Consider the following 288,358-nt stretch of genomic DNA (forward strand, 5'->3'; position numbering starts at 1 on the left):
TGTATCCCTGCTCTGCAGCCAGTGTTGTTAACATCTTTCTCAGTCTGAAGAACAAACAAAACGGAGAAACATCGCTGGGATGCAACAGCTGGCCAGAAAAACGTCCTTAGCCATGGAGTGTGTGTACACAGAACTGCCAAGATAAGCAGATAAATGCTTGAAATATGAATAATTTGATCATAATCTTCTGGTTGGAACATAACAAAACTGGTGTTTAAACGTCACAGTTTAACCTCAAGTACATAAAACCCCACATACGACCGAAGGAGCTGTTTGATTGTTTATTCAGTGTTAAAAAGTTGAATTAATAAATGACTTCATGCCTTTTTCTTATCTAAAGGGAGCCTTTCACCTGCTCGAACATGTTCTGGTTATCTGTGCTCTACATAAACACGTCAGCAGCTACTCTTCTAAACATAAACCTCCCAGGCAGATAAACAAGTTTGATTACCACTGCTGTCGTTGATAATAAATTATCTTTAATGGTTTTAAACAAATGAATATCTTTGTTTTAATGCGCTCATAAAAAGCAGAATCCATTCTTTATTCATTAATTCACTGGTGACAGACTGTTGATGGCAGGCGACAGTGCAGCAGGTTGGTGGGAGATGTGACCATGTGAGGTTATTTAACCGTCTTTGCCCTGTTTAGACTGAGCTGCTGAGTGTGTGTTTTGGGAGAATGTAAATGGGTGATAAATCTTTGGAGTTCTGGGTTGACAACAGCCCACCATTTCCCCCCCTCCTGCCTCCCCGCAAACACAGCAAATCTCTCCCTCCTTCTTTGACAGGCCTCACATGAAAACTTGTCACTAATATGAGTCTGGATTGCGTATGATATGAAGTACATAAAAAAAAAGGAGGGGGGGGGGGGGGTCTGTATGTGTGGCTGCAGGGGGGAGGGGTGGGAGATGGGTGATGGAGGTAAGACATCTTTCATTCTGCATCATGTCAGCCTGAGGAGATGTAGAGTATTAGAGGGTTGAGCCTCATGTCACGGCCCTGTTAACAGCTTCAATGGCCTCCGTTATGTCTGGCTGCAACTGGAAACCGCCCTCAGCCATGGAGCCATATGGAAAGTATACCAGCACAGCCAGAAGAAAACTCAACATTTTGATGCTGAAACCTGCCGTCAGGGCAGGAAAACCACCTGCTGATCTGAGGCTTATATTTAGATCCGTCCTTTATATTTACTTATCCTGCCGCTAATGAGTCAGAGCAGGAAATGAGGTGCCATGACGACCAAAGTCAAGGATTTCTCTATTAGCTTAGTCATTTATCTCCATCAGAAACGGGCTTGCTGTGTGCATGTGTGCTACATGCTTCCATATTAACCCAAATGACAAGCACGCGGAAGCAAATGCGTTGTTCAGTCGTAGGGAATGAATTCTTGTGCTGCTGTTATGGAGCGACTGCTTGAACAAACCGTTTGTGTTAAGTTTATTAAATCAAGGTCTTAAAAAGAAAAATTCTGGTAAAAGAAAAGGTCTAAAACTTGGATAAAACCTTCTGCTGCGATGTTCAGGTCGGGTGGGGGGGGGGGGCGTGTCCCAAACAGGTTGTTGATTGGAGGGGGAGGAGCCAAGACAGGTTGCTACTTTTAAATCTTGCTAGCTCCCAAAAATGACCTAAACCAGCTTTAAGACAATTACTACTTTTTATCTTCTTTTATATATCCTTTATATATTTTAACAGCGTAAGTACGGCACTTTTTTTTCTTGTAATTGTTACAATGACAGTAAAGATATTTACATTTTCATGTTGCCAGGATACTTTAAGCCGTGTGTGTGTGATGAAGTCGTCTGTGAATATATGTTAATGTAGATTGTTTTAACTAGACATGCGGCTCTGCTTTGTGTCCACGGTTTGGAGTTTTCTCCTCCACAGTAGCGACGCTGGTTAACTTGGCTTGTTCCATCGTGCTGGTTGCCACTACACACACAGGCTGCTTGGTGCCTGATAGTTTCAGAGAAGCATCTGTTTCTATACATTTTGCCTTAAACATGACAAACACGACCATGACGTGCAACAAATCCCCCACATGGAAGAGGTTTTTGTGACTATAGAGCATACTGAAACAGAAAAAGTTCATTTCATTCTAAGGAACCACACGAGGGAAAAATCTTTCACCAGTGACGTGTCCTCCATGTGTCTGTCCTCTGTGCTCCACGCTGATGATGTTACATGGCGACGCAGCGATGTGATGCCTGAAGCTGCGTGTGGTATTGACCGAAGCAGACCGTTGGACAGGATGTTCCTGAGCATCCCGGTGCTCTGGGCAGCTCTCGTTCTGCGCCTCTCGGCCTGTTTGTTTTTCCGGCTGAGAGCTGCCATTTGCTGCTCCCACCGCTCCGACCCCTCCCTGCCCCGGTCATCACTCTGCTTCAGCAAAAATGTAAACACAAAGAAATCTTTACCCCTCTTGTATAAGTTTGTTCATGCACAAACAAATGTACACGTTGGGGTGGATAATAAATGAGCTGCACCTGCGTTTAAATAACTGTTTCTCTGGTTATCGTGCTTTTCGCCCCTTGGCTTCACACTAACAGGCCCACCTAATGTCTTTACTGCAGCTTCACACCCTGCCGCCTCCTTACCAAGAAATGTTTGTACCTTCATGCGAAACATGGCCAAGCTCCCTCCCAAACACAGTAGTTGCAGGCCTGCAGGCATGGCAGACCCAAACAGTTTACACACCGGAAGCGCAACATGTTTAACCGCGCGCATAGCACCTGTCCTGTCTGCTAAACACTTTCTAACCCATTTGCAGGGGATTGTAAACATTTGCAGGGCTGTGTTTGCCTATTACGTATTAGAACGGCTTCTCCCTACATTAACCGAAGCATCTGACCTGTGCTGAGGTGGTGCTGCAGGGAGGGAAACACACAGAAACACCTGACCTTTTACAGCTTTACTCCCTGCATTCATGGCGGTTTGTGAGGAACGAAGGGTTGATTTATTTCTGTGAACATCTTCATAACCGAGCGTCAGTTTGATTAGTGGTGAAGGAGGAGATGTTACATAATTATGCTGCAACTTTAAAAACACTTTCACCTGCTGTTTTAAAGGTCAAAATTAGCTTTGGAGGTAAAATCCTGAAGTATTCTTAAAAATAAAAACTGCTTTAACTACTACAAATGATCTCACCGGTGATAAAAACCTGCTTTAAAGTCGCAGTTTGCAACTGAATCAAAGGTCAAAGAAAAAATAAATTAATATTTATTAAAAACCGTGTTTTTATTGGTATCTAAGCACGTTGCTAAAATATCTATTGTGTTTTTATTCTCTTCCAATGAACTAATTATATCTGCTTGCTGTAGATCCACATGCATGACAGCTGCCATATCTGCACTAACATTTTTCTACGGAGTCTCTGAATGGACAAAAAGCTCAGAATCCTCTGCGTTTTAAAACTGTAGCTTTGTTTGACAGGTTGCACTCATCCCACTACAGACACACTATAGTAAAGCACTGAAAGACCCTCTATTGACAACTAATCCAGTATCCATCTTGCATCCTACCTGCACTGTGGGATTGATGGATTGATAATCTGGAGTTGATGCTTCCATATCAACCAGTAAAAATATCAGACACAATACTACACTATGACACAAAGCATGATATTATTTCACTTCTGAGAGTTTTAGGCAAAAGAAGTGGACGCAAAGCCCGGCAACGGTGTACTCCTTCTGTGTCACATGACTGCAGTTGGGACCGAAGATCCAGTGGTGACGGGGGAGGAGCCGACGGCAGCGTCCACTTTTCATTAAGAGGAGTAAATGATACATTCTTTCAAAAGTCTGCAGAAGTTTCCAGTACTACAGGAAATAATTACTAATCTGCTGCTCATCTTTTTTTTTTTTTTTTTTTTTTTTTTTTTAAATAAAGTTACTAGATCTGAAATCTCATTAAACATCACACCAAAGCTGCTGAGTTAGCAACACGGTTAGCCAAGCTGTGATGTGTGAATCAGTGCAATCGGTAAAACCCCGCATTGACAAAGGTCCTGCATAGTTTGGAATGCAAACTGAGATTAAATGCGTAAATTTTTAAAACTAAATTATTTTCTCTCATAAATTCAGTTAATTAAGTCCCACCCCTAAAATGTATATTATTTATTATTTACACACATGCACAGAGGCAAATAAGTCTTTTAACACCCTGTGATTTTGCAAGTTTTCCCACTCAGAAATAATGAAGGGGTCGGAAATTTTCATCTGCATGCCTGCTGTAAGAAACATGATATAAAAAAATAAAATCTGGAAATCACATTGTATGATTTTTTAAAAATAATTTATCTGTATGTTACCACCGCAAATAAGTATTTCAACTCCAGTGAAAAACAATGGTAATATTTGGTACAGAAGCCCTTGTTTGCAATTATAGAAGTGAAACGTTTTTTGTACTTTTTACCAGGTTTGCAGACAATGTGGGAGGGATTTTGGCCCATTCCTCTGAACCTTAACCTACCACAATCACAAATAAATAAATTGAGAAATGATGGAGGGGGTCTGTGAACTCTGACCTGCTCGTAGCTAAAAAATATCCTTACTAACATGGAGATAACAGGAGATAACAGGAGCTAACCAGCTAACGGAGGGAGGCGGGCTAAAGCTAAATCACGCTGTTAACCGGCTAAAAACTGCCGTTGTCTGACATTCTGCCTTCTTGCAGCACGATATTCGATATCTGTCAATCAAAAGGGCACGCCCTAATTACACAAAATTTCAAGATGAAATTACTTTTAAGCAGCAAAAAATCACTCTGACCACAGTTGTCATAAACCTGACCTGTCAAACCTAAAATGTTTTTTTCACCAGGCTGTAAACATGTTTATTTCATAACATGGGAGTCTATGGGGATTTGCTCTGTTTTGGAGCCCCTAGTGGATGAAGGGGGAACTGCAGTTTTTGTGACTTCCGCATACTTTTCACCGGTTGCTGTTCGATCTGAACACTCATTATTCTTGTCTTGGTTACAGTGTTTGGTTTTGGGTTTTTCCTATTTAACCTATTTTATAGGTTCTTTCCTCTTAGAAATAGTTTCCTGTTCATTAGTTCACCTAGTTTCAGGAAGCTCCATCATTCCACCTGTGTCTTGTTAGTGTTCTCTGTTTTTATACTTTGTTGATTTTATTTGTTCCTAACTCGATCCCTCATGTTGGATTCTGTCATGTTCTGTTTCCTGAGTTTGCATTGAACATTTGTTCCTGCACCTTTCCGCCTCTTGTACCTGGGTTTTGGTCCTCATCACTGCCACACGTGACAGCTCTGGTTTATATACTAACTAGAAAGCATGTGCTGCTACACAATGACACTGCCTGTTCCCATGCCGACAAATGGAACTTGAGATCTAGTTGTGAGGAGTGATTGTTCCAGATAAAAGAATCGATCTTTTGGAAAGTTTAAAACACGTTACCACAGTTAGATCAGAGAGCCATCCATCCATTCTTCCTAATCGCTTAGCCCAATTCAGAGTCAAGGGGAAGTGGGAGTCTTTTCCAGCAAATATTGGACAAGAGGCAGGGTACACCCTGGACAGGTTGCCACATGTTCTCACATTCACTCCATGGGACAATTTAGAGTAACCAACTACCCAAACATGTATGTCTTTGGACAGCAGGAGACAGCTGGAGTACCTGGAGAGGATCCACGCATACTTACACAGAGAACATGCAAACTCCACTCAGAAAGACCATCGTTTGACCCTGGAACCAGTGACCTTCTTGCTGTGAGGCTACAGTCCTACCATATAGTGGCCCTGTAGTGGACACCTATTTACAAGCTTTTTTCTTGCATATTCATGAATGAGGATGGTATTTATGTAAAAAAAACCACTTCAGTTGATGTTAGTGAGTCATCCAAAACGTTTCCACTCACTGGAGAATTAATAAATATGATATAACCGAATGCAATGTAATTACGCAACTTTGCCATTGCAATAAATTTGGAAAAAAAATGATACAGCAATATCTTAAAGAACATTTACATAATATAATTATGATGATATATTATTCTGTAACTCTTTTGTAGAGCACATTAACATAAATCATACAAAATTCTAAATATCACTACTTAACAAAAAAAAGTATCATTGCATATTTGTAGAGGTAAAATACTGTATTTTAAAAATGTTGCATTGTTTTTTTTTGTTTTTTTTTTTATTATTCATGCATTAAATTGTTAATGAACTTTAAGTTTATGTATTTACTTTTCAGGGTTATTTTAAGTGTCCATCCAATGAGGCTTGAAGTTCATAAAAGTGTCTCCGTGGCACTTTGAATTTAGCAAATGTGGATTTGATTTTGAACTTGCTGTGTTTGTTTTTTGTCATTTCTGTGCAATAAAACTATTAATCAATTGATCAATTTATAAATCTACATATAAGTATCAGCCATGTTTTTGTCTCATATTTGCATGACAAACTGACAGCAAGTCATTAAGGGAGTACCACCACTTATTTTGTTCCACTTAAAGAACGGCCTGTTCCTAGTTACTCCCTCCGTGTATTTATACCCATGGGATTATGTTCTCAGTTGCTGGTTTATTGTGCTTTTGTTGGCTTCATGTGTTTGCTTTTGAGTTTGTTAAACATTAAATACATCTTCATTCTCCATTCCTGCCTCCCGTCATGCATTTGGGTCCACACCACCACCTCATTGTGACAATTAGAAAGGGAAATTATGGAGAAGGGCTTCAAAAAGAGCTAATCCTCCACAGCGAAGGGAAAACCATGAAACAACACTACATGGCTACCTGGCAGCTGAACTCTGAGCTACTCCTCTACCATCTCCACCTCTTCTCCCAGTATGTAGACAGTGTTGTTTTTACTCTTGTTCCTAGTCAACAATCCCCTCTTTAGTTTTGTTGGTATTCCAGATGAGGTGATTTTTTTCCACACCAGTTCACAAAACTGACTGGCCAGTTCTCACAGCTTCTTGTCCATCTGTGTTGCTCTCCACAACGGCAGAATCATCAGAGTATTTCTGTAGAAGACAGGACTCAGTTGTGCAATTTTTTGAATGATGGTTGGATGGTGGAATGGTACAGAAAGCAGATGACAAGTCCGTAAATAAAAGTTTGCAATGTTTCGAGGTGGAGCGGTGTCTCCTGTTTCTATAAGCGAACTGCATGGAGGTCTAGAAGGTCGTTCACCTGGTTTAGATTTAAAAGATCAGCTTCAACCAGCTTCTCAAAGGACTTCATCACCAGAGAGGTTGGGACCACTGGTCTGAGGTCAGCTGTTTAACAGACCTATGGGAAAAATGGCAAACTTCTTCCACAGCTTGGAGACTCACATCTGCTTCATGACGAGCTGAATATCTGAAGAAACATGTAGTCGAGCAGCTCTGCAGTTTTTTCCTGTGATGCCATGTGGTCCAGGACTTTCATTCACCTGAAACAACACCGTGTGTCTCCAGGTTCAACTGGACTCTATCAAATTTTAAATAAAAACCCACTTGAGGCTTCAGCGAGTTCTTTATCTGTGTTGTTATCTTTCAGCTGTTGGTTTATCACCAGTTTGGTCATAACTGTCATTTTATTCATACCATCCCATAAGATCTTTGCTGCTGGTTTTTTTTCCCTGCAGCTTATCTTTATATCTGAGTTTAACCTCCCTAATTTCTGCTCCGGCGTCTCCGCATGCTTCTCGTGTCTGTTTCATCTCTTACGTTTCGCTGTCTCTGGCCTTTCTGGCTGGGTTTTGGTTGCGTTTGCATAATGCCAGCGTCCTCACCACCGGAGGTAACATGAGGTCTCTGCAACCCACCAAAGTTGCTCAGGAGGTGCAGCTGATCCAGGGTGTTGGTTCTGGGAATGTTTTCACATTACGGAGGCGACACCAGGTGACAGGTCAGTATACCATGAGGTGTGGTGGGACTAGTAGGATGACAGCACCCCAGCAGGAATGCTATCTGCTCCTTTCTGAGAGGGCAGAAAGAGCACTGCCAGAGTTTTACTAAATGACTTAAAGCAAACCATTACGGTGTGTTCAGACCAAACGGGTTTTGAGCTTCAAGTTTCCATGTAAAGTCTATGTGTAGGTGCGGCAAGGCGGCGTCAAGCTTCCTCGCATCGCATTTTGAACATTGGCATTCCGCGCGGAACGCGTCGAAATTTAATACGTTTTTTTAAGCTCAAAAAGCCAGAGACAGGCAAAGCTGAACTTTTACCACTTGACGCGGGGCGTCAACCAATCAGAGCGATCAGCTCACAGCTCCTGGAGGATTCCTGTGGTGAACCCAGACACGGGGCTGAGATGCCATTACTCCGTGCAATATTTAGGATAACCATTCCTTGCTAAAAAGCTGAATGTTACTGATTTGGCAACGTAGCAGGATACGTTGCCAAATCCCCCAAACACCCCCCCAAAAACAAAGTTTTACTTTGTTTTTGGGGGGGGTGTTCATTAACAGTGACTATCACTGCCCTACGACAACGTTCTCTAGCTTTATTTATTAAATATAACCATGTCATCTCTCTACTGAATCCCACATCATTCAAACTGACTGGAAGGAAAGCTCCACCTTTCCCTCCTCTCTTCGCCGCCGCGTTTGCCACTCGCTCCAGACAAGCGGCAGGAGCGGCAGGAGCCTTGGGAGCATTTTGGGCGTCGGACACAAAAGTGGCAGTTTAGTGACCAGCGCCAACGTGAAAAACACTCAAAACGCGTTTGGTCTGAACACACCTTTAATGTGGATGTTTCGGCTCAAACTGCCAGAATCAGACTCCATGAGGATGGCATGAAGGAGTCACGTCCACTAGAGGAGCCTGAGCTCACAGCTCTACATTGTGCAGCCACATTGGCTGGTTCATATAATGAGAACACCATGATTGGCATATTGGCTTTCGGCTCCCTGCGCTCTTTGTATTTATAGCAGGTTCACATTAAACATGTGCCAGAGGGGAGAGAGTCTGGAGATGCCGTGGACAAAGTTCTGCTGCCTTAAATCCTCCAGCATGACTGGTTTGGCAGTGGGTCAGCAATGGTCTGAGGGGGCATATCCTCGGATGGTTGTACAGATCTCCATGAGCTAGCCAGAGGTACCCTGACTGCGTTAAGGTAACAGGATGAGATCCCCAGACTCACTGTCAGACTCTATGCTGCTACAAAGGGACCTGTGTACCTTCTGGTGCAGGAGAATGCTCAACATCATGTGGTTGGAGTGTGTCAATAGTTCCTGGATGACAAAGGCATTGATAATCTGGAACAGCCTGTCTTTTCACAAGACCTGAATCCAATCCAGCTTCTCCTGGACATCTTTTCCCAGCCCGACCATCCATGAATTTTCTTTAGGAACTTCCACAGAAGTTGGGTCCACTTATTTTTTTAGTATCATTCTGAATCCAGACCCAAAGGTAATGATACCGATTTCCATTGATCGTTCTTGTATTTTGTTCTCAACACATTGAAATAAAGATTCTCACCTGGAATATTTCATACATGAAGATCTAAGATGTGTTGTGTAAGAATTTCCTTTAAGTTTTGAGCAGTGTAGCATTATCATGTTGTGCTGGAGAGGGTTAAACTGAGTTCTTTATTAAGACAAACTGACACAGCGTCAGTACAGAGAGCTCTGAGCTCTTCCAGGATGTGTTCAGTATTTATAGGCACAATCCACCTTGTGTGACTGCAGTCTATTCGCTCCATAAACGATAGCCACGGAGCAGATGTTTCAGTCTGGGTGTAGGCAGGCATGTTATGTTAGATATGTTCTGTGTTGTCTGTCTCTTAAGCAAGCACCATGTGTACTATTTGTAAGCATTTTATGTGATTCTTAATAAGTACAAAAGAAGAAACATATGGTGAGACTATTTTCCTTTACAATGTTTCAACACAACAATGCAGAAGCAACTTTTACAAACGACTGTCAGACATGTCATCATCATAAAGGTTGAATCGTCGTCCTTATTGTCAGGCCTGTTGTAACACGGTAACTACACCCTATGGTCTTCGATAAAGTGTGAACCTGGTAGAAGTGTGTGTGTTTTCAAGTGTGTAGGTTACAGGTATGTAAAAACAGGAAAACTGAGACAGAAATGAATGGTATAACCATCAGGTTATACCATCAACTTGCGATATTTTGCTGATGAAAATTATAGTTAAACTACAACAAATGGTGCAGATTAGAAAGAAGCAGAGGTGCCAAAGAACGCTTATAAAGCAAACTCTCATTGCAGCGCCGGAGTTTGGCGCTAAACTGAACCCTAAACTGAGGCACGAAGCGGGACGTTTGACGCTACTGCCTGCTGTCCCACCGTGACTCCAGGACAAGCAGATGCACATCGTCCGGTGGCATCATGGATGGAAAATACATGTACAAAGTAGTAAAACTGTAATTATTTCTTTTTGAGAAGTTTTTACAAAAGAAAATTAAAAGATGTAAGATTTTCTTTTATAATCACTAGCTTTAATTTAATATTTTATCTCTGTATAATTTTAGGCTAGAAGACGACTCCTGTACACCAGACTGAACCCCAACGTTCCGGTTCTTCTGGTTTAGTTGGATCCTGACCGAGACCTAAAACCAGACTTCCATTTGACAAAAGATTTAATGAATTACTTGATGAGAGTTTTGAAATGAGATCAAGATCACGGCTGGGGCCATCCACAGGTGATATTGATCTTTGTTGGCATGGCATCTCAGACAGAGTTGCAGCCAGAGGGTTCTCTGTCAACAATCTGCCAAATTGTGCACAGAATTACAAAGTTATAAAGGAAAAAACACACAAAATCATCTGTTATCCAAAGCAGGGGAGCTGGGGGTGTTGAGATTGTGTTCATGCTACTTATGTTTTGTTTTTCAGTTCAGAGCTCCAACTGGCAAAGGAAGAGCACTGATTGGAGATTGTGCTTACCTGGGGTTAATGGGGGACGCCGCTCACCTGCGACTTGTCAGCTCAGCTTACATAAGAGCCAGGCTGCATTCAGTTGCTGCCAGATCGTTGAGTTTCTCCCAAGAAAAGGATTCACGGCCCAGTCAGTTTAGACTATCCAAGATTGGACTCATAATAAAGCTGTTTTTGCTCTTTTTCCCTCAACCTGTTGTCAACTCAGTTCCTGGATCCAGCCTTCTACCTGCTAAACCTTAACAGGAGGATGTACTGGGATTTGGACGTCTAGCACGACTCAAAGCCTTTGTCAGAGGCATAGGTGCAGTGAATGGCTGTCTTACTCTAATTAAAACCCTTACATCACAGCAGAGGATTATTTTTCCTTTCAGCAGTTTTATTCTATTCACATGAAAGCCATCTGTGACTCGTTGCTCATTTCTGAACATTTTCACAGGTTTTCCTGGCTCTGTTCATGACACCCGTGTTCTTAAAGACTCCTGGCTTTATCGGGCCGAGTGATGGTGCGTATCCCTGCATTCAGGCATCCAAAGCCATCATCACCCATTACAAACAGCCGCTTCAGGGCCGGGTAGAAGAAAGATTTAACAAATGACGTGCACGTCCATCAGCTTGATGGCTCACAACCCTGTTTGAGGCAATGCAGGTCAAGGTTGCATTGAACTCCAGTGGTAACTGCCTGTGCTTTCTTCCAAAGTATCTTCCTGACCTCAGTGATGTCTTTGGACCAGAAGATGTGGCCGATCAGTCCCCACCGACCGCTTCCTCCAGGACACGCTGGACTGGAAGCAGGTGGCAACATGCTAAGAGAAGGACTTCCGCACGCTTACTTCACAAGCACGCCTGTTTGGACATGCTTACACTTAGTTTTTAGTTTTGAAATATTGTCCTGGTGAAATGTTGATTATTTAAATTGTTTACAGTTAAATTCTGATCAACAATGCAGAGGATTATGCAGCTTGACAATCTGACCACGTTCAAGAAGAGAAAGCTTCTTAGCTTTAGCCATCAGGAAGGCGTGACCGTGTGAAAGCCCGACAGAAAATTAGAATTTTGAGCAGATTTTGGCTTTTATAGCCTGTGGTCTTAAACTTTTGATCAGCTGATAAACAGCCTATTTCCATTTAATTGTTTTTGATAACTTACTATTTCAAAGTGTTTTTGTCACACTCCCCCTTCTTGCTTTTGCATATTGTAGCTTTACTTAAAACCCCATTGAGATCCAAATGTGCAAAAGGTCAATTCTATCAATTTTTGAACTGATCTTAAGATTTTGATCAGGACTGTATGTAGATAGATCAAAATTAGCATTAACCCCACCCCCCCGCTAATCTTTGAGGACCCAAGTTGCTTCTTTTGCTTGTTTTAATCAAGCTTTTTTTTTGTTTTTTTCTTACAAGATCTGGCAACACGGCTGACTTCCCACCTGCAGTCCGAGCAGGAGGTGATTGCCTGTGCTCCATGACCAGACTGAAACACACAAAGTTACTACTTTCTGGTCTCGTCCTGGTTCACCAGGAGATACTAACGTCTACTAATGAAGAGTGTAAACATTAAAAAGATAGAAGTTCTGTAACATGTTGTTGACTTCTATTTAAAAACCAAACCACACTTAATAAAAAATTTAAAAACATTTTCATGCTCTAAGCATATTTCGGGTGTCAATCTTGTCTCTACCACGACCTTCCTCACCGCGGCATCGTCTGTTATAATTATATTACCAGTTTGATTATGCTGATTATGTGATGATGTCATATGACAACTTGTAGAGACTTTTAGGACAACCAATATTTTATACTGATGACTTGGCAACATTGGGAAGAAAGAACGCCAGTTGCCTTTGCTGCATGTTGAACACATTGTAGGTTTGTCAAGTGGATTCAGAGACGATTTCCACACTGTTTGGTGCACCATCATGCTGATGAACCAGCACGCCAAAGTCCACAGTGTTATTGTTGAAGAAGCCAGAACCCAAAACTCAGTCAACAAAGGAGGTTAAACAGATTTATTGAAATAGAGATGGTGTTGAAGGTGGTCTTGCTAAGTCTGAGTGTCAGGAGGTCTGGAACACAAAAGATGAGCCAAAAACCAGGAGTGAGATGATACTGGAGAGACCAAAAGAATAAATGTTTACCAGGAGTCTAGGTTTGGTCCTACAGAGCAGGAAAAATAATTTCCACAGTCCAGAATAACAAGGTCTAAAAACAGTTCAGGGTCCGCACCAAAAAACACGAGAGTTGAAGAAATCCAAGGAACATGCAGGAGGCAGGGTCAGGACCAGGCAAGGTTCAGCAACAAGGCGGTCAATTCATACCAACAAGGATGCAGCAAAGCCAGTGGTCGGGGACAGGCAGGGTCAAGACCAGGTTTTCAGAGTCAGGTACATGAGCAACGCTTGAAGGCTGTGGAAAAGACAGATGATCTCACGCTGAGCAGATCCAGGGCAAGTGTCTAAATAGAGAGCAGCACAGGTGGGGATAATCTGCAGTCAGGCAGGGGGGTGCAGCTCGCTCAGGCCAGAGCAGAAACCATGACACTTAATAAACTGAGACACAGCTTTTCTGCTTAGCTTGCTCTGTAAGCAAGTTAATTAACCATAAGCTGTCTGCTTAGCTAGCTGTGTTAATATGTCCTAAACAGGGCTAGCTACTCACAGAGCTAGCAATGAATGAATGAATGTTTAATTTTGTGTCTGGCTGTCCAACACAGCCCATCCTTTATGGGGTCATTCAGACACATTTGAAAATCGCTGCACCATCTTGAAGACCATCCTAATCAGGGATTTTTTCATTAGTCTCTTTAAGTTTATTACATGATTATTAAATGTTATTTAATTATTGTTTCATTTGACAGCCTAACTTTAATATCATTTAATGAATATCAGGGTTTGTTTTCAACAATAAGGCTTTGATAAAAGTTTTTTTTTAAAAATAAAATTGAAAATGTTTTTAAACTATGAAAACGGTTATATTTAACCTTAAATGTTTTTTCCATCTCGGCCCAGTTTAAATCCGTCTCAGCAGCAGCCTGAGGCCACCAGTCTACCTTTAAACTGCTTTACTGCCATTTAAACCTTTGCAAATGACAATAAAACACTGTAATTGATGTATTTTCCCTCTGCTCTGAGCCTCGTCTTCGCTGTCTGGTATTCAGACTCACAGACAGACGTATGGCCCCGCGCCGTGGTATACTGTAACGCTTACAGAGCTGGGAGAAATTCAATTTCACCGTCGTCTCGTTTCAGCCACAGATAATGGAACAGTGAGGTCCTGAAACAATCATATATATTTTTCTGCAGAGGATTCTGTCACATCCGCATCACGAGGCCATTTCAAAGGTTTATTATCATGAACTAAAAACACAATTACTGTTCCACATGATGCATCTTTCAGGTTTAATTCCTTTTCTCCAGGCCAGATAAGCGTGTTTCATCAGCACACATTCCTTTTGCACTCTGCTTTTGTCTTCGGGTGATCTTGCTTTTTACTTTTTCACTTTTTACTAGCAGTCGAGAGGATTTATGGATTTTTAAAGAAAAATTCATAAAGTCACATTATTATGCATTTAACCATATATATATATATATATATATATATATATATATATATATATATATATATATATATATATATATATATATATATATAATACTTCTTTAAATGACTAATGTTTTGAAGCAGTGTTGATCTTACACTGAATTAAAGTGCTACATCTGTAGAGTCCTGTATCACTGAGAAAGTTAAAGATCAGTTGGCAGAAACAGAGGAATTTGTATCAGTTTGCTTTTCTGATATTACTTATTCATCTTTAATCAATTTATTCCACTTAGTTTCACAACACAGTCACAAATGATGGCATGTCTGCTGTAATGAGGTCTTAGAAGTGTTCTGATACCACAGATACTGGTGGCGTAGTGGTTAGCACAGCAGGTAGGTGCTAGTTTGAACCTCGTCCGAGGAGAGGAGAGGGGGTCTAAACGGTGGGCTTTCTGTGTGGAGTTTGCATGTTCTCCTGCATGTATGTGTGGGTTCTCTCTGGCTTCTTCCCATCCAAAGACATGCACGTTCGGTTGATGATCACTAAATTCTCCCTGGGAATAAACGGTTGTTTGTCTCTGTGTTGGTCCTGCGATGGACTGTCCAGACTGTCTCTCACCTGATGATGACTGGGACAGGCTCCAGCTTCCTGCCCTTCCAGGTGTAATATATGTGTGTACACAATGCATGCGCTACACGGTGGTGCAGTGGTTAGCACTGTGGCCTCACAGCAAGAAGGTTGCTGGTTCAATCCTTGGTTTGGACAGTGGCCTTTCTGTGTGGAGTTTGCATGCTCTCCTCATGTATGCATGGGTTCTCTCCAGCTTCCTCCCACTGTCCAAAGACATGCATGGTAGGTTAAAAGGGTACTCTAAATTGGCCCTTGGGGTGAGCATGAGTGGTTGTTTGTCTCTGTGTGGCCCTGTGATGGGCTGTCTAGGGTGTACCTCACCTTTTGCCCAAAGCCAGTTGGGATAGGCTCCAGCTCCCCGCGACCCTGAATTTGATTAAACGGTTAGGAAAATGAATGAATGAATGAACATAATGCATGTCGATGTTCACTGTTTTCATGCTGAAGTGCTGTGTGTGTATTGCAACCACGAATGTATCAACGGCACCTGATTAATAGACGGACTTATGAGAAAAAGATTCTGGAGACAGCAGTGAGCCTAGATATCTGAAATCTGGACCTCCAGGAAGACAGTCCTCTCCCCTCAGAACCAGGAGCATCACAAACTACCTCCCAAAGCCGGGAGTGTCCTGCTTAGAGTCCTACAAACCAGCTGAACACTTGTGGGACCAGCTTGGTCATGCTGTGTGTGTCAGACACGACCAGACTGACTCCTGATTGGTTGAGGAATGGATGCCAATCTGCAGACAAATGAAAACATAAATATTAAATAATTATAAAAACCAAGCTGCGATGGACTGGCGAGCTGTCCCGGGTGTACCCTGCCTTTCGCCCAAAGACTGCTGGGATAGGCTCCAGCTTCCCAGCGACCCTTTATCGGATTAAGCGGTTAGGAAAATGAATGAATGAATAAAAACCAAAGTAATAAAGTCTGAATTTACCAAACACTCACCTACTGCTTTATCAGGTCCATCTTTTAGATCGCAGGTTGGGTCCATTTTCCCTTCAGAACTTCAGTATTGTTGGTGTCATAGATTCAACAAGGTGTCAGCAACATTCCTCAGGCATTCGTTCATTGATTCGTTCATTTTTTAAACCACTCAGTCCATTTTAGGGTCACAGCTGGAGTCTCCCCCAGCAGTCATTAGACTGGACCCCGGACAGGTCGCCTGTCCATTCCTCAGAGACTTCCTCCGTATGGACATCAAGCATCTCAGTTGCTGCAGGTTCTCTGGTTTCACCACGTCTACATGTCATTATTCACTGAATCGCTGCCACATGATTGGCTAATAACTTGCCTGGTAAGCGCTGTTACACGCAGTATCACTGAGATAAGAAACACAATAAGACGTTTTGCTGGCTGGACCAAAGCCGACAGAAACCGTCCTACATGCTGTTTGTTTAGCGCATCTTACAGATGATGATGCTGTCAGTCAGGAAGCTACTGGACCAAACAGACATGCTTTGATTGAGCCAAAACAAGAAATCAAATCAATTTTATAGAAAACAAATAATGAGTTCTGTTCCTTGGTGATTATATTCTGATATGTTATAAATATGTGTAAGAGTACGCAGTGGGACATGTTTGATCCAGACATGGAGGCTTGTGTCGGCACTTCTGGCTCGCTGCTTCCCATTTTCCTCCCTGTGTTTGGCTTCACTGGTGTTGGTTTACATTTAGATCCCCATTAATGTCAGAGCTGCAGGGTGATACCCAGTTACTGAGCGATACAGCCAAACAGAGGGATGGGACTGAGGCTTACAGGTGATGTTTACTGGTGTGTGAATGTATGTACTATGACTCTAATGGGTCGGGTTCATTTCCCTCTGCATGATCAGCTTCCCTGGACAACAGTTAGTCCAGCTAGACGACTCCCACCAGGCCTTGTCTTGATTGGTTAAGGATAACGGGGTGGGACAGACAATCTGTCCATGAGGATCTCAAGCCCTCTCAGTCGGTAGGGAATACAGACAGATCCACTTCCTTCACAGCCTGGGACGTCTTCATGGATAAACACGGACTTCTTTAGCTGTGAAAATCATCCCAGTCTGCCGCTGACGGACCATCAGGCGGCTTTAGGTGCTTGAAGATTGCTTGGATAAAGAAGATTTTGAGGAATAAAGAAGAAAAGTTGTGAAGTGGCTTTGAAAAGCATCAAACGTCCTCCAGTCGTCCCAGAAATTTCCTCAGAGTTAACAGAGAAGGTCAGACTGAGAGACTGAGCTACACCTGACCTCCTTCTGATGGGTGCCAGGAGGGAGCAAAGTGGGGATGAGTGAAAGGCTGCGGGAGTCAGAGGAAAAGGTGTGAAGAGTCCAGAAAGAGGTCAGAAATCAGCTGTTGTCAATGTGAACGCAGCACCATGCCAACCCTGCTGCCAAAGTGGCATGACAGCATCACACTCCTGCTCATCTTCAACATCTTCTCCCAGCAGGTAGCTCCAAAGCTCATCCTCAAGGGTATTTCATGCATAATGTGTCTGATCTAAACTTAGTTTAAGACTCTAAGGACATGTTTTTATTCAGAACTAAATAACACAGAATACAGCATGTATATCATATATTAGTATTGTTTTATTGATTTGTAATTGGTTGCATCAAGATGCATTTTTAAACCTTGGAAATACTTAAGTTAGATGTATATTTTTATTTTTTGTCCTATTTAGTTTAGTAAACTAAATAAATAATGTTTTGACAGAAATTAAAAAGAACTAAATCAAAAGAAATGAATTAGAATTTCAAATAAATATTTAAATAGATTTTCCAACTATTAATGAATTCAAATTGCCTTCAAGTAAACAAATAAATATCAATTTGTAAAAAAGAAAAAAGTTACATCTATCTGATCATAGATAAATATAAAACAAAAAATGAATTAAAATATCTTATATTAATAATGTCCTTTTCCTTTTGGCATGAATATTCTGCTTTTTATGTTCATTTTATTAGATCCAGTTTGTGCTGATAAGAGGAAACTGCAGATTTATTCCAGTTTATTTCTCTGGGAATGTGCTTCTGGACTGCAAGCATTATCTCACTGAATATAAATGTTGTAAATCAACTCAGATTTTTTAGAACATCTGGCAGGATGAGCCACCAAGTAGAAAATACAGACCCTGCAAAGTTCACTAGCTGATCACACATGAGGGATTTGGCTGATCATCAGCTTTTATATCGATCCAAAGGGAGTTTATGTTCATATCATGTATATGTGTCATACTGGCATGAGTGCAGCTTGCATGAGCAGATAAACTGTCTGGATTAGTTGCAGATTGCATTTAGGTAAAAAGTTTCCTGCTGCAGCAGAAGATGCATTGATTATATGCTGCCCCCAAGTGGTGGAATATCGACACTGCAGCATCAAATGTCCACTACAGCAAGGGTCCTCAATCCTAGTCCTCGAGGACCGGTGTCCTGCAGATTTTCCAAGTGTCCCACCTGTAACACACCTGATTCAAATCAATGTGTATTTAGCAGACATGTGCGGCGCTTGTCTGAGTCTGAGTCAGGTGTGTTTCAGCAAGGACACTTGGAAAACCTGCAGGACTCCGGTCCTCGAGGACCAGGATTGGGGATTCCTGCACTACAGGCTGCATGAACTCACCAGTCGCTTCATCAGCTTCATCTGTTCAATTACTTGTTAATGCACATATCTAATCAGCCAATCAAATGGCAGCAACGCAACACATTGAGTTATATTATGGTGAAGATGATGTCAAGTTGAAACTGAGCATCAGAATGAGATTTACTTTTTACACATTGAGGCCTCTTCAGGGTTTTCAGAGAAGGTCTGAAGAAGAGAAAACATCCAGCGAGCAGCAGTTGTCTGGACCAGAAAGTCTGGTTGATGTCAGAGGTCAGAGGAGGATGGTCAGACTGGTTGGAGATGATGGAAAGACAATAGGAAGTAAACACTGGTTCCAGCCAAGATATGCAGAACATCATCTCTGAACACACAACAATACACCCCCTCAGTGTGGGCCAGGTCCCATTGGTAAATATCGTTGTTACGACCTTTAGTCTGCCGGCCTGCAGGGTCTTTGTGCAAACAGAGACTTCTCAGCCCATGGATTGTTGGCTGCCATCCCTCAGCTCCACCTCTATCGTGGCATAGGATTGGTGGGTGTCTTCTCAGTCTCTTCCTCTATTGGACACCCCTAAGGACACCTGCCTACTTAAGGCTCACCATCGCCTTCATTTCGGGCAGCTGTGTAGTGTGACTCGGTTTGCCACTTTATGTTTGGCGTCAGCTGCTGTAGCGTTACAGGAAAGGTCGGCCTTTGGCTTCTTTTTGGTTCTCTGCCTTTGCTTGGATTTTGGTCTGAGCTTTTCGTTGGTCTTTTAGGGTTTTGTTGTTAGATTTTACACTTGTCAGATGTTTTAAGTTGTCCCTTTTTTGTTTCTTTTATTTGAATCACTTTGTGAATAAAATTCCATTTTTATCTTGTACTTCGTTGCCATCTTCATTTTGTTTTGCCACCCTCTGTTTTTTTCCCTGGACACTTTGGGGGTCATAACAATCATAAAGTCATTTGTTAGTGGACAGAGGAGGCTGAGGAGGTGATGCTTTACTTGCTGCTGTAATAGGGGAAAAGATTCCATGAACAAGGCCAGAAAGGGCTGGTGGTCTAAAAGTCAAGCTGCCTGCTTTTACGACCCAAAGCTGTTCTTATGAGTCTCTGTCACGACTCAGCCTGCAACATCCAACATTGTCCTGGAAACTGTACACGTTACATTTTCAGCCCAACGTCAGAACCTCACCGGAGGTGCTAAAACTGTATCGTCCAGGAAGATCCAGATGGAAACACCTACAAACCAGGAGGAGTGCTGGTGGAAAAGGTCCCTTAATCCCAGTATGACATGGTTTAACCAGCACAGCCTACCTGAGTCCTGCTGCTGACCATGTCCATCCCTTTCTGAGCACAGTGGAGCATCTTCTGATGGAAACTTCCAGCAGGATGATGCACCATGTCACAAAGCTCACATCATCTCCAGCTGCTTTCTTCATCATGATGATGAGTTCACTGTCCACCAACGGCCTCCACAGTCACCAGATCTCAGTCCAGCAGAGCAGCTTTGGGATGTGGTGGAACGGGAGATTCTCATCATGATGTGCAGCAACTGTGTGATGCTTCATGTCAGCATGGAGGAAACCTCTGAGGAACGTTTCCAACATGTTGTTGGATCTCTGACACCAAGAATGAAGGTGGCTTTGCAGGAAAAAAAAGGTCCAACCCGGTGTAGTGGGGTGGATAAAGAGGCTGAGGAGTGTTTACTGTTCATGACTCAAAGCACCATAAACATCTGACAGCTTCTCTCATAAACATGCTCTTTTATCAAATCACTGTTACATTTATAACATTTACGTTTGAGAAAGGATGTAACTGGAGTTGCTCATAGCAACGAAGCCCAGATCCCTGCAGGACTGTTGTGACGATGCTGAAATGAGTTTATTTACTTTGGCTGCATCGTGTCAAGCTGTTTAACGTCAAAGTAACGGAAATATTCTCACATGAAATCTAAATGCTGATGAGTCACATTATAACTTTCAGATTGCTAACGTTAGTCGCTGCTACCATGGAGACATACAGGCATTTAGCCTGGAAGGTTAAAGGTTTCCTCTTGCTTCTCTCTGAAGGCAACTGGCTCGCTGCTGGAAAGTCTCATTTCCAAACGGACTGAGTACTGGGAGAACTGCAACAAAACCCTGAAAACCGCTGGCTTTCCGAAACATGGTGAGCTTCTGTCTGGACGATAAATAGCTTCATTTCTAAGTCCAGCATCCAAAGCTAAGATGAACATCTTTCATTGCAGGAAACTTCTGTAAAGGATCATTTGACATGTTTGTTTGCTGGCCTCATTCACCTCCTGGGAACGTGTCCGTCCCCTGTCCTTCTTTCCTACCGTGGATCAGTGAAGGTAACCTGCTTTATCACTTCCAACACTGATGTGATGTCCAATATGATGAAATAAATGGGATATTCATTCATTTGGTTCAGATCAGGGTGTTAGCAGGGTTGTCATCTAACCAATCAGAGAGCTGTTTACATTGGAGGAGGTTTAACTGTCTGATGCATGAATTATTAAAAAAACAATGCCACATTTCTTTTATATGCAATATTTTACTTCTACAGACATGTACAAACACACTTTTCTTTGTCTTTAACATTGACTTTTTATTTAGTTTATTTATTTGATCTATTTTATAAAATTATTTATCAAATAATATTTATCAAATAATATTAATAATAATAAATAATAAACAATATTCTCTAAAAATAGATTTTTTTGTCCTGTTTATGACTGAGGTAGTCATAAACAGGACATATGGTCATAAGTTAGTAATTACATGTACATGTATACATGAAAGTGTATACTTTATTTGTTTATTCTTCAGTGAGCGGCAGTGTGACTCTCCTAATGTCCACTGAAGGGCACAATTGGAAAAATACCATCATCACTTCTGGATATACTGGAAAACAGCCTTTAACCAGGCGTCCACCATAGTGGACACGATGTATCAAAGGGTTAACTTGGTTTTTGTGGCTCCAAAGTGTCACGTAGAAGCTGAAAGGAGTTTGTGCTCACAGATTGGCGAGCCATGCAGGAAATGCCATTTGTAAAAACGCTGTGAAAAGAACAGTGAAATTATTTTTAAAGTATAAGAAACAAAATTTCCTTTCTAACCAAGTTTAGGAAATGTTTTGTTAATTTCTTTTTTTGGAAATAACTTAAATCTTTTTATAATTCATCATATTTAACAATAAATTAACATTTCAATTTGCAAATCCTTTTTAATATTTCAGTTTAACATGTGCTTTTACAAAACACATATTTATGTATGAGTTAACGGTAGATGTTGAAAGGATATTTAGTGATCTATACTTATATATGACTATTTCTTACTTCTCGTGAAAACGCTGTGTTGCGTTGTCCCGGCTGGTCCTCCAGAATCTTGGCACAACGACAGCATTTCTCCTATTTGTGGATTATTGTTAGAATAACGTTTTGTTTCTGAATTTATTATATCTACGTACAACGCCAACCGCAGTCTGTCTGCATTACATTTCAGTCAGGATTTTCATGTTTGTACTAAACCAGAGATAATTACTATAGTTGGACTGAGAATTCAGTTCAACTATAGTAAATAATGGCTGAGAATTCAACCATTATCTATTGTTTTCATTGGATCCCCATTCGCTGCAGCTAAACTGTGGCTATTCTCTCTGTGGTGGGTCCAGCACATAACATGTAGAACATTTACAATCACACTCTCTGGGCTTGGCATCTCTGGATCTGTCCTCTCCTGGTTCTCGTCCTACCTCCCAGGAAAATCATTCAGGGTATCCTGGCGAGGAGAAGTGTCCAGCTCACATGAGTTGAAAACAGGGGTGCCTCAAGGGTCGGTGCTCAGCCCTCTTCTCTTCTCACCATACACCTCCTCACTTGGTGCAGTCATAAACTCTCACGGCTTCTCCTATCACTGTTACGCTGATGACACTCAGCTTTTCCTCTCCTTTCCTCCGGATGACACAACCGTCTCAATGAGAATATCAGCCTGCCTTGCTGATATCTCGGCATGGATGAAGCCTCGCCACCTTCAGCTCAATCTGTCCAAGACAGAGCTCATCATTTGCCCAGCCAATCCCTCCTTACATCTGCAATTAAGTGTGAAGCTTGACTCACACTTAATTGCATGAACAGTTGACCTTTAAGGTCCATGTTGCCTCGGTTGCCCGTACCTGTCAATATGCTCTCTACAACATCAAGAGAATCAGACCGTACCTGACAGAACATACGACTCAGCTTCTGGTTCAGGCTCTGGTCATCTCACGCATTGATTACTGCAATTCCCTTCTGGCAGGTCTGCCTGCACACTCTGTTAAACCTCTGCAGATGATCCAGAATGCCGCAGCGCGTCTGGTTTTCAACCAACCCAAACGAACTCATGTCACTCCGCTGCTAATCACTCTTCACTGGCTTCCGGTTGCAGCACGCATCAAATTTAAAGCTTTGCTTCTGGCTTACAAAACAATAACTCAAACGGCTCCCATCTACCTTCATTCCCTAATCCAGACCTACACTCCCTCTCGACAGCTACGTTCCACCAGTGAAAGACGCCCCGTGTTACCACCACAACGTGGGACTAAATCACTAGCCAGACTCTTTTCCTCTGTTGTGCTATGATGGTGGAATGATCTCCCAAACTCTGTCCGCTCTGCAGAGTCCCTGTCTGCTTTAAGAGCAAGCTGAAGACTCAGCTCTTCAAGGAGCACTTCAACACTTAGTATAGCTACATTTAGTGGAAAGTTGGAGAACTTAGCCCAGTTCTTTGCAACAAACTTTATGGTATTAATTCTTTGTATTGTAACATAGGTGATATTATATGGTGGGAAGGGAGTAAACAAGAAAAAAAAAAGCCTGTAGCACTTTATGCAAGGACCTGCGTCCAACTGGACAGAAAATAAAAGTAAAAACAAAATAAAATATATCCTGTTGCATACTCAACTGTAAACTGTAAATAACATCAGTAAATTCATTACATAGTTATAACTCTAGCCAATGACCCCCTTTACTGAAATATTTATAGAATATATATAATTAGGCTACAATATATATTAAAGTACAATGCTGTATTAAAATGGAATAGAAACACTCACACTTTTTTGTGGCTTCCATTGAAAATATACCTGCTGTGAACTGACATGTTAGCATTGTGTTGTTTTCCTGTTTTTACATATAAGCAATTCAATCCCATACTTTTAGCTTTTACATCTTAAGAACCTCCAGTTGACAAGAATTTGTGCCAAAATGGTTGCTATGGAGACCTCTCTTAACTGTCTCGACCAAAACATCCGTTTCGTTAGATTTGTTCTTCGTCAAAGTTCACATATTATTCTAAGACTTAAAGCTAAAGCTTCATCACATAACATCTTGAAAGTGCTTATTCTGTTTGTTTATTGTTTAAACAAACAAAATATTTATACCACTAGCTGCGTTTCCATTACCCCGAGCATTGCGCTGAAGCTTAAATATTGGCAACCACAATAGTGGTAACTGAAATATCTGTTCCGAAACGCAAAATGTTTTGTATCTCCGTCTTCCTCAAGGTACAGTCTCACTTTTATGGGAATAATGACTTTATGCACTAAGCACCATTCAATGGAAACACTTGTTATGTACCTTGTAAACTTTTTGGAAATATTGCTTTCATTTTACCAGAAACTAAAGGAAACACAGCTACATTTAGTCATATTTACACATCTTAATAAATATGTTCCCTTTAATGTGACTCGAAAAGTGCTCAAATAGATCTTTTAGCTTCAGAGTTACTCGTTTAATAAGTAAAAAGCTCTTTATTTGAGGCTGTAAAAGCAGCTGTCAGAAAACTCATCCATATTTCAGAAACAGAACAAAAGGTGTGGAAAATAGCCGTTTCCCTTAGTTGTGATGTGCACTGAAATCCATGAAAAAGGAATAAACCAGTCGTTCAATCAGCTTCTGTTCTGAACTGCCGTGCTGGAGGAAGCTGTTTCCATCAGCGTGTCTTTCACCTACCTGCAGATGACACCAGGATGGTGCATCGCCAGTGCTTGGAGAACGGCAACTGGCGGCAGCTGGACAACTCCTCCGAGCCCTGGCGGGATAACTCTGAGTGTGTGAAGGACGATTACTTCAAAGACAAGGTGAGGAGGCCTGCCAGCTTCTGGCCTAGAAGCATAACTGAGTTTGTTTAGAACCAGCTGAGGACGGCTGATGTGTTTCCAGGAGGATGAAATGCTTCGTCAGACGGCGCTGAGGCTCATCTCCGTCATCGGTTACTCCCTGTCCCTGTTCTCCCTCACCCTGGCCACGCTCCTCATGGGCATGCTGAGGTCAGTTCGCCGCAGGAATACATCAGTCTAACACCAGCTTATTGGCCTTAGTTATCCAGTTATTAGTCCAGTTCTGGAGAACTAACTTTCTGTCATTTTTATATACATTTTTTCTCCAACACACCTGAATGAAAACGTTGAATTCCTTCATGTGCATGAGGGATAACGAGCAGAGGTGTGGAATCATGGTGCTATAAAGTAGAAGTCCTGTCCAGCAGCTGCTCCAACCATCACTAAACCAGCTGAATGTGACTCAGCTCCGCTGCAGGTAGACGAGCCTGTTGGTGAAAACTCCTGTTCTACATACACAGCTAGATCCAGAAACATGGCAGGTCTTCTCCTTCTACTTTATACACCCCGAGACATTCGTCTGATTCAGGTGTGTTGGGAGAAGAGATGCGTATAAAGCTGCAGGATGGTAGATCTCTAGGACCAGACTTGAGTCCTCAGACCTGCTTCAGACGCTGCTGTACAAAATCATTTCTTTATATTTAGCTTCTTTAATCTTTTAAAGCGGTCTTAAGTTTCTCAGACTGAAACTCTGAAGGTATTTCAGTGTTTGCTTTTTTACACCGGTTGCTTTTTCATCCATGTTCGGTGCAGACCTGCGACTCATTAAAGCAGGATGAAGGCGTGATGTTGATGCTACAGAAAGTCAAAAGCACCTCTAAGCTGTTACCAGGATGCTCCAAAGATGCAGGATTTGTTCCCTTTATTTCTTTTGTACGGAAGAGTATTAGGGCCACTGAATGAAAAAAAAAAATTAATTCTGTGAAAAAAGTCAGAAAACGGACAGAATTCTGACTTTAATCTCACAATATTAACTACAAGTTAAGACTACAAGTTTAACGCCTGGGTTTTCAGTAGCTGTGTTCCCATTTCATTCTTTCGCAAAATGAAAGCAACATTTGTCAGTTTTGACAAAAAACAATTGGGATTTGCAGGTGTTTCTGTTGAGCTGTGTATTGTGTGTAAGGCTCAGTTCAGAATTGTAAGAGTTGCTTCTTACGCAAGGTGCTTGGCTTCTCAGAATTCTGAGATTAAAGTCAGAATTCACAGAATTATTATTTATTTTATTCAGTGGCCCCAATACTCTTCCGTACTTTTGCATCTAAAATAAGGCTGTATAAAAACTGTTTAGTTCTGACTGTGGGAACAGAAAGTAGACCTGACCCCGATGACCTGACGGGTCTGATTGGTTCATAACAAACCAGAAGGTCCTGAATGGATTTTGGTTCTGAACCATTTAATAAACCAACAGCAGAAGTCAGTGTCTGACAGGCTGGAAGCCCAAGGTAAGATCTGAGGACATGATCCACTTTCTTGGTCTCGGTGAAAACTGAAGCAGAAAGAAGACAGAGAAGAAGAAGCTGCATGCACAGGTGATTAATTATGCAAATTAGGTGATGATGTCAATAATCGACCTCTGCCAACTTTCAGAACGGCCAATAGCTGCTTTCTTTACTGAGGAGTTGGCAGTTAGAGCTGACTCGTTCATGAACAAAGCATCACTAAAAACAACAGGCAGAGGCTTCTTCAGGTGTAGTGCTATACAGTCACAGCATATCATTCCTGCCAGCAGACGTCACCTTCAGGGACCAGACTTTGAGACGTTGGCTGGACGACGACAGAAAACCGTTCACAGCAGAAGAACAGGATCTAAAACAGGAACAAGTCCAGTAAAGACCTGAACCAGGATCTGAGAGATTCATCTGGACCTTCAGCTGATCCATAGACGGTTAGCCTAGTCAAGAAATGGTCTCCATGGAAACGTGGCTGTGAAGAAGTTAGACAGGGAACAGGGAGAAAAGGCTGAAGGATGTCACATGACACAAGAACTGGACTAAAGATCAGTGGAAATTGGTCTGATGGAGGATGGATCCTCCCCAGAACCCGGACTTCAGCATTACCGAAGCCGAGTTGCATCATCTGGACAGAGAACAGAACAAAATGCAGAAACATCCAAACAGGAAAAGTTTCAACTGGACAACAGTTCCTGTAGAGGACTTAAAATATATGTAAACTATTTGTTACTCCCTCGAAGTTTAATCAAGCTCGAAATCGTTCTTGGATTTTCACAGACATTTATTGATGGACAGTGTCTTCAACTTGACTTGGAAGATCCTTAATTGTCCCAAATATGTCGTCAGAACTAAGAAAAGAAATACCAAACTCAAATTAACTTAAAGCAAAACAGAGGAGTTACATAAATAAAATAGGAATTCAAGAGAAATAGCAAAAGGTAAACTTTTCAGAAATACATCAAATTAAAAGCTTAATTGGCATTACAGCTACATGAAATTTACATAATAAACCAATTAACAAAAAAAACAACAACAACAACAACAAAAAAACAAGTAAAAATTGTACCTCATTGGCCGCATCAACTCCAAGGGGATAAAAATATCCACGACTTCCTACAAGAACCAAGAACTTATCTCCATTCTCCTGGCACATACATGCAACCTGTCTCTTGCAGACACCGCGTGCACAGCGCCTCGTGTGGCTCCCAGAGTGCATCAATCAACTACATCCCCCGAGCAACAATGTGGACCAGCAAAACAAAATGCCCCCCCCCTTTCTTCCATACACCTCCATCCAAAAAACATGTTTTACATGAACTTACTGAATGAAAAAATAATAAATAAAAATTAGCATTTTATGAACTACTACTTGGATATGAATATATATCGAATGTGAAAATTTATGACAGGTGCTTCTGACAGCAGCTACACTATTGTCATGTTCATGTTTACACGTTTCCAGTAAAGCTACATAATGTTTATTTTCCTTTAACATAAAAAGAAAGAAGGTTTCTCTCCAGACTTACCGTTTTATAAATCAGACAAGTGCAGCTCCTTCAGGATCCTGATCCCCCAACAAAACCATTCTATACCCTCCTGTCGATATGACCAGTTCTCACTAATCAGATTATAAACCATCTCCATTTTTCATTGCTTCCTACATGCATCGCTGTAATGCTTTTAAAGCTGCTCCGGACGCACAGATCAATGTCTTCCTCCCGTATCTGCTTTCCAGGAAGCTCCACTGCACCAGAAACTACATCCACATGAATCTGTTTGTGTCGTTCATCCTGAGAGCCGTGGCCGTCATTTCCAAAGAAATCATTCTGCACGTCATGTACTCCAACCTTCCCACCGACGACCCGGGATGGAACTCCTACTCCAGCTCTGCGGTACGCTCGCTCGTTACCATGGCAATGGCTTTGGCCACTGCATGCATCCATCTGAAACCTTATTCGTCAACAGATAGCTCTGATGTGCAAGTTCTCCAAAGTGTGCATGGAGTATTTTGTGGCCTGCAACTACTTCTGGCTGTTGGTGGAGGCCATTTTCCTTCACACGCTGCTCTTCACCGCCGTGCTGACCAAGAGGTGCCTGCTAAAAAAGTACTTGCTACTGGGATGGGGTAAGTCCGGGATGAACAGGACCACGTGGAGGTTTGGGCTGATGCGTGTGTAAATATTTTAGCTGATTTAAATGTATATTTAAGAATGAACATCATGAACCTTGTTGCTTCTTTTCAGGGACTCCTGTCTTGTTTGTGACACCTTGGACTGTGGTCAAGATCCTGTATGAAAACACCGGGTGAGTGTGTTGGAGAAAATATTGAACATTAATTAATTCTATTAAATATTTGAGGACGTAAACCTGCCGAAGCCATCTAGACTGTTCTTATTATTATTACTTATTATTATATTTGTGTCATTGTCCCAAGGAAGAAAACTTATTTTGCTTCCTATCTTAGCATGAACTTTAAAGTTAAACATGTGTTCATTAATCTGTATGATGAAATCACTCTTCTGAAGCCTTATTGGCCAATCAGAATGATTAAACAAATATATTACAACAATCAAACCAATTTTCAAGTCAAGGCCACTTAAATCTCCTTTCTTCCTCATCCCGATGCTCAGTTTGAACTTCAGCAAGTCGTCTTCACCATGTCTACATGGCTACGTGTTGAGTTGCTGATTAGATATTTGTGTTAGCAAGCAGTTGATCAGGTGGACCTAGAGAAGTGTTTGGTATTTTCTCTCTCCAAATGTGATACATCAGACTTTACAGGGTTAAAGATAACACTGATGTGTTAAACCCGTCTTGCAGTTTAGGTTCCAGATTAAATGTAACTATTTATAAAGCTCTTTTCATACAAAAAGTAAGATAAAGTGCTGTACATTAAAACATACCACAGCTAATGACTCTAAGATAATTACCTCTCCCACATCCACTCATATAAACATGCACACAACATGCATTCACACAACCAACACGTCCACAGTCAATGTTCCGATGACAGGTAAAGCACCAGGGGACATGTGTCCAGGGTAGACACGAAAAAGTTTGAGAATTTTTCTCTTCCCATCAGTTAAAAGCAGGTTTGGTGACGCTAACGTCCGTTTTCAGGGCGATAGTACATCTCGTCACGAAGCAAGTTATTCACACTTTTCAGAAAAGACATATGAACTCCATGACATGGTCAGAAAAGTTTGAGTAAAAGTTTTTGAGTAAAAATTTTATTAGAAAATATCAGGGGCTTCATTCTACAAAGCTGTCAGCTGCTTAATAATAAAAGTGGAACCCAACTGATGAGGAATGTTATGTTTTATTATTTTATGTTTGTTATGGTGCCAATTATGTATGTATGTTTGAACTGTCAATTATATATACATATGCTGTATGTTGAAGCTCTGCGGTCTGTAATTTATACACACACACACACACACACACATACACACATATATATATATATATATATATATATATATATATATATATATATATATATATATATATATATATAATATATTTCCATTGTTTGCTTAACTTGTAGTGTTTTTTCCTCTTTAGATGCTGGTCAATTGCCAACAAATGGTTCTGGTGGATAATAAAGGGCCCGATTACTTTATCAGTGCTGGTAAGAGAAGTTCCTCTGACATACATCTAGCATCAAATCAAGTTTGTTCCAGATGCATCATGTTGTTTTGTGGTTGAACACAAGGAGAATATTTCATACTGGGTTTGGTGGTTCCAGCCTTATGCAGGCATGTGATGATGTGGTGAAGCTGCTGCAGTCACAAGTATTCCTGATAAAAGTCAATTTAACACTGATGAAGGCATTTTTGGATGCATTTAGAAAATGAGTGAGCTTAACTGAAATGTACCCTGGTTGTGTGTTGCAGGTTATTTTCTTCATATTCATTAAAATCCTGATGCTGCTGCTGTCCAAGTTGAAAGCAGACCAGGTGAAATTTACTGACTACAGATACAGGTAATCCTGCAAACAGGAGAAAACATGTCAGAGACTGACTTCATTTACAAAGTTCTGTCTTCTCAGTCGTAAGGTTACATGTTCTTTAGTCATGACGAAAAAATAAAATAAAATAAAAGGCTGAGGATTTTCCTGAAATAATGAGATCATGAGGAATTGATCAGTTTTTCTGTATTTCCTAAATGTTCAATATTTTCCAAATTAAAACAGTTTTTCCTGTCCAGGACCTCCCAGAGATTCAAGCCGACATGCGTTGGTGTCATTTTGATGACTCTAGCCTTTTCAACTCAAGACTTTTTACATTTTTAAATACTTTGAGGGCCTGGACTTGGATTTTTTTGCCGATTGTTTTGGATTTAAATCCTCCTCTCCTAGCTTGAAGTAGCTTTTATTGGAAAAAATATTTATTTGCCGTTTTTCCTCATAAATTAGTTCTAGTTTTATTTCAGTGTTTTTATTTTATTAGCTTGGCTGACTTTGTTTTATTATTTCATCATTGATTTGTTTGGCCTATTTTAATTTTTGTATTTTTGTTATTAACTTATTTAATTTTTTCTTTTCTGTTCTTTTATTATCTTATTTTTAGCTCATCTTGTATTGACTTCTTTCTTTTTTCTATTTTTCCTATTTTATGCTAAGATCCTTTTTCTTTAACTTTCAGTCTCTTAGTTTCACTGATACAGTAGGTGAGGTTTATGTCAGTCCTTTCACAAAACATATGTGACAATTGGTTTTTGGTCTAGAGGACATTATAGCTATGGATGGCAGTGGTTTTTACTTTTTTTTTTTTTATTTAAGCAGCTGTTGAATTTTTATCTATTTTTCATCTATTTTTATCTATGAAAATTCTCTTGAAGTTTTATTGCCTGCTTGATAATGAAATACTTCAAAGTTTTGTGACAATCTCCTTGCCATGTTCTTACCTTCAGGAGGTAAACAGCATGATAAGCTAAATTTCTCAAATTTAGTGCACCTCAAGAAAAATGTTTATTTAAAAAAAATGAATGTCCTGACAGAATATTACTAGGTTATTTTAGCGTTAACTCTTTGGACACTTCTGTTAATCCATAAAAATATTTTGTTCTTCTGTTGTAAAATTCCTGTTTTGTTCACTAAATGATGCCACACTAATAGTTTTTAGTGGCACAGTAACATTTATTATTCATATTTCTGGAGCCATCATTGCACTGCAGCATGGCTGAAAATCCAATTACACAACTTTTTTTTCATCCTTTCCGTGCAGCACGCCATCATTGCATAGCAACAAGTCACACGCTAACAACTGGACATCAACACACTGGCTGTTTCCAAAAACACCACTTATTCATCAAAAAATCCAGAGAGGACTTTATTAAAGGAAGAGAGAGAAAGAAAGAGAAAAAGTGACAGAGTTACCGCAGGGATCCACTGAACGCAGAAGCACTGTGGAGGCGCTGCAGAGCGGCGATGCCGGGCTTTCAGCCTGGCACCGTGTTTGACCTGCAGAGTTTATTACACTCCTTTAAAGTAAAAAATAAGCCAGCAAATAAAAGCGCAGGTACAGTTTGACCACGTCTCACGTGCTGCTCTTTATTTCTTATGGATGTGTGGTGTCAAAACAAAAGGTTACAAAACGGCGCAGCTTTCCTCTTCTAAGATAAATGTGCGTTTTCCACGGTGTCATTTATTAGTTTAAACCATCTTGCACCTCGCTTGGTGCCAGTGCCACCAATCATGAAGAAATGTTGATGTTTCAGAGTAAAATGCATCCAAAGTGTACATGTAGTCTTTAACTGGCAAAATCCACCACTTTGGTTTTCATCAGCTGATTTCCTGCCTGAACGATCCACTCTGCTCTAGATTGGTGAGGTTCCAAAGTGGCAAAAATAGAACTGAAGAGTACTTTAGGGAAGCGGAAAGCGGTGGCGCAGATACACCCCACAGTGCACCAGTAAAACCAGTCATCTTTACTAGTGTTGCCACAATCAGCTGACAAGGCACGGCGCTTCCGTGTTCAGTGGATCCCAGGGGTAAGAGTCAACACCAGACTGACTTTTACTGACTAGAGAGATCTCAGAGAAGAGACAGGATGAAGATAATGCTGTATTATCCGTCATTAGTTTTTTGTTTTTAAAAAAATGTCCTTTAAATTCAGTATTTCTTTTTCGATATATGTGAACTGGCATCTTAATGTATGGAAATAGAGCAGAAATGTTAGGGTTTTTTATGTTTTATCATATATTTATTTAATCATTTCAAGAGATAACGTACCCCTCATCAGTTCTGACTGTTACCGTCATCGTGTTAGAGACGTCCATGCAGTCAGTTTTAAATCTTTTCTTCTTTACACGTCTATAGTTCTTACATCTTTTCCTGGCAAGTTATTGGACGTCACAACAGTATGATATTTACGTCATCTTTAATGTTTTATTTGTTCCCGTCAGCTTAGCCAGAGCAACACTGGTGCTGATTCCCCTGCTGGGAATACACGAAGTGATCTTCACGGTGCTGATAGATGAATGTGTGGATGGCAGCGGCCGCTATGCTCGGAACTTTGTCAATCTCACCCTTAGTTCATTCCAGGTAACATAAAACATATTAACTACATGTCTGGTAACAGTTTGTTTTAAAATTACCTCAATGTTCTTAAATTGGCTCTTTTAATTTTCAGGGTTTCTTGGTTGCTGTGCTGTACTGTTTCGCTAACGGAGAGGTACGTCTCTCCCCCACTTTCTTGTCATATACAGTAAATAAAGGGGCCAAATTTAAGATTGTATTTTGTTTTAGTTGCTTTTATCAATGAAAAGCAACTAAAACAGTTTTTTCTGCCCATTCATTGTGTAAAATTGGCAAAAATGCCAGAGCTAACAGATTTAGCTAATGTTAGCAAAGTCAGAAAGATCGTAGCATATATTTTACGTAATTCATCGGATGAATCATACAATAAAACATTAACTTCCCAAAGAAAGTTTATCTACTTAAATCAATTTGCCCTTGTAGCATTTATTTTCAGGGCATTGTTGAACTGTCCACAAATTTGAATGGATTTCCTTGTTTTAGTTTTATAAGCATCTTGAGTTACTTACCAAATTTTGAAAAACTTGTTTTAGATTAATTATACACTTCACATAATGATAGGAAGCTGTTATTATTTTAATAAAATGAACAATAACTACAATAATCAGCATATTAGTCAACTGGAATTTGAGTTTATGTTGAACATCTCTCTAATTATTATTTTAAAAGCTGAACCAAATACACCAAAATGATGGCAGTATTGAAGTTCTATTGATTACATTATATTTAGCTTGTGATTATTTTATATTATCACAATTTTTATAACAATTACTATTTCTTTAATCACCTCTAGAGACAATTTAGTAAAACAAAACATTAATGTCATATCTACAATTTATGCTATATAAAAGAGCTGTGGTTTGGTCAATTTTTTATTCAATTTTTTTATCTGCACACATCTTCTGAAGTATGACAGCAGTTTTTACTGTCACACAGTTTTTGTTTAAAGTCACTCCATACTCATCACTGCAAATACGTCCTGGTAAACATTTTTATGGACTTTGTTTTGAAGGTTAATATCACAGCGGTGATGTGGGAACAGTTTGGTTTTAAAGGTCCCATATTGCACATTTTTTCAACAATTTCATATCAGTGTCCGAGGTCCAGCAACTCTCTTTCCAAACTTTATTAACCCAAATTCAGCCTTGGTTCTTAATATCAACAATTCCAAAATTGTTTGTGGAGAGTCTACTGAAAACAGGCTGTTTGTGTCTGAACCTTTAAATGTTAATGAGCAGTGCCTGTCCATACTCACACCATGCACTTCTCGGGGCAGTGGAAATATCCACTACTGAAAGGAGTGGTTATTTCCCTTGATGAGGTCAGAAAGGGAAACATCTGAGAGCCACTGGTTTTAGCACATGTTCACTAAAAAGTGGAAAGCTAGTGAGAGAGGTGACAGAATTTTGTCATTTTCAGCTGTCATACACTAGACTGGGGGTGTCCAAAGTCGGCCCTCAAGGGCCACTGTCCTGCAGGTTTTCAATTAATTCCTGCTCCAACACACCTGGCTTCCATTAAACGGATCCAACAGCCAATGAAGTTCTGCACAATGACTGATTAGTTTGAGCCAGATGTGTTGGAACAGAGATACATGGGGGATTGTGTGGTGGACAGACAGACAGACATTGTCCATAATGCCCTGCATTTTCTGCCCCATCAGAGTTGTAATACGGTCCAGCTCCGTACTTATATGACTGTTAGAAAACCTTTACAAACTGAGTTTTGCTAAATTTGGGAACTTTAAGCCAAATTTACTTGGATTCGACCATTTAAAAAATCGTCTTTGCAACTATTGTCTCACCCAACTTGTCAAACTTGTAATAAATCCAAATCTGCTCTCATTAAAGCTTTTGAACAATTTACTAAATAAAAGGTGCAGTATCTAATGGCCAACTTTCACTGTATAACTGTTTAATGCTTTATATATCCCAAGAAATGCAGCCGTTGGACATAACTAACAAAATAGCGAATCTAGAAACGTTGCAGATGGTTAATAAGCTGCATGAATTTCCACGAAAAACAAACAACTTGTACAACAGAAATATGTAAATTAAAAAGTTGCTAAAAGGTCAAGTGAAAATGTTTTGGTGTATTACTCGTACATGAAATGGTAAAATTGGGAAATCTTTGTTCTTTTAGGTTCAAGCTGAACTGAAAAAGCGCTGGCAGCTTTTCTTGTTCACCAATCACTTCAAGGTCAGATCCTGTTTTCATGGAGCACCCCTGAAGCACGTGTGGAAATGCACTCGAGGGAAGCACCGTCAGTGCTCCCGTCGGTGCAACTCCTACGATGAGGGCGGTGCTTCGACAGCTCATCCTCGCCTGCTTCAGGTAGCCGTACATGGAGGAGGAGCGCTTGGAATCGGAGAAATTAAAGGTCAGAGGCTGAAGGGATATGATGCTCCAGGCCTGGACTTCCTCACCAGGAAAAGTCTCTCCAGCAGCGATGGTGAGATGACGCTTGGGGAGACCATGGAGGAGATTCTGGAGGAGAGCCAGTTCTGATCTCAGATTTTTCTAAATGAGTGTTTGATTTCAGTGCACTCTGCTAATTTCAGGGCCGAAAGGAAGACCATTCTGAGATACTTCTAATGCCAGATTACCAGCTTGGTAAACTGGACCAATGCTCCATGGCTCAGAGCACTAATGTGTACATGAGGTGGACAGTGTTAAAAATGAGGTTCCTCTGGTTTGTCTTAATGCTTCAAATGTGAATAGCAAGAATCCACCAGAGTATAAACTCAGTTAAAGCCAGGCAGAGTCTATAACCACTGTTAATCACTGCCTCTTCTGCAGTTGCCATGGTTATTACCTGCACATGTAGAACTGCCTCCTCTGCAGGAGTTTAGACCCAAAGCACAGCAGAGAGGGACGGGGAGGGATCTCAAAGGTTACTCTGTTTTTACAATCTGCACATTTGCTATACATATCTATTGTTTATTTTATTCCAAAAACTGTTCACAAATATTCAAACTATCTGACCAACAGGAAACTTTGTTGATGGTCTCAGCATGAATTTCATCCTGTGAAACCTGATGAAAGAAGGCATGCCTGAGTTATGCTGGCATGTTGCCTCCAGAAGGGCTAGCATTGCATCCTTATCGTCTCAATGTGGTTGTAGTCCAGCACTGGTTGGACTATTCTCAGTTGCTTATTTATCACTTAAGATAAGATGCATAAGAGCAGCTCATTGCGACCGGCCGACATGATTAAATGATGAAAAATGACTGAGACAGTACATGACTGACTACCGGTCAGTAACTTATCTCCAAAACTTATTGGAAATTCTTTTAACTGTTTCTATTTAAAACGGATCTAAAAATTTACTTTGAGAGATAAATTAGGCTGAATTTTAAATTTTCATGCTGACAGAGCCTCTGTTCATTTCAGGAGTATTTCAGTCCATTTTTGGAGCACTTGTGGATGTGTAACCAAATCCAACAAAAGGAGCATTACAAATGGAAATGGTGGGGGTAATGTTGCACAACTCACAAGGAATAAAGAAGTAATGTATTTGGCTCCACATGCATGGATGGATGGATGGATGGATGGATAATATGATGATCTCATCCACCATAATATGGAACTCGGATATAAACTCTGAACTCTGCACTGCCTGTAGTGGATGTACAACCAAACAACCATGTCAGTGCGAAGCAGGCATGGGAATATGTGGGCAGTGATGCATATTTATCTAGATATAAATATGCAGATTTTACTTCTACCAGAAAGTAAATTGAGCAAATTCCTAGACGTACAGAAACATCACATTAGCACAGCTGCTAGCAAGTTCATTCATTCATTCATTTTCTGAACCGCTTAATCCAATTCAGGGTCGCAGGGAAGCTGGAGCCTATCCCAGCTGGCTTTGGGCGACAGGCAGGGTACACCCTGGACAGCTCGCCAGTCCATCGCAGGGCGCTGCTAGCAAGTTGATCCTGATAAATATACAGCTATCAAAGAAATGGTACTCCAACTTCAATGCTCCTGTAATTCTGCTTAAAATGGATCATCAGGAGGTGATATCTGCAGTCCTCTATCTCCACCCCCAAGATATCAAAAAGCTCCAATTCAAGCAAACAAAACTCATATTAAGAACAGGGCTCATTGAAAAGGTGCAAAAACTGGCTAAAACTCCTGAGTGCCCTGCATTGTGTGCTGATGTTTCGCAGGGGCGCCATGAGGATCTTGCATATTCTTCTTTCTGCAAAGGCAAATTTCATTTGGCTTTTTATTTCAATATGTGAATGTTTTCTGCAAGAAGCCTGCTTATTTCCCTAGCTAATGGAGATGAATTAGTGCATGAGAATAGCACAACCTGCACTTGAACATGTTTTATTGTGCTCTTGAGAATTGCCACAAATGTAAAGCCATAAGTCGAGTGAGTAAATCTACTGTGACATGTGGGCTAATGTCTAAAATACTTATGTTATAGTGCATCATGAAACACCTGTGACTTCCATTCTCAGGACTACACGAGTCATGTCTGAGACTGGCATTGTTTGCAGAATTACTTGGGAATGTAAATCCATTTAAAGAGAATTTAACATTTTGTACAGTATATTTTACAAATTGGTGTACATATTGAGAGAATAAACAAATGTTCCTTGTGAATTACCAATAAAACCACAACACATAACTTTGTAACCTCCAGATCTGAAGAGTGAAGCCAATCCAGAAATCACTTGAACTTTATTTCTTTTAACAAGCCTCCTTGGTGCCCACTCTGTGGTGGGTAAAGCTTTGGGGCACATCTGTATCCACATTGCCATTGTGTGCTTGATGAGTGTCCTTAAATTCTTTTTTTTAGATGTAAGGCTTTTGACATGTGGAAGTTTAGAAATATATCAATAACGGCTTTTTATAGTCCATGACAAGAAACATAAATTACATGAAATGATGTTAGGTTATTTTTCTTCCATAATCCTCTATGATCTGATAAACTAATAATGTCAGACACCAAAATGTGCCATAGCCAAGTTGGTAAAAAATTTTTTAAAAAAAGTACAAAACAGAAGGTTCAACATAGAAACTTAAATTTAAAAAGTTATTGCACTTTCCAGGTCACATAGATGATGTATACCTAACTCTGCATTTCAAATATAGTATGCCGATATTTAACATAACATGTAATAAGTCACACATGATCAGATTGTAGAAATACTACATTTCCAAGGCTCTGGACAATGGTTACATTATACAATATACAAAACTGTCACAAATATGATACTGCACAGCTAATACATGTTTCAAATGTTTTTATGGTGGTAGGAGGGGTGGGAGAGAACTACGGCCTGGCCAAAAACAAAGTCGTTACCAAACAAATGTTTCACACAAATATCTTGTTTGACCGCCTTTAGCTTTGATTTTCACCAGGATCGTGTATGGGTGTTGGGAGAGTCCAGCGACAGCACAAAGACTGTAAAATTGATGTTTCCTGTTCCTTGAATCACTCTTTCACAATCTGACTTCCATAGATCGATGTTTGTCATCATGGAATATGGACCCAAGATGGAATAACCTGCTTATTCAGTATATTCTGGTATCAGCTGACCTCAATCTTTGGATACAATGTTGCTGAACATAGACCTGAACCTAGACCTGATCTTAGATCTGACCAACTGCACACACCCCAGATCATAGACTACCACCACAGGCTTCTACAGTAGGCACCAAGCATGATGTCTGCATCACTTCATCTGCATCTCTTCTGATTCCCCTTCACTCTGGAACAGGATCAGTCTGGACTCATCAGACCACATGACCTTCTTCCAATGGTCCCAAGTCCAATCATCTTATGATGACTGCAAAGCCATTCGGTCCCTTAAGTTTCTTCACATATTTCATGATGAAATCTTCTTACTTTCACAATTATAGTCCTGAGTTCTACTGCTGTTTTTCTTCCATTTGTTTCATAAACCATTTAGGTGATGACGATCATTTAGGATCACATTTCTTCCTGGAAGATGATGGTTCCCCATCATCATTCCAGTTTTTAATGAAACATCTGACAGTTTTTAACCTAGTTTTAGTAGTTTCTGCATCTCCTTAAACGTTTTGTCTGTTTGATGTTAATGATTTGATCCCTCTTTGTTTAAGAAAGGAGAAGCTGTGCATTGCATCAGTTGGGGTTAAATAGCTTGTTGCAGCTGAAACATCATCATCCATTTGCTTAGTTCAATCCAGGCAGCGACTTTCTTTTGGCCGCAACAAAAGAATCTCATTAGAGTCCAATCTGACCCGTACTCTCCAACAGTATTTTACTTTTCAACTTTGTTATGAGACACATTTTAGTTGAGGATTAGTACTTTAAATAAAAAAGATATATGGGTAAGATACACACAATGGCATGGTTATGTGAGACTGGGAATGGGTAAAGGGGCTGTTTTTTAAAGGTAATAAATATTTCAGTAAGTGATAATTGTTGTGTAATTAGTGAATTACAGTGAACTGTAAAGAGCTAAATGCATTTATGTTTTTCTTTTGTATTTTAACTCACAGGTGAAGTTCTTACTATTTCAGGCCAGTGACACGCATCCAAATGACACATCATCTGGATTAAAATGTCAAATAAATACAATGTATTTGTTGTCTGAATGTGAATAATACTGAATGTAAAGAACCTATTTGCAGCAGGTTTAATGGGCTTTTCTTATTTTCTATTCCTGTGAAGCTTGTGATGCATTAAACGCACTGTTGTACATACAGAAAACTATCCAGTGTTTATACATGTAGATGTGCAACCATGTATATGCACAAATAAAACAAGTTAGATTGTCATGAAAATGTGTTTTTCATTCTCACCTGAATGCAGCAAAGTTTTTCACATGTACTCAGCTGTGGAAGCCTGGTTCTGATGCCATCTGGGAAATTATTATTAATATTTAGAGCATGAATAAAACAGTTACAGAAGTGCTAAATGTCCACAAAGAGACCTCAAACAACTTTTTCATGTCAACCAGTGGACTTGAATGACTGTGGTGGAAAATGTAAATCATGTTACAATATCATAAAAGAGAAAACAACGGGCTCATCAGAGTGGTTCCCTTAAAACTGCATTTTGTACCATATAAAAACCTCTGGAGCCTGGATTCTACCTGAGTATCTGCCATGTATTCCCTTTTATATAACATTATAGATGCCCACCAACTCTTTGGAATTCAGGTCATAATATTTCAGCATTTAATGTATTTTTTTCCATTTCTCTTTCAGATTATTCTCAAACACTCCAACAGGATCCAAATAAGACAAACACATTGTGTTTTTCTGCTGTACACAGTGGCAGTAATGCAGACAGCAGGGTTAAACTGTCCACACAAATAAACTTCAATAGATATTTTCTAAAAAAGAAGAAAAAGTGACTTATTAGCTCAGATACAGACGATCAACATCGTTTGTATTTCATTTATTTAGTACCAAGATGCAGAGATGAAAAGACTGATTATAACTTCAAAAGAACGTCTACTGGTGACTCTCACATGACAACCAGAAGGCTTCAAAACCTGACATGTGAACTTTAAGTGTGAACGAACCATGAAAACCAGTGATTCATGCGTCATGACCCATGCAGCATGCTTCAAGTCAGAGTTGGCTTGAGAAATAACCTTCTGTAGGCAGCTCAGTTCAGATGAAGAGCTTTAGAAACTTACTTCATAAGTTCTGAGAGGGAATTTGGTGCTTTTAACTTCACAACATCCATCTGCATCTTAAAATACTGGAACCACCTCATTTCTGTGGAAAAGCCGGAATATCTGCAGTCATTTAACGTCTAAATACAGAATATAAGGAAAATTAGCCTCATCAGACCCGTTGCTTCTAATCTTCAGTCCACTTCTTGTATCATGTGAAATACATCGCTCTTTTCTCCGTTTCCCTTCCTTCGAGGGAGCGTAGGAAACGTTTTCCAGGAGCATTTTTTTAACTATATTGCTTAAAATCTGCTTCACATCCCAACTGCAGCTAATTATTTAAATGCTCTAAAAGACGTTGTCACCTGTGGAACAGACAGGACTGAAAAAACACCATCCAATCGTTTTAACCAACCAGTTCTAAACCATTGGATATGTCTATCAAACTGCCATTTGTCCCCCCTCCCAATCAGAAACTGGGAGCCCTTGTAAAGGCAACGCAGCGAGAGTCAGAGGTTGGCTAACTACATTAAATACAGGATAAACTTAAACGTAAGGGACATTAAGGCAGAAAAAGAGCTTAAAACTTTAGCAAAGGTTAGCGAACTGATGCTGCTCAGCGCTGGTGAACCTTCAAGAAGAAAACCTGCGTGTTTCTGTGCTTTGGAGGCGTGGCTTTGGGGAAGTGTGAAGTCTGGAGTCTGGACTTTTGAATCTTGTATTTTCCAGGATCTCCTACGCTGCCTTTCAACAAGGCGTCTTGACAGCCACGTTTCTATGGAGACCGTTCCTGATTAGGTTTCAGCCAACAGTCTTTGGATCAACTAAGGGTTCAGATGCGTTTCTCAGGTCCTGGTTCAGGTGTTTGCTGGATTTGTTCTTGTCTATGAGATCCCTTTAAGATCCTGCTCCTATAGACGTTTTCTTTAGGTCTGATTCTTCTTTGTTTGACTTCCACTTGTTCAAAATCTCTTTTCAAACCTTAAAGCTGGGGTAGGTAATGTTGGGGAGCTAGCATGATGTGAAAGTGGCGCCCTGTCTTGGCTCCTCCCCCTCTGGTTTTGCTCCTTGCGTGATCCAAGGCTCTTTTTTTTCCCCCTCCGCCAAGGATGTTGTGTTTTTCCGGCGTTTATCTGTTTGTGTTCAAGATAACTCAACGAGTTATGAACAGATTTTTATTCAAATTTTCAGGAGTTGTTGGAAATGTGAAAAGGAATAATTGTTTTAATTTTGGTGGTGATTCACCGTTTGGATCCAGGAATATTTTAAATGCCGTGGCGGATGTTTGTGCTCTCCAAGTGCTTTTCTAGTTCGCAGCTTTTTCCACCAACGAATTTCTCTTTCTCGGCTGTTTAGCGGGAGGAGGCAAATAAACCAATCCGGTTCGGGGAAATCCTTCCTGCATTTTCTCAACCGTGAAGAAGTTTACGAAATATAAGAAATGAACAACTTCAATTCGACCCGAACGTTTTGATTGGTTACAGATTTACAGTAAAATGAGTGGTCTAACTATAGTTTATATTGTTCATTTTTACAAATGTATAGACTACTATCAGGACAAGGAACCACTTCACCCAGAGTAAAAAAATGTATCTGAGGAACATTATCTACCCCAGCTTTAAAAGTAAAAAAAAAGAAACATTGTCTGCAGCTGATCGTCTTCACTAAATGTATTACGTCACATTAAAGTTTTAACATGTTAGGTTTTTGACTGCTGCAGATGTTTCCTTGATGTTTTACAGGGTTGAAGTTGAACATGATGAACCAGGATCGGTTTGTCTGAGCTCTAACATGAGCTCATGTAAACATGCAGATTAGGTGCAGAGTGTCCCATCACGGCTCTTCTTCGACGAGGTTGTGGAAGTTTGTCGAGTGGCCTGAGCATGATGGAAGAGCCTGCATCATGCTGAGTGTTTATGTACAATTTAATCCATTTACATGAATGTATCTATCATGATGTCACTGTTTACGTTTTTTGCTTAACATCTTAGCTGGATTATTATTTTTTTCAATAGTAGAGGAAAATACAGCTGTATACTCACAGTTCGCTGTAATGTTAAATTAAATCATGAAATGAAATCACGATTATGGATGCTGCATAAGGACCGAGTGTCTTTTTTATGTAAATAATCCCTTATTAATACAGTAACAGGGAGTACAAAGAATAGGTTGTCCATACAAAACCACATAGCGTGGAATGCTTGTTAGTGCACAATTTCCCAGTACTGATGGACATGGTAGACCTACTCTAACATCTAAGAAACTTTCGGTCTACTAAGATGTTTCAAACCCCTCTAGCGACTCTATTCTTCTGTAAAGACAAAACTACCAACACGAAATCTAGCCAAGGTTTTTGGTGGTATGAAAGACTTGTACTTTTTCAGACATCAACAAAGCAGAATTTATAATATAAATGTATTTTTTTTATTTGATTTAGTAGTCCACTAAAATCCAATAAAATTCAGGTAAACATTTTAAAGCTAAATATTTTATACACACACACACACACACACATTATATATATATATATAACATGTGTGTGTGTGTGTGTGTGTGTGGTCTTTACGCAGTTTTTTCTACTTTTCTTAATTTTCTTAAAAAGTTATTTCACAGATATAATAGCATAATTTTTTTCATGTTTTTGCACTTTAGTTTCCAAATGTCGCTTCTTTCATCTGATTTTCTCCAGTTTGAGTTAAATTATGAGAAAAACCAGCAAGACAAACACTGAAGGACTTCATCAGCGGATTCATTTTTACCAACTTTTATTTCACCCTTGAAGCTTTTGCTGCGCGTGCGGGACATGTGACCTGCTTTGACGCCCTGATTCCAGCCAATCACAAGCCGCGTGATTCACTGGAGGCGGGGCTTCGGTGGCAGCCTGATGCTTTTAATTCGTGTCTTTTTTCCATCAGCAGTTTATTTCTCATCCCTTATCGCTGTGTTTCTTTCTGACAATGGCCGGATCTTCTGGGAGTAACACCGCAGCGGAGCGCGTGGGATACATCACGCGAGTCCAGAGCTTCAGCGCGTGTCACCGACTCCACAGGTACCGGACCTCCTGGTGCTGTTCGGACCCGGTTCAGACCCGGTTGTAGTTTATGACGCTGCAAGCCGAGCAGCTGCGGTGGATAAATGAAACAACATGTTTGCAGTCGTTAAATCCCGAAATGTGGTCGGTTTTTACGTTGAAGCTCGCGCTGCTCTGATGCTGCAGTGATGAACCGCGAACAGGAAACGCGCCGTAAACAACAACAATAAGAACAACAAACAGCCACGAAACGGGGTGCAAAACGTTGCGTGTGTTCCTGTTTTACACCCGCAACACATACACAAACTAAAAGCAGTCACTTCGGCTCATTTTGGTAAGAATTTTCCTTTTTCCTGAAGTTTATGTCCGCCGTGAACGAATGGTGCGTTCACTTGCGCTCGGAATAATCATAGAAAAAAAGTATTTCCACTTAAATAGACAGAAATTAAACAAATAAAACATAATAATGCTATCTCCAGTATAATTCAGTTTTTTGTTTAATTTCTTACCAAGTTGGATACTTTCTACTTTAATTTAACTGCATGCAGTCTGCAAATATGGGTTGTTTATCATTTCACTATTTATAATTTCATTCAAATTATGCAACCACAACTTATTACTTAAATTTTGGTATGTTTAGTTTTATTTGTGGAAGTGGACAGCTAAACTGTTGTCATCATGTACTAGTGCTGAAAGTTGTGTGTGAGATGTACCTGAAGGCAACATCTGTCAATAAAGCCATGGCTCCATTTTTTTCTTTGTTTGCTTTGTAAAGTCAGACGTAAAGGACAAAGTGCATGAACCAGGCTTCAGTGACAGCTGCTTGTTTTGTTTCAGCATCCACCTGAGTGATGAGGAGAACCAGAAGGTTTACGGGAAATGCAACAATCCCAACGGTCACGGACACAACTACACAGGTTTGTTCTGCTGCTGCAGCATCGCTGTAAAACTGTAGCTGCCGTTTCTCATCCAGTCTCTTCTCATTTCCCTCCACAGTGGAGGTGACTGTACGAGGGAAGGTGAGTATCAGTCGGGTATTTGGATGAAACGTTCAAGTCCTCCTTATTTATCAGGAAAATGCTAGTACCAGATGACCTGACCTGCATCAGGAGGACTTTAACCCACAACTTCTGTATGTACATTTGCAGATTGATGGTGTAACTGGGATGGTTATGAACCTGACAGACCTAAAGAAATGTATTGAGGTAAGAATCTTAAACTTGCTGATGTTTTATAAATCAGAGGAGAAATGCAGGGCGGAGTGTTTGCATACATTGTTTAATGAAATCAAGTGGAAAAAAAACCATCTCCATTAAACGCAGCAGTGAGTTTCCTTCTGTAATGCAGGAAGAAAACCTCTCGAAATCGAAGCTAACACGGAGGCTTGGTGCAGCTGACAGTTTCATGCAGGAATCCTCCATCCTGGTCCTCCAGAGCCGGAGTCCTGCAGGTTTTCCAAGTGTCCCTGCTGCAACACACTTGGTTCAAATCAGTGTGTATTCAGCAAGTGTATTCGCTTTTATCCAAAGCGACTTACAGTTGTGTTCATATGTATTCATCCCCTTTCATTAAAGAAAAGGCTGAACTTACAACAATCACTCAAATAACTGGAGACTTAAAAAAGGAACAAGAACTAAAAATGAGCAAAAATATAATTTAGTAATATAAGACTGTTTTTCATTTAATTGAGTTGAAGAAAGAAAAAGAAAAACAAAAAAACCAAACTGGTCCTGGACAAATTAGAGACTTTTCTGTTGAACAGTGGGACAAAATACCTGTCAACAGGTGCAGAAGTCTGACTGAGAGGAACAGAAAACACCTGACTGGAGCGGAAACATTAAAGGAGTTTTCAACTAAATATTAGTTTATGAGTGATGTAATATGTAATAAATTATCTTATTTGTTAGCTTTTTAAAAAAAAAAAAAAAAAAATTTCTATTGAACCAGAATTAGAAAATAACGATTTTCATAAAATTTTTATTTATTATTACTTTAGTCAATTTCAGCTTATTTTACAGGCAGCTGTTTTTTTTCCTTCTTTAATGAATAAATATGAGCACATCTGTACATATGAGTGAGAACAACACAAGCATGAAATAAAAAACTCGAGCACATCGTAGGAAGGTGTTGGTGGACTGTCCAGTTGGACGCATGTCCTTCCATGAAGTGCTGCAGGCTTCATGTTACAGTAAAATTTAATCCTTTGTTTTATATTATAAAAAAAAGGAAAAAGCCTCAGATTACGCCAGGAACAAAACCAGAGGGGGAGGAGCCAAGACAAGGTGCCTCTTTCCCATCATGCTCGCTGTCCAACATTACCCAGCGCAGCTTTAAAATGGATCCAGTATTCTCTGGTTTTTACTAACTGGTTCTGCCTCCTACAGGAAGTTATCATGATTCCTCTGGACCATAAAAACCTGGATAAGGACGTCCCGTACTTCTCCACTGTCGTCAGGTATGAAGCGTTCCAGACTGACTTTGTTCCAACGGTGCTGGTCCTCAACCAGCTTTTTCTTCTCGCTTTCAGTACGACAGAAAATGTGGCGGTTTACATTTGGGACAACATGGCGAAGATCCTTCCCGCCAACCTGCTCTACGAGATCAGGATTCACGAGACGGATAAAAACATTGTTGTCTATCGAGGGGAGTAAAGGACCAGGAGATGAATGTTTGTTTGCTTTAGTTGCTCCAAAAGTGCCGTTAATCGTTGTTTATGTAGCTTCAGGTGATCCCAGACAGATTCAACACGTAAACTCTCACCTCTCACTTCCACCGAACGCGTCGCGGCTTCATGCTGATGGTAGCAGCTCCGGTCAGTCAGAGCAGCTCCACCAGCTGCGTCTCTGAACCACGTAGGTCCAGATCGGAGCGGATCGATGAGGCGGGAAGTCAGTCGATGAAAAGCAAAGTGGATCTGGTTTTTTCACAAGTAAAAGACGGCTTGTCCAGACTTTAGGTCACATTTTACTCTGAAACATCAACATTTCCTCATTACGGCATCAAACCATCAGGTTAGAGAGGGTCTCCCTTCATACTGACACCGTGGACAGCGAGACGTTTGTCGAGGAGGTGGAAAGCTGCACCGCTACGACACACATCACTACTGTAGAGACATAAAGAACACGCGCAGGAGACCGGGTCGGACCGGACCAATACCTGCTGGTTCATGTTTCTTTTAAAAGCCCAAAAGTCACCAACTTTCACACGCCGACGCAATCTTCATGCTGTTCAGTGTACTGAGAATCCAACTACGACAGGCGTTCCGCTACGAAAACATTCCTGCTGTCTGCCAGCTGAGCTGCTCCACAACACTTCCTCTGCGCTCCACGTTCAGTGGAACTCTGTCATTCATACATTCCAAGGTTTATATCACATATCCATGTTTATGTTGAACATTTTATTTGATCTGAAGTTTTGTGCAGTTTAAACGAAGCAGGACGTCTCACTGCTGTTTGACGCTTTCACGGAGGTAAGAGACTTATTTACCAAAGTTGTTGGATACTAAAAAGTTCTTTTACTTGTTATTAATTTCAGAATAAATATTTTAAAATGAGTACTATTTAATAAACCTGAGAAATTCCCCTAAAAATGAAAAATAAGAGGCGGTTCTGAGTGGCGTCGGCCCAGTTCGCATCAGCAGCAAGTCGTCGCTGAGGAGTGTTTTATGTTAAACCTGTCAGAAATGAGTGTGTGGACACCTAGTTTCCTGGGTCTGAACCACAGAAATGCTGATTTTTCCATCTATATGTCTGTTTTATGTTAAACGTGTGCTGCAGTGCAAACAAATAAAACTGGATTTAAAACTTCACTGAATGATTTATTCATTCTGTCTTTAGACGTCTGTTTACACACCTTCCCACCAGGTTGGCTTTGATTCTTCGTCCTGCTCTTCGCTGATCTGTTGAATGTAGAAAACTAAACGTCTACATTTGAACTGTTTCCTATTTTTCCAGCTCCGTCCCAGTTTACATACGTAGGGGAGCTTTACTGGGCCCAGTTCTAGTAACGAGCTGCTCCTGGTGGAGACGAACCTTTTCTGTTTCACCACACCCCATTCCTCCTCCGCAGCAGTTTAAAACACTACTGAAAACACCTTTTTTTTCTTTTTGGCCTTTAGTTATAGTTAGACAAAGTTGTCTTTTTCTTTTTAAACTCTTTTACTTTCTTATTTTTTTTCATTTAATTATTTGACGATTTCCTCTCATCTCTTCTCAGTTATATTGCCGGATGTTTTACTGGTCACGCTGCGCAGCATTTGGCTTGTAATATGCTTTAGAAGTTAATTTGACTCACGGTTTTATCAGCTGTTGATAAGTGGTGACTAACACTGAGAGATCAGAGATCACGAGTGTCCAGCTCGGCCTTCCTGCCCTTTTATTTTCAGGAATTCCTCTGGATTAGATGGAAAACATGCCAATCCCCTTCAGTCTTTTGGGGATCATTAGGCCTCATTCACCAACATCTTCTAAGGAATTTTCTTTATTCCTACAGTCTCTGGAAAACTAAACTGTTCACACCTTTGCTCAGACTGATGAAGACTGGTCTTTACTGGTGGCATCTGTGTTGGTATTCTGACTTTTCCCACTTTGCAAACAAGAACACGCTTAACTTGGATATGATGCCATTCCCAGATCCGACCTCCAAGTCAAAGCAAACGCGTCATAAGTTCATAAAACAAAACGGGAAGTATGTTTAGTTTATACTGCTGCAACAAAGAAATAAGTATAAATGTTTTATTTTGAAGAATTTTTCACATTATTTCTGCTTTTTTTATTTCAGTAACCTTTCTGCCTGTCTCTGCTTGTAATCAAATATTTAGTGATTTTTTTTTTCCTAAACACAGTAAAATTTGTGAGAATAATTTAATTCACATTAACCTTCACCTTTAATCACCTCATGCAAATAAAATCTAATCATTAATTAAACCTGAGTCCCTGATTGATTTTAACCACTAGAGGGCGACATGTCACTTCGGAGAGTAACGAGGGTTCAGCTGCAGGATTTATACAATCTGCAAGGAAATTATGGACAATGGAGCTGAGTTTTCATGCTAGGCAGAGTTAGTTATGTCAGACAGTTTGGCCCTTGTGAAAAAAACACTGTTTAATCTAATTTTCTTCCTTTCACTCTACAACACGTTTCCCAGCTGTTTCTACACATAAATCCCATCATGGGGAAACAGGTAGTGTGATATATGAAGTCGGTTTTGTCTGCTACAGAATGTAAAGCTGCTGTATCTCCACCGCGGCAGCAGGCAGGTAGTCTGTCTTCCTGACAAAGCAGACATATTTCATCTGATTCACAAGGTGCAACTGTGAAATGATGCAACTGTGCTGCCGTCTCTATGGGGTTTGGAAAATGGACGTATTTCTGCTCTAGACACTGTCATTGTTCCGTTTGCAGCCTGTAAGATTTTGAACTCTGATCAGTTTCTTTTTTCCAGATTTGACTGTTTTTCTATCAGATTTCCCAATTTTCACAATTCTTTCTATTCCACATTTCACTGCACCAGCGAGCAGAATGGTCAGACTGGTTGGAGATGATAGAAAGACAACAGGAAGTCAAGTAAGCACTGGTTCTAACCAAGATCTGCAGAACTAAATCTCAGTTTTAACAGTGAGGATCACTGCTCTAAATCTTGCAGGATAGTAGTTCTGAGGACTGGACTCAGGATCCTCTCAAGTAAAGAGGAATAAACACAGGTTCCAACCAAGATATGCAGAACATCATCTCTGAACACGTCCAGCCTGGAAGCAGATGGTCTCCAGCAGCAGAAGACCACAGCGGGTTCCCTCCTGTCAGTAAGAACAGGAAACTGAGGCTACAATTCACACAGACTCACCAGAACTGGACAATAGAAGATGGAGAAACGTTGCTGGTCTGATGAGTCTCCAGTTCAGCTCCACATTCACATGGTAGGATCAGAATCTGCTGGAAACATCATGACAACATGGATCCATCCTGCCGTCAGGATCAAGGCTTCAGGCTGCTGCTGGTGTGATGGTGGGGGGAGGTTTTCTTGTCCCACTTTGGTCCCCTTAGTACCAGCATGACATGGTTTAACCAGCACAGCCTACCTGAGTCCTGCTGCTGACCATGTCCATCCCTTTCTGAGCACAGTGGAGCATCTTCTGATGGAAACTTCCAGCAGGATGATGCACCATGTCACAAAGCTCACATCATCTCCAGCTGCTTTCTTCATCATGATGATGAGTTCACTGTCCTCCAACGGCCTCCGCAGTCACCAGATCTCAGTCCAACAGAGCAGCTTTATTTGTATAGCGCCACTTCACAACAATGTCGTCTCAGGGCACTTCACAGACACATCATTTCAAGCCAGTTTATTAATAGCCGAGCTAATAGAAACCAACTTATTGTATCAAATCATGACTTCGATCCAATCCCCCATCCTGAGCTGCACAAGGCGACAGTGGGAAGGAAAAAACTTCCTTTTAACAGGAAGAAACCCTCCAGCAGAACCCGGCTCAGGGAGGGCAGCCATCTGCCTCGACTGGTTGGGGTGGAGACGACAGGAAAGACAGATCAACATGTTAAGCAGCTTTTATTCAGGAAGACCTGCGGAAAAAGGAGAAATATGTTAGAGATGGCATTACTGTCATGTATTTAAACATTAGGGAAAAGGAGCCATGTACTTCTCAGTGCATCCGGTAATGTCCCCATTGCTACATGAGTAATGGTTGGCTAGACTACCCATAACTATAAGAGCAAAGAGCAGAACCTGGACAGTTGGGTCTCGTACATGCAGACTCCAACTCAGGAGATGCTCATATCCTAACTATAAGAATCATGAAAAAGGAAGGTTTTCAGCTTGATCTTAAAGGTGTGGAGGGAGTCTACCTCCAGAACCCACGGTGGGAGCTGGTTCCATAAGAGAGGAGCCTGATAGCTAAAGGAAAATCCTCCCATAGTTCTCTTTGAGACTCTAGGAACCACCAGTAAACCTGCAGTCTGAGAGCAAAGTGCTCTATTTGGAATATATGGAACTATAAGATCTCTTATGTACAATGGAGCTTGGTCATGGAGAGCTTTATATGTGATGATGTGGTGGAACGGGAGATTTTCATCATGATGTGCAGCAACTGTGTGATGCTTCATGTCAACATGTTGTTAAATCTCTGACACCAAGATAAAGACAGTTTTATAGGAATGGTCTAACAAGGAGGATAAAGTGGACAATGACTGTATATCTTCAGACCAAACTGAAAGTCTTGAGACAAATGTTGTCTCACAAATAGGAGTATAAATAAATGTTTGTCTCTTAGCTGATTAAGACAAGTCCCAGGATTCTTCTTTCTTTTGCTCCAAGGCAAAAATTTACTCTTGAAAGTCCACAGTTTTACCATAAATCTACATTTATGTATCAATAATCAATAATAACATGTTTATAATGCTCTAAACCCACATCCCAACCCTGTCAGTGACGTTGACTACGTCTTAGATTTGTCTGCAGGCGTCTCTGACTCTGATGCTGTGAAAATTTCCTACTGTTATTCATCCATCCTTCTTTTATTCTGCCTTTCTTTCTCCTCTCTGACTGGATTCCACCAGATGCAGCTGTTTCGTATTCTGGAGAAGACGTTTCGTTCCCTCTTTAATTCAGATTTACGTCTCTCTGGAGCGTTTCAGAAGCAGCCTGTCGGTAGGAGCTGCTTTCAGTCAGATAAAATCATGTAAATCAGTGAGATTTTATAACTTGCTTCCACACCATCATCTCTTAAATCTCCAGCAGTTCATCCTCTTGCATCATCCTCTTCTCTTTGTACAGCTAAATTATAAGAGGTCAGTTTCTGTGTGTCAGCAGCTGATCGTCTCATTATGCGTGGTTGAGATCTTCTCCCCGGTTGACTTCTGGCCTGATGACTCCTGTTTTATCAGTGTAGTGAAATAATTAATGATTACAACATGTTGTATAGCAAAACTATCTGGATGTTTTACTCCTGTGTCGCAGTCTGCTTTGCAGCTCCATCAACAAAAGACCAGGGCGCTCATTTATCACCCCTACACAGAAATGACTATCAAATTCCATCTGACAAATAAATTTAAAATATTCTTTACCCATTGGGCCCCTTTAAAACACTGCATTCTTTGTTTTTGGGTACCAAAATGCTACCCCACATAAAAGTGTCATAAAAATGTCAAATCACATTTTTTTCCCACATTTTTAACTTCAGATCTTCTCAAACACTTCGGACCTAAGCATATATGTAGTTTATTTTCACCGAAATTGCATATATTTGGGTATTTTTGCCTTTTATGTTATAAGAAAACCTTGATTTTTCTTCAATGGGAAAACCAAAAAAATGTGTTTTTTCCAAAAATAAGGTGCAAACTGGAATATTTGACAAGAGGTTGTTACAGCCTTGACTTGGCTGTCAGTTGGCTGTTGGGAAAACAAATAACACGAATAGACATGAGGCTGCTTCATGGTACAAAAATGACTAACAAGCTTATTTACCATCTTGACACTGACCATCAGTACATTCCACAGAGTTACAGCAAGCTTTTATGCCCTTCTGCTGCCAATGATTTGAGAGAGCAGCTCTTTGACGTGGGGCTACAATACCAAAACCACAAAAATGAACCCATGTCGATTACTACAAAACCCACAAAGCATAAATATTTACATATACATCTATACATGTCTATACATAATTCAATAACTATCTTTGCGTTATACTTTGTGTAAAATTTAAATTGATCTTTGTTTCTTCCCCTCTCCTTGTTCACAAGGTCTGCTCCACCAGCCCTGAAGCAGGTAATTTAGTTCCCGCTTTAGTTCCCGTGCCCTGCCAAGCAGACATGAGGTACACATTCCCATTAGCTGTTAAACTTTTAAATGTACGCATTTGAAACTTGAACACAGTCAAATGTTTCAAAAAGTTTTAAATCTACAAATACTAATTAAAATTCTCTTCATGGGGGAAGGATGTCCAATATTCAACGTTGAACATTTCAAAAACCAATCAATTAGTGTGCTTACTTCTTGCCATCATTTACTTAACATCTGTATCAATTATTAAGCAGTGATTGGTGATGGAACCACACATCTCCATCACATAGGTCAATAATCAGTAAGAAACTTGGAGGCTGAGCCATTTTTACTTTTGGAGATATGAGTATTTGTCACCTCCGCCAAAGAGGTTATGTTTTCCCCGGTGTTTGTCTGTTTGTGTTCAAGATAACTTAAAAAAGTTATGGATGGATTTTTATTAAATTTTCAGGAGTTGTTGGAAATGTGAAAAGGAAGAACTGATTTAATTTTGGTGGTGATCCAGAAAACCGTTTGGATCTAGAAACTTTTTAAAGGCCTTGGTGGAGGTTTGCGCTCTCTGAGTGCTTTTCTAGTTGAAAATATAGATATTCTTTGCGTTCGAGTATCAAAACGGTACCCCACATAAAAGTGTCATAAAAATCACAAACCTAATTTTTTTTTTTTATACTATTTATATTTTTTAAAAATATAAATATTTTTAGACCTCTCCAGTAACTGCAGACCTGGGCATATGCGTAGTTTTATGTATTATATTTTCAGAATTGTTATGTTTGAATGTCTATTTGTCATTTAAAAAAAAAAAAGATTTTTTTCCAATTATAAAACCATAAAATATGATTTTTTACAAAAACATAATGCAAACTGGAATATTTGATATGAGGTTATTACAGCCTTGTATATCTATCTTCTATCTCCAGCCTATCTATAACTGATGAGAACATTCATTTTTGGGCATTATTAATCTTGAAGATAAGAGAATATCTTGAAAACAGCTGACCTTTCAGGTCAGGTACCAAAACAGTATAAAAAGTGCTTTTAAAAATGTCAAATGTATTTTTTTTTTACACATCTGATCTGTTCAACAACTTTGGACCAGATCACGAGTAGTTTATTGCATTTATGTTTTTTAAAATGTACTTATATGACTTTTTTTTCCACGTCCTTTATGCGATGAGAACTCCAGTTGAACTTTCAATCAAAACACAATAAATATACAAGAAGTCTACAACGTCACATTTTCATTTGTAACACAAGTTGCAAATCATCTTTTTTTTTTTTTTGTCTTGTCCAGCATTTAAGCAAGCAGACTGATGTTCCGGATGCTGTGTTCTGCTGAGCAAATTTATTTTGCCAAGGGGAACTTTTATAGATGTAATGATCCCCTTGTATTTCTTGATTCTTATTTTATTTTTCTATTTGCTTTGGATAATAGTTAACTATTATTAACTATTATTACTAACTAACTATTAAATAGTTAATAGTTAGTTACAGAGTTTATGCTGCATGGACCTGACCGGAAAGGACAGGAAAGGGGCAGAAAGAGAACAGAAAAGAGAACATAAAAAACAAAAAGAGATCAATGCATACACGTATATGCACATACATACCCACCTACATATATATGTATATACACTCGCACATACAGTATATACATACATACATATATATATAGATAGATATACATACATACATACATATATATATACACACAAACATACATACATATACATACATATACACATACATATCCATGCACATACATACAGACATATACATACATACATATGTACACACACATACCCACCCACACACATAAATATATACACCCACACAAGCCAACTCTAGATTCATGGTCCCTGTGGAGAACAAAACCATTGACAATCATGAGGACCAGAAACTAGCAAGTTAAATAAAAAAGACAGAAAGAGAGGTACCTGCTGTAAACTTGCTGGACGACTCAGTGACTGTGACACATGCAGAACATTTAGAGTGGAACGTGTTCAGAGAAGAGTGATCATGCCAATGTGACCCCGCCCGCCTACAGCTAGAGGAAGGCCAGGAGAACCCAGAGACCCGGGTAACCGACAGTCCCCTCCAGGCACAGACCCCAACCACCCCACTCCGGAGCCAGCTATGTATCCGCCCAGGAAGTGGCGAAGGAGGTCCCCAATCAGAGTCCCCCGCAGTCAGGGGGAACAGGCCCCAGCAGGCCCAGGCCGGCAAGGGCCGATCCCACCGGGCACCGGCCACCCAGGGCAGACAGAGCGCAGGCCCCAGGGCCCCAAGAGCCCGAGAGCAGCCCCCCGCCCCCGCAGGCAGAGGGTACAGCCCACACCGACGGAGGACCAGGATCCCCAGACCGCCACCTAGCGGCAGCCAGGTCGCACCCCAGTGCGCCAGCTGCGCTCCCCGGGTACAGGACACCACCCCCCCACCACCAAACCACACACACATAAACATGCATACCCTCCCTCCCCCAACACGCACTCCCCTCTCAGCCCCCATCCACACACCCCTCCGCAATCCACACACATCTCCCATCACACACACAACCCCACCCCACCTCTACTCACTCACCCATACCAAGTCACACAAACCCCAACCGACCCCGCCCCCACACACGCTCACACCCCGCCACCCCATCCCTCTACTTCTACCCGACCACACATGCCCCACCAAACACCCCTCCACCACCCACAGCCCCCCCACAGACACCCTCACTCCTCCAACACAGGCACACCCCATTACATACAACCCACCCACCAACATACCCCTCCACACACACACACACACATATCTACTCATCCGCACACATCCCTATCCCCTCACCCCCCTACCCACCTATATCCCCAACCCTAATCCCCCCCCAGCCACCGCATCATCCATCTGTAACCCCATACACCCACTCCCACACATCCTCACCTCACCCCTCCATCATGTCCCATGTGAGATACCTCAGAGGGGGCAGAGGACAGGATGGCCCCGATCAGGGCCCCCATAATTACCGCCCACCACTCCCAGCGTCCCCCCCACCACTCCACAGATGCAGCTGACCCAGCACCCCCCCAGGGCCGGCGACAACCCTCCTACAGCCAGGCCAGCACAGACTTAGGTCTAATGGATGGCACTCTTCCCCCACCCGTACCCCCCCCCCCAGTAAAGCCCCGAGAATAGGGGCATGAGAGGACCCTATCGCCCCTGCCTCCCCCCCGCTTATGACTGATTGTGAAGTATGTATTAGTTGCAATTAAAATTGAGGGAAGTGCCCACCATACACCGCACGCCCTTCCCCCTAATCATGTGAGTTGTCAGTGTTTTGGTGTTTGGTGTCTAAGTGTAATTAAAACTGGGAGGTGAGCCGAGGCTGGGTGCAGCGATCAAGACCACCTTGATGGCCTTTCTCACCACCCAGCGCCACGTGCACACCTCCCAATACCCTGCCTGTGTGTGATGGGGAGCAGGGAGGAAGAGGGGTCGAGGGATTTAAGTCTGGAGGAGAGTGAGCTTTCCTCCAGAAGGTGAGCCGCCCGCGGCACTGGGCATGCCCCCTACTCCCAGGGCCCCCCAAGGACCAGGACAAGCCAGGGACAGCCATCCCCGTAACCAGAGCCTTCGGCGAATCTAACCAGAGAGTCATCACCGACCCAAGAGGGGACCAACTCACCACACGCAGAAGGGGGGCATGAGGACAAAGAAGAGGAGGGGCGGCAGAAGGGGAATCCCAGACCGATTGTCCACCGCCCCCTCACTCACAGAGGACACCCCCACCTGGGGACATGAAGTCCCCCCTTGTCCACACATCGGCACTTTCACACACATCCGCCACTGTCTCAGCACACACACCTACACCCACACACACACTTCCCGACACATACAGGTCCACCCAGCCACACATTCAGCCCACCCTCAAAACCATCCTCCTGACCCCCACGTCACATCCAAATCTCCCCCACCCCCATCCATCACATCTACACTTATCCACCAACCCACCACACACATGCACCACCCACTCCCCCATCGCGCCCCCCCCCCCCCCCCCCACACACACACGCATTCATGCTTCGCCACGGCACTACCCCCCCCCCCTCACACACACACACACACCCGTATACATGCACTACCGCCACTCCCCACATACACGCATCATCACACTTCCCTACCCACACACATCCACACACCTATGTACCGCCACCAGTCCTCAACACACACCCCTCCACACACACACATCCCATCCACACTATCAAACACCCCCCACTCCCCAAGTCCCAGGGTTGCAACCAGGCACCAGAGCATGTACCTGCCCGCCGCCGCAGCGGCAGGTCCAGGTCAGCCCAGCCCCCCCCCCCCCCCCCCCGGCACAAGCCGACCCCCCACCCCCAAGAGACAAGGGACAACCCCGGGCACCGGAGCCCGGGACCCCACCCAGCCCACCCCACGGCGGCACAGGCGCCTGTTATGGAGTCAAGCCCGCCAACCCATCACCCGCCAGCGACCTCGCCCCGCCGCCGCGTGGCAACTCCAGCCGCCGTCCCATCCAGGTCCACCGTAGGGCTAGAAACCTAGCAACCCCAGCAGTGGAGCAGTCAAATCACCCCCCCAGGAGCCCACCACAGACCCACAGCCTCCAGAGACCCCCAACCGGCCACCAACCCCGAGCGCATTAAGGTCACATTCTTCCCCCATACTAAGTGATGGAGCTGATCACAGGGGACCAGAGGGAATGAAGTTCAGCTGACTGATCCCTTGAGGAGGCAGACATCATCTCGATACTGATGTGATCTAATAAGAGATTTCTGAACTGCTGGATACACAGACTTTGTTTGCTTTTCCAGTTTAGAAGGATAGTTTTCTTTGCGATACATAAACTGGTGAGGATTAAGTTTGCAGAATTAAATTCTATGTTAATTTCACCAAAGTAACCCAGTAGGCCCAGTTTGGGGTTTGTAGGGATGTTACATTTGAAGCAATTTGACAGATCTTTACATACCTGAAACCAGAATTCCTGGACAGGTGGGCAAGACCACAAAGCATGGTAGTAGCTGTCAGTCGTGTTGCCAGTGCAGTGTGGACAGATGTTTGATTGTGACAGACCCATCCTGAACATCCTGTGTCCTGTATAATGAGTTCTATGCAGAATTTTAAATTGTATTAGTTGCATGTTTGAATTCTTAGTCATTGTAAATGTATTTGAACAGATTTGTGACCATTCATTTTGGTCAAAGTTACTGGATAAGTCTGCTTCCCATTTAGAAGTTGGGAGACATATGGAATCGTCTAGCTTTGATAGTAATCTATATATTTTGGATAACAGTTTCGGGGCATTGAGATTTAAGAATTCTGCAGCCCTGATAGGTAGCTGCAAGTTTAATTGATCAGGGGTGTATTTCTTACCTATAATAGATTTAAGTTGGTGGTATTCTAAGAATTTTGTGCTGCTGATTTCATATCGTGAAGTAATTATATCAAAAGGGAGAAAGTTCCCGTTTTCTATTAAATGTTCTAACTGTTTTATTCCTTTATTCTTCCACTGAGGGAAGTTTATCATTTTCCGGTTTTGCTGGATGTCGGGATTGTTCCAAATAGGTGTAAGTTTGCATGGAATAAGCAAGGACTTGGTTAGTTTAAGAAATTCCCACCAGGCCATTAGTGAGGAGCTGATATTAATGCTTTTAAAGCATTTTTGGCGTTTGACAGCTGTGCTGATAAATGGCAGGTCTGAAATTGCCATATCCTCACACATAGCTTCTTCTATATTAAGCCATGGTTCATCTAGATAGCTAGGTTTAAGCCATTTAGAGATGTATTGTAGTCTGTTGCTTATAAAGTAATTTTGGAAATTAGGCAAGTCTAAGCCACTGCTATCTTTAGTCTTCTGGAGTGTTTTTAGACTAATCCGTGGTGGTTTGTCTTTCCAGAGAAATCTAGTAACATTAGAGTCCAGCGATTTAAACCAGGTGGAGGGAGGTTTAATGGGGATCATTGAAAACAGATAATTGATTTTAGGTAGAATCATCATTTTTATAGTTGCAACTCTTCCCATTAGTGATATGGGTAAAGATTTCCACCGTGTGAGATCGTCCTCAACTGTTTTTAGTAGAGGGACATAATTTAGCTTTGTAAGGTCTGACAGTCTGGGTGAGATGTTTATTCCCAAGTATTTAATATTTCCTGATTGTAAAGCAGTGTCAGGAGTATTATGGAAGGAACAGTTGATGGGTAGAACGGTGGTTTTAGACCAATTAATGGAATATTCAGAAATTGATGAGAATTTATTGATGAGTGTGATTGTCTGACAGATGGATGATTGTGAAGTTTTAAGGAAAAGTAATACATCATCAGCATAAAGACTGGTCTTATGCTCCATATTTCTACAGTTAATGCCTTTAATGTCTTTGTTTTGTCTAATGCTAGTTGCTAAGGGTTCAATAAAGATTGCAAAAAGTGAGGGGGAGAGTAGACAGCCTTGTCTGGTACCTCTCTGCAAACTGAAGCTGTGAGAAGTTTGATCATTTGTCCTGACGCATGCATTTGGATTGCTATACAGTATCTTTATCCAGTCGATAAACGATGAGCCAAACCCGAATTTTCTTAATGTTGCAAATAAGAATTTCCAGTTCACCCTGTCAAATGCTTTTTCAGCATCTAGAGAGATTATTGTAGTTTCCAGGTTATGTATGGTGGCATAATCAATTAGATTTATTAGTCTGCGCGTATTAGTGGTGGAATGTCGTCCCTTGATAAATCCTGTTTGATCAGGATGTATGATAAGTGGGGTTATTTTTTCTAGTCTTGTAGCAAGCACTTTACTGATTATTTTAAGATCTGCGTTCATTAGTGATATTGGACGATAACTAGATGGCAGTTTGGGGTCTTTTCCTGGTTTTAATATTACTGTAATACTAGCCAAATTCATGTTTTGAGATATTTGGCCTTTTTCCTTAATTTCTGAAGCCATTTTATAAAAAGTGGGTGCTAGTATAGACCAAAATTCTTTATAATATTCAACTGGAAAACCGTCTGGTCCTGGAGCTTTATTGCTGGGCATGTGTTTTAAAGCTTCATGTAAAAAAACAAAAAACAAAAACAATAATAAAACAATAAGTAAAAAAAGACAGGCTTCCATTAAAACGTTATGTAAATTGGGGGTTTAATCCGTTATTTTGAAGTTAAAGGTGTGGATTTATGAGGTACTTTTGAGAAAAAAAAATTAGCACATCAAGGTAAAAGTATAGTATGCCTAAAATGTGGTCATAATGGGAGTCAGTGGGATCACATCAGTACCGGGGTGGCAAATGTTTGTATTGTGCAAATCTCCCTTTCTATACATCTTTTGAAAAAAAAAAAAAAAATCTTTGAATTATCAACATTCATTCATTCATTCATTTTCCTAATTGCTTAGTTCAATGAAGGGTCGCGGGGAAGCTGGAGCCTATCCCAGCCGTCTTTTGTGCGAAAGTACACTCTGGACAGCTCGCCAGTCCATCGCAGGGCCAGAATTGTAAACATAATAATATAGAAAACATCCTTTCCGAGTTCAATAAAATTAGCATTAAATTGAATGAGATATTTAACTGAATAGTATCAAAGAGCCTCTTGTGTTAATTTGAGGCTGACTACCTTCCAACTGGTGAAATACATGGCACCAGTTAGCCTAGCTTTAAGCTAACTATATTCATATAGTTTATATTTTTATATATTTAAATATATGATTGTATGTATGATTGTTTGAAATTAGTGGTTTATTTGTTTTGTTGTTTTTTTCATTAGTTCTGTCTTTGTTTTGTATTTTAGAGGGATTTTGCCGTCATTTTTAAACTAGCTAAGCTTAAAATTGTGCTATCTGGTCCTACGAAGTAATACCAGTTAGCCAAGCTTTAAGCTAACTGATGCTATGCATTTTACACGTGTGTGTGTGTGTGGTACACAACAAATTCTGTTAAATCTTTTCAACCCTGTTCTTTAACCTCTGTTTCTGTTTGCTTAGCAGGTTTTCATGCAGTTATTTTAATGCCTCTGAATTTACAATACAGAATGAAGGAAATGTCACTGGTTGCTCATACAAGGTTTACAACAAGGAGCCCCTTGTTTGTGTTACAAGAGTTGTAATCTTTATGTCAAGATTCAGCTGCCAGCCCAGACCTTTAATTAATCAAATTCCATAAACATGTGTCATGCACAGACAGACGACCTGCCATGAACAAGCCGGTGCAAGACAGAAAATGCTCAAGCGTCACCTCCAAACTGTGATATCGGAAAATCTCCTTTCTCTCCAGCACCGATGAGCTGATCCACGATCTGAGCAAGTCAGCCAACAGATAATGTTATAAAAGCAGTGGGTTGATATGCAACAAATCAAACTATAATTGCACTGTGACAACAAAAAGCATATGAATGACTACTATTAACAGACAAAAGTCAGTTTTTATGTTGCTGCATCATCGAAAAGTATTTTTCACGAGGCTTTATGATCCTAAATTAGGTTTTATGACAACGGGAGTCAGAACTGTATTTAGCCTACAGAACGACCTATGTTTTAAATAAATCCCTGCTATTTATGCAAATGTAACCACAGATATAACTGTACTCACTGAATGTTAAATATTTAGTATTTTTGGCTCATATTCAGTTTTTTTCTTTTTTTTTGTTTGTGGCTCATGAGTTTATGTGAAATGGCTACTTTGACTTCTCATCTCTAAAAGTGTGCAGTTACTAAGTTTCCATGACTTTTTTTTCCAAAACACAGAATTGTTATTAACATAACAACAAGCCATGTCCCAGTTTGACCTGCATTTTCCACGTCTGTAACATTCATTTCACCACAAAAGGGATGGTGAAAGGTGCTAATCCAGACCTTCGTGCAAGAGATTACATGAAACAAAAAGGTACACTTTTTACCTACATTTTACTACCAGTTCCCTTTTCCATGCTTCCTGCTGTACTGTCACCCACCAATACTTTTAAATGGTTTTGAGTCAAAATATTAGAAACTTCAATTTCTTAGTTTAAAAAACTTCAGCGCTTACATTTTTTCTTTGTATTTCACAATTTCCAGATAAAATGATTACAGCAGTGTCACATGAACAATCAGCAAAACGGAGAAAAAACTTAGAGATGAATCGGATTTTACTGCATTCTGGACATTTTAACAAAAACTTTTGCTTTTTCTCTTAAATATGGTGTTTCAGCAATTTGTACAACAGCATGAAATTCATCCATTGATCAGTTATTGATCCAGAAAAGCGTAATATGTTAATATCTTTCTAACTTTACTAAAGTAACTGAAGCTACGATGCAGCTGACTGAGGTGTAGGAAGGAGTCGGATGGTCGCGACCACCAGCCTATGTTGTTTTTGGGCCCTTGCATGGGAACACTGTTCTTGAGGATTAAAAACCTGTGATATTTTCTGAGGGTTGAGAAGCTCTGTAATCGTGGCTGAGCAGACCGATTTGGCGAATATTACACAGCTTCAGAGCTTGGAAAAGTGTATTTTTCCACAAAACAACACAAAAACTTAATGTACAAAATCCTTAGAAAATGTTCTGAAACTATACATTTTAGTCATACCCTACTGTCTAATCTAAGGGTTAAAGTGACGGCTGTAGAGTGAATCACAGCTGTAAAACTATAAGTCATAAAATGGAAAAATAAAGAGGAAAAGTTCAAAGGCACTTCTCCATCATTGCTGTATTTTCATTTGATCTCACTAATTTCAGCCTAAACCCCAAATGAAGCTTGAGTTATAGCCTACAGTGCACTGTATGTTCAGGTGAGGCATAAATTCACTTTGACATACAGTACATTTTTCATGAGCAAGAGGTCAAATTCCTGAACTCTGCACACATGCTGACATCCGCTCAACTCAGCGCTCTGCAAAAACACAAGCCAGAAACAAACTGTCATCTGATCCCGTCAAACAATAAGCCTGTAAAACCCAAAGTTTCCACTGCAGGACTAATTAAATACTTCAATAACCTGCTGCTTTCATGTCCACAAGATGAATCAAGATAAATTACCCTCTTCCATCATTTTTCTTTTGTTGCAAGGTAAACATACCATTTTGTGCATGATTTCCTCCTTACTGCAGAAAGCCTCGGTTCTTTAGTGGCATATTTGACACATCCAGACAAACGAGGAGTTAAATTAGATCCTGACAGTTGGGTTAGAAGTAACTCATCATTTAATTTAGCCTTATTGAGGATGGTTAATTCCACATGAATAGCTACAGCTTGCATACTTTTACAAAATATTGGTTGTGCACGAATATTTACCTAATAACTACTGCTTTTAAATCTTTTTCACTACTGTCAATCAAATGGACAAAATATTTGAAAAAACAAATATGCTTTTTCATGTAAAGAGCATGTATACTTTCTGCTTATTTGCAAAAGCTAACACACTTAACAGTGACAAACACAAAGCACAAGATATCAAATCATTCAGAACCAGTGAGTGGCACAATGTACAGGTAAAGGCTTGAAGCACTAAGATACAATGAACTTAAATTATATCTCCCTCTTCATCCATAGGGTTTAATATGTTAACCCACACTTTGAAGTTACAACAGCTTTAAGATTTCTGGGAGTGTTAATGGAAATTTCTGACCATTCATCCAGAAGCACATTTGTAAGGTCAGATGCTGATTTTGAACAAAGCCTCACCTCAGAGAAGTCAAGGGAAGTCAGCTCAATGGCAGGAACAAGATCCGGGTAATTAACAGCTATGCCCTGCCAGCCAGTGATCAGATACCCTGCTGGGAATAAGCTGGGCAAAGGAAGAAGCTCAGACCACGGATGTCAAAACATGGAAGCTGGTCACCATTCAGGGAGGGTTCCACCCCAAGTCCAGCGTCCAGTGACTATACACTAAGGACAAAGAGGGGGGTCGGGGACTAGTCAGCATCAAGGCCACTATCCAAGATGAAACATCCAAGCTCCATGAATACATCAGGAAGAGGGCACCAAGGGAAGAAGCACTTAGTGAATGTCTCAGACAATGGAGTCTGGAGGAACATGAGATGGAACCATCATGGGAGGAAAAGCCCCTGCATGGGATGTACCACCGGCAGATCACCGAAGTGGCCGATATAAACAAGTCCTATCAATGGCTGGAGAGGTTGGGACTGAAGGACAGCACAGAGACACTAATCATGGTAGCACAGGAGCAGGCCCTGAGCACCAGAGCGATCAAGGCCCAGATCTACCATACCAGGCAGGATCCCAGGTGCAGACTATGCAAAGTAGCCCCTGAAACAATTCAGCAGCTCACAGCAGGGTGCAAGATACTGGCAGGCAAAGAATACATGAAGCGCTATTACCAAGTAGCTGGCATAGTGTACAGGAACATCTGAGCAGAAAATGGACTGGAGACTCCCGAGTGTCATGTCTGGTGGCACTTAAGTCTTATTTTCCAAGCACTTCCTGTTTTATTTTGTATCACTTACCGGTTTCTCGTTTCAGATCCCTACCCTGCTCACTGTGTCTTTGCCTGTGTGATTACCTGCTCCGCCCCTCATGTCCCACCTGTGTCTACTTGTCCTTCCCGCCCTCGTTAGTATTTAGTGTCTGTGTGTTTCCTCTGTCCTTGCCAGATTGTCTTTGTTCGTGTTCAGGCAATCACACTCGCTCCGTGTATTTTATGTGTCTTCTTGTCTGTGTGCATTTTGGGGGTTTTTGACTTCTGCCTTTGTTCGTGTTCAGGTTCAGCCTGCCTGTGTTTTTCTGTGAAGACTATTAAATTGGAGCCACGCATTTGGGTCTCTGTGCTTATTCGTGATAGCACAATCTGGCCACGATGAACCCAGCTGGCTCGGACCCTGCCTCCCAAGATCCTGTCCATGCGGCGCTGCAAGCGCAGGGACATAGAATCCACCGGCAGGAGGAACAGCTGTCACTGCTTCGGCATGATTTAAAAGAGATGGCCGCTCGACAGGAGTCCATGATCGCTGCCTTCACCAACCAACTGACGGTACTTGCGGAGAGGATGAACCCCTGTCCTCCTGATCCGCACTCAGCTTCAGAACATTCCACCTCGTCAGACCCACCTGCGAGTAGTTCCCCTTTCCAGCCTCTGGTTCACGTTCAGCTGTCCCGACCGGAGAAGTTTTCCGGGGACTCGGGACTGTCGGGCATTTATTACCCAGTGTGAACTGCATTTCGAGATGCAACCAGGTGGTTTCCAGTCTGACAGAGCCAAGGTAGCGTATATGATCTCACATTTGACCGGCAGAGCGGAGGCGTGGGCAGTTGCTGAATGGAATCGGCGCTCCCCCGTGTGCGACTCGCTACAGGCTTTTGTTCAGACGCTGAGTCAGATTTTTCATCACGTTACTCCTGGCAGAGAGGCTGCTCGAGCACTGGTTCAATTGAGACAAGGCGAACAGCGAGTGGCGGACTACGCGGTCCGATTTCGTACGCTGGGCGCTGACAGTGGATGGAATCCCACTGCTCTGTTTGACGCATTTCTGAACGGATTAGGAGAGGCCATAAAGGATCAACTGGCTCCTCTGGATCTGCCTGAAACGCTGGATGAACTCATAGCGCTGGCTATTAAGATCGACAGGAGGGTCGTGGAGCGGGAGCGGGAGAGATCCCGCGGTCACGCGCAGTATCGGAGAGGGCAGCGCAACCCCCAGCCCCTCTCACTTCTGAGTACAACCAACTTGTCCGCGACCCCTCCCTCTGCTCTTTCGGGAGAGGAGGAACCTATGCAGTTAGGACGGACCCATTTGACACCGGAGGAGCGACAGTGGCGGTGGAGACAGGGGCGCTGTTTCCACTGTGGTCGTCTGGGGCATGTTTTGGCCGCCTGCCCAGTAAAAGCTCGGGCTCATCAGTGAGGAGGAGGGCACTGGTGAGCCATAATATTCCTGTTAACCCCTCTCGTCCTACCCCCCTGGTTACTCTCACCTCCTCCACAGTTTCCTGCGGATCTGCGGTGCTTATTGACTCTGGGTCCGATGCCAATCTGATGGACCATGCCCTGGCTCAGGAGCTTCAGTTGGCATCCATTCCCCTGGAACACCCCCTCGCAGCTAGCGCTCTGGATGGCCGCCTTCTGAGCCAAGTCACGCACCGTACAGAACCGGTAGGGGTGACCTTCCCCGATCAGCATACCGAAAACTTGAGTTTTTTTTTGTTTCGTTCTACTCAACACAGACTGATATTAGGATACCCCTGGCTCGTGCTGCACAACCCTGTGGTGGACTGGTCCCGCGGTGGCGTTTCATCCTGGGGGGTAGATTGTTACAAGACATGTTTTGACCCACCTGCGGTGGGTCCCTCTCAGCCCAAACCCGCTCCTGTCGAGCCTGATTTCCCTGATATTTCCCGTGTCCCGCCCTGCTATATGGATCTAAAGCAGGTTTTCAATAAGGCCAGGGCGACCTCATTACCTCCTCACCGGCCCTACGACTGTGCGATTGACCTCCTACCCGGTTCCACCTTGCCTAAGGGCCGGTTGTACTCCTTGTCGGGCCCGGAGGCCAGGACCATGGATGAGTATATTGAGAAGTCGCTCTCGGCGGGATTAATCCGCCCGTCTTCCTCTCCAGTTGGGGCGGGCTTCTTTTTTGTGGGGAAGAAGGATAAGACGCTGAGACCGTGTATCGACTATCGTGGATTGAACGCAATCACGGTGAAGAACAGGTACCCCCTTCCCCTCATCACTAACGCCTTGGATCTCTTGAGAGATGCTAAGATTTTCACTAAACTCGACCTCCGTAATGCTTATCATCTCGTCCGGATAAGGGAGGGGGATGAATGGAAGACAGCCTTTAACACCCCCACGGGACATTATGAGTATTTGGTGATGCCCTTCGGGTTAACCAATGCCCCTGCTGTTTTCCAATCGTTGGTGAATGATGTCCTGCGCGACATGTTGAACATTTTTGTATTCGTTTATTTGGACGATATTCTCATTTTTTCCCGGGATATGAACGCCCATGTCCAGCATGTGAGGAGGGTGTTGCAGAGACTCCTGGAGAATCAGCTGTTTGTTAAAGCTGAGAAATGTGAGTTTCATGTCCGCTCAGTTTCGTTTTTGGGTTACATCATAGCTGAGGGGGAGATTCAGATGGATCCGGCGAAGATCCAGGCGGTAGCGGACTGGCCTACGCCAGGGACCCGCAAACAAGTACAGCGTTTCCTTGGTTTTGCTAATTTCTACAGGAAGTTTATAAGAAATTTTAGTTCAGTAACTGCTCCTCTGCACGCTCTCACCTCTGTTAAGTCTAAGTTTCAGTGGACATCCCAGGCCGACCATGCCTTCGGCCGACTGCGGAAGCTCTTCACCACCGCCCCAATACTGGTACAACCGGACCCTCTGCTCCAGTTTGTGGTGGAGGTGGACGCATCCGAAGTGGGGGTAGGGGCTGTCTTATCCCAGAGGTCAAAGAAGGATGGCCGTTTTCACCCCTGTGCCTTCATGTCAAAGAGGTTGTCGCCAGCGGAATCGAACTACGATGTAGGGGACCGCAAACTGCTCGCCATAAAAGTCGCACTCGAGGAATGGCGGCACTGGCTGGAGGGAGCGGAGCTACCCTTTGTGGTCTGGACGGACCACAAGAACTTGGAGTACCTGAGAGATGCCAAGAGACTGAACCCTCGTCAGGCCAGGTGGGCGTTGTTTTTTAGTAGGTTTAATTTTTCCGTGTCCTACCGTCCAGGCTCCAAGAATGTAAAGCCCGACACACTGTCTCGACTCTCCGACCCTGAAGTGGCTCCTAAGGTCCCATCCCCTATTCTTCCGCCATCATGCGTGATTGGAGCCGTTGTCTGGGAGATCGAGGAGGTGGTCAGACGGTCCCAGTCCTCGGTTCAGATTCCTGCGGGGTGCCCCAGTAATCGATTGTTTGTTCCTGCCTCACTCCGTTCACGAGTCATCAACTGGGGGCACAATTCACCGATGTTCTGTCATCCTGGGGTAAGAAGGACCATGTTCTCTATCCAACAGCGGTTTTGGTGGCCTGCTATGAGGAGGGACGTCAAGGACTATGTGGCTGGATGTACGGTCTGTGCTCAACACAAGGTTCCGCGTCATGCGCCTTCTGGTCAGCTGCATCCCCTCCCCGTGCCTCACAGACCCTGGTCGGACATTTCCTTGGATTTTGTCACTGGGTTGCCACTCTCCGAGGGTAACACTGTCATTCTTACTGTTGTTGATCGTTTCTCTAAGATGGTTCACTTCATTCCTTTGACCAAACTGCCTTCAGCCAGGGAGACCGCTGAGATAATGCTGTCACAGATCTTTCGCCTACATGGTCTTCCCAGGGATGTTGTATCCGACCGGGGCCCCCAGTTCGTGTCCGCCTTCTGGAAGGAGTTTTGCTCTTTGCTGGGAGCTACGGCCAGTTTATCGTCTGGTTATCATCTTGCTTGTATTTACACAAGTGGTTCACACTTCCATCATGGGCTCTACATCAATCTAACGGGTTGAGTTTTCCCAGAAACAACTGTCTGGCAGTAAAACGAAACAGTGACAACACAAAGGTTAATTTAAATTAATATTTTAGAAACAATTCTTCCCTTTTTTTTTTTTTTTTTTTTTAGAAACATTTGATTAAAATTTGCTGCAGATTGGAACCAAAGTATTACATAATATGACACATTTGTCATGTTCATAGCAAACTTTATCTTGTTATCCACCTTCACCATAACCTGAATCTGAGGCGTGTTCCATGTTGTGGAAGTGCCTCGGTGTTGTACCGCTGTCAGAAGGTGGTTTGGCTTCAGGCAGGCAGAAGGGAGGGGAAGTCAGCAGTTGTGTGATTTTTTTCTTCTCTTTTTTTCTTTGCTTGTCAATTCCCTCCCTTCCTCCATCCCTCCCTCTATCTCTCCTCAGGGTCAGGTAGCAGTCATAACACACTCTCTCTCTCTCTCTCACAAACACACACACACACACACACACACTGCGAGCAGCCTGAAGAGAGCACCCACACTCGCACATGCTTCACTTCCCGGCCTGAGCGCGTTCGGATGAAGACAGCATGGGAGGCTGTGAGCTGTGAGGATGGACAAGAGAGTGTGTGTGATCCAGACTGACTTCCACCAGTACAGACCCACCATTGCAGTGCACAGCAGACTCCTGGCACACGTAAGAAACCAACTCTTCTTCTCCTCACACCGTATTTAGTCTTTTTCCACCTTTTTTCTCCTACAGTTGGTCTTTTTGCATCAGTGGTTTTTGCAGGAGTGTGTTGTCACGTTGCTTTCCAGCATGTTGCAGGGTTCCTCCTCTCAGCAGCGCTGCAGGAAAGAGGAGTTTTTCTATCAGCAGGGGGCGTCAGAGTGTATCGCATCTGTAATAATATGTATTTCATGATTTGTTTCTTCTTTGCTGACACTTCTGGATTAGTGTAGTTATTACTGGCCCAGCTGGTGGTGAAATGGTTTTTCACCACATACGCCTTTCCACACGTTAATACACACACACACACACACACACACACACACACATATTGCCGAGGAATGTAAACATAGACAAGCATCAGGGCTTGTAACCCCCCCAGTGCTTCTTATATGCTGGTGTATTTAAAGTGGAACTATTTTGTGCATTTCAGGCTAATTTATTTTTATTTCTGAGACCAGAAGGGCTGGGATTGATGGAGTTATTGCCACAAATGGCTTTATTTACTTCAGACCGACCCTCTCCGTAGGCTGTCAGATCAGCCTGCGGGCAAAACGAGTGGATTGAGACCCTTCCGCATTAAGCCCCGCCTCCCGCCACTGCAGCGCACCGCACCTGCTTTCACCGCCATTGTAACATCTCATAAACAGAAGGATTAGGCTAATATGAACTCAATAAAAAAATACAAAATACAATGTCAACACATAGCATACAGCCCTACATGTTGGAACCTGAATCAGAGCCTGAAAACGAAGTGGAAAACAGCAACCCACAGCAACGAATGCAGCAGGATGTCTCTCTTTGGTAAACTCACCAGCCATCGTTGGAAATAACTTTATCCCACGTTTTCCACCCGCCTGATGTATTTGTACATGCCCTTGTTAACCAGTAGAAGGTAACCAATCACCGAACCTTATCCCCCGGGACGTCACAAGGATTTCCAAGTAGAAAAAACTCTCTAAAACGACGCGTTTTTCGTCGCCATGGAAACGGAACGGAGAGCGTGCTGGAACCCAAACTCAAACTAAACATGCGTTTAGGTGATAAAAAACAGTGCCGTTCACATGTCTGATGAGGATTCAACACTGTAACACTGTAGAAAGCTCAGAGAACTTGAAATACCATAATAGCACCCCTTTAAGTACAGATGAAAAGTTGTTGGTGTGAAGTAATCCAAACTGTGTCGCTTTCTAAATCGTTATTTTTTAAGTTATTAGATCAGGTTTTCCAACATATTTACAATTATTCACTAACCTGGGAGCTCAAACTCTGCAACCAGTACCCCCAATTGGATTTACTTGGATTTAAACGATAGTACAATTATTTAAAATTTATGTTAATAAAAAACGGTAACACAAACAAAAACTTGATTTGATGCTGTTTTAATTGACCGTTCATTGACCTGGCAGGAATCAGCTTGCCTCACAGAGTTAATGCCAAATTCAGATTTTTAATATGACACGTGTACTAACTCATGTCAATGCGTAAATTCATTTTACATGTTCATTTTACAGATTCATCTCTTTGCATCATCACGGTCATTATCAGCATAATGTAAAACAGCTACAGATTATGCAGATATATAGATGTGTTGTATTTAAATGATTAAACACCAGTAAAAGTTGGTGAGGTAGTCTAAAGCTGGATCATCGGCGTATGGAGGGCCCGGCGGAGTTGGCGTTGGTGAGCTGTGCTCTTGCACTCAAGCATATGGTTACGGTGTCTTGTTTCAGTTTCTAACGGTGGCATTAGGGCGGGTATTGGATGGTAAACTATTTTTTTTCAATGGTTCGCTTCATGGTTCAGGCGTTCCTGTTTGGAACCATACTGGCTGAAATGGTGCAGCGTCTTCTTGAGCCGGTGGGAGGAAACAAAGAGATAATTCTTCTGTTAACAAATACACATGGCGGCTACCGTGGAAATGAGAAAATTCAGAAACACGTGATCACAAACTGACCAATCACAAGAGAGTACTTGTAGATAACTATGTACGAGGTCTGGAGGAGGTGTTGTGTCAGGCTTTATGGACTTACATGGTTCCCACAGCGGTGACGCCATGACCAACCTTACACAAACACTGCTTTCATATTAATCCATCTTAAAGGTGTGTGTGTGTGTGTGTGTGTGTGTGTGTGTGTGTGTTCTTTAGACCACCAAATTTTGCTTGGGCACCCAAAAAAGCTGGGGCTGGCCCTGGTTAGCTTCACTCACAGCAGCTTTACTGCATATTTACAGTAACAGTATGCAGTCGCCAGGCCGAACTCGCTGCTTTTTATCATTTTGAGCTCATTCAACCAGAATTCACTCTTCTAATTACTTTTCTCATTTCTATTGATAATTATTTAATTATATAATTATTATCATAATAATCATCGGTTTTATTTGTAAGCATCTTTCAAGAGATGCAGCAGCAGCTCAGGAGGTAGCAGGCCCTCATGTGGGGGTTGTGTCATGGGGGGGAGGGGCACTTCACCCTCCTTGCCTCAGTGTCGGCATCACTGGCGTACGAATGTGAATGAATGTTTCAGTAGTGGTCGGGGAAGCCGCTGGTGCTCCATCAGTGTGCTCCAGGGCAGCTGTGGCAACACACACAGCTGGAATGAATGAATGAATAATGGATTCCATGTAAAGCTCTTTGGATGTCTTGAAAAGCCATTTACAGAAAACGTGTCCATTATTATGAAGACTGTTAAGGACACTTTGCAAAAACTGTTTAAAAACAGGAGTGATGTGTTTGGTAAGAAGTTACAACGTGGGTTTATCATCAATACTCTGGAACTGATTCGTTCCAGATTCAATACTTGTCTGAGTAGACAGATGTTACTGTGTTGATATAAAACATGACATTTGTTTTCACTTCTCAGAGGTTCGAGTGACACTTCGTCTGTCATATCAGATGTCATGATGTCATTAAGATGACACTGCTATTGTTAATAATAATACAGTTTTGTTATAGTTATTTACTGGTTACTGCACTTTTACATAAAGTATTCAGTCATTTTGCATTTAATATGTGAATAATTAGTTGTTTAAACATTTTATCATTTATTAAAAATTATTTGATCATATTTTTGTTTAATTTACTGTAAAAATAAGATGTTAAGATAAATGTAGATGTTACAATCATGGTTTTCCTTCACCGACAAGTAGTATGGATATCAGTATTGGTAATATTATTGAAACAGTACCACAAACTAATGGTATCATATCGACAAGAAGAAGGTTAGTATCGTCCATCCCTCGTTTGGAGTTGCTTGATGGAGCTGAGCTGAATAATAGTTACATCACCAGTGGCGTAATGTCACACTTCAATATAAATCAGTACGACATCTATAACTGATAATATGTAACTGTATTATGTCGGCCATGTTGACCCCTTCAGCAGATAAATACCAACCTGACGTGTTGTTGCCATCTCGCTTTGTATCTCCTCACCTGCACACACCTGCAGGACTCACATTAACAGCTGGATCCACTGGGAGAGCCATGAAACGCCGTACGGTTTCCATCTTTGATGATGCCACATGCAGGTCATCAGGGTCTAAAGGAATTCTTTCTGCCTCTTTGTGCTTTTCCAGCAGGATGGGGTGGAATCAGGTTCATCTCCAGATAATACCATGTTTTTTTCTGCTATTACAGTGTAACTACAGCTAATGCTCCCTTTAATCCTCCTGAGCTGCGATCCAACCAGCTTCATTATTTCAATCAGCCCAAACAGGCGAATGATAACTGGCAGTGAAGACAGCAAACCCTGTGCTTTCAGACTCCACTTCATAATATCAACAGTTATCTCTCTGCTGTAATTACATGACAACCGTCGCATCATTGATATGATTTATGAGCTGGTATGAAAGTCCCTGGCCCAGAGTCAGCTGACCACATCAGCGTGGGTGAACTGTGAGGTGCTTGGGTGATCAAAGGCTGACTGGTCCTTCCTCCATGACCTGGATCTACGGTTCAGCCAGAGGCCAGAAGCTTCACCATGCGGTCCATTCATCTGGGAGCAGTTTGCAGACAATACAAACACTTCTGCTTGGAAGCAGAGAACAACGGTAAGGAAAAGGAAGAAGTCGGGGGGGTGGGGGGGTACACGTGTGGGATAGAAGAGAGATACCCAAAACTAAATCCAGCTGGTGGGTCGGCTCCTGAAGACCAGAACCGTTCAGCCTGCCCCGTGACAGTAACAGCAGCTGTTTCAACAAGTTTTCCAACTCAGCGCACCAGGTAGGTCATGTGTTCGTAAACCGTAAAAACGACTCATGACACGACAGAAAAGGGACACCCCTACAAGCAGAGCATGGGTGCCCAAATCCGGACCTGGAGATCCTGACTACCCTGCAGGGTTTACTCCATCTCTTCTCCAGCAAGAACGGATGGTTCTTTACTCGGTCTCTGCAGAGCTGAGTGACATGAAGGAATTCAGCCATTTGAATCTGGTGTGTTATGAAGAGAAGCCTCTACAACAGTGTTCCTCATCGCATGCGGCTCACTGACTCTTGACTGGCGGCTCGTGAAGCAGCCGCTGGCTTTCTGAAACTGCTGTTTAAACAAGTCATAATGATCCTCAACGGTGCAGTTCTCTCCACAAACAAGAGCTGCAGGCTGCTTGCAGAAACTTTGCTGTCCTAACAGCCCGAACTGACCCTGTTGCCAGTTTTGGCAAATTTCAGCTGCACTGAACTCCACCAAGGAGCTGCTCCGTGTATATATTGAAAAGAAACTCTCACATTCTGGAGGCGTTATTGTATTACATTTGCTGTTGCATAGGAATGCCATTACTCCGTGCAATGTTTAGAATAACAATTCCTTGCTAAAAAGCTAAATGTTACTGATTTGGCAACGTGGCATGAGAATACTTTTTTATTGTGGGGGGCGGTTCTCCTCTTGTCCTAGTAGATTGAGTTTTAACAGTGATTTCACTGCTCTAAAACTTGCAGGATAGTAGATCCTGGGGACTGGACTCAGGAACCCCTCAAGTAAAGAGGAATAAGCAACCAAGATCTGCAGAACATCATGTCTGAACACACAACACGTCCAGCCTGGAAGCAGATGGTCTCCAGCAGCAGAAGACCACAGCGGGTTCCCTCCTGTCAGTAAGAACAGGAAACTGAGGCTACAATTCACACAGACTCACCAGAACTGGACAATAGAAGATGGAGAAACGTTGCTGGTCTGATGAGTCTCCAGTTCAGCTCCACATTCACATGGTAGGATCAGAATCTGCTGGAAACATCATGACAACATGGATCCATCCTGCCGTCAGGATCAAGGCTTCAGGCTGCTGCTGGTGTGATGGTGGGGGGAGGTTTTCTTGTCCCACTTTGGTCCCCTTAGTCCCAGCATGACATGGTTTAACCAGCACAGCCTACCTGAGTCCTGCTGCTGACCATGTCCATCCCTTTCTGAGCACAGTGGAGCATCTTCTGATGGAAACTTCCAGCAGGATGATGCACCATGTCACAAAGCTCACATCATCTCCAGCTGCTTTCTTCATCATGATGATGAGTTCACTGTCCTCCAACGGCCTCCACAGTCACCAGATCTCAGTCCAGCAGAGCAGCTTTGGGATGTGGTGGAACGGGAGATTCTCATCATGATGTGCAGCAACTGTGTGATGCTTCATGTCAACATGGAGGAAATCTCTGAGGAATGTTTCCAACAGCTTGTTGGATCTCTGACACCAGGAATGAAGGAAGTTTTGCAGGAAAAATGCGTCCAAACTGGTAATAGACAATGGACCTGATCAAGTGACCGGTGGGGGGATGCATCAGTTTGATTAAATTCAGTTCTTCAGTAATATTCCTTAGTGTTTGTTGATCAATAGAAAAAAAAAACTGGAATAATAAAAAAATCAGTGTATAGATTTATTGCTTTATGCTGAAGCAAAAAACAGAATGAACCAAAACATCAAGTTTCCACTTTTTCTCTGGTCAGTGAAACTAAATCCTGTGTATTCTGCACTCCCAGCTGGATCGTACACTAAACCAGATGGGAAATCTGTCACCTTGTGACTTCTTTCGCTCCAAGTTGTGAGACGAGTTCTTTCTGCACAGCGGCTCTGCTTTGGACAGAAATGTTTGAATCTGAGTACATTTTCCTTGTGCAAATCCTCACACAGATTCCTGGTGTCTGAATTACGTTTTCATCTCTTCTTTTCTAAAATAATTTGGCTTATTCCATTTCTCATCTCAGACAAATGCAACTGGGATCATGTGCAGGCTGCAAACAGTAGCTTCTGGGTGGATGTGAATGATAAATAGCCGTTAAACACTAACTAAAACTAAACAAGGCATCACGGATCACTGGCTATGTCAGGAATTGGAAAAAAATGTTTAAAAATGTGAGAAATGAGTGACTGGAAAGAGTTTTCCTCCAGTGCTGTTAGTCAGGTGGACAGCTTGTAAGTTTGTTTTACTGGAATTGCAGGAACACCTCTGAGCTTCAAGTCAAAACAAGTGTACCCAGCATTCATCAGGGATATAAAGACAGCGAGTATTGTCAGGCAGAGCAGCGGCTTTAGAGACTGAGCCTTGTGATCACGCTAAAGGTGAACCATTGATGTGTCGTATTCATCTTCCTCTGGTGTTTCTCTTTATGTTCTGGCATTAGCAAGCAGATTGATGCCGAGTGCGATGGTAAATCCTGCACTGACAGGCTGACGTGTGTTCAAACTGACTGCGAGGAAAAGGGAAGTTCAAGTGTGTCAGCTGGCTAATGCTCATGACACCCATGTCTTAAATCATATTTGGACAACAAGGCAATTACTGGCGCACACTTTAGAAACATGAGAGCACGTTTCCCCGTCTAATTTCCCCGCTGACAAGCAGCTGGGTTTGCAGAGATAAGCATGGCAGCTCAGAAAGTGGAGCTAATGACAGCTCTTTTCCAGAGATCAGGGCTCAAGCTGCAACAGGTTTTTCTTTGTGTATTTTGCATGTCTGCGAGGCTGCTTTCCCTTTTAAACCCTTCTTCTAATCTGCCTGTGGAAAATAAGCTCAACTAGTTTTCCAGAACTATTTCTTTTCTTTTTTTTTTTGTTTTCCCACTTTGAATGTCATGCCAAAAGCTCTTGTAAGGTCTTGTTGGGAGTGGATGGGGTATAAAGGACGTTTTGGCTTGAAAGTAGCTTCATGCTGTTGTGCAGATGGGATATCACGTTCAGGCTTTGAAAGTACCACTTAAAATGTATCTGAACAGCTTAGAGAGGTACAAACCCAATTCCAGTGGCGTTGGGACGTTGTGTACAATGTAAAATAAAAGAGAATAAAATGATTTACTCATGCTTTGTAATTATTCAGTTTAATACACTACAAAAACAAGATAGTTAAAACTAACAAACTTTGTTTTGTTTTGTTTTTTTTTTAGAAAAATTCAAAACTCATTTTAAATTGGTTTCAGAAAAGCTGGGACTGAGACAGGTTAAAGAGGATTTGTAAGTTTTTCTTTTGTGTTTTTATTTACATTTTACACAAAGTCCCAACAGGGTTGCATGGTGGCACGGTGGTTAGCACTGTGGACTCACGGCAAGAAGGTTGCTGGTTTGATCCTTGGTTTGGTCAGTGGCCTTTCTGTGTGGAGTTTGCATGTTCTCCTCGTGTATGTGTGGGTTCTCTCCGGGTACTCCGGCTTCCTCCCACCATCCAAAGACATGCATGTCAGAATACTTGGTTACTCTAAATTGCTCATAGGAGTGAGTGGTTGTTTGTCTCTGTGTGGCCCTGCGATGGACTGGAAGCTGTCCAGGGTGGGCCCTGCCTTTTGCCCAAAGACTGCTGGGATAGGCTCCAGCTTCCCCGCGACCCTGAATTGGATTAAGCGGTTCAGAAAATGAATGATTGAATGAATGAACAACGTCCCAACTTCATTGAAATTGGGCTTAAAGGACCTCTGAAGTAAACAAGGGTCCGACCCGGTACTAGTGAAACGGACCTGTTGAAGTGGCCACACTTGTCACAATCAACTGGTTTTGTTCTGGTATCACTCTGTTGATGTTTCAACTGATAAATATGATTTTTTTTGCCAGAAATCACCATACAGCAGAGCACACACACACATACACACACACACACAGATTCAGGGTGTGTGATTGTAGAGTGACATGAATGTGTGTATGCATGGCCAAAAAAAGCAAGTTTTTTTTTTGGTTTTTTTTACTGTCAGATCATTTTATGAACCTTTCTGGACTGTAAAGCCAAACGAATCAAATCTGACACATACAGGTCCTGAAGCAGAAGATCATATACAAGAATTATTTACATATTACATGGTAATGAATGAATGAATGAATGTTAATTTTGTTAAAAAGACCAAAAAAAAAAAAAAAAAAGCAAACAAACTTTGTAAAATTAGAATTCTCTCCCAAGTTTTTTAAAGGTTGAGCTGTAGAGGGTTAGATGAGTCACCTATGTGAGTAGCAGCTAGCATCTGTTGCTAACAGTAAACTGAGCAGCACACACAGCTTGTCTCCATAGAAACATTGTATTTTCTTGCTTCTTATGCCTCCAATTACTAATTATAACAAATTGGTAGCTATAGATGTTTATAAGTTAGTAACTTACATACCAAAAACATGCTATGCTAATTGGATTGAGCTGCTACCTACATGATCCAATTACGACACCAACATATTTAAGTCACATGGTTAAGTCATGATTAAAATCTGCCTGTTCTGGTCATCTACTGGGCAAACGTTGACTATTTCCCTCCCTATTAGCCAAAACAATGAACTAATATGTATATGAGTAGCTTTGAATATTATAAACTTTTTGATATAATGTTACTGATTTGGCTCAAATTTTTGTTTAATCGTTTTTACTTCCTAATACAAAGTTTAGTTTCACTCCTTCAGTCAGTCTTTCTTTCTCGAGATGTGATCCATCGTAGATTTATAATAAACATACAGAGTGGAATACCATTAAGCCATACTAGGCTGTTGTGGATTTCTGGTGTAAGAGATGGAAAAATCTGGTAATATTTCTGTAGAATGATGTGATCAATGTAGAGATGAAAGAAAGCCTTTTCTGCTGTTTTTATGGGATAACACGGTGGATTGAGCTCCAGTGGAGACCTGTGAGGGGTCGACAGAGTTCACACTCGGTTCAGTGAGGTTTGGTGGACGGCTGACATGCTGATGATGAGAGAATGAGTCAGACTTTAAACTAAAGTGCCGCCAACATACCAGCAGCATCTTGGCTTCTGGCTGAACTCTGAGTTGACCTTCGACCTCCGTACCATGTAGTGATTGGTCTCAGTCAGACTGTTTGCTTTAATGGCCTTGATGAGAGAGTTTAACCACAGAGAAAACCTAAACTGGTGATAAGTGATTGGGGAAATTAAAACAAAACTAAGGATGGGTGTATCGATACTCTAGAGTTGATACTTTGATATTTGCCGGTCAAAATATCAATTTTTTTTTCTTTTGATAATATCTAGGTAGCCCTGGCGATATAAAACATGCCATTTGTTTTCACTTTTGAGAGTTTTAGACAATAAAACAATGGGTGAAGCCCAGTTACACTGTGTTCTTTCTGTGTCACATGATCACGACAGCCTATCAGAGGTCATGATGTCGTGATAATGATGCTACTGTTAGGGCTGGGATGTACTTCCTGTGCACGCTTGTAGACACAGCAATGTTCGGCTATGTCTGTGTATAGACAGAAAAGTTTTGCATTTATATGTTTGTTTAGTGTATGAGCCTCTCGTTGATAGTTAAAGCTGCACTGCTGGATTTCTTCACTGGGGCGCACCAATAATTCATCCATCCTCTTCCTGTCTCTTCTCTGAGCACTTTTCAACAAGTAAAAGTCAGTCTGATTTTTACTCATATCTTGCACCCGTGATGGACTGGCGACCTGTCCAGGGTGTACCCAGCCTCTCACCCGATGATTGCTGGGTATACCCTGCAGCTTTCCCACAACCCCTAATTGGACCAAGCAGTTAAGAAACTGCATGAATTAATGGATTATCTCTTGCACTGTTCCCTTTTCTCTCTTGTTTCCTGCTTTCCTCCGATAATGTAGTTTTGCATTTCTTTGACTCAGTCATGGTGGTCGATTAAAGACACACTATAGAACTTTTGCCATTTTCACATCAGACCCCGCCCCCCTACCGACAGCTAATTCGGCATCCACCTTGCATCCTACCTGATCTGTTAGCTCTCGCCAGGCAGCAGAAGACAATCTTATGATGACTCTTGTTTTGTCTCTTTCTCTCTTTTAATATTTTTGTGTTTCTTTGCTGAATCAGCAACATTGCATATTCAAAACAGCCAGTTTCTTATTATACCGTGAAGCAAAATGTCATGTTGCATCATGTTTGTAAAAGTTGCATAGTGTCGGTATCTCAGCCTAGGGCTGCTGCTGGGTAGCACCGGCTGTAGAAATGCACATGATAGATGTCACTGTGTCATCAAACAAGTCTAGAATTTAAGGTTAAAAAAAGTTATGTTATGCATCTTTAGAATAGTCAGTGTGTTGATATCCAGTTGCTGGCATGTTCTGCAGTTCCATAGAGCAAAATATTACTTTAAGGCCCATTTATGCTCATACACTGAAACGTCAACTTCAAATGTTGTCATATGTCACCGCCGTCATACTTTCATGCACTTTTTTTTCATCCACTAGTGGGCAGTGCTGCATTCAGAGTTCATTTCCACGTTGGGAGCAGTAATGCACCACTAATGGCAGTTTACTACCATCCAAAAACAGTAGAAGAAGTAAAATAATGAAACCACAAAGTTTCTTGAAATTCTACTTGATATCTTCTCCAATAGGTGCTTTTTATTTGCCAGCTTCTGCATCATCTTCTTCCTCTTCCTCTTCTTCTTTCGCTGCTTGTGTGTCAGCTATACAACTCAGCACTGCTTGTGATTTCTGGCGGTATTGCTTCATTTTCAGCATCAAGTGGCATATATATCTAAGCCCCTTAAAAACTGACCAAATTACACGTTTAACTGACAAAGGAGACGGATAAAACTGCCTAACTGTGCATATCTGTCTTCCATAACAAGAATAAATGGACCTTATGTGTCCTTGGGCAAGACACCGAACCCTGCATTGCCTCCTGATGGGCCTTTTGGGATGCGAGTGTGAATGGCTGAATGTGACGTGCAGTGTAAAGAGAGTGCTAAATAAGTAAGTCCATTTACCATTCTGCGTCAAGCATAAAGTGGAGTGATGCACCGGGACAGAAAAAAGTTGTAAAGCGTGGTTTCTCATCCTCTGCAGAGCGACGACAGCTCCAGGAATGTACACAAGTCTGAGTATTAAGTTTTTAAAGCTATGCGGTACTTTAAGTATTATACTTTACTTTTAATTGACATGTTGCTGAATTACATATTAATGTTGAACTTTCAAAGTGAACAAAAAGTAAGAATGAAGAGAAGAAAAGGGTGACAATTATAATAAATGTTGAAAACAAGAACATCTGCACAACCTAAACTAAAATAGAAAAAAACAGACAACCAACAGCAACACATGTACAAAACCCAACAGATGTGTCCTCGGTGAGAAAGCAAAGCAGACAATCATCAAGAGCACCTGTAGGAAAAGAAACGTACACAACCACAGCAACAATTACATAAAAACATAACTGTAGCTGTAGTTAGATTTATCAAGCTGGTATAAGTGTGAATGTCAGTGAATGTGTGTTTGTGTATCTGTCGTTTCAATGTTTAAAGCTCATTATTGCTGTAAATTTACATCAACAAATTCTTGGAAATCAAGTGGAGAACTGAAACATCAAATTGTTCCATAAACGGTTTAAATAGATAAATCTGGTCCCTCCACAGATTAACACCATTATGTATGGTTGGCTAATCTAAGCAGTGATGAAAAGACATGGTGGAAGCCAGCGCACAGCTGGAGATTCCCAGAAAAAAGTTATGTCTTTTGCAAAAGAGTAATAAATACCAAGGAAGGTAAGGATATAACACTGCTGCCGTTCGTGTGTGGTTTGGAAAGGAAACTGTGTTTTGTTGTAATTTCAGTGAGAAAAAAACAGTTTCCAGCATCAATGGATTGATCAACTGTTGCTGAATGAAAAAGATTGCAGACAAAGACGAGCAGTGACTCCGTTTCACATCCAGACAGCACTAAAACACGATGAGAATCCGATCCAACTCCTCCAGATGCTTTATGATGTGTTAAATCGCAATCGTCTGCAAAGCAGCTCAGCTTCAGTAATGAGTGAATCTCGTGGGCCTGGAAGGTGTTTTCCATAAACACTGGAAACAGCCGCGTCGTTCCACACTCCCACTAAATCTGCTGCATCCCAGAGCTTCTCTCACACACTCGAACGGATAAACATGATAGTTTATGATAAAGTAATTTACAACATCAGCACTTTTTGTCTAATAAAGTCCACTTTTTATGCAATATAGAAATTTCCTTTCCTTCAAACTGTAGTCATCCTTACCCCAAATGGGACAAATGACCGTATTTGATCATTTCCTTGGACAAACTAAATGTTTCTTCTTACCAGTCCATGAAATCATAGAACCAGACTCATTTCTCCACAATAATTATCAAAGATCGGGTGACATCCCAAATACTTCATTGAGCAAAACATTTATTCATTATCCATACAGTGAAATCCAAGAAGGGTCACGGGGAAGGTGGAGTCTATCCTAGCAGTCTTTGGGCAAAAGGCAGGGTACACCCTGGACAGCTTACCAGTCCATTGCAGAGCCACACAACCACTCACACCTATGGGCAATTTAGAGTAACCATTAACCAAACATGCATGTCTTTGGACAGTGGGAGAAAGCCAGAGTACATGGAAAGACCCATGCATACATGGGAAGAACATGCCAATACCACACAGAAAGGCCACTGACCAAGCCTCCACTAGCCAAGGATTGAACCAGGGACCTTTTTGCTGGGAGGCCACAGTGCTAACCACTATGCCACCATGCAACCCTGTTTGGTGCACCCCTGTACATAAAATTATAAAACAAAAAGTACCGACCGCTAACTTCTGTATAACTTCTGTTATTTTTAAGACAAAAATATACACACACACACACACACACACACATATATATATATATATAGATACACCCTGGACTGCTTATCAGTCCATCGCAGGGCTATTGTGAACAAATAACACCTAATTTCACTCTGACAGGCTTATTTTTTAAAGCAGTTTTTGTTCTGTGGTTTTATAAAGTCAGGAAACAAGCAATTAATTAATAAAAAAAAATATATATATACTCAAAAAACAAAAAAAAAAATGTAACCAGATTTTTTTTCCTTTGCATTTAATGAAAAACAAAATAAATACAGGAAAAAAGAAATAGACACAAAGGAACAACAATTAAATATTAAATGAATAAAAACACAATAAATAAATAATAATACACATGAATAAATCATGGATTCAAGTGAATAAAAGCTAAAAAAAAATAAATAAAATAAACTGGTCACATTAAAAGAATAAAATAGACAAATAAAAAAATAAGTGTTTAGTTGTGAAGGGTTCATGTATTTTGTCAAATTGTTTTACCTTCCTAAACATAAATATTTCATTTTCAAAGCCTGAAACTAACAAATCATGTAAATGATGGATACACCAACACATTACAATTGTTTTTAAGAGCAAAGTGAGTCTGAATGGATGGAGAGAGAGATGGGGGGGGGGCAGTGAGGAAAAGTGGGAGAGACTCAGTCAGAGAGTCAGACGTGTGTGTGTGTGAATCTGTGCATGTGTGTGAGCGCTGCTGCAGGTCAGATCTCTGTCGCTGCCTTGCGCTCACACAGAGGAGGCAGGGATGAGGGAGAGAGAGGAGCTGAAGAAAGCCATGGAGCAGAGTGAGCGGCTGCTGTCCAGGGTCCGCGAGCTGGAGCAGCAGAACGGCCAGCTCACCAAGGAAAACAATGAGGTGGTCGCTAAATACCGAGCTGTAAGTCTGCTGCATCTGCCTTTTTCATGCTTCTCCAAAAACTCTTTTCCCCCTTTATTTAAAAAAAGATTAAAAAAATGGGAAACTTTAAGAACTCATTTTGTTTGTGCTAAAATCTGAGTTTCTGCTTGATAAGGGATCCTGAACCTGGTCATTACACAGATGCTGTGAGGAGGAAAATAAGTGGATAATGATACCTTAGCATCGATGAAGACGCAGCCTCCGTGGCAGGAGCGGCGTCTCAGCTTGTTTTAATGCTGGGAGGTTTTTCTCTGTTGACCATTTTCCATCATTTTACCAACCGAGCAAGTCGTGACTGTTTTCCCTCACCGTGCTGCGAGGCACCATGCAGTTTCCTGGCTGCAGGGTTAATGTATGACTGTTTTACTGTGGGAAGGTCTGTATGAGTGGCATATTGCTTTCCAGAGGGAGGAAGTTTTACTGCAAGTTCCAGTTTAAAATTATTCAGACAATTTTATTATATTCTGTTTGATGACCAAAATATGTGATTATTTACCAATCCAAACCAGGCTGGGATGCTGATTTGTAAAATGCAAATAAAAGTAAAAAGGAATAATTTACAAATCTAATCATGCCATATTTTATTTCTAATAGAGCATAAACAACATATCAGATGTTGAAACTGAGATATTTAGTCATTTCATGGATAATATGAGCTGATTGTGAATCAGACGCAGCAACACATCTGTAAAACGCAGTTCCATGGTGATGTTAAGCATTGTGTAGCATCTCCTCTTCTTTTAATAACGAAGTCAATACAGAGCTTTAGGAGAGGAATGTTGTCTGATGCAGGATTCTAGCTGCTTTAAAGGGTCTGAAGGTCTGGACTGCAGCAGACCAGTTCTCCTGTTCCACCATGCTGCTGTGATGATGCAGGATGTGGTCCAGCATGGTGGAACCTGCAAGGTCTTCCCTGAAAGAGACGTTGTCTGGATGGGAGCAGATGTTTCAGCATTGATGGAGCTTCCCAGATGTGGAAGCTGCCCACGCCATCGGCACTAATGCAACCCCATCCCATCAGAGATGCAGGCTGATAACAAGCTGGATGCTCCCTCTCCTCTTTAGTCTGCAGGACACGCCGTCCATGCTGTCCACAAACTATTCCACATCTTCATCCAGGTTTCCACTCAGAACATTTTTAAGGAGCTTTGGTCCAGAGAAGACGGCGTGTTTCTGGATCTTCTTCACATATGATGGAGCTTGAACCTGCAGGTGTGGATTTCAGGATGAACTTTGTTCACAGACAGTGATTTAAGTTAATGGACAGACTGGTTGGAGATGATGTGAAGGCAACAGGAAGTCCAGTATGAACTGGTTCCAACCAAGATCTGCAGAACATCATGTCTGAACACACAACACGTCCAGCCTGGAAGCAGATGGTCTCCAGCAGCAGAAGACCACAGCAGGTTCCCTCCTGTCAGTAAGAACAGGAAACTGAGGCTACAATTCACACAGACTCACCAGAACTGGACAATAGAAGATGGAGAAACGTTGCTGGTCTGATGAGTCTCCAGTTCAGCTCCACATTCACATGGTAGGATCAGAATCTGCTGGAAACATCATGACAACATGGATCCATCCTGCCGTCAGGATCAAGGCTTCAGGCTGCTGCTGGTGTGATGGTGGGGGGAGGTTTTCTTGTCCCACTTTGGTCCCCTTAGTACCAGCATGACATGGTTTAACCAGCACAGCCTACCTGAGTCCTGCTGCTGACCATGTCCATCCCTTTATGAGCACAGTGGAGCATCTTCTGATGGAAACTTCCAGCAGGATGATGCACCATGTCACAAAGCTCACATCATCTCCAGCTGCTTTCTTCATCATGATGATGAGTTCACTGTCCTCCAACGGCCTCCACAGTCACCAGATCTCAGTCCAACAGAGCAGCTTTGGGACGTGGTGGAACGGGAGATTCTCATCATGATGTGCAGCAACTGTGTGATGCTTCATGTCAACATGGAGGAAATCTCTGAGGAACATTTCTAGAAGCTTGTTGGATCTCTGATACCAAGAATGAAGGTGTCATCGATATATATATATATATATATGTGTGTGTGTGTGTGTGTGTGTGTGTATATATTTTTGTCTTAAAAATAACAGAAGTTATACAGAAGTTAGCGGTCGGTACTTTTTGTTTTATAATTTTATGTACAGGGGTGCACCAAACAGGGTTGCATGGTGGCATAGTGGTTAGCACTGTGGCCTCCCAGCAAAAAGGTCCCTGGTTCAATCCTTGGCTAGTGGAGGCTTGGTCAGTGGCCTTTCTGTGTGGTATTGGCATGTTCTTCCCATGTATGCATGGGTCTTTCCATGTACTCTGGCTTTCTCCCACTGTCCAAAGACATGCATGTTTGGTTAATGGTTACTCTAAATTGCCCATAGGTGTGAGTGGTTGTGTGGCTCTGCAATGGACTGGTAAGCAGTCCAGGGTGTACCCTGCCTTTTGCCCAAAGACTGCTAGGATAGACTCCACCTTCCCCGTGACCCTTCTTGGATTTCACTGTATGGATAATGAATAAATTTTTTGCTCAATGAAGTAGTTGAGATGTCACCCGATCTTTGATAATTATTGTGGAGAAATGAGTCTGGTTCTATGATTTCATGGACTGGTAAGAAGAAACATTTAGTTTGTCCAAGGAAATGATCAAATACGGTCATTTGTCCCATTTGGGGTAAGGATGACTACAGTTTGAAGGAAAGGAAAGTTCTATATTGCATAAAAAGTGGACTTTATTAGACAAAAAGTGCTGATGTTGTAAATTACTTTATCATAAACTATCATGTTTATCCGTTCGAGTGTGTGAGAGAAGCTCTGGGATGCAGCAGATTTAGTGGGAGTGTGGAACGACGCGGCTGTTTCCAGTGTTTATGGAAAACACCTTCCAGGCCCACGAGATTCACTCATTACTGAAGCTGAGTTGCTTTGCAGACGATTGCGATTTAACACATCATAAAGCATCTGGAGGAGTTGGATCGGATTCTCATCGTGTTTTAGTGCTGTCTGGATGTGAAACGGAGTCACTGCTCGTCTTTGTCTGCGATCTTTTTCATTCAGCAACAGTTGATCAATCCATTGATGCTGGAAACTGTTTTTTTCTCACTGAAATTACAACAAAACACAGTTTCCTTTCCAAACCACACACGAACGGCAGCAGTGTTATATCCTTACCTTCCTTGGTATTTATTACTCTTTTGCAAAAGACATAACTTTTTTCTGGGAATCTCCAGCTGTGCGCTGGCTTCCACCATGCCTTTTCATCACTGCTTAGATTAGCCAACCATACATAATGGTGTTAATCTGTGGAGGGACCAGATCAGCCAGTACAACTCATATTGGGGAACCCGCCTGGTTGGACTGAGAGGAGAAATGTGACTTCTTGTCAGAGCTGTTTAGCGCTGCTGTGGCCTGTTAGGAAGTCTTCCAGTTTTCCAGAGGAAATTTATCTCATTCATCATTATACCCGTCATCTGCTGAAACTTGTGGGGGTGGGACACCTTACATCTTTCATGTGGTGTATGATGACAAATTCCTGCTTGTTAATCAGCCTTGATGCACTTCTGCCCTGTTAGGTCAACACTATCATGACAGAATAAAGTTCTTTTGGTTTATAACAAAATTCTTTGTACCGAATAAGTTTTCTTTTATTAGCTCTGGGGTCTTTACTTCTGTAGCACTTTGGTTCAATGGAAATCACTTAGAAATCCAAATTTTCCATAAAGCATGAAAAAGGACTGTTTGCATTCCTGGATGTCCTCCACAGGAATCCGTCTTTTAAGCTTCATTAACTCACAACATCAATTACAGAGATGGAGCTTTCTATCCATCTTCTGCATCCTGAACATCAGCCATTCCCAAACTAGAGGGATTATGGTTGTGTGATGCACTCTCAAAGCACTGACATCAGAGGGACGGAAAAGATTTAATAACGTTGTCAGATGCACAAAGACTGATAAAGAAATTATGCTGCCATCGCTGGCTGGAAGGTGATTCTTGATATGTATGTAGAGATGTGTTGTGAGGAACCTGGTTTATCATATACGATGCAGCAGTAATGAGCCTACAACAGCAGCCTGAACAGGTATCAGAGCCAGGATCCGTATGTTAAGTTCACGTGGATGGCTGGGAGAACAGGATAGAATCCAGACTAAGAACCAAGTTGGCAGTCCAAATTTACAAACCAAGGAATCCCTAAGAGGGTTTATCATTGTACAGCAACGGCAGCTGCAGCCCATGAAATGTGCTGTTGGACTTTTGTGTGGTGTTGTAGTTTCTCTTCCACTGTTACTGCACAAATTCAGTGAGAAGCTCCATAAATCTGGAAACATGTAATCACAAACTGACCAACTCTAAGGAAGTAGTTCCACGCAACAGCACTGCAAGCAGGAGGGCACATGAAGTCTGGAAGAGGTCCAATAATCGACCTCTGAGGAATTCCACAAATTAATTTAACAAGGTCAAGCGTCAAACCTTCACAGAACTACGCCGACTATATGGTGGTGACGCCATCACCGACATTATGCTGTGCAATAGAAGTTCAGTTTTAGGAAACATTCAGGGTTTTGGGATCAAAACTCAAAGCAAGGCTGTCAACAGAGGATTGAAAAGTGACGAGGCGCATGACCAGATAAGGCATCGTCACTTATAAACAACTTCAGAAACTTGGAGACTTCTGATCCTGAACATAAAGAAATATCCAATTTGTCACTTTAGAAATAAACTGCTCAGTTGTGATAAATAGCAGAGCTGTTTTACTAAAGCAATATTCAGCTCAGCAGATGCTTAACTCACTCAAGTAGCTTCCTGGTCTAAAAAAGCCTCACACTACAGCAGAGGAACTGAGCCACTCAAATGGTATTTTGTCACTATGGTTGATAAGAAAGCTGCCAATAAATCAAACACTACATCTTGGTGCATTTCTTCATACGTTTCCTAAGTGTTGAGGTGGACATGGTACCAGTGGGAATGTAGAGAGGCTTGACATTGTTGTCAATGTAAAAGAAAATTGTGCATATTTCATTCCATTTTCAGAGAACTTGGAGGTGCAAACCCAGATGACACAAACAGAGCAGTACCACTGGTAACCATAGCACAGTGGTCTGTGGCTCATGTTTGACAAGCAAAAGAATCACAGAAGAAGAAGATGGGATGTATTTTAGGGATGCACAGACACCCGCTGTCTACTGCAACGATGTGTTGAATATATCTCTGAGAACGTACAGTAATACGACTTCACCGTGTTTCTCATTGAGACTGCCATTTGAGCTCAGAGGTGAACTCTAGACTCGCCTCTGGCGGATGTTTCATCTTACAACACTGCAACTCAAAGGATGCATGTGAGACATGGATGTACTTGTTTATATATGAGAAATGTGCATACAGACCTATTAGCCCCTTTGCGTATATAAATGGAGACGCCCATTTCAAACATGGTCCCACATCACCATCCTCATGTTTCCATTAAATGTATGTTTAACAAGCGGCAACCTCCGGTGGTTAAAAGTGAAGCCTAGGCGGAAGTGCATATAACTGCAGTTCCCGCTTCACCCACGAGGGGCTGCAAAGCAGAGCGAATCCCCATAGACTCCCATGTTAAAAAGACCAACTTCACAGCAGAAATGAACATGTTTACAGCCTGGTTCAAAAATCCATTTTAGGTTTAATAGGTCAGGTTTACCTTCATGACAACTGTCTGGGGAGTGAATTTTTTTCTAACTTGTCCGTTTAAAAGCAATTTAATCTTGAAATTCGGCATATTTATGGGCATATTCTTTTCATTGACATGTACCCGATCTCCCGCTTCAAGAACGTAGAACAACCACGGTTTTTAGCCGGTTAACAACGTGACTTAGCTTTAGCCCACTTACCTCCGTTAGCTGGTTAGCTCCCGTTATGTCTGGGTTAGCTTGGTTAGCTCTTAGCTACAGGCAGTTCGGAGTTTTCGCGATGTCAGTCATCCACCATGACGCTCACAGCGCGCCTCTCAGCTCCACCTCTTTGCCCATATTTGTATTTTCCTGGCAAGACGACACGCATGCCCCTGCCAAGATGGCGATGATAGGAACCGCCCACCGAGCTTCAATTTAGAAACCTATGGGTGGCGTCACGGAAGCTCCATCCATTTCTTTTTATACAGTCTATGGTGTTTAACATTGTAATATTTGTTTAAAGTCAGTTCATCCACATGTAGGCAGTGCTGAGTGCAGAGTTAAGAGTCCATGTGCACGTTTTGACACCAGCTGGTAGCGGTAAAGCATTGCTAGGAACTGTCTAAAAGCACTAGACGAAGAAGAAGATACTATGGAGATTTCTTTGCTGTTCTCTTTAACTTCTTCTGTGTCATTTTCTTCCTCTTCTTCTTCTCTGGTTTGGTTCTTTTTCTGATTGTGTCTGTTATACAACTCAACACTGCCCCTGTGGTTTCTGGTGGTATTGCATCAAGTGACGGACAGCCCCTTGAAAACGAACCAAATCAAGCCAATAACTGCCGTAGGAGATGGACATGAATGTCCGTTTGCGTATCCATTCCTGCGCTAAGCATAAATGGGCTTTAAATGGGGTTCTCAAAGGTCCCTTCCTCAGCACTATCCTGTTAATAAGTAAGTACTTTGGAGATCAGCCTGAGGCTTGCAGAGCTGCGCATTTCTGACTGAGATCCGGACTGCATGAAGAGACAGAGCTCAGATTGTTAAAGTTAAATCACAGCAATAAAACTCATTGTTTCACAGCGGTTATGCTCCAATGCAGAAAATAAAAACACCTAAAAGCTGGTGGAAAAGTGCAACGTTTACAGATTTTATATGAATGGAGATGATGTGTATTTCCTCTGGAGTGAGAGACAGCTGAGAGGACAGCGAGGTGGTCCGGCAGTTACCGAAGGAGAAGTTGCACCGGTATGACGAGGACGTAGTAAAGTCAGAGCAATAAAATGTTCATGTCTGATCTTTTCACAGCGATTATGCCCACAAAAGAAACACACTCTCAACCCCATATGTATATGTGTAAAATGGTCCATTGTTGAGTTAATATAACTTAGGTGCACTTGTTTGTTTGCAGGGTGAGTTTAAGTGCAGGATTTCACTGCCTGGTGCTGGAAGCCTTCATACCAAAGATGTGATTTAGAGCAGTATGTTACTTTTGTTTTAAACTGTTTAAACCAGGGGTTTTCCTGCTCCGGTCCTCCATGGCCAGAGTTCTGCATGATTTCAATGTTTCCCTGCTCCAACACAGCTGACGGGTGCTTCATGTCTATATGGAGCAAAATCTTTGAGTGTTTCTGAATGTTTCCAATAGCTTGTTGAATCTTTGTCACCAAGCATGACAGCAGTTCTGAATAAAATACAGGCTTTGTTGGAAGTAATCCCATGCCTCCTTATGTTCATCAAGAGTTTTTCCTAAATAGAAACAAAACCTGGTCAGCCTTTAACTTTAACACTTAAAAGAAGGCCAGAATAATATTTGTCTGTGTTTTTCTGTTTGTTTTGGACAAGAATAAGCAGAATAAATGGTTTTTTTTTTTTTTTTAAAATAAATGCCGAGAAGTTAATAATAATGTAACAACAGTGAAATTGTTTAAATTTGAAACAGTAGTTTTTTTTTGTTTTTTTTTAACAAATACTTTGGGCTTTACATACCAAAACCAGTTGGCAGAGATGCTTAGGCAGGTTTATTTCCACATTTCTTTAAAGAAATTCACCAAATTCACTGCAAATTTACTTCTACCAAATTGTAAACCAGGACCTTAAAGAGTAAATCAGATCTATGTGCCATTTGAAGGGTTGCACATTGTGCTTTGCTCTTATTTTTTGGGTTGTTCAGTTTGGTCAGATCTACAGCTGCAATGCCCAGTAAGTTAAGATGTTAGGCACCAAGAGATTCAGAGAATTGGGACCACATGCTTTTGGAACTTACCATTTGCATATCATCTGGACTTCATGCACAACTGCAGAGAACAGCTTCTTAAGGTATATATTCAAAATGATCCCATGTTTATAGCCTATAAGTTTAATTGCTTGATGTGAGAAAATATCAATATGGATATCACTGTGTAATGTTTAAGCTGAGGACTTAATCCATCATATACTTATTAGCTCAGTTTAGCCCTATTTTTACAGCATCAATTCATAACAAAAATGTTTAAAGATGCAATCAAATCCAAGTATAACCAATCTAATTCATTACAATCCAATTCAATCAAATTCATTTTTCACTTTTATTGTAATTGTTTTCATAGGATGTTTATTTCATAAAACAAAAAATAACCTAGCTCAGCTGTGAGCATGGTAACTTTAACTAATTAATACTTAAAGCTGTGTACTGGTGGAGCTGACAGGAATTACCAGTATATTTGCTGGTCATATTATCTGTCTGATCAGCTCTGGGTTGACAATCAGAGTTGTGGGTATTCATCCTCTCTGCATGTTATGACAGTAAGTTTAATAGTTGTTCAGACTTTTGAGCTTTGATTTCAGCTTCACAGTGATGCATCTGTCAGTAGGACGTATTATCTGTGAACCAAAAGAACGTAAAATAAGTTCATACTGATCACTTTAAATACCACTGATGTATTTCAGTCTGGATTAAAGTGTCAGGTAATACCATGCCAAGAGAAAGAAAAGATTCAAAACCAGTGGAAAAACATAAAGTTATGCCAGCCAACTAACATAAATACACAAATACTACAAATTAAAATATAGAAATTAAATCCTGCCACTGCAAGAAAAACAGTTTAAAGGATTTGCATTTGCTTCTCTTCAAACCAGCACTGGTGCACATGGATATAAAGAGACTAAAGTCCACTTTTCTTAACCCTAATGGGAAATAAATGTGTTCTCCTGCCGAGCTGTCCAGATGCTCAAGTTCTACATGTGGAAAACTTTTAGTCTGTACTGGCTCTGAAGTTTTTTCAGCCTGAGGCAATCTTTAGGACAAAAGACTGGCAGGGAGAGATGGATGAGGGTGTTGCAGAGAGGAGAGAGGTGAGGGGAATGGAAGATTAGCGTGATGTCGAAGGTTGAGGGCAATGAATTCAATACATGTCCGATAAGTTGCTGTTCCACAAGGCAGGCTTAGAAAGTTACACAGTTATGACTCTATGGAAGGTAAATGTTTCATGTACAGTTGCATCACAATTATCAAACTTTGCAGCAAAGTTTAGTTTTCTTACCCTAGCAGTGTCATTTTCTAACATCTAAACCTTTTCATGTATGTCATCCTTCATGCACGATGGAATTTGGGGAAAAGAACTGTTTGTTTAATGGCCAAACCCAACATATTAACATTTGATAGATAGATTTTTTCTCATTTAGAGTAAAAACATTTGGTTAAATAGAAATCTGAAAGGATTAATTGCTATTGGATTAAATATATGGAACTGGAATTTATTTATATCTGTCTTAATAAAACTGTTCTTTTAATAAAATGTTTTACAGCAGCCACAATTTGTCCCTGCGTCTAATGTTTATCTTTGTTAAACTCTAAATTCTGATGTAGTTTTGATTATTCATTCATTCATTATCCTCACCACATGGTCTCCATGTTCTTACACACATTCATGTCACTCTGCAATCACACACCCTGAATCTGTGTGTGTGTGTGTGTGTGTGTGTGTGTGCTCTGCTGTATGGTGATTTCTGGCAAAAACAGTCATATTTATCAGTTGAAACATCAACAGAGTGATACCAGAACAAAACCAGTTGATTATGACAAGTGTGGCCACTTCATCAGGTTCATCTCGCTAGTACCGGGCCGGACCCTCGTTTACTTCAGAGGTCCTTTTACCCCAATTCCAATGAAGTTGGGACGTTGTTCATTCATTCAGTCATTCATTATCCTAACCGCTTAGTCTGATGAAGGGTCGCGGGGAAGCTGGAGCCTATCCCAGCAGTCTTCGGGTGAAAGGCAGGATACACCCTGGACAGCTCGCCAGTCCATCGGAGGGGACTGTTTTACTTATTTTCCTACAAAATAATAACAATAAATAAACTCATCTTTCTAATATTAAACCATTTAAATTCCCATGCATTACAGTAACATCTGTCCCAGAGTTACACTCTGGTGCTTTGTGTGCTGCTAAGTTCTGAACCAGTGGGAACTTATTTACCGAGTCCAGACTGCTGGACAGTGTCAAGCTCTGATCATGTCATTGTTTGGGTGATTTTTTTTTTTTTCTTGCACTAGATATAAAAGAACAGAGTTATTTTTAATTGATAACTCATTTTAGCTGATATGTGTATTCCATGATCAGATCATGAAATCGTTATTATAACACAAACGTCACTCCTTTGTAATCACCTCTAAAACCCTTTTTTATTTCTGGTCTTTGGCCTTTGACTCACATGAACATCCTTCCTGGCCTACAGCTCTGACAGAGGTCTGGGCTGTTTGTAGGACAGTGGAACATCACAGTTTCACTACGGATCCAGCACAAACAGCCTCAGGGACTCATGCTGGAGTCAGCGGAGTGGAGCTTTCCACTCCCTCCCCAGCAGCTGTGCTGTGGATCCTGATTTATTACCTCACTCAGCATAACCGCCCTTCAGGGACTTAGCAGTGAGGAGAATGTCATTAATATTCTGGTTGTTGATAGCTTAATAGGTTAGTAAGGATGTCTCCTGGTAGACCATCACCTTCCTGTTTAGTCCAATAAAATATTTGTGCTTAAAAAGTAACAAATTAAATTGATCTAAGAGATTCTGGCAGAAAGACGGAGTCTGTCCTCCACTGCTCCCAGCCACTAGCTGTCCTCGACTTCGTCTTCTCCTGACTGCTCTGCAGGTGTTGCTACTGAAGCTTTTATCAGATTGCCAATAATGGATTTCTCACCCAGTTCCTGAGTAAAATGGATGAGAGGATGAGCTAACATAGGGATGGATATGCTTTCTTCCCACCTGTTTGCTGCCTTTGCTGCTTGCTAATATCATCCATTGTATAGTAACAGCTTAGAAAACAACAGAGGTGTTGAAAGTGCACTTTTTGTGTCATATTTGGGCCTGTGTTGAGCAGCTGTTTGTAGCAATATGCATCACCTGTATAATAAATAGGTTAATTTCAAATATGGTCAAGTGTCACTGTTCCCATGTGTGCTTTACTTTGACATATTCAGGGAATATTTCCATCATGTTATGATGGTGTTGCTTCCTATGCTCCATTTGGCCAGTGTGGCTCAATTGGGGACCCCCTACTCAGCATCTATCAGATGTTTCGATACTTTAACAAACCTGATAAAATAAGTGGCACATTATCAGTATTGAAAAGAACTTGCGAGCAGTTCATTTAATCTGGATGAGGTGTGCTGATGTTGGAGACATATCACATATGCAGGAAAGGATAATCGTAGAGCATCCTCTAGTTTCATAGAGTATCAGCAAACTCTGAAAATGGAGGAAAAAACACATGAAATTAATACAGATGAACAGAAAAAATTCTTTTAATGAGCTCATAAGGCACTTCTAGATCAGCACCAATGCTGGCCTGAGTTTTCCCAGTTGTTCAGTGCCTACTATCCACAGCCCAGATCTTTCCCATCTTCTAATCGCTCTCATTAACTTGCAAACTCAGTTTTGAGACAGTGAAACATTTTAACATTTAATGGGGGAGATTTTTTTTTTAGCAGAGGCCCATAGTGAGCTGCAGAAGCCCCACGTAGAACCTATATTGTCACCAGCATGTTTATGTGGGGCCCATAAGGGCTGAATCTGGGCTATGTGGGTACTGACTGGGCATGGGCTTTAACTGGGCAAATTTTGTAGGACCCATGTAGCTTCATTTACGTGGGCCCCAAGTCCATGTGGGCTGTATGAGCACCATAAGGGATGTAGGTGGGCTAAGCAGGCATGGGAAGCCTATGTGGGCTCTGGGCTCCAAATTTGGGCCCCAGCAGCCAATCAGAACCAACTTGAAACCCATATCGGCAAACACCAGGAAACTGCAGACAATCCACGTGGGATCCTTATCTGCAGCCTAAATTAGAATTGGGCCGATCCCGATACCAGCATTGAAAATACTTACCAAACCTGCTCAAAGTTAGGGGATTGGTAGAGTATTTCTGTCTGAACTCCATACGATACCAAGGAAACAGAATCAATTCCTTTGTTCCTGCTCAGCCTGACCACACACAGTCACAGGAAATCACGCCATCTGACCTGCTGATTGTTTTGAGTTGTGCCCGTGGAGTGCATGTTCATATTAAAGGGATTGAGTGTGTGTGCCCGAGTTCTCTAGTGGATTTTAGCCCTGCCCCCTTTGCATCCTCAGTCCACACTTCAGCTAAGTTCGCATCCATGCAGATTTCTATAAAGCATATTGTCCATAATTCATTGTTGCATATGATGTTTTGAACCAAAAAGGTGGAAAACAGGAGATGTTTGGTAAAAGAGCTCCTGTGCCTGTGGTGAAAAATAAATATGGCTTTTCAAGTACATCCCAGCAGCCAGCCGCCAGCATCTAGCAGCCCACAGCATTAAATTCAAATGAGAGTCTGGCGTATAGGGCCTCCTTCGGTACCACGGCTTTTCTTTTCTAAAAATGGTTGTTGCAGTTTAATTATCATGTTCAGCAACAAAACATTATATACAAATGTCTGGGAAATTACATCACAGCATTTGTAACCATCACTGTCTCAATTCTGCTATTTTCCCACACTTGTAACCTGCCCACTAGAACCCTTACTTGCACCTCTATCATGTGCACACAGAGAGGATCATGGATCTAGTGTGGGTACTAGGACACGGCTTAACTTGGCAACATTGGCGCTATATTTATGGGTTTTTCAGACTCCTCTGTTAAGTCTATTTAAAGCAGAGACTACCAGCAAGTTTAGTGACTTTTCTTTATTTTGGAGACTTTTGGTGAATAACATTAAAAGCGTGTATCTTTACTCTCTATGACCCGCTACGTCTCCTCCCCCATCCAGAATAAAACTCCAGGAGCTTGGTCCTCATGCAGCATCCAGCTTCAAGCTGCAGTAGGAGGTGATCACCTCTGCTGCATGATCACACTGAAGCTGATACTGATTTATCCCACCTTGGTTTACTGTCAGATAATGATTTCCATTAGCGAAAAGGGTGGATGAAAACATTTTGAAAGGTAAAAATGACTGTAAAAGACTCTTAGAGAACAGCTGCAGCTGTTAGTTGGAGTGTATAAAAATGACACTTTAATGTGACCAGAGATTGTTTCTGTTTCTTTTTAGCTGTTTTAAAATTAAATCTATTTTTCCAGACATCAATGAAGTCTGAGTTTATCATAATGTCTGTGTCTATTATATGATTTAGTTATCCACTAAATGAAGATATATATATATATATATATATATATATATATATATATATATATATATATATATATATACATATACATATATAGATAGATAGATAGATAGATAGATATTTCTGTGTATGCATGTATATATATATATATATATATATATATATATATATATATATATATATATATATATATATATATATATATATATATATACATAAAACCTCTGGGCCCCATGTTGACATGATTTAAATTAGCAGCATTCCCTCTCAGATGTGACGTTGGCCATGCCTGCTGTCCGGATGCCAGTGTCTAAAGCTTATGAATGTTGAAGTGGGAGGAACAGACGTCTCTGTGCCGCCTCCACGTTCAAGAAGCCAGATTAGTTGCATTATAAATGATCTGAATTCTTAGCAATCCAGTGAGGTTTTTTCTGTCTTTTTTATTTAGGCTTTTATCTTTTGGTGTTCATCCTTTTTTTAGGTTTATGTCATTTTAAACCTAAAAATGACATAATGTTGGATCATAATTGCTGCTGTAGAGCAAACGTGGAGGAATTTCTCTCAGTGCTTAACTCATCTGGCTGAACATTCATATTTTGTTCATCTGGTTAAAACCAGTTGTGTTATTTGTTGTATGTGTTTTGCATTTTTCCTTCTTCTCTGACATAAATAGTGAAAGAATATTTCATGAACAAATTGTAAAAGCCATTAGACGTAGCTGAAAGCTCCTGGAGTAAACTGCTTAATTCAGGTTAATCTTCCAAAAAGGAATTCCCAAACAAGCTAACAATAATAAAATGACTTCTGTCATTAAACTTGACTTTGTACACATAAACAGTGATGAAAGTAAAATTATGTTCAGATGCGATTAAATGGGATCATTTTATCTCAGTCTAAAATTTCTTCCTTTGATTGCAAATATGACTCCAAAACTACAAATGACTGTTTGAAATAAAATTGTTATTTTTTAATTTTTTTTTTGTGTGTGTATGGACTAATGAATTAACCCTTTAGGACCCGACGTGTAAGAAAATGGTAAAAAAAAAAAAAAATTCTTTTTTTGTACCTTTCACAAAATGTAAAAGAAAGAAGAAACACATTTTTCAGGGATATTTACCATTTATCATGTATACAATATGTCAAAACTTTTACAGAGTAATCTGCTTTCTTGTGTCCGTTAATAGGCAGAAGAAAAGAATCCAACTGTGTTCAACAGGATTTTTAGCAAATCTTTTTATCATAAAGTTATTCCAAAGTGTTTCAGAAACTGCATATATTATATATGTCATACTGGGGCTCTTATGGGTTAAAGCAAACTACGGTTATGATACTGAAGATTTTCCCGTGCATTATTAATCATCATCTGACCTGGGACCCTGGCTGACGTTGACTCCAGATAAGGAAATGCTTCGTCTAGGTTTTGTGAGTCTCTATAACTTCATTGACGGAAAACCAGCCATACTTGAGTCGAAGCACAATATGTCTTCTTGTTCCTGCTAAGATGAATGCCAGGGCATTGTGTGGTGGTGGTGGTGAAGGGAGGGGGGGGGGGCATGTGGGTGTCTGCGCACAAGACATTTATGTCAATTATAACCGAGGGAAGAAAAGGCATTCTTAGTCTGGAACGCTGTCTTTGTTTTGTTTTCTTTTCTATGCTGTGGCTTTGATGGTGCAGCTGAAGGCTGACTTTCTCTGGCAGCACTTCGCAATGAGGCTCTTCCTCTGACCTGACATCCTATGCCAACCACCTCCCTTGTGGGATACCTTAGGAGCCCCTCACTGTAAACAGGAGAGAGCCACCTGTTTCTGGAGGAGGGCTAAGAAGACAGTAGAGGTGGTTGTTAAGGAAAGACCGAGCCCTGGCTGCTGTACGGTGACCGCCGGCTGGATGTAAGTAGAGAGGAATGCTTGGATTTCAACCAGCGCACCCTAAAATGAAACACAGATGAAAGACTGGTTGAAAGCAAGAGAAGAAGAGAAAGGGAAAGGAGGAAGAGAGGGCTGACAGATGAAGAAAAAGAAAGGTGTACAGAGGAGCGTGTCGTGAGAGAGAAACTGCTGGGAGATTACAGACCAGAGCACCAACAGGGAATTACTACCGTTCCTCCCTTTCAGACTCACCTGGATGATTCAGAACAGCTGCATGCCATTCATAAGACCAGAACGGAGGAGCTTAACAAACAGCAAAGCAGTCGGCTGCAGGACGTATCGCTGAGATGATGTTGGTGAGACCAAGTCACCGTCGCCACTCCCTGTCTGGTGACTCCGAGGAAACCAATGGGAACCATGCAGGTCCTGGACCAGAAGCAGAACCTGAGGAACTGGACTGGGATGGATACAGCACCACACTGGAGCACAGATTAGCAGGAGTGGGTAACATACAAAGTAGCTGCTGGATTGTTGGGTATCATTACATCTTCTGTTGGGTTTTACACATCTGAGACACAAATTAATGTAATAATAGATTAAATGTTAAATCTTGTTTTCCTTTTCTTTTCACACAGTCAAAGAAGTGTTAATTATAACTCGTTAGCTATAGTAATGTAGCAGAAATATGAACTAGCTAAGGAGTATTTAACCTTACGTTGACAAAATTCCAAATTTTAAGCGAGAACTAAGTTAAAAAATTGAACTAATCAATATAAAATTTAACTTGCATGACATTGATTTACTACAGTACATAATATACAAGTACACATTTTAAGTTTATGAATTTGTAAATGAGTAAAGTTTTAGCATGGTTGCTGAATGTAGTTCTTTCTAGAGTGAAATCTGAAGCACGTAAAACAATTCAGCGTGTGAAACTCAGAGAAACATCACTTCTGGATCAACACTGTTACATAAATGCTGCACAGAGTATGTGCATGTATGTAGGAGCACATTCCTCTTAGCAGCAGAGAGTTAAATATGCATTAGCAACACATGATATTAACCTTCATGCATTGTGTTCACTGCAGTATTCTGTGTTATATTCTAGTCTATGACCAGGTGAGGATGCTATGTTTGTAAATTAACCAAATTCACGAGTGTTAACTTTGTTGTTTAACCTGTTAATACTTACACACACCGAGACTGATACAAATAGTCAACACGGATTTATGAATTATTCAGAGAAATAAGTATGTTTTTGTCTGTGAACACCAAGTGTGATGCGAAATTGCTACTAAATTATAAATAGTCTAAAAACGAACTCGCAAGTTGACAAAAACAAAAACGGATTCCATATCATGTGACAATGATTGTGTGCTGATGCTGCAAAAGAAAAGAAAAAAAAGAGGCTCTGGGTTCATCCTGTTCTAGAAAAGAGGAGAACTTGAGGAGTATCAGGACGGCTTTAGGATGTTTGTAAGACAGTGTGAAGACATGTTTCAGCAGCTTCGTACCATCTTCATTGGCGATTCTTCGCCACACATTAGCCATGGTTAAATGGTGACATTCACCCCATTTAGATTGAAATCATCCTGATTTAGGACTTGAGGGCAGCTGTTTCCATGGTAACTATTCTATCTGGTGTGTACATGTGCTAATATTTAAGCAGAACGGTCAAGTCTGACATGTGCAGAAACATGTTTACATCGTGGGATTTATCAAAGATGAAGCGGTCTAAAACTAATCGTAAAAGTTTTTTGCAGTAATACTCGTTTGATACTCTTGCACTCCTACTGCAAACAACAAAGAGGAAACAAAGTTTGGATTAAAAAACAAACTTTCTGCTGCTGTCTGCTAAATTGTCTGTTTTCCGCCATCTTCCCAAGTGAGCAAGAATCCCATGTTGTGTGTTTACAACTGTTACGGCCCAAGGCTTGTTATTCATCTTGTCATTACCTGGGAGATTGGCTACACCTGGTGTTCTCCCTGGCACTGCCCTTAGACCGCCGTGCTGGTTGCTGATTGGTCGCCCACACTCCTATCTACTGTGATTGGTTGGACCTCTGCTGAGCACCAGAATAAAGGCTGTCAACAGTCTTCATTCAGGACAGCTGTGTTTGGTTGGGTCTCGGTGTCACAGCTTGCCACTCATTCACTGCCAGTAAATGAGTTTTGAGTGTTTGGTGTTTGTGGTTTAAACTACTGTGTTTAGTGAACCTTTTTGTTTTTATAATTATGGATTGATTGGTAAAAGCTTTGGTTTTATGCTTTTGTTGTGTGCACAGATCATTTTTATTACTTTATTATTAGCTTTCAAATCGAGCTTCAGTCGGTATGTTCGGCTCCATGTAAATGTAGTTGTTGTCTTTCTGATCATGTTTGTTGTAACTCTTCCCTCGCTTGTCAACCAAGCTTGAACATTGTGATGCAAAGCTTGAATGAAGGAGCAGCGACAAAGGGACACTAGCATAGCTCGCTTCCAGCTCTGATGACACTGTAAACACAGCTTCTCTGATTGGTCAATTGTGTATCTGTTGCACACAAATTGTTTACTTTTTGGCCTTTCCCGCCTGCAGGTGTTGCCAGAGTGAATTGTCAGCTTCCAAGCATTGAGCTGGTACGGAAGCCGTATTCGCATTTTTGTACTTTGACACGTTTTACACCAGATTCCCTTCCTGACACAATGGAGCTCGGGACCGTCCCTTAGAGATTTAATTTATAAACGTAGGATATACATGTTTTACAATGATCCGTCAACTCTCTGAAGTTATCTCCCGACCTGTTGGAGACGTTACCGCTTGCCAAAGAATATATCAATATATCATATACCGTAACGTGGAAACATTATAATTTTTAAGTTTCCTCAGTTGAGGAAAAGAAAGTATTTTCCATCCATTTTATTAACCACTTAGTCCAATTCAGGGTTGCATGGAACCTGGAGCCTATCCCAACAATCACTGGGCGAGAGGCAGGTACACCTGCACAGGTTGCCAGTCCATCACAGAGCCACACAGAGACAGACAAACACACACACACACACACACACACACACACACACATACACTCACTCCTAGGGTAAGTAGCCAATTAGCCTAACATGCATGTCTTTGGATGGTGGGAAGAAGCGGGAGTACTCAGAAAGAATGCACACATACACAAAGAAAACATGCAAACTCCACACAGAAAGGCCACTGTTCAAACCTCTGCACCGACCTTCTTGCTGTAAGGCCACAGGACTACACACTACGCCACCGTGCAGCCCATGAAAATAGCTTCATTAAAATTTTGTAAATGTAGAAAAATAGATTAAAAATGTAAAAAAAAATGTCATTAACTTTTCAAGAAAGTACTACTGTGCTCAAGTAAAATATGTGAAGAAAAATATGGCACTTTTTTATTTTGTGCATCTTGTTATTACAGCATTTTCAAATAAAGTATAAATAATGCTATTTCTGGAATATTAACCATTACAATCAGCGATCATTGATATTAGATATGTAGATGTACATGAAGATTCAGAAAGGAAGGGTTGAAATCAGTATTTGTGGAAAGTTTACTTAGTTTAAATTCTAAATTATGAAAATAACAGATGCTAAAATGTAATAATTAATGTGTGAATGTATTTATTACATTGAATGTTTAAATTTAAAAATATAAATGCTCTTTTTTTCCATTGCATGAAAAGTTTTGTGTGATAAAGTCTAAGCATTCAGTTTAAAATGTAGTAAAATTAGCATACATTTGTTTATGGTTAAATTCACGTGCATGAACACATATGCAGGCGTGAGCGCCTGTGTGCACATGTCCTTTGTTTGTTGCATGGGCTTGTACTCTATTCATACCTGCTAACAGGCATTCAGTAGTCACTGGGTGAGAGTGTTATCGGTGCACAAAGACCAGGTGAGAAAGAGAACAATGCGAGGCTTTAAAGAGGAGTGGAAAGGACTCAAGCCAGGTGTTTTTATGGAAATGAATGCAGATGAAAATGTATCTGCCCAGATATTTGGGTTTGTTATTAGCTCATTCTAAATGCTTTGCTCACGATGACAGCCCCGTGAGAAAGTAACAGTAACCAGAGTTTGCTATCACAATCAGGTCTTTCATCCTTGTTATGGATGGCAGTTGACTCAGTGATCTGGTGTTTAGGAGAACTTGCTTATCTGGTCAGAGCTGCATGTCATTCTGTTGCCTCTCAGGTCTAATATAGGAAGGCAAGTTCAAGCTAACAAAGAGAAGGTTTTCCTTTGGACTTATGAGGGGATACGTTTCATCTTGTGCTTTAACCTGCGGTAGGATCGTTGCTTCAGCTTCTTTTATTTAGCTAATCCATTCAGATTAGTCTTCCATCTATTGTTCTTGTATTACTTGTACCTTTTTTGTTCTTTTACCTTTGACATTTTCCTTTTTTCTTTAAACACCAACTAGCCAGTCTACTCTCTAAATCTGTTGTATATTTGTTGTATCAGTTGTTGTGTACATGCAACTGTGTGTACTAGAGTTCATGGCCTTGAAGGTACAAATAGTTGCAGTAATACTGGACAGGGCAGCTAAATTATAGATAACAAGAAAGAAATAACATGTATGCACATTACAGTCGTATTGTGTTTGCTAACCTCCAGGAGCAGGAGAGCGCCCAATTGTCCGAACAGCGCTGTGTCCAGCTGGAGAAGGCCCGGCGTGAGCTGGAGCGGCAGCTATCCGGCCTTTCAGATCGCCTGGAGGAGGAGGAGGTCTGCTCAGCCCAGCTGGCCCTGCACAGGGACAAGCTGGAGGCAGAGTGTAGCAGCCTCAGACAGGACCTGGATGATCTGGAGAACGCCTTGACCATTGCGGAACAGGATAAACAGGTACATTGTGGGACTTCAGCACAGAATATTCTGTTTGAAACAGGACTTAAGCAGGTACTTTCCTTTTCCAAAAATGGGATGGGAAAATACCAGTTATTAGAGAATTAATTGGGAGTAATAAAACTTTACACAAAAACTAAGGAAATTTGTGTTTTCTTGCCTGTATCTGTCCTTTCGTAATACTAAATCATGCTATACATCACTAGAAAGCTTGATTAGTCACCTTTACAATGAGTCATAACACGTGATTCTGAGGTCCCTGCCAATGTAAACCAGGGATCTCAAATGTTGTTCCCTGTAGGCCACCATCGTACAGGTCTTAAGGCCCTTTTATGCTTGACGCAAAAGACTAGCACACAGATGGATGTACAGTTTTGTTCGTCTCCTGGTACAAACATAATTTGATTTGTTTTTAGGGGGCTTAGTTATTTTTCACTTGAACCAGAAAACAAAGCAATATCACTAGAAATTGCGGGGGCAGTGTTGGGTTAAATAGCTGACACACAACCAGTGAAAGGAACAAACAAGAAAAGAACAAGCGGAACTGTAAGAAGACCATACAGAAACTGCCAAATAAAAAGAACCTGAGGAAACTGCTGAAGAAACCTGAAGTTAGCTGCTGTGGGGGCAGCTGGGGTCCATCAACCTGATCTGTCCTTCCTCTTTACAAAAAAAGTCAGAATTATGTCCTTTTCTTTTCATTCTTAAATCTTATTCAAAATCAGACTGGTATAATCAGACTACATTTACACGTAGTAGCCACTTTATCATCAATTAGCAAACTCACTAGCCTGTTGTTTAAATTAAACAGGATGATATAGCACTAGCTTAGTCAGTGCTAAGTTACCTGAACACTAAGTAGGCTACACTTAAGGCATCTTCGTAGTGTAATTTCAGCTTCAATGTGGAAAATCTTGGATCTTAACTGGGGTGATATAGTCGCTAAATACGCTCACTAAACGCAAAATATAACATGGTTTCCCCACATTATCTTAAAAGTAATTTAGTGCCAGTACAACTAAATTAGCATTGCTACTTTGCTTTATATTTCATCCATCCATCCATCTTCTGCCGCTTATCCGGGGTCGGGTCGCGGGTACAGCAGGCTAAGCCCAGACTTCCCTCTCCCCAGCCACATTTGCCAACTCTGCGGGTAGGGATCCTAAGGTGTTCCCAGGCCCAGGAGAGATATAATCCCTCCTGCGTGTCCTGGGTCTTCCTCGGGGTCTCCTCCCAGAGGGACGTGCCCTGAACACCTCACCAGGGAGGTCCAGGAGACATCCTGACCAGATGCCCGAGCCACCTCAACTGGTTCCTTTCGATGCGGAGGAGCAGCGGCTCTACTCTGAGCCCCTCCCAGATGACCGAGCTCCTCATTCTATCTCTAAGGGAGAGCCCGGCCACCTTGCGGAGGAAACTCATTTCAGCCGCCTGTATATGAGATCTTGTTCTTTTGGACACGACCCACAGCTCATGACCATAGGTGAGGGTAGGAACGTAGATCGACTGGTAAATCACACTCGGCTGCAAATCGCTCAAGCAAGAGCTGGAGATCACGGCCAGATGAAGCCAACAGGACCATGTCATCTGCAAAAAGCAGAGACCCAATCCTGAGGCCACCAAGCTGGATCCCCTCAACACCTCGGCTGTGCCTAGATATTCTGTTCATATAAGTTATGAACAGAATCATAATAAAGGGCAGCCTTGGCGGAGTCCAACCCTCACTGGAAATGAATCCGACTTACTACCGGCAGTGCGGACCAAGCTTTGACACCTGTTGTACAGGGACCAGACAGCTCGTTCAAGGGGGTCCGGTACCCCATACTCCCAGAGTACCCTCCACAGGAGCCCCCGGGGGACACGGTCGAATGCCTTCTCCAGGACGAAAACCACACTGCTCCTCCTCAATCTGAGATTTGACTACCCGACGGACACTCCTCTCTAGGACCCCTGAATAGACCTTACCAGGGAAGCTGAGGAGTGTGATTCCCCTGTAATTGGAACACACTCTCCGGTCCCCCTTCTTAAAAAGGTGGACCACCACCCCAGTCTGCTAGTCCCGAGGCACTGTCACCGATATCCATGCGATGCTGCAGAGGAGTGTCAGCCAGGACAGCTCCACAGCATCAGAGTCTTAAGGAACTCCGGGCCGATCTCATCCACCCCTGGGACCTTGCCGCCAACGAGCTTTTTAACCACCTCAGCGACTTCATGTTAACATCAGGTTTTTAAATAAATTTTGTAGTTGTACTTGAAAAGAGACAAAGACTCCAAGTAATGTGACATGTTTTGCTATTTATGTCATTTTTGTTTAACACATTTACATGCATCTTTAGAACTCTAGCACCGACTGACCTAACACAATAACTACAATGATTTTTCATCAAACAACTTGAGGTAGTACATTATACGATTTTAATGCACAACATGGAATGTAAATATTATACAGTAAATATGTAAATAACAAATGTTTGTTTTATTTTGTTTGTCTTGACTAAAATTATTACATATTCTAAAGCATAAGAACTATCTTATTTTGGCTTCCATGTAGTTTTTTTTAGACTAAACAACAGTTGTCAAGTCAAAAGCCAGCTAATCTGAATTATTTGATTAATGTGTTGCTATGGTGACGTCCGTAATGAGGTGAAATAATAGTGATTTAACTTGCCGGACTGCATGCGCATATATGTATGAAAACTATGCACGCTAGTTGAACCACAAGTTGTGATGGTATATTTACTGACTCTCGTGATTATTCCTTCCTTTATTTTAGAAATCAATTAAAAAAAAATAACATTCATACACAATACTTTTTGTAAAAATGGGATTCCCCCACAGCTATAGCTTACAAACAGGGGCCCAGACACCTAAAAATTACTGTAAAAAGTAATTTGTTTGTTTCCTTTTAATTTTCTTTAATAATAAAAGTAACATTTTCCCTTCTCTTGTGTTCATGAGTAGAAACAGAAATTGGGATGAGGTAACCGAATCTGTCGTTCAGTCTGGATACTAATTTGTACACTAGACAGGTATTATGATAAATGTTACAGCCTGCAAGGATGATAACTTCCCCTAACAATAAACACATATACACACACACACACCAATGCCAAATCCGTGGTTATGCTAAATTCATTGAACTTGCTAAATTAATTGAGCTTGAGCTTTTCTTTGTAGTAAAAATAAATTATTTTCTTATGTTTAAGAAATTTCTTTATGTCACTTTGAAAATTATAATCAGGAGCAGTGGAGGCTAAATGTTAGCTAGCACAGCTTGGATTTATTAAATGTATCTAAGTGCCTCTACATCATCCAGATGGAACGCTATAAAGTACATAAAACAGAGGATGTTCACCTCATTTAGAACATGTTTAGTAAACTTATCAGATGACCAAACCATGAACTTTATCAATGCATGAGTCTGTTTGGTGCATATGGTTCTTTTTCTTTTGTTTTGCTAAGTTTGCCAGATGCTAATGTTAGCATCCTGTTTAAACTTGATTTTAGTTCTGAATCATCACATACCACCACTTTGTCAGAAGCCGCTGGGGTCTGACTGTTACACACAAGGTTCTCAAGTATGTCCGTGATGGTTTCCCAACACTAATCAAGTTTGATACGTCTGGTTAGAGTATGGAAAAGTTGAACCTTTTATGCTGTGCAGCCAGACCAGTTTGTCCAAACAAAAAAAAAAAAACAGTTCCTCACATCAGAACAAAAGGGACTGTCATCTCCACAGTGTCATTCATTCGGAGGCGTTGAGTCCCAAAGTCAAATGTAGCCATGGTTGACTGGTGCAGAAAAGAACTTTCATTTTTGTTTGTGCAAAACCACTGTGGACCACCAGTTCTCCTGATAAAGACAGTTTGGTCAAACACTACCCAATCTTCCTTAATTTATAATGTCAGTTTTTTTTCCTCACCCCAGGTTCAGATGACAGAATGAGAAACTTGAAATGAAATTTAAAAAAAAAAAAACAACATTTAGATGTATCTTCCAACTTAATATTTCAATATACACACATGATCAAATAGATTTCCTAGTTTCACTTCTTGAAAGAAGCCTCAACATAGAAACAACGTAAAAGAGAGAAACATGAGTGGAAAAGCAAATCACCAGCATCGTCAGAGAACTCTTCCTCTCTTTTTTCAGCACTTTGTTCTAAAGTCACTCATGATCACAAATGGTAATTCACAATCACTAATAAAACAAATCATTAACTCATTTTGTTCAGATATTTTTCAATTTCTATGTGATGAAAAATATTAAAGCCCTTGGAGAGTGCAAACCTCTGTCAAGGGCCACAGTTTTTAAAAAAAAAAAAAAAAAAAAAAAAAAAAAAAAATCTTGGATCCAAACGGTGATCTGGAGCACTACCAAAATTCATTCACATTTCCAACAATTCCTGAAAAGTTCATGAAATTCCGTCCATAACTGAGTTATCTTGAACACAATGAAATAAACAAATGCCAGAAAACAACCTACTTAGCAGAGGTAATAAAATATCAAAAATATTTAAAAAAAAAAAAAAAAAGGCACATTGTGTTCTTTTTACACTGGATTGTTTCAGTTTTTGTAGTGACATTAAAACTAAACAGTTTGCTAGATAGATGTATACTTTATCAATCCAGACGATAAGTCAAGTGTGGAACAGCTACATATGTAATGAGTTACCGTGAGGATCTGGAATTACAGCCACACACAAGGAGTAATGGACAAATGACCAGTTTATTGGCGAAGGAGTATGAGTAGAAGATCAATCCAGGTGACTGGTCTGCAGAAGAAACCAGGCGCCAACCAGAAGATCCGAAAAGTGGCGGTGTCCGTCAAGGGCAAGGCAAGGAGGGTAATCCGGGAGCATGAAGCAGAAGGTCGGCAACTGAGGAACAATCCGTAGAACGCTGGAACACAACTAGACATAGGTCTGATTATTATCTGGCAGAGAAGGAGATTGGAGGGAGCTTAAGTAGGCAGTGAGAAAAGGAAACCAGGTGAACTGAACGAGACAGCAGAGGCAATTAGGAAGCCAACAGGTGGATCGAGTTACCAATGATGAACGCCAGGAGATCAGAATGGCAAAAACATGACAGTACCCCCCCCCCCCTCAAGGTCCGGCACCAGACGGACCACCAGGCATGTCAGGATGGCGGAGATTAAAATCCCGAACAAGGGACCCATCCAAAATAAAACGAGCAGGAACCCAAGAGCGCTCCTCCGGCCCATAGCCCTCCCAGTCAACCAGGTACTGCAACCCACGGCCCCGCCGCCTGGAGCGGAGTAGACGACGAACAGTGTAGGCAGCCCCCCCCCCCCCCCCCCCCCAATCAATGAACCGGGCGGGAGGAGGGGGCCTGGAGGGGGGGTGCAAACTTGGAGAACACAGGTTTGATACGGGAGACATGGAAAGTGGGGCAGACCCGCAGGGTCCTAGGCAGTCGAAGACGTACAGCCATGGGGTTAACCACCCTGGTTGTAGGGAAAGGGCCAATGAAGCGAGGGGCCAACTTGTGATTCTCAACCCGAAGGGGAAGGTCCTTGGTTGACAACCACACCTCCTGCTTGATACTCTGGTGCAGAAATCCGCCGACGATTAGCAGCCCGTGAATACACTGCAGACGTCTTCAACAGGGCACAACGCGCCCTCCTCCATACACGTTGACATCTCAGTGCTGCTGAGTGAGCCGAGGGGACTGTGATGGCAATCTCCTGTAAATCAAAGACTGGCGGCTGGTATCCATACACAGTGTAGAACGGAGAGAGCCCTGTGGAGCGAGTTAAGGGAATATTCCACCCAAGGAATGTTCTGTGACCACATTGAGGGATCCCGTTCACACAACATACGTAGCTTAGTCTCCACCTCCTGGTTGACCCGCTCCGTCTGTCCATCTGTCAGAGGATGATACCCAGAGGAGAGGCTCACTTGGATACCAAGGTGGTTACAGAACTCCTTCCAAAATTGAGAAACAAATTGGGGACCTCTGTCAGAGACGATGTCATCTGGAAGTCCATGTAAACGAAATACCTCCCTGGCAAGGATCTCCCCTAATTCCTTAGAAGATGGCAACTTGGCAAGAGGAATCAAATGAGTCATTTTGGAGAAACGGTCAACTATGGTTAGTACTGAATGATTCTTGGAGTTGGGCAGACCTGTGATGAAATCCATGGACAAATGAGACCAAGGACGATGTGGAATTGGGAGTGGACGCAGAAAACCAGCTGGCGGTCGATAAGACTTAGCTTGGGAACAGACACGGCAAGCAGCGATGAATTCCTTGACGTCCTGGACCAAGGTCTCCCACCAGAAGCGACTCTGTACCACTGACAGAGTCTTGGTCACACCTGGGTGACAATATAAACGAGAACTATGACAAAATGACAGTACCTCTGGGACAAGGTGCACTCGAACAAAGAGGCGACCCTGGGGACAGTTCTCAGGAATCTGGTGTTGTTGGTCCTCCCTTATCTCTCTCTCCAAACCAAGTCTGACAACCCCCAGCCGGACAGAATGGGGAAGGATGTAGTCATTCTGACCATCGGACTGTCCCTCCTCCGGAACCTCGTGAAGCCTTGAGGGAATCCGGCTTGGTGTTCTTAGTTCCTGGTCTGTAGGATAGGGAGAAGTTAAATCTGCTGAAGAACAGGGACCATCTAGCCTGTCTGGGATTGAGTCTTAGCAGATCGTAGGTACTCAAGGTTCTTATGATCCGTCCACACAATGAATGGGTGCTTAGCTCCCTCCAGCCAGTGCCTCCACTCTTCGAGTGCCAGTTTAACCGCCAGGAGCTCGCGATCTCCCACATCATAATTCCTCTCGGTTGTGGAGAGACCGCTAGAAAAGAAGGCACATGGATGAGTCTTTCCATCAGAAAACCTTTGACTTAGAATAGCACCCACTCCTGCGTCAGAGGCATCCACTTCAACAATGAACTGCCGATCAGAATCCAGTGCATGGAGGACAGGTGCCGAGGTGAACAAGTCCTTTAAGCGAGAGAAGGCACGGTCCGCTGCTGTGTTCCAAATAAACCTGTTCTTAGAAGTAAGAGCATGCAAAGGTGAGGCAATGGAACTGTAACTTCTTATGAACCTGCTATAGAAATTGGCAAAGCCTAGGAATCTCTGAAGTTGCTTACGAGACTGGGGAACCGGCCATTCCTTCACCGCTGAAACTTTGCTGAGATCCATGGACATTCTGTTGGGCGAGATGACATAGCCCAGAAACGATATAGAACTTCGGTGGAACTCACTTCTCTGCTTTAACAAAAAGGTTATTCTGTAAGAGATGAAGGACACACATGGCTCTGATGCGTGGGGAGGTCTTTGGAAAAAAATCAAAATGTCAAAGATAAACAAAGACATATAGTCCAACCATATCTGAGATCATTAATTAGGGACTGAAAAACTGCAGGAGCATTGGTTAGGCCAAAAGGCATGACAAGGTACTCGTAGTGCCCTGTGGGTGTATTGAATGCAGTCTTCCACTCATCTCCCTCTTTGATGCGGATGAGGTGATAGGCATTCCTGAGTACCAGCTTGGTGAAGATGGTGGCACCCTGAATGAGATCAAAAGCAGTGTTCATAAGGGGAAGAGGATAACGGTTCTTTATAGTTATGTCATTTAGTCCTCTGTAGTCAATGCACGGTCTTAGAGTTCCATCCTTTCCTACAAAAAAAAAAAAAGAACCTGCAGCAGCAGGAGATGAAGAGGGGCGTATTATTCCAGTCTTAAGTGCCCCTTCTATGTACTCCTTCATGGCATGAGTCTCAGGTCCTGACAAGGAGTATAAATGGCCCTTGGGAGGGAAGGTACCGGGTAAGAGATCAATGGAGCAGTCATAGGGACGATGTGGAGGAAGAGAAGTTGCCAAGTGCTTGTTGAATACCTGCTTAAGGTCGTGATACTCGGGAGGAACCTTAGAAAGATCTGGGTAGGTCTCTTGACAAACTGGTTCAGTGGGGAGGGAATTAGCCATTAGAAGACATGTGGAGTGACAAGAGGATGACCAACTCAGGACCTCACTTGTCCTCCAATCAGTGTGCGGATTGTGGTGAAGCAGCCAAGAGGCACCAAGAAAGGGTAGCTCAGGGGAATGGACGACAAGAAATGATACCATCTCCTGGTGATTTCCTCCTACAATGAACTTGAGGCGCAGTCTCTTCCGTGATCTGGTGCAACACATGACCATCAAGTGCAAATACTTTCTGCTTCTTAGAGGTGGGTAGTAATTGAATGTTAAGAGATCTTGCCAGACCCGCATCAATGAATTCCGTATCAGCCCCAGAATCGATACATGCCATGACCTGCTCAGGAATACCATTTATAAGGAGTTGTGCCTGTAACGAGACTAAAGAGGATTTCACCAACCTCTGACTCAGTAGGAACCTCTTCTCTCCCACTGAGTCTGGTCTTTTAATGGACATCGGTGAACCAGGTGACCGCTCTTTCCGCAATAGAAGCACAAACCCTCCTTCGAACGTCGTGCCCTCTTGTGGTGTCAAGCGGGTCCGTCCAATCTGCATGGGAACCACTGGGTCCCCTACTGGAGCTGGAACTACAGGAGATTGTGCCAGGGGATTGCATTGTGACACGGGCCTTGATTCAGCGCTAAGGCTGTTTAAGGTTCGGCTCCTCTCCACTCTCCGTTCGTGAAGTCTCTGATCGATCCTGGAGGAGAGTCTCCAGCTGGTCCAGACATCTGAGCTTCCCGGGTAGCCAGTTCGTCTTTGATCTCCTCATTAAGTCCTTGATAGAAAGCGTCACATAATGCCTCATCATTCCAGCGGCTTCCTGCTGAGAGAGTATGGAAATCTATTATATAGTCAGTAACCCGCCTCTTGCCTTGTTTTAGAGCTAACAGACCCCAGGCAGCTTCTCTCTCAGGTGGGACTGGGTCAAAGACTCTGAGCTCCCTTGTAATTATAGCAGATGAGCGAATCTCTCTGCCATTCAGCCGTTCCCCACAGCTTGGCCTTCCCTGAAAAAAGTGAAATCATAAGCAATCCTAGCCCGTTCTGACGGGAAGGAAGAGGGCTGCAATTCAAAGTGGCTCACACTGGGTTATGAAGGGCCGACACTGACTCCGCTCACCTGAAAATACCTCTGGAGGAGTCAGATGTGGTTCATGGTGAGGTGAGACTTGGCAATGAGACGATGATCCAGTAGCTTGGACAGAGGCACCTTCCAGCGGAGCTGCAACTGAGGAGAGGTTAGATAGCATAGTCATCATGTCCTGCATGCTTGATTCCAGTTTGGTGATGGACTTCTCAACACATGAGCGCCACTCCTGTGTGGACGATGGATCCATGTAGGCCAGATAATACTGCAATGAGTTACCATGAGGATCTGGAATTACAGCCACACACAAGGAGTAATGGACAAATGACCAGTTTATTGGCGAAGGAGTATGAGTAGAAGATCAATCCAGGTGACTGGTCTGCAGAAGAAACCAGGCTCCAGCTGGGAGGGAAACGGAATGGCAAAATACTCATCCAGGCAAAGACAAGGCTCGGAGATCCAAAGACAAGCAGGGTCGGTAACCAGAAGATCCGAAAAGTGGCGGTGTCCGTCAAGGGCAAGGCAAGGAGGGTAATCCGGGGGCATGAAGCAGAAGGTCGGCAACTGAGGAACAAGCCGTTGAACGCTGGAACACAACTAGACATAGGTCTGATTATTATCTGGCAGAGAAGGAGAGATTGGAGGGAGCTTAAGTAGGCAGTGAGAAAAGGAAACCAGGTGAACTGAATGAGACAGCAGAGGCAATTAGGAAGCCAACAGGTGGATCGAGTTACCAATGATGAACGCCAGGAGATCAGAATGGCAAAAACATGACAACATAAATACGAAACCGAAATGACATCTTAGAATAAAAAACAGAATAAAGATACAATCATCTGTACAGATCTGAACTGAAGGGAAAGTTTGGTGCATCCTGCACTTCTAGGTGGGGAACAACATGCAGACTACCTCATTTGAAAAACAAAAGGTCAATAAGTGTGGTGATAAACTATGATAGAGGGAGAGGGGAGAACCTGAAAATCCTAGTAGTTCCAGTGTTAAAGCGACATTACTGAACAGATTTTCTGACCGCTAACGATGGCTAATTTAGCATCCATCTTGCTTCCTGTCTCTTCTCTGAGATTTCTCCAGTCAGTAAAACTCCTCCATAGTCCTCGTCTTATCTCTTATTCTGTCACTTTCTCTCTTTCTTTTTTCTCTTATCTTCTTCTGATTATATCCTCTTGGGGTTCTTTGCCAAATTTTGTTACATTGTGTTGATATCCGCCCTGCGATGGACTGGCGAGCTGTCCAGGGTGTACCCTGCCTGTCGCCCAAAGCCAGCTGGGATAGGCTCCAGCTTCCCCGCGACCCTGAATTGGATTAAGCGGTTCAGAAAATGAATGAATGAATGAATGAATGTGTTGATATCCAGTTACTAACATATGTGCTGTTGTATAGTAAAATACTGCTGTAAAGTGATGCCCCATGCAAAGGGTGGTATCCCAGCCCTGCAGCCATTAGCCTCCTGGGTAATGGCTACAGAAATCTAAAAAAAAAAAAAAAAAAGGCTGTGTTTACATGAGAGTTTATTGTTGTTGTTGTTTATTGTTTGTTGTTTTTAAATGTCTTGTTATCTACTGTTTGTTTTAATCCTAATGACTTGATTTTATCTTGTAAAGCACTTTGTGTTGCCCGTGGCATGAAAAGTGCTCAAGAAATAAAGTTTGATTTGATTTGATAAAAACTTAATTCCATATGAAAATGACAATTCAGAATTAAACTTAATTAAACTTAATTCTGAAGTAAGTGGTTAATTCATTCCCATTTTATATCTGAACTGATTAAATCTTCTACCATGTAAACATTCATTCTGATCATTCTGCATATGGTCATCACCTCATCCCGTCCTGATGGTGATTCACATATTCCACGTGGTCTTCCTCCTCCTTTGTCTGATACTTTATCTCTCTTTTTCTTCTCAGCTGCTGAAAACACTGAAGTAGTATGCTTGTGTCAAGCTGGTATGATCAAAATCAAAGTACTTATGTGACTTTCCACGTTATATCCAAAAAGATGAGAAGCAGGAAGTGGAGTTTGTTTATTTCCAGTAGACATAGGTATGTCACGCCCGCCCCCTGTCCAATGAGAACCTTTCCAAAACCACCAACCTAAAATGGATTTAAGCAGTCGAATAAATGTGTTTAGCATGTAAACCTCATTTTGAAATTATTATTTCCATGTAAACCCAAAGGAGAATACTGTAATGTGGAATTTTTCAACAATAATAATTCCAAATTATTATTAATTAAATCCAATGTGTCAGTAGCCCAGGTTATCATAGTTGCAATGATGATTAACATAATTGCTTTGATGTTTCCTCACTGATCACTTGTAATTTTACTGGTTATTGTTTCTACACATCCAGAAAATTTCCCTTTTGGGAAACAATATAGATATCTGAACTGAACTCTCAAAGTGGCTGGGAAGTCTGACTTGATAAATTCCTTTCCATTTCGTGAGTTTGGAAACACATTATATAATAATAAGGAATGGAGCAACCCGTATTCCAACACCGCTAAGTTCAGCACAACATTAATAATCCATCATGAAGACAAGAATAATATGTTAAATTCAAGATGTTAAACTGGTCTTGCAGACTAATTTTCCGCCGCTACACCAGTGGTGACAAAACCTCAGTACTCAGTGCACGTTCTGGTTGTTTTATCTGACAAATGAAACACTATTTATTGCACCGTCAGCTGTTCCTTTGTACCTTTTTCCGAGTGCTTCTGTTTTACGAGCCGCAACTTCCGCTAACAAGCCGCTAACGTTTGGTGTTCAGTGTGTTTAAATTGAAACACCAACAGTGTTATCCTGAATCCCTTCTTGGTTGATTTTGTTGCAAAGAGATGTGAGAATTAAACATTGGACATGAAACAGCCTTAATATAGAGACTGATTTTCCAGCTGAAATGTAGGTAACCCAGCATCCTGATCTTTAATCTTCTGTTTGCAGATCTTCAGCTTTGTGCATCTCTTTGTTTTTAACGATTCTTTCTGCTTGCTGGAACCCTCTGAAGCGCTACCGAGCTGCTCTACAGTCTGCACCTGTTCAGCTTTCCTCAGATCACTTTGAAAATGTCAATGCTGCCAATTCCCACTTGAACTCTTAAAGTTTTTTCCGCTCTGTGATGAAGCCCTGTCTCGTCTGTGCAGAGACCGACAAGCACAGGCTGCTCTGGCCGCTCCATTGCTGCACCCCCCACCAGCCTGCTCACCAAACCCTTTATCTGCTCCTCTGAGGTGTATTAAGGGATTAAGATGCTATCTTTTGCTCAGGAATGTCACAAGAATGTGCTCCACTCTTAAAAGTGTGTGTGAAGGTGGTCCAAGGGATGTCAGCGGCGCAGGAAGGTGTTGACTTAGCCTTTAAAACTGTACTCACATCAGTTTAATCCAGGTTGAGATGTTAAGAACTTGAGTCAACAGTTATACAAAGGTTTTCTTGCTTAAGTGGTCCTCTGTGTGGTAGAAATAGGGCGGATCCAATGAGACCAGACCTGTTTTTTTTATCAGAGCTGACACTAGACTTTGAAAAATCAAATGTCCATGTGAGATGTTTGCGGTATGCTCTCATCATAACTATCTGGGCATGATGCGTTTGATCCAAAGGAGCAGAGGATTGAACTCATCTGTCCTTTCTGAAAATAACCATAAAACATGTGTCCCCATTACTCGGATATATCTGCGTCTCCTATCATGCTCTCCTCGTTAGACGCTTGTGTCTTCAATTGTAGTCATGTAGAGAACGCTTTGATGTGCGTTAGAAAGAGGCAAAACAATGACATCTGTTTCTGTCTAGAAAGGGGATAATTGTTTTCACGGTGCCGCTGTCAGAGAGTCGGAGCCTGCAGACTCAAACCGCTGTGTTCACAACTGTAATGGCTTTTTACCCATAAGGAAAACATCTCTTACCACAGAAGAAGCTTTTATGGCAAAGAGATTACCACAAAGTTTCCAGTAGAGGAAAGTCAGGATGAGCGTTTTGTTGGTTTATAATTGTGCATTATGTTATCTAATACGATGAGGAATAACTTATTAAAAGTGTCTAATATATGACTTTTCCTTGTGTTTGTAGCTGACAGACAGTGAGGTGAGAAGGCTGTCAGAGCAGCTTCTCCAAAGAGACGAGGCACTGCAGAAACTTCAGAGGGAGAAAGAGCAGATGATGGAGATCAGCCAGGTAAGCATGCACCTCGTGACCAGGAGGTCAAATCACACAGTTCCTGGTTTCAGCTTTCGCTCGTACAAAGGGCTTGATACGATGGCCGGGAAGCGCAAAACAGTATTAAGTAAAACACTTTGACATTGTTTTGATGCACATTTACATCACAGAAACCATGTTTACATGTACAAGACTAAAATAAAATTCTGAAACACTTTTACCAGAGTTAAAGCAACTTCATATAGATGTTAAACACGTACCAGACATGACCTGGAAGTGACATCATGAGGACGGAGCGTTGGAATCTCATTTCTACTTCCAAGTTTAGGAACATTTTGTAGGTATTGTGGACACAGCCTGGACTTTTTTGTTGATGTGTAGGGAGAAGAGGTGAGCTTTATAGACCTCAGCCACATGCAATCCCAGTGTTATGGAAAATGTAGCTCCTACAAGGTTGAGCACATTCTCCATGATTGCCTGGTCACACCGTCTCCTCGTCAACATCATTCAGAATATGGAGTCATTGTCCACAAAACAAGCAAAAGAAGGTTTTTTTTTATGGCCCTTTTCCACTAGCACCTACTAAACCCCAACCTTACCTATACCTTCAGTGTTTCATTAACTTCTTCCAATTTTTCAAATGATTTCCCGCTTATCATCTGTAAGGACTGAAAACTGCTTACTTCCCGTGATGTTACGTACGTCACTGCTCACGTCAGGAGATGTAAATTCCATTGCAGCGGTCCAGAGAAAAAAATAATAACAAGCAATATCACTTCCATTGTGGCTTATTGATTTTAAAGATGGCAGGTTGGGAATCGATGACAGTTTGACACAGAGAATCAGTACAGTAATCCACATCAGGGACTGTATATGTACCACCAGAATTCTGCCAGGAGGTTGTTGATAGCAACTTGCTGTTATTTAACACAAGACAACAGAGATACTCTAATAGGGTTGGATGTTCTTTAAAAAGATGAGTCCAAAGTGTAAACATACCTCCACTCATATAGGCTTTTTTTTTGCCCTGGGGCCTTGTTCCTTTGTCAGAACGTATAGAGATGCTGTTGCTGCTTGACTGAAAAAGAAACATAAGGTAAACAGAACCATATGGGCCATAGACCTGCCAAATGTGGCACTCATGATAAATGTGCTCCCTACCAGCCACACTGCTCTCTGTCAGTCATAGAAAAACCAATCACCATGTATGGCAGCCATAGAGACCCCTGACTCTTAATCCCTCCCAGATGTCTTGACCAACAGTAGCAGCCCTCTCTTTTTGTGTTATCAGTGAGGAAAACTTATATTAGGCTTTATTATGTTCCTATTACATCTCATATTATGTGTTTACCATGGAGTGAAGCACCCCGGTGAAAAGGAACAAAAGAAAACACTTACGGTTGTATTAATGAGCTTAAATTTGACCGAGTTTTTCTTTTGTTTTTGCTACTTGCTACAAGCTAACAAGCAACTTGTTTTCACAAAGCTGCAGTGCTGCAGATAGATGGATGCAAAGTCATGTGATGGAGGTCCAGAGATTTAACTTGAAGGTCCCGTCAACGGGACACGACAAATAAATACGTATTTTACATATTTTTAAAGTGCCCAGAGATGTGATTCATGAGATGTGAATGATGAAAACCATTACAAGCAGAACAGTTGCGAAAGCAGTTTACCACTGAAGTCATGCTGTTACATCAGCGAGGGTCCATTTAAAGTAGTCCAGTAAATTATTTGACAAGTCTTCTGTCCATCTAAACATGTTTTTGGTCAAAATGACAGGATTGTAAGGGGTTAATGACATGTGCAATAAAGACTAAGACATCCTGTTTCATGCTAACAGCAGGCCATCGAGGACCTGCAGACAGAAGAGGAGAAAGTGAACCTGTTGACCAAAGAGAGAACCAAGCTGCAGATGCAAGCTGAAGATGTGAGTGTACATTCTCCATATTAAACCTCATTACTTCATAAATGCTCAAATCCCATCTTTGCTGGATGCCTAAATGAAGAACAGTGCTTTGGTTTGACAACAACATGTTCATTAAAAAAATGGATTTACACTCACCAGTCTCTTTATCAGGAACATCTGTTCAATTAATCGTTTCTACAAATAAAATGAGCATCTGCATTTCTCATTCAATATAAACAGAAGTCTTATCCTTTTATGAGACTACTGGTTTTAATAAGAGAAATATACAAAACACAGACTCCAAATCTTCTGAAACTAGCTTAAAATCCCTTAAAATAGCAGAGCAAGAAGAAAACAAAGGGAGATAGTGTCAGACATTGGTTGAATATTTAGAAAATCCTCACAATTTTAGGGCTGTGATAAATGTTTGGAAGTGATTGAGGGTCACTGACTATTCGGCTATTGTAGGTTGTATAAACTGATGATCATTTATAAAACTGCTTCTAACTGTCTCATAAGCAACTTGAAGCTCATCTTTCCTTCGACATTGTTCAGCTCTTCATCTTAGCTGCCTGAAGGCCCATTTAGGCTCCTTTTAGATGCATGAACAGGTTTGTCCGTTTCAAATGTTACTGCTCTCATGCCTCCATGCATCCTTTATGTTAGCATGGTTGTTAGCAGTGTGGATTTTGGAGCACACCTCGGCGTTCCGACATCAGCTTTAGTCAACAGTAAACATGCTGTCAGTGGGGGAAACAGTAAAAATGACAGCGCAGTAGACGATGTTTGTCAGCCATTAAGCGCATTGTGGCTTCTTTTTCTTTGTTTCTTTTATGGACCCTGCAACAGCTATGCTGCTCAACAACCCCCTCCATGGTTTACGTTGGTGTTACTTCACTTGCTCCATCATAGAACGGATCCAGAAAAAAAGATCATGAAGATGGACAAAACGCTCCATATCGATCTTTTACATTGAGCATGAAGGTGCCTTTAGAGCGCAAGCATCACCGTTCAGGCAGGGATTGTGTTTTCTTGCTCTCAAAGGAGCCACCACACCCAGAATATCTCTTATTGCTTATATTCTAGCCATTCGGTGTCTGTCTGGAAGGCTGCAAGGTGGCGTAGTAGTTAGCACTTGACTCAATCAGTGGATCATTATTAGGTTTGTGGAAAACATTTTGTTTGAGTGAGGTGTGTTGTAGCAGGGAAACATCTAAAACCTGCAAGACTGCTGGTTTTATATGGTTTTAGCTGTAGCTGATGAAGGCTAGAGTTGGAGATCTCCATTCTGAAGGCTAGTAGTGGCTGGTAAATGAAAAGGGGGGCACTGGGTATTCAGATGGAAAGCCTGATCCAGTGATTCTTTGGCTGTTTGGATGTGTCATTCAGCCCTATTATTAATACTAAATCCAGAGTTTGCCAATCAAATCATGTCAGTTTATATCTGAGGAATGTTTCCAACACCTTGTTGGATCTATGAGACCAAAAATGTTAGCTGTTCTGAAGAAAAAAAAAAAAATCTAATCCAGTATTCAGAAGGTGGGCCTGAAAGTGGACAGAGAAAAACTGTAGCCATTTTTTGAAAAGCAAGAAAGATCCACCTTAAAGAACACCCTGATTTATCCCTGTTTAAATTTAGTTCCTCTAAATGGAACCATAACTTAACTACATAATCAACAGCATGACGATGTTGTACTAATAATAATAAAGCTGGGGTAGGTAATGTTGGAGAGCTTGGAAGATCTGAAAGTAGCGCCCTGTCTTGGCTCCTCCCCCTCTGGTTTTGCTCCTCGTGTGATCCAAGGCTTTTTTATTTGCGGCTTTTTCAACCAACAATTTTCTCTTTCTCGACTAGCGGGAGGAAGCAAATAAACTGAGCCAGGTCGGGAAATCCTCTCTGCATTTTCTCAGCCATGTTTGCCTTCCAAGTTTCTTCTTCACTACTTTGTATTTTCATCCTAACACGCTGTTTATATGCAGGGTGTGGCTATCAGGTATGCGCTGCTGGAGGGGGAGGAGGGGAGGCAGGAGAAGAAGCTTACGAAATATAAGAAATTATCAACTTCTATTTGGTCCGAACGTTTGGTTTGGTCAATTTTTACAGATTTACAGTAAACTGAGGGGTCTGACTATATTTCTTATTGTTCATGATTCCAAAATGTACAGACTACTATCAGGATGAGGAACCAGTTCACCCAGAGTAAAAACAATGTCTTTGTACAAGATTACCTACTATAGCTTTAAATCAGGGATGGCTGTGCACATATTTAATCCAGTTTTGGGTCAGCATGACTCACATGAACTGGACCAACCAGTTCCAGAGCTACATGAGTCCGAACTGGAACTGTAAATGAGGCCACCATGTGAAATGAGGTATTAAATCCACAACTGCCTGAGGAAAATATGTGGCTCCATTAGAGCTAAATGCTTCATAATGTCCACCAGCTGGTCATTTGTGAATAAACTTGATCTACATATCAGCTGCTGTTGACACATAAAAAAATGCACATTCTCTAATTCAATTGAAACGCAGTAAGAGTTTAAAAAGGCAGAAATAAACTCTTTAATTTTGAATCATCCAGTAACTTAATAAACTTTTTTACAGTAAATGTAAACTATGCTGATGACACCACTGGTCTGACTGTTGCATCCAACAAAAACATGTGGTGCTCGAAATACTGGAGAAGGTTTGGAACCAGTGGAAACTTCAAGTTGGCAAAGGGTTGGTGGATCTGGAGAAACACTGAGGTTCTCTGCTGTTTGTTGCATAAAAGATATTAATTACAGGCAGCATTGTGATTATGCAGTTTTAGCCCTTTTAACCTCAGCTTACCAGGAGGCATTAAGAACTATATTTGCAAGGAGAAAATAGATTGTATGTGTGATGCTTTGCCTGTGGCCGACTTTCCTCATTCCCAGTTGGAGTTCCAGTTGGAGCGTCTTCAGCGTGGCGAGCTGGAGAAGAGCAGGAGAAAGATGGAGGGTGACAGCAGATCTACTCAGGACAGTCTGGGAGAGATGGAAAAGATGAGGACTGCTCTGGAAGAGCTCATTAAACGGTAAGTTAAACACAGATTTTACACGTTTAAAATTCTTATTGTTTTATGTGAAAAAAAAAATCTAAATCTTATTTGGATTTAGTTTTCTTCAAGTCTACCTGCTTCATAGTGACTCCAGTATTAACACAGAGAGTGGCGTATTGTGTGGAATTTGTTGGACAAAAAATACAACTGACTTGAATGACATGAAGGCAGATCATTCTTTAATAGGAAGGCTCCTCCAGGCAGCTTTATGTTTTATTAATGTGTAAGTGATCCATGTTTACACCGAATAAATAGACTAAATGGACTGTGAATACAAGACTCTTGTTATTCCCAGAGGATTAATCACAAAATGAATGGTTGTCCCTTGGCTTCAATAGCATTTAAAGACACACTACAGAACTTTTGCCATTTTCCCATCAACAGCATCCATCTTGGATCTTACCTGACCTGTTAGCTCTGTCCAGCCAGCAGAAGACGATCTTACATGACTCGTTTAGTCTCTTTTCCTCTTTCAATCTTCTCGTGTTTCTTTGTTGAATCAACTACGCTGCATGTTCAAAACATTCATTCATTCATTTTCTGAACCGCTTAATCCAATTCAGGGTCGCGGGGAAGCCGGAGCCTATCCCAGCTGGCTTTGGGTGACAGGCAGGGTACACCCTGGACAGCTCGCCAGTCCATCGCAGATGTTCAAAACAGCCAGTGTGTTTTCTAGCGTTGTATAGTGTCGGTTTCTCAGCCACAGAAATCTGCAGGGTAGCAGCATCTCCAGAAATGTGCACGAACAATGTCACTGAGTCAATAAACAAGTGCAGAATGCAGAGTTTTAAGGTCAAAAAGTTACGTAATGTGTCTTTAAAGAACCTCTACCTGATTTGTGAGGCGCAACCCAGATAAACCCAAATAACTGATGTGATCTGCTTCAGTGCAACACAACACAAAAGTTGTCATGTATGTATTTTATGATGCATCTCATCATCTGGTGATCCATAAATTAGACTCATGACAACCATGTTCTTCTCCACATGAGCTGGAAGTACTTGTGATCCATGAACTTTTCTCGTGCAAGCATAATAAAATCAGTCTCTTTAATCAATCACATCGACGTTTGTGGGTAGTGCTCATTGAAATATGTAGCAAGCTAACGTACACAAGACATTCTGGTCCAGACAACTGCTGCTTGCTGGATGTTTTCTCTCCTTCAGTCCTTCTCTGCAAACCCTGACGATGGTTGTGTATGAAAATCCCAGTAAATTCCTCATCCTGATGCTCAGTTTGAACTTCAGTAAATCGTCTTCGCCATGTTTATATGACTACATGTATTGAGTTACTGCCATGTGGTTGGCTAGTTAGATATTTGCAAAAGTATGCAGTTTAACTGATTGGCTGATAAAGTAGTAAGTGAGTAGAATGGACAGACTGGTTGGAGACGATAGAAAGACAACAGGAAGTCCAGTAAGAACTGGTTCCAACCAAGATATGCAGAACATCATCTCGGAACACACAACACGTCCAGCCTGGAAGCAGATGGTCTCCAGCAGCAGAAGACCACAGCGGGTTCCCTCCTGTCAGTAAGAACAGGAAACTGAGGCTACAATTCACACAGACTCACCAGAACTGGACAATAGAAGATGGAGAAACGTTGCTGGTCTGATGAGTCTCCAGTTCAGCTCCACATTCACATGGTAGGATCAGAATCTGCTGGAAACATCATGACAACATGGATCCATCCTGCCGTCAGGATCAAGGCTTCAGGCTGCTGCTGGTGTGATGGTGGGGGGAGGTTTTCTTGGCCATATTTGGGCCGTGTGTGTGTGACCACAGTACTGGTATAAGATGATGCATAAAACTCAAATCATCAGGTTCTCAGTTATGACTCAGGTTTTGTTTTTTTCTTGCTTTATTTTTTATTTACAGACTGGTTTGTAGGCACCAACCGGTTTTAACCAGCATTGGCAGGATTTCCTTTGTCATCGCTGTGGAATTTTCTATGACGTTTAATTAGCCATGAAAAGCTGAGCGAAAGGCCAGAAGTTCACCTTTCAGTCAACTTTCATAAAGAAAACCACCTTCATAATCGTGAGCTTTAAAATAGAAAGGCATTCATGGCAGCTGTGAAATATTGTGTATGCAAATACAACAAAAAGCAAACATGATTCCTATGAAATTTACAGTTAACATGTCATCTGTATGGATGCTACATTCACCTAAAAATCAAAGCTTTGTAATAAAAGAGACATCAAAAGCATCTACTGTGAGACCATAACGTACTTATGTTCACTAACATGTTCCTATCTGCCCTCAGTCATATGATGGTGAGTAGAATCACCTTGCAGCAGCAATAAGCTGAAGACAAAAGACAGCTGTCAGAAAAGACACATCCTGCTCTCATCTGTGTGACCTTTCACATTAAGATAAACTGTACCTATTGGGACATGAAATCTGTCAGTTTAGTTTAGTTTCCAGTTCAGTGCAGCTTTATTAGCACGATGATGTCACATGTTCCTTAGGATCAGAACATTTTGTCCTGATCTTTCTGGCAGATTATTAAATGAAAAAAGAATTTTCCATGAACAGATGTTTTGTGAGGTTTTAGCATGACTTTGAGAGGATGATACACAATCAAACAATCAGAGAAGATGTATTGACAGCATCACCAAAGCCGATTGCGAGCAATGAGGGTGATCTTTTGTCACTGCTACTTCGTTCAAACTTTGTGGCTGATTATCTTAGGCCCAGATCTACAAAAGATTTTCTTGTACAAAACATGTGCATATTCACTACACATTAAAAAAAAAGGCACAAACTGATTTACTCACAGCGCACACCGAAGGCTGCATTTTTTAAAGGTGCAAAAGCGCACGTCTGCATGCAGTTAGTATATCTGCCACAATGAATATGCAATATGGGGCTTTTACACAATATTTTGCATGTGTTGGGAGGAGAAAATATAAATATATTAATTTAGCACCTGCAAAATGATCTATCAAACCTGAGAGCAGTTTTAATGATAAACTGCGCCTATATTTAACACCTTGTCAAAAGGACGCGCAATCACTTGTGTGTGTAATTGCGTGTGTGACTGTGGTTGTTGTTACAAGAAGTCATGAAACAAAGCAAGGAGATGCAGAGAAGACATTTTTCAACCGCGTGTGATAATGTTTGGGATAGATGAGGAAACAATGACTAAAACATCTTACTCATCCAGCATTGCCATTTTGGAGCTGTGACTCGGGATGGATTTGGAGCCACAAGTAGTCATTATGCAATATCTGCAATGTCTCAAAGCTGCTAACAAGTTGGCACTTTTTAGCATCTGGGTCATCCCAGCTTGCAGTAGCAGTCACAGCTGGGATCCTTAGTCCCATCTGTCAAATGTGCTGCCCAACTCCCACATGCTTTGTGTCACTGAATGGCCAGTTGTTGCTTGGTCCCAACATACCATCTAAGATACTGACGTTGTAGATGCTACCGTAAAATGCTAACCATCTTTATTATCATTATGTTGTTGTTTTTTTTTGCTTTATTTATATCCTACAAATTCAACAACTGGTCTGAGAGCACTGATGCGTCCTTAGTGGAGTCAGCAACAAATAATGTGGGGAAAGAAGTGTGTGGGAAAGAAGGTTATTGCTGTTGCATGTTGATTCTTTGCAATGTTGGGGGGTTTCTCTCCTCATACTGGTAAAGAAAATGTGGGGAAATAAAGATATGGGACGACGTTGGAAAACAGGGAAAATTACGGTAGTTTACCGGCCAAAACAGGATACTTGACAGCTATGCCTAACAGACATGTAGTCAAACTAAGAATGTCAAATGTTTACATCATCACTACAGAGACATCTATGTCCATATATGTAATCTGTGTCTGCAAAGAAAATAATAATGAAAACACAGTCATTGCACTTACTTTTCTATGAAGCTGACCACTGTGGACATTTTGTAGCTGTTACCCATGAGATCCGATTGTTCCTGTGGTTCTATAGTGTCTGATCCCTGCTAGGGACTTGTGAAGTTCTTGGTCCTTTTCCATTAGGATCAGTTGTCTCAACTTAACTCGCCTCGGCTCGGTTTGTAGGGTTTTCCACTTGGCTTTTGTATCCGTTTACCGGTCCTTTTTTGTAACTCTCCAACCCATGTTCTAAGCGAGCTGAGTCTGGTTGTGTGTGACGTCATCAGACTGCATTCCACTATTGGTCAGGGGCACGGCCAATCAGGGGTCAGTGAGTGACATCACTGGAAGAGCGACTCCAACTCGCAAGTTGTTTACATTACATGACAAGCAATGGCGCAACAAAAGCCTGTTCCGTGGTCCAACACTGAGGTGGAGACATTTCTGTGCTTGGTTGCTGAGGAAAGGATAGAGAGGGAACTAGATGGAGCGACACGAAATGCAAAAAACCAATCTATGAGCTTTCTGAAGTAATGCCAAAGGAGTTTTCAGCAGTGTCAAGAGAAGCTGAAAAAGCTCAAAAGTGACTATCAGCAGGTCAAGGACTACATTAGTCGGAGTGGATCAAACAGATGAGACTGGAAGTGGTTCCAACAAATGGAAACAATTTATGGTGAGCGACCTGCGAGCTGCAGACCAAGTAGCAGATTTCCTCTATGTGTTGTTATAGAGCTTGTCGTACACAACACTGACATCACAGTGATTTCACACAAACCCTGCACATTTTAGACCTGGTACTAAACTGTAATGGAAAAGAAACTGAACCAAACTGAGACAAGTTGCGGCGAGTTAAGTTGTGACAAGCTGAAACTAATGGAAAAGAGGCATCTGTTAGAGATGAACTGGCCAGGGATGTCCAAAGTCCTGGAGGACAGCTGTACATTTATTTAAAGTTTCTGTCCTTCTCTTTGAAGGAAGGACTTGGAGATCAACAGTACCAGCACCAAGTTGGAGGAAGAGGAGGCAATTAACACTGGGCTGCAGAAGAACAACAAGGAGCTGCAGGTAAAGCCTTTCTGATTCATCGTTACAATGTTTCATGTCCAAATTTTGAACCGGTCTTATGTTGCTTTGATTGACTCACCTGGACTGGTTGAAACTTTGGAAAGACTGGTTCTGGTTGGTGGTATCAATGCTGAGTGTGTTACTATGGCAACATGAATCTAATTGGATGAAAAAATGTCACCAGTGTCTGACCCGCTTGTGGTTCTGATGGAGGTTTTCCTTCCTGGTTCTGGTGGAGGTTTTCCTCTCAGTCTCTGGTTCTGGTCCAGCTCAGGATGAAGGAGTAAATCAAAGAAAAGCATTGATTCAATATGTTGGTTTTCTGGAAATGATCTTAATGAAGTGGTTTTTATAAACACAGTTAAACTGGACTGATGTGGATCACGTAATGGATTTGTTTATGGCATTCTAACAGGACAATGATGAACTGAACTGTGTCTTTTAATGAGTGGAATCTCTCCAGATCTGGTGTCTGGCCTTGTGGTGTGGTGTGTGGCAAATTGCTGCTGTGACAATAAAGACTATTTAAAATTAAATTTTGAGACTAAAATGTTTAAAGACTCCTCAGCCGGAATAGGGTGGATTGCCCTCTCCGGGTTGGGAGTCAGGTCCTGCCTAAAGTGGAGGAGTTGAAATATCTTGGGGTCTTGTTCACGAGTGAGGGAAGAATGGAGCGTGAGATCGACAGACGGATCGGTGCGGCGTCTGCAGTAATATCTGCAGGCACGTCCCTCTGGGAGGAGACCCCGAGGAAGACCCAGGACACGCTGGAGGGATTGCATCTCTCGGCTTGCCAGGGAACGCCTTGGGATCCCCCCCGTAGAGTTGGTAGATGTGGCTGAGAAGAGGGAAGTCTGGGCTTCCCTGCTTAAGCTGCTGCCCCCGCGACCCGACCCCGGATAAGCACCAGAAAATGGACGGATGGATGTTTAAAGATGAATACAAAGATTTTGGAAAAAGCTGTTTTTCAGCACATCTGGTTACAGATCAACACAGATAAGTTCTTTTAGTTCTTCTAAAGCACTCTTCTGTGGTAGAGACAGTTGCAGCAACTGTTAAGCATGTGGCCATAGGGGACAGTGTATTGCACTACTGGATACTGAGTTCTGTGCAAGGACAGACAGAGCCGAGCTGTAAGTGAAGAACATACCTACCTGTCAACAGAGCTGCTGTCATCTGCTGTGTGATTGGAGGAGTCACATCACCACTGTCGGGAGAGGGTTAATACACCCAGCAAATCCACACCAACAACCATCTCTGCTTCCCTTCCACAGTGTGACTATGAGCAGTTAGAAGTAGTAAAAAGCATCAGTTTTGTGTCTTTAATAATCTTCAGACGTTGGGTTTTGTTGTTTCAGCTGTTCAGAGTTGTGCACTGCATCAGGTTCAGCTGGCTGGCCTAAACTCCTCAGAGCTATCCTCTGTTCTTGTGTTTGTCTGCACATCTGAAGTTGTCCTGATGCAGTTCCATCAGTTGTGTGTCAACATGCAGTCTAAAGGTGACTTCAAGCAGAGTAAAGATTTAAGACAATATTTTAGAAAAGTTTAGTATTTTCTTTTATGAATCTTCTTCCAAGGTGTTGTTACTTGACAAACTAGATTTCTCTATCTTGGAGAAACCTGGACAGTGGCCTTTCTGTGTGGAGTTTGCATGTTTTCCGCGTGTATGCGTGGGTTCTCTTTGGGTACTCCGGCTAACTCCCACCGTCCAAAGACATGCATGTTAGGTTGTTGGTGATTGGTTATTCTGAACTGTCCATAGTAGTGAGTGTGAGCGTGAGGGGTTGTTTATCTCTTTGTGTTGGCCCAGCGATGGACTGGCGAGCTGTCCAGGGTGTACCCTGCCTTTCGCCCAAAGACTGCTGGGATAGGCTCCAGCTTCCCAGCGACCCTTCATCAGATTAAGCGGTTACGATAAAGAATGAATGAATCTGACGGAAATTTGTCCTGAATTTTCTCACCAGCTACTGTGGAGTTATATACACTGAAAATGGCCCTATCTCACATGGACTAAGAATCCTTTAAAACATTCCTGGATCCAGATGCTGCTCTGGATCACTTCCAAAATTGAATGGAATCTAAGTTAGACAAAGACCCGTTCTCAAAAATAAAATTGCTATCGGACAGACAAACGGATAAAAATCAGCAAAAACGGACGTAGTAATCACATACTTTAACATTAAACATTATCTTATTCGGCGTCTGTTTGGTTGTTTAAATTGGATGATAAAAAAAAAAGAAATGCAGAATTTGAATTAATTTGATTATAGAATCAAGCAACAAAGTTTCTGCTTAGATCTGCATCTCCAAGAGCACGAGCGCTGAATGACTTTAACTTGGTGACGGCAAAAACAAGGCAGCGGTTAACTCTTCCTGATGTCAATATGTCCTGCTGCAGACATGTGGGCTTGTTGCAGCAGGAAAAATGCAGGTGCAGCTCCAGCTGTGAGATTATCACTGGTTCTGTTCCAGTTGGATGTTCCAGTACCTGCTGGGCAGGAGAAACAATGCGGGCCGTGTGTGTGAAACACCTGGATCCAAGCTGTTACTAGGCAGGCTCTGTTAACAATGCTGAGAAAATCTTACAGGTCTGTTTTCTTTTTTTTTATTGTCATGGCAACCATCTGCCAGAGAATCAATCCTGCTGTTGACATAATTATAATATAATTATGATTATATAATTATATAATAATAATTTTTTTTGTCATTTAGATTAAAAGCATATTAATCTACTTGAAATTTGTCACATTTAGAAGGAAAAATTCAACATACTTTTAATCTCTTTTGGAAAATTGGATTCTTTTAGTTACATGTTCTGTCTTCCTCAAACAGAGGAGCACAGTGTCCCCCCTCTAAAGACCCTTCAGGTGCAAACTGACCTAGATCAACTCCTAGATCCCCACTCTCAGATTTATGGATCCTCTCAGTCTGGATCAATCAGCATCTGCAGCAGCCTGACCACCGGAGGTCAGCTGCCCCCGATCCATTACACCATGATGTCGGGAGGGCGGTCAGAGGTGAAGCAGGTTCAGGCAGGAAAGTCCGTTTAAGTGATTCAGGTTGCTTTATTTACTTCACTTTCCTTGTAACAAGATTTTTATTTCAAATAATAAATCAGTTCAAATCAGTTCTGCCGCGAAGAGGCTTCATGGTAGACACATCTCACACACTGTTATACACTAGATGGTGAAATATTTTATTCTGCTTTTGCAACAAACATGCAGTCATCTTCATCAGGACCACCTTCTTGGACCTTCTTTTCCTTTCGACCTGCCTGAATTTTTGGTTATTCAACAAGATGGAAACATTCCTCGGTGGTTGGGCTCCATGTTGACGTCAAGCATCACACTGTTGCTGCATGTCCATGATGAGAATCTCCCGTATGGCATCATGACCATGTGGACACATACAAACGTGTTCACATTCAACAAACAAGGCCGCTACAGTATGATGAGCTTCATTCAAAGATTTAAAACAAGTATATATGAAGTGTCCACCTGAAAGTGGGAAAAATAAAAACCCTGTGGCATTCAGTCCACTTCTGGTGTGGTGGAACATCAGTTTAGACCAAGTGTGTTGCTATTCAGAGTTTGTTGCTTTATAAAGTAATAATGTAAATATAAACACACAAAAGAGAAACCTTCACCTTCATGCTGAGCTGATGTGAGCTTCCAGCTCACTGCTGTGCTCCGACTTTCTTATGCATCACCACCAAGATGAAAACGAGAGATTTTTTTGTCATTTGATGGTGATTTACATTTATGTTTCTATATTTTACTTTACTTGATTCTAGACACTCAGATCCAGAATTCCTGAACAGCTTCTTTCCCAGGTTATCAAGCTATCTGTGCAAAACATGGACCTCGTCTTCAGGACGTCTTATTAAAGGAGCAAAAAGCTAAATTGTTTCATGGCAAGCTTTGCTGTTTAGACAGACCTGTAGACCAAACAAGCGGCAAACTCTGGTGGTTCAAAGGGAAGTCTATGCAAGAATGCCAAAAGAATTGCAACCCCCCCCTCATCCACTAGGGGGTCCCAAACAGAGCAAATCCCCATAGACTCATATTTAAAAAGACCAACTTCACACTAGAAAAAAAAAAAAAAAACGTTTACAGCCTGGTACAAAAATCCATATTCTGTTTAATAGGTCAAGTTTACCTTCATGACGACTGTGGGGGGGAGTGATTTTTTTTTCTAACTTCCCGGTTTAAAAGTAATTTCATAACCAAATTTGGCATATTTAGGAGTGTGTTTTTTGATTGACAGGTACCCGATATCCTGCTTTAAGAGAGGAATAGAGAACAACCGCGGTTTTTAGCCGGTTAACTGTGTGACTTAGCTTTTACCCGCTTACCTCCATTAGCTGCGTAGCTCCTGTTAGTTCTTGCTAGCTTGGTTAGTGCTTAGCTACAGGCAGGTCTAAGTTAGCTAGATGTCCACCATCCACCTCCACACTCACAGCTCCCCTTCTAGCTCTCCCTCTTTGCCTATTTTTGTTTTGTTTTTTGGGAAGCACGGCATGAGTGACACATGTGTTTCCCATGGAGGCAGAACCCATCCGAGTCTATGAGGAAGAGGCGTCATTTCTCCACCTCTCTGCGCTGCAGCTCCTCGTCCCGTCCTCTTCCTCGCTGTGTCATGGTTTGCACTTTTTGTGTCTTTTTAGTTCCAGATTCCTGTTTTATTTTGTAGTTTTCCCTTTTGTCCTGTTTCCTGTCTTGCTTTCCCGTTCATTAGATTCACCTGGACTCAAGTAGTTTGGTCATTCCACCTGTATCGTGTTCTGCTTCTGTCTGTATTTTATAGCCGTTGGTTTCAGTTCTGTTTTGCTGGTTCATTGTGTTAGTTTGTTGTTGTCAACCTCTGTTTTCCTGGTGAAGTTTTTCAGATTAAAACATCTTGGTTCTGCATCCTGCCTCCCATCCCTGCATTTGGGCCCACCCCACCACCAATCCGTGACACGCTGTCTGAAAGTGGATAACACTTTCAGACACTGGCAGAGCCCCAGACGATTCAGAAATTCCAGCAATGCATTTTGTAGCTCTAAAGTAGAGGACATCAGCAGGTAAAAGAGGATTTTTGGTCGTCCTGTACACTGTGCTCATAAAGGGGTGGACATGGTCAGCAGCAATACTCGAACAAGCTGTGGTGGTTAAACCATGTCATGTTGGTACTAAAGAAAATCCTCTACACCATTACATGACCAACGTTTTGATCCAAGGCAGAATGGATCCATGTTTTCATGATGTTTCAAACAGTAATCCCCCCAGAGGTCATGGAGGGGTCTTTGCCTTCCAGACAGACTCTCTTTCATCAATCAGGCCTCACTATCTGCTATAAAACCATACTGCTGGAGGCCTGATTGAAGAGCTCGGTGGTGTTGATATTAAGGTGCTTTTGTGAGCCTGATGTGGGGCTTCCATCCCATAACTCCAGTCAGACACTGAACAAGAAAATGTACATATTGTTGCTACTGAGCCACCTTGTCTGCTGGGGATATTTTTTCTCCTACAGCCCTTTTCTCCACAAACTCTACCCAAACTGGACCCAAGCTCTAACGAAGGCAGCTACTACAACTAAGAAAATGAGCCTGTTGCCTCTACAATAGCTGTTGTTGGCCATCAGTCTGATGCAGAACAAACAGCCAATGTTTACCTGGATCCCATGTTTCTGCTGAATATCCAGGACTACAGTCATTTTCACCAGGGACTGGATGCCATTTGTTGCTTTTCCCGAAGAAGAGAAGGTCCAGATGTCGGAGGCTGTTCGTGGCTTTTATAATCCATGTGACAGGCATGAACTTAAGTTACTGCTGTAAGTAGTTAGAAAGTTCGCCAAGCTTGCAAACAGACTCCTTAGATCTCTTCAATTTGAAAGGAAGGAGATAAATGGAAGCATGATGATTATAAATCTTTGCAGGATTTACTGACTATGACTTCCATACGCCTGGAGCTGCAGCGGCCTTGACGGTGGCACCGCAGAGTGATAAAAGTCAAATAGCAACAAAACTCAGGAGTAATTAGTGGTTATCCTGATTGTTAACTGCTGAGCAGAGTGGAAAACCTCAGAAGATGCTGCGATTTAAATCAGCTCTAACAGACTTTAATCGTAGCGTATAATCATTCTGTCATCAGGACTGGAGCAGCATCGCTGTTTGGATTAAACCCCACAGTTTATGAAGTTCGTATCGCGGCTTTTCCTCTGCATCTCACTGCGCCGTCCGGATAAAATGCAGCCAGTCTGGCAGCTTTTTATCTGTCACTGATGCATGTTGCAGATAATGTGTTTTGTCTGAGCCCACAGACTGTTTAGAGGGTTTCTGGATAGTTAAGTGGTGCTTCTTGGCTCTCCTGAAGGTTTCCTTCAGAGGGGTAAAGAGCATCTTTATGTTTGATTGGAGGAGTGAAAGGTGGACATCTTTTCATACATACTGCAGCTTTGCCTGCTGTTTGTCTCACAATGAGGCGTGTGTGTGTGTGTTTGCTCCTCACACTGATGCAGGTGGACGGGTCAGCCAGCTGTCCGTCGCCCACCAACGTCTGGTCCGGGACGTAAAGGTCCCACCGAAGCCAAACTGGAGGCTGTGAAAGATGAAGCCGCTTCTTTGCTTTCGCTTCTCATAATTCAAACCAGTTGGCTTGACTGGTGTGCAGGCCTGCGGTCAGGCTTTTCACTGGTTTTATGAGGGTGGTAAAGCAGTTACCCTGCGTATCAGCACCGTTAGGGGGGTCATCACAGTCTGAGAAGATAAGGCTCATCCTGACCCTGCGGCAGATGCTTTGCTGGAGGTCATAAAACTCACACACAGACCAGTAGTAGCCAGTTTATACTGGCGGCTGCTTCTGTCTTAATACAGTCATAAAGCTAATAAACTTTATTTACACACTTTCATTACAGCAACATCTCTGCTGTGTCTTACAGCACAATCTTTTCTCTTATGGGATAGTGTGTGTGTGTGTGTGTGTGGGCAGTGTAGTGATATGCTGCACCTTCTAAATGTTGTGTTTGGGGACTCCCACCGGATGAAAGCCCCCACGCTGCCGAGCGTCTCCTCTGACACGAACCAGGAGACATCAGCCACATCTGATTGGTTGTCACGGTTTCAGACTGCAGCTGCAGCAGCGGAAGAAAATGGAAATCTTCAGCATTATGGAGATGAAACCGTGCGAGCGTTATTTCCTCCGGCATTGTCCCAGGAAGGCTGCGATGTGTCGTTCATGAACGAACCGGTTCTTCGTAGTGAACAAGAAGAGTCAGTTCCTTTTCCAAAAGAGCAGAATCTTTAGAAAGGGTTGGACTTTGTTTCGATGGACACACCTTGTGGTCAGTGATCACACCAGAAGGAAGGACCTTCTGGAGGACAGGAAGTGGTTTCCAGCAGGAACACAGACAGAGCTGGAAGTCCGGTTTGATTTAATCAGTGTGTTAAATCATCATTTATCTTTACTCATATGTGCTCGTAACTACGAAACGGTTTATTTACTGTTTCCTCAACACGAATCATTCCTGAGATTCAGGTGAAGTTGTTTACATAGAAGTGGAAGATTGGAGACTGCCAGAGGTTATTATAACCTGGACAGAAGCTTCTAAAATATCTGTAAATGGGATTTTGTTGGATTAACCAGGCTTTCGATCGAGCCGGCAAACAGACCTTTTCTTATATCACCAGAATAAAAGTCTCTTCCTCTTCGTTCGTCGTGTTCTGCTGACAGAACCTCCAACAGTCCAACAGGCTGAAGGCGACTTTACAGAAAGAATCGGACCATTTAACCCATACACAGAGACAGACTGGCCATGTGACGTAGCGGACATTTTCCTGCTGGTCTGACGTGTTACTGTGTATTTACTGGTCTTGCTGGTTCGTTCCAATGAAAACTTCTTCCCCGTTTACGTGACTTCTCTCCTCTTCGACTGGAACAGTCAAACACTCAACGTCGTTCTCGTTTTCCTGCTCAAGACGACCACTGTGGAGATTTACATGGAAACGTTCCGACCTCCTGGCGTAGTTACGAGCATGTGCGAGCGACGCACACGCTAACGACGAAAACCCTCTGCTGGGGACGTGAGTGGATTTGTCACGATGGACAGAATTTGGTCTTTTTTTGCCTGGTTGGTTCTGTGTTCAGTTTGTTTTAAATGCTTGATTAAAATATGAAACCCAACTATATTTTCTCATGAAAAAATGATGATATGATGGAAAAACAAATAAACAAATTGCTTTCCAATAAACTAACCACTCATAAGTGCTGAATTAGACTAAGAGAGAAGCTCTGGGTGAAGCTAAGTAAAGAACCATTTGGGAGTCTCAGATGTCTGAAGGTAAACGTGTGTATCAGACCCTAACCCAGCCTGGATCTGATCCTGGAAGCCTTGTGGTGCATCAGGTCTGCAGTCCTCATCACCCGGCCGGTGTGACTGGTGGAAAGTAGGACTTAAACAAGAAGCAGATCTGTGAGCGAGGAGCTGTCAGAGACATGAAGAGGCTGCGCATGCACAAGGGGGTGTGGACCGTAACATGCCGAAGGGGATCAACTCTGAAGCTGTGTGTGTTTGAATGGGTGTGTGTGTGTGTGTGGGACAGTCAAGTCAGTCCAGTCATTCAGTCAGTCAGTCGGGCTGCTGCTGCCTCACCATGGCTGTTCTCTCTGCAGAGGTGCTCCGCTGGCATGTGAGTCTTCCTTCCTAACTGCTTCAGTTGCTTTTTTCTCCTTTTAGACGAGACGCTGGACAAACATGCAGGCGATCCAACATGCTACCAACATGCTACCAACATGGTGGGATTATTTACTAGGCGTGTGAGAGTTTGTTTTTGGGTGGCATGTAAGCGGCTTCCAGAGGTGGAGGTGCTGCAAGTGGCCCCGGGCTACACGCCATGTCAGACACAACTTCCTGACACCGAGACGTAGATCCAAACTGAAGATAGGACCGAACATGACCCGACTTGGTTGGACGCAGCCGTGCTGTACGGCACAGCCGTAAAACTCCGCTTGGGCAGGAGATCAGTGGAGGAGCGATGCTGCAGGATGGTGATTTATGTGACTGAGGAGACTCCAGGAAGATAACAGAACGAGTGTATAGTCGCACCAGAGAAGGGTTTTTATTTGTGTTGTAAGAAAGATTGTTATTATAAAGCTTAAAATGTGAGGAGGTGGTGTTTGTTCACACCTCGACACCGCGGTGGAGCTTGTGTGGAGCTGCATGGATGCAGTTTAAAGGAGGAAAAGGAGAATTAAGGATAACTATAGACAGTTTTTTATGCATTGCACAACTTTTAGTAAAGTAATTTGTCTTTCTTTCACTATGTTTTGCACTCTTTCATGAATTTGTGCAATTTCTTGAAGTCTTAAGCAAATTTTTTTTACAAAATGCTGCTTCTCATCGTTAAAATAGCACAAAAATGTTGTAAAGCTTCCCTTGTAATCATGCATTTGCAATAGATTTTGTGTCAAAAGCAATCCTGCTTTACTCAGCAGTAAATAACAGGATTAAATGAACTTTTCTAGTTAGTATTTCTCAGAAGCTCTGTGGTTTGGCTTGTTTGGAGCTGAAACAAGCTGTTGGGTTGTAAAATACACAGTGTGTCATATTAAAGGGTCAATGTGTGTAAAATCTTATAAACATGTCAGAAAGCAGTTTCTGTCCCAGTTCCACCTGCATGTTTTCACCTCTTCGGCTTGAAACGAAACACACACACACACACACGCACACACAGCTCCCTTTAGCAACTGCAAGTGGTGATTTTATGACTAACATACCTGTTTAAACGTGTTGTTTTATTATTTATCTTCTCATGTAAAAGAATTTGCCTCTTTGCTGCCATGCAGCTCCTGCAGGATGGAGGGTTGAATCAGACAGAAGATTTGATGCAATCAGTTTATTTACATAGAAAATAAACTTGATTATCTGGTTAATGTGGATCCTTTAATGGATTTGTTTGAATTTGATTATATTTACATAATAAATTGAACTGAATCTTTTGCTTTGAGATTACTTTGATATAATTTTTTTTTTTAGATTAGAAACGAGAAGGAGAACAAGTTATTTAAAAAGATTATTTCAAATATTATATATTTCTTTATATGACATTATGGTGTCATTTTAAACAGAAAACAGAATAAACCTTAAAGGACTTATTATTGCTACATGGATGAACATACATAGTATAGAAAAGTGCTGTTGTTGTTTGGTTTTTTTCTTTATTTCTTTTACAAATTCATGTTATTTCTTGAGGTCGTAATCAGACGTCTGTGATCACATGGTCAGAATATCACAAAGATTCAGTCCTAAAGTTCCCTGTTTTATTGTGATTGACATGTCTTTTCATCACAGCTGTGTTCAGGCTGCACTCCTCACTGTCTCCTCTGCAGGTTGCGTCTGATTTCAGATGCAGGTGAACGTGCGTTTGTAAAGTTTGCCTCAAATTATTTTAATAACCGCTCAAACCAAATGTTTATTTTCTGCTAAAGCTCCCAGCCTGCAGTCTAACAGCTCAAACTAGCACAGTGAACAGCTGGTTCTCAGACATTAGTTTGTTAGATTGCTGGTGCTGATCGTTCCTTTAGACACGTTACTGAACTGGTCCAGGTTGCTGAAACACCACCGTACAGCTGGTGCACCAGATGATCATCCCTCAGTAATTCCTCCATCACCTGGTTTTAGTTTTAAACGACTGATATTAACTTCTACCTCTTTTGTACCTGAAGGTTTAGGATTGTGCTCCATTCAGGAACAAATGGGACATTCAAGCTTCACGTTGTCAACTGATGGAAAATGTCCCAACATCACAGAAAGTGCAAATCAATTATTATCATTTAATTATTAAAACGACTGATGAGAAGGTTATTGTTGGTAGCAGAAGCAGTTTAAAGTTAAACGCAGCACAGTGTGGCTGCATGTAAATAAGATGTAGTTACATTACTTTCTCTCTCTTCAACTTTTATCACCTGCTTTTACATGAACAGAGCTGTTAGGACCAGGATTAACCTGGATTGTAATGAGTTTGTGTGAAAAGATAAAACTTTTAGGATCTTTAGGTTGCATTTTGACTGCATACTGTAACTAGACTGACCTGAATGCATCACTGACTTCCAGCGATGCTCTAAAACCAAAAGAAAAGTTAGAAAACACAAGATGGATTCCTCGACCGTTGTGAAAATGGCAGCGATGCTTTCTGGTCTCTGACCGGACGCAGCACACCCAGACTGGGGTCAGACTACAGATAATGACCGTGGCCAGAGGACATTCTTTCTCTAAATTGCTACCTGAGGGGAAAAGCTTACGTCTTGCCAACTCCCCAGGGAAAGCAGAGCGTCCGAGGCAGCGCTAACCGCACGCTGGAACAGCAAACAGTCTGTGGAGGTGTCCCCCCCTCTAATGATACGGTCGCTGTGAAAGCAGAGTGTCACATTCTTGTCACTTTTTACAGTGTGGTGCATGAAATTGTTCCCTTCTGTGTGCCTGCAGGCTCGCATCGAGGAGCTGGAGGAGGAGCTGGAGGCCGAGCGGGCCATGAGAGCGAAGGTACGTATCAGAACGGAAACGGGAGTCAGAGTGTTTTGTCTTGTCTTTCCCCAACGATGGATGAGCCTTAAACCCATCACGCTGCAGGGGCGGATCAAGCTGAGCTCTGGGATGATGGGGGGGGGTGTGGAGGAAGGGTAGGGAAAGTGTTGGCAGCCGGTGGGGTGTTTGTGCCGGGACCTCAAACTATCTGCACCTGTGAAAACAAAGCAGGTCTGGGGGAGGTCGTGTGTTCCTGATTAACCAACGGGGCAACAGAGGGGTGCAGAGGGATCTCTGGCTTCCTTTCACCTCCTTCTTATTTCTTATTTCTCCTGATCTCTCTATCCCGGACACATCCTCATGTCTGCTAATCCACATAGAAGCAGATTTTTTTCTATTTCAAACCAAAACCAAAGTGTCCAGAACAGCATGTGTGCACTGTGTGACGAACGATTGGATTAAATGGAAGGGATTTGGTGTTTAAAACTTCATTTTAATCCAGTTATTAACATTCATCATAAAGAAGCAATGTGTACTCTGGAGCACAACCGGTAGGATAGATTGATATACTGAAGATGGATCAATGGAAATAAGATGAGTCGCAAAAGTGACGATGATGATGCTGTCGACTTCTATTCAGCCTCTTCATGGCGAGGTTTGTTTTTCACCTCCCGCCTGAAATGACAAACCCAAACTAAATTAATGTTGTCTTTACAACTACAAGGGCTGAGACATGAGCGATGACTGCACACGTGTCAAAATGCACATTTGTGTTGCTGCGTCAGAGTAAACACAGTAGAAAATATAAATCTTCCCTTCCTTTAAAGGAAAACCAGTTTACTTTGAGTGGAACCAGAAGACAGCAGCCCAGTTCATGTAGGAGTGTGTAGAGTCGTGTTTGATGAGAAACTGTGGAGAAGTAGCTAAAAAAGTGAAGCTGAGCAGTTTTACAGGTGTTTTAATAAGAGGTGGTACACAGGTAAATGTCTCAGGAAACCCATCGGATGATGATGATGATGGTGATGGTGATGGTGATGATGATGGTGATGGTGATGATGATGGACACTGCTATCAATGATCAGAGTCAGGAGACTCTGACGCCACATTCCCCTCAGAAACACCACGAGGATCCAGAAAGAAGTAGAACCTACAACATAGTTTATGATAGGAAGAGAATACTTCACTATAAAACCTCCTTCGTCCTCATGGAAACCAGCAGGAACTTCATCTCCATGGAAACCAGCATGCTTTATTTCAAACTTAAGACGGAGTCAAAGGAGACACATCAGCAGAGTTTTTAGAGCTGGAAAAAAAACTTTTCACCACAAAACAGAAAAAGTAAGAAGTGAGTGAGTGACCAGTGGCCTTTCTGTGTGGACTTTGCACGTTGCATGTTCCTCCCACCTCCCACACATGCATGTTGCTTACTCTAAATCAGGGGTGTCAAACTCCATCCCTAGAGGGCCGGTATCCAGCAGGTTTTTGTTGTCTCCATGCTCCAACACACCTGACCAAAATCTATAAATATGTTGACAAGAAGCTGCTGGATCCATTTGATTTGAATCAGTCGTGTTGGTAGAAGGAAACAACAAAAACCTGCCAGATACTCCATCCCCTCTAGGGATGGAGTTTGACACCTCTGCTCTAAATTGTCCCTAGGGGTGAGTGTGAGCATGAATGGTTGTTTGTGTCTCTGTGTTGGTCCTGTGGTGGACTGGAAACCTGTCCAGCATGTACTGTGGTGGACTGGAAACCTGTCCAGGATGTACTGTGGTGGACTGGAAACCTGTCCAGCATGTACTGTGGTGGACTGGAAACCTGTCCAGGATGTACTGTGGTGGACTGGAAACCTGTCCAGCATGTACTGTGGTGGACTGGAAACCTGTCCAGGATGTACTGTGGTGGACTGGAAACCTGTCCAGGATGTACTGTGGTGGACTGGAAACCTGTCCAGGATGTACTGTGGTGGACTGGAAACCTGTCCAGCATGTACTGTGGTGGACTGGAAACCTGTCCAGGATGTGCTGTGGTGGACTGGAAACCTGTCCAGCATGTACTGTGGTGGACTGGAAACCTGTCCAGGATGTACTGTGGTGGACTGGAAACCTGTCCAGGATGTACTGTGGTGGACTGGAAACCTGTCCAGGATGTGCTGTGGTGGACTGGAAACCTGTCCAGGATGTACTGTGGTGGACTGGAAACCTGTCCAGCATGTACTGTGGTGGACTGGAAACCTGTCCAGGATGTACTGTGGTGGACTGGAAACCTGTCCAGGATGTACTGTGGTGGACTGGAAACCTGTCCAGCATGTACTGTGGTGGACTGGAAACCTGTCCAGCATGTACTGTGGTGGACTGGAAACCTGTCCAGGATGTACTGTGGTGGACTGGAAACCTGTCCAGGATGTACTGTGGTGGACTGGAAACCTGTCCAGGATGTGCCAACCTCTTACCCACTGTTTACTGGGATTGACTCCAGCTTCCTGTGACCCTGAATTGGACCAACTAAAACGGATGGATGGACTGGATAAATGGCGCTATGAAACACCGCAGCCAGAAACTGTTGTGCAACTTTGTTTCTGAGTCATATTTTGGTTCTGCTTTAAGAAAAGCGTCTCGCTGCGATGGCGTCATGCTAATCACGTACCTGAGGCGCGTGTTGCGATTCATCTGAAACATCGCCTCTCAGGTCAGGTTACAGTTGGCTGAGGAACACGAGGACATTACTGTTAACCTTCCAAATGCACCCGTTGGTGTAAATGAAGCTGACCAATCAGGTGGCTTGCACCACTTAATATAAAAGCTCGTATCGTTCCTGTTCGTTCAGCTCAGTCTCTCAACGTTCCAACACAACCAAACCAAGCTGCTGGATTTTACAGGGTTTTCTACCAAGGTGGGCACTTGAAGTGCTTCTTACTGTAAACAAGAAACTCTTAAACCTTATGTGTGTTTAAGCCTCCCCTCTTAAGACGCCACTAGTTTCCATGTTGCATTCAGCAAAGCAGAAATGCAGAGGAACATATTTCACCCCGAGTGTTGAATAGAGTGACAGCAGGCCTGAGGGTGTGTTTTCCACACTTCTCCCCACTCTGGGTGGCATCTTAATGGTGCTCCTGGTCCTCCCACCCCCTCCTCAGAGCTGCAGAGTGGTGAGGGAGGCAGGCAGAGACTTGCAGGTCTTTATTTGCTCGGCAGCTCAGATGCGGCATACCTCGGCTGCAGACAGGCCCGCCATTGTTGGGCTCCGCTCCTCAGGTCCCAGTGGGGGGAGATAACATCAGGAGATAGACGGTGACAGACAGCACGATGCGATCCTCTCCCAGCTGGAATGCCAGACACACCAACATTTTCCCCATGTGTACATTAGAGTGGGTTTCTTACAGGAGAGCACACACACACACACATACAGCAACGTTCAAGCAGTTTTTATACCTGCTCATTTACTTTTGACTGGTTTGACTGGTTTGTGCTGATGTGTTTTTCCAGGAAAAGGTTTATTGAAGGATGTGCACACATAAATGTGGGAATAGGATGAAAGTTAATGGAAAAAAAAAAAAAATTATATATTTAAAATTTCCAAAACAAGAATTTCATATAACCCAGCGATGGACTGGCGAGCTGTCCAGGGTGTACCCCGCCTTTCGCCCAAAGCCTGCTGGGATAGGCTCCAGCTTCCCCCCCACCCTTCACTGGATCAAGCAGTTTGGATAATGAATGAATGAATGAATGAATTATATATATATTAACATATATCACACACATCAGCTGCAGCTGTTTAATAAAAATCTTAGGAAAACCAGTGAAGACCCGGAAACAATGATGAAGCCGACTAAAGATGAAAGCCTGGACCAGTTTTTCCAGGTCCTGCTGTGACATCAGATCTTTTACCTTCATACATCCTTAAAGTGACAGTTTGCCGACTTTGTGACTCCCTTAAAGCGGGAAACAGGAGCTGGAAGATAATATTTGGACTGTGTGGCAGCAGGTCGCCCCCTGCATCACTCCCATTGGATCCCACTCCACTGACCTTTGACCTCAGGAAACAACACTTCCTTTTGTGGGCTGTCAATCACGTTGGTTCCCCGCTGGTTAAATATCCTGTCTGGTCAGGTGGGAATGTTTTAGGGGCTGAATCGCAGCAGAACTTGAACTCGGTAAGTTTTCATGTCACCTTTTGACATGGTGTGTTTGACAGGTGGCGAAGCAGAGAGCAGACCTCACCAGAGAACTGGATGATCTTACAGACCGGCTCGACGAGGCAGGAGGGGTCACGGCTTCACAGGTTTGCTTTCTGCAAACACCTTCCTGTCAAACCGAGTATTTTAGATCCGAACCAGCATCAGCTGCTTTGTGTCACGGGCAGATGGAGGTGAACAAGAAGCGGGAAGCCGAGCTCCAGCGTCTCAGACGAGACCTGGAGGAGTTCTCCGTCCAGTCCGAAGCGTTGGCTTCGTCGTTGAGGAAGAGACACGGTGAGGTGGTGGCAGACTTGAGCGAACAGTGTGAGGCTCTTCAGAGGACCAGAGCCAAGCTGGAGAAGGAGAAGCAGAACCTGAGGATGGAGGTGGACGACCTGGCTGCATCACTGGACAGTCTGCAGAAAGCCAAGGTCGGTCCCCCCCCCCCCCCCCCCCCCCCCCCCCCGCACGCTTCGCAGCTGCTTTCCGTCTGAACAAGCTGAGGATTCCCTGTATTTCTTCTGCTGCAGTTGTCATCGGACACCCAGATGAAGAAACTGGAGGAGCAGCTGGTGGAGGCCAACAGGAGAGGAGACGAGCTGCAGAGGACGCTGACTGAGCTCAATGTAGCGAAGAACAGACTTACAGGTGCGTTTACTGTCGTCTTCCTCTGCCTTTTCTAAACCTGCTTCTTCTGTCTGCGACGACGACATACATGAGAGACAACAGCGAGTTTTCAGACTAAACCCGAGGAGTCGCAGGCGTCCAACATACGAGAACGCTCCTGAATCTTTCTGTTCGAGTTTAAGATAAATGAAACGATTCCCAGCTTTTAAAACCAACGGTTTCCTGTCTTCTGCATGAAATGACTCAGCAGAAGATCAATGTTTTTTATCAGCTCTGGTTCGGATCCGCGTTGAGGGGAACCCAGCAACTCCATGCACACACCACAGGCCTGTGTTCTCCGGCGGGTCTGGATCAGCAGCCATATTCTTTGCATCTCCACAGGCAAAAAAGAACTAACGAGAGAGCCAGAATATCCGTTCTATGTTTTTAGGATCTTCTGTTGGAGTCCAAATCTCACCAATCTGACCCTAAAAGATGGAGCTGACAGCCTGCCACTCAGTGATTGGTCGAATACATCGTCACCTCCTCTGCAACTCCGATAAGAACAAAGCAAGATCAGCTCCGTGTTTAAATGTACGACAGATTTTTGGTTACAAGAAGAAAGAAGACAACTTCCAGCATTCTTCTTCTTTGTTTCTGTGTCGCCTTCTTCTTCTCTGAATTCCAGAAGGGCGCTGCTACGTAGCGGATGCATGCACATCTGTCCAGCTGATATCCTGCTGGATTGTAAACATGGCAGGAGCTTGTTGGGAGTTTGCAAACAACTTTTTAGTGGTGCATTTCCATCACTAACTGGTGTCTAAAACTGACGTCGGAACACAGAAGTGAACTCTGAGCTCAGCACTGCCCACTAGTGGACACTCTGATATAACAACTATGGCAACAGAAAAGATGCATGGATGATGGCGGCGACATATGACATAGTTTGAAATGGACGAACCTATTGTACACAGATGGGCCTAAACATCCATCCAAATGACCAACCATCATACCGCAGAACATAGGAACTCATTTGGAGACTGCAGACATCTCCAGCCAGTAAAAGACCGTCTTCTTGATTCTTGTTTTATCTCTTTCTCTCTCTTCCTCCACTAATGTATTCCCGTGTTTCTTTGCATGTTCGAAACATCCGGTGTGTTTGTATCCGCTTGCTAGCTAGTGACGCGGTGCACAGAGTGAAACTCAGCTGCAACATCACGTAGCGTCCTGAAAGAAAAAGTTGTCCAACCTAACAGATGTCACTGTGCCATGAAACAAGTCAGGAACGCAGAGGTTTAAGGTTGAAAAGTTTCATAGTTAAGGGAAGCTGGGGTGCTTGCTGGGGGGGGGTAGCAACCACAGAGTTCAAAATGTTTTTTTCTAAGAAGACGGAGCTACTTTGTTCTTCTTTGTCAGACAGTGTGTATTTACTTGGGATGCACCGATACAGATACCAGCATCGGTATCGGCTCAGTACCAAGCGTGTGTACTCGTACTTGGTGTTGATAAAAGTGTACCCGATACCACACTAGTCAAGCCAGCGCAGATGTGTTTGATGACATGCTTCGGACGTGTTTTAAAGGAAATAAATGCCTTGACTGTTAAAATGTGACATTTTTTGTTTCCCTAAACATTTATAGTTGTATTTAGGTAAAATCTGCCAAATCAAAATAAAACTTATTGAAATAGTCAGATCTGTAATGTTATTATATCTGTATTGGTGAGGTAACTTCAGAAAGGATGGGTCATTTATTACAACCTGATGATATCTTACACAGTTATAACAGTAATAATAACAATAGTCACAATAATGTTCATATAAACAGATTTGGTATTGGCAAATATCGGTATTGGCAGATATTCATATTTCAGATATGGTATTGGATCGGAACTCCTAAAAAGTGTGTCGGTGCATCCCTAGTATTTACTGAAAGATGAGTCATATTCAGTCCCTCTAAGCTAACATCCTCAGATCTTCTTGCTATGTAACGTCGCATATCTGTGTTTTGTATTAATCTGCTCCTTCTGGAGCTGATTAATCACACTGTATGCCTGTTTTCACCGCTGCATGCTAAATAGTATCACTAATCGGTGCTGCTGTGTGTCCTGTGATGCTAGCTGACAATGCAGATGTGAGCCGGCAGATGGAGGAGGCAGAGACCAGAGCGAGCCATCTGACCCGCTCCAAGACTCTGCTTCAGTCCCAGCTGGAGGAGCTGAAGAAGCAGCTGGAGGAGGAGGTCAAGGTTGGTGTTTGAAATGTGAAACAAAAGGGGTTTTTTTTCCAACAGAGTAAGTATATTGACTTGTGTTTCCATGGCGACGTGTCAGTCTAAACAGGCCATCAGCAGCAGTCTGAGCTCAGCTCAGCAGGAGTGTGAAGTACTGAAGGAACAGCTGGAGGAGGAGCAGGAGAGCAAGCAGGAAATGCAGCGTCTTGTTTCCAAGCTCAACAGCGAGGTGACGCACTGGAGGAGCAAACATGAGGCGGAGGCCATCCAGCATGCAGATGAGCTGGAGGAGGCAAAGTGCGTGCTGCTGATGCTGAACGCTGAGTCTCGTTTGACCCCATTTATGGCTCTGATTCGACAATGTGTGTGTGTGACAGGAAGAAGATGGCAGCCCGGCTGCAGGAGGCGGAGGAGGCCGTGGAGGCCACCCAGGCTAAATGTTCCTCACTGGAAAAAACCAAGCAGAGGCTTCAGGGAGAGGTGGAGGAGCTCTGCATGGACCTAGAGAAGGTAGCGAGGGGGGGTGCACTGCAACATATACGGTGCCTTCACATAAAACTGCATCGCTGCAGCCATGACATGTTTCCTGCTGCAGGCCAGCAGCTGCGGTCAGGCTCTGGATAAGAAGCAGCGGGTCCTGGAGAAGCAGCTCGGAGACTGGAAGCACAAGTGTGAGGAGCTGGTGGCCGAGGTGGAGGGCTGCCAGAAGGAGAGCCGGCAGCATGCCGGAGAGCTCTTCAAACTCAAAACGGCTCACGAAGAGTCGCTGGAGCAAATGGAGGCTTTACGAAGGGAGAACAAGGCCTACCAGGGTAGGACAGCAAAAACGGGTCTTCATGCTTCATCATGCGTGTTTTTTTATACATCGTCATGACAGCAGCTCAGATTCTCTAGAACACACACACACACACACACACACACACACACATTGTGGACGTTTCTGCAGACTTTAGCTCTGTCCAGTTGACGTGATCAACCCTGGCGGTGTCTCCTCCTCCTCCTGGACATGTTACAGGTGTGGATGATTACTGCGGATCATGGCACGGTGGCGTAGTGGTTAGCACCGTGGCTTCACAGCAAGGAGGTAGCTGGTTTGAGCCTCCTTTCTGTGGAGTTTGCATGTTGACTCGCCCAATGGTTGCTGGGATTGGTTCCAGCTTCCCGTGATCCTGAATGTGACTAAGCGGTTAAGAAAACGGATGGATGGAGGTTGACAGAGGATCTGGAGAAGGAGTGGCTGTTTCCACCATGTTGGAAGAACCTCGCCACTGTTTCTATAAAGTTCAGGTTTCAGACGAGTAAACTGTGTTAAAAGCATGTCTAAGACACGCTGGAAAGAAAAGTCTTCACCGCGAAAGGTTTACAAGACAAGTGCAGCTTTGTCATGATGCAAAAACTTTAAATATTAATAACTTCCATAGTTACAGTCTACTACGTGTCTACGTGTTTCCAGTAGGGCTGTGACGATTTGCTTTTGTCCCGATTCAATTCGATTCTGATTTTTTGGGTGTCAATTCAATTTAAATTGCGATTCTCACAATTCTTCGATAATGCTTATTTTTTGTAGACAAAAAATAAAAAAAAAATGTTAAAAACTTTGTTTTACTCGTCATTTTTCTTGATTTCAATCAGGAAAAAGCAACATGATAACCCAGACCATCATTCTGCTGCTATAACGCCCAAGAAGACAAGTAAAAAGATCAATTAAAACTATAAAAATGGCAAAAAGTTTATAATGGATTATTTTTATTTATTTGAAAAAAAATAAGTATTTAAAAAAAAAATTGATTTTAAATATGTGAAGCAAAAAATCCAGATTTTTAATTTTTTGATTCGATTTTCCCAGCCCTACTTTCCACTGGCTTCAGTTTCAGACGTCGGTGTTTACCTGCTGTTTGGTGGAAGTTTCCACACCTGTCATGAAGTTAAACGACCATCATCATCATCCGTCTCATAGCCAACACCTTGTCAACCATGTTGACCTTTCCCCACGTAAAGCCCGAACTGGTTTACATCCAAACCACAGTCAGTCAGAAACTAGAAAAGTTCCACTGGGAAAAATGGTCATTTAGTCGTCAGAAAATAATGTTGAGTTTAAAGTAGAGCCGCTGCTGAACCGATGTAAACAGACAACAGGTTTCCCTCAACAGCGAAGCAATCCCACAATGCCTTGCTTCTTCTTCTGCAGCTGAAGCTTTTTATCTGCTTCATTTTTGCAGATGTTAACAGGCTTAGAGCCACACTGCCTCCTGCAGGCGTGGACTTGATCTGCTGATTTACTTTTAATCATAACAGCACAAAGGTCAATAGTAGCAGCGACTCAGCTAGCGGTGGCCTGTGTCCCACAGAGGAGGTGGCCGACCTAACGGACCAGCTGTCCGACGGAGGGAAGAGCGTCCATGAGCTCCAGAAAGCTAAACGGAAGATTGAGATGGAGAAAGAGGAGCTGCAGGCCTCACTGGAGGAATCGGAGGCAGCTTTGGAGGTAAACAGCATTATATGTTGTCTTCGTCATGTGTGTTTACTCACACACCAACGTCTTTCCTCTGTTCTGGCAGGCAGAGGAGACCAAGGTGCTGAGGCTGCAGCTGGACTTATCTCAGGCTAAAGGAGACCTGGAGCGCAGACTTCAGGAGAAGGAGGAAGAGACTGAAGCGGTCAGGTAACTCATCCCTCACCGCCGGTCTTCACACAGTCACAGCGACCTGATGTTGCGTTCCCGTCTCTGTCTTGGAATCTAGTTTTAAAGGAATATTTAGAGAAGTTCAACATGAATCTTAATTAAATGAAATTAAAAATGCTCAAATTTTACGAAAAACAATTGACTTCTTGTTGCGTAATTCTGAGCTGGGAACATTTTGGAGGTTTCATGATGGCTGCAGGTCGTACCAGCCAAGTTTCTGTTTGAGTTTCTACCAGCAGTGAGCTGTTATTAGAGATAATATTGTTCTTATCGCTACTAGTTCATAAAAATGGCATCAATAGTTATTGATCATGAAGCCTTAAACTGGTGGATTTTCTCACGGAGCAGGTTTTTACCATGGTTTTGTGATGTTTCTGGTTTTATGTGGTGTCTTCAGATGCTCTCAAACTGGTCATTTTGGAGATGTTTCCAATGTCAACTAAAGTGTTTCTGAATGACTGATTAAAATCCTACAGAGTGACATGCACGGGGGAGAAAAAGTGGTGGGTGGATGGTGGGAAGCAGGGATCCCCCATCCTGGTCCTCGAGGACCAGTATCCTGCAGGTTTTGTCCTCGCTGCACCACTTCTGATTTAAATCAGTGTGTATTCAGCAGACATGCAGAGCTTGTCTGAATCTGAGTCAGGTGTGTTCCAACAGGGACACTAGGAAAACCTGCAGGACACGGTCCTGGAAGACCAGGGTTGGGGATCCCTGGTGTGAGGGACGAGGCTGGATAGTTAGTTTCTCCTCTCATTGCTGGAAAAGATGCTGAGACAATATTATTTTTTATGTTTGGTATTTTCATAGCAAACTTTTAAAAAACTGTTTCTAAAAAACAAAAATAACTTATTTTGTATCATAAATGAAATGTAGAGTTTCAGAAACGTTCTCCATCACTTTGTCCACGATCCAGTACTTGTCTTCTGCCCCCTGCTGGACACATTGTGTGATAATAATTCTGACATATTGCAGAGTAAAATCCAAATTATTATTCTTTTGTTTTATATTTCATTAAAAGGCTGATAAATATTTCAGATTAAGACATTTTTAATTTTCTGTGTATTTTCCTTGGGTTACACATCAACACAGGGGTGTCCTGCTGCGGTCCTCAAGGACCACAGTCCTGCAGGTTTACCTGCTCCAACACACCTGACTTAAATGAATCAGACACTGTGCAAAACGCCATTGTTTGCCTGATCCATTTAATTTAAGCCAGTTGTGTTGGAACAGGGACACACAGAAAACCTGCAGGGCATCGGTCCTCGAGGACCGACTGTGGACACACCGGCTTCAACAGGTAGACTTTACATTTAGTTGTACTTATAAGTTCATTTGGAGACAGTTTTGTCACCATTTGACTCTGAAGGTTGCAGCTGCTGAAGGCAACACGGACAGCTGCAGCAGTAAATGTTGGGAGAAAAGTGTCATTTGTTTTTGAAAGAGGAAAATGTCTTTATGTCGTCTACTTTGTGCTGAGTCAGCAGATCAACGTGGAACGTTTGAATGTTCTGTCCTGTTTGTTTCATCTGTCAAACAACCTAAATGTTTCAAATGTTTTTACTGTGTTTACTAATTAACTTATTGCTTCTCATGCTGCCCAACAAAGACCCTGCAAATAATCCTTAAAGGTAAGACTGGACCTGTCCTTACCTTTACCTTCAGGTACACTGTCTGTCCAATAGAAAGACACAAAGATTTGGTTGGACCTCCTTTAGCTTCGCTTCCAGCAGCGTTTGACGTGTCATTGTCTCTGTAAGAGTCTACAATGTCTGCAGATTCACTTCTATCCAGCATTGCATCCATTTATCACCAACATCTTGTCTGGATGATGGGAGGGTCCGACCAGTGCACAAAGATCCGGTCTGTGGTTCCATCTGTCCGGTTCCCTGAACCGCTCTGTCACAACCTGAACTGCAAGAATCCTGGTAGCGCCATCTCTAAATAACGCTGTGCCATCAGGGAAGACGGCACGTGCGTCTCATTCTTCAGACACATACAATAATGTTTCTTATCATAGACCGGAACCTGGACCAGAACCTAGACCTGACTCATCTGCACAAACCCAGATCATAGACGCCCCAATAGGACTGTACAGGAGGCATGATGGCTGCATTTCTTCTCACACTGAAGCTCCCTTCACTCTAGAACAGAGTAGATCAGACCAGACTGATCCAGAGTCCAGTCTTCTTATGGCTACACAGTGGTTCAGTTCCTCGACTTCCTTCACGTTGCTCATGTGGAAATGTTCTTACTTTTCCTATGAAACATGGGAAAAGTAAAGGGGAATCAGACAGTAAAGCCACCAGTTCTACTGGTGGCTTTACTGTCTGATTCCCCACGTTTCTTCCTGAAAGACGATGGTCTCCCACCACTGGACCGTTATGAACCCAGGTTTAATAGTTTCTGCTTCTCCTTAGATGTTTTCTTTGTTTGTTGCCGATAGTTTGACCCTTCTGACACAAACCAACATCTTTAATGTGGTTGTTTAAGAAAACCACTCATTGCATCAGTTGGGGTTAGATAACATGTTGCAGCTGAAACATCATCATCCATGCAATGATCATGCCATGTGAGGCTCCTGCCTGGCAGGCTGGTGATTGATTCTGAGGAGGGGTGGGTAATGTATAACGTCTGCAGTGAAAGGTGCAGCTTTTCTCTGTGTGTGCTCAGAAAAAGCCACCAGAGGGCGCTGGAGTCCCTTCAGGCCAGTCTGGATGTGGAGGTGAAGGGCAAAGCAGAAGGACTGAAGCTGAAGAAGAAGCTGGAAGCTGACATCAACGAGCTGGAGCTGCAGGTGGACCTGCTCACTAAGAGCAATGCCGAGCTCAACAAGAACAGCAAGAGGATGCAGCAGCAGATAAAGGTCCAGCTTCCTTAGCTCGGTGGGTTTTACTATATCTGTAGATACTCAGTGTCTCTTCTTCTGTCCCAGGAGCTGCAGGTTCAGCTGGAGGAGGAGTCCCGGAGCCATGAGGAGCTCAGGGAGGAGCAGGCGGCCCTGGAGCGCCGCTGTGCTCTGCTGATCAGTGAGGGCGAGGAAACCAGGTCGGCTCTGGAGGGCGCAGAGAGAGCCCGGAAGGTCCTGGAGATGGAGCTGCAAGAGTCCAGCGAGAAGCACAGCGACCTGAACAACCAGGTGCCGCATGGGGCTTTCCTTTCCATCTCTGACCCCATCTCACCGGCGTTTCCTAACGTTTGCTCCGGTGTGTTCAGCTCCAGGCGGCTCTGAGCGGGAGGAGGAAGCTGGAGGTGGATCTGCAGACTCTGCATCAGGAGCACGAGGAGCTGCAGGCAGAGCTCAGAGGATGCACAGACAAGGCCAAGAAGGCCAGCTGCGAGGTAAAACACGCTGAACACACTCAAGCAGAATCCTTTCAACACGTTCACACACTGTGAGTCAGCGCTGTGTGGTGTCAGCTGGCCAGAGTCGGAGAGGAGCTGCGCCTGGAGCAGGAGCACACACTCCACCTGGAGCGGGCCAAGAAAGGTCTGGAAGGCCAGATCAAGGAGATGAGCGGCCGGCTGGAGGAGGCCGAGCAGATGGCTCTGAAAGGAGGGAAGAAGATCATCCAGAAGCTGGAGGGGAAGGTGAGGAGACAGGAGTCAACATGCTGAAGAACAGACATCATTCTGGGATGGGGTCACGGCTCCACTCCCACCACGCTGCATCTTATTTATAGATTCACATCTCATAAATGTAACGAAAGATTTTCTCAAAATAAACAAGCAGAACTAAACTAAAAAGTACATTTTCCAGCCATGCTGGAGATAAATAGCTCCTATTTTATTTTATTTTATTTTATTTTATTTTATTATCAAATTCAATGAATAACAAGATATGAAAAGCTCCTGCAAGGACCTTCTAGGAAGTTTCCTGTCAGGAATTGCTCAGGACATAAATCTTGGACATTGAGGAAACAGAAAGAAAAATATGGGAGGAAAATACAGATTTTTTTTTTAAAATATAGAAAAAAAAAAGATAATTTTGTGTTTATTAATGCGAGATGTTCATATGATTGTAGTGCTAAATGTGTCCTGTAGGGGGCAGAAGATTGTTTTCTCCAGCGATTTGAACAGTTTTTATCGTAAAATGATGCAAAACTTCTCAGAAACTGTATGAAATATGATTCATATTAAATAGTTAATCAGTCCAGTGTGGAAGGAAGATGAAGCCAAGACTCTCTGGCTTCTCGCATCTTTTTTTCTACTTAAAATTTTACAAATTTCAAAATTGATGTTTTCGAGGATGTTAAATGAAAATATAGATGCTAAAAAATTCTACGAAATAAATTCTAAAAGTGAAATCTGTTTTGCATGAGCAATGGAAACTGAATATGTGTTAAATTCATTCTTCTTAAACCTTTTAAAATGAGATTTTTTTCTCTCATCACTTCAGTCATTTTTCATTTTTTAATCAAGATTTTTTTTATTAGTTTGCTTTAAAACTATAAAATTCCCCCTAAATCTGCATAGATTACAGCTTTTAACCAAAAAAAAAAAAAACCTCCAAAGAAACAAAAAGAATTAACTTTAGATTCGCTGAAGACATGTTGATGCTCATGATGATGATGACTTCCTCATGAGTCTCTGCCTGGTTCAACATGAAGCTTCAGTCAGTGTGTGTTCCTGCAGGTGAAGGAGCTGGAGCTGGAGCTGGACTCGGAGCAGAAGCGACACGCCGAGACGGTGAAGACGCTCCGGAAGAACGAGCGCCGCCTGAAGGAGCTGCTGTTCCAGTCCGAGGAGGACCAGAAGAACCAGCAGAGGATGCAGGAGCTGGTGGAGAGGCTGCAGAACAAGATGAAGGCCTACAAGAGACAAGTGGAGGAGGCTGTACGTCACGCTCTTACTCTGAAGGGTGTCTCCAGCTACAGGTAACCTCCTGTCCCTTTACTGACCGCTCGCTGTCGCCGCAGGAGGAGCAAGCCAACATGAACCTGGTCAAGTACAGGAAGACCGTCCACGAGCTGGATGATGCTGAGGAGCGGGCCGACATCGCAGAGTCAGCGCTCACGAAGATCCGGACCAAGAACAGAGGCAGCTTCGGGAAGGGATACTCCTCTGTAAGTAACAACCTTTGCTTAACTTCATGACGTTTCCTCTGCTGACTGAGCTTCATGTGTAAAGAAGACGGAGCGTCCACGTTTACAGCTTTCTCTGCTGGGTGGATGTTTTCTGAAGGAACCAAAGTTTGTGAGTTTCGCTCTTCAGGTTTATTTGAAGGCATCAGCAGATAAATCGTGACCATAGACCGTATATGAAAGATGGACGGAGCCTTCAGTGGTTAAAAGTGAAGTCTATGCAGAAGTGCATAAAACTGCAGTTCCCCCTTCTTCCACTAGGGGCTGCAAAACAGCAAATCTCCATAGACTCCCATGTTAAAAAGACCAACTTTACAGCAGAAATAAACATGTTTACAGCCTGGTTCAAAAATTCATTTTTGGTTAATAGGTCAGGTTTACCTTCATGACAACTGTGGGGGGAGTGAATTTTTTTCTAACTCACCCGTTTAAAAGTAATTTAATCTCGAAGTTCGGCATGTTTAGGGGCAGGTCCTTTTGATTGACAGGTACCGATATCTGGCTTCAAGTCAGAAGAACATAGAACAACCGCGGTTTTTAGCCGGTTAACAACGTGACTTAGCTTTAGCCCGCTTACCTCTGTTAGCTGGTTAGCTTCTGTTATCTCCGGGTTAGCTCGGTTAGCTTTTAGCTACAGGCAGCTTGGAGTTCGCTCGATGTCAATCATCCACCATGACGCTCACAGCCCGCCTCTCAGCTCCACCTCTTTGCCCATATTTGTATTTTGCGGGCGAGACGACACGCATGCAGCTGCCAAGATGGCGATGGTAGGAACCGCCCACTGAGCTTCAATTAAGCTCTTCAGAAACCTACGGGTGACATCACGGAGGCTCCGTCCATCTTTTTATATAGTCTATGATCATGACACTGTAATAAACACTTCCTCTAAAGTTGTTTGTGATTTAAACAAAGTTTTAGACCCAGGAAGAAAGAAACTTTCAAAATAAAAGCAGGTCGACTGCCATTTTCCGCCAGTCTGACTAAAATGATCATTTTTTCAAAGAAATAATTCAATTAATGAATTAAATAAATTCTTAAAGCTGTAGATTCAATAAGTGATGGATATAAAACAGGCTGTTTACCTGCGTGTTTGTAGACAGTGAAAGGTGTGTGTTTTCCTCCAGGGTTACAGCACTCCGTACCCGGGTCTGGTCAGGTCGCCCAGCTCCGCCGGCTCGGAGGGAAGAGGAGAGAGGATCCTCAACGACGACAATGAGTCGGTCAGCTCACTCATCCCAACTTATCTGAACTCCCTGAATAAGCTGATGATCGATTAAAGAAGACGTGTGTGTGACGCCTGCAGGTGTGCTGAAGCCAGCAAGCATCAACTGCTTGTGTATAAACTGTATGTTCCTGTTGAACTGCCCCTCCTCACACACATTCCAGCTTTACTCCCCCCCTTTTATATCCAATCACGTTGAAGTATGTGTACGTTAAAACAGGCTGAATATGACAAACGTTTAGTAAAATTGAAACAACAGCTTCCTGAAACCAGGTATTTATCACAGAGCAGAGATGTTGGTCGACTCACAGCTTGTTGTATTTAGATTTGTGATTTAACATTCGACACATCTGCAGATGTCATCACACAGCTGTATTAATGAGGATTACCATTCACAGCAAAGAAAAATCTTTCTCATACGACATGAATACAGTGTTACAGTGGACGACCAGGCTGCCATGTCACGTTCATGCCACAGCTTCAGGCTCAATTCTCATGGTTTTTGTTTTCTTTATTTGTTTAGCTTTCATATTCATCCAATAACTTCATTTCTTCTTCATTAAATCCTGCGTTCTATCTGAAATGATAAACCCAAAATAAATTAGGTTTATCTTCATAACTACCAGGGCTGTATGTATGATCTCGCTTTCTACAGAAAGCTGAGATGGGAGATGAATTCAGAAATTAAACATTTGTGTTCTGTGTCTGAATAAATTCATTTATAACAGAGGAGAAAATGTTACTTCCTTCTAACAGAAAACCAGTTTACTTTCAGTGCAACCAGAAGACAGCAGCCCAGTTCATCTAGGAATGAGAAAAGTAAGGTCTGACGAGAAACTGCGCAAAATCAGACATTAAAACGTGAAGCTTAGGCATTTTAAAACAGCTGTTTTAATAGAAGGTGTTACACAGGTAAATATCTCAGGAAGCCATCCGCTGGTGGTGATGATGATGATGATGATGGACAACAGAATCCAGGAATAGACCCCAAATTCACCTGAAACACCACAAGTTTCCAGAAAGAAGTTAATCCTAACATAGTTTACGACAGAAAGAGAGTGTTTCCCTATAAAACCTCCTTCATCTCCATGGAAACCAGCAGGTACTTCATCAGCAGGATCTTCATGATTCATTTTAAACTTAGACAGAATCACAGGAGACACATCAGCAAAGTTTTTAGAGCTGGTAAAAAGACACGGTTTCTGATTGTGGCTGCTAGCTGCCAGAGTTTAGTCCTACAGCGACAAGACAGACATCGACGTAATCAGCTGAGTCTCTGCTTTCATATGAAACTTTGTTTTTTGTGGAGAAATGATCAGAAGCTCTGACGTGGACAGTTACATTCACATAAAACTGCTTGGTGCTGTACCTGTTTTGGTTGAATGCCGATGCTTGGTAGAGACTTTTAGCTGAGGTTATCCTCGTCATGTTGCTGCGCTACATGTTAGCATCGCTGGTTCCTGGTGTCTGCAAACATTCTCTGGACTGCACGTATCTCGTGCTGCCTCCTGTACTGGAGGCTCCAGGTTAAATGGGACCAACATCAGACTGCGGTCCTGAAATGACCCACGTGCACATAAAGGGTGACGTCCATCTTGCTTCATTAACTGTGACTTGACTGAGGTTGCTTGTAAACATCGGATATATGTCACAAAAAAAGTGTTAGCCTGCAGTGTAAACGTTGTCTGGGTGCAGGTTAGAAAGTTTGGCTCTGTTTAAAACAATCCCGACTTTTTACTGCACAAAAACTTCCAGCATTATCTTTGTGTAAAAGTGTACAGATGAATATTACAGACACAACCGCAGCAGAGGTCACAGTGAATTTCAGCGTTATCTAACACTACCGGCATATAAAGAGCATAAGTGACTGATACGTCACTGCATACTAACCGCTTATAAATGACTGTCTGTGTGGATTCCATGTTTTATCTGAAAGTGTAACCACGATTGTAACAAGTGTAACTGAGGCTTTGACCATTAAGTCACTTTTACACTTTTTTTTAAAGAAATAAACTTTTTCTTTTCAATTTTTGCATTACAATCTCTTACTTTTTCCTTATTACGATTGATAGAAAACAAACAAGGAAACAGCATCGTATGACATGAGATATACAATTTTATTAATGTAACATCTGATCTGTAGCTGTTAATGTACAAAAAACATCTCCATACTCTTGTGGTAAAGTAATACTAAGCAGAAATACTGGACAGGATGTGCTTGTAAAAAGTTTTTGTACAGATTTCGCTCCTGCAGGCAGCAGCACGGACACCAAATCAAAGTGATGCAGTTGATAACGAAACATGTCGTAAGAGATGTGCTTGTTGTGTAGAAAACATATTTATATGTCAAATATCAGTACCAAATGTCATCTCTTATTACTGTACTTTACAGTATATTTGTTACTGCCTTTCTTAGCAATACAGACATCTCATATTTACATCCGAACCCCTGACCACAACCAAAACAGGTTTTTTCTATTAGTAATAAAATGTATAACAAGGCATCTTTAGAGCACTTTTCATATGAACAGCAACTTACAGTATATTCATTATATATAATTTGGCCATAAAGTGCAAAGAGCTGTTTTTAACCTTTATTGGGAATGATGCAAAACACAGCTAGAAATGATCCAGAATGTTTTTTTTTTTTAATGGTTTCAGTGAATATTTATGATTTTAGACCTCAACAACTGACTGTTTGCTAAACTCGAACCACAACCTGACTGTCGGGGAAGTGACGGCCAAGTTTTAGCTACTGGAGCGCTAATTTAAACTTCACAAAAGATTTCTTATTAAAATCAGTGACGTAATCACAAAGTTTGGATGGGGAGTGTATCTATAAACCAAAAGAATAAAAAGAAATGTGTAAGGAATATTAACCTCTACCTTAACTAGGGAAGTTAGCATATAGCTAGTGAGCTAGCTAGCTATATGCTAACTAGCAAAACAATATTATTGCTGGGATTTTTTTAAAATACATGAAGCACATTTTAATTTTTGCCCATTAGAAAGGGTTTTCTCAGTACTCAGATATGTACTGCCAGACCATAAATTAGAATAAAGTCAGCCACACAGTCTTTTTTTTTTTTTTTTTTTAAATATGTTTTTTCCTGATTTTTGGTTAAATTTGAACATCACATAAATTAACCAAACAGACTCATGTTGCAAGTGACTGTTGTTCCATAATTATCTCTAACATTTAGCTTAATTCACGTCAGTGTTTGCTGAAGGGCCATGAATTTCCTTTTAGAAAGTTTAGCAGCAAAAAGAATGCTAACACTCACTGTTTCTCCATTTTATTGCAATATGTATATTTTTATCCTAGAAAAACTGCCTAAGTCATATTTTAGGTTTTATAGGCAATGATGCAGTAATATTCAGCAATATTAGAAGATTACAGTCAATTGTCACAATTTAGCCAAAACATGATTCATTATGCTATGAGGCTAATGATGTGGAAACAAGGTAATTTTAAAACCAGTGTTGGCTAAATGAGACAAAGGTTTCAGATGTTCTAGTTTGTTAGCATGTTCTGTAGTTGTTTAGGTCAACTTCCTGTCACACACTAACCTCTGATTTTACACATTCCTGAAGCTGTTGTTCCCCTGCAGTGTCTTGAGGCCAAGAAAACACACTTCATAACTTTTTTCCCAAAGCTTAAGGAATTATGTGAAACCATATCACATGCTAGTAACTGGATATCCACAAATTGGTTGTATTGAATGTGGACTGTGGCTGATTCATCAAAGAAAAAAGGAAAGAATTAAAAGGGACAGAGCAAGTGAATTTTGTTATCTAACGCATGAACTCACCTCTAAGCCTGAAAGATCGTTTTGGTTTGTTTGACCGCTACTTCGTATCTCAGATACACGCTGTCCTGATGGAATCACGTGATTGGATAGAAGTAAACTATGGGAGTATCATGACTATAACACAAACGTACATATGGAAATGATAAGCATGTTTTATGGTTGGTGCATTCTGTTTTGATAGAAAACTGCATCAATAGCAAAAGGGGGCAGAGCTTAGCAAACAGTCAACACTTACAGACAGATAGTAGTATTATGGTGCTTCATCCTTATCCTGCTACACAGTAACACAGCAACCACATCTGTGTAACTGGATTTAGCTTAGCAGCATCTGTTAGATCATTGCGGTTTCTAGGTATTGCATTACACCGCTGCATGACGTAAAGCTATTCAACATTTAGACATGTTTAATGTTCACTGTTGCTGCTACTTCATCAGTCGCCCCACCTGAGTATCCTTTAGTAAAGAATTCACACGTTTCTGCGCAAAAGCATCACTTTCTAAACACTGAACTACACCAGTCATCTTCATCTCTCAGACTTCTCACAAAATCTCCCTCAAAACACTGACGACATCCTCATCAGATGGTCGTAAAGACGTCCACAACCAGCGAGCTCTTCATCAGTCTGTCAGGACTTGTGTGGATAGTGTGTGTGTGGGAGGGGATGATCCCAACACACACCCCATCTGTCAGTCATGTCCTAAGGCTTGGGCTCGCCCGGGTCATGCTGTCCAGGTGAGAGCTCATTGGTCAGACCTCGATGTCAATGGGCCGGATTTCTCCAGTCTTATTCTCCCGCACCCACACCTCTCTGTCTTTAGTCGGGTCCACACACTGCAGCAGCTGGTCCACCGGCTCCATCGTCTGAAGGAACATTTAACAAATGTCAGTTTTGAGGATTGTGACGGTGACACCACGATTATTTACTCAGAGGGCTGGAAAGTGGCTCTCTGGCTCCCTCTGTTGGTCACTGATATATTCCAGTGTGTCACTTTAAAGGTACAGTGCATAAAAAATAACAGTCAATAGATCCTTTTCATTTTTTATGCATACGTCACACACGTGCACATAACCGCCACGGAGGGCAGAAAGGCTCAAACAACAATATTACTCCTAATTTCTTACAGTTTGGTCGACTTTTAGCTGACAGATAGATAAAAATAGAAACAAAAGAAGGTTTTTCTATTCCTAGATTTAAAGACATTTTTATGGAAGACCAGGGGAGATCATTGAAAAGAAAACACAGCATTTTCATGAGAAGTGATTATTTGTAACAAAAAAAATAGCATATCAATTGTTAAATATAATACCAAATGTAACAATTAGGTCACAATTTGATTGAATCAAGTAAGAGTTTTCTAACAGCGAGCAAATGGCATTCACAGTACAGACACCGATATTCTATTCAGGCTTTCAGGAGCGTGCAACAGATCAGGCGAAACTTTGAAGGATCCATCCAGCAGTCAGGATATAAGTTTCTTTAGAAGTTGGAAGATGTCGAGTGGTTACTTTACCAAAACATAGATACAAAACAGAAAGTGTGCCTGTGTAACCAATGACAGAGCTGGAAACATTTGACAGGAAGCTGAGTTTTGTTTAACTTGGTTTTCACTAAAGAGACGCATAGAATAAATGGAGGGTAAACCGTTAAGAAAGTTAAACCACAAAACGGATTGAAAACTGAAGGAAAAAATGGAAATGGAAAAGGAATGATTTTTTTTTTAAGTAAAGTTATTTCTAAATGTGTTATTTATTTCTCCTTTTGGAAATAATTTTTAAAAATCCATTCACAGTTTTAATGATTATTTAATATTCTAATCAGCAAATCCTTCAGCAAATAATTCAATTTAAACATGTAAATACAAAGCACTTTGTAAAATAATCTTTTTATATTAATTAATTTTTTAATTTAGAATTATATTTCACAATCTATACTTTTATTTAAGAGCTTAGTACTTCTTATGAAAATGATGCTGTATTGCTGTTTCAAAGAAATTTCTCACAACAAAAGAAACATTTGCACAACAGCTGGTGTGTTTCTCAAAACAATTAAACAAGTACAACAAGTACAAACTGCCGAACCTGCAAAAGGATCACTCACTGAAAATATATAGTTTATTCCTCAAAAGCAAGTATTTATGTCAGTGAAACTATCCGAGTTAAAATGAAAAGTCCTGTCACCACTGAATTCTAACAAATGGCCGATTATTTTTTCATTGTGACCGTCTGATCTGAAAGTTTATTTTAATAGAAACAGTCAGATCTTTCATCCTGAAAATGTCCAAGACAGCTTTACACACCGGATGTACAGCCATCTGAGAACTACGGTACCGTTACATGTTACAACTACGGTACCGTTACATGTTACAACTATGGTACCGTTACATGTTACAACTACGGTACCGTTACATGTTAAAACTACGGTACCGTTACATGTTAAAACTACGATACCGTTACATGGTACAACTACGGTACCGTTACATGTTAAAACTACGGTACCGTTACATGTTACAACTACGGTACCGTTACATGTTAAAACTACGGTACCGTTACATGTTACAACTACGGTACCGTTACATGTTACAACTACGGTACCGTTACGTTACAACTACGGTACCGTTACATGTTACTACGGTACCGTTACATGTTACAACTACGGTACCGTTACATGTTAAAACTACGATACCGTTACATGGTACAACTACGGTACCGTTACATGTTACAACTACGGTACTGTTACATGTTACAACTACGGTACCGTTACATGGTACAACTACGGTACCGTTACATGTTACAACTACGGTACCGTTACATGTTAAAACTACGGTACCGTTACATGTTACAACTACGGTACCGTTACATGTTATTCTGACTGAATACATGATACAAAATGCATTTAAATCACATTTTACGTCAGACTTTTTTCCATCTTTTACTAATATGTGATGTAATTCTCTGTTTCTCCACTAGATGGGGATGTTATCTCAGTTAAAACTCCAAACCCTTGACTCTATGCTAGATCAGCGGTGTCCAAAGTCAGTCCCCGAGGGTCGATGTCCCGTGGGTTTTCCATGTATCCCAGTTCCAACACGCCTGACTCAAACCAAGCAGTCACTGTGCTGAACTTCATTGGCTGTTGGATCATATTAATGTGTGCCAGGTGTGTTGGGACAGGGATACATTGGAAACCTGCAGGACATCAGCCTTTGAGGACTGACTTTTGTGCTAGATAGTCCTCAAACTGCGGCTGAAGAATTGTCTGATATCAGTCGTAGAATTTCTACTCACACTTTGGTTGAACATGTCCGTCTCATGCCGAAGGGTTGTGTACTGACAGAGGTGCTGCCTGATCATCTCTACTCGCTCCATCTCCAGCCTCTCCAGCTCCTGAAGAGGACAGGAAGGTAGACCAACTTGAATGTGATCTCACACTTACACACACACACACACACACACACACGCACAGATCCTTACCAAACTGGTGGTGACAATTTCCTCAAACCATTTAGACTGCGACTGGTTATAAAGGTCGACGCAGCGCATCAGATCGTCTCCTGACAGAAAAGAAAAACAGCAGGTTCAGTTGTGTGTTGGCTGAACTGTAATACACAGTAACCCCAGCAGGTGGTGCTGCAACACAAACATTCCTCCACAGCTGAAGCTTAGAACAAGATTCAAAGCTCATGTGATAAACAACAAACAATCTGGAACAAATGATTCATTCAGCTCTGAGAAACGATGGAAGATTTTATTTTATTTCATCAGAGCTTCAGTTTGCATCCTGCTGACAACAAAACAAGCACTAATCATGGGGGTGAATGATGCCAGTGAACACGCCTGCATGAGATGTTCCTATTTTCCCCAAACAACTCTGTTTGGTTCTAAATTAGTTTTAATCTCCACTTTCTATCAAATAGTGACAAATCTGATGCTAAACCGGGGCTAATCAACCCGGTTCTGGGAGGGGTGCAGTCGGGCAGGCTGTCAATGTTTCCCTGCTACAACACACCCTACGTAAAATGAACATGTTACTGTTTAGAACATCTCCCTACACACATACACGCATGTTTACCAACATATAAACACTTGCATATTCTTGATTCCTATAGAAGTAGTAAAGGTGAATGTTTCTGGATCTGGGTTCCGGGTCATGTGACAATATACTAAGGACCTGAAGACTTTACTTGCACATCAAACTTTATTGTTTAAAAAGTTTTTCGGTTTTTCACTCGACTGTAAATGTGACTTTTAAAGCTTATTTTACTGTCATTTTCCCATGAATATTTGATATTTTTGTAAAAGGTTCAGTCATGTTTTGTTTGTGGGCAGGCAGCGTCTGTTCAGCTAACAGTAAAACTCCGCCAGTCGTCTCTGTTGCAGCAGTTTGCAGTAAACAGGCTCTTCTCACAAGTCAGCTCAGAATGGCTTCTAGAAATAGAAACTTGCTGATGGTGCTGCAACTCTTAATATGCACAAAGACTTTTTGTCAGTAACTGAAACCAACAAGCTTTCTAAAAAGTTGACAGAATTTAAGGGCTGGTGTAAAATGTGAAGGAATCCCTGTGGTACAGGGGCATAAAGGCTGTGTACCAGGCCTCACAGTGATAAGGAAACTTTGTTATGAGCAGACAGATGTCATGTTTTAGTTGTTTTGGCATCAGTTTTTCCTGTCTGCAGTCAGATGCAACAATCACCATCAACTACTACTGCTGCTGCTTTTGTTGTTTTTCCTTCTGGTTGTATAATCAGAATGGAGGAGGGGGGCTGTGTTAGGATGGAGGGTTCGTACTGGTGGGTGACAGCATGTGGCCGTTCTGCTCGACTCGTGACATCACACTCTGGCTGTTTACTCTTAGCCGGTTACTTTCCTCACGTTTCCACACAACATGTGTCCTCACTGCTTCGTTTTGTTTTTTAAGCAGATTCTTGTTATTCATTCAGACACCAGTCTCATTTTTTCCAGTTTGCAAGCAACAGCTTTTTTTCTCTGAAACCAGTCTGCAGCTGAAAACCAGCTGAGCCGTTTTAAAGACACACCACAGAACTTTTGCCATTTTCCCGTCGCACGCCTCCTTTCGATGGCTAACTCGGCATCCATCTTGCATCCTACCTGACCTGTTAGCTCTCTCCAGCCAGCAGAAGACGATCCTACGATGACTCTTGTTTTGTCTCTCTTTCTCTTATTTTTCTTGCGTTTCTTTGCTGAAACAGCGATGTTGTGTGTTAAAAACAGCCAGTGTGTTTTCTAGCATGAAGCGAAACTCATTCCTATGCAGACGACACCCAGCTCTACATCTCCTCCGAACTCAACTCCTCTCTCTCTGACTGTCTTCAAGAGATCAAAGCCTGGTTGCCTTCTAGTTTTCTCAAACTCAACAGCAGTAAAACAGAAGTTTTACATGTCGGCACACCCTCCACTCCGAGCAAGTCTCAGTTTCTCCATCAACATTGACAGCTCCTCCATTTCCCCCTCCCCCTAGGTGAAGAGTGGGCGTCGTTCTCTACAGCAGTGTTTTTCAACTTCTTTTAAGCCAAGGCACACTTTGTTTTTACTGAAAAAACACAAGGCACACCACAAACCAAAATGTTTCTTTTTATTTTAAAGTCCATATAATTAATATAAAGTCCATCTCGGCAAAGCCTCCTGAATAGAAATCAGATAAACACAAGAAGGAATTTTATTATCTTTCACTGGGACTTGTTTGGATGGAAACAGAGTTGCTTTTTAGACCAATAAGGTGAAATTGAGAAATTCTCATGGCACACCTGATAATCTCTGACGACACACTAATGTGCCACGGCACAGTGTCCGATCACTTCTTGTTAACCTTTGAATTCACTTTATTTGATTACTCACTGACCAAAAATAAATTCTACTATAGTAGATGTTTATCAGACAATAATATTACAAAATTTAAACAATCAATTGAATCAATTTTTTCACATCTACCATGTGTTAGCATGACTGAGAGTCCCCCTTTAAGCCTTACTCCTGCTCAGATTGATCAACATGCTGATACTATAACAGCTTCAATGCGTACAACCTTGGATAATGTTGCTCCCCTAAAGAAGAAGAAATTAGGTAAGATTATGAAGGCTCCCTGGTTTAATTCCCAGCTTCGAGCTCTAAAACAGGCATCAAGGCGTTTGGAGAACAGATGGCGTTCATCAGGACTAGAGGAGTCTCACTTAACCTGGAAAGAAAGTTTAATCGTATACAAAAAAGCCTTACGTACGGCAAGAACAGCTTATTATTCATCATTGATAGAGGAAAACAAAAACAACCCTCGGTTTCTTTTCAGCACTGTAGCTAGGCTTACTAGGAGCCGGAGCGCTGTGGAGCCATGTATTCCTTTCTCACTTAGCTGTGATGATTTCATGTATTTTTTCAGGAATAAAATTGACACTATTAGAGATCAAATTCACAATACTCTTCCTTCTACCTATAATGTTGAGCCTGTTGTGGTCTCCGAAGCATCCTTAGAACCAGGATCTGACTTGTGTCTAAATAGTTTTTGTCCTGTCCAACCCTCTGAATTAACTAAAATAATAGCTTCATCTAAACCATCCACCTGTATCTTAGACCCTCTCCCAACGAGCCTCTTTAAGGACATTTTCCCTTTAATTAATACATCACTACTAAATCTTATCAATATGTCTTTAGTGACAGGATATGTACCACAATCATTTAAAACTGCTGTAATCAAGCCTTTACTTAAAAAGCAATCTCTGGATCCAGAGGTGATAGCAAATTATAGACCTATATCTAACCTCCCGTTTATGTCCAAAATTCTGGAGAAAATAGTTTCAGCTCAGCTACATGCCCACCTGAGCAGAAATAATTTATGCGAGGAGTTTCAGTCAGGATTTAGAGCTCATCATAGTACTGAGACAGCAGTGGTGAAAGTTACTAATGACCTTCTTATGGCCTCAGACAAAGGACTTGTGTCCGTACTTATCCTGCTTGATCTTAGTGCTGCATTTGATACAGTCGATCATAACATTCTGTTACAAAGACTAGAACAGGTGATTGGAATTACAGGTACAGCGTTAAGCTGGTTTAAATCATATTTATCTGATAGACTTCAGTTCGTTCATGTAAATGACAAGTCCTCCTCCCAAACTACAGTAAGTCATGGAGTTCCTCAAGGTTCTGTACTTGGACCAATACTCTTCACGCTATATATGCTCCCTTTAGGCAAAATTATTAGACAGCATGGAATAAACTTTCATTGTTATGCAGATGATACTCAACTATACTTATCCTTTAAACCAGATGAAACAAATCAGCCCAATAGGCTACAAAATTGTCTCATAGACATAAAGACTTGGATGTCTAGAAATGTTCTCCTCTTAAACTCAGATAAGACTGAAGTAATTCTCGTTGGATCTGAAAAACTCAGAGCTAAATTTTCCGGTTTTGTAATGAACCTGGATGGCATTACTTTAGCTTCCAGTGCTACAGTGAGAAACCTTGGAGTAATATTTGACCCTGACCTGTCCTTTGGCCCACATATTAAGCAGGTTACTAAAACAGCCTTCTTTCATTTACGTAATATAGCCAAAATTAGGGACATTCTGTGTCAGAGTGATACAGAAAAACTGGTTCACGCTTTTGTTACTTCGAGACTAGATTACTGTAACTCTCTATTACTGGGCTGTCCTAAATATGCTGAATAAACAGTCCTGACCAGAACCAGCATGAGAGATCATATTTCTCCAGTTTTAGCCTCTCTTCATTGGCTGCCTGTTGAATCTAGAATAGAATTTAAAATCCTTCTCCTTACATATAAAGCCCTCCACAACCAGGCACCACTATATATCAAAGACCTCATTGTTCCTTATATACCAAGTAGAGTACTTCGTTCGCAGACTGCAGGCTTACTTGTGGTTCCTAGAGTCTCAAAGAGCCGAGCAGGAGGCAGAGCCTTTGGTTATCAGGCCCCTCTCTTATGGAATAAGCTCCCAGTTAGTGTTAGGGAAGCAGACACCCTCCCCACCTTTAAGACTAGGCTGAAGACTTATCTTTTTGATAAGTCCTATAGCTAGGGATGGTTAGCATCCCTTAGTTATGCTGCTATAGGTTTAGACTGCTGAGGGACATTTCCTGATACACTGAGCTTCTTTCTTTTTCTCTTTATCTCTTTCTTTTACCCCCCCCCCCCCCCCCCCCCATAACAGTGTTGTATCATTAACATGTATGTCTCCTGTCTCAGCAGGTCTCCCTGGCCGGGAGTAGCAGTTCCTGTTGTCTGTTGTCTTTCTGTCCTCTTCCCCCCACACAGCAGAGGCAGATGGCTGCCTGTCCTGAGCCGGGTTCTGCCGGAGGTTTCCTTCCTGTTAAAAGGGAGTTTTTTCCTTCCCACTGTTGCCAGTGTGCTTGCTCAGGATGGGAGATTGAGTTGGACTCAACTCAATCTGTTGGTTTCCTTATATAGGCTGTTATGAATTGGCCTTCATTATGTTTTCCCCTCTGTCTGTAAAGCATCTTGAGATGGCATTGCCGTGATTTGACGCTATATAAATAAAGTTGAATTGAATTGAATTGAATTGAAAAACACTGCTCTACAGCACGTTATTGTTTGAAGCCCACATCATCATCACATCATCAGCCGTTTGTGTTCATCTCTCACTCCGCACGCCGCGGTCGTCCTTGTTCACAGTCTTGTCACTTCACGTATTGATTACTGCAACTCACTTCTCTTCGGTCCACCTAATCAATCACTTCACAAACTGCAGCTCCTCCAGAGCTCGGCCACTCAGATCATAACCCGCAACTCTTCTTCTGATCATATTACCCCGGTCCTTCAGCAGCTCCACTGGCTCCCAATAAAACACAGAATCAACTTCAAGATCCTGCTTCTCACCTTCAAATGCATCTATAATCAGGCCCCCCCTTACCTGTCTGACCTGCTCCACATTGCTACTCCCTCCCGTACCCTCAGGTCCTCATCCTCCAATCATTACACAGTTCCCTCTGCTTGTCTCACCACCATGGGGAGCAGAGCCTTTAGCCGCTCTGGAACCTTATCCCATCTGAGCTTCAGAACATCGACTTTCTCCCATTATTCACATCCCAACTTAAAACTCATCTGTTTTTTCTATTTATCTGATGAATCTAAGCCTGCAGCTACATGTCATGGTAATGTCGTTTATTCAAAAGATAAAAGCCTAAACTATAAATGATGGCTTCTCCTGCAAAAGTTTTACGTGCTTAAACAGATTTACAACTCACTAAAGAAAAGAGATAAACCCTCACAATATGTCTTTTTGAAGTATTATTTTAAAAAAAAAAAAAAAAAAAAAAAAAACCCAGGAATTCCTCAAATTATCTAAGGTCCATAATCCGCTTGATATATTAAATGACTTTGTGGGATGGGCATTTTCAGCAGTCAGGTTATTAATGAGCATGTGCAGAATGTATGAGTGTCTCTCCACCCCAAGGGCAATGGAGTCAGTTTGCACCCACGCCTCTCAGGCTGGTGTGAAAACACACTGATGGAGAAAGACTGTTTCTGTTTCCCCTCTTCTGTCTGCTGCTGCTTTAAAATGAATAAATAGCTGTAAAGTCCCTGTCTGGTTTGCAGGACTGATAAGGATTATGAGTCATGCAAAAAGCCAAACACAGCTCTTGGTTCACAGGCAGTCTCAAGTAATATCTCTAATGAAAAAGTAAAAAAAGCTCTGGAGGAGGACTGAGATTAAATGTCTAGTGAGTTAACCCTTTACAGGCTCCTTTGCTTACATGTGATTAAAAAATATTGCGTATAGATTACATTTATGGAGCTTAGTTGTGTAAAAATAATGAGATTTAAAATAAAGGAAGACTAAGATCATCTTTAAAAGTGTTTTCTGTGTCAACAAAATGAACCAGAGCTATGTACTGAATTACCTGTCTTAAAGTGGAACTATTATGTGCATTTCAGGCTAACTTATTTTTATTTCTGAACCCAGAAGGGCTGGGATCGATCGAGTTATTGTCACAAATCGCTCTCACAGCAAACGCTAAATTAGCCATGCAGTCCCACCCATGCAGAGCAAAAACCTGAGCTCTAAAAAACTGTCAATTCAGTTAAATTTTATTTAGTTAGCACATTTAAAACAGCCCCTGCTGACCAAAGAGCTTCACGCTACAGAAAATACAGATAAAATTATTTAAAGTATAATAAAAATAGAAAAATAAAACTTCCTAATAACATAGCAATAATATAAAATGCATGTAAAAATGGTAAAAATACAAAAATATAAAACAATACAAAACAGTATTAAAAAAAATATTAAAAAGCCAAGGTGTACCCCAAAATGCCAGTTTAAATGATGAAAGGCCAAGTAAAAAAGATGAGTTTTTAGTCTGGACTTGAATTGGTCTACAGACTGAGCGAACCTGACAGACAGAGGAAGACCGTTCCAAAGTCTAGGTCCAGCTACAGCAAAGGCTCTGTCCTCTCTGGTCTTTAGACTGGCTTTCAGAACAGCCCACAAGAGCTGATCGGCTGATCTCAGGGCGGGACACAAGGCTGCAGTAGATCCATAAGATAGGGTGGTCCCATGGAGTTTAAAAACAATCAATAAAACTTTCAAATTTGATTGAAAGGCAACGGGAAGCCAATGCAGAGTGCGGAGTATTGGGTTGATGGACTCACGTCTTTTTGTACGAGTTACATATAGTCCAGATGCGACGTTATGAATGTGTGAATTGTTCTTTCGAGGTAAACCCAAGGAAGATATGCTTTGATCTTAGCCAGCGTCCTCAACTGTAAAAAGCTCATCTTGATGACACCACTAATATGTTTATGCAATTTAAAGCGAGGATCAACTATCACACCCAGATTTTTAACGAAGGGGCGGGAGTAAGAAGACAGAGGGCCAATCACACTGTCATGACCAAGCAAAGGGTTATTTAGTCCAAACACTAGAATCTCAGTTTTGTTTTCATTCAGACACCGAAAAATTTGATTTCAGCCAAGCCTGAACCTCGCTAAGACAATCCTGCATAGTTTTTACTGTGGATTGGCTATCTTTAGAGGTTACAGGCAGATAAATCTGCATGTCGTCTGCAAAACAATGTAAGTGGACATTATGCTTTCTAAAAACATAATCAAGAGGAAGCATATATAGAGCAAAAATAACAGGTGCTAAAATCGAGCCTTGGGGCACTCCGTATTTAAGAGGACACACAGAGGAGAAAAATTGTCCTAAAACTGCAAAGTAACTCCTATTATTGAGATAAGACTGAAACCAACTGAGTGCTGAACCCTTAATGCCTACAAGTGTCTCCAGGTGGGTCAGAAGGATGCTGTGATCGACAGTATCACAGGCTGCAGACAGGTCTAAAAGTAAAAGGACTGCCAAATTTTCTGCATCAACAGTTGTGATCAACTGGAGCCTATCCCAGCAGTCTTTGGGCGAAAGGCAGGGTACACCCTGGACAGCTCGCCAGTCCATCGCAGGGCTCACAGCAAACATGAATATTGAAATCACCAACAATAAGAAATTGATCACAGGTTATCAGCAAGCTTATCACAAAGTCTGTAAAGGCCTGAATAAAGTCTTTGTTAAATGTGGGAGGACGGTACACCAGAGCACATAGAACTGGCTTATTGAGATTGATCACAAATGTCTGCAGCTCAAAGCTGGAAAATGAATCTGTTGGTACCAGCCGACAGATGAGGCTGGATTTGTGTGCTGTTGCTACTCCCCCCCCCCCCCCCCCCCCCACATCTGCCTGTCATCCGTGGCAAGTTCACCTAAAAGGCATTCTGGGGGTCGAAGTTCTGAAAAAACAGCAGTCACGTCTCTGTGGGCAGCATAACATCCAACTTACGAGAAGTGAAAAAATCATTCAGGAAAAATGTTTTATTCATCTATCACAGTGGATAACATCCCAGTAGATGAACGGCCAATCAGCCTGGATGCTGCTGAACGCTGTTGGCTGCTTGTTGACTTGGACTTGTCCAGGTGAAAGGTGGCTAACAGCTAGCACATAGGAGACAGCTTTAGTCAACCTAGACACAACCAAATGGGTGACCAGGAATGGACTGCTCATAAGACATTTCCTCAGTTTTCGTCCAGCTCCATTTAGTTTACGCTCTTATTTTCAGTGCCAACAGATAGCACATCAGCTCGGGGGACTTTAAACAGGATAAATGAGTTCTTTTGTCACGATAACTAGAAAAACTAATGTGTTCTGGCTCCAGAATAAATACCAGTCAGTTAGGATTAATCAGCATCAGTGGACGTCTCCCACCCAGATCTGTGAGAGCTCGCAGCATAAATAACCAGACAACACTCTTTCTCCGCGCTAAAACAACAAACACCTGATTGAAACTGTGAAAGACCCTGCCCTTTGACCTCTGACCTGCTTGTGTGGATTTCCTGCGTGCCTTTTTCAGGTCCTCTTCAATCTTGCTGCTGAGTTTGATCTCCATCTGCTGAGTCTTCAACTCCAGCTCTTTCTGTCTGTCAGCCAGAGCTTTACGAGCCTTTCACAGACGAGACAAACAAAGAAAAGATCACTTTTTTCCAGTCATTACAGTGACGATCCAGTCTCCACTGAACTCTCAAACTGTCTTAATGCAGCCAATGTGGCCAGCATCTTATCTCCTGTCCTGCTTCAAATACTTGATTTCCCAACAGATGAGTTTATCCATTTGGTCCCTTCTCAGGATGATAAATGATGTGAGACAGTCAACAGTTGGCCAAATGTTCTTTGTTTAATTATTTACATAAAGGAGACAAGAAACAGACTTCTAGTTATGGAGGAAATGAGGAATTTTACCCAGAAATGAAACCTTGCTGTTCCCAAACACACAAAGAAAGCTGAGCTATGATACCTTTTCCACCGCCGCATAGCGACCGACGAGCTGCTTCCGCAGGTCGGCGATGTGGTGGTCGAACCTCTTCATGTCCTTCTTGAAGTTCTCCCGGAAAGTCAGCAAAGGTTTCTCCACTTCGCTCTGGAGCTGTGCAGAAGAAGCAACAAGAGATGAACACACTGAGCAGCGGAGATGAATGAATGACCTGCAGCTTCTCTAACGCTCTCATTGTGATGCATTTCTGTTGCATGAAATGTGACAAAAAGCCTTCATCAGAATCAGAATCAGTAATAGTTATATTCTACATAGTTAAATACATAAATGGAGATGACACGTACAATAATATGTGGATTAAGTCAATTTCTTAGATAACGCAGTTTGGATATATACGTTAAATAGGCAATTAATCAACCAATCACATTGCAGCAACATATTTAGTCATGTAGACATGATGAAGACGACTTGCTACAAACCGAGCATTGAGCAGTGACTTTAAACGTAGCATCTGAGTGTTTACTGGGATTTTACACATAATCATCTTAGTGTTTACAGAGAAGGTCTGAAGAAGAGAAAACATCCAGCGAGCAGCAGCTGTCTGCACCAGAGGTCAGACAGAGGTCACCAGAGGATGATGTCAGAGGAGAATGGGCAGACTGGTTGGAAGTGATGGGAACGTGGCAACAGTAGCCACGTTTACATGGACGTAAGAACTTGGACTAGAGCAGTGTGTCTCAGTTCCGGTCCTCAGGACGCCCTACCCTGCATGTTTTATAGACAACCTTACTTTAACACACCTGAATGTATTAAAGACTCGTTAACAGGCTGAAAAGAACTTGATGAGGAAGTTCAGTAATCTGACTCAGGTGCTTTGGAGGAGGAGCATGTTTAAAACCGGCAGGCGGGGGGGCCTGAGGACCAGGACTGAGAAACTCTGATCTAAATAAAAATGCTTCATGTAAACATACTGATGTGAAGATTCTGGTCCAATCACAGTCATCCAAACCCAGAGATCATAATGAAAGGAGGAGTGTGTTGCCGGAGAGTCTAATGTCTCCTTCCTACCTTGTTTTTCACTGTTTACTTTACTGAACAAAATGTTTCTGAAGCTCGTTCTGGGTTAACATCCCAATCAGGCTGATTGCACAGACACTAACATTGCTTGTTTTAACATGCAATCTGCAGCTAAATCTAACATGTCAGCTGCTTGGAAGCAAATGTTTTCACTCCACGTAGCTAGTGATGGAGACGATGTGCATGTTTACACTCAGAGCTATAAAATCTTTTAAGCGTCACAAAATCAGAACCTCATTTTCATCCCAAGGTTTGATTTATCCTCATTGTAGCCTATTGTTTATTTAGTCTCCTAGCAACAACTGAGCAGATTTCATCGCACGCTGGCAGGTAACACAGGTAAACACACGTCATCGAGCTCCCAGAGACACTCCCACACCGTGGCATGTCCATGTCCACACCATCTGCTGTCAACAGGCACCACCACTGTGTCCACAGCCTGACGTCTCTGCTGACTCCACATTTCCAACATTCCTGTTGTGTCCTCGTCAGTTGTTTGACTTTGTCCATTTTATCTGCCAGAGATTAAAGTTCCCCCTCCTTACCCTGGACTTTGTCCTGCTCCACAGCTCAGACGTCTCGCCTTTAACATGTCGGGAACAGGAATCTTATCGCAGGCATTTCTTGGACTTTGGGAAGATCAACCAGTTGCTTTCACACATAAACAACTTTCCCATTAGGATGGCTATAAGCACCAGAACAGATAGAACCAGTAATCATCCCAACGTTTGAGGCACCATTCTTCCAGTCCAGTTTAGCTAACACAGCTTCACCACTTCAAACATGATGATTGATGATGAGGGAATATCGCTGTAACCATTCCTCTGTATGATTTAATAATACGGTTTTTCTCTACGTGATGTCTTCATAATGAGCTGGTTATGATGACAAAGGGTTTGATTTTGCTCCTGTTTTCATTCCTAAAAGCGAAAGAGTTTAAACCAACAGAATACCTTTCAGCTCCCAGAATGTGACAGGATCATATGAGCTCTGAATGTGAGCAGCGAGCGCATCGCCGGTTAAATGATCTCACTAATCGGTGTGGCGTTCTGTCCCAGCTGTGAGCGATGAATGACATCTGCAGCTCCCTCCTGCAGTCACACTCAAACCCATCATTTTTAAGTTCCTTTCCACTCAGATGCTTTCCCTTCTCCTCCAAGAAGCTGGAAGAATGCCGCACATCTGTGCATGTCTGGAGCATAACATCACCGGCTCCGTTTCCTCTGTCCGTCCAGCTGTAACGTCGATGTCTAACTTCCAGCTCCATTTTCTCCACATCAACTTCATCAGCAACTCAATGAAGTGAAAAAAACCGCATAAGCAGCAAAAACTCCCTTTAAAGTATTTTTAACTTTTTTTTTTTTTTTTACAGAAGTACTTGTTAAGATATTTTTTACATGTTTAGCTCCAAAATAATACACATAAATAAATAAAACAAGGCTATCTGAGCTCATATTACATTGCATCTTTGAGTCATGCTTAAAATAAATTTTAATTTAGTTTAATTAAAGATCAATATAATCAAATGTAATTAAATTCAAAATACAAAAAAAATTAATTTGATTGCAATAATATCACAAAATAGAAGGGTGCAAGATAATAATGCAATGCAGTAAGAGAAAATAAATAAAGAAACCTCATTTATTTACCTAACTTATTTCAGATATGGAGGGTTACAGAGATGAAATGTTCAGATAGTTTTGTGTCGACAAATTTAAGTAACTAAGAAAAATGTTAACGCTAAGAATAAATATAGTTTTATTTACAGTTTAGTGTCCGACTGTACAACTCCGGTTGGGTTTGCAGAGCAAAACATGTTCATTAAACATTACATGTCAGACAAGAACAACTTTTTTATTTGACAGTTTTGCTGTTTAAACATTATCGACTCGCTGTGAGGGATTTAAGAACAGTTTCTTGCACAGATAGATGGTTTTGTTTCTTTATTTCCAGCATTGTTTAGGTGCTACTCTGCTAAACAAGCAGCAAGTCAAAGTTAGCAAGATGTTTTCCTGTGTTTCTCTGCTCGGGTTCAAAACCATCTTTATGATGTAGTTTCTGGAAAGAAGCCTCCCAAGTCCAGGTAGAGGTCCTGCAGCCTTTCCATCTGTTTCCTCTGAGAGAAACAGTTCATATGTATGCTAGCTTTTATTTATTCTTTACAGACTAAAGGTATGTTTTTGGTTATTTTACTTTGTTATATCCACCAAGGAGGTTATGTTTTTTACCTGTTTATCTGTTTGTTTGTACTACTGGGTGGATTTTTGACATTTGACATTTTTTTTCTTTACCACTGCGAGGTAGAGAAGTTCTGTCATGTTATTTTTAAACGTCGTTATTTCGCAACGTGATGACTTTCGAATCCACCAAAAAGTCAGCGAGAGGCTGAGTTTAAAGCTTTTCCTCTTCGTCTGACGCAATGAATATGCTGAGGTCCAAATGAGATCTTTTATAACTTTAACTTATTTTAATTTTATTAGACAACTAGATAAAAGCGTGCAAACAGAGTCGTTTGATAAGATAAAACCTGCTCTTGTTTACAGAACAGCTGGGTTTAGCATCACACTGCTTTGTAAATATATTCATGTTGTTTGTTTTTACTGCTGAAATAAAAAAGACAAAGAAGTACAACACGATTGATGTGTGTTTAATTAATATTTGACTATTAATTATTCTAATTCAAATGCTTAAGGCGTGTTTTGATGCTTGATGAGGTGTGTAGGACTAAAACTCGGGGTAGAAATGAGCTGCTTGGGGAGGTCTGCGCTCTCCCACTGCTCTTCTGGTTCCTATATTATTTTATAACGTTGGAATGAAAGATTAAAAATAAATTAATTTACACATTTATGGTGTTGTAAGATAAAGATAAAGATATTATGAATCATACTTATCTGTCTGACACTCAAACTCACGATTTACACTTCTTATAACAACAGAAGTACGACGGTCTGATTGTATCATAGTTACACTCCCTTAATATCATCATTCTCCTCATCAAACGAAAAATATGAGGACATTTTTAAAGTTAAACAAATAAGATGTTATGTATTAAATATGTCCTACCTTTGAAGAGAACTTGAGGTGAACTTCAGCTTCATCCGCCAGGCTCTGCTTCAGCTGGGCCCAAGCCTCCCCCAAAGTCCTGCGAGCAGATAAGGAGGAGGAAGGGAGAGAGGGAACGTTTGTCTTTAGTATCTAACACAAAACAGAAAGACGTGCATGTGATGCACACACAGATGGGGCTCGTGTAAAGTTCATGCACACACAAGCAAGCGGCTGAGCTGAGGTCCAGACGCAGTTCAGCATGATTAGGATGTGAGCTGAAGGCACTGACACACAGACTGTGTTTAAAGATGCAAATGAGCTGTGGTCTTCTTCACACACACATTCGGTTCATGAGAGGGAAAAGCGTGGAAGGCAGACAGCTTCTTTTTGGGCTGTAAAACCCAGCAGAGGCGCGAGGCTTCAGGGTCCGGAACGGACCGTCTTCATGGGCAAGCGGCGCGCTTCAAAGCCTTGCCCTGAATGGAAGACATGTGTGGAATTCCCTCACACTGACATCCAAAACATTCCTGATGCTGTCCGAGGAAAGTCTGGCACCTGCAAAGCTGCGCCGTGAGAAGGCACTCTGAGCCGTTAAAATCACACCCTTTATTTCACAGCTCACGCTCGGATGCAGCCGGCTCTACCTGCCGAAGACTGCAGGCTTCCCTCCTCATGCAGACGCCTTCCTCTCTCCCCTTAGGTCGTGTTTACACGACGTTTTAGCTCATCTCTTTAACTTTTTCTACGTGGTAACCCGGGACAGGAAGGTCATAACTTTTAGTTTGTGATGGAAAAGCTAAAAAGCTGCTGCTGCAGACGTGCTACACGGAACTGGCATCGCTTACATTTAGTTTTAGCTGCTAAAAGAAATCCTTTCTAAATATTAAATCATAAGTTTCCAATGACTAAGGCATCTGTTCATGCAAATAATTAAGAATGAAAGCTTGTAGGTGGTGTGGGCAGCTCTAGTCCTGCAGGCATGTAGAACTGCCCTGCTGCAACACACCTGACACACATACAGCTTCATTAGCAGACGGCTGCAGAGCTTAACATTAATTTCTGCACGAGTCAGCTGATTGACCATTAATTTGAGTCAGGTGTGTGTTTAGCAGGGAACCTCCAAACACGTTGCAGGACTGCGGCCTCGAAGACAGGAGTTGCCCACCCTGCTGTAGAGGACCCCTGATACTGTAGCTCCTAAAATGCACTGTGCAAGAACAATGATGGCGACCTCTGTGGGTCTGAAACTCAGTAAATACATAAGATTTTTAAAGTAATTAGACATTTTCACATGTCAAAAATAATTCATTTATGGTTGAAGAGGGCAACGGCTACCTGTCAAGGCCAGATAGGGTTCTTTTTAAGATTACATAGATAGTTCAAACATGCACATTGTCCCAAACACACGGGGAGATAAAAAAAATTTGTAACTCAGATTTAAGATGTCAGTGTAAACTGCATGTTAAAAGAAGCAGGAACTGACTGTTTGATATCTCCTCTGACTGCTGTCGGTGCAATCAGCCTGAATAAGATCTTTATCCAGAATAAGCTCCAGAAAACATTCCTCAGAGGTTTCCTCCATGTTGACATGAAGCATCACACAGTTGCTGCACATCATGATGAGAATCTCCCGTTCCACCACATCCCAAAGCTGCTCTGTTGGACTGAGATCTGGTGACTGTGGAGGCCGTTGGAGGACAGTGAACTCATCATCATGATGAAGAAAGCAGCTGGAGATGATGTGAGCTTTGTGACATGGTGCATCATCCTGCTGGAAGTTTCCATCAGAAGATGCTCCACTGTGCTCAGAAAGGGATGGACATGGTCAGCAGCAGGACTCAGGTAGGCTGTGCTGGTTAAACCATGTCATGCTGGGACTAAGGGGACCAAAGTGGGACAAGAAAACCTCCCCCCACCATCACACCAGCAGCAGCCTGAAGCCTTGATCCTGACGGCAGGATGGATCCATGTTGTCATGATGTCCTGTCTTATGGTTATGAAAAAAGGCATCCATCATTCATATGCTGCTGTTCCTCCTGGTGCCACATCGTTGTGTTTTTACATGCTTCAAGTTGGCGTCATGGGACCATCTGAGCAACAACATGAAAGCGTTGAGCCCACGCTACTGACATGATGTGTGAAAACAGACACGAGGCCGGCCCTTTTTGCGTCTTTTATTGCCTGGTTTACTGGCTCAGAGGTACATCAATCCAACTTGAAAGGTCCCTGGGAGAGGAAGGCTAGTGTTTGCTTTTGGTTTGGTTTTGTGTGTATGTGTGTGCAGTGTGTGTGTAAGTAGAAAACCAGCTCCTAGAGTCTTGGTGAAAACTATTGCACAATCACCACAGGTTTGAACCAAGGTGGAGAATGTGTGTTAAGATTGTCAAGGTACTGTAACTTACTGAAAATAGCCGTAAAGAATCTGAAAAAGCCATTTAACTAAGCAAGGTTGCTCTGAAAGTTCATCCACATGCAAAATGTTCACATTGAAACACATCCAGGATGCAAAAACTGCATCAAATCCGTTGCTCACAGCTGGTCAGTCACATCTGTGATGTATATGCACTGTTCAACTCCCCGCTCACACAGAATCACCTGCGGCCCATATTCATACGGGATTTCAGGGAAAATTAATCCTCAGTGAGTCAACATATCTGTAACAGAGCAGGGTTGGTAGCTATAAAAAAAAAAAGTCACATGCTTCAGGCACATCTCCACCAAACAAATGGTAAATTCAGGAATAAATGGACGGCTGGTTCTGGGCTGCGGCCGGTCAGATGGTAGGAACTGACCAACAAAACACTGATTGTCCTGTTTGACAACAGAGCCGGCTTGAGGGACAGCATAATGAAAGTACTGTGCTGCACTTTTGTGGGTGTGGGCCGGCTGAGCTGGCTGGCATAATCTGGATTCTATACGAGGCAGTTCCTACCTACTCTGTGTCATGTCATGATGTGAGGAGGAGGGATCTTACATGTACAGTAGATGCTGCAGGCAGGCTGAGCCTAGCTAAACCCTCCACACCTACTGATCTGCAGTTCGCCTGGTTTCTTAGTTTGATGACACGTTAAATAAAGCCTGTAAACTCTGTAAGATACTACATAAACCTATGCTACTATCACTGAAAATTATATTGAATTAAAGGTGCAGTGCATAACTATCACTAGGGGTGGAAAAATTTAATTTAAAAAAATCCAATATTTTGGATTTTTTTCTTCACGATTTTAAAATCGAATTTTTGTTTTGTTCAAAATCTTCTTTTTTTTTTCCGAATAAATAAAAAAAAAAAGTGTCTTTTTTTTATTGATCTCTTTACTTCTTGGGCATTATAGCAGCAGAATAATGGTCTGGCTACTGGGTTGCTTTTTCCTCACTGAAATCAAGAAAAATGACGGGCAAAAAAAAGTTTTGGACATCTAAAATAAATTTAGTAAATCTACAAAAATTTGCAATATCGAAGAAGTGTGAGAATCACAATTTAAATTGAATCGGCACCCAAATAATCAGAATTGATTTGAATCGGGACAAAAACATATCGTCACAGCCGTAACTATTACTGACATCTAGAGGTAAAAATGTGCAAAACAAATTACTAAAAAAACATGAAGCACAGTTGGATGGTGGCCATCATTGGCCAAAATTCATTCAGACATAAACATGTTTTCATCGGTGAGAGGATCCAGTGCCCTGAAGTGCGACGGTGACTGCATTACAGGTAACTACTTCAACATCGTGTACATGTTTACTGTCTTTCTCTACGGTCTTTTTCAGGCCGTACTTATCCCAAACAGTGCTTTGTGTCCTATCAAACAAAACTGCAGTTTAAAATAATCACACACTGAGTTGTTTGTCCATTCAGAGACACCGTAGAAAAATTGTGCCACAGATATGACAGCTGCTGTGTATGTGGACCCGTCACATGTAGATATAAATGACTCAGTCTAAGACAATAAAAACATTACAGGTATTATAAAATGATTAGATACCAATAGAAAAACATTTTTGTAACGATACATACTATATTTCTTGAGTTTATCTTTGTTTTGTTTTTTCACGTTTCACCTTTAAAGTTACTACAGGAGGCGGGAACATGAGCATCGGAAGTTGAACAGTTTTCTGTCCTCTGTGGTTTTTATCTCTGTCATTTATGGAAAATTAATACTGCGATTGACAGCTGACTGAAGCAGTTACCTGATGTTTAAATGACAAAATGCGACTGAAGGAGTGGATCTGTAAAACTGTGGTTTAACTTCTGGATCAGACACTGTGACACATGGAAATGAATCCCATCTTTTGGATTTACTAATTGCAATATGTTAAATTATTATTTCAATTTGAAAACAATTAATTGTTCAACCATGACAAAAAAAAAAGATTGGTGGAAATAACCAACGCCATCACAATCCATACAGCGAAAAGACCGTGTTTTAGTCCACAAATAGTTCATTTTGTCACGTTGCTATGCAGTGTCAGTGTTTCCTCGTGGTATTTCTTAATAAGGAGAGTTAAATAATGCCACAGTATCCAACAGGTCCCGTTCTTCTCAGCTTTCAGTTACTTCTTCTGTCCTCCTCGGTGCATCAGACAAAGAGCCGCCCTCAGCTTGACATCCCCTCTGCTGTCAGACTGCAGAAAAGACGAGAGGCCGCAGACTCCCTTACGCCCTGCAGGGATTCACCACTCCACCCTCCTCCAACACCCATACAGTGTACAGACGTTTTCATCCTTTCCTCTGCGCTCTCTTAATAGCCGGCGTATGCTGCAGGATGGAGAAGATCAAAGCGCCCAGCGGTTTACAGGAAGGCTAAGGCTGTTTCATAACATGGCTGATGGGGCCTCCAGACCCAGACTCACAGCAGGATCTTTCCATGGGTCGACTGGCTTACTCAGTGGGGAGATGTCCGTCTGAATGGCTAATTGCTCAACTTAGATACCATTAGAGTCAATTTACACTGAATAAAATAACTCATAATAGACGTAAAAGATTATGTAACTGCAGTGATGCGTAACACAGAGAAACTCTGAGGTTTTATGTGTCAGGACTTAAACAGAAACTGGGTCTGACTAAACTTACATGTTATGCATCATTTTAAAAATAAGTCAACCTCACGATTTAGTAGTTTGTAAATCCACCTTTCGCTACTTCAAGTCATTGTTTTCAGTATGATGTTATGAGTATCTCAGGTGGTTTTGGTCCACTCTGCTAAAAGCATATTGGCTGCGGCCTGGACTCGGACTGGATCACGTCAACATCTTCGTTCTTTTCTTTCCCAGTCATTCTGTTTTAGATTTGCTGATGTGTTTGAGAAAATTTCCTGATGAAAAATCACATTTCAACCAAATATTAGCTCTCAGACTCCAACGCGCTGCTGTTCATTCAGACAAAACGTCCACATCTGGTCTGGTCTGTGGAAGGCCCCGTTTACGCCACAATGCTGTGACACTAAATAGTTTTTCTGTAATGTGGCCTCTTGTTTACATGCGCTGGATGGAGAAAAGATTTGATCATGGCCTCTTGAGTGAAATTGTCTTCCAACGCAACGTGAGAATGCCGCTGCAAACCGGAACTGGAACATTTTAGCTACTTGACGTCTTTCACGTCATATTACGCCCATGCAACCAGACCCTGCTTAACCAACGAAGAGCAGAACAACAATGTTGGATCTTCGTGTGTTTGTGATGCTGCATCTTTTTCATTTATTTGGTCTGCTGAAGCAAAACCTGTTTCTAGTCGAACATTTATGCCATCAGTGTAGAAGTTATATGTGCCAGATAACTAGCGGCTGGCATATAGCGCTTGATGTGGCGTTGTTCTCAGGTCTTGAGGAGGTATTGCACACCTGGGCCTATCGGTTCAAAGTTTCATGCGGTTGTTGTATAAATTTGTTGTTTTTTTAAGGAAAAAGGAAAAAGTTTAGTGTGGAAATGTTGTGGCGCTTAAAGAACATTTTTCCAGAAGTCTTGTTCAGATGCAGATTTGCAAACCTAAGCTGTGCTATCATGTTCTTTTTAGAGAGAATTTCTCTCCAAACAAGCTACGGTGTTATACTCATGACAACGTTATGAACTTTAGCATTCAGCTTGCTAGCAGAGGCCTGGAGAGTCTGAGATGTAGCTTTTGGGGTTTCTACAGTTTCTATGAATTTTGCATGGTCTGATCTTGAGGTAAACTCGCTGGGATATTCTCTGTTCTAATTGATTGGAAACAGCTTTATAACCCTTTTCCAGATCGATGGGCACCGACAGTTGCTTCTCTAAGATCATCGTTGATGTCTTTCCTGCATTTACCTACACAGACCTGAATGTGTGTGTATGATAATCAATGCACTGATGTTCAGCACCTTGCTTTACTCCAGTGAAAGAAGGGATGATCTACTTAGTTTTTCACACTCTATTTCTGCATTTTAACTCAGTTCTTTAACCTGAAATAATGAAAAGGTTTTTCGTTTTGGTTATCTGAGGGTGTATATAATTAGAATGGCACGTCAGACTGGAGTGCTCTATATATTCAATACCGAGCGACTCAGTCTGGAGTCCCTCCCCTTCACGGAGATTCACATCGGTCTAAAACAAACTGGCCACTGGAGGATCTGAGGGGACTCTTGCCTTGTGTCACCCCGTATTCTTCAAAACATTCAAGATGGCGCACGGACGTAGTGGGAGTTTGTTTCTTTTTGCCGTAGACGCTGTTTTAAATGACCAGGAACATACCGAATCCTTAAAATCTCAACAACTGACAGCAAAAACAACACAGGTCATTTATGTCTTCGCCATGTTTATTTTATTCTTTTGCGTTCGCTCTACTGAACACTTCCGGACATTGTGAGCTGCCGCTTTACTGATGCCACAGCCGCCATTTTTCTGATTGGTTTACTCTGCGCTTGTTTGTCCCGCCCTAGAAATCTGTTGATGCGAGTGAGTCCCCAGACTCTACGCTGGTACAGCGAGAGAGTCTGGCTCACCAGGCTAGTATTTAATTTCAAGCCATGTAAAGGACCAGAGGAGTGTGTTAGCTGGAATTTGAATAACACAAAATGGAGAATATAGTTTTTCTTTTCACATATATAAGAGACTGGAACTTGCATAGTTTGATGCAGTTTCTTGATAAAAGACTTAAGTTTCCTCTTTGATCACCCCATTGCTTCTGTGTACTGTAGGTAAAACTATGCCTCAGAGCAGCTCCATGTTTAGCGCAGAAGACTTTAAAACACACCATTTACTGCTTTTACAAACCAAAGTGGCTGCATACTGGGAAGTCTGGCTGACTGCTGTTGAAGTGTTGATGTGCTTTTTAGAAAAAGTTTTGACTCATGCAGCCATGTGTGCGACAGGCTTCTCTGAGAAGGATGGGTGGGTGCTGGGGATGGGGGAGTGGGTTTTCTTTCACACTCACCCTTCCTCCTGGCCAGCTAGAGGGATCTGGGAGAGTTTGGAGAGGTTCTTGGCGTACTCTTCTTCTATCTTTATTCTGAGGGGGAAGTAGAGACTTTGATTACCACACAGCTTTCCTGCAACTCAGCTTCCATGTGTGTTTCCTGTCTTGTGCAACATGAGTGATGTGCATGAGTAGAAACCAAAAGGGGGAAGTGGTTTGTTTTTAATTGAAACTGTATGGTTTTCATGGTAACCTGAGGTGAAGTAATTAAGGAAAAGAGAAAATGATGGCAAATTAGAACGATACCTTTCTCGTATGAACTCTGCCATTTCTTTCTGCATCTGTTTCCCCTTCAGCTGTTTCTGCAGCAAAACCTCAAATCCAGTGATGCAGCCGTTGCCCTGGGGATCCTTCCTGTCAGCCTAAGAGATAAAACACAGCAAGCATGCAAGAGAAGCATTGTTAAAGCAAACACAACTGAAATAAACACAGCGTGTGGGTTAAATCATACAGGGTGCATTTCAGAGCCCAGTTCTACACTTCATTTCAAGTAAAGATGGTGGCTTATGTTTGGACGGAGGGGAAGACGGAAATCTTTTTAGAAATAACCACCATCATTAATAGCAAAGAACAGCAAAATGCAGAGTATCACAAGGAATTAAAAAGAGAAATGAGGGAGATGGGCTTCGAAAAGTGGAGTTTTGTGGGACCAGATTTTCCAAGAATTAGAGCTTATTCTCTGAAAGCCATTCAAAGAGGATAATTGTACTTTTTCAAAACTTTAGAAATGTTCCTTTTATTTTGTGAAAAACTATTGGAAACACAGCTACTGTCCTGGTTCTGGTTTTGTTCTGGAGTCCTAGAACCTCGTGCATTTCATCAGCCCGTGTTCACACTAGTCTAACCACAAAGTGGAAGGACTTCACTCTGCGTCTGAACATTAACATCTTGGAAATTTGGTCTAAGGTTGAAGGTTATGTCATCAGCCTCTACAGTACAGTTTTCCAAAATGAGTCACTTGTTCTTCTATCTTTGACAGTCTTACAAACAGTCTTTAAACTAATTCAGAAACAGATCCTAATAACTGATAACACTGTACCTGTTTAGGACTTATTTAGTCCTTTCTAGCTGATGTGTTTACGTTAGCTTTAATTGTGCACTTGCTTATGTGCGTGTCTCTGGAAGACAGGCAGAGGGGGATGCTTAGGAAGTTATGCTAATTATCTTTATACACACTGATGAAAAACATGATATTTTTGCGGAAAGCTTGAGAAGTGAGTAAAATATAAAGGTGAAAAACGTTTATTAATTTCTGTTTGGGCTATCATAAATACTGTTAACTGTAATGTGAACATAAAGTTATTTACAGCCAGCTTAACTTTCTCTGTTAAACTCTTTACGTTGTGAAAAAAAAAACAGCTTAACGTGAAATGTTTTGGCTAGTTGTTGAGTGCAGTAGCTAATGTTGTGGCTAATTGTGGCTAATTGTGGAGTCGTGTTGCTAATTGTGGAGTCTTTTGGCTAATTGTGGAGTGTTGTGGCTAATTGTGGATTATTGTGGCTAATTGTGGAGTCGTGTTGCTAATTGTGGAGTGTTGTGGCTAATTGTGTTGTGCTGTAGCTAATTATGGAGTCTTGTGACTAATTGTGGAGTCCTGTAGCTAATTGTGGAGTGTTGTAGCTAATTGTGGAGTGTTGTAGCTAATTGTGGTGTGTTGTGGCTAATTGTGGAGTGTTGTGGCTAATAGTGGATTCTTGTGGCTAATTGTGGAGTCTTGTGTCTAATTGTGGAGTCTTGTGTCTAATTGTGGAGTCTTGTGGCTGATTGTGGAGTGTTGTAGCTAATTGTATAGTGTTGTAGGTAATTCTGGTGTGTTGTAGCTAATAGTGGTGTGTTGTAGCTAATTATGGAGTCTTGTGGTTCATTGTGCAGTCTTGTGACTAATTATGGAGTGTTGTGGCTAATTTTGGTGTGTCATAGCTAATTATGGATTCTTGTGGCTAATTGTGGAGTCTTGTGGCTAATTGTGGATTCTTGTGGCTAACTGTTGAGTCTTGTGACTAATTGACAAGTGTTTCTAATTGTGGAGTGTTGTGGCTAATTCTGGTATGTTATAGCTAATTATGGAGCCTTGTGGCTAATTGTGGATTCTTGTGACAAATTGTTGGGGTTTTGTGGCTAATTGTTGACTGTTTTGGCTAATTGTTGACTGTTGTGGTTAATTGCGGTGTGCTGTAGCTAATTATGGAGTCCTTTGTTTGGTTGGAGAGTCGTGTGGCTAATTGTTGAATGTTGTGGCTAATTGCGGTGTGCTGTAGCTAATTATGGATTCTTGTGGCTAATTGTGGAGTGTCATGGCTAATTATGGAGTATTGTAACTCTTGTATTGCTATGACAGGTAAAGGCCACTGTAAAATAAAGGGGGGAAATCCAGATTTATAGGATCAATAAATACTCATAAAACAGCAAATTTCAATCAGTAAATAAAATCAATTAATGGCCCAGCCCTCCCGGTAAGTTAAAGCCATGTCAACATATTCAGATTCAGATTCACCGATGATAAACTCTGGCTTCCTGACTCTGTTGTCCACTACTGAGCATCTACCAGTGTGTCTCTGCCTGAAGTGTGTTAGCACTCAACGAGCAGCTGGTAGAGATTACTCTGTGGGGGTGAGAGATGTCCAAACAGAGCAGCCAAGGCCAGCTGGCTTGCTGTGCTCCACCCGCTTACATGTACTGTATTATCCTGCAGAGCTGTGTGTGAGCTGGATCTTATCAATGTCAGTGCTGATGCTCAGTTTGCAGCGATGCTGGAAAAGATCTGGGGCCGCTTATGCATGCTTTTACTTTTAGTCAAACTTAATATTCATATTGACACTCATTAAATTGTGCCATCTAAAGTCCATTCTGTTGTTTGAATTGTTTTTTGTTTAAAAAAACTAATTAAATTTGTGTCAAAGATGCCCTGGTAATAACATTATTATCTTAAAAATGAAAGTGTTTCAGATGTGTTAATATAATAACTGGCTTTGTGAGAGAATAGTGAGCTCCAGACAAACAGAAGGCAACATCAAGAGGTGTTGGACCACCACATGCTGCCAGAACAGCTTTGACACATCCCTCCATGCAGAAATCTGCTGGAGGTGTTAACTTCAGTTCCTCTGAAAGATATCACTGATGGTCTATAGATGCTGAAGCAGGTTTACTGATTTTAAGGGTCACTGGATTTGAATAATTTGACCTTTCAGTGCCCTGTAGGTAAAAACAACAAGATCCTGCTGGATAAGACTAACAGCTTAATTCACTCTCTTTGTGATTAATGAGTTTTCCCTCCTTAGGAAAATATTCTACTTAACTTAGATAAGTAAATAAAAGCAGTAACACTGCTGAATGAATTGCTATATTCTGCATTTCAGTTAGGTCTTTAATTTCCCCTACATCCATTTGACATATCCCCTATTGGGCAACATTATTAGCTAAAATAACGTTTTCAGCAACGAAAAAGTGTTTATTTTGTAATGTAGGTTTGTTTTTCTATCAACACATCGTCTTATGACGTCTAGTTTTCTAATGACATTATTATATATTAATATAGATGTGAGATTTTATTGGCTTAAGAAGAGTGTTTGCAACCTGTTTGGGTAAACTTACCCAGAAGTAGTCACAGTAGCTCCATTCGTTTGGTTTCAGCAGCTGTTGCTCGGGCATGCAGGCTGGTGACGGGAACGTCACAGAGTTAATCTGTAGGATGGAGACAGACAACAACACCAGCATGGCTGGTTAATGACTCAGGATCTTGATGAGCACCTTCATGACTCTGGTACCACTTTGCAAATAAATGTTAGTTCTTTATGCATGGTTGTTGATCTGAGTATTTCATCAACTGCCGATCTACTGAGATTTTCACACACAACCATCTCCAGGGTTTCCAGAGAAGGTCTGAAGAAGAGAAAATATCCAACAAGCAGCAGTTTGTCTGGACCAGAATGTCTGGTTCATGTCAGAGGAGAATGGACAGACTGGTTGGAGATGATAGAAAGAAAACAGGAAATCCATTAAACACTGGTTCCAACCAAGATGTACATCTCTGAACACACAACACGTCCAGCCTTGAAGCAAATGGTCTCCAGCAGCAGAAGACCACACCGGGTTCCCTCCTGTCAGCTAAGAACAGGAAACTGAGGCTACAATTCACACAGACTCACCAACAGTGTTGGAGTTGTTACTCGTCGTAATGAGTCGTAATGAGTTACTTTCTCTTGTTACTTCTCGTTAATTGTCAGGTAATAAGGTTACTCATTACTGCTCACTTTACTACTCACTTTACTGTTTCTCAATTTACCGTTTAAATCAGGGATCAGCAACTAGATTAAATCTGTTTGCCTCATCTGAAAACTCCGACAGACCAGCTCTTAATCTTCCGCCTCAAAACCAGCTCAAGAGGAGAAGAGGAGAGGAGGAGAAGCTGCAGCCAGCTTTAGGCTAAACTCCCTTCACTTCATCCAGCAGCAGTGAAACAGACACAGGACTCTGCTGGAACTACAAGAGTTGTGTGGCGTTTTTTACTTAGGCTTGTAGCAAAACAATTCCTGCTAAACAGACAGTTTCTCACACAAAATTCCTTTCTTCCTGCTCAGATCTGTGTGTTTTTACTCAGCACACTACTTATATTTGTTATGAAACATCTTGTTGCCATCAGCATTCAGAGAGATCTATGATACCAGAATGATTTCACACCGTAGCTGATCGATCAGAATGATCAGCTCATATGACAGGATTTCCTTTCCAATGGTCTGTAAAGTCAAACAAAAGAATTCAGTAGAATGAAAACTCCAGTGAGTTGTAAATCATTTTGTAATACTATATGAAGTCTAGAAGTGAAGACACAAGCAGATACCTCACTCACATCCATCTCTATGACAACATGTCACAGCACGGACATACACACACACACACAGGCGGAACATGCATGCAGCACCTAAACTGATCTGAACGGCAGACACAGGGCAAATACAGCACACGTAATGCAGGGACGAGCATTACTACAGTCTAGAGCCAATTTCGTTACATACTTTGTTACCCTAAAAAGTAGTGTCGTTACTGCAAAGCGTCTCCAACACTGCTCACCAGAACTGGACAATAGAAGATGGAGAAACGTTGCTGGTCTGATGAGTCTCCAGTTCAGCTCCACATTCACATGGTAGGATCAGAATCTGCTGGAAACATCATGACAACATGGATCCATCCTGCCGTCAGGATCAAGGCTTCAGGCTGCTGCTGGTGTGATGGTGGGGGGAGGTTTTCTTGTCCCACTTTGGTCCCCTTAGTACCATCATGACATGGTTTAACCAGCACAGCCTACCTGAGTCCTGCTGCTGACCATGTCCATCCCTTTCTGAGCACAGTGGAGCATCTTCTGATGGAAACTTCCAGCAGGATGATGCACCATGTCACAAAGCTCACATCATCTCCAGCTGCTTTCTTCATCATGATGATGAGTTCACTGTCCTCCAACAGCTAACACCATTTTGAATCTATGACACCAAGAATTACAGCAGTTCTGAGACAAAAAGGGCTCTAACCTGGTACTAGCAAGGTGGACCTGATAAAGTGGACAATGAGTGTAGGTTGCTTGTAGGTTGTAGGTTGCAACATTATCTCATCTCCGCAGCCGAAAAAAGAAAACAACAAATAAACATTTCCAGTCAAGCTCAAATTGTTCATTCTGTTTCCTTGGTCCTTTGGGACCACTTTGACAACAGAGATTTTGCGGTTCTAAGCTTTTTGATGATGGTTTCATATTCAAAACGCCAGCACAACTCCACATTTGCTTCAAGTAATCAGCAAAATGGATTCTCAAATATTGCCTATAATTATCCTATTATCCAGCTAATTGCTAACAGAAGTGATGCTAAATGAGCTGACTGAAAGCCTTCCTGATGCTAAGCACTCAGGAATTAAACTCAAGAGGACAGTACAGATCATATTGCATTTTAGAACGACTGCATGTCCTCCTGTGGGCTTTCCTGAAACTTTCACCGTGGTGACAAAGTAACTAAGACAGCCAACTGTAAGTCATCTTGCATTTTGGTATTGACACTGTATAAATAAGTTTTATACTAGTTTTATACTAAAGTCAATGCCCACTTCACAACCTTCACGCGAAGCATCCTGATCAGCACTGAAATTCAATTTGATTCAATATTTATGGAATTTAGCAGACAATTTTTTGCACAAATAAACATACCTCTAACCTAACTTCTGCCTCTGTGAAGAAATAAATGATGCATGTCTTCGTCACAGTCATTCCAATTAACCTCTGAAATAAACAGCCTTCAAGGGAATATCCCCAGTTTCTATTCAGCTCTTCAGTGGGAACGTTGTCCAAAGCCAAATTCCCTCCAGGGTGAACTGATGAACATGTTTCTGCTGATGACTTTTCCAGAGTCAATGTTCAAACTGAAATGGTAGAATAAGGATCCTAGGACTCTATTTGAAGCCTAAGTTGGCTTATGAAGGTTATAATTTGTTATAGGGAAAGACTTCCTATTTAATCACCAGAGGTCCAGAGGCTGACAGCTAATAGGGCTTTACTCTACAACTGACCCCACTTCCCCAGCTAAAGATGAGACAGGGTCAGGGAACGTCCAATAGTCTTCAATGAAAGGCGCCTTTTGTTTTCATTTATGCCCACACATACTTATAAAACAACTTATTGCCTCAGTGGCCGTTCCATCTCCCCAACCAACCCTCCCACATTGGGATCTTGTGAGTTGGAGACTTTGCCTTCAGTCAGTTCCCAGTACTTTTGTTCCTGATCTTCCATGATCGCAGAGATTAACCACCTTTCTGACCAATATTTATATTTAAAAATACTTCGCATATTTCAGAAATATGTGTAGTTCTAACATTTTGTCATAACTGCTTTGATTAATTAATCACCATTGGCTAATGCAAAGCTTCGTTTTTAGTTTATGGTGAATCACTTGCATTTATGTTTCTCTGCATTCTGATCATGCAGCATTGAAATGTACCCATATATACAACATTTGCTGAAATTATACAGCTATGTATCTACTTTGATGATTTTCCTCATTTATTCTCCCTTTATTTGTGTAAAAAGTTACATCCATTTCACATATCACTGCCCACATACTTCACATTGATCTTTACGTTGGCATGGTTGCTAGTCAATTCATCCACCAGAGGGCAGTGCACAGTTCAGAGTTCACCTTTAAAGTGGAACTATTATGTGCATTTCAGGCTAATTTATTTTTATTTCTGGGACCAGAAGGGCCGGGATTGATCGAGTTATTGTCACAAATCGCTTTATTTACTTCAGACCGACCCTCTCCGTAGGCTGTCAGATCAGCCTGTGGGCAAAACGAGTGGATTGAGACTCTTCCGCATTAAGCCCCGCCTCCCGCCACTGCAGCGCACCGCACCTGCTTTCAAGGTCATTGTAACATCTCATAAACAGAAGGATTAGGCTAATATGAACTCAATAAAAACAAAAAAAAACTAAATACAATGTCAACGAAAACTTATTGTGAAAACGAAGCGCAAACAGCAACCCACAGCAACGAATGCAGCAGGATGTCTCTCTTTGGTAAACTCACCAGCCATCGTTGGAAATAATTTTATCCAATGTTTTCCACCCGCCTGATGTATTTGTACATGCCCTTGTTAACCAGTAGAAGGTAACCAATCACCGAACCTTATCCCCCGGGACGTCACAAGGATTTCCAAGTAGAAAAAAACTCTCTAAAACGATGTGTTTTTCGTCGCCATGGAAACCAAAGGACAGAGTGCTGGAACTCAAACTCAAACTCAAACATGCATTTAGGTGATAAATAACAGCGCCGTTCACATGTCTGATGAGGATTCAACACTGTAACACTGTAGAAAGCTCAGAAAACTTAAAATACCAGAATAGGACCCCTTTAAGTTCAGACATCGGTTTTAGACATAAACAAACATGATGATGATGAAGACGATCGCGATAAAATTCATGAATGACAAAGGGAAAAAGTACAGTAGACAGTGGTGCTCTGCACGGCCATCAAAAACATTGCAGCTTCTTCTTCTCTGTTCTTTTCACTAGCTTCTTTTCCATTACATTTTTTCGCATAATAAAAGCAATATGTGTAAGTTTTGACAAACAACTGCGATTTGCGAGTGTTTTCATTGAACAGTGTTTAGCACATTAGCCTCAAGTTGTGTAAAGTTGCGGAACATGTAAAGTAGGCATGCAGCGTTATTTTGGGGATTTTTATTTGCTGTGGAGAATTTGCTACAGATTCTCGAAGCTTTTTTCCCTCATTTTCTTTTCTAAAACTCTGAAATTTGCTGTTGTATGTTCCGTACCGCGCCATCTTTACAAGAAAAGAACTGGTCATGACCCCCCCGCGTCACGTTCGGGGACACATAAATGTGAAAAAAGTGTTCTCATTACACTTTTGCTATATGTTTCTATATCAAAATGTCTGTAAAACCACCTCATGAGAGCGTAAAAACATTTTCCACAATATTTGAGACTTTTTCCGAAATGTAGGTGTTTCCATTCGTGTTGTTTTTATTAAGATATTTAGTTTTTGCGTAATTCTAGATGTGATGGAAATGCATCTATTGATCTCATGCCAGTTATACTGCTAAACACTGCCCATATGGTTTCTAGTGGTACTAGCATGTATACGGCACTACGTATCCGTATAAATCCTGGAAATGCACTAAATTACACATGTAAAAGAGTTTTGTTCTAAAGTCTTTATATCCATGTTTAAACAGAAACACAGATGAACTGATACTTTCATCTGTCTCCTGTATTGTTTACGTGTAGAATTGGTACACTTTCAGGTCCAACACTCAACCCGATAAACATAGAAATACCACTGGAAATCGCAGTGGAAGTGACCGTTGCCTTCTTCCTCCATGTTTGTTTATATATTGCAGCATGCATGCTGTAAAGTAAATCTTGATGTTAAACACTGCAGTACCTTATTGTGGTGTAAACGATAGAGCCTCATATGAAACGATACATTTTCTATCGTCCAAATGATATACATCATCACATTGCCAAGCAATAGATAAGGGTGCTGAGAGCCCAGTCAAATCGGAAGTTTGTGTTGGTAAAGAGTGACAAAAAAAAGTAGGTCCTGACTGAATGAAAGTCTGAACATAGCCGATAACCTCTCCCAGCAGCATTTGACCAAGCAGATGGCAAAAAAGCATCCACTGACTTGATTACTGGGGAGAAATGATTTGGATGCTGAATGGGATGATGTCACTTTGTGTCGGTACACTAGCAACTGAAAACAAGCACTCTTCTTCAGGGAAACACAAAGAAAGCTCTGAGGAGAACATGAAAGACACTTACAAGTGGATCAACATGTCCACAGTATGAAACATAAGCTCATACATGCTGTGAGGTCCGGGATGAGTTCATGCTAAGTTAGTAGTTTCAGTCAGCTGCCTTACTCACCGTGACCGTTGACTCCTTGTTCTGCTTCCTAGTGGGCGACGTTGATCCCGGGCTCTGCAGGGAGAAGAAGGACGCGCCGTCAAAACCTCGGTCCTCTGTGTCTGACATGACGGCTAGGCATACACACACTGTCACTCATACACACACCCAAACACTGTTGTTTTCCTATCGAGCTGCATCTGACTGGTGCGCTCTCTGCTGCTGCTGGTGTGTGTGTGTGTGTGTGTGTGTTCCTGTGCAGAGAAGTGAGGATAGTTCTGCAGAGCAAAGCAAAGCATGATGTGCTTTTTCTCTTTGTGTGCGACCGTGAATTTCTGAACGCACGTCAATATTTAAGCTTATGGCTGGAATAAACCAACAATGTGTTTGAAAGAAATAATTTCAACACTTGATTTCTGATAAAACAAAAGATATATCAAATAAAAATAATTACAGAGAAGTCTATTTTAAATCTGAGCCACATGAGAGTGTGTAGAGTGTAGAAAAGCAGAGTAAGTAGACAGAGAGAGTAAGTAGTGGGTGGATCCAGTATAATTTCACCCTGACTGCCTTGCTAATTATGATCAGGGGGGCAGATAGTGAAGGAGGGATTAATCAGCTTTAATCGGTCTCTCCATTAATACTGAGAGGGGAATAGAGGCATTCAGGTGAAATGTGGAAACATGACATCATATGCCGTTATTATAAATGTCATGTATCTTTATGACTCTAAAGATGCAATAGGAAGTCTTTTGTTTGCTGGGATTTTACTTATATAATTCTATTCTCTAAGACTTAAGTCAATAGCGAATGGAACTTCAGTCCAGTATTAATGAATATATTTCTATTTACCTTCTGTCAAATGATTATAACATTTATGTTCCCTTTATTAGGTCTACCTTCTAGTACCAGGTTGGACCCAATTTTTCCTGTAAAACTTCCTTCATTCTTGGTGTCAGAGATTCAACAAGCTGTTAAAAACGTCCCTCAGAGATTTCCTCCATGTTGATATGAAGCATCACACAGTTGCTGCACATCATGATGAGAATCTCCCGTTCCACCACATCCCAAACCTGCTCTGTTGGACTGAGATCTGGTGACTGTGGAGGCCGTTGGAGGACAGTGAACTCATCATCATGATGAAGAAAGCAGCTGGAGATGATGTGAGCTTTGTGACATGGTGTTGTATATTTCTGGATGTAGCCATCTGAAGCTATCACCCAGGACTGCAATTCCTCTCACCTTTTTCCATCAGTTAGGCCTGTAACGAGCTGTGAAAACTTCACGTTTACTTGTAGTTACATATATCTGACTTATTAATTACGTCTATATATTTAGGGGGACACAAGAAAGAAAAGATTCCCCTGTTTGCTGCCTCAAAATTTCCCTTTCAAATGTATCTTGTGTGGCTACATGTGTCTGTCAAGAACCCCACAGGCCATAATGATTGGAAAGAAATATTGTCACGCATGTATTATACATAGATACGTTTTCATTGTTAGGAAGTTTTACCTGGGGCTCTATACTGCTCTTCCTAACCAGACTGTTGTGTGAATACTCTCCATGGTGCAGGGGACTTCCACCAGAGTGAAATCCATTCACTGGAGACACAAAAGGGGAGACAAAGACACATAAAGACAAAAACATTAGTTTTTTTTTTACTTCTCAATAAGCAATTAACTAATCAAAGGGCTATGAAATGATCTTATGGGATAAAGAGCCAGTATTTAACTGTATTATTTTTTGTCCAAAAACGAGGCCTGCATGGCTAGCTATTTATATCATATTACTGAGTTAGCGCAGATCATTGCCTATTTTTCAAAGTTTCTGATTGATAAATTGATATTAAATCCCAGTGCAACATTTTACCTTAGAAATTTGTATCTACAACTAAAAAGTCAGTAGAATTAAAATTAGTTTGAAAGTTACTTCAGCTAACCTGAAACATGCTACGGCTAACACATGACTAGTATTTAGCTGGTTAGCATGTGCATCTGTAAGCTGACATTAAAACCATACATTAGTAATCAGTTCATAATTTTAATGTAGTTTGAAATTTACAATAATATCAACCTACTCAAGATTTGTCTATGTGGTATACTGTATATAGTTAGTGTCAATGACAAAAATAAAATCCTTTACTACAAATTACTTAAATGTGTCTTTCATTTAACAGCGCAACAATTACTGGTAATATTCAGTACAGTTTTAGTGTTTGAGCGTGCCTATTTATTACCACACTAAAATCACAAAATTTACTACATAATTAAATGTAGTTAAGTAACATACAAGCTATTGACTTGTTATTGGTTTAATTGTCCCTTTGTGGTTGCTTTTTATGTGTACCTCACACATTCCTATCCGTTGAAAAACGTCTGTTTAGCAATAAAAGTAAATCAAGGACAACATTAAATAGTTCTTATACTTTAAGCATATTTAGCAAGTTCTGTAAAAGAAACCCTTAAATGTTTATTGTGTGGTATAAGTGGAATAAACAACTCAGACTGGTGCTTTTCACTGTTTTAATGCACATGGTGGAGTTCTAGATTGATTCCATGTCTTGCATTTAAACTGTGTGATGCACAGCTCCTCTTAAGTCATTATTTCCATAAACCATTGTGGTCAAGTCAGACGTACTTCCTCAAGTCCCTTTTGGGCAACTTGTTTTACTCTTTTTTTCAAGAGCACTTTACAATTTCACAAGCAAATCTAGGTTTTCCAGTTGAGTTTTCATGACAACCCACAGGTTTGAAGGACCTTCAGGTCAGCACTTTCACCACTGTCTTCCTCTGAAAGCAGATGTGATGTGCAAGTTTCACATCTGAGCTGTGAGAACTACATAATGTTGTAGGTAGAGACCTGTGGAACAGTGCGTCCCAACTTTAGGTCCCCAAAGAGCACAAGCAAGGTGAGTTTATTTATATACGTCATTTCATGTAACAGACAATTCAAAGTGCTTTACATAAAACATTAAAATCATTACAAGTGATGCAGATAAAGCATAAAAAGCTGCAACAAATACCAAAAATCACAGTAAAATCATAAATTCAATTTATATGATAAAAAGCAAGATGATTTTTAATAAGTGCATGAGAAAAAAAAAGTCTTTAAACTAGATTTAAGTGTTTACATTTGATGACAGTTTAATCTCTACTTGCTGTTTGTTCCACTTGTTTGCAGCATAACATTCTCCATGTTTATTCTGGACTCTGGTCTAGACTCTGGTCTGGACTCTGGTCTGGACACTGGTCTGGACTCTGGTCTGGACTCTGGTCTGGACACTGGCCTGGATACTGGCCTGGACACTGGTCTGGACACTGGCCTGGACACTGGCCTGGACACTGGTCTGGACACTGGCCTGGACTCTGGTCTGGAGACTGGCCTGGATACTGGCCTGGACACTGGCCTGGACACTGGTCTGGATACTGGCCTGGACTCTGGTCTGGACTCTGGTCTGGACACTGGCCTGGATACTGGCCTGGACACTGGCCTGGACTCTGGTCTGGACTCTGGTCTGGACTCTGGTCTGGACACTGGCCTGGATACTGGCCTGGACACTGGCCTGGACTCTGGTCTGGACTCTGGTCTGGACACTGGCCTGGATACTGGCCTGGACACTGGTCTGGACACTGGCCTGGACACTGGTCTGGACACTGGCCTGGACACTGGCCTGGACTCTGGTCTGGACTCTGGTCTGGACTCTGGTCTGGACACTGGCCTGGATACTGGCCTGGACACTGGTCTGGACACTGGCCTGGACACTGGCCTGGACTCTGGTCTGGACTCTGGTCTGGACTCTGGTCTGGACTCTGGTCTGGACACTGGTCTGGACTCTGGTCTGGACTCTGGTCTGGACACTGGCCTGGATACTGGCCTGGACACTGGTCTGGACACTGGCCTGGACACTGGCCTGGACACTGGTCTGGACACTGGCCTGGACTCTGGTCTGGAGACTGGCCTGGATACTGGCCTGGACACTGGCCTGGACACTGGTCTGGATACTGGCCTGGACTCTGGTCTGGACTCTGGTCTGGACACTGGCCTGGATACTGGCCTGGACACTGGCCTGGACTCTGGTCTGGACTCTGGTCTGGACTCTGGTCTGGACACTGGCCTGGATACTGGCCTGGACACTGGCCTGGACTCTGGTCTGGACTCTGGTCTGGACACTGGCCTGGATACTGGCCTGGACACTGGTCTGGACACTGGCCTGGACACTGGCCTGGACACTGGTCTGGACACTGGCCTGGACACTGGCCTGGACTCTGGTCTGGACTCTGGTCTGGACTCTGGTCTGGACACTGGCCTGGATACTGGCCTGGACACTGGTCTGGACACTGGCCTGGACACTGGCCTGGACTCTGGTCTGGACTCTGGTCTGGACTCTGGTCTGGACACTGGTCTGGACACTGGCCTGGATACTGGCCTGGACACTGGCCTGGACACTGGTCTGGACACTGGCCTGGACACTGGCCTGGACTCTGGTCTGGACACTGGTCTGGACACTGGCCTGGACACTGGCCTGGACACTGGTCTGGACACTGGCCTGGACACTGGCCTGGACTCTGGTCTGGACTCTGGTCTGGACACTGGCCTGGATACTGGCCTGGACACTGGTCTGGACACTGGCCTGGACACTGGCCTGGACACTGGTCTGGACACTGGCCTGGACAGTGGCCTGGACTCTGGTCTGGACACTGGCCTGGACACTGGCCTGGACACTGGTCTGGACACTGGTCTGGACTCTGGTCTGGACACTGGCCTGGATACTGGCCTGGACACTGGCCTGGACTCTGGTCTGGACTCTGGTCTGGACTCTGGTCTGAAAACTGGTCTGGACTCTGGTCTGGACACTGGCCTGGACACTGGTCTGGACTCTGGTCTGGACACTGGTCTGGACACTGGTCTGGACTCTAGTCTGGACTCTGGTCTGGACTCTGGTCTGAAAACTGGTCTGGACACTGGTCTGGACTCTGGTCTGAAAACTGGTCTGGACACTGGTCTGGACTCTGGTCTGGACACTGGTCTGGACACTGGTTTGGACACTGGTCTGGACTCTGGTCTGGACTCTGGTCTGAAAACTGGTCTGGACTCTGGTCTGGACTCTGGTCTGGATACTGGTCTGGACACTGGTCTGGACTCTGGTCTGGACTCTGGCCTGGACACTGGTCTGGACACTGGTCTGGACTCTTGCCTGGACACTGGTCTGGACACTGGTCTGGACACTGGTCTGGACTCTGGTCTGGACTCTGGTCTGGACACTGGTCTGGACACTGGTCTGGACTCTGGTCTGGACTCTGGCCTGGACACTGGTCTGGACACTGGTCTGGACTCTGGTCTGGACTCTGGCCTGGACACTGGTCTGGACACTGGTCTGGACTCTGGCCTGGACACTGGTCTGGACTCTGGTCTGAACACTGGTCTGGACACTGGTCTGGACTCTGGTCTGGACTCTGGCCTGGACACTGGTCTGGACACTGGTCTGGACTCTGGCCTGGACACTGGTCTGGACACTGGTCTGGACTCTGGTCTGGACTCTGGTCTGAACACTGGTCTGGACTCTGGCCTGGACACTGGTCTGGACTCTGGTCTGGACTCTGGCCTGGACACTGGTCTGGACTCTGGTCTGGACTCTGGTCTGGACTCTGGTCTGGACTCTGGCCTGGACACTGGTCTGGACACTGGTCTGGACTCTGGTCTGGACACTGGTCTGGACACTGGTCTGGACTCTGGTCTGGACACTGGTCTGGACACTGGCCTGGACACTGGTCTGGACACTGGTCTGGACTCTGGTCTGGACTCTGGTCTGGACTCTGGCCTGGACACTGGCCTGGATTCTGGTCTGGACACTGGTCTGGACACTGGCCTGGACTCTGGACTGGACACTGGTCTGGACTCTGGTCTGAACACTGGTCTGGACACTGGTCTGGACTCTGGTCTGAACACTGGTCTGGACACTGGTCTGGACTCTGGTCTGGACTCTGGCCTGGACACTGGTCTGGACTCTGGTCTGGACTCTGGTCTGGACTCTGGCCTGGATTCTGGTCTGGACACTGGTCTGGACACTGGCCTGGACTCTGGTCTGGACTCTGGTCTGGACACTGGTCTGGACACTGGCCTGGACACTGGCCTGGATACTGGCCTGGACACTGGTCTGGACTCTGGTCTGGACTCTGGTCTGGACTCTGGTCTGGACTCTGGCCTGGACACTGGTCTGGACTCTGGTCTGGACTCTGGTCTGGACTCTGGCCTGGATTCTGGTCTGGACACTGGTCTGGACTCTGGTCTGGACTCTGGTCTGGACTCTGGTCTGGACTCTGGCCTGGACACTGGTCTGGACTCTGGTCTGGACTCTGGTCTGGACTCTGGCCTGGATTCTGGTCTGGACTCTGGTCTGGACTCTGGTCTGGACTCTGGCCTGGACACTGGTCTGGACACTGGTCTGGACTCTGGTCTGGACACTGGTCTGGACACTGGTCTGGACTCTGGTCTGGACACTGGTCTGGACACTGGTCTGGACTCTGGTCTGAACACTGGTCTGGACACTGGTCTGGACTCTGGTCTGAACACTGGTCTGGACACTGGTCTGGACTCTGGTCTGGACTCTGGTCTGGACACTGGTCTGGACTCTGGTCTGGACACTGGTCTGGACACTGGTCTGGACACTGGTCTGGACTCTGGTCTGGACTCTGGCCTGGACACTGGTCTGGACTCTGGTCTGGACTCTGGTCTGGACTCTGGCCTGGATTCTGGTCTGGACACTGGTCTGGACACTGGCCTGGACTCTGGTCTGGACACTGGTCTGGACTAGTTGACCTGAGTCTGGATCTTAAAGCTCTGTTTGGCACTATCACAAATGGATTCTGGTCCTTAACCGTTCTGGGATTCTGTAAACCATCAGCAGGGTTTTAACATCGATCCGGTGACTGACTGGAAACCAGTGTGAAGATGTTAAAACTGGTGTGATGTGTTCTGATCTCTTAGTCCTACTTCAAGCTCTTGCAGCAGCATCTTGATGAGCTGCAGATGTTTAATGTTTAACAGGACAGGGATCCTCTCAGCTGGATTAAAGCTTGGAGCCCTGCATGGTTTCATCACAGGGCGAGCTGCGGGGGTCCACAGCTTTCTAGCAGTTGAATGAAGGGTCCCCAAGGAATATATGTTGGTTGGGAACCGTCAAGATAGACTACAGGTTCGAACTTATTTTCAGAAGACAAAGTCAACTATATTTTTAATAGTCTGTGTACCTAAAATAATGTGAAAACTGCACCTCAGTTCAGATGCACATTAGTGGAAACTATAGTAGATGTTTAGAAATAACACATTTTATTTTAAATATTGCACCACTTACATAATACAACAGTTTTCTGTTCATTTTGAGAGATTCAGGTTGTTTTTCATGTGTAAACTATATGAATGAATTTACTTCCAGAGAGTGGAAACGTGTCAGAAACCTGACTGGTTCCGTCTGTTTGTCGGCCTTCAGGACCAGGGCCAAAGCAGAGACAGAGGAGGTCTTATTTCTGCTGTTGAGGCCACAGATAAAGTTAGTCACAGGAAGTGTGTGTGTGTGGTGAGCATGAGCTGGTGCTTTGTGCCACTGAGGAATTTTAGAAGAATTCCCAGCCCCGGGACACAAACACTTCAGGAAGTTGAAATGAAAGAAGCTGAGATGCAGAGGAAGAAGTGAGGTACCTGCTGGCAGAGAGTTCTTGTGTCGGATGGAGTTCTTGGGGGTCCCTGGTGCGCTGGACGGTCTCTCCCATGTTGTCTCTGATTAAGTGTGTCAGAATGAAAGAGAAGAACAGAGACATTAGGAAATAACTGGAACTATTTGTGGGCAGGAATAAGAAGAAGTGATTCTATCCAGAGATGCAAACTTGGCATTTGTGACAGTTGTCAAGAAAACAAAAGCTTTTGTTACTTGTCTTGTTTTTAATTTTCGAGTATTAAAGCTATAGTAGGTAAGGTTGCTCAGACATTTTATTTTACTCTGGGTGAACTGGTTCCTCTTCCTGATAGTAGTCTATACATTTTGTACTCATGAACAATAAGAAATATAGTTAGACCCCTCAGTTTACTGTAAATCTGTAAAAACTCTGAGCAATCCAAATGTTCCGATCGAAAAGAAATTCTTCATTTCTTATATTTTGTTAGCTTCTTCACCCGGTTCCCCTCCTCCCCCTCCCGCAGCGCATACCTGATAACCACTCTCTGCATATAAACAGCGTTAGGATGAAAATACAAAGTAGTGAAGAAGAAACTCAGAAGGCAAACATGGCTGAGAAAATGCAGGAAGGATTTCCCGACCCGACTCGGTTTATTTGCCTCCTCCCTCTAAACAGCAGAGAAAGAGAAAATCATTGGTGGAAAAAGCTGCGAATAAAAAAGCCTTGGATCACGCAAGGAGCAAAACCAGAGGGGGAGGAGCCAAGACAGGGCGCCACTTTCACATCTTGCTCGCTCCCCAACATTACCTACCTGGAGGAGCAAATTTAGAACTAATTCAGGTCATATTTTAGTATCATGATTCCTCTGTTTGCACATTGGTGTGCTGTTTAATGGACATCAAATGCAGAAATTTACATTGATTTGCTTGGATAGATGTCCAACAATATTTGCTAAAAACCACTTTTGTTTGTTTTTTCTACCGGCAACTCCAGAACAAAGTGTTGCAAGTGAATTCTGTTTCAGTGAATGGAGGATGTGGACAATTAGACTCTAGAATTATAGGGCAGAAAATGTTAATTTTTTTTGTCATCTTTATTTGGCGGTTTAATGGCATGTAAAAGAAATGTAAACAAAAAATTATTTACAGGTTTTAAATGGTTAAAAACAAATGTGTAATATGAGGTATGAGTCAGGCTGCATGAGGCCTAAAAAAAATCTCCATCAAGAAGCTACCATAAAGGTAAAGCAAAGCCACTATGACCCCTCCCTGCTGCTTTTAACGTTTTTAGCCCATTTTTAGACCTGGACGTACCCCTGAATGCATTTATGGACCATTTCTTAGCTTGTGCAACATCAAACACAACCTGTTGACTGATGAGTTACTTTTACTCATTTGAGTTAGTCAAGTGAGTTCCTCTGATAAACAAAAGGAATAGCTGCTGAGAATTAGAGTACATCTTATAATGCATGCGGTGCACAAAAACAGAAAACAAGTGTCAATTTAAATTGTCTGGTGCATGAGTGGATTGACTGTACCATAGACTGTATAAAGAAACATTGACAGAGCTTCCGTGATGTCCCATAGGTTTCTGAAGAACTGAATCGAAGGTCGGTGGACGGTTCCTACCATCACCATCTTGGCAGGGGCATGTGTGTCGTCTCACCCGGAAAATACAAATATGGACAAAGAGGTGGAGCTAAGAGGGGGGCTGTGAGCGTCATGGTGGATGATTGTCATCGAGCAAACTCACAACTGCCTGGAGCTAAGAGCTAACCGAGCTAACCCAGAGATAACATAAGCTAACCAGCTCATGTAAGTGGGCTAAAGCTAAGTCACGTTGTTAACCGGTTAAAAACCACGTTTGTTCTACGTTCTTCTTACTTGAAGCAGGAGATCGGGTACCTGTCAATCAAAAGGACACGCCAAAATATATGCCAAATTTTGAGATTAAATTACTTTTAAATGGCCGAGTTCGAAAAAATTCACTCCCCCCACAGTTGTCATGGACCTGACCTATTAACCGAAAATGGATTTCTGAACCAGGCTGTAAACATGTTTATTTCTGCTGTGAAGTTGGTCTTTTTAACATGGGATATGGGGATTTGCTCTGTTTTGCAGCCCCTAGTGGATGAAGGGGGAACTGCATTTTTTTGTACTTGGGCATAGGGTTCACTTTTAACCGCCGGAGGCTCCGTCTATCTTTCATATACGGTGTATGGTCTGTGCACATAAATGTCTGCAGAAAAGTCAATGAAAGCCTTTGCAGACTGGAGTGGCTGATAAAATTCATGTTGCATGGACCATTGCCAACATGTGGACACTAAACCCTGAATGGGTCTGCGTCTGGTTCTAAAACAAATGGTTCTGTTATTCTCAGGATATTTAAAAAAAAAACAACAACAACTTTGCTCTAAGATTCTTGAAACAATTGTTCACAAACCCAGAAGCTATAGGCTGGATGCTGTCAGATTAACAGTGATTTCCATAGAAGATACAAAAGCCTGACCAACAAAAGACCCTGATGAAGACGCGCTCTTTCATTTACTGCCCTGTCCATTCACCACAGCACCGCGCTCAACGGGCTCTTAACTGTGAGCTTAGAAAGAAAAGACACTGACATGGAAGGAGAACTTTTTTAATTAAAGTCTTTTTGGCTGGCTCTGCTCTATTTGGCGCTGCTTAGCAGAGAAAAGAACTGAACCAAGCCCATCAGCTCAAGTGGCATGGATGGAGAGGATAACTGGTAGCGAAGCTGTGCCTTCGGGTTTGATAAATAAACACCCAGCCAGAGCCTGTATACTCACAGGTCTTGTATGTATCAATTACTCTCTATTTGCTTGTCATAAACAAATCAATACTGCCTGAAATACCTGATATTAATGCTGAAAAATATCCTGTTAGCAGAGGGAAACTGCTTGTTATTGTAACGTCATACCCTCCCAGAAGGATAATATAGAAAATAAACCATATTTCTATTTAAACAAAGCTGCTTTTTTATGTCTATTACAAACTATGGAGTGTCAAATCGGACATATTTTTCGCAATGTTTACCCCAAATTGGAAGAAGTCAAGTTTCTAAGCAACTGGATGTACAAATGCAAATCAGGGATCATTTTCGTCAAGCTGTTTCATACACAAGTGGAAAATTAGAGTTGGCGCATGTCAGATTCCTTCCTCCAGATACAGTAAAAGTGATGCGGCAGCAGCAGGAGTGACTCTCATCAAACGTCTTGTGACAGAGCAGCAGATGTCTGAAAGGTTGTCAATCATCCTGAATCTGCTTCACATCCTTGATAAAGGAATAAAAACCCATGCTGGCTCGGTTTTTATGAGGTTGTGGAATAGCTAATCTGCCATTTCAGCATAAAAGTGTCTTCATTCTATGAATTTAGGAGCATCTAATGGTTTGATCTGCACATGGATAAGCTCGTTGTTTTATAAAGATGCCGGTTTCTTCCCCTCAACTTATTTCTCAGACTCAAGCCGTTACAGGTGTGTGTGAGGAAATAAATGTGTGTTAGAAAATAGTCAGCAGCAGGTCTGAAAAACCCAAACTAATCCTGCATCAGATTGTTGTCTGCAGCACCAGCTTTGGATCCAGACAAAGAGAAATGGCCTAGTTAGCTTTGACGGAGCCATATTTTATTCATAACCATATGACACAGGTCCCTGTTGCATGAGCTACTTCCTGTCTTTGACTTTTATTCAAATCAGTCATGTTGTAGGTTAATTACAGGAAATAAAATCTTTTTTACTTTATTAAAACCAACTGGGAAATTCTCCTGACCCATCTCTAGATCTACTAGAGAGCTGCCATGTTTCAGAAGGATGGAATAACCTGCTCATTCTGTACATTCAGCTATCAGCTCACCTCACTCTTAGGACACATAATGTTGCTGAGCCTGGACTGGAACCAAGACCTGATCCTAGCCCTGCAGCGACCCCAGATCATCCCACAGACACGTGTACTTGGCATGATGTCTGCATCACTTCATCTGCCTCTCTTCTTACCCTAAAGCTCTGGAACAGGGTCTCTCAGGAACAGGGTCAGTCTGGTCTTACCAGACCACATGACCTTCTTCCATTGATCCAGAGTTCAGTCTCAATGCTCCTTTGTAAACTGAAGCCTTTTTCTTCCTGGAAGACGATGGTTTCCCCCTATCCTTTCAGCATTTAATAGTGCATTGGACAGTTCTGAGTACAGCTGCATGATTATGACCAAATAATCATGATTAGTTTGATCAATATTGTAATCACAATTATCATTGTGTCTGGAAAAATCTGTATTTTATTGCACCACTTGTAAATAACCTACCTGGCAACTCCACGCACACACACACACACACACACATATGTATACACACATATATGTATATATATATATATATATATATATATATATATATATATATATATATATATATATATATATATATATATACATATATATATATATATATATATATATATATATATATATATATATATATATATATACATCACTCCCTCTCTATTCCCTCAACATTTTTTATACAGCGCAGGCCACGCCCCTTTGGAAAAATAATTACACGAAGGGATCTCATATTTCTTATCCAGTGTTTTGATGGAGCTGTATTTTCCATTCTCGACATGACTTGCTCTCATCAGTCTAAACTTGCTACATCCTCCACGAGAAGCTTCGTCTGAACACAGGAGGGATCAATGCGGGCGGAGATGTCTGCTTTTTGTGCAATAAAACTGGTTATTTCCTATTTAACTAGCAACTTCGTCCGCGGCAGGGTGGGTTTGTGTATTTTAATGCCACATGCTATAAAAATTTTCATATTTTTTACCACCTCGATGAGCTGTTGAATCAAAACAATCCGTTTTACGGGCAACAGTAAAAATGTGGAAGTAGCAACTCCGCTTCATGCTTGGTATTTAGGCAACTAAATGAAGCCTTAACCACGCGTTCGCCCCCGAGTGGTTGGCACACTACTGGTTGAGGACCTGAGTGATCAGAGACGCATGCAGCAGAGCTTGCGCTCTGAATGTAAATATCGTTGACGATCAGGTTCATTTAATTGTGGCCATCAAAATCGTGATCGCGATCAAAATCTGATTAATTGTGAAGCCCTAGTTCTGAGACCAGTTTTAGTAGTTTCTGCATCTCCTTACAGGTTTTCTCTGCTTGATGCTAATGATCTGTCCGTAGTGAAACAGACCAACATCTCAGGCTGTGTCTCTCCACATGCTTGTTTAGGAAATGAGAAGCTGTTCGTTGCATCAGGTGGGTTTAAATAACTAGCTGACACTGAAAGATCATCATCATGTAATCATTATCCAGCAGGAAGATCGTACCTGTTAGCTTAGCTAGATGCAGGTTGCCACTTATATTTAGTTATTTCGTTTAGTTTTATGGTAAGGCATCTGTCTAATCTGATCTAGCTGATCCATCTAAAAAAAAAAACCTAACATTAAATAAGAACATTATCAAATTGATTCTAATCAAATAAAAAATATGGATTAATTAGGTTTAAGCTAAAAGAGACATTTTGGACTTTATTTCACTAATAAGCTTTTTCGTTATATGTAAGAGTCTACAGTGATGCGTGGGAGTTGAAGCAGTTGTGTGTATGTGGTTAACCTACAGTGTGTGTTGTGACATGGACAACGGGGACATGCACTGACACACCACAGCACCCTGCACTCTACAACACAGGAAGGAAAACCTAGAAAAAAAAACAAGCCCATACACAAGGACACACAGCCCTCGCCCACGCATACTGCTCTGTTACTATGGCGATGCCAAAAACAAAACGCACACACAGGACAGCGTCTGAACTTCAGCTTAACAAAAGAAAAGTCAAGTAAAAATAGCAGCGACGGTATAAATATTGTTTGATGAAAAAGGTTATCAGATAGGTGTGTTTGGAAACAAACACTGTGGTGGAAATCTGAAACACACATCGTGTGTGTTCAGATGCAGCTTTGATGCGGCTGTCATTGCAGGGAAGGCAGAGAAATATGTCCTGCAGGTTTCTCAATGCCCTCAGAGGCTGATTTCATGACATAACAGCAACAACGTTCGTTTCTTTACAAGCCGTCACACAGCTGCAGGCTGAAATGTGCAAAAATGTATGAAATTTTAATCATTTTCTTTGGGACTCTTTTGTTTCAGGATGACACTCTTGTCACTTCTTTTAAACCTCCGAACACACGCAGAAGAAGACAAGACAGGGGTCTCACTGGAATAACATGGAGTCTACGTTTTCATTATTAATGCAGATTCAACTCAGTCAAGTGTCAGAAATCCTGTTGCAGCTTTCTGATAGAGGAGTGGAGGAAGAGGAGGACTGACTGGCTTGGTCTTGTGCCTGGGTGGGGCCCTCAGCTAATTTTAGATCCCATCTCTCATCGCTCATGGCCACAACTTCACCGCAGCAACCACCACCAGAGACACACATGATGCGAAGAGCCCCGATGTGAAGCTGCTTAACATGATCCCAGTTATATGATGGAAGCAGGTGCACACATTTACTCAAGTAAATATAAGACCTGCATCAACTGGTTCTCAGAGACAGCAGTGACTTAGAAATGAGAGGAGCTTTAACCGTCTTCAGCAGACCAAACAGCAGAGATTTACTGGGTATAACACATTTGCATAGTTTTTGTGCATTTTGAAAATATTTTATCTCTTGCGAGGTGAGAGAAAAAGTTCATAACAAGCAGTTTCCATTTACATACATTTACTCAAAAGGAATTAAGCTGAAGGTCCTCCTTCTAGTACCAGGTTGGACCCATTTTTCCTTCAGAACTGCCTTCACTCTTTGTGTCAGAGATCCAACAAGCTGTTAGAAACGTTCCCCAGAAATTTCCTCCATGTCGACATGAAGCATCACACAGTTGCTGCACATCATGATGAGAATCTCCCGTTCCACCACATCCCAAAGCTGCTCTGTTGGACTGAGATCTGGTGACTGTGGAGGCCGTTGGAGGACAGTGAACTCATTAAGGTCCGACAGTGTGCCAATGCCAGTTTCCCAAAGTTAATGGTAAGGGAGAACTAGCTGGTTTCAGCTTTCAGACAAAAAAAAAAAGTTGGTTCAGATGCTGAAAAGTCAGTTCTCAGCTGGAACCAAAACACAGTCTTTGTTCTTTTTAATTATTCATTCATTCATTCATTCATTCATTCATTCATTCTACCAGTTTGTCCAATTCAGGGTCACAGGGAAGCTGACCCTGAATTGAACCCAACGGATCACAGCTCACAACGAATGCCAATAAAGTTAAAGAAAAAAAACGCTCAGACTAAATAATCAATAGGCTGAAGTAATGCAGAAGGAAAACCACAAAAAGGGGGGAACTGAAGCCAGACGTGGTGTTACACACCATGACAGCATCTGTTTGAAATTAGTATAACTGAATGGTTAGACTGATCACCCAATGGTGGCTGAATTAAATAATATAATCTGGATCATAAAGGTAAAAATCATTTCAGACTGATTTGAACTTTTTCAAAAGAAATTACTGACATCTCAGCCAGTGATTGCAAAAGCAGACCCCATGTTCAGATTTTCTTTTGAGTTAAAGATTTATAAATATAAAACCAGCTACATGATGACCTCAAGTCGTGTAGCCAGATGAGCCTTGATGTAGGACTGACAAAAAAAATCCCTTAAAATTAATAAACTTTTGCACAAAAGATCTTGAAAACCAATGTAAGTAAAAACTGCAAGGTACATCCAACCATAACTAAGATTCAGGAACTTCAGAAAGAAAATAATACACCCAGAGGAGGGTGTTCAACAAATGGGAGAAACCACTGAAATCATTCACTGACAAATAGTTGATTTTGTCTGAGATAAACTTTGTGCCACTCGAGAGCAAATCTGAATTCTTTATATTTGAACATGAATTGTTCAATTTGAATCTGAACTTGCTGTTCGAATAATTACTTTAAAAGAATTGAATTTGAATGATTGTATTTTAAACTGAATCTTTGTTTTTTTTATGTGTATTGCAGTAAAATGAAAACTTTTGTATTTGAAACATTTGTTTCTCTAATTCTTCATCTTCATCTTCATTGTCATCTTCAGCCGCTTATCCGGGGTCGGGTCACGGGGGCAGCAGCCTATGCAGGGAAGCCCAGACTTCCCTCTCCCCAGCCACATTTGCCAACTCTGTGGGGGGGATCCTGAGGCGTTCCCAGGCCAGCCGAGAGATGTAATCCCTCCAGCGTGTCCTGGGTCTTCCCCGGGGTCTCCTCCCAGAGGGACATGCCTGGAACGCCTCACCAGGAGGCATCCTGATCAGATGCCCGAGCCACCTCAACTGGTTCCTCTCGATGAGGAGGAGCAGCGGCTCTACTCTGAGCCCCTCCCGGATGACCGAGCTCCTCACCCTATCTCTAAGGGTGAGCCCGGTCACCCTGCAGAGGAAACCCATTTCAGCCGCCTGTATACGAGATCTCGTTCTTTCGGTCACGACCCACAGCTCATGACCATAGGTGAGGGTAGGAACGTAGATCGACTGGTAAATCGAGAGCTTCGCCTTCTGGCTCAGCTCCTTCTTCACCACGACAGACCAGCGCAGAGTCCGCATTACTGCAGATGCCGCACCGATCCGTCTGTCGATCTCACGCTCCATCCTTCCCTCACTCGTGAACAAGACCCCGAGATATTTAAACTCCTCCACTTGAAGCAGGACCTGACTCCCGACCTGGAGAGGGCAATCCACCCTATTCCGGCTGAGGACCATGGTCTCAGATTTGGAGGTGCTGATTCTCATCCCAGCCGCTTCACACTCGACCACGAATCGCTCAAGCGAGAGCTGGAGATCACGACCAGATGAAGCCAACAGGACCACGTCATCTGCAAAAAGCAGGGACCCAATCCTGAGGCCACCAAGTCGGATCCCCTCAACCCCTCGGCTGCGCCTAGAAATTCTGTCCATATAAGTTATGAACAGAATCGGTGATAAAGGACAGCCTTGGCGGAGTCCAACCCTCACTGGAAACAAATCTGACTTACTACCGGCAATGCGAACCAATCTCTGACATCTGTCGTACAGGGACCGGACAGCTCATACAAGGGGGTCCGGTACCCCATACTCCCGGAGTACCCCCCACAGGAGCCCCCAGGGGACACGGTCGAATGCCTTCTCCAGGTCCACAAAGCACATGTAGACTGGTTGGGCAAACTCCCATGCCCCCTCCAGGACCCCAGAGAGGGTATAGAGCTGGTCCACTGTTCCGCGACCAGGACGAAAACCACACTGCTCCTCCTCAATCCGGGATTCGACAATCCGGCGGACCCTCCTCTCCAGGACCCCTGAATAGACCTTACCAGGGAGGCTGAGGAGTGTGATTCCCCTGTAATTGGAACACACCCTCCGGTCCCCCTTCTTAAAAAGGGGGACCACCACCCCAGTCTGCCAATCCAGCGGTACTGCCCCCGATGTCCACGCGATGCTGCAGAGGCATGTCAGCCAGGACAGCCCCACAGCATCCAGAGCCTTAAGGAACTCCGGGCGGATCTCATCCACCCCTGGGGCCTTGCTGCCAAGGAGCTTTTTGACCACCTCAGCGACTTCAGCCCCAGAGATAGGAGAGTCCACCCCTGAGTCCACCAGCTCTGCCTCCTCATCGGAAGACGTGTTGGTAGGATTGAGGAGGTCTTCGAAGTATTCCTTCCACCGACCCACTATGCCCCGAGTTGAGGTCAGCAGCTCCCCACCTACACCGTACACAGTATTGATGGAGCACTGCTTCCCCCTCCCGAGCCGCCGGATGGTGGACCAGAATCTCCTCGAAGCCGTCCGGAAGTCTTCTCCATGGCCTCGCCAAACTCCTCCCATGCCTGAGTTTTTGCCTCGGCAACAGCCGAAGCCGCATGCCGCTTAGCCCGTCGGTACCCATCAGCTGCCTCCAGAGTCCCACAGGCCAAGAAGGCCCAATAAGACTCCTTCTTCAGCTTGACGGCATCCCTCACTGCTGGTGTCCACCAACGAGTCCTGAGATTACCGCCACGACAGGCACCAACGACCCTACGGCGCATATGCACAGACAACAGTCAGGACCCGTCCCCCCACCCGGAGGCGGAGGGAAACTACCCTTTCATCCACCGGGGTAAACCCCAACGTGCAGGCACCAAGCTGGGGGCTGATGAGAATGCCCACACCTGCTCGGCGCCTCTCACCATGAGCAACTCCAGAGTGGAAGAAAGTCCAGCCCCTTTCGAGGGTACTGGTTCCAGAGCCCAAGCCATGCGTCGAGGTGAGTCCAACTATATCCAGCCGGAACCGCTCAACCTCGCGCACAAGCTCAGGCTCCTTCCCCACCAGAGAGGTGACGTTCCACGTCCCTAGAGCCAGCTTCTGTAGCCGGGGATCGGACCGCCAGGGTCCCTGCCTCTTGCTGCCGCCCAGCTCACACTGCACCCGACCCCTACGGCTCCTCCCGCAGATGGTGAGCCCACGGGAGGTGGGGCCCATGTAACCCTTTCGGGCTGAGCCCGACCGGGCCCCATGGGTAAAGGCCCGGCCACCAGACGCTCGCTCTCGTACCCCACCTCCAGGCCTGGCTCCAGAGGGGGGTCCCGGTAGCCCGCGTCCGGGCAAGGGAATATTCATGCCCAGGTTGGTCATCATCATAGAGGTCTATGAGCCGTGCTTTCTCTAATTCATTTTCCTAATTCAGTTTCAGTTCTCTCCCTTCACATTCACATAGAAAATTCAAATTCAGATGTGAAAGTCAAACTTTGTGCCACACATCCGGGACCTGACATGAGACAAAACTAGACAACAGCAGATTGCGTAACCTTAGTTTGAGTGACTGAGATCCAAAGTTTGGCAAAAGTTTGCTAGTTTGTTGTCTTTGGTTCTGCATGTTTCTTATATTTGTTCTCCATTGACGGAAAAGCTTGTAAAAAAAAAAAAATTGTAAAGCTTTTAGTGTTGTTTTTTTTATTTGTTTGTTTGTTTTTGTTTTGTTTTATTTTTCAGCGGTTTGCAGTTTGATAAATATTCTGGTGGTAGTGGTGCATTACTACCAGGTTCTAACTAAAACCAGATTAAAACAATTTGATTTCTTACAATTAAATATATTAACCTTTAAGTATCAACATTAAGACAACCGCTAAAGCTGCTTTAGACAACCAGCCCTCACATCTCTACATTTACTAAAATGTCCTTGCACTGGTCTGTTATGAGTCTGAGTGACTTGTGGATGCTGTGTTCACCTTAATTCTTACCTTTATTACATTGTAAAGTTAAAAGGACATAAATGTTGCCAAGACCAGATATTAGAATCATCAGTCAGGTTTTACAATGAGGTCACTCAGGAACAGTAAAAACCGGCAAAGCTGCAATGTCTGCAGAACAGAAGGAAGTATTAAACTGTCTGTCTGATAACATGTGTGTGTCCAGGAAGATGGAGTGGTGACTGTGTTGATAGAAACAAGGCACTATCAGCAGCATCAGTCCTTCCAGCCCTCAATAAACACCGTCTCTCTCTGGTACCATCACTAACCCTGGATACTGACTCAACATTTAACTCTAATACACAGAACAAAACTCTGGTTGCTTTCTGAAGAAGATGTTAAAAAGGTAAGTTGGCTATTTATAGAAATAAACACTGAAAGTGTTAGATTCTACTCGGAGTGGGAAAATCAAATTTTAAAAAATTGAATATTGGGATTTTTTTGTTTCACAATTTTAAAATCGATTTTTTTGTTAAAAAAAAATCGATTTTTTAAAAAATATATACAAATAATTCATTATAAATTTTTTTTGTCATTTTTATTGTTTTTATTGATCTTTTATACTTGTCTTCTTGGGCATTATAGCAGCAGAATGAGAGTCTAGCCAAACTGTTTTTTCCTGACTGAATTCAAGAAAAATGAAATGAAAAATACTCTATTAATCCCTAAAGGGAAAATTAAATATTGTAGTAGATAATAATTAATTTGAAGAGGTCTTGTTCCGGAGGCTGATGACTGCCGAGCAAAAAAAGATTTGTACAATTTTTTTTGTTTTTAATCCACAAAAATCAACAATGTTAAAGAATTGTGAGAATCACAATTTAAATCGAATCGGCACCCAAAACATCAGAATCGAATCGAATCAGGACAAAAGCACATCATCACAGCCCTAGATTCTACCATTTTCAGCTTTCCATCTGCATTACAGATATAGCTCTTATTATCAAGGTTAACAGTAATATTAGCACATTAGCAACTCAATATGCTAATGTGGAATACTGTTGTGAGGATTTATTAACTAAAAACAAATCAAGGAATAAATTATGTATATTCTAGATGCATCCCAATGTGGACAACTCTGAATTGATGTACAAATGTTTTAAAAAAAAATGTATTATCTCAACTGTTAATAACAATGCTGAGGAATGCAAAAGTTGGATCTAGAAAGTGCAGAAATACAGACCGTTTTTGACCTGTACGTAACAGACGTTATGGCTGCACATTAAATCTACCTTGTGCATTGCAGACTACAACATGGCATTTTGTGTAAAAACAACCAAAACACAGAGCCGTGTTGTACAGCAGGTGGCTCTGACTGGGAGAAACATCTCACGGTCAGATGTGGAAGAACGCAATAAAAGTTGTGATAGAAATGTTCTCAACCTAAGACGCTAACATCTGATGGAGCTCCAGAAATGGAAGTTGTCCTGCACTAAGAAATAGATGCACACATTGTTTTAAATGTTGCATGTTACAAGAAATATGAGAAACCTATTTCCACTGGGAAAGTACCACAGAGTTACACAGAGACAAAAGATGCATCAAAAATCGTTCTATAATCACATCACAGCCATCTGAATCTGGAGTGGCAGCTGCCCAGCAGCATCCTGATTCTGAGAAACTGCACGGTATGACTTTACCAAAACTCTTCCAGGAGACCGCATGATGTTGCAGCTGAGTTGAACTTTACACACTGTGTGACCTAGCAGGCAGATATCAGCACACCAGCCATTGATAGAGCTTACAGTAAAGGCAGGATGCAAGATGGACGCTGAATTCGCCGTTGTTCAGGGTGCTTTACTGAAAATCTGCAAAGTTCTGTAATGAGTCTTTAAAGAAGATAAATTTAACTTAATCACAGGCAGACTCCACTGAAAAGGACCTTGATTTTATCTCAAAGTGCAGAAAGTTCTGAGTCTGTAATTGTTTCAAACACCACATCAAGGGGTTCTGATTCACGATTTAATCCAATCATTGTGATAAACTTTAAATATCATTTTTCAAAATAACTAAATGACAGGGGCATAGCTGTAAAGTTTAGGACAGACCAGTCTTTCCCCCTAAAGTGTCCAAGAAGCAAATAGTAAACAACAGCTATCAGGAAGCTGGCAGCTAGCATTTCATCCACACTGAGCGTGAAACTTACTCAGATTTACTCATCAGGTTTGATGGCTAGTATTTAAAAAACAGTTTATTAACCTGTGAATAAACAGGATCTGGACAATACATACTCCATATATAAGTTGTTTAAATGTATAATAAAATATAATTTTAGGATTATAATTAGGATTATAATTAATTAATTAATTAATTAATTAATTAATTATAATAAATTATAATTTTAGGAGCTTGTTGTTCCTAACTATAGCACATTTTTTCTGTGGATTTCATGGAAAAATTGGATCATGATATAAAAAAATATGTTTGATATACTGAACTTATGGTTTGACATAAATATGGAGATACATTTGTTTGGTTACTTAAATTAATAGATATTAAATAAAGTATAAGTCATATAAATGTAGCCACAGAGTGGCAAAACAATTTAATGGTGAAAAAAGATGCACTGAGAATCTTGAAAATAACATATAATAATCAAATCACACCCTGAATCATAACTGAACAGTGAGGTACCCCAGGTGGCACACCCCTAAAGTCAATTAAAGTCTGAGTTTTTGTTTATCTTACCATTATTTGTGGTGTTAACATAGTACCGCCTTCCTTGTGGAGACATATAGCTTTTCCAGTGAGGAGGAAGAGGGTCTCTGAGGTCTTCAACAGGAAGCTGACTCAGAGATGATGTCCTCTGTAGACAGAGAAAACCACTTCATGTTAACAATCATGAAAACCAGCTACATGCTAGCTCTGAGACAAAGCTTTATTTCCCAGGAGGCTTTTATAATTGATGCAACTGTTGAAGATAAAGAGATGAGCACAAAAAGGCAGTGAAGATCAGGCTATACCTCTGAGGCAGAACAAATGTGCAGAGGTTTAATAAGGTTCTCGTTTCCTCAAGTATTTCACAACCAGCAACCAATGACATCATGGTGGAGCAGGCTGACCTGCTGCTGCCACACAAAGAACAACAAACTGGCAGGCCTCTGCTTGCTGGACCCAGACCCAGAGCTCCAGAGTCAGCATATGTGCACACAACAAGCAGCTGAGTAACACAAGAGAGCGTGTAGGCAAACTGCACACATCTGCCTCTGATTAGCAGGAAAACAATGGGGCTGGGACTGGCTAACACATTGTGGGGATGCTGTTTGGAGACATGGAAGAGCCAGATGAAATTCCACTTCCAATATACCACAGTTCAAGAATTTGTTCAGTTTTTGGACTGTGGGGTATTCCTGCTCCGTATGACTGGGGTAGTGCACCTCATTATAAACAGGATATGTCTTTAATCCAACAGAGTAAAGACAAAAGAGGCTTTGGAGCATTAACAGACAAAACTGACCTTACAATAAACATCATCTCTGAGTTATAACCAGTTTGGATTTCCCCACATTCTAAAGGAGTCCTACTCTGTCTTTTGGCCTTTCCAAACCCAAATGACAAGACCACATGTGTAAGAAATGTTGAAGAGCTGTAAGTATTGTATATAAATTGTTCTGTAACACAAGTTTGAAACAAGCAGTGCATCTACTCTCTACAGTTTCTTCACACTGTGCAACAGGAAGTAAGTAAAGTGTAAGAACATGGTGTTGTTGCTCTGTTTGTAGGTTTTCTACACAGGCAGTGTGTTTAGGCCTACGGAGAGATAAATAAGTGACGATGCAGAACTTTTTCATTTTACAAAAAACTTTCATGAAACAATTGTTGAAATATTTTGTTAGTTGATGCCTCAGTGTGACTTTCAACAAGGTTCATGTGTCCATCCTGAATTTGATTTACTTACGCTTGGTTTTTCCAGTTAAACCTGACCTTTTCACGAACGTTGGTTGTTTTGAATGTTATCGTCATTTTAGTACCTGCAGCAGATTGATTCCCGTCTTTTAACTATTGTTGGCAGAAGGGCCGCACTTCATCAATGTACATGTTCCTCCATGGTTCATGCCACAGGTGACTGAGAGGGTTGTGTGATAGACTGATAGACTGAAATGGTCACATCTGTCATTTATCCATACCCTTAAATAAACACATAAGTCAAAATACCCCATCTACAGGGGCTATGAGAGACATATTTTAATCATATCTGAGTAGCTGAAATATTGTGGCTTGTAAAATAGAACAATTCAGCTAAACTCTCCAAAGCCTGACATAAAATAGAGATTAACGTTAAATATTTTGCTAGGGCAGATGAAGCTCAGCAGGAAGAACAGTTGTCTTCCAACTGGAAAGTTGGGAGATCGATTCCAGATCTCCCCTGACTATATGCTGAAGTGTCCTTGGGCAAGACAATAAAACCCCAAGTTGCTCCCTTGATGAGCCTAATGGGGTATGAGTGTGTATGTAAGTTGCTTTGTATAAAAAGAATTTGCTAACTGACTGTAGAATAGAGTATTTTAACATTTATTGGACCTTAAAACAAAGTCGAACATTTTTTAGGGGCTACTTGAGGACAGTTTAGCTGGAGCCAACCTTATTGAACACTTTGTTCAGCTTGGCTAAATCTAACCTCGAGAAACATTTTCCTGAGCTTAGTTCAAGTTAACCTTGTGAAATGTTTCGGTAAGATTAGCTACAGAAAAACTCAAGAAATCTTTTAGGTATACCCAAGGTAAGTTCATGAATCCTTTTGCAAAGTTTAGTTCATGAAAACCTAAAAAAACCTTTTGCTAAGTAAGGGATAAACAACACAGAGCCGTGCATTAGACATATATAATGCATGACACAGAGTCTAGAACACCTTGACGTGCAGCAGAGTGGGGCATTATAACCAACTAATGCACGGATCAAAGTTGTTTAATCCACTTATACCATAGTCCCACACAGTAAATATTTTATAGTAAATGTTTATTTCTTTTTTTTTTAAAAAAAACAAAACTTGCTAAATATGCTAAAGTACAGAAACTATTTTATGTTGGCTTCAATGTACTTTTTATGTTAAACAACTGTTGTCAAGCTACAGTGCATTTCTCTCATTTACCTGCGAAAAGCCAGCTAAAATGAACCAGTTGATTAACACGTTGCTAGGGTGACGCCTGTAACGTTGATATTACAGCGATTTAACACACCAAACTACTTGTGTGTATACAATTACACCAAAATAACACCAAGAAACTTGCTGGTGTTTCTAATTGGACAATTTTGTGAGACTGCCCCCAAATAGTAATTGCAAATTGCTACAAATTTAGCGAAGCATAGCAAAATCATTTGAAAGATGGGGGTCAATCTGCTCAAAGTAATAAAAACGACCATTTTGGTACTGCAATGTCTTATCTGTCATTGTCTAATAAAGAATTTCAACTTTTAAAGGGAAAACAGAAAGAACATAGATGTCAATTAGACAAGCTTTTGGCTCATTTTGCGAATTTAAGTTCAATTACAGCTGGAAAATCTGAAAGCAACATATCATAAGTCTAAATCATCAGTTGGATAAGAGACACAAGAGACCTGTTTGGTTAGCCCTTGTTTGAAAATCAGAAAAAATCTATTGGACAAAACTAATGACCAATCTGAGGGGTAAATAAGGCAGCATTATTGGTGCAAACATTGCTGAAATGCTTTAACTAGTCCATCAACATAACTTATGAGGAGATGAGCCATGAAATTCATGGTGTATTTTGATGTCCGATAAAGGGAAAACTTAGAGCACATTCTTTGTTGCTTGTTAACCAAAACAGGAGGCTGCAGGTCAGTTAAGGTGTTGGAATGTAAGAAAGTGATAACAGTAAACAGACTTAAACAAGGAAACTAGTAATCAGTTAGACAGATTGTGCTACAGCGAAGACAAGCTTGGATTGTACAGGAATGGAACAGGAATTATCATTGGGTACGGCACAAACATGGCTGGAAGACAGATAATTTCACCTGATGGAAACCATTGTAAAAAGCTCTAAAACTTGTGTTACTTCTGAGAATGAAGTAACTTTACACAACCTTTTGTCCCTGAAAGGAGGAAATGGATAAAAGCCAGACCTCTGTGGTCCCATTGGACAGAAGATCATGAAACACGTGTGAGTTATGGCTGCATGTAATTACACAGTATCAGACAACATCTCAGCCTTGTTTTCTCTTTGATGCTCTTGGCGGTCGATGCTATATTTGTCCTTGGTCTGTCTTGGAATACTTGGAAAATAGTCCAGTAATGTCCCACAAAACTGAACATTGGTCATGAATGTAAGAGTGGATAAACAGCCGGGCTTGAAAGTCAATTAGAGTTATTTCAGATCATGCCAGTGACACAGGATCACATGGTTGCATACTAAAAAAGAAAAGGGAGAAAAAAGTCAATATGACCACCACACATCGGATACAGTTACAACAGAGCTGAGTACTGCAGTCAATGACCTCAGACACAAGATGTCCTTCACTTGTTTCCTACATTTTTAAGTCAAACAGAACATCACACTACACCTCTGGTTTGACATGATATACAGTAATATATATAACATAAAAAACAGTCCATCTTATCAAGCCTTGTTCAAACTAATTCATCAGTATACAACAATCATGTACACTTGGGCAACAGGAGGTTTGTAACTCATCCCCGTAATATGCCCTGCATTATTATTATTGGTATTATTATTGTTACTGTTATTATTATTATTATCATTATTATTATTATGGCCCTGCGATGGACTGGCGAGCTGTCCAGGGTGTACCCTGCCTGTTGCCCAAAGTCAGCTGGGATAGGCTCCAGCTTCCCCGCCACCGTGAATTGGATTAAGTGGTTCAGAAAATGAATGAATGAATGAGATATGTTACATGAACAGTTAAAGGACAATAAGAAGATGGAAATTGGTCATAAATAAAATTAAATGAGAAAAATACTTTATCATACGAAAAGATTATGAGAAAAATTTGTTTTTGTATTATTTGGAAAGATGGTCAAGATGACGCATGTAAACGCGGCCGCTCGTTCGTTACTGGTTCCTGTTTTTCCTGATCTTACGCCTTGGCTCCCTGCATACAGAGTCCTTGCTGATGTATAATCGCTAGTTTTTACTTAAGCTCCAGTTTAATGAGGGAGTTTTATCACTGTCATATTACAGTCAACAGTCAAACTCTTCCTCCGCTGCTATCTGGCATACCAGCTCACCTGCTTCGACACTCCTCCCACGGCAGAAAAGCCACTGCAAACGTCGCAAGCGAGGTGACTATTTGGTGTAGTTGAAGGCATCCCTGGCACGCTTCTCAGCGTTTTCCCAACCAGGATCTTTCCATCCCTACACGGTGTCCTAGCATTCCCTGGATCCATCTGATATCTGCCTCGTTCCTGCCGTTAGGTCAGTGGGCCTGCCCCGCTGCTCCTGCTTTCCTTGACCCTGTCAGTAAATCCCGGGAATCTAAGGATTAGCCACGCCAATGTCCACTCCGTGTTAGCCCACCTGGCTAGGTCTGCTAACTCTGTCGCCAAACTTAACTTCGGTCTGTTACACATCTGTTCACTTACAAACAAGGGGGATCTCATCCAGGATCTCATATCTGGCCGTAAGTTGGATTTTCTAGGTCTGACTGAAACGTGGCAAAAGCCCAATGACTTCATTAATCTCAACTCATCCACCTGAGTTTGTTTACATGTCCACACCACACAACTCGGGAAGGGGGGGGGGGGGTTCATTTGAATACGCAGTCTCATAACTCTCTGGACTGATTCCCACTATTTTATGTATTGTGCACCGACCACCCAAACCTAATAAGGACTTTTTAGATGACTTCTGGCTCATCTGTTCTCGCTGTCTCCGAATCTGATTATACTTGGTGATTTCAATGTTCATGTGGATAATGACATTAATCCTGCCAGGGACTTTGGGTCCTGCTTACATAGTTTTGGTCTACAACAACATTTAAACTTTTCCACTCACTGTAAAGATAATATTCTGGACTTGGTTTGTTCCTCTGGTGTTATTCCTGTTGATTGTCAAGCTCATCACATTCCCTTCTCCGATCATAAACTGATCTGTTTTAACATAAATGTGTCTCTCAGCAAAACCCACCCGCCCTGCTATATCTCTTACAGGAAAATCAAGGATATCAATCTTGACACTTTCTCATCTGCCATAAACAAAGTCTGGGGACTTTGAGAGACTCTGTCCAGTCTCTCCACTCTCAATGAGCTAGTCTCTCAATGACCTCCCTAACACCTTTGCTCCACTGATGTGGAACACAGATGTGTTTCCTTCTCTTGCTCTGCTCCATGGTACACCCCTACTCTGTGCCAACTAAAAGCTAAAGGGCGCTGACTCAATTGCCTTGCCAAGAAAACTGGACTCACCATTCCCAAGGACATGTACAATAGCCATACTCTTTTCTACAAGGACCGTAGAAAAGCAAATATTTTCTTTATATTAGCATATATTAGCATATTTAGTAATACAAAATAAAAAATAATTTTACAATCACACACATTCTAAAATTGAAATAAAACTTTCAGATAATAAAATGAACTAAAATCACCTTTAAAAAAATCAATAAAAAAATTTAAATTATCCAAAAAATTCTAAAAATGCTTAAATAATAAAACTAAAAACCCTTAATTTGAAAGTGTGCCCTTTTTTTTAAAAAAATTCCTTTAATGTCAAACGTGTAAGGGCCCTGCACCTCATTAAATTTCTTTTTATCAAATTTGAGAGCTTTTACATTCCAATAGCCACAGCTAAAGCTAATCACATTCAAACACATTGGTTAGTTTTGCTTTTTTTTTTTTTCTCTCCCTTTTTTTCCAGTAGCATTAAATTTGTAAATATACGGTATATATTAAATTTGGTATATGGACAAACATACTTCTGTCTGCATGAACACATGAACTTCTAGCCAAGGTGTGGACAAAGATCATTTGATGGTGTGCTAAGTGTGTGGTTCCAATACATTAGCAGTAGATCCTTTGCGCCTGTGGGTTGTTGGATGGGATGTTTGCAGATCGGGCCTGTTTCCCAACGATGCAGTCAAGTTCCATCAATTTGATTGATGGACTGGAGCTGAAAACTGGGTGTAATAAATAATAATGTCTGAGCCAGAAGTTACAGACCTTACAGACTTTTTACAGCCCAAAATCATAATATAAATGTGTTTCTAAATTTTGCTAGTTCTCCAGAGTTATAAAATATACTGGAATCCAATCCTGAAATGTTTTATGAGCTTTGAGGTTAGTCTTGGCATGTGGCAGGCGATTCTACCTTACTTCCAATTGTTTTGCTAAGGTTGACTAAAGGTAACTTTAGGAATATTTCCGAAGCTTAGCTAATGAAAAATCGTAAGTTTAAGTTTAGTGAAATTAGCCTAATAAAACATACTAACCTCATGATATGTTTAAATAACCTGAGCTAAAGCTAAGCTCATAAAATATTTAACTTAACATAGCTAACCTAATGGAACATTTGGCTGACTTTAGCTAAAACTAACCTCATGAAATATTTTGCTTAGTTGAGCTTAAGCTAAGCTTGTGAAACATTTTCCTATGCTTTGCAAAGGCTAACATTGTGACATGTTTTGCTAAGCTGAACTAAAGCTAAGCTCCTAGAACATTTTGCAAATCTTCGCTAAAGCTAACCTAATTGTTTGTTTGGCTGAGTTTAGCTTCTTGTGAAACATTTTACTAAGCTTAGATAAAGCTTACCACATAAAATGTTTGGCTAAGATTTGCCAAAGTAACCTTCATGAAACATTTAGCTAAGCTTAGCTACAGCAAATAAGAAGAAACATTTTGCTAAATGTATATTAAGAAAATTTTCAGGTAAATTTTACATACAAAGGGTGACATTTTCGAGGCACAGCTTTATACATTTGAGTATTTTATGTGAACACAACCTTATGGACAGGTGCCCTAAAGGCTAGAGTGAAAGACCAAAAGTCTACAACACAGATTACAGGAAAAGTTACATGATGAGAGTATAAACTGTAAACCTGCAGATGCAAAGACCTGTGCTGCTAATTGACAACACAACAGAAACATGAACACATTCTTGGCTGCTCTGACCAAACAATGTCTCTTACTACATTTCATTAAAACAATTAAAAAATGAAAATTGCAAAGGAACAAACAAACACTGATTTGTAACATCTCTTACAAAATACCACAAGATGTAGATTGATCTATAATTATATAGATAAGACCTGGATGAATCTTCAAGATTACACTCTTTGTTGTTAGATCACATGGTCATGATCGGTAAAATGACACCAAAGTATTGTTTTTCTCTGAGCTTAGCAGATATGGCTTTTAGAGACAGGCAAGAGACAGATGGGAGTGGGCTGTTACAGCTTGGAAAAATGTGGATAACATGCAAAAAAATTCTTGGACATAAAGACTGTTTAGTTTGTCAGCTTGGATTGTTTTCAGCAGTGCAATAAAAAAAAATAAAAAGCAAAATGCCTCTGTGTGTCTACTAAAACATCCAATAGTCTGAAAAGCTGAAACTAAACCATGTTGGCTTGACTTGAAAATTAGAGACAAAAGTTTATGACAGATTTGAGAGATTTGTCAAACACCAAAAACAATCTGACTTTAGCGAGAGGAGGGGAACACCTTGCGGTGGGAGCGGAGAGCCAGCTTGTGCCGGCATATGTAACATTTAATAATGCACCGCTCCAGATGGTCCACTTTCTAAGTCACAGACTGCCTTCGGCTGCACATTCTACACCAGCCAGAATTGCCACTGGCAGAAGGAGTCATCCCGGCCTGCACTCACTGAGGAGCAACCACAACAATCTCAGCTGTTGTCTATGAGCCGCACACACACACACATGCAACATGCCTCTTCTGTATATGAAGTTTAACTGAACAGGTATTACTCACAACTGCTGTCGTCTGAGAATCTCGAAGAAGACACTTGAGTCTCGGAGGAATATTATTTTAGCAGCTGATTGTTATCTGATTTAATTTTTTTTAAAAAAGGCACATCATCAGATTCTACATGACTAATAAGTGTTTTGTTCTCAAATTGATCATATTCTCCAGGTATTCATCTCCTTTTTCAAATATTTTGCAATCAAATGCACATAAAGTGTCAGACACATGCAATCAGACACAAAGTACCTCCATACTTTTAAATGTAGTCAATTCCTTCTAGAAAATATGGAAATGGATGAGTGCTGGACATGAGTACAGTTTTCCAAATGTAGCTCATAAACTGGTGGGTGATGTCAAGGCAGCCGTCTTTAATCTATGGTCATTGGCGGAAATTTGATTGCAAAGAACTATCAAAATGCATAAAACTATATTTTATCATAGTAACCTTCAGATCCTTCAGATGCAGCCTGTAGCTCTGCAGAAAAAAAAAATGTTTAACTTTACAGGTTTTTAGGCACCTGCTCAGAAACTGAATACCCATAAAGAAAGTCAAAAGTCAGAAGTTTGGACACTTTCCCATTAAATCCAATTTTTCCCAAAAAAACAAACGAAGTATTTGATTATTTTTGAAATCATAGTAAGGGGTTATGAATGAAAAATGTTGCAAACTAGGATAAATATGGATTCTCCTCTGGATTGATGCAGCTCTAAAGCTGAATGGAACTATAGTACAAATGTGGTTAATATTATTTTATATCAGCTCAGACTTCGAATGAATACACAAGATTGTAACTTTGTATCATCTTACATCGCTGTTTTCAGGTTCATACAGGTTTTTACACGTTAGATTTAATACTTTCTAAGACGCTTAGAATACAATTTAATGCCTTTTTTGCATTAAAAAATGAATGATTCCTAGAATAAAATAATTGATTTACGAGACTAGTGACTGATTATTACACTGACCTGGGTGTGTATGTAAAGTGCCATGGATTTGGTTCACTTCAACTGTATTCTATTATATAATCATATCATGTCATATTGTATTGTATCATCATATCATATTATCTTATACTATCGTTGTATTGCATCACTGTATCACATAATATCATCATATCATCGTATCGTATCATCTTATAGTGTCACAGTATTCAATTATTGGATTTGACCATCCTATCATATTGTATCATTGTATCACACATACTCCCTACGAATGGGCATCATATCCATGCGTCCCCTAGTGGAATCCTCCAGTGACAAGTGTTGAATACAAGCAAGTATGTGAACAATTACACTCACAACAAAGCAGGCTGGTTCCACCAGGTTAACAAATTTTTACCAAATATATTCTCTGCTTTTTCACATTTCTTTCAATATTTGTAAAATTCTTTATACAGGTCCCATTTCAAACTCAGAGACTCTGATGTTGTGAGGGGATTTACAATATTAAAAATATTTACAAGACTCAGAAAGAGGCAAACAAAAGCATCCCCCATCTCTCTGGTATTATAAACAGATCCCAGAGTTTTCTTCCCCAAATTGCAGACATTTCCCACACATCCCCAAACACAGGCAGCATTTCTTATTATGGAAAAACAAAATACTTCATGGTCTTTCTGTTTTTAAGTCATGCTGGCTTCCTGCCTGGAAAACCAAGAATAATTTGTTAAATCCCCTCAGAAAATGTCTTTGAATAAATAGCCTGCTTCACAGCAAAGCGGGTAGCTGGGCCTTCACCTGGACTTTAACAGCCAGCTGAGACCTGCAGGAAACATTATGCTTTTTCCTGCTTTGTAGTCATGAAAAGAAGTTCAAACTCAGGGCAGGACCAAACTGCAAGTAAAACAAGCAACACTTTACCCGGTTTACACAAGAATATGAAAACGATTATTACTTTCAGAAATTAGAACGACAAACGAAAAGCGACTGCAGGGTTCAGTGACTACATGTAGAAACGTGAGTAATTATTAAAAATTTTTAAAAAGCCAAAGGAAATGTAAAATAACCCCCAGCTTCGGCATACAGAAAAAGCTCTGAGTAGGCACCTAATGAACATTTTCAACATGAAGCAACCTCTTTAATGATGACAAATCCATCCATCGGCTTTCCAACACAGACACCAATTGTTCTGAAAAGGTGAATCATCTGAGTTTTGCTGTCTCAGATCACATGTTTCTTTTCTGCAATGCTGGACACCCACTCACTGGCTGTGTGGAGGAGCCAGAGCTTGGACATTACTGGACAGGACTATGGAGTGACTCAGTACCTCCTGACTTGTGACAGATTGGTAAGTGATGACAAGGAGGGGTAAAAGAAGAGGGAGGGTTTGTTTTTTTTTTGCTCTTGTGCTAATGTTTGTAAGCTAACCTTTGGTGACCCCAGTGGAAACATCTGGATTTGGGAAGAGGATACTGTATTAGGTCAAGGTCTGTCAGAGCAGCTGTCCAGTTTCCAGCTGGAATTATGTCTGAACGGAAAAGAGGATTCTGAAAATGAGGAAGAGGCGCCAGAACCAGAGGCCACCTATAACATTTTATACGACTCTGAAGAACTGCAGCAGTGCAAATAGTACACTCGGAGTATTTTAGTGGCAATAACTGTATTCAGAGTGAATAAAATATGAATCATTATTAAAATCACATAGATAATGACGTATTTTAAGGTATCAACAATATCTTTTCATTGAACCAGTCAGACAGCAGCAAGATTGTAGGGAGTTACATCTCCCTTTTTCTGTCATGGCGACTGAAATAAGAATAAAACTGTAACATAAAAAAATATTGAAATGAACCTTTACACTTATCGGACACTTTATCAGCACCACCTGTTCAACTGCTTATTAACACAAATATCTAATCAGCCAATCACGTGACAGCAAGCACTTATGTAGACGTGGTGAAGACAACATGCTGAAGTTCAAACTGAGCATCAGAATGAGGAAGGACTGTAGAAATTAATTTTCACACACAGCCATCTCTATGGTTCACAGAGAATGTCCAGTATCCAGCGAGCAGCGGTTGTCTGTGTCTTGTTAATGTCAGAGGTCAGAGGAGAATGGACAGACTGGTTGGGCGTCCTACACACATCCGAGACCATGATGGAGACAAACAACCACCCGCAGTTTGTTTAACGCAATAACGTAGCAACAACGCCATTCAAACACAAAAAGCTTTGTCTGCTTAGCCGTTAGTCTGAAGTACTGGCTAGGTCCAGATGTTGGAGTGAATCTATGAGTGGGTCTTCAATGCAAAGGCTGCATTCACACCTACCAGACCACTAGACTTAGTATGATTAAAGTGGGCGTAATTTCAATCTAAGTCATTGATCAGGGCGTGAAACTCACTATCTCTACATAAATCATTAAAACCAGCTCATGTCATCATTACTGTTAGCAGCAGGACTCCAACGAGACTGTAACACTGACCTCCTGGCCCCGTTTGGAGGGGAGAACTTTCTCACATGTATGTTTGGCTGCGAGACGAGCGCTGAAGGGAAAAATGTGTTTAGCTATGGCTGGAGCGAGTGAAGGAGGAGGAGGGAGAGACTGAAGCAATCCTTGAGGGGAGGACAGAGTCAGACAGGGGGAGAGAGAAGGAGTGAGACGGGGGCTGTGAACCATATCTTTATTTGGGAGACATTATTTTGGTTTGGGCAGATGTGGGAGCCTGAAGCAAAACCACATTCCCAGATGCAGAGATACTTCAGATGCTCATAGAGGACAAGGGATACACATACATATTGAAGCATGCACTAGGTAACCCATAGATACTGTACAGATGCTCACACAGCCAGTATTGTGTGTGTTTTAAAAACAGATAACAAAGCCTGCTCCACTACATCCCACCCTGGTTTTAGTTTGTATGAATCTCACAAATCCTGAAGCATCTGAAATGGTGCATCCACATCAGGTTAGTCCACTAGACTCTGTCTGATTGGGGACTCGGCTCAGTTGTAGGGGGATGTATCCGTGTGGACCGAGGTTGTGTTCCCGCTGCACTTTGTCAAACGAGCCAAACCATTAGAATAATATATCCCCATTCACATTTCTGTACTAGTATTTAGCAAAAGAGAGAACAAGACCCGCGTGAACTGGTTCCTCCACTTGTGAGTTAAACATGGAGATGAAACTATGGCTGTTTTGGGTTTTTATTGTGTCTTATGCAAGTATACTGCAGAAATACACTGCAACAATGGACGCAGTATGAACACCAGACAAGACCCTTAACGTGATCGCTATGTATTTACCCACAATGCAAAGCTACGCCAAATGCAGGAAAGAACTTTTTTTGTTGTCTGCTTCCGGTTTTTGGTCCACTTGATATGGACCGAGACCTGCGTTTGTAGGCGGACCAAGTCCACTTCTTTGATCCAAATCAGAATTCACTTGGTGCATTCATGTTTCACCAAACAAAACGGACTTTCTGAACAAACGAACTCAGATTCAAATCAATTATATTGATGTGAATGTGCCCTAAATCTTCAGGTTGCAGATCTTATCTCTATAGGCTGGGTTACGAACTCTGGATCTGATAAGTCCAGATATCCATCAGCTGATCTCTTTTTCCCCTGAGAGCTGGCCTCGCTCAGCTCTCCTTGGAAACCAGTGCATTTCTACATCTGACCTGTTATTAGCAAGGCTTTATTCCAGCCAGTGTGTTTCATTCTGCAGGTAAATGAGGCCCAAAAGGTGTAACAGTCTGGATTAAACAGATAAAGTCTCCTCCTTAAACAATCATGCCAGTGGTTCAGACTGTGTGCAAACACTGTTGAGAAATATCTGCAAGAGAGACTTGCATTGCAATGACTGATTTGGGTTTTTCCACTTGACCTGGACTTCCCCCCATAGACCTGATGAGAACTACTTCCTATCATAGGAAAAGTTATGAATCAGACATAAATGTGTGAAATAGTAGAAAATTGGGATTTTCATGGTGGATTTAGCATTTTTGAAATTTTTTTGACAACACTTTTGACATGTGGGTACAGAAAAGTGTTAAGAAGATGGAGATTCTTCCTTTTTTTTGTCTTTAAAGCGTAAAAGCAAATTAAACACCTGCTTCAGGTTTGGATTTGATCAGGTAAATTTCTGCTTTAGGCAATTCACAGCAGCTAGATTTGCTACAGCACCAGTTCACAATATCAACTACATCCGAGCTCTGTTCTATTATATGGGGTCATTGGTTGCTGCATGTTAATTCTTCTCAGGGGCGGAGATTTGTCTCCTTATGTCGGTTTATTTTCTCCACATATCATAATCTGGCAAATTTCTGAGAGAATAACAAAGCAGGAAAGGTGCGAGAAAGATGGGTAAAAAAGAGGAGTTGCCCGGCCAAAACAGGATACTTGACAGGTATGGGTACAGCTGACTGTACCCCAATTCACTTATTCAACTGGCCCAATTCATAAGTAAAGTCAATCCAATATTCTTTTATAGTTTATTTATGTTTATTCATCTTGCTTAATACAGTGAATTACCATCAAATCTCAACCAAAAGGTTGAAGCCAGTTCATAATACCATGAATTTCAATTCAGTCCAACCCAAGTCAATCCAAAATATCATATTTATTTTGTTCTAATTTAATTAAGGTTGATTATTGTTTGGGGTATTTTTTATATTGTAAATTTCAATTTAATTCTATTTAATATAAAATAACTCATACTTCATATCCCCTGTGTTCCAGTTTACTCCAATTCAAGTTAATTTAATACGTCATAATAGTTGGTGGCAATTTCTTACATATATAGCTAATATAGCAAATTCCTGCTCATAAATTCCAATTCATTATAAACCAATTCAAACCAGTTTATTACAATGACCTAAATTCCACTTCTGTCCATTTTAAATCAGTCCAATATATTCAAATGAAACTCATTTAAATATTCCAAATAGATCAAATCATTTATCAAATTCAAACTCAATTAATTCTTATCACAAAATAATATTAGTTTAGAACTATTTTTCCAATGAATCTAATTGTGATCTCTCCACATGGATCAAATGAATTCAATAAAATTTAATACAGTGATAAGCATGCAGTTAGAGTGCAGGAGCTGGTGAAAGGTGGTCGAGACCTCCACTCCAACTCGGTCCAGTAAGGGCAGTCGAGCTTCGACCAGTTGGTTGTTTAGAGAAAGGAAACACTAATCCCCCTTATTGTGGTTCTGAAACTTTGGTTATGTACGCTGTGTTCAAACTACTTGTAATAACATCCATTTAAACTAACCATCCTGGAAGACCAGACACTTGATAGTGACTGTTACCAACACACCAAAGCTTCCTTGTGGGCGTTCTTACTAATTAGCCTGCTTCATAATTACCTCAAATCCTGTGTGTTGGCAAGTAAAGAGGACTGCTGTTTGTGGTCTTTGGCTGAACTCAACCAAAACAAGCCAGCTACACATGGGTCACTGAGTGCCTTTATGAAAAATAAAATATTTGTGAAATCTAAGGTCTCACTGTGCTTATACAGATCTCCAGAGAGTCATTCACAAGATTTTGCTTAAACTTTACTTAAAGTGGGAGAAAACTGAAGCCAAAGTTAAAAATAACTGCAATTACGCCCTAAAAATCTATTTTTTAAACGACAACAAAAAATAGCTTCCCTGTACTTCCACAGATCCACAGAAACGAAGGCTTAAAAATAGCTCCCTAAAATTTGTCCAATTATCTTAATAGTTACTTTAGGAAGTCCAAAACTGAATCACTGGCTCACATCCCCAGTGATTTTCAAGCACTCCATCATCTTTTCCTGCTGCTGTGTCATAAGGCATTATTTCTACTCTCCATAACATTTCTTCCTACTATGTAAAAACTGCAACTCCACTTTCTGTCAAAATCTATCTGTCAAAACAAAATTTAAACAACGTAAATCATCTGAGAGACCTGTGGAGTTTTTTTATTTAGTTTTTTTTTATTAATCGAATGATCTCCCTACAATGGAACTAGGTCATTAATAAGTGCTAATAAATGTAATATGTCAAAGTCAATGGAGCTGCAAACAGGGATGCAAGAATCAGCTTTTCCCCATTTTAAAATCCTCATATTCACTTTATTTTTTTACATTTTACATTGGGACAGTGGTGATACAATAGTTTTGGTCAACAAAGAGCAACAACACCATCGGAACGTGATTAGGTTAGTTTACTGTAGTTTAGCTTAGCATAATATTTTGAAAATCAGGAAATAAGTAGCTAGGTTTAAGCCTAAAACTGCTATTAAAGAGCAGACCTTTCATGTTTTGTTTGTGAAAAGCACATGCAAAAGGAGAGGCAGGAATTTATTGATAATAAATAAAAAGGCTAGCCGGGCTAGTAATTTTCTGCAACCAATATGATCGGTAATGCTGCTTTAGTACCATTGCAGGTTTCGATAGCTATCTGATTTTAAACCACACCATCATTTGATAAAATCAACTTCCTGATATTAAAGAAAACAACTCTACACTGACTTTAACTACACTTGCATTTGTGACGATCTGACGAAAGAGAGTTCAAATCAAAAAAGGCATGTGTTCAAGTCTAAGAAACAATAATCAGACTGGTACATGTAGTTGTAATGGACACTGCTGTAAAGAGAAATAATGGTGTGTGAGAGACTTAATTGACAAAATGACAACATATGTTTAGACCATATGTTTAGACCATAAAACCCTTTTCAGCATTTTCTTGATTTTTAATTTTAGTTTTTAAAAAAAAAGTGTAGTTTAATTCTTAATTATGCGTCTACAACAAGTTCCAGCTTTTTAAATACTTTTCATTGTGAGCCAGGGCAGCATCAACCTGTAGCTCTGGTTGATCCTGCTCTGACTACAACTGGCAGCGTTAGGGTTAGGCACATTTTAGGCCGGATCCCCATCCTGACAACTCCTGCATTCATTCAAGGGGCCAACCTTTAGGCCAGTGGACAATCGCCTCAACCTCCTGATAGGGCTGGGTGATGAATCGGATTTTAATCTCAGTTACGATCTGGGTTTTCAACGATCATAAAAATAAAAGGGTGTGATTATTATTTTCTCTGCAGTTTCCTCTCCTGCTGTCTTCAGCTGCTAATCGAGCGTCTCTGGCGTTGCAGCGCTGTGCTGTAAACTCCTCCCACAGCCGCTTTGGCTTCATTCAGACACTGTTGCCAACTTGCCGACTTTCTCGCTAAATCTGGAGACTTTTTTTGTTAAAAGCGACAAATCTAGCAACTTTTACTGGAGTTACTTTTCTGGTGTTTTGGCGACTGACTTGAAGGCACATATTGTTCTGCAGTTACTGTAAGGAAGGAGCAGCGGGAGCCTCTCCCGTCCTAAAGCACTCCCAGGCGGCCAGTCTCAGTCGGCTCCGGCTGCAGGTCAATGTAGAATAACTGCAGTAGGTTGTGGAAGTTCACCTAAACATAGTTTATACCATTGTCAGTGAGAAATGGCTCCATAATTTTCGTCTACAGAGTTCAGCAAGTTAAACACTGTAATATCCCTCCGTTATGGGATGTTACCATAGCAACGCGTTAATCAGCTGGTTCAGATCAGCCGTCTTTTAACAGCTGAACGAGAAAAACGCGCTGCAGCCTGACAGTGGTTGTTTGGCATAAAACGTACATCGAGGCGTAAAATAGTTCCTATATAAGCGGTAAAAGCGGATTAAACAACTCGGAACCGTGGATTAGACGGTTATAATATGACGTTATGAGAGCTTCGCTGTCACATGGACCATTACAGGAAATCATTCCTGCCCACCTCAATAAGACTGTTCAATGCTTCTTCCTTGTATCTATGATAACATCAGGAATGTTACCAATGTTATTTATCTCCTCTCAACCGTCGAGAACACCCTAACGCACGGCATTGTTTAAAAATTCTGGATAATTGTATTAAAGAATCGAGATCTCAATTTCAGTCAAAATAATTGCGATTATAATTTTTGTCATAATCGAGCAGCCCTACCTCCTGAGCCACTGCCACCTCCTCCAAAAGTCTCCTATAACACTAAAAACACTATGTTTTTCACTAGTTGCTTTTTGTAAGAAAAAAGGGAAACTTGAGGAGTCTAATATAGTCAAAAATGCAATGTTGGCAACACTGAGCTGTGCATTACTATTGGAAACAGTGGGAAAGTAGCTAGCATCTCTAAAGCTTAGAAGTACAAATAACTGTTAATGGCCTTTTCTTCTATTTATCAATTCATTTTCTACCGTTTATCCGGGGTCGGGTCGTGGGGGCAGCAGCCTAAACAGGGAAGCACAGACTTCCCTCTCCCCAGCCACATTTGCCAACTCTGCGGGGGGATCCCGAGGCGTTCCCAGGCCAGCTGAGAGATATAATCCCTCCAGCGTGTCCTGGGTCTTCCCCAGGGTCTCCTCCCGCACCTCAACAGGGAGGAGACCCCGGGAATCATCTGGTCATGATTCCAGGAGGAATCATGACCAGATGCTCGAGCCACCTCAACTGGCTCCTCTCAATCTTATTTTTTTAAAACACATACAAAGAAATGTCAGGAATTTATTCACAATAATCAATCTGTAGGTGAGACAGGCTAGTAGTTTCCTGCTACCAGTACTTAGCTAATGTTGCTTTAGTATCAATTTATTGAACTTATAGAAAAACTTTGAACTGATTTCGACTACACTTGCATGTGTGATGATATTTCAGAAAGAAAATTTAAAGCTACGTATTTGTGCCAAAGTCTATGAAAGAAACAGACAGTAAATTAAAAAAAAAAAAAGGTCATCAAAAAACTAAACAAAATTGTAAAGACATTTACAGGTGTGTTATGTTCATCCTTTAAGGGTAAAACCACAATGAAGTGGTGAGCTTAGGACGGCAATTGGTAACAGGTGAAAAGCAGGAAGTATTTCTAAAGTTTAGAAGTACAACTAACTACTAATGGCCTGATTTTTCATCCTGTTTCTGTAACGCACACCACATAAAAGGCTCTACAGGTAAAAGAAAATTTTGACAATCAATAGGCAGGCAAGAGGAGTAATAACACTCTTCCGTTGGTGCAAAACGTATTTACTTGCACACATTACCAGTCATTTTTTAGCAATCTGACTTCATTTCCTGTTGCCAGGTGTTGAGGTATTATTTCTATTCTCCGTGACAGCTGATGTGTGAAAACTTGCAGCTCTATTTTCCTTTGTCAAAACAAATAGCAGATTGTGGTTAACTGAGTGTTTTTAGTGGTTCTGCTTCACAGTTATTCAGCTGATATTTCACAATGAATACGTTCCATGAAGAGAAATGACTGTATTTCAGGATGACATCAGCACAGGAGCCGGGCGGTTAGTTTTCCAGCGTGCAGGGGAAACACCTGGCCGTGCAGCAGTGGGCATTCCTCTGCAGGGATTATACCAGTCTAAATCAACATCCAAACCGCTGCTAAGAACCCCCTCTTTTGGCCCTCTCCTCTGCAGTTTCATAACAGACACAGCTGACTCAAGAATTAAGCAGACGAAGGGGTTCTCCATAATTTACAACTTGTTGCAAATTGCTTACAGTAGTTCCCCTGACTACGCCATAATGAGACAGTACTTCACAGAGAGGGGAAACAACATTGCTAAGATTGGAATTGGGCATTATATCATATTTCAAGTAAGTTCAAATTACTGATCACTTCAAGAGGATGAGAAAAAAACTAAAGTGTAACCAGAACACAGTATCCATGTGAATGCATAGCAGGAGTGGGGGTGAGGGTCTACCTCCTGATGGGCCCGGCATGTCCCAGCTGCAAAGCTTCTGTTACATGTTAACTTGTCCATGTTGATCCTGCAATACTTCTTGGGGAGTTCATGATTTGTTATGGAAATGTCATAAGTAGCCCTAAAGCAATGAGAGCATGAAACTGGCCTCAACGCAGTTGTTAAAGGCTACGGCCCAGTGTGAGTCAACAAGTCAATGAATAAAACTCGTTTTCAGGGGCTCACCCCCTCATTCATACACTGCTGCTGTGACTCATCTCACCGTCTCCGAAGAGAAAGATTCCCATTTACATCTCACCAGCATCGCATTAGTGAGGTTTCTGTTTACCATCACTGCCTCTTTTGAAAAGCCAACAAAGAAAAGTGTTTCTGTTGACTGGTTTTAATCTGATAAACTGGTATATTTAGTGTGGCCACAGACTGGTAGCGTAGGCCAACTCGACATGCAAGAGCTGTTTCACATCAGCCTTTTTGATTCAAATCCTGTCCATTTCTTCATTGGCTAAGGTTACATAATGGGGTTTTTTCTCAATTAATTATTCAAATGAATCATTCTGAATTACAGTATTCTCCTTCAGGTTTACAATTTAAATAATAATTGTAAATGGAGGTTTACATGGTAAATACGTTTATTCGCCTGTAACTAATACCACATGGTAAGAACCATTTTTGCTTTGATTTTGATGATAATTTTGAAGCAGTAGCTCCTTTTTTTTTAGCAGCTGTGGAGGAGAAAGAAGATAAAGTACCGGAGACAGGAGGCAAAATACGCGCAGAAAATGTGCGTCTTTGGGACGGGACAAGATAACAAGCATGCGCAGAACGACTGGAATTAACTTAGAGCATAATTAACTTTTACATGATAAAGGAACTGGGTGTTTCCATTGTTAGTTTTCATCTCTTTAAAGTGGAATTACCTTTTATTCTAAATGAAAGAGGACTTAAAACTCTCATGGCAATGAGGTAGACTCAGTCCATCAACAAAGACAAATCTTAGTCTACTTCAAGCGGAACAAATTCAGGAAGCAGATTACACAACAAAGTGCATTGTGGGTTCAGCAACCACAGCTTTCAAGGGTGTTGGATGAAAAGCAGCTCTAGACAAGAGAAATGTTGAAGAATGTGGAAGAATTTGGTAAAAGTTCTGATAGAAATCTGATCAATCCAAGACCGCCAGGATCAGATGCAGGTCCATATTTAGCTTTTATGTACAAGAAACTAAAGTAGTCTTGCGTTAACCAATAGATGAACTAGTTTTCTTCTTCGTTTTGTGTTCCATATGCATGTAAATGGATACGTTTGTTCAAAGTTACTTCCTTGCATCTTTTATGTTGTTACAGTTGTTAAGTTAGATCATCCATGAGTGGGCAGTGCTGAGTTCACGGTTGGAGCATCTTGGCTCATCTTTTGGGACTCGCGTAATGTTGAGTCCTGGGACTGATGTGAAAGGCTGATTTGGTTGGGCGTGTGCGTCGGTGCGCACTCGGAGCACATTCATAACGTGGTGGATGTGCACAGTGTGGGCACTCAGAGAGCAAATTTTGATGCGTGCACCCAGTCAAATCAGCTTTCCATATACAGTAACTGCAAAAGACATCTTTGGACATATTTTTTATGTCTTTTGGTGTCTTTGTTAAGCCGTGTCTTAAATCATGTACTCTACTAAAACTATGAACCGATATGAACCGAGCCTGATTGTAGCTGGTAATATGCAAGCTGCTGAAAAATGTGCAGTAAGTATAAAGTACCTGGATTATGTACCGTACTCCACCACTGTACTTCATATAGTATATATCAGATTTTGAATAAAAATCAAAATATAAAAACTTTACTTATCCTCTGAGGTGGAAAATATATCCTACAAAATCAAAGGCTTACAATTAATATATAAAGCCAGTCGGAAATAAAAGCATAAATATTCTGTCTAATAATAATATAACATAAAAAAATACAGATCAATAAATAAATACAATAATACTCCCAGGGGTCTCAAACCTTAAAACACTGAATTAAAATAATTCATTTTTTATTTGTCATTATTGTGTTACACCTGATTGACACAAAACATATTTGAAGTTTTCTGTTTAGTTTACTTTATTTGTTCATTTATTCAGGTCTTCTTCTTTTTTTTTTTTTTTTTATTCCATGTTACTCTTTTTCTTCTACACTGTGAGGAAGGTGGTGCCCTCCTGGTTACATATAAGAAGATAATGATACTAATACTATAAAAATAATTCTATTCTTTAGCCATTTGGCAAAGCAACTTAAATATGTAAAGTGATTAGTGAACAATAGTAACTGCATGACTTGTGGGTAGGAGGAAGCTGGAATAACCACGCATGCACAACAACATGCAAACTCCACACAGAAAGGCCACCGTTCAAACCTCCACAGCCGAGGTTTCGAACCAGCAACCTTCTTGCTGTGAGGCCACAGTGCTAACTGCTATGCCTTCATGCAGCCCTTAAAAAGATACATTTAGTTTTAGACAACAGTGGTACATTGCATTTTGTATGAAGAGTTTTTCTAAAGCAGAACGCCATCTGTATACTTTTGCTGTAACTCACATAATACACATTACATAATACCCTTTGGCTAAATTAGTTATATCATAAGAATATTGTGATTTTTTTCCCCTTCAATAATCTAAATGATACACCTACAGGAATCATTGAAATCTCTGGGAATATCTAAAATATTATATTTGATGTGGGAAAATGCAGATTAGTCATTTAATACTTGAAATAGGTGGCATTGGCTCATTTTACTCAGATCAGAAAATGTTCACAGAAAAGTGTTTCGTTTTATTTATCTGTTTATTTATTGACCCATATTTATGCATCTATGAATCTGGAAGTGAATAAACATTCTCATCAGATTGCCCCAAAGTGAATTTAAGATCTACTCATTATAAGTTTTCCTAGTCTTAATGGAGCATCATATAAAAAGTTAACCAGCGACTCCCAGAAAACCATTTATCTGTAACAGCTGAAGCAGTCTTTATGCTTTGTTTGGCTTCAGTCACACAGCCCAGAACCAAGGATCTAATGACTGTATACTGCCAAGAGGCTTTAAGAAACCTGCTTCTATTGACTCAGAGAAAAGTAGCAACCAGATGGCAGTCAGAGAAAGTTAAACTCTGCCAGTCCTCCATTTCAGCGCTATTACCAGAGATATCAGCATTGCAATATAAATATGCTGTTATTTATGGACCTGGAAAAACAACATTCAAGTCTTAGTGTGTTTGTTTTAAAACTCTCAAATTACATCAACCGTTTTTTTGTTGTTTTTTTTTTTGCTTTAAGTCCAAGAAATTTCATCTTTTAAGGACCCGTGTATGAGGACTGGAGATATTGTGCTGTGAGTAAAAGAGAGAGGGGTGGGGGGGTGGATACAAGTTAATAAGGTAATAAAACCCCTGAATCACATAAAGCAGGAGTTAGAAACACAGCAATAAGACATTTCTCCATGGAACGAAGGAGAAACAAAAACAGAGCTGGACTCAGCCTCTAAGAGCTTCATTACTTTTAAAACAGCAGCCTGAAAAACTGATGACTACTCCAAACACCACAGGGAGGCTGACAAATTGCTTTCAAGCTAGCAGGTTGACTGAATGATTGAATTAATGCTGTTCGCCGATGAGAGCTCTCTCGACTGTTTTGGACAATATTCTCGACTGAACTCCACAGGGTGACATCATTGAGTCTGTAACCACAAAAAACAAGTCTTCATTACTGCTTTGACTCACGGTTCCCCTCATTTCCTCTCCAGTAGATGAACAGTGAGCACTAATGAGCCAAACTCTAGCTTGATTCATGGCAACTGTGATGCAGGATGCTCTGGACCTGTTGTTACCATTACCATGGCAACACATTGTGCTGCTGAAGTGCTTCATACACTGTTAATCGCATAAGATGCAGTTTTATACCAGTGTCTGTGTATCAGTGTTTGGAAAGAAACTCCAAATTGACCACGACAAAAATAAAAGTTTTTTTTTATCAAACCAAAACCCAAACAGTTTCTGTTTCAGAGACTAGGCTGATGGATGCATGCATGCATAGACCTCTAGAGAAGTTTTTTGTTTGTATTATGCTGTCCCTAGTCATATAACTAGGTGTGTAATAAGTGCTAGTAAATGTCAGTTGATGGACTGTTACAATTTAGTTTGGTTAGCTTAGCTTAGCATTGCTTAGAATTACCACTGGAAGCAAAATGAAAATTAGCTGAGGCTAATGTTGCTTCAGTACCATTTCCTTGATGTTCCAGAAAAAACTTCGAACTAATTTTGACTCCAACTGCATGTGTGATGATCTGTCAGAAAGAAAGTGAAAGGTTATACCTAACAGTGTGTTCAGACCAAACACATTTTGAGCGTCAAGAGCAGCAGGTTTACATGTGAAGTCTATGTGGAGGCGCAGCAAGGGGGCGCCGAGCTTTCTCGCGTCACATTTTGAGCGCCAAAAATTTAAGAAGTTATTTAAGCTTAACGCGCATCAAAAGCCTGAGATGGAAAATCTGAACTCTGGCCGCTTGACGCGGGGCGTCAACCAATCAGAGTGATCAGCTCGCAGCTCCTGGAGGATTTCTGTGGTGAACCCAGACATGGGGCTGAGACGCCCTACGACAGCGTTCCTCATTGCATGCGGCTCACTTGCAGCTTGTGAAGCAGCCACTGGTTTTCTGATAATGCTATCTAAACAAGTCATAATGATCCTCAACCAACCAAGAGCTGCAGGCTGCTTGCAGAAACTTTGCTGTTCTAACGGCCCTAAACTGATCCTACCAGGGTTGCCAGTTTTGGCTCATTTCAGTTGCACCAAACTCCACCAAAGAGCTGCTCCGTCAATAGCTCCGTATATATACTGAAAAAGAAACCCCCACATTCTGGAGGAATTATTGTATTTTCACCATATACTGTTGCATAAGAATGCCATTACTCCATGCAATATTTAGGATAACCATTCCTTGCTGAAAAGCTGAATGTTACTGATTTGGCAACGTAGCTGGATACGTAGCATTGGATACGACGCTTTGGGGGGGTGTCTTGTTGCATTAACAGTGACTATCACTCCCCTACGACGATGTTCTCTAGCTTTATTTATTAAATAAGACCATGCCGCTCTTTCTATTGCACCGCCATCATTCAAACTGGCCGGAAGGAAAGCTCTGCCTTTCCCCCTCTCTTTTCCACCGCGTTTGCCGCTCGCTCCAGACAAGCGGCAAACGTGGCAGGAATGTCAGGAGCGTTTTGGGCGTCGGACACAAACGTGGTAGTTTAGTGACCAGCGTCGAGCGTTTTGAGCGTTTTTTGACGCTCAAAACGCGTTTGGTCTGAACACACCATAAATCTTTGTGTAAGTCTATGACAGAAACAGAGTAAAAAGAAAAACAAAACTTATCAAAAACAAGATATATTTAGTATGAAAGACCTGTAGACATTTTTTCATGTGTTATGTTGAACCATTCAGAGCAAAACCAAAGGTGCATAGGAGTTAGCTTAGCTTAGCTTAGCTTAGCATGACAATTGGAGACAAGGCAAAAAGTAGCAAGCCTCTCTAAAGTTTAGAAGCACAACTAATAAAGACCTGGCCTTATATCATGATTCTTTAAAACATTCACACCTTCTAAAACAGACAGCGGAGCTTGAGGCATTGTCCTGGTTTTAATGAAATGTAGCCAAGATCTGGATCGCATCTTCCTGCAACAGACGCACACGTTTGTCCAAAATTTGGAACTGCTCTCTGAATGCAAACAGTTTTTGATTCCCATCCATATCTTTTGCTTTTTTACAGTTTGTTAGCATGTGCTAACGTTAAAAAGCTAAATATAAGCGAAACTGCGAGTCCTGCCTAAAATTCTGCGTGTCCCAACCAAAGTCACGTTTCATTGCTTCAATTTCAACATTTGCTTTTAAAGAAGTAAAATTGAATATTTACTTTGAATCTTACGGCAGAATGAAGCATTGCTCTGTAAGAAAGAGCAAAATGAGAGCGTGAATGCTTCATTATGCTAAGAACAATGGAGCTGCTTGTAGAGCAAAGCCACAATGCCAAGGAGGACAACAAAGACAGATCACAGCTCCAATGTCGACTGTGCCAGTCACACCAACCCTGGTCTGCATGATTAATGTGGATAATGTTGGTTTTAGGATTATTTACTACACTGACAGTGACGTTTCTGAGATTGTGGCAAAAAATTAAATAAAATATTCCATACTGAGGGAATGAATGAGTGTTTTATTTCACTTCTGCTTTTACTTTCAGTCATTTCAGTTTGCCACCATACATCCTTAACAACACGTCTCATCAACACATAGGAACATAAAAAAACCACGTTGAGTTTCAATATGCGTCACTCAGCTGGGGGTGGGGGTCTTACAACTCCAAACTTACTGTAATATCTATTCTTTTTTTTTCCGGTCTTGTAAACACAAATAAATTGAAAAAACATTTGGTAGTTATATCTACTGTTGCCATTATTAACTGACTTATATAAAAAAAAAAAATAAAACAGGGAAAAACATTGTTAATGCTGCAAAACTTACAAAGAAAAAACCCCCAAAAAATCAATCAGTGAGTAACTGCAGTTGTATTGCTTTTTCCACTTTCAGACTGTTCAGCTTCAGAGCAGAGAACAGTGCAGGGTGACAGGAAAGGTAGATCGGTGGTTAGATTTTATACCCACAAAACCACAAACATTCAACAGCAGCTGAAAACTTGCCATTGCGTCTGTGAGCTCACATAAAAGTGCAAAAAGTCACACTTTGGATCAGATAAAAAAGTGTTGTCATTTCTCAAAACAACTTAGTTTATCTGGCGTTGCATCAGGGTTTTCTACCTGCCGAGGGTGCAGAGTAAAGCGCAGACCGCTTCTAACTGGTCATTTGTTGTTTTTATGTACATCCTCCATCATCTGCTTTTTTTTATTGCATAGTGGAATCTTGGTGGCCATAACATACACAGATATTTATGTATTCCAAGAACATAAAGCAAACTGCTGGTTCACTCTCACTTTTATGTAAAGAAGCTTAAATATTTAGGGTGTTCCTCAAAAGTCCGGTGAAACATGAAGCATGAGGTGCACAGGCTCGCTCGTGTTTCAGCAGCGGTGGGAACTCAGAGTAAAGTCTATGTTCCTTTGTGTCCAGTTGAGGTAATCTGGATCAGGGATCCCCAATCCTGGTCCTCAAGGACCAGTATCCTGAAGGTCTTCCAAATGTGCACCACAACTGATTAAAATGAATGTGTATTTAGCGGGGATGTGCAGAGCTTGTCTGAGTCTGAGTCAGGTGTCTTCCAGCAGGATCACTTGGAAAACCTGCAGGACATTGGTCCTCGAGGACCAAGGTTGGGGATCCTTGATCAGGACTACTAATGAAGATGCCTCCTGCTGGAGAGGTGCATTTCGAAGGGCACATTCACACCAAGATAGTCCAGGCGACTGGAATGGGCGAAGAAGAACAAAAGTTTCACACCTTTACAACAACTGTTCCATAGAGGCAATATTCCCCAAAATCAATCATGACCAGGACCAAAAACCGATGTCCTCCCCCTTCCTCCAGCTCATTCGCATGTGTAAACAATGGAGCAAGAACAAGCAAAAGTTTTGAGCTTCTGTTTTACTTTGTTGTTTAAATCCAACCCATTTTTTGCCCAGTTTGAGCAGGAGGAGAGACAGCAAGCTAGAAGACCAGAGTTTACATCTTTGGGCCTCACCAGAGTGCACCATGTTATTCCAACCAAGCCGTACTAGACATGGAAGAGGACCAGAGTTTCTTTTAAGGTGACCAAACAGTGCCACCTTGAATGAACCTTTAGATTTAAAATATTCCTGAATCCAAACGGTGATCCGAATCACCACCAAAATTCAATCAGTTCAAATTTCATGAAATCTGTTAATAAAGTTTTGAGATCTTGAACACAAGCAAACAAACAGACAAACAGATAAATGCAGCTAAAAATATAACCTCCTTGACAGAGGTAAAGATGGATGGATGGATGGATGGATGGATGGATGGATGGATGGGGACCTTTTTTCACTGCTGCACCACTAACCATGCAGCAGAGCAGTGGTGTTATTGGAGATTTTGAGTGATAAAATGGGCAGAAAAGGTCCAGGAGGTGAAGCTGTAGCAGATGATGGGGTGAACCATGATGAGACAAAAGAAAGCAGCTGTCTTTTGTCTGGAGATAATTTTGCTTCAACCTTTTCCTGACAAAACTTTTTTTCTGCCTCCTGCCACCCAAAAATGCAGTGTATCTCCACAACTACAAGCACTGTACGTAAAATCTTGATGTCTACAGCAAGCTCGTGAGATAACAGCAGTTTCATTCAAAAAGAAATCCAATTTACTTTCAGTGAAACCAGAAGATAGAAGCCCAGTTCATCTAGGAATGAGTAGAGTCATGTTTGATGAGGAAGCTAAACGTAGAAGTTAAAGAAGATTTAATGCAGGTATTACACAGGTAAATGTCTCAGGAAGCCGATTGGTCAGCACTATCACTATCAATGGTCAGAGTCAGGAGAATCCATGAATAGACCCCAAATTCACCTGAGAACCACCATGAGGAGCCAGAAAGAAGCTGAAAATAGTTTTATGATAGAAAGAGAAAATACTTTTCTATAAAACCCCCTTCATCTCCATGGAAACCATGATTCAATTCAAACTAAGATAAAGTCAGAGGCACCAAATCCTCAGTTTTTAGAGCTGTTAGAAGACACAGTTTCTGATTGTGGCTTCTAGCTGCCAGAGTTTTGACCCACAGTGACGAGACAGACGTCATAATACGTTGAATATCTGCTTTCATATGAAACCTTGTTTGTGTGGTTTTGTTTAAAGTGAAGCCATTAGTCGAGGCTCTAAAGTGGACAGTGCTCTTCTCGTGTTTTACTTAAATTCCATATAACTGCTTGGGATTGTAACTTTGTTTGGGTTAAATGCAGATGCCTGCAATGCTGCATGGTCTGAACATATCTCATGCTGCCTCCTGTACAGAAGATTCTGGTCAAGAAGAGGTTTGGTTGGATGTGGAGCAAACACTTACTTAAATCCTTTAGACATAAAATTGTCACCAGACGTAGCAACATGGGAAAGATAATGCACCACCCCACCTGCAAACATGCTTCCTTCTATGAAACAAATATCAGTACAACCAGAAAATGACATTTTCCACTTGGAGACGACTGATGGGAGTTCTTTAACACGCGTAGGTCGACTTTCACAAAATCCTTCACAACACAAGAGGATGAGACACCACCTAACATTTCCGGTGTCACCACCATGCAGCATTCTTGTGAGCCAACACACAGGTTAGCCAGTATTACTGGTAAAGTCAGATACAGATATACCTGTGAACAAAGAGGTGTGCTATCCCTCAGACTGCAGCTTTAAAACCCAAAGCAAAGTCTGATGAAAGTGTCCTAAAGGAGGAATCTTGCAGCCCCGCCCGTAACCTCCATTCCTGAAGTGAGGATGAGGGCGGTTGTTTTGTCTACATCAGCACACGCCTGGAATGAAGCTGCACCGCTCTGCTGTCACTCTGTCACTAATCATGTTTCCCCATGTGCCCTCTCCCAGTCTGGGTGGGGATGTGGTTAAAAAGAAGGGTGCCAGAGCTGGGAATGCTGGGGCTTCAAGCTCAACGTCAGATGTCTGGGTGGTGTCAGGAACTTCTCCACTATCACCATCGCAACTCCAGTTCAACTCCAGTGGCGTTTCTGGTGTGACCTGAAGCAGCAGGGTTGCTTAACTCCTCAGTGAAATGAGGATGAGTAAATAAGAATGTGTGTGTTTGACGAGGGAGGGGGGCGTAGAGGGGTTTAACCACGAGGAGCACTCACGCGCACAAAGAGGAGACCTGAGGTGGAATGACTGGAATGAGGAAGCGCGCGCGTCCCGCAGACCGCTGGGAAGTTTGGAGTTAATTTGATAAGCACAGCACGGGAAAACTATTTATTCCAGCATCACTCAATGCTTTCTTTCTCCTAAAGTGTGTGTGTCTGTCCAAACCAAAGTATGTGTGTGTGAAGGCAAGAAAGACAGAATACATCTACTGTAAATATTAATGGAACTTAAAGCATGTTTTAATGCATTTATTCATATAGACTTCTTACCTCCAGGACTTGCACATAACTTGATGGGAACCATCCCCTGGCTCCATCCTTCTCTCCCTCCCACCAGCCTCCGGGTAGAGCCTGGACCACCTTTATAATCTCCCCCGCTTCAAAGCCCAGTCCCTGCTGGTGCTGGTCCCCGCTGAACGGGTACAAGCTTTTACAGAACGATCCGGACATCTCCAAGGGGCCAAAAACTTCCCACTCAAAGGTATTGTTGTCGCTGCTTGGTGATGATGACTCGCTCAGAGAAAAAACTTTCTCGCGGAGTGTTGTCTGGAGCTGCAGAAGAAGTCGGTGAAACTGGTGAAAAGTTGGTGAACAGGTTCTTCACCTCCTCCTCCTCCTACTGCTGCTGCTGCTGCTGTCAGGACGCCCCTCACTCACCGTTCTGCTCCTCCTGCCTGGCTGCTCGCCCCGTCACGCACCTTCACGCCACGTGAAGTTGCTGAGGATGAAGGAGAGAAGAACAGGAAACTAAGCTGGTCCCTTCAGCATAAAGCACTAATATTACCACTCAGAAGCCGGAAGTGAAGTGCAAACACTGAAAAAAAAAATGTTTTTCATAGTTGAGGACATTTAAAAACAACAAAACGGGGGATGTTTGAATGGAAAATAAAGAATAAAATTACAGAAGAAATAACTAATGAGATAATTTTGTAATGTTTTTGGTGTAAGGTCTTAAACGAAAGAAAGTAGGGAGGAAGGAAGAACATATTTTATCTGAATTTATCAATAAAAAATGAAAAAATGTGCAAATTTTTTAATATTTTTTATTTAGGCTCATGATTTCACTCTAAAAATCCTTACAGTTTTTCAAATGATTTGATTGTTGTGAAAATCTTTTTGTGTTGAATACTTAAGTTCTCCAAAAAAAGTTGTTTTTTTTTCCTCTGGATTAGTTATTTGGTGTTAGAAAAAAATTCACGCCAGATTTTTAAGTATTCTGCTGTCTTGATTTTGTAGATTATTACAGTGTTTGGTTTCTTAGAATTGTTAGATTCAGTTGGGAAAAAAATCTTGCATGACATTGCAGCTGCGTTTCCCTTAACCCACTGTAACACACTTCCAAATTATATAAACCAATTGGCTTTTTCACATCACACTGTGGCTGACTCGGTAAAGAAATACCAGAAAATATAATATTGTAGGAAGAGAAGAAACAAATGGACATAAATGGAGATAAAAACCAAAATACTGATTAAGGCTGTCTTTTATTGACTAAGAGCTCAGAGTATGGGTAGAAAGCAAGATGGATGCTGAATCAATGCTAGGGGATAAATAACTGACAAAATATGCAAAAGTTCTGCAGTTGTACTTTATATTAGTGGGACTGGACCAAAAAAAAAAATGTAATTCATCACAGGCTCTGTAATTAATTTCAACTAATCACATTTTAATTGCATAACAACATTGGACCTAAAAAGCTACTTTTTATATATTTAAATGGATGTAGTGGATGATAAAATCAAATAATAGACACAGACAACAATATTATAACCTCAGCTCTATTAAATTCTCAAAAAAAAGCAAGCAGTTTTAAAACAATAAGAAAGAAATACAAAATATCTAAGTGCCATTTTATATGCTTTAGCCAACAACTGCAGCTGTTCTCTAGTCTACAACATGTTACAGTAATTTTAACTTTTAAAATTATTTTTATCCGCATTGTTCATTAACAGATATTCTGACAGTAAACCAGAGTCACAGAGTAGTCACAGAGTCAAGGTGATCTCCTCCTGTTCTGACTGCAGCTTGAAGCTGTGTGGACCAAGCTTCTAGCGTCTTCTTCTGGACTGGGGAGGGGGGCTACACAGCTGCTGCTGCTAAGGGAGAACAGTACACCAAACATTGTTTTAATATTACTCACTAAAAGTCTTCAAAACCACCAAACTTGCTAAATTTATTAATATTCGTTTTTTCTTAAAATAGACTCAAGGGTCTGAAAAACTGCTAAATGTAGCTGTAATGTTGCTAAGTGGGTCTACCATGTGCATCAGTATAAATGTTTAAAGTAAAATTTTTATTGTCCGCTTCCTGTATTTGGTTAGTTTGCATTGGATTTGCAGGCGGACCAGGTTTGTAGGCAGGCCAAGTCTGCTTCTTTGATCTGAATTAGAATTCATTTGGTGCATTCATGTTTCCCCAAACGAAGCGGACTTTCCGAGCAAACGGACTCGGATTCAAATCGAAAAGGCTGATGTGAATGTGCCCTTAGACAGAACCTGGTCCTTAGACAGGTCTCCGGTTCATGTCGGCTTTTAAAACAAAGCTAGTTAGTTCGCTAATTAGTATGTTACCTATTCCAACCCTGACATACTGACCTGCAATACTACTCTCTCCCAAGGCCGTCTATAAGAATGCATACATGAGGGGGCAGGCAGAAATGTGAATGGGGCTTCATGCGTGCACATCGTGCTTCAGCTTTCTTTGTTGTTATTGTTGTTGATGAGAGTGAAGAAATGGATTGCACTTTGTTTGGTCTCTAACCTAACACCTGTCCAGCTTGGGTTTTCCACCAGAAACTAAAGCTCCTGCTGGTACAGCTCTTAAGGTCACTGAGGTACGCAAACCCCCTGACCACAATAAGGTGGCAATCCCTCAGGGGGGGAGAAGGAATATAACATTATAGATCATCATCAATCATCAAAGTTTTAGCAAACAACAAAATAACACTTGTCTCATTAGACAGTCAAATAACATTTTACTAAGATATTAAACTAAGATGAAATAGTTAGGCCTGTCACAAACAACAACAACCGGGCAAAACAACAAACTCCTTACCACAACAAGGAGACAGTCCCTTCCATAACAATAACTTCAAATCTATATAAAACTCAAGAACAAACAGCAAAAACAGAGAACCTTTTTTTTCTTTCTTTTCTTTTTTTTTTTTTTAAATAAACTCATTCACTGCTCTACAATAACATTCTGGATGGCACACGCATCCAGTGCTCATGTGTGACTGAGTAAAGTTCCCACTGACAGGCTCACACACTTCAAAGCAACAATCCCCTGTTGACAGAACATATCAATGTTATATACTACTGTATTATTTGGTAATTAAGTAGCCTATCTCACAATATAAATCACTACAAGGCATTTCACAGAGCTTCACTCCCTGACTTTCTTAAGGTTTTACCACTGCAGCAGCTCAGCCAGCGATGGGGAGAAACTTAATGTCAGCTCATTTTTTGGACTAAATGTTGATTGGTTGTTCACTGGAAGGAGAAAGAGGGAGAGCAATGCAATGCTGTACAGCTGGTATGCAGCTCAGTGCAGAGGAGAGAGAGTTTAGGTAGCTTATGCATTTTTGACGGATTTGAATTGAATAACAAGGTGTTTGTTTAAGGGGGCATTGCCCCCTCTTGCCCCTGCCTAAAGCTGGCCTCGCTCTCTCCACTCTCACATTTGTATTTAATTACAACAAAATTCCCTCTAACCCTCATTCTCATAATTTTCTGCTTAATTTCAGTTATGACTCACGTTCTTTTTTTAAATTGAGTAATTTAAACAATACAAACAGTATAAGACAAGTTGTTTATATAAAGCACAGGAAAGTTAGCAGGTTAAAAAAAAATTAAAACGAAAATTTCTTCAGCAAACACAAACATGGGGCGAGTTTTAGAATAAAATAGTAATTATATCTATTAATTAGGAAAATCTTGGAATTTCTTTTGATGGGATTGGAAGAAGTGGATGGATGGATGGATTGATAAACTATATAACTCAAAACAAGGAACAAAAACTCAATAATTAATAATAAACTGTTTATTTTGTTTTTCACTCAACAGATTCATTTGTTTCTCAGTTGTATTGTACAAGCTATTGATCTCACTAAAGGTTGGAAAATTTTCTAAATGATTTATTATGGTTTCATGTCTTAATATTACAAAAACCTGATTGTGAAGACTTTTTTCCCTCCACTGTAACCATCTGAGTTGAGACAAAGCTCGTCAATCATGATGAAACTCCGGAAGGAGGCCCTCTGCTGCAGACTGCTGGTTACTGAGCAGAGATGCAGCTAACAGCCTGATGATGCTGGAGGGATGTAAACATCATGTGACCTCAGCTGGACACAACTGGACCTATGTATGGCTCTGAAGGTCTCAGGAGGTGAACGTTTTTAATGGAAACCCACAAGCTGTATCTTACACTATTATTTCCACAGACGTCCATCTCTTTTCTCAACAACTGTTTAACATGTAAATAAAACATCTGTAAATATTGGATCATAAAACACTTCTTCATATTGTTTAAACGATCTAAAATGACTCGCAAATGCATTTCTTTAAATAATGATACAAAAAAAATCTTTGTAGTAAAACTTGGATCTTTAAAAGTCTTCCAGTCATGAAAAAATTCCAAAGAGATGTTCCGACAGGAATCTTGCAGCAATTCAGAGCTAAACTGTCTGTGTAAAAGATGTTTTTATATCCATTACGGCTTCAGAACTACAATAATATCCTCGTTAACCCCTTAACAGTCAACCCCCAAAATGCCAAATACACCTGAAAAAGACATACCCAAATTAAATTAGATGCTGTTCTTGAACCCTTTGGAGTACATTCAAAAGCATTGTCTCTTTTTAAAGAAAACACTCTAAAGTTTTACCCTGAGCTTTCAAATTTATTGTAACTTTACCCAGCATAAAGTTAGTGAAGTTGGAACACAAGGAAATTTCAGTTTTTTTTCCCTCGTCTGAATTTCTCTTCTACTTTGTCAACATGCTGCTCATGGAGAAATGGAGATATGGACTGGAAAATCAGATGGAGCTGTAGCATGAAGCCTTTCCTATGACCAGTTAACATTTGGTGACAATAGGAGCCATAATTATTATTCTATGAGGGCTTTACTGTAAGTATGTCCATGCGCTCCCCAAAGTGGCCATTTGGAGACTCCAAATGGCCACTTTGGATACTCCAACTTCAATAAGCTATAACTCCAGAATACTTCAACATACAGTCATCAATGAGACCTCTAATGAAAGGTGGTATCAAGAGGAATCTTGTTGTATATTCATATTTACTATCAGTATTATTGAAGTTCACCAGGTGATGGATAAACACACTAAAAGCTTGTTTTTTTCTACTGTGCATTATAATAAAAGAGTCAGAATAAGTTTTATGGCAATATAATGCCATGTTATGTAATGTAAACCAAATGTAATAATAAAAACACCATAACACAATACAATTTACATATTTACATTATATTTGAACTATTGTCTGATCAAGAGTGTTTGTAAAAGTAAAGTAAAAAAGCTGGAGAGCAGAATATGTAGCTGTTATGATGAACAGGGGTTGTGGTGGTCTGAAGGGCAGGAATGTAGGCTTCCTCTGGAAGGAGCTGGTCCTTCTTCATCTGAAGAGCTGCTGGGTTTCCACTAAGAATCAGATGACAGACTAATAAAGACAAACAAGAAGTTTTTATCTCACATTAGTACTGCGACTGTAATAAGTGTATGTTCTAACAGACACCCATCCCTGCACGCATGCGCACACAGAGTATGAAAGCGGCCCACACACATGCAGATAAATCAGCAGCAGCTTATTTTTTTCTTTCTATGATTTTGTTTAGCAAAAGTTCATACAGTGAAACTGTACTTTGAAAACACGGGTGCTGTCATGGAATTAGAATTATACTTTTCAAGTTTTCAAGGCCACCAGAAGGGTCGCAAAAGTTGGCAATATTTCAGGTAATGTAGTCATTAATGAACAACCCTTGCTTCTCTTTTCTAAATGTGCGTTGCTAGCTAACTTATGCCGATTTGGAATTGAAAGCATTAAGGATTTCCCTCACCAAAATGAGTGACTTTTGCTGAACTCTTAAGACAGTTATTTGCCAAGCATATAAATAGATCCATAAGTGACTGATCTGTTGGAAAAATTTCAAGTGATGGAAAACCCGTGTTTCATCAAAATAAGGCCAATTCAATCTGATGTGGCAGTCCTGCTATAACTTATGCCTTTATTTACCTTTATTATGTTCAGTTCGTGTTAAAACAGTTTAAGATATATGTTTTTTGGTATTGTGGGCACCCTCTTTATATGCAATGAAACAGGATTGTGTAATACAGTTCATTATTGCCAAAGTCATTATTAAAATGACAGGTAAAGCAAGGCTAATCTAAACCAGTTTTGACAAACACTAGACATCTTTACTTGTACATTTTAACCAGTTCCAATTTCTGGTATGTCTGTTGTGCTGGATCACATAAAATAAATTAACTTAATAATCTGGCAGCTGATTGTAAGGCTTTACCTACCTCAGTAAATGACATCACCCAAGTTTATATGATTTTAAAGAAACCTTACTGTCTTTTCAGTAAGCAGCCAGAGTCTCTATCTCACCAATGATTATGATGTGGCAGTGTTTCCCAGACCGGATGGCCACTTTAGCACACTGGACCTCAAGGACAAGTCCAATTATGAAGTACACGGGGCAGAAGCTGTACCAGATGCAAGCCTTAACAGCACTGCCTTGGGGCCCCCTCCTGCACCCTCTTCAAACAACCAGTCTCGTTTCTCCAGGTTGGCTAGCTCGACAGGTCCCTCGCTACCACCTAAGGCTCATTCCCTGAAATACTTTACACGGTTAGCTTATTTTTTCTTGAATTTACCATGCTCCTGTCAACAGAAAGAAATGTTTAATGTGCACTTCTCTATGTACATTATTAGACCTTGGTCTTGGTCAGGTCTGTCAGTCTGGGAGAGTTACAGGGTGGAAAGCTAGTGAACAGCAGAAGGGTGGTCGTGAGATGTACTGAGCAGGAGGCCAGCGTTCCATGTATGATTGAAAAAATAAAAGGAAGCAACGAACCACTCATCCTGATGGATCACAGTGGAGTTGAAATTGTGGTTTCAGAATGAATGAGAGACATCTCATTTGAGACACTTTATTTACTTTGTCAGTTCACATTTTAGGTTATCATAGTTATGTGTCTGAAAAATTTACCTTAACAATGGCAAGAACCTTTATTTTGCTTCACTATTGAGTTACAGATATAATGTGGGCTTTGGTTATCAGCATCTGCATTTGTAAAGTCCACATTTAAAAATGCAACCATAGACCATGTCATGCCAGTTTTATTTGTCATTTCAAATAAAACTAAATATATTCATTTATTGTCAGTGTCTAGAATTAGTTCTTTTTCTTTAAGACACATGATTATGGTTGCCTAAACTATAAACTGACTAAATAAAGATTCTGAAATGAAGCATGATATATTTTACATTTTTTGCTATCAATTAGGCTCCTTTTACCGGACGCTGAATTCCCAAATGGATGTACCAGAGACTAAGTTTAAAGCTGTGCAGCAAAAAAGACTGAGACTCTCGTAAGTTGGACTGTCAATAGCACCTCCTCACGTTTTCCTTTTGACATGAATCATTATAAAACATTAAGCAAGGCCTCAAATAAAAAGCAAAGCTGGTTTGAATCAATATGTTAAAAGGGATTTTTAATTAATGTTATGTTGTTGTTATATTGAGATGTATGGTTTTATGAAGAGTTCATCAGCTTCGTCTCTTATATTTAAATATGGCCAAGCTGTTGAAAGCTCAAAAATATAAATATACGAGTATTCAGTATGTTTGTATGTTCAGTATGTACATGCACATGCAATGTTTTTGCTTCATAGACACAGTGATGATGATGGCGAACGGGACAGTGTATCTGTGAAAATTGAAAAGGTTGTCCTGGCTGCTCAGGGTTTGTCTGAGGTGACTACTGCCATCTAGGGTCTCTCTGACCTTGTCGAGCGAAACAGGAAGACAACATTGGACAAAGAGAGTTGCTTAAAGAAGTCAAATTAAGAATACATGGCAATGAAACTGAAAGAGTTTTTGATGTGAAATTTCTAGGAGTTATAATAGATTCTAAATTAACCTGGAAAGACCATGTACATTACATTAAGGTTAAAATTAAAAAAAAATACTCGGTGTGTTGTACAAAAGTAAAGATTTATTCCCAAAAAAAGCATTGTCTATAATCTACTGTACCTTAATACTTCCGTATATGTCATACTGTGTTGAACTGTGGGTTTGCACCCACAAGACAACTCTAAATGACATTATTCTATTACAAAAACGTGCCATATTCTTGATCAATAATGTTGGATATTATGATCATACACATCTATTATTTATTAAATCAAAACTCATGAAATTTGATGATTTAGTTTACTATAAGACAATACAAGTTATGTTTAAGGCTAAACAAAATGTTCTTCCAGAAGGTGTCCAAAGTTACTTTCAGCTTCAGCAGACTAAATATAACTTTAGAGACAGTTGTAAATTTATTGTTCCAAAACCTAGGACAGGGCTGAAACAGAGATACTTGTCCTTTTGGGGGATTCAACTGTGGAAAAAACTCAGTAATGAGGTAACAAAAATTGTAATTCTTTATTTCTATTTAAAAAGATGATTAATCAGTTTATTTTTTAAAGATATGCAACTTTATAAATGATTTTTCTTTATAAAAGTCACATTGTGTACGTAATGCATCTGCTTTTGTTATTTGTATAATTTAAGGTAACTACTTGTAAGTGAACATTATAAGGCATACAAGCTTTGCTTCTGCCTATTCTGTTTTTGTTTTACTTGATTGTTTTTTGGAAATGGACAAACTGATTGTGACCGATAGATCTCTTTGTTACATCAATGAGGTAGATCAAGGCATCTTTGAATGGAGTACAGTTGTAAATGACAGCATTGTCAAAACCAACTGAAAGGTCATGGTAAAACTGGGCAAAGAACACCTCTGATTTAATTTTGTCTGCCTCTGACAGAAAAGGGTCACTTCCAAAGGAAGATATTATGGTAAGAGACTATCCCATGTCCCTCTTGTACATGTGAGCTGCTACTGTTGCATCTGGAAGAAGATCTGTTGTGATCTTTCTCGGCGCTCCTGTCTTTGCCAGGTGATTTGGTATTCTTTTAGCTTTAAGAATACAAAAATGTGTTGTGATGTTTGGCACCCTTTTAGAAATCGGTTAGAATGAAAAATCTTCATCTTCATCTTCATGACCTGACCTGGGATCCCGAGGCGTTCCCAGGCCAGCCGAGAGATATAATCCCTCCAGCCTGTCCTGGGTCTTCCCCGGGGTCTCCTCCCAGAGAAATGTGCCTGGAACACCTCACCAGGGAGGCGTCCAGGAGGGATCCTGACCAGATGCCCGAGCCACCTTAACTGGTTCCTCTCGATGCAGAGGAGCAGCGGCTCTACTCTGAGCCCCTCCCGGATGACCGAGCTCCTCAATCTACCTCTCAGGGAGAGCCCGGCCACCCTGCGGAGGAAACCCATTTCAGCCACCTGTATACGAGATCTCATTCTTTCGGTCACGACCCACAGCTCATGACCATAGGTGAGGGTAGGAACGTAGATTGACTGGTAAATCGAGAGCTTCGCCTTCTGGCTCAGCTCCTTCTTCACCACGACAGACTGGCGCAGAGTCCGCATTACTGCAGACGCCGCACTAATCCGTCTGTCGATCTCACGCTCCATCCTTCCCTCACTCGTGAACAAGACCCCGAGATATTTAAACTCCTCCACTTGAGGCAGGACCTCACTCACGACGCGGAGAGGGCAATCCACCCTATTCCGGCTGAGGACCATGGTCTCAGATTTGGAGGTGCTGATTCTCATCCCAGCCGCTTCACACTCGGCCGCGAATCGCTCAAGCGAGAGCTGGAGATCACGACCAGATGAAGCCAACAGGACCACGTCATCCGCAAAAAGCAGGGACCCAATCCTGAGGCCACCAAGTCAGATCCCCTCAACACCTCGGCTGCGCCTAGAAATTCTGTCCATAAAAGTAATGAAAAGAATCGGTGATAAAGGGCAGCCTTGGCGGAGTCCAACCCTCCAACCCACGCAATGCTGCAGAGGCGTGCCAGCCAGGACAGCCCCACAGGATCCAGAGCCCTAAGAAACTTGGGGTGGATCTCAAGCCGTCCGGAAGTCTTTCTCCATGGCCTCGTCGAACTCCTCCCAGGCCCGAGTTTTTGCCTCGGCGACAGCCAAAGCTGCATGCCGCTTAGCCTATTGGTACCCATCAGCTGCCTCCAAAGGCTACCCACAGGCCAAGAAGGCCCAATAGGACTCCTTCTTCAGCTTGACAGCATCCCTCACTGCTGGTGTCCACAAACAAGTCCTGGGATTACCGCCATGACAGGCACAAACGACCTTATAGCCACAGCTCCGGCTCCAGGTCTCACTGTCATTGCCCATGTGAGCATTGAAGTCCCCCAGCAGAACAATGGAGTCCCCAGAAGAAGCACCCTCCAGCACTCCCTCCAAGGACTCCAGAAAGGGTGGGTACTCTGAACTGCTGTTCGGTGCATAAGCCATGCGTCGAGGTGAGTCCAACTATATCTAGCCGGAACTGCTAAACCTCGCGCACAAACTCAGGCTCCTTCCCCACCAGAGAGGTGACATTCCACGTCCCTAGAGCCAGCTTCTGCAGCCGGGGATCGGACCGCCAGGGTCCCTGCCCCTTGCTGCCGCCCAGCTCACATTGCACCCGACCCCTACGGCTCTTCCCGCAGATGGTGAGCCCACCGGAGGTGGGGCCCATGTAACCCTTTCGGGCAGAGCCCGACCGGGCCCCATGGGTAAAGGCCCGGCCACCAGACGCTCACTCTCGTACCCCACCTCCAGGCCTGGCTCGAGAGGGGCGTCCCGGTAACCCGCGTCCGGGCAAGGGAACAATTCTGCCCGGGTTTGTGTTCATCATAGGGGGTCGATGAGCCGTGCTGGGTCTGGTCCCTCCCCTAGCCACCTGTTTGCCATGGGTGACCCTACGAGGGGCATAAAGCCCCAGACAACATAGCTGCTAGGATCTTTGGGACACACAAACCCCTCCACCACGATAAGGTGACGGCTCAGGCTCATGCCATAGAATGAAAAATTTGTATTGGATATTTAACATACCTGGGATCTTGTACATGATGATTGTACAGATCTATTAATGCCAATCTCACACATCTGGCAGGCCAGATTGGATGGGCAAAACCTTGTCAAGATGTCCTCCATGTTTATTGCTTCCTGATCTAATAGTTATCCCAAGGCATCTTTAAGTGGGTAACCCAATTTTCATTTCTGGCCACATTATTTCCACTGTGTGATTCTTTTTTTTTTTTTTTTTTTTTTTTTTTTTAGAAAAAAAAGAAGTAGATAGAGGTATGATGTGACTTATAGCTACCTCATACTTATATTTAAGTGTAATACTTGACTTAATACTTTGTTACTTTTCACCACTGGTGTAATTTGAGCTCATGACTTGCTGATGCTTAACATTACCCTAGTGGACTGAGGTTAGATGTATGGCTCTCTTTGTTGGTTATTTCTATACTCCGCCAGCTTCTCTTGCATGAACAAACAGAGGAAAAACTCTTTGCAATTGTGGTGAGAGAGAGAACCTCTCCAGGTGTTGGCACTTGGTCACCAGCCTGTGATTTGCACCTGACTGATTGTGGTATAAAGGCAGTGCTGCACACAGCAGCGTCATTCAGAACATACCTGACTGCACACTTCTCCTGGCTGACCTTCCTCCTGCAGATAAATACCTTTGTGGGTCTCCTTCTCCCGTGTTGATCAGTTCATTGCTGGTCTTTTCACCATGGGAAAAAGCATCAAGCTTTTTGCTCTGCTCTCTGGGTGACTGCGAAAGATGTCTGATCGGGACTGAAGGCCTTGCTGATCATAGCCTAGCAAGCAAGTTCCTGTGCTGTGGCTTGTGAGGTGGGCTGCTGGAACGCTGCTGCTGCTTTGCTTCTGTTTTTCTACAGGGGACTGAATTGAGAGGAATCCGCAGGCTGACGCCTGAGTGGAAGAAATCGACTGGTGCATGGTGTAATGATCTTGGCCTTCCAGGATTAAAGACATTCAAACTGGATTAAACAATAGTACCGTATTTTCCGGGCTATTAGCCGCTTCCCTATAAAAGCCGCACCTGCTCTATTTTAAAAAAAAAACGATAATAAAAAAATACATAGGCCGCACCTTAGTACAGGCCGCAGAATTCATAACAGTGCCTTCTAACACGGCAGCAACTTTGCTGGTTAAAACAGAACAGAACCAATAGAACATAATCAGTATTTACTTAACTTAATTTCTCCTGCGTCACTTTAATCATCTTCGCTGAAACCCATAAAGTCGTCTTCTTCAGCGTCTTCATCAGCGCTTCGTCACATCTGTCCCCGTCTGCCTTGCTCTCAGTGTCACTATCTTCCTCCGGTGAAGTTCGCTCTGAAGGTGCAGCGCTCTCACGTAGCAGTCCTGCCTTTCTGAACCCGTTGGTGATGGTGGATTCTTTCACAGCACTCCACGCTGTTAGGATCCACTGACAGACATCCGAAAAGGACGCTTTTCGCATGAGGCCGGTTTTTGTGAATGACTTATCCCCGCTCGTCATCCACGTCTCCCACTCGACCTGGAGTGCTGCTTTAAATGCCCGGTTCACACTGAGGTCAAGTGGCTGCAAATACTTTGTTGTACCTCCAGGAATCACAGTTGGAATTGAGTTTGTTTTCTTGATTGCCTCTTTTACAGAATCTGTGACGTGGGCTCTCATGCTGTCCAAAACAAGCAGTGCTTTTTTCTGGTGAAAAAATCCTCCGAGGCGCTTGCTGTAGCACTCTCTTAACCATTCCTTCATTATTCCTTCCATCATCCACCCTTTGGCATTAACTTTGACCACTACGCCTCTCGGTAGTTGTTCTTTAGGCATAGTTAGGCGCTTAAAAATCACCATAGGTGGAAGTTTTTGTCCGGATGCCGTGCATGCCAGCACGCAGGTGAAGTGCGTCCTCTCGTGACCTGTTGTTTTCAACAACACGGAGGATGCACCAGCCTTGTTAACCGTCCTGGTCAGAGGCAGATCAAATGTCAGAGGTACTTCATCCATGTTTATTATCTCTGGTCCAATGGAGTGCTCTTGTATCTTACTTTCAACGAATGTGCAGAAGTTTTTAATCTTTTCCTGATAGTCAGGGGGGAGTTGCTGGCAGAGAGTGGTCCGTGCCCTGATGGACAGGTTTTTACGTCTCATGAATCTGAAACACCATGACGGCCCCGCTTTGAAATCTTCAATATTCATTTCGCGCGCTATTGTTTTAGCTTTAAGTCGGATCTGAACAGTAGATACACCTCTGCCACCGGCTCTCTGTATGTTCACCCAGTCCTCCAGGACATTTTCAAGTTCAGGCCACCTGCTTTTTTGTCCTCTGAAAGATTTCCTTGACTTTTTGCATTTCATGAGCTCTTCCCTCTGTCTCCTCCAGCGTCTCACCATACATTCATTGATGCCAAGCTTGCGTGCAGCCGCGCGGTTTCCTTCCTCGATAGCAATATCAATGGCCTTCAACTTAAAACTTGCATCATACGAACTTCTTCGTGTGGGTTCCATAATGAAGGGGCAAGAATTCGAAAATAATTAATAGTTGGTAATTCTTCGTCCGTGTTCTATCTACTAGCTAAAGAAAAAAGTAACGTATGCTTCTTTGCTTTATTTTTCTTTAGTTTTGATTCTAATTCCGGTTAGTGCGCCCCTAGCGGTGGAAGAAAAAAAACACAGAATAGCCGCACCTTTTCATAAGCCGCATGGTTCAAAACATATGAAAAAAGTAGCGGCTAATAGCCCGGAAAATACGGTATCTATCTATCTATCGATCTATCTATCTATGCCGTAAGACTGTTCAAACAGGAAGGATTTCCATTTGACCCAAAGGAGTACAAGTCAGACCAAACAATTTACATCCATGCCTCAAGGTTTTCTCTTACAGGACCTCCTGCAGATCACTAGAGCCAGATTGTCTAAATAAACATTTAACATGATTTACAGTTTTTCAGGTCAGGAGATGCCAAGAGTCACATCTGACCAAGCGCTGGTTCTTGTCAAAAATGACACCTTTCATCAGTTACCAGACTTCACAGTGCCAGGACACCCACTCCCCTGATCTGAGAGGGGACTGTAAGGAGATCCAGACTTATTTTTCACATAAAAGAAAACTTCAGATGTTTAACTTCATTGTCTTCTTTAAAGTTTGTCTATAACCAATTTAACTTAGTCTAAATGACTTTAGTTGATTGTTTTGATTGAATTTCTCCTTTGTCATTATTTTGTCTTGATACGTGATTGAATTATTTTGATCACACATCAATAATAATCATGAACACTGTGTTAAATTATTATTTATTATATTTTTCCAAGCTTCAGACTGCTCTTGAGCTACTAATGTAAACGAATAAAATATAAGTTTCCTTTCAGGATACATCATTCCGATAAAAGTGGATACGACAATTAATAAATCCACATTTAATAAGAAATACATGTATTATGTGTACCAATCTTGTTTTCATGTGTGAAAGTAATATAAGTTAATGCTTTTCTTCCCAGCAAACGAGGAGTCTGCAATTCTTCCGAATGTGGTTTGATGTGTATTGGAATCAAACGAAGTAAAGAATTTGAGTATCATGTTCAAGTTAATGAGATGCATGGGAAAGGAACTAAAGCTGACCTGATTGGATAAGGTTGGTCAGCCTTCTGACAGAAGCAACTCGTGATTGGCTGGAAATTCGAATGGCGGGTCCGTTTAAAATAGACCTGCAGCCTGACTTTGTGTCTGCTTTTTGCCCCTTTTTGCTTTTTCTGCCCTTTTTCTTTTTTGTTCTTTCTTTCCCTAAGTCTTCTCTTATTTTATTAAATTTCATTATAAGTCGTCTACCTCTCCGTTCTTCCGAGCGAGAGAAAGTACAACAAGTGTTCATTTGTAACCAGTAGCTTTTCCAGAGATCAGTAATTAACCAGAACCGTAGCTCCAACTTTCTCCACCGCGTCTCCTCTGGAGTGAGGCCATTTTAACGCAACTGGGACTACTGTGGAACTGTGGTAGCCTCTACTTTTGGTGCTCATGCGGGTATGCTGCATCCTTGACCATGGCAACTGGAGGTCCGCAAGTTGTTGGCAACTTTATTTCACATGTGTGATCAATAAAATGGGACAAGAAGGGAGCAACCAGTAACTGGAGAGCATAAATTTGATTAATTAAATTTTGGTTTCCTTGGTTATTATTTGTTATGTATTGATTTGGAATATAAGATAAACACATCCGTCCATTCAATTATTCCATTCAATTTGTTAAAAGAAAATTGAAAACACAAGTCAACATTTCATTTTTCTGATTTTCTGTTTTTTGAAAAATTTATAGAATGGTGTTTGTTATTTTCCATATCAATACAACCAATACGGCAGGGTTGTGGTTTGCAGGACCATAGTCGACTGAGACAGTTATGGCCCTGAGGACCGGTATTGGATGCCAGTCTTTCATCCTGGACCCCTCTCTTATTGCTGATATTGAGGCTTCTCTGCCATCATGCTCCTTTTGGAGTCGTTGAGGAGGGGGTGTTGTCAGGGATCTGGGTTATCTCTGTGGAAGTAGTGTTTTTCAGATTCCACCAGCGGGTGCCCGTGGATCTTTTCCTGGAGGGTGATTTTCACTGGTGTGCAGGACAGCACCATTTAGCCCCAGTAGCCAAAACCAGTGTAAGTCACTGTACATAGATGCTCCTAAACTAAGCAGCCACCCACTCTGCCAACCTGCTCCATGGCTCTGCTTTGTTTTTTCTCCTAACCCACAGGCTTGCATGCTCACATTCTGTACCTCAGCATTAAGAGCAGTTCTCTTCCAACTGGAAAGTTAGGAGATCGATTCCAGGCTTCTCCTGACAATGTGCCAAAGTGTCCTTGGGCAAGACACTAAAACCCCCAGTTGCCTCCCAATGTGCCTATCGGGATTTGAGTGTGTATGTAAGTGTGTATGCTCTGGATAAAAGTGTCTGCTAAATGACTGTAGAATAGAATGCTCACACACGTTACTCAATTCAGGGTCTGCACACTTTCAAGTGTGGATTTGTTGGCTGCATTCATCATAATGGTGCGCCAAGTGCTGTCTCAATTCAAAGGCTCGTCGTCGTGTTAATACTAAACCATGCTAGCTCCGTGCTTGTGCAGCTAAGTAGCCACCGAGCTCACCTTTACCTGTAGCTCATAAGTGAATCGGCCATGTTTGTATGTTATTTGTATCTAATTCTGCCCATGTTCATGGCACAGTTGTATCCATTGTACACTAAGTTATTTCTGTGCTAAATCTGCTATAATTACCTTTAAGTAATATTTTATCGGCGTTTTGTACGAAGCTAACACTAATGCACTACTAGAAGTAGCCCACGTGGACTTTCACAATACGGGCATGCTACCGGAAGTGCCGTATTATTTTATTAACGGTAACTTGACTAGCCGGAGAGCTTCGTCTGCTATGTTTATTTGGTTTTATTTTGGTGTTAGTTTGTTTACTGATGCGATTAGAGGCATACAACTCCAAGCTGTTCTTATTTACCTTATTTGCTTTGTGTTGACTTATGTTTATGTTTATTTGCACTGATGTTGGTTGCATTTATTCTGTTTTGTGTTGTAAACCACATACTCTATCCCACACATCCCCACTTTTCCTGAAATAAAGACAAGAGGAAAAAATCTGATCAGCCTCCAGCCCGTTTATTCACATTATACTCTGATTGGCTTTAAGAGGTGCTCTGGCCGGCACCCCAGTGTGAACCTGGTGATAATTTCAGAACAAGCACCTTACAGTCCCTTCAGAACAATTAGTTTATGAGTGAGGTAACATATATCATTTTATCAAATTTGTTAACTTTAAAAAAAAATCTTTCTGTTGAATCAGAATTAGATAATAATGTCATGATTTTCATAAAAATGTATTTATTATTACTTTTGTCAATTTCAGTTTATTTCCCAGGCAGCTGTTTTTTCTCATTCTTTAATTTGGAGGGTATGAATACATATGAGGACGACTGTATATGTGTCTAACAAGGATTTGTCCTTGAAATTGACGTCAGTTTGACAGGATGAGCTGTCAGTAAGAGGAGAGCTTGTCTAAATCGCCTTCTCCACGTTTGTAATTTCGTCACAAAGGAAAATGAAAATAAACTAGAAAATTGCTCTTCTTTGCAAATGCGTATGGGTGTATATGCATACGTTTATGCAAATGTCTGTTTTTTCTTTCTTTCTCTTTCTATCTTTCTCGTTTCCTCTCTCTCTGTGAGGTGTTTTCTTTCTCTTTCCCTTTGTCTTTCTGTTGCTCCTATCCTCTCTGGTCTGGTCCAGCAGTAGAAACTCTGTATTACCATCATACAAAATAAATAAAGAAATAAAATAAAAATCCAGAAAATCAAGGGGATCATTATACCAGTAATGTTCCCCTTGGCAAAGTAAATCTGCTCAGCAGAACACAGCATCCAAACCATCATTCTGCTTGCTTAAATGTTGGACAAGACAAAAAAAAAAAAAAAAAAAAAAAAAATTAAATGTGAATGCCCTTTAATGTTGAATGATTGATGCACAATTGCATAACTATTTGGAGAAGCAGCACAGCTATCCAACTTGATTTATTATCGTGCCACATTGGGATTCAAACCCACAAACATCTCCAATTCCTTTAACCAGTACGCCAGCACAGTTCTCAGTAACATCTTGCAGAAGCGTAAAAATGTTTTACCATTGGAATGGGATTTCTTTTTTTTTAAACTTCCTGTAGTGTGGAATTGGCAAAAGAGCTTATGAATTAAATGGGTGAAGTAGCACACAAGAATTATTAGTTATCTTCCATTTTATCACTGGTTTGGCAGAGCTTTACAACAGTCCTGTACACATAGAGATGTTTCTCAATGTAAATCTGCCTTGTGCTTCTTAAAATCCAACAAGTTTTACATAAATTCATGGTGGAACTTTACTTTTATTGAACCGTTTTTCATTCACAATGTGTCAAATTAGATGATTGCTCCCAGCAGTGTTCTTCAACCGGCAGTGTCTGTTTGTTACTATATAAATTAGCATAGTTAGTATAGGCTCAGAGTTTTTGTAACGTTTTTTTTTTTTTTTTTTTTTTTTTTCAAAAAAAGGGGGTGTGACCTTATAACATCAAGTCAACTCAGTACTTCTATTTTGTCATTTTGCTACTTTATCCATTCAAATATCAAACTATTAATCTCATTCAGAATATATGTTTGGCTTTTTCATAGTTAAACTTTTTTAGTTATTCAGGTTTTTGTCAATTTTTCAATAATGCCTGTTATGGAGAAAACAGAAATTCAACCCAGCAATTGGTCCATTTTTTGCATAAAGAGCTGGGGGCTGCTTTATCAGGGTGCACCGCGACACAAGTGTATAATGGTGTACAAGGCCAAAGTTCTCATCCATCAGGTTAACATAGAGCTTCTTAATGGTCAGTGTTGAAATATTATGAGGTTTATGCAGAGGCTTTTGATTGGTGCTGTTGTTACCTCCAACTTTGTGCTGCACAGACTAAAAGTTACAGTCTAAGAGGAGGCAAGATATACCTGAGTAGTACAGTACAAAATGCAACATCAATTTTGATGTGGGAATAAAGATAATGTTGTAATTTGAGAATACAGGTATTTTAGAAGACCAAATAAGCAGATTTAAATGATTGTTTACAATGATTTCAACAACCAAACACAAATTTTTACTGTGACTTTAAATTTATAGTTATATCTGAAACCTATGATCAGGTCAAACTTTTTATCTGGTTCAAAGGTCTTCACCAGTTCTGAGTGTCTGGTACATTGTGGTCCTGACTCCCATTTTAATTTCTGAAAAAATATCAAGTCAGCTCAGTGCCTCTTAATAGTACCTATTCATAGCGCCTAAAAAAGAAAAGTGTTCCTATACATGGCCCCTAGATGGCATTAAGACCAGAAATGAAAAGAAACTATGTGCTTTTCAGTCCATGGTGCTTTTCAATTGACCAACAGGTTGATAGCAAAAATAAAAATAAATTAATTAAATGCTACTGCAAGGGTGCTGCTAAGTCTTCTGGTGTTATAGTGGTTTAATGAAATGGTTGTGGCTAAGAAGTTCACAGGTTTATATCCTGATACTGCATCATGTAAATTTCAGCAATTCTTCTCAAAATGGTTACACTTATGCTCAGACAACCATGGTTTCTTGCTTCTACATCTGTTGTGCTACTTCACCCATTCAAATATCAAACTCTCCAGCTCATTCTGATATATGTGCTTTTGCACTATTTATAACCATCTTATCTTTATCACAGCAGTTTAGTTCAACCTTTCCCTTTTTCTGTGATTGGCGTTTTTTGTGTGTAGTACAACCAGCAACGTCTGTTTGTTACTAACTAAATCAGCATAGTATCAGCAAAGGCTTTTTAAAAATTTTGTTTTATTTTTAATTTTTTTGTAAAAGAGGGCCTGTTACATCAAGTCAGCCCTGTACCTCTTACGCTTGTTCCATACTCCACGAGAAGCAAGAACTGAGTTCTTGTTCTCAAGGCTGCAAGAACAAGAAAAAACATCTTGTTCGTCAGGTACATACATACTCCACGAGAAGCACGTCTGCAGCGCGGAGGGGTCACTGCGGGGGGCGATGTCTGCTTTCATGTGCAATGAACCCGGTTGTTACCTCCGCCGAGGAGGTTATTTTTTTTACGTCGTCTTTTTGCTCAAGATAACTCAAGATAAAAAGTTACGGATGGATTTTTATAAATATTTCAAGAGTTGTTGCAAATGTAAAAATTAAAAACTAATTAAATTTTGGTAGTGATCCAGATCACCGTTTGGATCCAGGAATTTTTTAAAAGGGTTCTTTAACATCGTGCTTGGCGGAGATTTCCGCACTCTGTGTGCTTTTCTAGTTTCATATTCAACAAGCAACTTCATCTGCGGCCGGGCGGGTTGTGCACACGGCTGGGTTCGAGTGTTTTAATGCCACATGTAAAAATGGTTGTACTTTCTCACCACCTCGATCAGCTGTTTAATCAAAACAATACGTTTTTCCGGCGACAGCAAACACACGGAAGCAGCAACTTCGCTTCATGCTTTCTCCGTGTTAACGACGTCCACCTCCAATGTCCGACCAATCACACGATACTTCTCGCAGCCCCACAAGAAAAAAAGTTCTGCCAGCCCGATATGTCGAGAACAGTCTTCAAACACGTCCGTGAAAACAAAATGACGTCATTTTCTTCTCGGAGCCTCGAGAACAAGAAAAAAGTTCCTGCTTCTCGTGGAGTACGTAACAAGCTTTAGTAGTACCTATTGATGGCACCTAAAATGAACATTTGCCTCATCACCACTAGATGACACTCTAAGACCAGGAATGAAAAGAAACTCTGCACTTTTCAGTCTATGGTGCTTTTCAGTTGACTAAAAAAATCAATGGCTTCTTCTTCTTCACAGCAATTTAGTTCAACCTTTCCCTTTTAGCAATCCTGCTGATTACACGCTGATGGAAGTTCTAAAATGGACGGGACGGGAACTTGATGAACTGGACATTGCAAACTGGTGCAGAGCTCCGAAACCCTGTTAAAGCAGTTTTCAGCTCATTATGCAAAAACCGACCAATCGCAGAGCTGAATTTTTGCAAAGTCCAATGCACAGTGGGTTTGAAAGACTTTCATCCAATCACAAGGCTGAATTAATTTTTACAAAATGCTAAATATCTCAAAAACTACAAAGATTTGAAATGACAAATGTCATAGCACACATCTCCTGAAGGAGCTGAAGGGGTTGAGATGTAAATGATTGAAGTGACCTGAATGGGGCAGAAGGAGTAGCGCGCCGAAGTTTGGCGGAATAATAATAAAAATGGCCGAACAGGATCTCAATAATGTGTATGCCCCATGGGCATTCACATTAACTAGAAACAGCTATTATTGAAATAATAGCAACTGTAAATGTCCATTTATTGAACTATGCTGAATGATTTAAATAAAATTGCATAAGTATAAGAAATTTAAAATAAAAAAAAAGCACAACTAACATATTTTCTAATTTCCCCATGTCAAGATTGAACCTATGAATTTCTGTATTGAAGCAAACTGACTTACTCACTACGCCACCAGTGGTCTTAGTTACACCTTGGAAAAAGCGTTGACATTTTTTCCAATTGGGATGGGAATGCCTTTTTTTTTTCCCACTTCCAGCAGGGTATAATTAGTGGGATTGCAAAAACGTGTGTGGTGAATCTGATTAGATTATTCCCACTCAGAAGGATACGATACTTAAGTGGAAGTTGAGAGCTGAGCCGACCATCCTACAACCTGAAAAGGCGTTAGAGCTGACTACAATCGTGATGTCACCCCAAGAAGAGATGACTGACCCGGGTCGGATATTTAATGTAGATTTGTTACAAATGGTAAAGATACAAGCATGCATTCCGTCAAGAGGGAGCTGCACAGAGTCTAAGCTTATGCCTTGAAGTGCATGTATAAATACACCCCCTTCATTCCAACATGCTTTCCCTCCCAAGTTCACATCTGCTTAATATCAGTATCAGTTCCCTTCTGTACTTTACCATCTGGCTGACGTGACAAAGCATTGTTTACTTAGCCACATATCCACCGTCTGAGAGCCGATTAGGCTGTCATTCTAGCTATTACACTTAGTCGACTAATTTCTGCTCGGACTGATTGTGAACAAAAGTGTGTCTATAGATATGTTGGTGAAAAATGTATTATGGATAACTAACTTGTCCAGCTTTACTATAATGCCATGAGAAAAGTCAAATAAAACATCTTTTTATCATCATTCACTCTAATCATACTTCACTCGCTCCAAGTGGTTCTTAGTCCATTCTTGATCCTGTAAAACAAAAGTTATAACCTCACACCCATCTATTCTGGGTTTATTATGATCATAGATATATTTCATATTAGCAGACAGTATGTGCAGTAATACTATCAGTTATTAAACCTTTCAAAGTAAAAAAATGAAAAAAGTGCCAAAACATATGACCTCAAGCATTTCGGTGATTTCTGTTTTGCATCCATGTTTCATACCGATTATCATTGTATCATCATATGATTTTCCTTACTGCATGCAATTATAACCACAGTCTCAGGTGTGACGTTCGTTGTGGCTCCTTTGTTATCTCTCCCCCTTTGAGAGACAATTGTATTCGCTTCCAGGTATTTGCGGCTGGGCCTCCAAGCCCCAGCTCGTACAAACTCTTTCCTCAAAAAGTAGCTATGATGATGTGGCTGGCCTCATGCCAGCCTTGGCACACCAGGTAGTGCTCCTTGCAGTGGGGCTCAATTCCTTTTTCCCTTTGGAAAAAGGAATTGAGCCCAAGGAATTGAGCTCAATTCCTTTTTCCCTTTGGAAACATTTAGGGAATTGGCCTTTTTCCAAAGGCCAATTCCCTTTGGAAAAAGGAATTGACCTTTTTGAGCTGACCACAGCCCAAAGGTCCAAAGGACCTTTTGGTCGGCTGGAAGTGACAGCCCACCAAATATACCTCCAGGTAATTGATTTCTCACATCCAATGCTGTTGGCTTCTCCTCCACGTTGGAACCACCATTGCCCACTTTAAGAGCGACCTTGTTGCATGTCATATAGATGGCATCACCACTGTCTGGTACTCTTTCAGAGCTCGATTAGGTCCGTATGCAATGGTTCCTCATTACTCTTGGGCTGGCTCATTTTCACAATTCAAATGGGGCCATTGAAGCAATGCTCTTGGCTATCTCTATTGGCTCCTGACTTGGGTAATAGGGCCAAGTGTGGTGACTGGTCTTCTCACCATTCCAACAACGATCAGCATGCAATTCCACATGCTGATTTCTTTCTCTTGTCGGCACTAGGCATGGCTCAGGTGCACCCATGTGTGCTTTCCCTTAATTGGACAGCTATCTGTCATAGCTTGAACCACCTCTGAGGGCTATATCCTGCTGTGGATTGACCCATTTTTTGTTGAGATGGCAGCGTTCTTGTACACCAGATTCTCTGGCCGAACCATTGGCTCCACCTCCATTCACCATGTGTTACTCTGCACACAAAGAACACTGTGATAAAAACTTTCCTACACTGTTATAAATTGTTTCACAGAAATTTTCATTTCAGGAGTTAGCATATTCAGTGAGTGTCCCTGGTTGGTCTTAAGTGCCAGTGATAACATGCAGCAGCCTGCAGCAGCTCATGCAGGATCATAGTTGAATTTTCTACACAGCTTCTGATTGGTATTAATGTTAGTTAAGCGTGTTAATACAACCATTGCAGTGGTCATAAAATCCTGTAAGTCTTTTTTTCCTTTAAAATTCAATCTACTCTCAATATTATTACACAAAAATTATAATTTGATCAGCAATCTTTTCGTTTCTATAATATAGTCATTACTGCCAAACCAGGGAAACACTTTTACATAGAGAATTTTGTTAACACTTAGGTACATGCTCATGCATACCAGGTAACCAAAAACCCCTATTTTCATTATACGATTGCTTCAGAATCCCAACTCATGACTCATGGCATGAGTTTTCCCTGATTAAAAAAACCCATAATGTCTTGTGGCGCAATCGTCAGTCTGTCAAGTTTTTCATGTCCTTTAAAGTCAAGTTGTGTCTGTCTTTGTATCCAACCCTCTTTCATTTTGATGCATTGTCTTGCATCAATGTTAGTCTTCTGAAGTATTGGTCTCTGTCTCGGTCAAGGGTCAAAGTTTCCATGCCAGCCTGTGGGCTGACTGCTGCTGCTCCCATTTGGCCTCACTGTTGTCCTGTGTGACAAAAGTGTTAGTTTCCACTCACACAGCTCACTTCACTCTCACAACCATTTCCTGATTTCATCTCAACTCGAGCAATTCATACGCCTCTTTCGCCTATCGGACGGAAGAGCTGTCCGTTCTAAGGAACTGTCATTTTCTTTACACAGCAGTGTGATGGTAATGCTCAAAAAGTAACTCGCGGGGTCCGTGTATGTCGTTGCTTAAGGTCGCAAGCCTCAATCAAGACTTATATTCTTCTAATTGAGCTGGGCATAGACGGAGACTGTCCGCGTTCTGCAGGTCACGGAGGGTCTCTAATTTCGATTGTAACCAACAGCAGCGCATCCACTGTTGAAGCGTTTTTTCCTATACTTTTCCAAAGAAAAAATTTAAAGGCCATAACCTGGTCTTTTCATGTGCCCACTGTCCTCTAACTGTTTTTAAATAACTGTTTAAAAATGTATTAAACCAAAAAAAAATTTTTAAAAGTACTTTTTCTGACCTTTTATTGATAACAAAACTTTTATCGTGAGAATTCATGCAAGATTTTTATCAACCTAGACATAGATTAAAATAATGTTAATGAGGTGCTCGCTGATTAATCGCTGGAAGTCCAGACTTGGAAGGGGGGCGAGGCCAGTAGTTTCCATGCTAAAAACATTAGCAGCTAGTGATGGGAAGCTAACCTGATGCCCAAAAATGTAGAAATGAAGCTAATCAAATGGCAAATAACTGTAAAAGGTGATTATTTATGTTCTTGCCATTTCATATTACATATAACAAATAGTAACTTTGCTGCAGTCACTTAGGACAATAGCAATTGAATAAAGTAAATACACAACTTTACCACATGCAAATTTATGCATCTGGCTTTTGAATGTAAAATCTAAAGCTGAAGTAAAAAATACAGCTCTATAAAAAAAACAATATCTTGATTAGTGTACAGAAATAAAATAAATGCTCGTTTTCAATGTAATAAAATAAAAAGAATAATTTTCACTCTTAGTTATTGATTCTGTTAACACAGTAGCAGAGTTTTCTGGGTTTAATGTGGACTCTCATGGTTCTGGAGCCGGATGAACAAGCCTCCACAGCACTGTCTTCATCATCATTTTCCTCCAGACTGAGCTGAGATCTCACCTTCACTGCTGTCGTCTGGGTTCCTTTTCTGCACAGAGCCAGATACTGACATCAGAACAAGCAATAAAAGTGCCTCTTAACTTCCATTAAGAATGTATATGTGTTTGATTTCAGTATGTAAAATACGACAAACCTGTATTTCTGAAGAGAGGGTGGAAAGTCCTGATGACAGCTGTGTTCCAGTTGTTGCCTGCATTGTAGGGTCAGTTTGCTTCAACACCGATTTTTAGACATCAGTAGACTGCTGGTGCTGTGCATGGCATGAGATGTGCTGGACTAAAATCTGCAAATACAAGTTTGAAAAACATCAGCTCATCACATATATAGATTGTAGGTGTAAATAGCTGCAGTTTAAGAGTAATCAAATATTGCAATACAAATAGATCAAATTAAACTTTATGAAGCACTTTCATGCCAAAGGCAACACAAAGTGCTTTGAATACTTTTTTAAAAAAAAGAAAAGCTTATTAAATCAAACAGGTTTTCACACACTGAAATATTAACATGGAATATTAAAAACATTTTATTTCACACAGTTATACACAGACACAATTTTCCCTAACCTCTGTGTCTTCACTGCATGTAGATAAAAATAAAACATATTTTTCAGATCCATCCATACCAGGAGTCAGACCTCCATATCCATAATAGCTGCAGATATTAATCCTGCACAGCTTAACAAACACAGTTTAACAAACAAGACATGACGATGTCAGAAATAAAAAGTTTGCATTCTGGTTCGGTGAATAAATCCGATGATGGAAATAAATAGGCAGTAAAACATCACTTAAAAAAAAGAAAAAACTAATACATATCCTCTCTGCCTATATCCAATAGGTGCCAATATCAGACTACATGATGGTTAAATTATCATTATGATTATTACAACTGTCATGTCATGGTGGGGAGAGCAAAGCTACATCCATCATGAATACTGTACTTACTGTGTGGTAGCAGGCGTGAAAAATAATAAATAGAGAAGTCCTTTACAAACATTTACGTGGCAGAGCATAGGATAGATATTAGATAATAAAACCTGGGGATCATTTGTACGCCGCAGGAAGTTAAACCTTCAGGCTGGTCTCGTTAGCATTAGCATTATCTGCATCAGCTTAAGTCATGTCTCAGTCACGATAAAGCAGAACTTTATAGCAGTAGTGACACTCACCAACTGCATTGATGGTGAGCCGCTTAAAGTTGCAATTGCCCTTCTTGCCAACCAGGTTGATGCTGTCTTCACCTGGTATTTTCCCAAATGTTAGCAAAATGTCACAAACAGAGGCCACAGCCGGCACAGATGCAGGTGCATTATCAGCAAAAAATAATGTAATCCATCTGTTCCTGTTAGTTTGGTCCGCTGATGAAGGGAGAGTAAAAAACACTCCAGTGTTGGTTTTGGTAACTGACAACCGAGCGGTGGACATGGGATCACTGCTTGCACATCTTCACACAGCTTGTTGCCAATAGCAACTAAGGCAGGTCCAGCAGGTGTATTTAGGGGCTGGTTAATGCAAATAGCTCCTCAGGATGTCATAATCCCGGGGAGAAAAAAAAAAAAAAAAGCGTTTGCGAGACTTCAGCCTTGTGGACAGTTTCGCTGCGAACAAACCGCCCAGACGGAAAAACTCGTCCGTCTTCAAAATAAAGACTTATGGGGATGTGAGCACTTCTGCCCAACACTAATACGCACGTTTTAACCTGAAAAAGTGCAATATCTGGGTGATGACTCCTTTAACAGTTGACAATCAGTCTACATCCAGACAACGAATGGTGTTTATACTAGATTTTAATTCTGCCTCAAATAACTGTTTTATTTACTTTTTTTTTTTTTTGTTAAGAAGGGACGCCACCTCTATTGAACTCCAAATCTGTCTATTCATTTATTATCTTTTTAGTTGGGCACACCTTAATGTTTACCTTACTGCAGTACTGGACACTGAGTAAGCACTTGTTGGTGTTTCATGCTCAGAGCCGCCCTTCTCAAAGGGAAAGAAAAATCTGAGATATCCATGTATATCAATCTAATGTACATCACTGCAACTTCTATTATTTCGTTCAACCATCTAATGTGTAGCAGTATCATATGTGTAGCATTTCTAGGAAGTTTGGTTAAGATATGGCAATACCGTAGGATAAGTTACAACACACTGTGAGTGTTTGCTAAATCCCTAATTTAACTAAATTTTCCTTGTCAATCAGGACATCAAATGTATAGTTGCTTTAGCAGAAGATATAGCGCATGAACATCCATCTGGCTCTACAATAATACTACAATAATACTACAATAAACACAGATACTATACATACTATCTGTAAACCTGCTCTGATGTCTTCTAGCCTCCTTTTCACTGTTCCATGTGAGTTTACATAAATTTTATTTACACTCTGTCTAAAGTCCAGTAAGGTCTTACGATAATTGAGAAACCATCATCATAGTTTAAAATTGCCTGCATAATCAGTATAATTGGTTTACAAGGCAAGGGTTCAAATCCAGTATTGAACATTGCGCCCCATGATGTGTGTCAGTTACTGCACAGATTGTATCGTACTGTTCCATCAAAGTGCTGAGCTTTAGCTTTAAGATGTGCAGTTAAACTGTAGACTGTCTGCACAAATAAGATAGTGTCCGTCTTAAAAGTTGTGCAATTACAAAAAAAAAAAGTAGAAAACTGATTTATCTGCGCAATCAAGGTAAAATATGTGCATTATCTGTCTTCTGAAGTTGCACAAATAATACAAAGTGATTGTTTCAGGTTAGAAAATTGAAATTACAGTTCAATATTAAAATTTTGTTGTTACAAAGCTTCAAATAATACAAAGTTGTTCACATGGAACAATAAAGTTTTAAACTGATTATACAGGCAATATAACAGGCAATTGAAATATAAACAGTTACACATTAAATTTTTGTTGTTACAATGCTTCAAATGAAACAAAGTTGTCTTTCCTGCAAAATGGTTAAAATGCCACGTCTGCACCTTTTGTCTCACTTCAACCATTCAAGTGTCAAACTCTTCAGCCCATTCAGGAGATATGTGCTACGACTTTTGGTCTTTGGAACATGCAAACCTTTCAAGTTATTCAAGATTTTGTCAATTTTTCAAATCCGTTCCTATGATTGGACAAAACAGAAAATGCAGCGCAGTGACTGGTCCATTTTCTGCACCGGTACACAGGTACACACTGGTATACAAGGCAAGGGTTCAAATGTCATGATGATATGCCAGTTGTTGTACATAGAGTGCTGTGTACTATTCCATCAAAGTGCTTAGCTTTCACTGAATACTGTGCAGTTAAAGAGTGGCCTGTCTGCAGAAATAAGATATATCCAGTGCAATGTCTGTCCTCAAAAGTTGTGCATTTAATACAAAGGGTTAGTTCAAGTTAAAGAAAAACTGCAGAAATGACAGTAAATAGAAAAACACTCCTCTTGCAGAAGAGCAACTATGAATGCCCTTTTATGCTGAACGATTGATATGCAATTGCATACCCATTTAGATTAGAGAAGCACATTATCCAACTTGATTTATCATGGCATGACATCAGGATTTGAACCCATGAATAGCTGAACAAGAGCCTGTTTCTTTAACCATTACACCGGCACCGCTCTGCATTGTACGGTGGCAGAAGCATCAAAATTTTTTACCATTGGAATAGGAAGTTTTTTTTTTTTCAAACTTCCTGCAGTGTTGAATTAGCAAAAGAGCTTAAGATTTAAATTGGTGAAGTAGGGCACAAGATTTATTAGGTTTTTTTTTGTCAGCATAAGCATTAGGAGAAGAAGTACAACCACCTAACAAGATATGTCAAGATCCAGTATTTTGGTTTGAACCCACAACCTTCTGAATGAATGCCAATCCACCCTACCAATACACCACCACAGCTCCTGCTCATGCACTGAGCATGCCTCTGTGTGCAACCAGCAGTATTCAAATCAAATCAAACTTTATTTCTATAGCACTTTTCATGCTTAAAAAAACAATACAAAGTGCTTCACATTAATATAGGCTAATAAAAGAATGTTAAAACTTAGTTAAAAGCTAAACTAAAAAGGTAGGTCTTGAGCGTTTTTTTTAAAAAACATCAACAGTTTCTGCAGCCTTGAAGCCCTCAGGCAGGCTGTTCCATAGGCAAAGCCCGTAATACTGAAATGTGGCCTCGCCATATGATTTGGTACGAACTTTAAGAAGAACTAAAAGGCCAGTTCCTGAGGACCTCAGGGTCCGCAAGGGCTCATACTTTAACAGCAAGTCAGATAAGTAAGACGGCCCAAGACCATTAAGACATTTATAAACCACTAAAAGAACCTTAAAATCAATCCTGAAATGCACAGGGACATGCAGCGACTTTAAAACCAGTGTAATGTGTTCCCGCCCCCTGGTCGTCATCAGAATTCGTACCGCCGAATTCTGCAATAATTGTAAACTAGAAATACTCTTTTTGGGAAGACCAGAGAGCAGGACATTACAGTAGTCTAGTCTACTAGAAATAAAAGCATGCATTAGTACCTCCGTGCTGGCAAGAGAGATAGATAGGCGGACTCTGGCGATGCTTTTAAGATGATAAAATCCTGTTTTTGTAACATGTCTGATATGTTGAATAAAATTCAGTTCAGAGTCAAAAATAACACCCAGATTTCATACACATTAAAAGATTTTAAAACTCTGCAGTTTGCATGAAATGATCTCTCTCTTGTCTTCAGGACCGATGATTAAAACTTCAGTCTTATCCTTGTTGAGCTGTAAGAAGTTCTCTGCCATCCATGACTTTATATCTAAAATACAGTTTAAAAGGGTGTTTACTGGCTCCAGGTCATCAGGAGACACAGCGATGTAAAGCTGTGTATCATCAGCATAACTGTGGAAATCAATGTCGTGTATCCTGATGACATCCCCAAGTGGCAACAAGTACAGGTTAAAAAGTATTGGGCCTAAAATTGATCCTTGGGGAACCCCACATTTGATTTTATGGGTCTTTGATGAGCATGTATCCATACTTATAAAAAACTGTCGATCTGTGAGATAGGAGTAAAACCATTTTAAAACAGTACCTGAGAGGCCCACCAGACATCTGAGTCTGTTTAATAAAATCAGGTGGTCTACTGTATCGAAAGCGGTACTCAGATCCAGCAGCACCAAGACAGAAAGTTTGTGTGTATCCAGATTGCCTCTTAGATCATTCACAATCTTTAAAAGGGCCATCTCAGTACTGTGGTTTGTCATAAAACCAGACTGACACGTTTCTAATATATTATTCCTGTTTAAAAACTTATTTAGCTGAATAAAAGCAATTTTTTTTTTTTTTTTAATCATTTTACTAAGAAACGGCAAGTTGGATATATTTCTGTAATTTTCAATAATGTTGGGATCCAGATTACTCTTCTTCAGAAGGGGCTTCACCACCGCTGTTTTAAATGCGGTCTTTCAGACACCTGTCGGAAGAGAGTAATTTATTATCAGTAAAAAGTCAGACTCAAAGAAGCCATAAAATTTCTTAAACAGTGATATGGGAATAGGATCTAAAAGGCAGGTTGTTGGGTTCAGCTGGGAGAAAACTCGACCAAGCATCTTTGTATCAACCAGGACAAAACTCTCCAGCTTCTCCTGAGGTGAAAACAATGCTTCAGATCTGTTAAAATCAACACTGCATTTAGATAAAAGACCGGATCTGATAGCATTGATCTTACTTCTGAAGTGGTCTGCAAAGTCCTCACATGCTGTTTGTGATGGTTGCATGGAGAACTTATTAAAACCAGTGTTTATTAAAATATCAATGGTTTTAAAAAGGAACTTTGGATTACTTTTGTTGACAATTTGAGTTTTGAGAAGTGATCAGTTCTTGCCTGTTTTATTGTGTTATAGATTCTTAGTTGATCACGCAGGATTTCATAGTGCACTACAAGTTTAGTTTTTCTCCATCTTCTTTCTGCTCTTTCTGCTCTCTCCGCAGTTTTGTTTTTAATATAAGTGGAGCTGCTGTATCAATTGCTGATTTTCATCCATTATTAAACTGATTAACAACTGAATCGCAGGAAGCAAGTAAGATCTCAGAAGGTGTTTGGTATAAAATTTCGATAAAATTCTCAGCCACTTCAGAAGTAATATATTGTTTCCTCACAGTTCTCACTGGGGCCCCCTGATGGTTAAAACTGGTGATGATAAAAAAACACACAGTAGTGGTCCGATATGGTTAAATCCACTACAGAGGACACACTAACTGACAAGCCATAACTAATAATTAAATCCAACGTGTGGCCTCGGTTGTGAGTTGGCTGTTTACTATGTTGTGTAAAGTTAAAACAATCTAACAGACTTAAAAACCCTTTTGTCATTGAATCAGAGGGATTGTCCATGTGTATGTTAAAATCACCAGATATGATGATAAAATTGTAGGCGGCATGTATTGCTGATAAAAGTTTGGAAAATTCACTGATAAAAGCATCATCATGTTTGGGTGGTCTGTAAACAGTGATGCAGAGGATTGGGGGACTGTTAAAAACAAAAGCATGATGCTCAAAGGTGGTGTACTGATCTAAAAGTATTTGTCCATTATTTAGGAGCTTATTTGTTATTGATGCAGTACCACCACCTTTCTTGTTACTTCTAAAGGAGAATAAAAAATTAAAATTTGGTGGTGAGGCCTCAGTGAGAATAACTGGTGCATCTGTACCCAGCCATGTTTCAGTTAAAAATAAGCAATCGATCTTATCTAAAATCATGTCATTGATAATGAAAGACTTGTTAAAAAGGGAACGTACATTTAAAAGTGCCATGTTTACAGTGACTGGTGACTTATGGACTGTAGGGTTGAATTGTTGATGCTTTGGAAGAGTTCTGAGATTATTATGGTTAGCAGAGGAACTATGATGGAATCTGGTTTTATATCTTTGAGTAATTATTACAGGGATTGGATGATTATTAATAAGAACAGAAGGTCCAAGTTCAGTATTATATGGGCCAGAGGTGGAACTAAAAACATAGGAATAGGGACCTGGGGGACATCAATCAGTGGGGGACGGGTTAGTTGGTGCAGGTGTGGGAAGGTGAGTGGAACGTGCATGCTGTAATCCATAGGCCAGGTTGGCGGACAAAATGCGGGTGCCAGTTCGGTTCAGGTGGAGACCATCTGCACCAAAAAGATGTTGCCTTTCCCAGAAAACGTCGAAGTTGTCTATAAAGTGGACGTTGTGGGTGCTGCAGGCAGAGGAGAGCCAGGTGTTCAGGCTACCTGCTGAAGCGGCCCACTCCTCTGCCGCAGGTGGGGGTGGGGCCGGAGATGAAAAAGTTCTGCTGGAGTGATGGCAGCTCCATGAAATCACGCTTTAAAAGCTCAGATTGCTGCCTGGAGGTGTTGTTAGTGCCCACGTGGATGATAACACGTTTTACCTGAGGATTGGAATCCAGCACGTCTAGGAGTTTCTCCGCCACGTCTGACACGGTCACGCCGGGAAACGCCAGGGTGAGAGCTCCACTCAGACGGACGTTCCAGATGATGGAGTGTCCGATGACGAGCGTGGCGGCTTGTCGGATGGTTGTCGCTGCAGGTTCAGTTCCCATGTCTTCCCCGTCACGCTCCCGTAGCTGAGGACGCCTGGAGTGCCATCTAACCGCATCTCTCAGGAGCAGCCTTCGGTGGGTTGAGTGGCGGGAGGATGGCGGAGGGCGACCTGGCACTGGACCCCCGTCCGTGGGGGCAGCAACAAGCGGGGGAAAAGCGGCAGTGACCGTTGGGGGAAAAGTTGGGGAAATCCCTTGATCTGACGGGTGGACCTGCATCTCCACATTCCCGGCAATAACCGAGAATTTGTTGTTCAGGAGAATGGTGGAGGACGATGACACCGGGCATGGAGCCCCACCAGGATTCCTCCTGCGGTTGCGGACCACAGCCTCAGACCAGGGGGTTGCCTTGCTCGGAGTAGAGCAGGAGGGCCAGTGACAGATGGAGGAAGAAGGGTTCCAAATCACTGTGTCCCTCAGTGCAGCCATGGTATTTTGAGGTTGCTCACCGGTCTGTGTGGTCTCCAGCCAGCTGGACAGCGTCGGAAGCCGAGACTTGAAGGAGGCCAGCAGTGAGTCCTTCCCTTCGCAGCTCATTGGAGAGCCGACTAACATCCTCCAAAAGATTGGCTATCTTTTTCTGAGCTTTTATGAGCTGCTTCTCGATCTCCACAGGTAAGGGAGTGCCAGTTTTTATAAATTCCACATTTGTGGAAGAGAGATTTTTCATAACCGGAGACGCTTGCTTTTGGCGTTCTGCCATGGCAGCCATTTTTGTTGTGCTTCCATGTATCATGTGCACACAAAGACCAAGTGTGGAAACAGAAACGTCTTTGATCTCTGGGTCACAGTTGATTGGCTGACTTATGTTGAGTGGCATATCTGGCACTGAAACCCTGGTTTTGTTAAGAAGTCTGGACCCTTGAATCAGGTTTCTGCCTTTAGAAATGCCTCCATATCAAGTCCTCTGGAGGCATAATCTGCTGGACTGGAAGAAGAGTTTACAAATCTCCACTGAGAAACCTTTGATGTTGACTTTATTGTTGCAACTTGTAACAAAAGTACGGAATCTTGCACTCTTATCTTGAAGGTTCTGCAGGACTGAAGTGCTGTCAGTCCAAAAGACAGACTCCTCTAGGTTAGTTCAGTCCTAAATAACACGTCCATTTTTGCTGCTACAACAGCAGCTGTGAGCTTTAGTTGAGGTATAGTAACTGCTTTTAGTGGTGTGACTCTGGCTTTGCCAATGACAAAAGCACTATGTGTTTGGTGTTGCTTGTTCCTTGAGAGCAAATAGGAAACTGAACCATATCCTTTTTCACTTGTGTCAGCAAAGTAGTGCAGCTGAGCAGATATGGTCTCACCAAAGTTGGTTGGTTTCAGATATCTTTCTATCTGAAACTCTGCCAAGTATTGCAGCAATGCTACCCACTGTTGCAACTGTAAAGACAGAGCTTCTGGCATACTGTCATCCCAACCATGCTTTGTTCTGCATAGCTCCTGTAAAATCTGTTTAACAGGGAGGATTCAATTCAATTCAATTCAACTTTATTTATAGAGAGTCAAATCACGGCAATGGCATCTCAAGACATAAAAGAGGGGATAAAAGAGAGAGATGAAGAGAAAAATAAAGAAGCTCAGTGTATCAGGAAATGTCCCTCAGCAGTCTAAACCTATAGTAGCATAACTAAGGGATGCTATAGCTATAGGACTTATCAAAAAGATAAGTCTTCAGCCTAGTCTTAAAAGTGGGGAGGGTGTCTACTTCCCTAACAATAACTGGGAGCTTATTCCATAAGAGAGGGGCCTGATAACCAAAGGCTCTGCCTCCTGCTCGGCTCTTTGAGACTCTAGGAACCACAAGTAAGCCTGCAGTCTGCGAACGAAGTACTCTGGTTGGTATATAAGGAACTATGAGGTCTTTGATATATAGTGGTGCCTGGTTGTGGAGAGCTTTATATGTAAGGAGAAGGATTTTAAATTCTATTTTAGATTCAACAGGCAGCCAGTGAAGAGAGGCTAAAACTGGAGAAATATGATCTCTCCTGCTGGTTCTGGTCAGGACCCTGGCTGCAGAATTCTGGATCAGCTGAAGGCTTTTCAGGGCATATTTAGGACAGCCCAGTAATAGAGTTACAGTAATCTAGTCTCGAAGTAACAAAAGCGTGAACCAGTTTTTCTGCATCACTCTGAGACAGAATGTCCCTAATTTTGGCTATATTATGTAAATGAAAGAAGGCTTTAGTAACCTGCAAGGTTACCTGTAAGGTTTTACATTTACATGAACAAACTGAAGTCTATCAGATAAATATGATTTAAACCAGCTTAACGCTGTACCTGTAATTCCAATCACCTGTTCTAGTCTTTGTAACAGAATGTTGTGATCGACTGTATCAAATGCAGCACTAAGATCAAGTAAGATAAGTACGGACAGTAGTCCTTTGTCTGAGGCCATAAGAAGGTCATTAGTAACTTTCACCAATGCCGTCTCAGTGCTATGATGAGCTCTAAATCCTGACTGAAACTCTTCGAATAAATTATTTCTGCTTAAGTGGGCATGTAGCTGAGCTGAAACTATTTTCTCCAGAATTTTGGACATAAATGGGAGATTAGATATAGGTCTATAATTTGCTATCACCTCTGAATCCAGAGATTGCTTTTTAAGTATTGTGAATTTGATCTCTAATAGTATCAATTTTCTTCCTGAAAAAATACATGAAATCATCACAGCTAAGTGAGAAAGGCATACATGGCTCAACAGCACTCCGGCTCCTAGTAAGCCTAGCTACAGTGCTGAAAAGAAACCGAGGGTTGTTTTTGTTTTCCTCTATCAATGATGAATAATAAACTGTTCTTGCCGTACGTAAGGCTTTTTTGTATACTATTAAACTTTCTTTCCAGGTTGGATGAATGGAGTTAAAATCGCAAGTGGATGATATATTGGGCTCACCATTGAAAGTACTCCCCTCCGTGTCAGTTGCTTATTCTGAATAGTGACTCTGAACTTCAGTGTATCAGACTCCACACACCACTGAACACCTAGAGCCTTTTCAACTGCGAGTTAATCTTTTCTCAAGTTCAGCTCCTTGATTTCTTCAGCCCATTCCTCACCAGGTAATGATGTAAGAACAGCTCTGTTGCTGGAATTCCATTTGGTCAGCCTGAAACCACCTTTGGCACATAAAGCCACAAGATCTTGAATGACAGCAATAGCTTGTTCCACAGTAGCTACAGACTTTAGACCAGGGGTGCCCAAGTCCAGTCCTCGAGATCTACCATCCTGCAACCTTTAGATGCAACCCCTGTCCATCACAGCTGAGTCAAATAGCTTAATTCCTATTGTCAATGTCTTTCAGCTCTGCAGAGGCATGCTAATGAGCCACTTATTTGATTCAGGTGTGTTGGAGAAGGGTTGCACCTAAAAACAGCAGGATGGTAGATCTCGAGGACCGGACTTGGGCACCCCTGCTTTAGACAATGGTCTACATAGAAATTCTCCAGCACTGTGTTTATTGCCTCTTTACTGAAACTTTCCTGATGATCCTCAGTGCATTTTCGTAACACAAACTTTGCACAGCTTGGTGATGATGTTGCCCTGAACAAGTGCACAACCATTCTGTATTTATTTAGCTCACAATTAAGGTCACCATTGAGCAACCACAGAAATCTGAGCATGTCAATGTGATCTTTTGAAACCCCTAACCTGATAAAACATGCTTTCAATATCAGACATGAAAGTGTCTGGCTCTTATCTAAATCTAGTCAGCACGCCAATAAGGGAGCTAGTGAGGTCAGGCTCTTGTAGCAAATGAGAATTCAATGATGTGCCTTGATATGAGGCTGCACAGTCAAACACAACTCACAGTTTGTGCTTTGTCGGGTGGTACACCCCATGATGTGGGATATATCATATCCTGTCACAATCTTTATTCACATCTTTTTTGGGGACTTCCTCAGCATAGCCCTTTCCAGTGTTTCAGTCATGAACTTTTTGTATGCTTCCTGAAACTTTTAATTTCTCAGCAGTTTCCACTTCCGGCTTTCCATTCTTTGTTCCACAATTGCACGGTTGTTTGGAAATACAGCATTTTGTCCTTGAAAGGTAGACCAATGCTATAATGATCATCCACAACTGTCACTGACTGTGAAACAGAGTCCATGAACTGCTTATCCTCAAAGGACATCTCCAATTTTTCAGTCAGCTGATGTTCAGGGAAGTTCAACTCGCCATGCCTCATCACTGCTGACTAATATCACAGGTTATAACACTGTACATTTTAACAGGCGCTGCTGTTGATATATATCGCAAAGCTAAATCTCCACCTAGGGCGGTGAATGTGTGAAGCGTTTGGGGGTTGGGGGGTCGTTTCAGGTGCAGCAACATTGACACCTGCTATACAGCACACACACTGCACTACATTTTCGGCCCTTTTCAGTGTGAAATGGTCCCACAGTTGCGACTTTTTCGGTCTTTTCCACCCATCTTCTTCATTCTCTGCCATTAGAGACCAAAGCAATGAGAATCTTCAGACAGAAAGCAAACCGCTCGCCGCTGCTGTCTGAAATGTCTGTCATCAGTCCGGGTGAAACAGTCGTACTGTACAGACATACCGTAGGCGACAGGTTCTGTTTTTATATATTTTATACATGTTTAGATGTTTTATATGTTTACTGAAACAGTGATGTAGTCCCTCCGAACAGCGCAGTGGTCTGAGAATGCCGCCATGATGCATAAATCAAATAATATCACCACGTGATATTAATTAAACGACGCCTCGAGGCAGATAATTTGCCTCGATCATTTTTTGTACTCGAGTTACTCGAGTAGTTGTTGCAGAACTATTTGTCTCTCTTAACAAAGGCCCATTAAGTGTCCTGCTGAGAACAGTCTTTATGGCATAATGGTCCATTTCCCACACTGTTTATCATTTGCTCCAATTAGCAAACCAATTTCTGCAACAACCTGTTTAAGCTGCACCTCTTTCAAATATGGCCATTTGTCACTTTGGTGAGGGACATTCGCTCTTTTGACTGGAATTTCCTTCTGTGAGAGGACTTGTGGGAGCTCCATGAACTTATTGTCCTCCAAGTTGCTGACTTCAAGCCCCTTGACAACACGTGTTGATCAACTCCTTCTTTCCCATGGTGCGGAGCAATGTGTTGCTTTTTTTTCCTGTTACTTTTAAGTCTTTCATCAGCTGCTCTGTGCAGAAGGTCCCAGTGCTGCCTGGATCTAAGAATGCACATGTGACAGTTGTTCTGTTACTTTTCATGTACCTGACTTTCACTGGTACAAATTAAACGACACATCCTTGTTCAATTGTAGAATGGCGGCGCTTCAGAGAGATGAGTCTTTGCTGATAGCCTTTGCTCAATTGCCCCTTTGACAAATATCCAAAGCACATGCCATTTAATTTGAGAAACTCAAGCTTTTCCTTGTAAGGTTTTTGTTTAAGGATCCTACAGATATCAAAGTTATGACCTGCTCTCTGAAAGTGGAGACATTGTTGATTACTTGTGTAGCCACTGTTTTCTTTAACCTTTTTTTTTTTTTACCTGTTCTTTGTTTCTGGAGGCTGGTATTACATCCGCCTCAAAGATGTTCTTTTCCTTTACTCATACAGTGCTCTCTATTCTGGTTGGAGGCTGACTACCATCTTTGGATGAAGCAGATTTTTGTATGTTCCCAAACAAAGGATCAGAAGGTATTTTTGCCTGCTTGTCTCCAAACCTAACCAAATCAGCAAACGTAGCTCTCATCTCAGTCCTTTCCTGAATGACACAAGCAACCCCTGTTGGAGAAAATTGTTATGAGTTTGGTTTGTATTAAGTATTAGACATATATGCATTGATTTGCTGTGATCCTGCTGTGTTTTGTGTCTATGCACAAAGCTTTCTTTAAGTTATATGATCCTTGTCTGGAATGTGCAGACAAAGTCTGAGACAGGAAGAGTTTCCTGCAGGGCATCTGTTTTTGTCAACTGCTTGGTTGACCAGTTGCTTAAGGTTAAAGGTCAGGAAGAGAATGATTGTTTTCTGTGGTCTGCCCAGCAACTAGGAGGAGTTAAGCAAGGTTTATAATCGGGTGTTACTTCAGCATCTGCAGAGAGGGTTCTCTCTCCAAGCTCCAGCGTGTGCTTGTATTAGTTTATAATAAAATGTTCATTGTAAGAAGACAGTTGACTCTTAGATGTATTACAACTTCTCAAGACCAGAGTATTTTCCACCACAGTTTTTGGGGGCTCGTCTCGGGATCCTGCGTCAGTCCACCCAGGTTGGGGATAGACGGGTTGGCCACCTGAATCCACAGATTCATCCTAAGAACCTCAATTAGAGAATTTCAGAGGACAGCACGTCTTTCTCCCACCCGTGGTCGACTACGCCAGGACTCCTTCTGAACCAGTGTGAAAAGGCAATGGTGAGAAGTGTTATTCTAAATTTACATTAATTTTCAAACTGGAGTCAAACATTACTAGAAATTTATCACAAATTAATAATCAATATCTTAATTAATAATCACAATATTTTTCTGTTTTGTGGTCAATTGTCTTCATTATTCTCATTGTGACAGGGATTCTCCTCCTCACCTCCTCATCGAAATAACTCAAGGGATAAGAGAATAACTTAAGACGAGATCAGGTTGACGTCATAAATAAAATCCTGTGAGTTTAAGTTAAGTTTAGGTTAAAGTTTAAGTTAAAAATCGTGAGTAACAAGACCAAGTCGTAAGTGCTGTGAGCTAGACGTAGCAAGACCAGACCAGTAAATCTTGTGAGTTACAAGACCGAGACCAGTAAATTAGTCAGTAAGTCCTGTGAGCTCGAGAAGCAAGACCAGGCCAACCTTGAGTTAGAAAACTGAGAGGATAGCCATCTTGAGTGAGGAGGAACAGAGAAGAAACTGTGTGGGCTGGTTTCTGGAGACATTGAGAATTTTGCCTGATAATTCTACAAAGGTGTGGGATTGACCCTCTGTGTACATCCGCTGCAAACAGAACTAGTTCCTTTGCAGTAGGAGGTTGATGTACAGCACCATTAAGAAGTTGAAATCTCTGTCTTCATGTGAGGGGAAACTGGGGGAGAGTGAGTTCTTGATCCGGGTCACTGCAGAGTTCTGGGTGTCACGCGTGGTCAGTCAGGAGACTGGAGCAGAAACGGTCCCTACAACCTACAGCATCATTCCACCTCCCTCCTGTGTCAGCTCTGAGTCCTGGAGCAGAACCTGATATGCAGATGTGGCTGCATGGACCTGGCCGCTGCTGATGGCCTGGAGATCCCAGAACCAGAGGGTCTGGCAGAGCCCTGTTGGTTGTGACTGTGAACAGTGTGGATATGGCTCCTATGGTGGACATGTGAGCTGGATTTTCACCTTTGACCTCTGGAGGTGATGGATCCTCCTTGTCCTCAGACTGTGTTTCAGTTGTGGAATTTTCTGGAAGTAAAAGACTAACGGATGTGGCCGGCAGGCAGCACAAGTCCCACCCCGACTACAGAGTCAGATGATGTTTTCTGGAATAAGCTGCACCCTGATTCTGTCAGAAAGACTGTTGGGTTCACTCAGTTCTCTGTGGAAAACCTGGATCTCCTTCCTTGAACTTTTGCCTACTTTCTGATCCTTTACATGTTACTCTTAATTAATTACACATATGAATCTGATTTATCTACCAGGAAGCTTTGATGAACATGTGTCGGGCACTTCCTGGCATGAATTCCTGATTGTATGCTGATTGGAGGAGAGCATGGTGGCTGTGGCGCGTCTGACTCCTGAGCAGATCGAGTGATACGAGCTGAATGGTTATCCACAAGACCAGGCCAAGGAATGAGGCCCTACAACCAAACATTTACTCACTGTTTCTGCTTAGCTTTATACCACATTTATGAGCATGCATAAAATTTTGCACTCCTGCAGACTTCTGCAACTGAACAATGTCACAGACATCTCTGCTCTGCTGCAGGGAAGCTGAACAGTTCATACAGACAAGTTAACTTCTGGCACGCTATGCTTTATAGGAAAATAAATAGATAAATAAAAAAAAAAGTGATGAATACTAAGTTTTTAATGTTTGAGACAGAATAGATGTCAAAAGAGAAAAAATAAGCCGCTATATGACATTAAATAAGAAGGTAGCTTTGTAATTTCCCGACTTCAGTGAATGCAACACAGGTACAACAATCTCTGTGTTTTATTTGCTGACAGCTGGTGTTTTATCCCTAATCTGAATTCATTATTTTGAATTAAAGCAGACATGCTCAGTGGTTAAAATACACATCAGATGATTTTTGTTTAAAGAGTAGAACCAACTCTTGCGATGGCTGCCAGTAAATAGACCAGTCTCTTAGTTAACACGCTTAATAGGTAAACAAACAAGTCATTTAAGCCCTGTATGTCCTCAAAATAACATGAATATGAGGCAGATTATTTGTAACAGTATTGATACTTCCAAAGTTAAGCTAACTATGCTAAACCGTTAGTCTTGGCCTTTTCTGTTACACACGTTTGCATTAAAATCATTAAGGAAGAAGTGCTGCTGTGAGTGTGTGCACGTACATGTGTGCGTCGTGTTGTTGTAGATGAAAACAGTTTTACCATCAGTATTAGAAGTTTGTTTCTAAATGCTGCTTTAGTTCAAATGTAGATAGAAAACAAACAGCTTTATTATGACCTGAAGGTCTCTGGCTGTTCAGTACCTGAAGTCCAGCTGTTAAAGATGGGTTTACATCTTGTTGCTTTATGCTTATGCTTATGTTTACAATTTATTTGGAATAGAAAGCCAGTCTTATCATGATCTCAGTTTTGTGTGTGTTGCTCCTGAATGGGTCTGTTGGAGTCTGAGAGAGACAAACCAGAGTAGACCATGAGACTAAACTAGACTACATTACTGATTAAATCAACAGTTCTGAATGAGCTTTATTTAATATATGCAGAGATTCTTCAGTTTGGTTCTGCTTCTGTCATTTAGCAGACATGACATAAACAACACGAGCAGTAAATCAGAAAGGAAATTCCAGCATGGATAAGTGTTGGTCAGACTGCTGGGAGTCCAGTTTGACACATGTTCTGCTATGCAGTACTAGAGGATTTTTCTGGTTGTTGGTTAAGATGAGACTACCTGATAGGAACTTTGCAATAATTAATTAAATGAATTTGGTTCCTTTGAATGATTACCTACCAGATAAATGAGTGGCCCTAACTGTTGCTTTGTATTGTTCATGTTTTACTCTTTGACTGTTTAGCTGAAACTGACTATCTTCTGCACCCCCCAGGCCTGGCCCCTGACCGACCTCTAGTTGACCCTGACTTGATTTTCCTTTTGATGCTGTTTGCTCTGACTGTGACGCGGTGGAGGCTGCAGCTCTCCCGTCTCAGTTCTCGTTACTTGAGCTTACTCTTTAGCTGAAAACAAGTCCATGTTTTGGCGCTCTCTTATGAATGACTTTCTGGATGCCATTTTCCTGAATGTTTTCCTCCCACAGGTTGCAGACGGGGAAATTTCCTTCTGGCTCTCTTTTCAGGTCTTCCTTGGACCAAAAGTACTTTTTCTGGTTCTGATGTACATGCGCATGCGTAACATGGAAACATGGGCCTTTTTGTGATTCTTTTTGCAGGACCCTCACCCAAGTGGGCATGGTTCCTTCCAAGACTGCCTGTTCAGAGACAGCTCTGTGTGAAAGTAATGTTTTAACATACTGTCCCAACCTCATAGGAACCCTTTTCAGGCATTTGCACACAGTTGAAAGCTGCCCTTCATGAATCAGCATCTACGCAGCTCTATTCACTTCAGCCTGGAGATTTTGTCCTGATAAGAAGTTTTAAACATCAGCGCTGGAACCAACATCGATGGTTTAGGCCATTACAGATTTTCCTGACGACCCAGACAGCGGTAAAGGTCGCAGAGTGAGCTGCTTGGCACTACAGATTGCTTGAACCTCCTGAAGCTCTTCAGTCAGAAATTACAGAAGAATAACGCACCACCCAACAAAGGGCAGAATAATCCCTGTGGTTGCGTGGGTAAGTGAGATAGTCTACTCTCACACCTGAAGACCAGCCTTCGCTCTCAAGCAAGATCAGTGAGAGGTGAAAAAAAAAAGCGCTCCACTGCCACTGTGATATGCCAAGTCCCACCAGAACGCCGACAGTGTCTTCACTGCACCTCTGTCACCCCCTAAGAGGAATGATTTGTTTCCACTTTTCTTACATTTATTGTTAGACTCAGATTTTGAAGCTGAAGTGAATGGCTCCTCACTATTGTAATTTCTGAAAGATTCTTTTAAAACCTTATAGGCATGAGGCTCCTGATGTTTTGAGAATGTTGTCTTCTGTATGTATTTTTGCGTTCTGATAACAATTTCTCTTCTTATTGTTGGTCCTGTAGGACCAAGAGGAGGGAGAGTGTTGGAGAAAATTGTTATGAGTTTGGTTTGTATTAAGTATTAGACATATATGCATTGATTTGCTGTGATCCTGCTGTGTTTTGTGTCTATGCACAAAGCTTTCTTTAAGTTATATGATCCTTGTCTGGAATGTGCAGACAAAGTCTGAGACAGGAAGAGTTTCCTGCAGGGCATCTGTTTTTGTCAGCTGCTTGGTTGACCAGTTGCTTAAGGTTAAAGGTCAGGAAGAGAATGATTGTTTTCTGTGGTCTGCCCAGCAACTAGGAGGAGTTAAGCAAGGTTTATAATCGGGTGTTACTTCAGCATCTGCAGAGAGGGTTCTCTCTCCAAGCTCCAGCGTGTGCTTGTATTAGTTTATAATAAAATGTTCATTGTAAGAAGACAGTTGACTCTTAGATGTATTACAACTTCTCAAGACCAGAGTATTTTCCACCACACCCCCCTCCATTTATCTCTCAACTTGAAAGGAAGCTTGGAGATGCCCTCATATTGGTGGGACTATCCATTTCCTCAATGTATTCCATACTGTCAACTGTATAACAACAACCAGTGAGAAACACAGCAAACTTGGTGAGAGCTTCTCCATCTTTTGACCTAGTAACAAGCCAATTCAGTGCTTTTTCAATGTAAGCAGAAGCAATGGTGTACTCTTTTCCAAAATGTTTATTCAAAAGCTTCCTGTCTTCTGTATAGCTTCTGTCCGAGTGCATACGTGAACAACTTCGCACTAGAATTTTTGGTCTGCCACGGATGTATTGCTCAAGGAAATGCAGTTCAAAATGCCTTCATGAAGAAACCAAACTCTAAAGGATTTCCATCAAAAATGGGGACATCCAACCGTGGAAAAGTTGACACCTGCTGGTTCACTAGATACTCTGTGATTTCATTTTGACGCTGCATAACACTCAGTAAGTCTCCAATGTTAGCAACTTTGCTCTGTCCTACATCATGTTGGTCATGCAAGGTTTTATTTAGCTGAGGGTGTCTATCCACTGTGCATGGTTTATTTTGAACAGCATTTTGTGTGACAACTGGTCTCATGACATCACAAAGATCTCTCGTATTTGATTGTACAGACCTAAAACTGCCTTCACTCCTTCACTCCTACCATTTGTTCTGCACACCTACTCAGAGTTGGCTCTTTTACAGTTAGCACTTCAAGCTGTGCATCAGCCATGGCAATAGCTGTTTAAAAGCTCCAACTCTTCTTTTCTTGCCTTAAGTGCAGCCTCCTCCTGATCCAGCTCTTGCTTTAGTTTTAAGGCATCAGCATAAGCTAGCAAAGCTGCTCTCTCAGCTTCCACCTTGAGCCTAACACAAGATGTAGTAGAAGATGAACTTGAAGACACAGAAGCTGATTGGCTGGTATGCTTTGTTTTCTGATGTTTACATTAAACAATCAAGACACACTCTGATGGCCCAATTTCAGCATCAGTTATTTTAGCCTGACCTCTTTTTAGCTGTTCAGCCAACTGTCGACTTTCTCTGCAAAGGTTTTTAGGTGGATGGACTGCACTTGATCATCATGCATTTCTTATTCACTCAAGTGACCTTTAATGTCATAATTTACAGCACAAAACTTCATATATGTGAATGTCAGAGTTGATCTCAGCAGCAACCTCATCTGCATTACCATCATCATCCATAAGAGCTTCAATTTCCTTAATTTGTCTGGTAAGACAGCCTAACTTAACTTTCCTTGTTCCTTTAAGCCGATTGAGCTTCTCATAAGGTTTAGGAGGCTTTGACACTCTTTTTGCATCCATTTCCTTCTATGATTGCTCAATGTTAATGTTATCATGTACTTTTGCAATTCAGCAACTTAATAATACCCACTAATAAACATCCACAGATGAACTGAAGCTCTTATTCTTTCTTTTCTTAAAATCTACAGGTGCTTACTTGCATAAGACGAACCGTTGCGTCTTTTATCCACCACAGATGGTTTCTTTGATCCAGCAGATACATTTCCACATTCCTATTTCTTCTCTTCTCCTACCGCATGCATCCAATAAAGTCTGTGCACAGCGTTGAGCTTGATAAAAGCAGTTTTTCTGATTTTTGTAGTGACAACGTAACTTAAACATAATAGAACCTGTTCTGGCCACTCTTGCAGGACGTGAGGTTTCTGACTCGTGACAAAAACGAAGCAAATGGATAGAAAAATTATCTTTGTTTATTAAACAAGCAATTAAAAACGTACGTGTTGCATTCACAAAACTGCAGCGACTACTTTAACAAACAAAATATAAACAAAAATATTTTCTCTTATTTACGGTCAGAAAAACCATAGCTCCTCGTCCTGCTCCATTTACAAAACCACTGAACATGTGCACTCTGCAGCGCACTGTCTCTTAACTGTCCTAATGCAGGACGTTAAAAGGAGCCTAAAATAGTCAATTTAACTATGACATGTAAAGACAAAAACATCATTAAAACTACACAAAACCGAATAAATTCTCCATAGCAGGATAAATAATGTATTACTTATAAAAAAAAAAAGGCTCCACTATTCACATAAACATACAAAATAAACATAACTTTTACATGGCTCTAACAATAAGATTAAATTATGTGTATAAAATAACAAAGAGGTCAGTTAAGATATAAGGAATACAAAGTGAGACCAACACATTCCAAGAGTTTCACAGAGACACGGAGCATGATAATCTTTTTTCAAGTCTGTCTAGAATAAGTTTGGATCAATAAAGGCTGAATGGAACCTCTCAAAGCTCAATTAGGAAATGGTGATAGATTGAGTCAAACTTCTTCAGCTTTATTTGTTTCTTATGAAACCATCATTGAGAACTTTTATTACCTTATAACCAGCAAATAACTACAATTTACACAACACATTGTTTAAATATATGCAGGAAGATCCTGCATCGGTGTAGCTTTTATTTTGTGTAGATGTGCATGTGTCCTTTTAACACATTACGCTAGCTACATAATTTATCACAAACCTTCGTGCATTTTCATGTGTCGGTTTAAGTTTGTGTTTATACGAAACCTTTTATCACATACTCCACAGAAAAATGGTTTGTCTCCTGTGTGGATTCTCATGTGGTGGTTTAAGCTTGTCTTGCGACTAAAACTTTTCCCACATTCATCACAGCTGAATGGTTTGTCTCCTGTGTGGATTCTCATGTGTATTTTTAAGCTCGTCTTTCGACCAAATCTTTCTTCACATTCATCACACCTGAATGGTTTGTCTCCTGTGTGGATTCTCATGTGTTGGTTTAAGTTTGTCTTTTGACTAAATCTTTGTCCACATTCATCGCACCTGAATGGTTTTTCTCCTCTGTGGATTCTCATGTGGTGGTTTAAGCTTGTCTTTCGAGTAAAATTTTGTCCACATTCATTACAGCTGAATGGTTTGTCTCCTGTGTGGATTGTCATGTGTCGGTTTAAGTGTGACTTGTCACTAAATCTTTGTCTACATTCATCACATTTGAATGGTTTCGCTCCTGTGTGGATTCTCATGTGTCGGTTTAAGCTTGTCTTTTGACTAAAACTTTGTCCACATTCATCACAGATGAATGGTTTGTCTCCTGTGTGGACTCTCATGTGTTGGTTTAAGTTTGTCTCGTGACCAAATCTTTGTCCACATTCATCACAGATGAATGGTTTGTCTCCTGTGTGGATTCTCATGTGTTGGTCTAAGTGTGTCTTACGACCAAATTTATATTCACATTTGTCACAACTGAATGGTTTGTCTCCTGTGTGGATTCTCATGTGGATTCTAAGATCCAGTTTAAGAAGAAAGTTTTTACCACAGATCTCACAGCTGACATTGTTTTTGGCTGAGTGGACTCTTAATGTTTTAGTAAAGTGTCTCTGATGAGATCTTTCGGAGTGAAACTCTTCACCACATTTAGAGCCGAGTGATTTTATGGCAGTGTTACACTTCACATCACTGTTTGCATTCGACCCATGTGCTCTGCTGTCATTCCAGTCTTTATCACCACCCGCCATTTCAGTTCCAAAATCTGACAAATGTTTTTTTCTGTAAAGAGCCTTAAGCCTTTTTCTCACCATTTGGTTGCTTGTAAATAAGTGCTGGTCTTGATTACTGGTTAATTCTGGTCCTCTTCTTTATGTTCTGATCTAATCTGTTCAGAAGGTTGTTGATCAGAGCTTCTACCTTTGTGTTGCCTTTAGTTTGGGTTTGATGAAGAAAAGCTGGTTATAACCAAGGCTGAGATTCTTTTTCATCATCTTCACAACAGCTAACATCCTTGGTAAACGGGAGACACTGTCAACTGCTCTCCATCCTGGCTGGCGATACTTCCTCTTTTATGAGAAGTGACTCAAGATCCTGCTTTTCCAGACTCCATCTGTAATCACCAACTGCTGCTGCACATCTTCAGGGAACCCTGAAATAAAAATACAGAAAAATCTGGATTTTAGGACCTCACAGCAGATAAAAATCCCCAAAAGACATTTCCAAAACTGAGCAGCTCATCCAAAGTTGATGTATATTTGTATAACTGTTAAGTTTTAGGGTGGACTGTATAGGAAAAATGATATGTTGTGGGTGTGTCCCTGGTGTAACAGTTAGAACGGAGGACAGTTTAGTCTATGCAGGTCCACGCAGGTTCATGAAGTCCAGTGGTTTACTTCTCACACTCAGGCTTATTACAACACAGCAGCACAATAGGTACAAATATTATTTACATTAACTTTGTTTTGCTAT

At 41.5% G+C, this 288,358-nt stretch overlaps 4 protein-coding genes across 5 annotated transcripts; 3 read left to right on the forward strand and 1 right to left on the reverse strand.

The window, feature by feature from the left end:
• Positions 1–7,720: 7,720 nt before the first annotated feature.
• Positions 7,721–35,247, forward strand: glp2r (glucagon-like peptide 2 receptor; the record flags this gene model as incomplete). Its single annotated transcript, XM_079260633.1, has 15 exons — positions 7,721–7,744; positions 10,808–10,894; positions 11,289–11,423; positions 20,658–20,754; positions 20,834–20,938; positions 24,584–24,705; positions 24,788–24,894; positions 27,934–28,090; positions 28,164–28,323; positions 28,442–28,502; positions 29,763–29,829; positions 30,095–30,183; positions 32,607–32,745; positions 32,834–32,875; positions 34,882–35,247. 15 exons carry the CDS (start codon positions 7,721–7,723, stop codon positions 35,245–35,247), a joined length of 1,758 nt encoding a protein of 585 aa, XP_079116759.1.
• An 8,008-nt stretch (positions 35,248–43,255) lies between these two features.
• pts (6-pyruvoyltetrahydropterin synthase) lies at positions 43,256–47,171 on the forward strand. 2 transcript variants are annotated; one of them, XM_079261253.1, is made up of 6 exons: positions 43,256–43,419; positions 44,239–44,318; positions 44,398–44,420; positions 44,550–44,606; positions 45,786–45,856; positions 45,929–47,171. In XM_079261253.1, the coding sequence occupies exons 1-6, from the start codon at positions 43,328–43,330 to the stop codon at positions 46,050–46,052; spliced, it is 447 nt and encodes a 148-aa protein (XP_079117379.1). In that variant the 5' UTR covers positions 43,256–43,327; the 3' UTR covers positions 46,053–47,171. The 2 variants fall into 2 exon arrangements, with proteins under 2 accessions (XP_079117379.1, XP_079117378.1); XM_079261252.1 differs by lacking the exon at positions 45,929–47,171 and having other exon boundaries at positions 44,749–45,790.
• Positions 47,172–64,353: 17,182 nt separating this feature from the next.
• LOC306771468 (uncharacterized protein) lies at positions 64,354–154,798 on the forward strand (the record flags this gene model as incomplete). Its single annotated transcript, XM_079260634.1, has 27 exons — positions 64,354–64,904; positions 65,351–66,808; positions 67,221–67,326; positions 67,368–67,538; positions 82,045–82,221; positions 101,997–102,224; positions 115,357–115,461; positions 117,287–117,373; positions 120,272–120,411; positions 125,263–125,353; positions 136,817–136,873; positions 141,050–141,136; positions 141,218–141,463; positions 141,563–141,680; positions 143,757–143,884; positions 143,970–144,166; positions 144,247–144,379; positions 144,465–144,681; positions 146,218–146,354; positions 146,428–146,531; positions 149,226–149,418; positions 149,488–149,691; positions 149,769–149,894; positions 149,973–150,143; positions 151,188–151,388; positions 151,472–151,618; positions 152,761–154,798. The coding sequence occupies 27 exons, from the start codon at positions 64,354–64,356 to the stop codon at positions 152,911–152,913; spliced, it is 5,733 nt and encodes a 1,910-aa protein (XP_079116760.1). The 3' UTR covers positions 152,914–154,798.
• A 696-nt stretch (positions 154,799–155,494) lies between these two features.
• gas7b (growth arrest-specific 7b) lies at positions 155,495–241,364 on the reverse strand. The gene is made up of 14 exons (XM_079260402.1): positions 241,037–241,364; positions 212,036–212,153; positions 198,131–198,208; positions 191,948–192,036; positions 190,457–190,510; positions 184,627–184,716; positions 181,281–181,396; positions 180,993–181,067; positions 173,618–173,696; positions 169,502–169,630; positions 169,027–169,150; positions 160,143–160,222; positions 159,957–160,055; positions 155,495–157,532 (listed from the first exon to the last, which is right to left on the reverse strand). The coding sequence occupies exons 1-14, from the start codon at positions 241,214–241,216 to the stop codon at positions 157,419–157,421; spliced, it is 1,425 nt and encodes a 474-aa protein (XP_079116528.1). The 5' UTR covers positions 241,217–241,364; the 3' UTR covers positions 155,495–157,418.
• Between the last annotated feature and the right edge of the window lie 46,994 nt (positions 241,365–288,358).

The sequence above is a fragment of the Telmatherina bonti genome (assembly GCF_933228915.1).
Source record: "Telmatherina bonti genome assembly, chromosome: 21".
Taxonomy (NCBI): Eukaryota; Metazoa; Chordata; class Actinopteri; order Atheriniformes; family Telmatherinidae; genus Telmatherina; species Telmatherina bonti.

Coding starts and splice junctions, on each gene's coding strand:
- pts (XM_079261252.1), top strand. CDS start 43,328: ATGGCCGGATCTTCTGGGAGTAACACCGCAGCGGAGCGCGTGGGATAC. Junction 43,420..44,238: donor GCGTGTCACCGACTCCACAG/GTACCGGACCTC, acceptor GTTTTGTTTCAG/CATCCACCTGAGTGATGAGG. Junction 44,607..44,748: donor ACCTAAAGAAATGTATTGAG/GTAAGAATCTTA, acceptor TCTGTAATGCAG/GAAGAAAACCTCTCGAAATC.
- gas7b (XM_079260402.1), bottom strand. CDS start 241,216: ATGTCCGGATCGTTCTGTAAAAGCTTGTACCCGTTCAGCGGGGACCAG. Junction 192,037..198,130: donor CAAGAACTCTCTGCCAGCAG/GTACCTCACTTC, acceptor TTGTGTCTCCAG/TGAATGGATTTCACTCTGGT. Junction 181,397..184,626: donor GCTACTGTGACTACTTCTGG/GTAAGTTTACCC, acceptor TTTATCTCTTAG/GCTGACAGGAAGGATCCCCA.